General features: G+C 37.6%; 12 protein-coding genes and 1 long non-coding RNA gene across 33 annotated transcripts in view; 6 read left to right on the top strand and 7 right to left on the bottom strand.

Annotated features, from left to right (window-relative positions):
- Positions 1–9,220: 9,220 nt before the first annotated feature.
- trmt61a (tRNA methyltransferase 61A) lies at positions 9,221–21,248 on the bottom strand. 2 transcript variants are annotated; one of them, XM_065297246.2, is made up of 5 exons: positions 21,121–21,248; positions 20,374–20,447; positions 19,819–20,188; positions 16,663–16,929; positions 9,221–11,531 (listed from the first exon to the last, which is right to left on the bottom strand). In XM_065297246.2, exons 1-5 carry the CDS (start codon positions 21,212–21,214, stop codon positions 11,212–11,214), a joined length of 1,125 nt encoding a protein of 374 aa, XP_065153318.1. In that variant the 5' UTR covers positions 21,215–21,248; the 3' UTR covers positions 9,221–11,211. The 2 variants fall into 2 exon arrangements, with proteins under 2 accessions (XP_065153318.1, XP_065153319.1); XM_065297247.1 differs by lacking the exon at positions 20,374–20,447 and having other exon boundaries at positions 21,121–21,224.
- A 412-nt stretch (positions 21,249–21,660) lies between these two features.
- Positions 21,661–27,003, top strand: ckba (creatine kinase, brain a). Of its 2 annotated transcripts, XM_065297244.1 has the most exons (8): positions 21,661–21,815; positions 22,467–22,671; positions 25,126–25,280; positions 25,387–25,519; positions 25,667–25,838; positions 26,109–26,232; positions 26,335–26,524; positions 26,620–27,003. In XM_065297244.1, exons 2-8 carry the CDS (start codon positions 22,479–22,481, stop codon positions 26,796–26,798), a joined length of 1,146 nt encoding a protein of 381 aa, XP_065153316.1. In that variant the 5' UTR covers positions 21,661–21,815; positions 22,467–22,478; the 3' UTR covers positions 26,799–27,003. The 2 variants fall into 2 exon arrangements, with proteins under 2 accessions (XP_065153316.1, XP_065153317.2); XM_065297245.2 differs by lacking the exons at positions 21,661–21,815; positions 22,467–22,671 and adding an exon at positions 24,752–24,976.
- Positions 27,004–28,330: 1,327 nt separating this feature from the next.
- On the bottom strand, positions 28,331–62,238 carry mark3a (MAP/microtubule affinity-regulating kinase 3a). Of its 10 annotated transcripts, XM_065297256.2 has the most exons (19): positions 60,450–60,603; positions 58,624–58,809; positions 58,150–58,203; positions 52,074–52,122; positions 50,693–50,758; positions 50,531–50,601; positions 49,735–49,791; positions 49,407–49,643; positions 49,206–49,325; positions 46,447–46,546; positions 42,645–42,757; positions 42,416–42,566; positions 42,026–42,222; positions 37,394–37,497; positions 37,025–37,264; positions 36,801–36,827; positions 33,003–33,112; positions 31,976–32,020; positions 29,692–29,929 (listed from the first exon to the last, which is right to left on the bottom strand). In XM_065297256.2, exons 1-19 carry the CDS (start codon positions 60,552–60,554, stop codon positions 29,841–29,843), a joined length of 2,121 nt encoding a protein of 706 aa, XP_065153328.1. In that variant the 5' UTR covers positions 60,555–60,603; the 3' UTR covers positions 29,692–29,840. The 10 variants fall into 10 exon arrangements, with proteins under 10 accessions (XP_065153324.1, XP_065153321.1, XP_065153326.1 ...); XM_065297252.2 differs by lacking the exons at positions 33,003–33,112; positions 60,450–60,603 and adding an exon at positions 61,529–62,238 and having other exon boundaries at positions 28,331–29,929; XM_065297249.2 differs by lacking the exon at positions 33,003–33,112 and having other exon boundaries at positions 28,331–29,929.
- A 1,856-nt stretch (positions 62,239–64,094) lies between these two features.
- LOC135787339 (eukaryotic translation initiation factor 5-like) lies at positions 64,095–69,293 on the bottom strand. 2 transcript variants are annotated; one of them, XM_065297261.1, is made up of 12 exons: positions 69,225–69,293; positions 68,788–68,984; positions 67,623–67,902; positions 67,400–67,481; positions 66,963–67,135; positions 66,235–66,346; positions 65,984–66,111; positions 65,739–65,900; positions 65,471–65,632; positions 64,981–65,145; positions 64,722–64,856; positions 64,095–64,525 (listed from the first exon to the last, which is right to left on the bottom strand). In XM_065297261.1, exons 3-12 carry the CDS (start codon positions 67,692–67,694, stop codon positions 64,430–64,432), a joined length of 1,287 nt encoding a protein of 428 aa, XP_065153333.1. In that variant the 5' UTR covers positions 67,695–67,902; positions 68,788–68,984; positions 69,225–69,293; the 3' UTR covers positions 64,095–64,429. The 2 variants fall into 2 exon arrangements, with proteins under 2 accessions (XP_065153333.1, XP_065153334.1); XM_065297262.2 differs by lacking the exons at positions 68,788–68,984; positions 69,225–69,293 and adding an exon at positions 68,528–68,669.
- Positions 69,294–71,406: 2,113 nt separating this feature from the next.
- LOC135787341 (uncharacterized) lies at positions 71,407–78,289 on the top strand. Its single transcript, XM_073812914.1, has 8 exons — positions 71,407–71,437; positions 72,501–72,620; positions 74,956–75,075; positions 75,591–75,668; positions 75,898–76,057; positions 76,453–76,631; positions 76,745–76,922; positions 77,689–78,289. Exons 1-8 carry the CDS (start codon positions 71,407–71,409, stop codon positions 77,807–77,809), a joined length of 987 nt encoding a protein of 328 aa, XP_073669015.1. The 3' UTR covers positions 77,810–78,289.
- Positions 78,290–78,618: 329 nt separating this feature from the next.
- Positions 78,619–80,511, top strand: LOC135787633 (uncharacterized). Of its 2 annotated transcripts, XR_012335547.1 has the most exons (5): positions 78,619–78,949; positions 79,023–79,114; positions 79,237–79,322; positions 79,542–79,669; positions 80,109–80,503. It is a non-coding gene; the product is annotated as an uncharacterized lncRNA (long non-coding RNA). The 2 variants fall into 2 exon arrangements; XR_010547135.2 differs by having other exon boundaries at positions 79,237–79,669; positions 80,109–80,511.
- Positions 80,512–89,942: 9,431 nt separating this feature from the next.
- On the top strand, positions 89,943–94,501 carry LOC135787344 (uncharacterized). Its single transcript, XM_065297265.2, has 9 exons — positions 89,943–90,046; positions 90,170–90,289; positions 90,422–90,522; positions 90,617–90,787; positions 90,955–91,069; positions 91,264–91,380; positions 91,468–91,620; positions 92,172–92,290; positions 93,889–94,501. Exons 2-9 carry the CDS (start codon positions 90,245–90,247, stop codon positions 94,043–94,045), a joined length of 978 nt encoding a protein of 325 aa, XP_065153337.2. The 5' UTR covers positions 89,943–90,046; positions 90,170–90,244; the 3' UTR covers positions 94,046–94,501.
- A 4,365-nt stretch (positions 94,502–98,866) lies between these two features.
- On the top strand, positions 98,867–112,389 carry LOC135787343 (exocyst complex component 3). 4 transcript variants are annotated; one of them, XR_010547056.1, is made up of 13 exons: positions 98,867–99,014; positions 99,208–99,566; positions 99,648–100,146; positions 100,230–100,323; positions 101,970–102,086; positions 102,188–102,288; positions 102,376–102,561; positions 102,733–102,847; positions 103,210–103,326; positions 103,437–103,589; positions 103,954–104,072; positions 104,218–106,479; positions 106,975–107,113. XR_010547056.1 is itself a non-coding variant. In XM_065297264.1 (11 exons), exons 1-11 carry the CDS (start codon positions 106,284–106,286, stop codon positions 112,322–112,324), a joined length of 1,782 nt encoding a protein of 593 aa, XP_065153336.1. In that variant the 5' UTR covers positions 104,372–106,283; the 3' UTR covers positions 112,325–112,389. The 4 variants fall into 4 exon arrangements, 1 of the variants encoding a protein (XP_065153336.1); XR_010547055.1 differs by having other exon boundaries at positions 99,236–99,566; XR_010547057.1 differs by having other exon boundaries at positions 99,236–99,566; positions 103,300–103,326.
- A 639-nt stretch (positions 112,390–113,028) lies between these two features.
- On the bottom strand, positions 113,029–122,716 carry tnfaip2b (tumor necrosis factor, alpha-induced protein 2b). Its single transcript, XM_065297266.2, has 11 exons — positions 122,203–122,716; positions 120,737–121,397; positions 120,517–120,628; positions 116,644–116,766; positions 116,456–116,553; positions 116,277–116,369; positions 116,068–116,194; positions 115,596–115,721; positions 115,338–115,493; positions 113,579–113,700; positions 113,029–113,499 (listed from the first exon to the last, which is right to left on the bottom strand). The coding sequence occupies exons 1-11, from the start codon at positions 122,315–122,317 to the stop codon at positions 113,337–113,339; spliced, it is 1,896 nt and encodes a 631-aa protein (XP_065153338.1). The 5' UTR covers positions 122,318–122,716; the 3' UTR covers positions 113,029–113,336.
- Positions 122,717–162,744: 40,028 nt separating this feature from the next.
- Positions 162,745–200,972, bottom strand: exoc3l4 (exocyst complex component 3-like 4). 3 transcript variants are annotated; one of them, XM_065297267.2, is made up of 15 exons: positions 179,450–179,677; positions 178,038–178,168; positions 177,652–177,956; positions 176,430–176,498; positions 174,982–175,200; positions 173,442–174,060; positions 172,436–172,553; positions 171,863–171,988; positions 171,235–171,335; positions 170,205–170,303; positions 168,749–168,878; positions 167,199–167,321; positions 166,561–166,713; positions 165,630–165,748; positions 162,745–164,904 (listed from the first exon to the last, which is right to left on the bottom strand). In XM_065297267.2, exons 2-15 carry the CDS (start codon positions 178,103–178,105, stop codon positions 164,688–164,690), a joined length of 2,466 nt encoding a protein of 821 aa, XP_065153339.1. In that variant the 5' UTR covers positions 178,106–178,168; positions 179,450–179,677; the 3' UTR covers positions 162,745–164,687. The 3 variants fall into 3 exon arrangements, with proteins under 3 accessions (XP_065153339.1, XP_073668983.1, XP_065153340.1); XM_073812882.1 differs by lacking the exons at positions 178,038–178,168; positions 179,450–179,677 and adding an exon at positions 200,912–200,972; XM_065297268.2 differs by lacking the exon at positions 178,038–178,168.
- Positions 185,751–192,896, top strand: LOC135787348 (exocyst complex component 3). 3 transcript variants are annotated; one of them, XM_065297269.1, is made up of 15 exons: positions 185,751–185,811; positions 186,369–186,432; positions 186,613–186,768; positions 186,855–187,461; positions 187,568–187,652; positions 187,742–187,870; positions 188,018–188,118; positions 188,838–188,951; positions 189,052–189,175; positions 189,370–189,492; positions 190,122–190,274; positions 190,380–190,501; positions 190,610–190,757; positions 191,510–191,603; positions 192,291–192,896. In XM_065297269.1, exons 1-14 carry the CDS (start codon positions 185,755–185,757, stop codon positions 191,594–191,596), a joined length of 2,070 nt encoding a protein of 689 aa, XP_065153341.1. In that variant the 5' UTR covers positions 185,751–185,754; the 3' UTR covers positions 191,597–191,603; positions 192,291–192,896. The 3 variants fall into 3 exon arrangements, with proteins under 3 accessions (XP_065153341.1, XP_065153342.1, XP_065153343.1); XM_065297271.2 differs by lacking the exon at positions 185,751–185,811 and adding an exon at positions 186,150–186,177; XM_065297270.1 differs by lacking the exon at positions 191,510–191,603.
- A 12,458-nt stretch (positions 200,973–213,430) lies between the features above and the next one.
- On the bottom strand, positions 213,431–223,070 carry LOC135787349 (protein LBH). Its single transcript, XM_065297273.2, has 4 exons — positions 222,633–223,070; positions 217,818–217,902; positions 214,968–215,163; positions 213,431–214,788 (listed from the first exon to the last, which is right to left on the bottom strand). The coding sequence occupies exons 2-4, from the start codon at positions 217,899–217,901 to the stop codon at positions 214,736–214,738; spliced, it is 333 nt and encodes a 110-aa protein (XP_065153345.1). The 5' UTR covers position 217,902; positions 222,633–223,070; the 3' UTR covers positions 213,431–214,735.
- A 2,524-nt stretch (positions 223,071–225,594) lies between these two features.
- LOC135786474 (uncharacterized) overlaps positions 225,595–231,349 on the bottom strand; it is an 18,549-nt gene continuing 12,794 nt past the window's right edge. The window contains exon 7 of the mRNA XM_073812915.1: positions 225,595–231,342. Within this exon, the coding sequence (XP_073669016.1) occupies positions 226,507–231,342 (4,836 nt within the window). The 3' untranslated portion in view covers positions 225,595–226,506. The remainder of the gene's footprint in view (positions 231,343–231,349) is intronic.

A 231,349-nucleotide genomic window follows, 5' to 3' on the forward strand; every position in this document is an offset into this window, starting at 1 on the left:
TTTTTGTGCAGGTCCGTGAGGTTGTCTAAATGTGTTGCATTAATCTCATTTAGGCTGTGTTGACTGTGAAAGGTTTACTGCGTGTGTATTGTCTGAATTATGCTTGTTGAATAAAGCACATTGAGTTTATGTGAATGCTTTGATCAGTGGGGTTGTTTGATTTTTACATGTGTACAGTTATATTGTTAAATAAAGTTGATGATCTGAAAATAACATATGCTAGTGCTTGGGTATTAATTATGGCCTTTCATGGATCTTTCAACCTGTTTCCATGGTAACAAGAAGGTGCTGTGAGAATAGATTTAGGTTTGCAGATGAAATAGATGCACACTGTTTGCCATTATTGAACCTAAGCACATCTGTCAAAAGACTGAAAAAGCCAGATAATTAAAAATATTAAATAAATGCAGGTATATGGCAGAAATCCTTAGGTTGCTTTGTAAATGTATTCCTAAACAAATGACCAGTTATTTGCAAAAAAAATCAATTGCACCCTCATTCAAATATCAAAATATTCACTTGATCTACCTGATGACTCGAGCTTTGATGAATCATGAACAAATGGTCCCCAACTAACATCCACATCATGCAAGGTTTGCAGTGCCCACCCTAAATATACAATGCAATGTATATCACCTTGTTGCTAATCAGCTAATCTTAAAATAATCCTCAAATGTACATTTCTACAGTAGTAAAAATACACAAAATCACATTTTATCACCAACACAATAATTATAATTTTGATAAAATAAACACAACAAAAACATTTGGCCGACCCTTTTATCCAAAGTCACGCAAGGTATACATTTTATCAGCATGTGTGTCTCCTGTTGTCAAATGCACAACTTTTGCGCTCCTAACGCAATGCTCTGAGCTACAGGCACTCACATACAGAAAATGAATCATGTTGTTATTTAAGTGACCACCAGATGGCATTACATGACTAAAGTCATGCAAAAGTTTTAATTATGTCCCTTATGAAAGTGTTCAAATGTCAGTGGTTAAAAAGTTAATAGTCTGTTTGTTCACCAGAATAAATTGGAATTGATTTTAAGTACAACACCATGAGGGACCATGAGGAGACAACCCTAAAGTAACTGTACTGTATTTGTTGTACTGTTTTCATGATCTTGCACAGGTAACCTTGGGTTCCAGTTTAACCCTCACCTCCATAAGCTGTTACATGTGTACTAAATCAGTGATTTTTCTGCTTTGTTCCCTCTAATCCATGTTATCTGATGGCAATTACAAACATGTTATGCAACAGTATTCCCATTAGATTCAGATCACACTTGTGCATATAGTGGGGGGAGGTAGGAGGTCCTGTCCTGATAATTTGTTTGCCCTAAATAATATTTATGCTTGGCTTCTCACAGCTGTATTTTACAAAGCATATTGTTCGAATTTGTACGAATTGATGCATAAAGACAAACGCATATTCATCTTGTATAAATATAACCATAAAGTGAGATCCACAGCACTGATTCATAGTTGTGATTTTTCATAGTTATTATTATTTTATATAGCTTTAAGGCCAGAGATGATTGGTTGGTAAGTGATGGTACTGTATGAAAACATTTACATTTATGCATTTGGCAGATGGTCTTATCTAAAGTGCATTCAAGTAACATACACATTTTATCAGTATTTGTTCTTTGAGATTGAACCCATAACCATTAGCACTGCTAGCATAATGCTTTACCACAGTTGAGCTAACAGCAAACACACGTCCCATTTGATTTTGCCACGTGGTTGTTGTCCTCGGGGCAAATATTGTGTGGCCCAAAGACAACATTTTTGTAAATAACACCTACCCAACCCTAACCATAACTGAACCCTAAAATCAGAGGGAAATGATGGAAAAAATTGTCTAATAGCAGCTAATCCTGGTTGTAAGCTTAAATTTATACATTTAGTTCTGAAATCTGATTAAAATGTTGATCCAGGGTCAACATAATGAGGACATCATAAGTACCATTTAGGCATAGAAATGTATACATTTGGTATCAGTATGTAACTTTAAGGTACCAATAAGCTGTCTTTAGGTTCAAATCTGTAAATTAAATTAGGAATTCATCTCAAAATGTAAACAAAATGCTATGAAATGTTAGCCTGGTTAGCCAGACCTACATCAAGATGTAAGGTCTGGCAACTCTTCACACAAACGGCTCAATGCAAGGGGCGGGATATAAGGTTGTCCCTCAAAATGCCTCTGCACGCAATAGGATAGCGCTATGACGGATCAGAGCAACGAAGAAGGTGACGTAGTTACCGTAACCAGTCGGCAAAACTCTAAACACATCTTTCTTGCTTAAAAAGGACTTCAGTAGGGTTTATTTGCTCTTCTCTCAAAGAAAAACATAAGTCTAAGTCCTCCAGAGTCGCGGCCAAAGCCGCTTCAAAAGATAGCTGTTCGCCAGCAGCAGCAGCCATTCTCTGTTTTCAAGTAGGAACCGTTGCAGCTCTGTCGTCATCATGTTAAGCCCGCCCCACAGACGCTACACACGATGTGATTGGCCTGACCAAATTTTGGTTTTTGGACCGGTTAAGTGTATTGTGAGTGCCTAGACTAAACCCTGGCAGCAAATATATTTTGCGGTTGCTAGGGTGCGTCTAGATTTCTAGGCTAATGAAATGTATTAGTGAAACTCATAGTTTTACTTACTTCCTCAGGTTAACCAACAACGACAACATTATATGTGGGTAAATTATGTCTATGTTGTAAGCAAATTATTATGTCTATGTTGGGTAACCTGAGGGATCTAGAATGCATTCACAAATATCTGATTAAATGCACCTTTAGCCTGATATTCACATTATATGAAGCAGACAGCTGCAAAAGCCATTCCCAATAATCTCTTCCGGTTCCCAAATACACTTTGAATGGGAATTCCTAAAAGTGCAAGATGAGTCAAAATGTGCCATGAATTAAGTTTGTAGCACATTAACCCAAAAAACATTAGTGTTATAATCCTATTAAACATGTTTTGCCTGCATTTAAGACACACCCCTATGTTATCTCCTACAGGCATTGAATATTATTTATCCAGCTCTCAGGCCAGCTGCCACATCAACAGCTGGATATAATCCACATTCAACACATGGCCGGCAGCACTCTTCAACAAAACTCATGTAAAACTGGTCTTGTGAATTCATCATGATGTATTTCTGGATTTATTTTGGTTATGTTTCATAAAAGTTTTAAGTCTGGCCTTATGGAAACTTCAAAGCATCTTTGAATATATTAAAGGTGCAGTGTGGAAAATCACAGTTCATAGTTCAAATCATAGTTTTGAATATTTTGCATTTCCGTCAAGAGATTCTTTTAAAAATTACACGCTGCACCCTTTAAATAACAAACCGAAATAAAACAACTAATGAAGATTTAGGTTTTTTACATTTAACACAGTTTTTTATATAATTTTTATTAATGCTTCAAAACATTTTACATAAAAGACAGAATACACAAAAAATCTCTACAGGAATGAAAACATAGATTATCCATGTAAAGTTTCACGAATAAAATAACAGAAATGTAAATAAATATGATTAGAAAATCAAATAAATACAAAAAATATTTAAAAATTAAGAAGTTGACATAGGAAATGATTATGCATCAGTGGTATTACAAAAAATTAAGAGTTAGGTACATGTTGATGTGGTTTATTTTACCATATGTGTCCATAAGAGGGCAGCCTGACTCTTTTTCTCATTTGCACACCACTGTTAATCATCAAATCACGAGGTAAAAACAACTCACCACAAGAATGTGCATGAGTGAGCCTGTCTATTAAAACCATTCTGAAGTCTTATAATCTAATGATGAGATAAGGAGCATCGATTTTTTTATTTAATCACTGATTTCACTTTTAAATCAATCTTTGACATGATGTTACTCTGCCAATATATAAGATATCACAGAATGTTCTTTACATTATATCGGATGATTTTATGCAGGTTTTACAGACACGGTCAAACTAATAGTCATTAATAGTCAAAGCAACTGTAAAAGTGTTTAAAAATCGTGTTTTGATTGGGCGAAACATTCACAAAGCTGTAGAATCATAAGACTTCAGGAAATCACTGCTGTACTATATAGACAAATAAAAATTTTTGATTAATTCATTCCACAAATATGAGGAAATATAAGCAGACACACAGAGAGACAAAGCACAGTCTCGATCATTCCAGATTTCTGTAGACCTGTTTTGGAAAAATGTGTAAACAGGGGAAGGACTGAGCACATAACCCATGACTCACACTGCAATGGCTCATGATTCAAACCATATAGGCATACAAACACATCCCTATGTTCATCTGTGGACACTGAGACATTAAATCCAATGTTCCATTGAGCTTTGGAAAGCTTCTATGTCGGGAAAAAAATATTATAAATAACATTACTGCTGGTCAATGCTCTATTCAGTTAGCACATTGTGAGCTAAATCTGTCTGAACTTCTCTGTTCTTGTACTTCTGCATTAGTTACATCTGCATTTAACACTTTCTTGGATATTGCCATTGTACTCTGAACATAGATGCGCGTCTCGTATGATAAATTTTATCATACAAGACTATCAATGCACTGTTAAACTCTTTATGTGCACGAACGTGTGTATTCTGAAGAAGTCTGATGAAGATCAGCACTAGAAGAAAGTAGGACCACTTCTTCAAACACATAGTGATGATAGCCATTTTGAATAAACTTTATATTATTTTAAGTGTACATGGATTCAGACAGGTACTCATAGATCAGGGTTTCTCAGTCTTTAGTATGCAGTGTGATTGTGGTTATGTTCCTCAAACAGATGCTGAGGTGAATGCTCAGCTGTCTCCACACCAACAAGACCTATAATCTTTAAGAGCACCTATTTCATTTCTAAAAACAACTTTATTTTGTGCATTTGGTATAATACAATTAGAGATGCAGCGATACCGATACTGGTATCGGGTATCGGCCTCGATACCACATTTTCTAAAGTACTCGTACTCGTTAAAAGTCCCCCGATACCAGGGATCGATACCACGGTCTGAGAAATGTCTCTGTTTGAGCGGCGTGTAAGGGGTTAATGCCTCTTGTGTTGTCCAAAGAGGCAGAGTTTACAACAAACTGGAAAACTAGTCCCTTGTTTTTTTGTTAAATTATATGACTAAAGCTGTTACCTGTAAATTTAAATCATGTTTTTTATTAAGTACTCGGTATCGGTATCGGCAAGTACTGAAATGCAAGTACTCGTACTCGTACTCGTATTCCAAAAAAGTGGTATCGGCGCATCCCTAAATACAATGTGTTTGCATGGTTTAGGCAGCTCGTGACTGCTCATCCAAGGGTCGCAAATTCAAAATAAGTGTTCGGAGTGTCATGTATGTTGCTCGTACTTTCAAAATATGTGTTTGTTGCGTCATGTGAACCATGTGCATCACGTGTTTTGTCAAAATAAGTGCCTGCTGCACACGCGTCAAAACTGGTTATGATAAAAGAGACGCTCACGTTAACTAAGTACACGCAAGACACTCCCTTAACAGTAAACTCTGATTACGCATGAGATTATGCGAGTATCTGGCAAATACGAGCGTCTCTTTTATCATAAACCCTTTAGAGGCGTCTGCAGCAGGCACTTATTTTGACAAGACACGTGATGCACACAGGATCACTCCACGCGCAGAACACATATTTTGAAATTACGAACCACACACATGACGGGACTTTGCATCAAGCGCCCTCGAAAAAAAGTCACCGACCGCCCCTGGTTTTAGGGTTAAAAAACACATTATTTTCAACATACCGTATATTTTTGTAGCTCTAGATTTCACTCTCTTCCTGAAACACACGGATTTGAAAAGCTCTGTGTCCCTGATTGGCCAGCTAATCTGTACGTTGTGATTGATCTGAATACCTCTGACATCAGCCGAAAATGTGATGCTCTTTATCATGTTTAAAATATTTGCTCACAATGCAATGCTAACAGGAGTTAATTTTCAGGCTGTGAGTCCAAGCGGGAGGAATTATGATAATGTCGGTCTTGTCTACATCACCAATCCCAGCAAGTAAACTGTTGCCTACAATCTGTGTGTTTGTTTTAGTCCAAGAAAAGAGATTAATGTTGGAGACGATTAAGTGCGTCATTGTTTACTTTGGGGTTGTACCTTTTGCATATCGCTTTGCATAAGCTTTGGTGCTCATTAGGATTCAAGGATAGTAAATATACAGTTAATAAATTACCTACAGTTGTATATTTTCATGTCCATGAATAAAACATTATTGTACAGTAAACAGAATATATGGTCTATTAGATTTTAAAATAATAAATGAAACCATATGTGTAATGATAACATTTCTAACAATATGTACATTGTATTACATAATCATGAGTTCCATGGCAATAAAAAGTTGTTTTGCAATTAAAATGTAACTTGGTTGCCTTAGCTTTTTAATAGTCTGATCAAATGAGTCTAGATGTGTTATTTAATTTCACTAAATTTGCATAGCATGCAAATTTCATCAGTTAACCAATGTTTATGAAGCAAAATTAAACTGTTAAAGCAACAACAGGTTTTTCTGTTCTCGTGACATGTGGCCACAATGAATAAGGTTACGTGCACTCCTGCATACACACACCACAGTCATTTCAACCTTATAAAAGACATAGACTTCCTTTATTGCATCATGCTGCCTTTTATAATGAAGCACACCCTTTAAGACTTCGTGTCTGTAGGCTCGTTTTTGTCAACTCAGTCAAATGTTTCACTATGAGATCATGCCTAAATAATCAAATGACCTACGGTCAAATTGGTTACGACACAATGCTTTATATTGGCTCACATTTACAACTCTTTATCTTGTTTGTTCAATGTACTGTATGCACTGACTACCAAAATGAACACACACAAAGTTCATTAAGAGATATGCTACAATATATTTGGTAGATGTAATATAGCAGTCAGTCTGAAAGGTACTTGGTCATCAGCAAATGTTTTGTTTCTGATTTATTTTTAAGTACATATTCATAGACTCATGAGCATGATGCGTCTTAGTCAAAAGCAGAAGAACTAAAACTGTGCTTCTATTATACCATATAAATAAAACCCACAATGACTTACTGTACCTATACAATCTGCTCCATTTTGAAGGTTATTCAAGACCTGTGCACTTATATAAAGAGACAGACAGTCATCCAAACATAAAACTATAGTTTAGAAAATACATACAGTTTGTATTTAATACATTCCGCCTTTTATAGCGTCAATAAACTTGCTGTTTCAGATGAACTGCATGTTCATAACCCTTTCGTCCTCTAATTATTTCTAAATCAGATTAAGGAGGAATAATAGGCTAATGAACTGTGATTTGGTATCAGTTTCCCACATTCAACTAAAATGTCATTACTGTGAGCTTCAAGGGCTCGAGTGGTTGTTTAGACAGAAGAGGCGCTTGAAATGCATCATCATTTGGTCCATTAGAGTCTTTGTGCTGGTTTGAGGGCAGCGCTCCAGATCTGAATGTGACGTTTAAGACCGAAAACAAAAGGCCCATGCTCCCAGTTTCTCTGTATCTCTATCCGCCTCTTCTGTTCTGCTCAACAGACTCAACTGAGAAAGATTTGGTGTCATGTCGAAAAGATCAATGATGTATCAATCCTGAAATGGTACATTGCAATCATGCAAACACAGAAATCGTCACATACGTGCATGCACACATTTGGGAATTCTGACTTTTTAACTTTATTATTGTAATTATCCATGTGGCATTGCACACAAATGACACCAAATAACTTGTAAAAAGTAAAAATAAAACAATCTATGGCCCCCATTCCGAATCCACCCTTCCTAAAAGGGTCCCTAGTAGGCTACATTACTCCAGAAGAGCAATGATTGAGATGGCCTTAGTAGTAAAAATAAATGCCAGAGCAAAGCAGAAGTGGATCATACAGGACAGTTTTTTTAAGAGCATGTGAGAAAAACTCAGAAAAGTAAAATACTAACACTGGATCTTAGACTTATTCAATGTAATTGGAGAAACTAATGTCATTCTGTCTGCTATCTGATTTTTTGCTCTTTTGTGTCCATGGAAACCTCTGAATCAGACCCATTGTGTCGGTTTCTCTTTAAGATTGAAGATCTGAAGTTGCTTGAGGCATTTTAATTCAGAGCACAGCAAATAATGATCATCTGACTCATCTTTATTCAACTACTTTAACTATTATAAAACTATGCATGTGCATGACATTACAGTTTAAAGAAATGGCATTTTGTAGCTGACATGGAAATAATAACGGTGTCTACCCAAACCCATTTACAAAATTTAGCATTTTCAGGACGCCAAAATGTAGTTGTTGTAAAAGAACAGCCAAAATTCATAAAACGTTTCTTGTTATAGTTAAAACATTGTGTGAACGTGGCCTAAGTTTTGTGCACTGCATGTATTAAGATCCTATTACTGTATATAGGTAACATTAACCTAAGCTTTTGTGTTTCCTGTTTATAGTTTCAGTCCCTCCCATATCCGTTTCACAGAGAAAAATACTTCCTCAGAGCTCAACAATACCTGAAGCAAACAATGAAACAAAACTCATATAACATATGGGTTAAAAAACATTAACTGCCAGTGCCATCTCTTTCACCAGTACGTTGGTATAATTGTATAATTTTGTTGGTTCAACTTAAAAAAAGTAAGTTACATGGTTGCTCAAAAATTAACTTAATTTAACTTAAAAATATTAGTTGTCCAAAAAATTGTGTAAAAATTTGTCAATTAACAATTTTAAGTTGAATTAACTTTTTTTTACAATGTACCATTATATTCCTGTAGCATGAAGTTATGCACAAAATGCACAGCATGCACAAAAAAAGTGTTAAAATGACACATATTGCATACATAAGTAGCAGAACACAAAAAATGTGTAAAAATAAACACATCCTTTCTTACAGTGTGTGACATGAATCCTTGCAGACAACTTATGAACATTAAGGGCAATCACGTGATGCCAAAAAAAGTCACGATATCCCAACAAAGACCTTAAAGTTTCTTTGAAGTATTTCTAGAGATTAAATAACAAGATCACTTATTCTGTGAGACCGGTAGTAGTGCATACTGTTTATTTACCAGTACTGTCCGTATTGTGAGGTGAGTCTAGCAGATGGACTGAGCTGTGTAAGCCAAAGGATCACCAACACAAGTCTTCTTTGTGCCCATGTTGCTTTGCTTGGCCTAAGCTCATCACTCTCCTCTCAGCTAATGGATTAAATTGAGCTGAATGTACAGTCTGAAAGTGAGGAGTGCACAGCAAAAGAAAATTTGCTTGTATGAGAAAGTGTGTTTGGGTATTTTTATCTTATAAGTACCATGCGCATTCATCACAGATGCAAGTTATTGTGTTTGAAAGCATGAGTAACGGTAAAGACAGTAATGGAACAGTATCCTATTGATTTACAGTCTGAGTACACACTTATCCAACGCTCCTCCTCCTCTCTATTGATCTGCCTGCCAGCACTTTGGTATCCTTCAAAAGGAAAAGCAGAGGTGTGTTTATACTGTACTGTATATTTAGTGCACAAACAAGCATGGATTTAATACAGACATGCCAACTCCTACATAAACTACACTTTAAAAATGTTGGGTCGGTCACATGTAAACAATCCTAACTGTTGCGTTTAAAGGGGAATTGTGTAATTGTGTACAGTTAAATGAAGGCTGTGCAACATATGACCTTGTTATTTGTACACGTGGTGACCTGGAGCTATTTACTTTCAGTCTTTGTGCTAAGCTAGGCTATAGCAGTGAATGCGTCATACAGAGTTACGGGACGCACAGAGATAAAAAGGGTATGTATGGACTTATCTAACTCTGGGGGATATGGTGAATATGCTAAAGTCCCAGCATTCTCCTTTAACAATAACATTGCACACTACACTGTCACTGGGCAGTACCCTTGCTAACAAGCAGATTAAGTTGTGTGAGGCTTTATAAAAGTTATAAAATACGCTATTCCAGAAACTGTACTCTGTTTAGACACTCCGACCTGAGTTATGGGGTGCGTTGTCATTTTTACTGGATACGGTCGGTATTTTAACAGGAAACAGATGGCTTAAAAATTAAACATGCCAGTCCTAGTGTTACATCAACTTTCCACCTCCACATATGGATGCAATGTATTATCACAGAGTAGATATGGGACATAAAGGTTTTCTTTGCATGAGAAACATTACATAACCCTCAATCCCTTTTGCACAGTAACAGCACATTTATGAAAATGATGTCTCGGAGGGCCGACAGGGCGTGGAAGATGACTATGTTGTGAAGTGCATAAATAATACGTTTAGTGTGTACAGTAGGCACATTTGCTGTATGCCCAAAATATTGATATGACTTACACAATACTGTTTTTCACAATACAACTTTAAAATTAAAATTACATGATGGTCATTAACTTTTTATAGTCTGAAGTATACAGTATACACTAGTAGTATGCTGGTATTCTATTCCACAGCCTATATTTTCTGGTTTATGATTGACTGAAGGTCATAAAAAGATAATAATATTTAACACACAACATCTGTGAAGGCATCATAGGATTGAAGTAGGAAGCCTTATATGGAAACATGGATCCATTATACTTGTGGGGTTGGGGAGGTGGAGTAGAAAATCAGATCTAAGCCCCTTGCAGATTTGTAAGTAAAACAGACACTACTTTTCTTCTGTACGTACGGTGTACCTCACTTTTCACATGCAAAAACATAATGTACACAAAACAGGCTGTAACAACCTTGAACTTAAACTACTAGCTGTCTGAAATTAAAGTACTGCTGATAGCTCGCTCATGCATAACATCAAGAGCTCATTGAATAAAATCCTACCCCACAGACCAAACTGGCACAAATTTTATCATCACAAGATGCACGTCATGAGCATACAGTGCATTTACGAACCATTATCTTGTGTTCTCTAACTTGAGGTCAGATATGTGCGCATGAGTTACAAAGAGCTGATTATCAAACAAATGGAGTCATAAAAAGCTGCCATGATGTCAACCACACACAAAAAACCCACAGAGTGCATTGTTTTCCACTGGGTTTTCATTTTATTGTACTAAAACAAATAATCTACAGTTCCCTGTTCTTCAAAAAATAAAAACATTAATGATGAAAAATAACTTGCACCAGACAGTTTTTAAATATCATGATCTAATAACTCATCCTTTATTTTCAGTTACCCTTAGTCCCGTGGTTTGGTAGCAAACGTGAGGTATCCCGTGTGCCCTGCCATTTCTCTTGGGGCTGTGGCAGTCCGACAGACCACAGAGGTGTTTCCAGTGTTTGGGACCTCCTCTTGACCGGCACTTGACATTATCTGGGTACTGTCAGTCGAGTCATCTTCAGGGCCAAAGTCTGGTAGAGGCAAAGTGACAGTGCGAACATCATGAACCCGCAGCAGAACCTCTAACGTGCAGATCTCCTCAAAACCATGGTCCAGTAATGCCTCGCAAGTCCTCTGGACCTGCTCTATACACGGTGAGAAGGAACACAGACGTCCTCCTAAAAGCAGAGAGAGTGAGAGGCAACACTATTACTACCGCTTACACTTTTGAAAATTGCAACCCCTAAAAACTTCAAGAAACTCCTCCCTCAACATTCGTGTTACAGATGTGAATGATAACTCATGTGGCTTTGAAATGTTTGTTCTTTTACAAGCAATGTAGTATGTGTGCATGTTCATTGGTTTGAACCCAGGGAGCACACTTACTGATTAAAAAAATGTATACCTTGTAATGCACTTTGGATAAAAGCAACTGCTAAATGCATAAATGTAAATTATAAAAACAGCCAAGGGTACTCTAACTTTAATTAAAACATTTAAATCAAACTATTCAAAGTTTTGCAGGAATCTGCTGAGCTTTCTGTGTGTAGACTCAATGTCAGGATCAATGTTGCTTTCCAAAGGAATTAAATACACTTTAAACATACTATATGCTTCCTCAATGGGCAAAAATCCCTAACTCAGCAAGCTGTAAATAGTCAGAGAGCATTCAATGTGCTTCTGTTTACATACCCTTTGCCTTAACAGTATAAACAGGATGAACAGAGTAAAGGTGGCCAAGAGTTTGAAACAGTGACATCTCCTCTTCATCTTTCTTAACTTACACAAATATAGAGAATTCAGACTAAAGACATGCATAAGAATATACACATTAGACCACAGTAAGAAGATAGACAGGGTGCTGTGAGGAGAGGAGTATATTGAGGAACTGACTGATTGGATTGAATCTAAAAACAGATCTAAAACATGACCTTATTAGGTTCACTTACTGTAATTTAGCACAATAATGAGTGTCTTACATGGTCTTGAAAGATGTTAAAGGGAAAGTTTAAGCAAAACTCATTTATCACCCCCAAGTGATTACAAACCTTTGTAAATTTCTTTGTTCTGCTGAACACAAAACATATATTTTGAATAATGTTAATAACCAAACTGATGCTGTGGCTGCCGCAGTCTTCTTTTTTGAGGGTGCATGATGCAAAGCTCGTCAAAACATGTATATAGCCAAACATGTGTGTGGCTCGTCATGTCAAAATATGTGTTTGGCGCATCATGTAAACTTATGTGCATCACGCGTCATTCAAAATACATGCCTACTGCAGACGCATATAAAGGGTTTATGATAAAAAAAAGATGCTCAGTTCATGTACAAACTTTGGTTTCAATATGCGAAAGCGTTCCTGAGATATGAAGGACTTCCTATTTTGGCGGCTATGCCGCAGATTTCGTTTGGGCTGTGACGAGCAAACACTTCCAAAAATCCTTTTAGTAACTTTGTCAGGCTTGGTCGAAGGATCATGTACGTCCAGTTTTGTGAAGTTCGGACAAAATTTGTAACCTGTGAATCTTTTTTTTGGTTTTCTGTTCAATCCAATATGGCTGAAAAATGACATGGATCCGTAACGTCATCTCCTCAAGCAACTAACACCGGCACTGCCTGAACGTTTTAAAGTTTGAACAGGGTCTGTGTCAAACGGCCTAGTCCAAGGCCGCCTTAATGCACGGGCTGAAGCCCAGGGGCCTCCCATGTTCTGGGGCCTCCCAAGTTCACGTTCATATTGTTTTGTAACTTGTCAGGTTATCTGTCAATCACTCTAACTGCACGTTACATGGCTGCTGATTGGTCCGTGGTAACTTACCGTGAAATAAAATATCAGACGTAACAGATTTTTCTAGTCCGCGTAATGTAATTAAGTGCGCGTTGCCAACTTGGCATTCCTGCATGTTAGACTGGGTGTGACAGAGAAACGGGAAATAATCCACCAACATATGAAAGAGTAATTTCTGAAATTTCATAATAAGCACTAGTGAGGTGCAGGTCTCTCTCTCTCTCTTTCGCGCAGCTGAGTCTCTGGCATGCAGAAGTCTCTCCAACTGTGCACAAGATACTGTGCCGCCAAATAAAGAAAGGAGTTCCCGAACATATTAATGCTGTTCGTTGTTATAAAGTTTAAGTTTACTCGCGTTTATATCAGTGACGCGTGCGCAGCTGGAGCGATGTAGTTTGACGCGATGTAAGCTCACAGTACACACACATCTGTTGGTTTAGAAAGACGACGCAACGGTAAATGTGCAAGTCAAAGCGCGACAACCATCTCAAATGATCATCCCCTGATCGCACCATTCATATTTATAATCTCCTTATCTAAAGATCTTATATACAGGTATGTTCCCTGTCTGTTTTGTGCATATTCACGTGTTCGTATACATGCGTAGTATGCATAAATACTAAATACAATGCATACTATATCTTCAATAGCCTACAAAATAAATAACCGATTAAAAAACAAGATTCTGTCTATATCTTTTGTTAACATTAACTTTAACTTCTTATATTTTTAAAACTGTGGTGAGCATTTAGTTAGTGAGTGGCAATTTTCTACAAATTTGTATATTCCAAAAACTATATAAACATAAAGCTTATAAACATATATACTCTCACACATTTTGGTTTTATTTTCACCACAAGTTGCTGTGTGTGGTTGTTAAATAAAGTGTCTTGTGTTTATGCTCAAGTGGGCTCAGTGATATTTTAATAATGATATTATGGTGTTTTCTGGGTCAAAGAGGGAAAACTCACTGTTGTATGTATTGAAAGAAACTAATGCATTTTGTGATGTAGATTACCTAGATATTACACTTTTTTAAATCAGACTATAAATTGAGGGTATGGGGGGCCTCCAAAACCTCTCAGCCCCAGGGCCTCACATTAGGTTAAGGCGGCCCTGGCCTAGTCGCAGGAGCTGGCCAAAAATTAGAAAATAATATTAATAATAATAATAATAATAAGAAAACTTATGAAGAACAATAAGTGTGCTTTTTGCAACCACACTTAATTAATACAGGTTTGGAATAACATAAGGGGGAATAAATGATGACAGAATTGTTATTTTCTGGTCAACTTTGTGAAAATTAAACTGCCATCATATATCGAACTAGAAATAAGAAATACTCTAAAAATAAATTCTGTGTAACTTTAAAGACAAACCCAACCCATTGGCTTCTAATTTAACTTATGCTGCTGGGTTGTTTAAATCCAAAATGCTGTGTTGTTTTAACACATTTCTGAATTAAATATAAACTTTTCTGGGTTAATTTAATCCATAGGCTGGGTGTGACTCTTTCTGCCCATTGCGGAGTCGAATAAAAACCCAGCATTTCTTAGCCCGTAGGCTCTATTTTAAAGCAGCCATCCATACTTAAATGGACATGAACACTCGACACAGGCAGCAACTAAGGCGCATTCACACGGGGCGTAAGCGTTGACGCTTTCCATTCACTCTTAATGGGTGATGTCAAGCGTTGGCGAACTGAATTGTGGATCCGTCGGCGCCGCCTCACTGCCGTTGATCGCGGCAGAAGTAGAAAATTTCTCAACTTTTCAGGCAGCAACGCGAGCGTCCGCCAATCAGATTGCCTTATGCAAATAACCTAGGCAGAGCCAGCCAATTACGTTTATGGAAGACCGGAGTATGTGCTGCGGCCACTGTGATTGGCTGTTGGCCACGCTTCATCAAGCGTTAATGCTTTCGCCCCGTGTGAATGCGCCGTAGGTGTTGTACAAATACCATTTTTAACAGGAAGCATCATAAAACATAAAAAGTATACAGTGTGAAAAGCCTACTTACAATAAGTTCAAACTTTCAAAGTCTTTGTGATTGATTGAAACATAACTATTTACAATCAACATTTGGCTTCATTTTAAAGGGATTTTTTTTATTAAATGAGACAATGAAATGCATTGTGAGACTGCTTTCTGTGTGGACACATGCATGAGTGAGTGAGAGAGGAAAGCCTAAGGCTTATTCTCATTCCATTGACAAATAAGGGCTTTCCATTAAAACGGAGTCATAAACAGAAACCTCAGGTCTCCTGGCAACAGAAAAGAGCCGAGCCATTAGCTGGGATTCTCCGAGTGATAAAACAAGACTGGGTAACAGGCGACAATGAGAGGATTTTCGGAAAAGCACCAGGTGAAATCACTGAACAGTAAAATTGTTGCAACAATGTCGAGTCAAGTTATCTATTAGCAAAGTTGCAAGATTAATAACATCATGCATGTAAAGATCCTCATAGTCAAGGACAATTGGCTTTGAGTTATCCAAAGCTTTCACGGCCACTGAAAACTCTTTGATAAGAAACCCACAAGAGTCAATTTATCAAGCAGGACCAAAAAAGAGAAGTCGACTCATCTCTAGATTTTTGCAGAGCCTCGCCCATCATTACTGAAGCCTGACAGTCTGGCCCTTTATGGTCATTACACTGCCAGTATAAACTTCTTGCATGTGTGTATACAGAACACAAACAAATTGTGAGTCTCTGTGTAGCATTGAGTGCTTAAGAAATTCCACTTTTATTAAAATGTGGTTCCACCCTACAATCCTCTTTGATTTGGTAAGCTTTGTTTACCTTCCTGACATAATACCTCATGCAATGTCGAACATTCTGGCTCTTTAACTTCACCCTTTTTGACTGGGAGCCACACACGGATGTATCACACGGATGAGAATACAGTATACTACTGATGCATGGGAATAATCTCTGACCCCTGTTGGGCTGTTGACTCGTCTGGACCTGTCCAGTACTGTGGGCAGTAGTTACGATGGAAACGGCTTAAGTGGTTGGGTTACTTCTAAAGTAAACTGCTCAGACATGGTCACTCAATAAAAACAGACTGATCAGAGAGTAAATGGACGAAACTAATTCACCCACAACTTTTGAATGTTATTCAAACTAAGCAATACAGCCTGGGATTTATTGTTACAGGTGTGAAGTCTTTTACCACACAAATGAGATGTTATTATTGAAGATAATGTATCTGTGTCAATAACACCATCCATAACTGAGGTGAAGGCAAGCATTACATGGTACACGGAAATACTGCACAATATAAGTTGTGTTTAAATTTACATGCAACACATTGAAAAACTTGAACTCAAATAAAAAGTGCTAACAATACGTTGTGCATTGTTTCAAACATTTGCTGCAGCATTTGTTTTAGTGGTTTAACAGAAGCATCATTGGTTCAGGAAATAGAAATGGGTTTCCTGCCACATTTGCCACTGAAATGACTGCATTTTAAATTTTGCATTAATATGGTAATGATGTATTTCACATCTATGTACTCACCCTTGCGTTTCATGGCCCTCTTGGCATGTATGACTGCCTCCCATGGAGATGGGATGTCTAAAAAGACTGCATCAGCTACACCTGTGACACCGAAGCCCTCCTTGCACACGTCCTGGTTTCTAACGGTAACAAGGTGAGACACCTTGTGCTCCTTGAACTCCTCGATTGCCTTCTCGGCCCGTTGAGCGTGAAACTCCACCGTGTGCAGGTGGCCGGTGGGAGCAATGGTCCGCAGAATAGCATGAGACAGAGAGCCGCTACCGGTACCTGTAACAAAAACACAATAATACACATTAACATGAAACTTTACAGATTGTGTTTCAAAACAAACCTGCCAACTGGTGAGTAAACTGTGAGATTTAAAAAAATCTTTACCTATCAGCAAACAAGTTTAACTCTTTCGCCGCCATTGACGAGATATCTCGTCAATCAAGAGAAAACGCTTCCCTGCCAATGACAACATTTTCCGTCTTTCCGCAATACCGCTATTATCCACTTCTGCAACTTTTTAAACCCGGAAGTATTGCCCTATGGCAAGCAGCTGCATGTCCGTGTCTGTTTTAAAGATCGCTCTGAATGGGATCTCTATGAAAAGTCCGTCACAAAAATGGAATTATCTCTGCTTTTTGCTCAAAATGTGGTGTTTTTGCAGAAACCTACCCATATTCAAAAGCTGATTACAAAAGAACTACTGAAGGTAGGATGAAACAGGATTTTGTTTGAAAGCAGAGGGTCTGTTTTTTCATTTGGTATATTGTATGTTTATATATTTAAAGAAGACCATTTTCTGGAAGGCATTAAACTTTGGTGAAAATCATGAAAAACGCTGGCTGGCAACTTTAAAAAAAAAAACGCTGGTGGTGAAAGAGTTAAGATACACATTTCATAAACAGACACATCGGGTGGTAACACAATCGTGATGTTCTGTCACAATTTGTAGAAAACTAAACAACATACACATGCACAAAAAAAAATTCGGCCTACAGGAATATTTTGTGACTGTGAAAAAGGTAAATGTTTTTTTTTCCATAATAAAGGTTTAAGCAGAAAATTGACGATAATCAGAAAATGAGGTGCGCATGCGATCATGGTAGGGCTGCATAACTAATCGCAACTAATCGTTTGAATGTTTATTGTGTTTAATAATTATTTATGTATAAGCACACACACAAATATATATAAATGTATGTATATATATGAAGTTTTCATATTTTTACATAATATATAAATATAAAAATTTATAGACACATGTAAAAATTTCTTAAATATGCACTGTACATGCATGTGTGTGTATTCATATATACATAATTATTATACACAGTGCACAAATATATGATGTAAACAAAAACTTTTATTCTGCAAACGATTAGTCACGAATTTTCATTATGCATCCCTAGATCACAGACTTAAATGTAAAAATTATATTTGCATAAGCATTTGTGTTGTGCTATATAGGCATGTATACTGTTAACGCCACATCTTCAGGGACTTCTCATAGCTGCAGGGTCGGTGTTTGGTCTACAGCATTGCATTAAGATAAAAGATGGACATTGACGTAAGCATCAGAGGATCAGAAAGGGGAAGCACGCAGAAGTATGTGAAGTATGAAAGAATTATCAAAAAACCTCAGAGATGTCGGATATATTTATTTATTTATTTACAAATTTAAAACATTACCGTATATACATTTTGTTAATGTTAAATTTAATGCATACCACATTTTCCATTCAATATCAGCCCCAAAACAGATATATTAAAGATCTAACTCAAACTTATTAAAATGTATTTTATTGTTTAAAAAAATCTAAATAAATTGTTTTGGGCTGTAAAATGTCTAGGTGGTATAACTGACCCATAATACCTGAGAAGTAATCTAATGTTAAAGTAAGGGGCTTGACGACCAAAAAGGCTCCTTTCCCTCTGGCCATCTATATCCTGAACTAGGAAAACACCAGGACTATTGTTTACTATTCAACACCACACACTTAAAGCAGTATTACACTCTGCACTATTATTATTATTTTATACATACATAATGCCAGTCAGGATGTAGCCGCTACCACCTGTACATCTGTCATTATTACTTCATATTCATATCAGGGCTCCACATTAAGGACTGCCCAGTGGCCCGAGGCAAGGGCGAGAGACATTCGGGCCAGTAAAACATATTGTCACTTGCCCGATCAGGCCAGTGCTTCACCCTCAGTCACTAAAATATATAGAAAAGTTTGTAATTTTTTACGTTGGAACATGTGGGTTGTATATGTATACATTACAGATATATTTGACTTTTGAATTATTATTTTTAAATATATGACACTGACATTTTTTATTGGGGCCAGTGAAAATTTTGGCAGGGCAAGTGAAAACCTGAACCACTGGCTTAGTCGGGCCAGTATAAAAATTGATGTGTGTTGAGCCCTGCATATGCATACCTTGTAATTTTCCCAATCTTAAATTTTTTGATTTACATTTATTTTATTCCCAATCTATATAATTTATTATCGTAAAATGTGGGGAGACAGTCATACCAAGCTTTTCTCTACATGTCATACTGTGTATATGTATAGGTGAACAAAAAAAGTGGAAACCTGTCAAGCAATATACAGGGCCTTTTAACAAATGGACTGGTATTATCAAACATGCATTTGTGCATTTTAATTACTAAGAAATATCGTTTATATGTGCTTGAGGTCACCTGCTTGACACTTGAGATGCATTAAAACAGTACAAAAATCATGTGGCACACCACTTTCACAATAAGCATTAACAGATCTGCACAAACCTGTATTGCAATGCTTAAATGACTTGTTAAACTGGAATATTATACTGTAATAAACATAGTATTCACATTAAATGTGAAACTTGATCTTGTTTTGATGAACACAAATGATATTTGTTGCTGGAATTGATGACAGTGACACACGCAGCTGTGACCAACTCAGCAACCTGGTAGTTAGCTTTGAACGCTGTGGCAATGTTATTTTTCCACGGCACACCAAACAAGTGGTCACGGCACACTAGTGCATTACACTGCATTAAAAAGCTAGGCAAGTACACTTCGCAAATATTCAGAAGGCAGCATTTACAGCCTAACATAAGACCCCAACTAAGAACCTTTGATGGTTCAGATTCGACTCAAAAACTTCACCTTACCTGACTCGCAGACAACAGAGCCCGGTTTGAGCTCCAGCATCAGTGTAATATTGGCAATGTCTGTAGTGTAGAGGATCTGTGTTCGGTGGGGCAGATTTACAGTCCACAGCTCTGGCGTAGGGTGCAGCACGTAAACCCAACCACCCTTACTGCAAGTCACTTTGGAACCAAATCGTTGCCCAATCAGATCACTGGAATGCCGGATGACCCCAAAACGGGTCTGCGTCTGAGCCCCGGACTGAACTTTCACCGGCATCATTGAATCATGACCCATGAAGATGATGACAACATCCCCTTCTTGGACGAACTTCGAGTATTCCACAAAACTCATGAGGTACAAGTGGTGGTCAACTGCAATGTTCAGTTCAGCCTGTCAAACATGTAAACACATTACATGCCAAAAATTATGCAAACTTTATGACCTACAATTAAACAAATAACCACATGGTATTTAATACCACGTGTAATATGTACATACGGGGATGTAAGAAAGTAGTTAGCATTTAAATTGAATTAAAACAACGTTTCTAACGGTTAACAGTGGTCGTTACAAACCGTCAGACTCAACACAACCGCGTCTGCACAATCAGTGAATACTTGCATAACCAGGTTATAGTCGAATGGGCCAGCTGTAAGTAAATTTGGTAAAAATATATTTACTCATATGTGAATGTACAAATCTGTAAATATTTTCTAATTATTAACGTTACACGTCACGTAACGTTATTATACTCAGCAGGGCCACTGTTGTTATTCTTGTTTGTGAAAAGGCAGAATCGATTGCTTGAAATGCGTACAAAATACTGAATGTATGCTCCAATTAAAATCATATTTAACATATATATTCCTTAGTAAATGTCTGGTTGGTGAACTAAGAAATATTATTCACATTAACCGTAAATTTGCTGTAGGTGTTTCCGATGTCATGAAGCGCTGTGCAGACCGAAATAATACGACAACAAAGTACCGCGAGAGCGATTAGAATGCATAGCTTTCAAATAGCTCTCGCGGCACTTTGATGTCATAAGCCGAACTGTATGCGCATACACATGGATTAATATTAAACACCTAAACAATCTATATTTTCTGTACGGAGGGCTATGTTAAACTTAATGTGACCATCATAACGAGACTATCCACTGCACAGTTAAATCAAGAGTTAAACATTTGATAAAATAACTGATTTTACTTTCAGTAAGTAAATTTGTAAACATGCGCTTTTAAAAGCAAGCGAGACCAGCAAGAGAGATCTCTGTACATTGTTATATGTCTTATAAATACAAAAAAGGTTTTTGAACTTACCGTTTGTTTTCGGAAAAGCTATAGCTTTATATTTAAGAGGCACAAGACAGCACAACACGTGTGTAGCTACTTGCTTGATAACGCGCACGCGCATCAGATCTGTATTGCGTGAGGATTGACTCAAGCCTATTTGTCACAACGTGTGTAGTTGTTGCTGTCGACTTACAAATCCACGGCGTGTCGCAAAACTATGACGTTACACTTTTCCGTCTCAGGAAAATGATGTAGTGATATTTAAAAAAGAAAATTAACTTTAGTGTAAATACCGTTATGTACAAAAATATATATATTTTAGTTTTTGTAAAGATTTACCAGCATATAATATTTTTAAATAGCTGACTAAATCAATATTAAACTATATATTCTAACAGTTTATTATTGATTTTATTTACTTGGACTTTGAAATGTTGCCTATAAAAAACTTTGAGGAAATTCCTAATGTATTTTGTTGAATTATTCGTTAAATAGACAGTGTAGAAATGACAAGAACTACAATGTCACGCTTCTCTAATTGAATGAATGGACTACAAATAGCAGCCAATAGGAGAGGCGTTCACGTACTATAAAATAAACGATCCATCATAATCCAGTGCTGGAGAGCAGAGTGTCGCAGAAGGAGAGCTTTTCCACCAACCGGGAAAATAGGAATCTTTGTTTCAGCTCAGTCTGACCCTAGAAGTAGTCAACAACCCACGGTAAGGTCTGAAACAATTTACTTCCTCAGAAATAAGCAATTTAAATCAGATCTAAAGTACCATATAATCGTCGCCAAAGGATTTTGGACACACTTTTAAGATCGGTATAGACTTGGTTTTAAGTGCAGTAACGCTCTTGTATAACGCTTAATAACGCATTTACTTAAGTAAGTGCATTTGACGGATGAAGCATTGTTAAGTCGGTTTTTGTTCAGTTCATGTCTGAGGAAGATTTTAAAGCATCGTTGATATACTATCAATCGTATTTTTTAACGAGTTCGTGCATTTTGAGTGTACGGCCATCAAATATTTAAATATCACATTTTAATATACGATGGGATATACAGATATAATAAAATATTAGTTTCACTTCACTTTCCAATAGTAAAACGTTACAGTGCAGTACGGAAATACATTGCATCTCCGCCCCTCAAGTCGGTTTTTTAAACTTGTCTTGTGGAAGAATTTTAACTCTTTAATTGTAACATGTAATTTAGGTTTAATATACAACTGCTATACTTATTAACATTTTAACGAAAAACCAAGTCTTTGCCAGTTTTATTCAAGTGTAAAGACGTGAGGTAATGTCGAAGCTTGACTGAATTTGGCATTGAGCGTAAGCGTAGTTATTTTTCCGCCCTTCGCGCGCAGGGAACAGCAGTCATGCCTTTCGGAAACACCCACAACCAGATGAAGATGAAGTACACCTCAGAGCAGGAATATCCCGATCTCAGCAAACACAACAACTATATGGCCAAAGTGCTCACTCCAGCCCTGTATGAGAAGTTGCGCTCTAAAGAGACGCCCAGTGGATTTACTCTGGACGATTTGATCCAGACCGGTATTGATAACCCAGGTAAAGACCCGAAACAACCTGCAGTCTGGTTTCTAATAAATCTGTCAATGCATGCAAAAAAGTCATTTTTATCATTGTGCCTTTGACAGTGACCCTGCTGACTAGTCTGTGTGTTCCGATGGACTTTGAGAAAATTATACATTTCCTGTATAGATAAGATCACCTTACACTTTTAAAACAGTGTGGTGTTAAAACAACACATTTTGTGTCTAGTTTGTGTCACTTTGTGCCTTTAACTAGACACATCTGTGTTATTATTGAAACACAAAAACACATTTTCTGATGTTTTAACACATGGTGCTCTTTCTTTTACTTACTTAAACACAAAATGACACATAATGTGTTAAACGCATAAGGTGCTAAATAGGCTAGCATGAAACAAAAAGATGTTAAAAATTCAAACATCCTTTCTTAGAGTGTACCTACTGTATGTGCAAGTGTAAATATGGCCTGTGGAAACCGCCAGAAAAATGCATTGAATTTGCGCTTGGTGTAGAAAATGTACAGAAACATCACTAGGCCACCAAACCCTTGGCATCTGCAGATATCTGCCTAAATAATCGGCTATCGGTATCAGTGGAAAATTTTGATAACAGTGCATCTCTAATATCAAAGAGCACCAATGGTCCAATTCACGATTTTGCATTTCTTTTGGTGTGTAAGTGCGTATTTGTAAATGTTAACCCTAAAGTAAACTATGATGTGAGTTATCATCTCTCCAACATTAATCTCTTTTCTTGGACTACAACAAACACACAGATTGTAGGCAACAGTTTACTTCCTGGGATTTATGATGTAGTAAAGACCGACATCATCATCATAATTCCACCCGCTTGGACTCACAGCCTGTTAATTAACTACTGTTACTGTGCTTTCATGCCGCCACCAGTGAATGCGTCAACGTAGCTGGAAGTCATCCATTTTCATTGAGAGACGGCGGCGAGCTCCGATGAGCAGCGGCACGTCATGTACAGTGTGAGCGTCAAGGAGAGTGAAATCATCTCAACTTTATGGAAATGAGCTAAGACGCGTTTCGGTGGCAACCAATCGGAAGGCGGAAACGTTCGGCGGCAACCAGTCGGAAGGCAGAAACCTCCGCTTGAGATGATTCAGAGAATTCATTTTGAGCGTCAGAGCGTCCATTACACTTTGTCTATAGCGTCGTTGACAGGGCAGCAAGAGCTTTTATTGACGCTCTCACCGGTGGTGTTGTGAAAGCACAGTTAGCATTGCACTGTGTGCAAATCTTTCAAACATGGTAAGAAGCGTCACATTTCCGGCTGAGGTATTCAGACCAATCACAACGTACAGATTAGCTGGCCAATAAGGGACACAGAGCTTTTCAATTCCGTGAGTTTTAGGAAGAGGGCGAAATCTGGAGTTACAAAAATGTACTGTATGTGGAAAATAATGTGTTTTTAACCATAAACCACACAAACATTATACCAAATACATAAAATAACATGTTTTTTGCAATGAAAAGGGTGCACTTTAAGTCACTAAAAGGGCGGATTTACAAATCTTAGGGAACTTTCTTTTGGGATAAAGTACACAACTCCATTAATATCACACTGTGCACGTGGTTTTGGATATTTTAGGATAAGAGGGTAGTGGTGCACCTGTAGGTTTTTTTTTTGTTGTTGTTGATGCTGATTAACTATTGTGCAATACCAAATATCACTCATGTGATTTGCAATATTTTTCATATTTTAGTAACCAATCTGACCGACTACATTTACATGTAGGATTTTATCCAAAATGACTTACAAAATTAAGGACAACAACACAGCGATTCCTTTTAGGGAGACAATATTTTGAGTTTCGACAGTACTTAAAGACATAACCTATTTTTGGGAGACCGGATAGATAATTTAACAAAAATATATCAAAATAAGGTTTGTACAAACTTTACTTTGTGTAGACCTCACTTTGCTTTCTGTAAGTATTTTTCCCAGAGATAAACGCACAACCCAGTGTCTTTTCACAGTTAATAAACTATTGGTTTGGTTATCAATGGTTTCAATCAAAAATCGTCCATTATGTGTTGGCCACCGATATATTGGTGCATCTGTAGCAAGAGAGTGGTATTTTTACAACCATATGTTGTTGTATGTATGTATGTATTTATTTAGCAATACTAAAAAAATGCAACTGTCAGCTGAGGATGAGTATCCAGACCTCAGCGAGCACTGCAACCACATGGCCAAGGTCCTCACTCTGGATATGTACAAGCATCTCTACAAGCGCTCTACACCGAGTGGCTTCACCATAGATAAAGTCATTCAGACCGGTGTGGATAATCCTGGTAAAAAGAACACACATTCTGTCAGGGATCAGGGTCAGGGGTTAAACTGTCATGGTACAGTTGATAAACCACTTGATGTTAAGCATGGATTAAATGGGTGTGTTAGCCTGTCCTTTGTAATTTGTGCCTGCACACTTTTCCATTCTCAGGCCACCCCTACATTTTGACTGTGGGTTGCGCGGCTGGAGATGAAGAAACCTATGAGGTGTTTAAAGAGCTGCTGGACCCTGTCATTCGGGACAGGCATGGAGGATACAAGCCCACAGATAAACACAAGACGGACCTTAACCCAAATAACCTCAAGGTATAGAATCAAAGGCCTATCTACATTAAATGTAACTCATAACTGATCCCTTCCATTGTCAGATGTAATGTTATTTCTTAACAATACGACAACTTTTTACCTGCAGGGTGGCGATGACCTGGACCCCAATTATGTGCTTAGCTCTCGCGTCAGAACGGGCCGGAGCATACGAGGTTTCTGCCTGCCGCCCCATTGCAGTCGTGGAGAGAGGAGAGCTGTTGAGAAACTCTCTGTGGAAGGTACATCCCTGCAATATAGACCTGGTCACGTAGCTCCCTCTAGTGGTGATGAGTATCATCATCATGTACAAAGATGTACTCACAGAAAAACAAATAATGTCTTTAAAAAATACTGTTTTATGGACTCTCTCGATCTGTCTCCGATAGCTCTGAGTGCTTTGTCTGGGGATCTCAGTGGGAAATACTACGCCCTAAAGAACATGACAGAAGCTGAGCAACAACAGCTCATCGATGACCATTTCCTGTTTGACAAGCCTGTATCTCCCCTGCTGTTGGCCTCAGGGATGGCTCGTGATTGGCCGGACGCCAGGGGCATCTGGTCAGTGAATGTCCTTAAGGCACTGCCTGTGCTGCATTAGCTTAGTGTTTGATTCATTTCTGTTAAAAAAAAGACATTCGATACTATTTAACTATAGTAAATAATACTTAATAATGAAAACTGAGAATTGAAATGAATGATTTTTGCTCAAACTTACATTTTAATGAAACCTAGAGATGTTTAGAGGTTTGCCAGAATTGGAAATGAGATTTTCAGATATCACTACTGGGAAAAATTTACTTTCCTGACTTATTTTCTTCTTGTCTCCAGGCATAATGATAACAAAACTTTCCTTGTGTGGGTGAATGAGGAAGACCACCTACGTGTCATTTCTATGCAGAAAGGCGGCAACATGAAAGAGGTCTTCACCCGTTTCTGCACAGGTCTTACCAAGGTATCACACCACTGTGAAGTCATACATAACTTTGCATGCGTCTTTTTCTTTATTTCATCTCCGTGCTACTATAAAACATTAACTGATTGCTTCTTGTCACAGATTGAGGAGCTGTTTAAAAACAAGAAACATGAGTTCATGTGGAACGAGCATCTTGGCTACGTCCTTACCTGCCCATCCAATCTCGGTACGGGTCTGCGTGCCGGAGTACACGTCAAACTGCCTAACCTCAGCAAGAACAAGAAGTTCGAAGAGGTCCTTAAGAAACTGCGACTGCAGAAACGTGGAACAGGTACAAGAATACTGCCTGATGATGGCATTGCTATAATACCTGACAATTAGGTATTGTTGTTGTAATGGTGCGGTCCCTTCTCTTTTATTTATTAGGTGGTGTGGACACTGCTGCTGTGGGTGGCACTTTTGACATCTCTAATGCTGACCGACTGGGCTTCTCTGAAGTCGAGCTGATGCAGATGGTAGTAGATGGAGTCAAATTGCTGATCGAAATGGAGAAACGGCTGGAGAAAGGCCAGTCCATTGATGACCTCATGCCTGCCCAGAAGTAATTTCAACTGCACATCAACCTCAAAGTTATTCTGTCACTCTTTACCTTTGTTAATTGACTGAATGATGGTTTGTTGACTTGTTCTTCTTGAAATACTTGTTGTATTTAAGGTTTTTTTTGGTTCTGGCAAGTTCTTGTCACACAATTAGTCATCACAGGGTAACCGCTGGATGAGCATGTATGCGAATAAAATAATTTTGACCTGCTTTGTCGTGCTATCCTTTATCCATTGGATTTTCATAAGGATTGCGAGGTTATTTTAGAATCGCACAAATGTGTAGACATTTTTTTTCTAACAACTAATAAAAAATAAGTAAAATATAAAACCCCTATAATTATTACATTTTCATAACACATTACAGTAAGGTTGTAATTAGTTATACCATGGGTCTGTTGAATACTGGATTCTGATTGGCTGAGAAATGTTCCATTATTTTTCTGTAAACCGCACGCCTAACTGGTCAAATATCTTAAAATAGGCACCAGAGCAATGTTTGCAGTAACCGTGGTATAAGTAGAATAATTGACTCCAGTCCTTTGATTTATTTGAAAATAATACACACGTGGTGTAACAACACTCCGCTTCGGGCCACATTACCACCTTGGGGGGCATTACTTGCTTACAATTCAACGGCCTGTTGTCAATTATTCCTTGCTTAAAACATTAGCTAACAATATACAAAACTCTGACAGCATTTATTAAGTTGTAAATGTTAACATTAGTAAATGCACAATGAACTAATAACAAATCTTACTAAATTTAAAGGAAAGTTCACTTAAAAAAAAATCAAAAGTCAGTCATTTGTTACTCTTAACCTATATGAGTATTCTGTTGAATACAAAGATATTTAGATAAATGATGGTAACTAAACTGTTGATGGTACCCATTGACTTTAAAAGTATTTGTTTTTCCTACTTTCAATGGGTACCATCAACTGTGTGCTTATCATCATGTATCAAAATATCTTCTGTGTTCAACAGAATAAAGAAACTCATGTTTAAAACGATATGAGGGTGAGTAAATGACCGAATGTTCATTTTTGGGTTAACCATCCCTTTAACATTAAAGGGATAGTTCACCCAAAAATGAACATTCGGTCATCATTTACTCACATGTTGTTACAAACCGGCATAAATTTCTTTGTTCTGATGAACACAAAAGAAGATATTTTGAGAAATGTTTGTAACAAACCGTTCGTGGACCCCATTCACTTCTATAGTAGGAAAAAAAGAATACTATGGAAGTAAATGGGGTCCACGAATGGTTTGGCTACAAAAATATCTCAATATCTTCCTTTGTGTTCATCAGAACAAAGAAATGTATACAGGTTTGTAACAACATGAGAGTGAGTAAATGACAAAATGTTCATTTTTGGGTGAACTATCCCTTTAAGAAAGATTAATGAATGCTGCAAACCACATTGCTAATGCATTTACTAATATTAACAAATACAACCTTATTGTAAAGTGTTCCCAATTTTTAAATGTACAGAAGAGTAATTGCAATATAAAGAAGATTAAAAGGAAATCATATACAGGTGACAATGTTAAGATGAGTTTATAGCTGTATTAGATCTCTGCAATGAACACTGTGACAAGTTAAGAGATATTTTACTGGAATCTGTGATGAGTAAAATAAGCAAAAGATTACAAGATGCCCTTTTGGTATCAGAGAACTCAAAAAAAAAGGACAGTATTAAAACGTGTCATTACCACATAAAGTACATTATTTACACAAAAAAAAACAAATACACTAGAGTGGGCAATAATGTGAAATAAATTAATCTTGCTCCGTAACATTCAAACAGCGAAACTTCAGTCGGATCAGATTTACTGCAGCTGTTTTCACAGATGAGCACCTTTAGTATATAGAGGGTGCAGAGCAAAGTCTTGAGCAACTTTTTTTCAAGGTCTGGTCAAAGTATCCTTTTCACATGGGTCGCTCAAAACACAATTAAAACCACCACATAACAGCGCCTATTAAAAAGCTAAATAAAACCATCAAATCTCAATCCAGCATCCATTTTCTTATTGATCAGTCGGATGGCAAGGAGTCGGCTCTTCTCGTCTAATGTGGTGCGTACAATCATAACACTGAACGGTTAAATCCTGTTTTCTTTACAGCATTCAACAACTTGCACAATAATACTAGAAATTATTGCTTTAAGCAATGTTAAAAGTCTGTACATTCAAGGGATGGGCATTTTGAACATTTGTTATTTTCAGCACTCGATAGGTCTAAAAACAAGTACTTGAGTACTGTAGGGCGGGTTGTGTGTGTGTATCAGAGCAATAATTACATATTTAAATAAATCATTTTTACAAAAATATGTCAGGGAAATGAACACTTCTAGATTATTAATAATTCAATGTGTTTTTTTTAAACAGGTAAAACTGAAAAGTGAATGTACTATTTATAATTAATCGATCTGCACAAAATTCAAGTGAACTTCAGTCATGGATGCGTTTTCCTAACACTGTGCTCCAGTCTCACGTAATGCTGAGCGATCAGACATCTAGGTGCCGCCCGAAATGCAAAGAATGGGGAAAAGATGTAAATCCACACAATCGTCATTTTCATGATCGATCGTTGCCCAAGTACTCAAGCACTTGTGCCCATCCCTTATACGTTGTTCAATACAAGTGGTTTATTAAAAAAAAGGAAAAAAGAAAAACATTCAATAACTGCTACTTTTACGATTGTACAGCTTAATTTGTTTTTCTACAATGAACCATTTCATCAATTCCTCTAGGTAGTTAGATTAAAGATATATTCATAGCTTGAGTTCGCCTGCAACTTTGGAAGCAATGTTCTTAAAAGCGATGGAGTTGCCAGATATCCTCTTGAAACGGACACCATTAAGTGAGAGCCGGGGCAGTTTGCAAACCTCCATCTCCCAGTGTACGAGGCTATCCGTGCGGGTGTCCCCGTGGGCACAGAGAAGCAAAAAGCATTCGCGCTGCTGGTAACTGCAGCTGTTTGCGTCCAGAACTTTGCGGATCTCATTTATGATGTCGGCTGGCTCCATGGTGCTAGTGGTGTTCATACTCCAGGTGAAACGGAGAGAGCGGGGTTTGCCGTCTTTTCCATCTTTCCCTTCATCTTTTTGCTGATCCCCAGATACATGGCGACTGGAAGGACGCGGGATGCCCAGAGCGAGAACGGAAGGAGAGAAATACAATTTAATAATAGAACGGCAGTACCTGAGCTACAAGGCAACATTTTAAATATTCATGTTACTATTATTGTAGCAGATGCATGCATGGGTTATCAACTGCACAGCACTTATACTGGGGCATGCACAGAAGCAGCACACAGTTATATAGTATTTCACATCAAACAGGACTGGGAGATTTTGCTAAACAAAATGTTACATTTGGGTGATTCTCGCGAAATTAGACTGATGAGGTGTCATGAAACATTTTGATAAAAAGTAAATGCTATCAAAATACAGTTACAAACATCTCTTCATGTACTATTTTGCACATGACGTCAAATGACATCATACAAACCAATTTTGTTGTTTTTTTACAAATTTAAGGAGAAAATTTTCATTACCGAAACGTGTCCATGACTGGATTTGGGTTCTTTGACATGGAAATATTTAAAATTAAAAAATTAAAAGCTTCAGTGCATGTTATACTATAAACATTGACAGTAAAGAAACATGTGGTATTTGGTGATCATTGGTAAATGTAGTGACAATAATAAGGAATATAAATGTGTCCAAGACCAATTTTCTCATCCTCCGCAACAATTTTCAATCATTGTTTAAGCCCTCAAGGAACTAACATATAAAAAAAAAATTGTTGAAAGGGACATAATTGACTGTGACACTCAAGATGGCTACCAGGTAAGCAGTTCTTATTTTTCACTCCAGATAAAAGTTGAAATTTTGTTTGTCATAGTACCTAGACAACTTTTTAGTTCTCATTACCGAAACATGAGTTTGTAAATGCATATATTTAATGTAATATCATGTTGCAGTAATGATAATTTTTGCGATAATGATAATCAAAAAAAATTTAATCATTCTATAGGAAATATTTTTTAAATCCTCTAAAAATAATGGTTATAGTAAGTTCAGACCTTAAAGGGATAGTTCGGCCAGAAATGATATTAAACCATGATTTACTCACCCCCAAGCTGTCCGAGTTGCATATGTCCATCGTTTTTCAGACAAACACATTTTCGGATATTTTAGAAAATGTTTTAGATCTTTCATTTAATTAAATGTGAAGTTACGGGGTCCACGACCTTCAAGTCCAAAAAAGTGCGTCCATCCTTCACAAATTAAATCCAAACGGCTCCAGGATGATGAACAAAGGTCTTCTGAGGGTAATCCGCGCGGTGTTGTTGTAGAAATATCCATATTTAAAACTTTATTACTGTAAATAACTACCTTCCGGTAGCGCCGCCATCTTAGTCGCGTCCGCATTCAGGATGAGAGCTTACGCAGCCTACGGAGGCTACTCTGCTGCTGCTCTGTGCCCCCGCCCTCCGAATTTGTCATACGTCACTAAGAAAATTGCGTACACTACGCTAATATTCTCTCCTGAATGCTGACGCGACTAAGATGGCGGCGCTGCCGGAAGGTATTTATTTTCGTTAATAAAGTTTTAAATATGGATATTTCTACAACACCGCACGGATTACCCTCAGCAGACCTTTGTTTATCATCCTGGAGCCGTTTGGATTTAATTTGTGAAGGATGGACGCATTTTTTTTGGACTTGAAGGTCGTGGACCCAGTAACTTCACATTAAATCAACTGAAAGATCTTAAACATTTTTTAAAATATCTGAAAATGTGTTTGTCTGAAAAACGATGGACATATGGAACTCGGACAGCTTGGGGGTGAGTAAATCATGGGTTTAATATCATTTTTGGCCGAACTATCCCTTTAATCTTATATGTGGAAAAGAAATGGCCTTCAAGGGCTTTTTAAACATTCTGATGCTGGACACCATCTAAATCTGGATTTCGTGAGAATCACCCATTTATATTTTTTCATAAATTTTCAAGACATTCAATTATACATTTGCTCTGAAATGGGAGCTGTTAAGAAGTGTAAGAAAGGACTTGAGGGTATTAACAATGTATAGCCTAGTTAATATATTCAATATAACACCCATAGAAACACATTCAAAGTAATGAGCCGGGTCGCTGCCGTCTCACCTTGAGCCCTCAAATCTCCCGCTTCTCTCAAACTCGGTTGAGACTCTTTTATGATTATTTGTTGATTAGTGATCGCAATGGAGCAAAAAGAAACAAAGAGAGAGATATAACTTTTAGTCATTTTAGGGTGACATCACTACACACTACACACACACACACACAATAAGATACAAGGAGAGAGAGACTGAATGAAAGAACAAGAAACATGGCAAATACAGAAAATAAACATAACTTAACCCTGTCTGTACAATGGGTAAGACTATAACACAAAAACAAATAACACTTAAGACATCTTAATCTTTTCGACTGAACTGCTCCTTCTCTCAAGAATCCATTTAGGTTCAGTGTAGGAGTGCATTATGGGTAAAAGCCTAATCTGACCGCTAAATGCGAGACATTATGACTTACAAATATAAAGCACGCGTCTAACAAACAGGACTGTGCCTTTCACATGCGATGTAGTGTGTTTACGGCCTTCGTCTCGGACCAACACATGAAACACTCGTTCTCCTCTCACACACACTTTCACCCTCCATGAAACACAATGTGCTTATGTTTAACGTGCGTTTAAACGGGCCCTTACTCTAGACATGCTTCATTTGGGAATTCTTACGATTCCCTATAACCAGTGCTGCTGAAAAGAACAGTTCAATGCCGACAAAAAGAAAAATTAAACTGGGACGCAGAGAAAACAAAAAGCCATTACAGAGCCACAGGGTTCCCACACTTTATGACCAATGAATTCACCAAATCTCATTATGATGTTTGCAATTATTCAATTCAACAATTTATGAATTTGATAAACGGATGTATTGACAAAATTCCTTTACAAACCAGACATTAACCATACACAGCACAATTTTAAGCGTTAATCATTTTAGTTTTGGTAAACTGCTAAAATCCTCTGACATTTCCAGGTTTTCCATAATCATGGGAACCCTGTCGAGTTGTGGAAAGGGAATAGGCGGGAGTAGAGGGGATGAAAAAAGAACGAGGAATACAGTAATCCAGTGGAGCGCAGACTTACTAAGAGTCTTTGCCGCAGGGTTGGAGGGGACTGTGAGGGTGGGGGGCACAGAGGGGGCAGCCGGCCCTGATTTGACGGCAGACTGCCGTTTGCTCGGGTCAAGTGTGACCCTGAGGGAGAAAGCCAGACAGAAAGAGAGAGAGAGAGAGGGAGCAAGGAAGGAGGTAGTTAGGAAGGAAGGAAGGGGAGGGAGGTAGGAGGAAGAAAGAAACAAAGGGAAGAGAGGAATAGATTGAGACACAGTTTAAACAGGTAATACAGCATCTCTGTGTTATGACTGTGTGTATCATGTTTATTTATAAATCTGATCATTTAAAGGTGAGTTTAAATTTTTCTCATAGACTTTTGGATTATCGAAAAACAGTAAGATGCCTTTGAACAAAAGTTTATAACAACAAGTTAATCACAGATGAATACAAGTTATGATTTTTGAAGTCTAAATGTGTTTATCAGAAATAGAAAGTTGCAAAAAGTGATAAAAGTTGTAAATTAATGTGTAAGTGTCATCAACTTTTGTCAAACACAGGGATTTTTTTGCGATGATCCAAAAGCCTATGGGAAAAATGTAAAACCAGGCCATGGTCTTTGAACCAGACCCATGTTGTCAGACCTATAGTATGTTGCGAATCCCACTATTCATTATCCTTCAAAAACAACCAATCGGAGAAGTTGCTGTTACTATGGAAACAGGATTTGCAGGAAATGAGGTCAGCAGTGACCACCCACTCTTGTAAAACACTGCAAATGGCCTAACACTACTGTCTTAAACTACTTATGTTTAGAAATGTTTTGAAATAAATGTAAATATATTGTTTTTATCCTCAGTGAATAGTATAATATTGTACAGTTTTCAATCTTTAATACATTTTATGGGATTAGTAATTGACTACATGAATTTAAATGAAGCAGCTTTGTCAGGTTTCACATCACATGTTTTAAAGTTGTGGTTTACGTTGTGATTGAATGGCTTAATAATCTTTGCTGAATACATTTTTCACATGCATATGACCAAAATGATTGAGAGAAATGTTTCCAGAAACAAAGCTGCTATAAAAGCATTTGGTCATATTGGTACCCCATAGCCAACATTGCATTGGCTCCTCCTACCAGACAGTCTGTCTGTCACTTTCATGAATACTAGGGCAGAATGTTCTTGTTCTCTACTGTGTTTGCACAGACACAAGCCTATTGTAAAACAACCCTAACAGTCTAAAACAACAAGCACAAGCAATGGTACCCATTGACTTCACTAGTATGTGTTTTTCCTATATATGGAGTAGAGGTCTTCAAGGATCCACTTAGATCTGAAAACCCGAGTTCCAACCTGAGAGCCGAGCAGTTCGAGTATAATATTAGCAGCGCCGGGTCTCGGGTAATTTAAAATGAATGTGTTTTTGATGGACCGGAGAAGACCCAAACTCTCGCATTTGTGCATCAAATCCTTTTCTAACCCCTCCTCTGTTTGCGACATCCTGTGGGTGGCGATAGGTTAATTTTCGTGAGCCAGACCTGTCAATCAATTTTGAATGCACATTTTAGGGGTTACTCTGCGGTTGTTGTCAGATAACAAATGAAAATAAATGGAGCAGCGGCCAAATTGGTTGCAAGGCCACCAGGGTTTCTACAGACTGAACACATGTCTGTGCCATTTAGATTCGGGTTCAGTTGGGTTTAAAAAAATTGCCACCGGGTTGGACTCGAGTCAAATTTTCTTGGGTTTGTCTCGGGCCTTTCTTTATAAATTTTGAGTTCTTAAAAAGCGATTAGGGTCGAGTACATTTCTTTGAACCCAAGAAGACCTCTACTATGGAGATCAATGGGTACCTTCAACAGTGTTCTTACCATCATTTCTCAAAATATCTTTGTGTTCAACAGAATAAAGAAATTCATAGAGGTTTGTAACAACATGAGGGTGAGAAAATGACAAATCTTTGGGTGAACTATCCCTTTAACAGTACAATAACCTCCACCTTAGCCCTCCACCATAAGTCCTCTATAATGAAACATAAATTGAATAGGAGATAAAAAGTAAGGAAGAGATAAAAAGAAGCGAAATAAAACAAAGACATGACATTAGAGATGGAGTTCAAATATATGAGGACACAAATGTAAAACCACCCTTAAACACCCTTGACTCTGCAAAACTAGAGTTAACTAGGTCGACCACAACTGAACAAGCCAAATCAAACTACTCAGGATTATTTAAAGCTGCACAATTATGACAAAAATCAGAATGGTTGATTATTCACCTTGATATTATAATTGCAATTATTCTTGTCGAATAATAGGTTTTGCATCAACGTTTTTTAATATTTTATAAACTTATGCAAAATCTAAACATCTAAAACTACATAATACAAATGTAAATAACAAATAATTACGGGAGTTAGAATGGTGAGCACAAATGGACAGCTGTAATTGAAGCTTTTGGCGATTTTGTAATTGTTTTACCCATAATTGTAATTCTGATTAGTTTTTCGATTAATTGTGCATCCCCATTGTTATTTGTAAATGACAGGCAGGTGCTGACTCGCCCACCCCAGCCTTAAAAGAAAAAAAAAAAAAAACTTTGAGGAGGACCTACAAAAGATTTACTTATTTGTTTGAATCTGACCCCAAAGGTGGCCTCGGAACTCATTTTTCTCCATTTTGTTATTACCATAGTTTCATTCATTGTTTTTTTGGAAACTACATCACAAAAAAAATATTAAAATTAATTACACTTTATCAACAATACTAACTTAAAGAGACAGTTCACACAAACATTCTCTCATGTTGTTACAAACAAACAAACAAACCGTTCATGAGCCCCATTCACTTCCATAGTAGGAAAAAAATATACTATGGAAGTGAAGGAGGCTCATTAATGGTTTGGTTACAAACATTCCTCAAAATATCTTCTTTCGTGTTCATCAGAACACAAAATTTATACAGGTTTGTAGAAACATGAAAGTGAGTAAATGATGACAGAATTTTCATTTTTGGGTGAACTTTCCCTTTATATTTATATAAATACATTATACAACATGAATATTTTTTGGCTGTTACTTGTTTAGTTTGACGCAGCATTTTTTAAACCCTACTTTTACTTTAAAATGGTCTACAACTAATTCACTTTAAAAGGTCTATCACTTTTCTTGAGACGTTCAAATAAAGCCCAAAATGCTTACAAATTGCTCAGCGATGGTTTGTTTATATCTTCTACCACAAGATGGCAGTGTAGTATTTACCAAATGAGCAGGCAAGACATCCAACATTTGTCATAGGATTTCCAAAGTGAACAAAATATTGGTATAATCCAGCATATTTTAACCTTTTCCCCTTTAAATCCTCGGATTGTCCACAACAATATTTGAAAGCCACCCCATTCACAATGTCTACCCAACAAAATATGTTTTGGTATAAAAAAATTACCAATTACTATTTTTTACTATTTTAATGCTTACTCAACTCGAACCCTGCACGCAAAATCAACAAACAAGGCAACCTCACTAAAAAGGATGTTGAATTAATTTGTTGAGATTAACGAATGAGCTTTTTTAAGTGTTAAATTGAGTCATACACATTGTTTTGCACATCAGCTTGTGTCATGCAAACGTTTGGATTAGTAGCAGTTAGCAGTAGATTGATTTGATTTGGCCACACTAAGATGCAGGCAGTGTTTATAAAGCATGCTGTGAGAGCATTAATACTCCAAATCACTGCAAACAAATGACTAAAGGTTAGTGCATCAGCCCCTCGACACTTCTCATTACGTTAAGAGAAAGATGTTTTCACCCCATAAACTCAAAATCCTACCTTTTGGAAAACCTGAATGACATATTTCTACAACACAAGAGATGAGAAAACAAAGGATCGACATTACAAAGATGGACAAAATAAAACTAGTTTCTATTAAACCCCCAGATAAAAACAAACAGGGAGGAGTTAAGGAAAGAATAAGAAAACCAAGCCTATGCTGAACATACCAGCAACTGAGCAACTATACATAGGTGAAGCATGGACGTGTTTGTGTTCATTACCTGCGTGTGAGTTTGGAGGTGAGTTTGGTGAGCAGGTTGTTGGCATTAGCCCGGCTGCGCGGCTGGGTGGGCGATGCGGGTGGGCCGTTGTAGGTGGCTGTTCGTCTATCCCTCACCTGTCCGTGGAAAGTGCTGCGGCTGGCTGTGCCGCGAGGGAAACGGGTTTTATCAGGTGTGGCAGCATTGCTGATGCTGTGAGCGGAGGCCCCGGGGTCCCGTGAGCCAGGAGACAATGACACACTACAGAGATACAAAAGGAAGACTTGGTTTTACTACATTTACATAGTGTCGCTATAGCAGAAATAATGACGAAATGCATTTCCTGAAGGCATTAAATACAAAAACTTGTAAACAGGTAGGACACTGTACCTGTTTTCTTTCCCATTTGGAATAACAGACAGGCGATCAGTGTTGTTTCTATCAGTGCACACATATGTGTTTCTTCTTGATATGCCTCCAGATCCAGAGTTATTCTGTGGATAATCAAAAAACTGCAGGTATAATAATCAGTCCTTTTAGTCTTGATTTAGATTTTGCGGTAAACAAGAACAGGTTTCATGCTTGATGCATTATTTTTCACATATTTTACATTATTGCAGCACATCTCTTCCCAGTCTGTCTGTTGTAGCGTCTCTTTAAAGCCCCACCCCTTGGTAATGTCCCGCCCCTTTACCATACCCACAAGTTTCAGCTTATCATATGTAAACAGTTGGAATGTTTTTCTCAAAAAACTTTATTTCTTCTCGACTAAACAAAGAAAGACAAACATCTTGGACGACATGGGGGTAAGTAAATTATCTGGATTTTTCTAGAGTATTTCTTAAAAGGATTAGTCCATTTTCTTAAAAAAATCCAGATAATTTACTCATCACCATGTCATCCAAAATGTTGATGTCTTTCTTTGTTTAGTCAAGAAGAAATTATGCTTTTTGAGGAAAACGTTCCAGGATTTTTCTCATTTTAATGGACTTTAATGGACCCAAACACATAACGCAGTTAAATATTGCAGTTTCAACACAGCTTCAAAGGACTCTAAATGTTTCTAAACAAGTCATAAGGGTCTTATCTAGCGAAACGATTGTCATTGACAAGAAAAATATGCACTTTTAAACCACAATTTCTTGTCTATCTCTGGTCCTCTGATGTGCCAGTACAACCTCACGTAATTTCAAAATGCCGCGGAAAGGTCACGTGTTACATATATGAAACGCACATTTGCGGACCATTTTAAACAATAAACTGACACAAAAACATTAATTACTATTATTCCATATACAACAACATCAGAACGGTCCTTTTTCTCCACACTTGTAAACACTGGGGCGGAGTTTCGCATATGTCATCCGTGACCTCTTGACGTGATGACGTATTGCGTGAGGTTGCGCTGGCGCGTCACAGGACCGGATATGGACAAGAAGTTGTGGTTTAAAAGTAGAGCCCGACCGATTTATCGTTTTGCCGATTTTATCGGCCGATATGAGCCTGTCGCAGATATATCTGTATCGGCGTATAAGCCACAGATATGAAGCGGATATGAACGTTCCTTACAGAAGACATTAAATGCTTTTGAAAGATGTAGGTACTTGTTTGTCCAGCAGAGTGCGCCCTACTGGTTGCTAATGGTGACCCAGGTCACTCACTGTAGTGACACCAGCCAACCCCCCTTCACTTCAGTCAGTCCCTCAGTTCAGGTGGTGGCAGTCACGTGGTTTCTTCACAACATTTTACACCTGGTATTAAGACGCGCTTTGGTCGATTGGATTATAAATGGGCGAGAAATACACATTCCGGTTTACATTTGGTGTTTTTAATCCGTCTCTTTTGTCCACTTGCGAGTTGTTTAAAACGCAAGCGGAAGAAATGACGCGAGGCGGAGAAAGGCCGCGCTTTAACTGACGCGCAGTCTGTGGGAGTACAGCTGCTTGTGCGGTTACTGAACATGCTCATTTCAAAGCAATTGATTAAATAAGCTCGCGCAACTTTACACCCTCGCTAAATTAAAGAGGCGGAGAGCAGAAGCTTTAGTTTTATAAAAGTTTAAAGTCCCGGCAGAACACTGTGAGTTTGTGTTATAAAAATGTTGTGCAGTACATTAAACATAAGCCTACATCATTATGTTGTCAGCAAGTCAAGCATTGTCGTCTTAACAGTAAGTTTAATTAATTTGTGAAGTACATAACTTACTGTAAAGCAAATAAACAATGACTTTATAAATTTCCATTTTCAAAATAAGCCCAATATAACATTATTCTCGTCAAAACTGACCATCATTTAAGTTATATGTATTTTGTTTTGTTTGTGTTTTAAAGTTATTTATAATTAGTCAAGTTTACTGTTTTGTGCACTTATATTAGAATCATTTTGGATAAAAAGTTTATTGTTAACTTGTAAAACACACCTGCCTATATTACATATCTTTGTCACGTCATTTTAAGTGTTTGATCACCACATTTGTGAGTGATCATTGCAAAAAAAGTATTTATATATAGTATATTCTGTTAATGTATATAGTGTATTATATGAAGAGTTTGGTTCCAAAACGCAATAAATCCATTTTGACAAATTTCGGTAAAAACGTGTTTTCTATACCAAGAAAGTGACAAGAGGAAAACCACTATTTTCTGTTACAAACTTTCACATAGAAACTTTAGGTTATAAAAACATAAAAAATTCAAATCCATAACTTTATTTTCATTTTTTTCCACAAAATGCAATAAATCCATGACGTTTTTTTTTCAAAATTCTATAAATCTATTCAAACAATGTATAGATGTGCATTCATTTTTGCCATTTTATATTAATTTAGTTGAACAGTTGTACACACTGATTAAAAAAATTTATCAAAACACTTACTTTGTCATATTAAGAACACTGTCATTGCTGCGCGGTTATACTAAACACCATCGCTTAACATTTTTCACAGCGATCAGCTGTGATTCTCGTTGACTTTGAGTAAAATTATGGAAAGTTTTTCATTAGATCCCCTGGGGTCAATGTGTTAGCACGAGAGAAGCTAGATGCTGTCGGAAGAACAAGCGATCGTCTCCCGAGTGCCTCTCGCGTAAATTATTAGATGTTGATGGCTTACGTTTCTTTCCCGTCACAGAAAACCACAGGTTTATCAATGCTATTAAAGTATTATTTCGTTTTTGTTTGTTTGTTGATCACGAAGTACAAAGTAGATGAGGAAAACTAGGACTCTGTGTATTCAACGCGCCGCCATTGTTTGTTTACATTGCATGGAATGGTGCGCTGTAATTTGTGGAGCGGATTTATTGCATTCTGTAAAAAAGGGGCAGTGGTGTTTATTGCGTTTTGGGAAAAAAGAGAGAAAATATGACAGAATAACACGGCGGATATTGGATTTTGCGTAAAATTAAGAATTTACTTTTAAATACTGACCTGATATAATACTGATTTTGGCAGTAACTCAATTTTTTCAAAAATGGCTTTTATTGCGTTTTGGAACCAAACTCTTCATATGTACAGTAGCCTGCTGTAGTATAATATACTGTAGTATATGTGTACTGTACTATAATATACACATAAAGAATATCGGCAGATATATCGTTATCTGTCTTTTTTTACTCCCTAATATCTGTATCGGCATCGGCCCCCAAAAATGCATATCGGTCGGGCTCTATTTAAAAGTGCATATTTTTTATTTTTCTTGTCAAAAATGACAATCGATTTGCTAGATAAGACCCTTATGTCTCGTTTGGGATCGTTTAGAGTCCTTTGAAACTGCAATTTTAAACTGCATTAAAACTGCTACGTGTTGGGGTCCATTAAAATTAGAAAAATCCTGGAATGTTTTCCTCAAAAAACATAATTTCTTCTCGACTGAACAAAGAAAGACAACATTTTGGATGACATGGTGGTGAGTACATTTTCTGGATTTTTTTTAAGAAAATGGACTAATCCTTTAAAGACCTTTCCCCCCTTAAACAGCAACATAACACACTAACTACGAAAGTTAAAAATATGAATCATAATACGACCTCCTTATATAAAAATAGAATACAATATCTAGCCAAACATTGTTAGCATGCTTATCATATCGCATCATTTCTCAAAAAGAAAACATTTGCAAAGAGATATAAACACACTATGACTCACAAATGTAATAATAACAATAAAACACAAAATAATTATCGTAATACTTTCATTAAATGGTTATTATGCAATCCTTATGCTACGTACACACACCAAACGCGAGGCATTGCGTTACTCGCTCTAGATTACTCGCAAGATTTAACTTCGTGTCATGTGAATTTTTCACTCGAGTTGAATAATTTCAACGTGGGCGAAGACGCGTTTGAGGCGAATAGCGCGGATGCGTCTGATCTAGGGCTGCACGATTTGGGTAATTTTTCCCATTGCGGTTATTGGTGCTAATATTGCGATGTGCGATTGCGATTATACTATATGGTATCATGAGTCAACTTGATGGGTTTTAAGGAAAATCCACACACAGTTTAGTGATAATGTGTATTTGTAAAACTAGAAATGTTTTCGTATTGCCACGTGATGTCGCAACTGCTCAGTGTAAGTAATCCTAAATCCAAAATACCGCCATACAACAGACATAGAGTTTTTTTTTTAGCTACCAGATCACTGTCAATCTCCTCTGCATCCATCTTCGCTCTGGTATAAGTGACGACGCACACCACACACGTGCATGCCACACGTGCACTGCCTTTTTTGTTCGTTTTTCTTTCTTTTTTTAAACGGCAAGGAAACTCATCAAACAGTTATCAGAAAGTTTGTGTTAAAAGTCCACACATTTATTTATTTAATATAATTGCAACATTTTGCTGTCATATAATCGCACAGGCTGACATCGCGATTGCGATGCGATTAATTGTGCAGCACTAGTCTGATCGCGTCTTTGCGTTGACTTTGTGTGTAATCTACTCGCACAAATCGTTGAATTCGCATCTGGTGTGAACCCACAGTTACATTTAAACCTGAAAAAGACAAGCAAACTGGTGAACTCACATTAGGTGTGATGGTGCTGCCTCTCTTTCGGTCGGGTATTTCTGTTTTGTTAGGGTTGTTGGCATTACCCAGCAGTGGGCTGGGAGGGCTATGTGATGGGGGCTTACGTGCCGTGACCCCGCCCTCCTGTTTGACATCATCACCTGTGCTGGGGACAGTCCTTTTAGAGCTATTCAACCCTGAGTTAGTGACACCAACTGAAAGAAGGGAAGAAATAACAAATTCAGTACTGCCTTTCATTTCTGATCCATCGAGTTACTTTAATTTTTCATGTGTAGCAGCATTATACCAATCAGCTCCTCTTTATCAGTAGCTTTATCTACAGCAATACGAACAAGCTAATATTGGTCTGTATGTGAAAAAAACTTGTAAATGATTAAAAAAAGTCACCCTGATCACTATGGCGTCTGGATTTTCTGGATTCAGTGGTGGAGATGCTTCTCTGGACCTTCAGGTGAGCTGGCGATTGGCCGTTCATCTCACTGATGGGTCTAGTCTTTGACACGGACAGATTACTGTTGGAGCTGGAGTCAATGACCTCCTGTAAAGCCACAAAACCAACACATAAGACTAGCACTATAGACCAATCCCATAATCCCACTCTTCATTAGGATCTTACCTCATTGGTCTTCCTGCCAAGCAGCAAGTATATGGCAGTGATCTCATCATAGTTCATTTTTGACAAAGACTCGTTGATCTTATCTCTGGAGAAGCCCAGTCCCACGATCACATCTGCAAAATGACACACAAACACACCATAGGGGTTTTATTCTCTTATAGGAGTGCGACTTCTTTGCATGAGATTGTTACATTAAATCACGTGGCTCTGATATTACTTTTTTAATCAATCTGACTTTTGCCTGGAAGACAATGAATTACAGGAAAATTCCAACAGACTTACCGAAACACAACATAACAGCACATTAAAATACCATAGTAACTATTACATGCAGCTCACTGGAAACAGTTGTGATGCAGCCAAGGTCATTTTCTTAAACCATTTTAAAAAATTAAAAAATTGATATGCATGTTTCTCTTTGACTTAAACACTAATATGGCAAAATGATCTCGGAGTAGGTGTGCTTTTCTAATTCATTTAGCGATTAAGAATCAAAATACTCATCCATCTAGCATGAACACAACACACAACACCCCTCACTATGCTGTAACGCAGACAGCGTATAAACTTGTGGGTCGATAGCCCTTTAAATCCAGTTTATTTGCAAGAACGTTGAGTCATCAGTTCTGCCCACTGTGCACATATCGTTCCTATACACCCTGTTAACCGTTACTAAAAGAGTGAACAGAGCCCCAACTGTGGGGAAAACATGTTTTTGTTGTTGTCTATGTGGTGTTTTTAATGTGGTTTAAAACAAGCCATGGGCAAACTCATCATTTAACACCATTGAAGTATTTTCTCCATAATATTGAAGACAGTCTCATTCCCACAGTTCAAAATCACCTAAAACATGTAACCAATCATATCAACACAGTTGAATGAATAGATCAGTAGTTTGAGTTATAGATATTATGGATGCAGCACAGCTGCTTCAGCTTTGTTTCTCTGCTGCTGACAAATGAAGTGTGAATTCTCTAACCTGTTAACATCAACACTGAAAGATAAGTGCTGCAAGCGCGCAGTTCACGTATGCATTAAGTGAAACCAAACATAGCAATTATGTGTCTGAAACTGCCAAATGTAGCATCTATGCACATGTATATCTATGGTCCAAGGTGGTGCAATAGAGTGGAGGCAGCAACTAATTTCATATCCTTGGTCCGAGCTGTGCGATTGAGGCGGGGGCTAATTTGTATATTTATAGATCCGTATATACATGAATTAAGTGAAACATGCAGGTACATTAAATGCATGGTTAAAGTGTGTTGATGCTAAATTTCCAGCAAAAAAAATTGGTGTCACTAATGGGCTTTTGCATTGCATGGTACCCAACAATTTGGTTTGGGTCAGGTCGAGTCAGCTCACCTCAATTTGGCTAGGTTAGCTTTTCCATCGAGTTTAGTAACACTTCAGAGTACGAGGGATTATGGGAGTGTCGTTATATTTGTGCTGCCTACTGCTGTGACATCATACATGTGAAAGTGTCATTGTACATTCACAAACATTCACTTATTTCTCAGTCCGTCACAAAATTAAAATTGACCACCACAAATAGATATTTGCACATCGTGTTTATCAGTACCTCTGTCTCACATGACGGTTTCTGTACAAACACTCGTGGCGTCATTCAACGCGCCCCACTGAGCCTCATTGAAGTTGCATTTAAGCATAAATGTGGACGTGCGCGTCGCGAATGTGCCGCCACAAACTGCAAGTCTGGAAAAAACTGTTATGGTGTTCCTGATTCTCAACCTGTGGATGTTTTTCATCACTAAAAAGTAGTTTGGGAACTTACAGCAAAGCTCAGATGACAACATGTTTACTCGAGACAGCACAAGCTAGCATAAAGGTAAAGCTACTGTTTTACATTATAGCGATGACGCTAGTAGTGACGATTCTCTTAGACCAATCAGTGATCTACAGTGTTTTCATGTCACATTTTGGTATCAGCTCAGGTCGCTTGGAACCCCAACCGAGGTGGTACTAAAAAAAAAACAATTTGGGTACTACGTACGGTACCCCCTAAAAAAGCCCCCAAAAGTAAGCTGACCCAAACCAAACGTGGGGTACTGTGCAAAGGAAAACCGCCATAACTCACTATCATGACAGCATTTTAATATACAATTGTTTGCGTTTAAATAAAGAAAAGTGGTCATATACATCAGGGATGACCTGGGGGGGGTCAATTATAAGAGGGTTTTCTATTTTGGCTAACTTTATCCTTTTTAAGATTTCTCAAACAATTATATAACTATGGCATGAGTGCAAAAGCAGCTGCTTTAAATTACATAACACTAGAGTTACAAACAAAGACCCGAAAACAACTGTAATACATTATAAATATGACTGGATCAGTCTGCACATCAGCTGAATTAAACTTTAATGTGCCAAGTGGAGATTCCTCTTTGGCAACTATAAATAACCTACATTTACCACTATACCTATATGCATCATGGATGTATTGTAATGTAAACAGTGCAGCAAAATCTATAATAATCACAATGTAAAAGTATACCATCTAGCCCGATAAATATTGTGTTTATCATCCTTTATTAACAGCAGAAGACTTCTATCTACATCAGCAGGAGGCTTCAGTACCAATAATGTAATAAAAACCTCACTGGTTCATTCGGCACAGCAGTCATAGCTGTGTTTTATCATTAATAAACAACGCTATTGACCAATCAGAATCAAAGACTGAAACTAACTGTTTTATAACATAAAAACTAACAATGAATAGAGGTATAATCCATTCTCTCTTGACAGGCTCATGGGAATCCACATGCCGGTTGGTTTAAGTGCTTTCAAGTGAAGCTATGTTCCACCTCCTCTCCATACACAAGGACCACTGTGGGCTGTCGAGCTCATGCATGCTCCTCTGAACGTGAGGCTGATGGTGGGGAAGCTAGACAAGCACACAACCGGCATGTCCTCTACTTTCCACTCCATTACACATTCAAGATGTTAACCCTTCCGCCAGTCCTTCAATAAGTATGCATGTGACTGCTCGTGTGTTATGTCCGGTTAGCAGGAGTGGGTGTGTAACTGTGGACCAATTATAGATAAGCGAGCAAGGCTGGCTTGCCCTGCAATGCTCAAGTTCCTGAAAGCCAAGCACTCGCTTCGCTCCCACTTGTAACCATGTGACCATATCACATTTCTACACAAGGAGATCCTCACAGAGAGATAGAAGGGAGGGAGATCAGAGATGTCGATATATGATAGGGAGCCAGCTGCTGTGTTATGCAACACTTCACACTGTACAAGTACATCCCTCGTGTCATCCTTTGTCATCCATTGTCTGTACATGGTTTTTCATTTCTCCCCTTTTAAAAAAAGAACCTGGGGAAATGTCTTGAAGGGTATTACAGAAACTCTTCTACGCCCCTGACACCCTAATAAAAAGTGGTGTTTTATTAGTCTACAGATATTCCTCTAAAGCAGTGATTCCCAACCTCTTCCCCTACATACAAATACCACAATCAGAGCCCTCCAACCCTGCAGCATTATACCAAAGGATTGGGGACTTTAGACAGCAAATGTTATAGATTTTAATATTAAACATTTTACATAATTACTTTATCTAAGTCCCCTTTTTTGTGTAGACCCCAGGTTGGGAACCACTGCTCTAAAGGCATCTACAACCCTGAGCTAAAGACTTTTCTAATTGGTGTGTTAATGTATTTATGTGCAGGTAACATTAAACCCGCTGGACATCTCTATGGCATCTCAAATGCAGCTTTGGAAACATGGATTAAGAGTTTGATTTCAAACATGTGAAGCATAAAGTGATTTTTCTTACCTATTCTCTTCTGGTCAGAGATGTCAGTTTCTGGTTGAGTGAAGGGTTTGAGCTCATCGTCCTCATAGCCTGCATTGATCCAGCGCTCTTTCATGATTTGCTAAAAGTGAAAAAGTTCACAATCAGTTATTGTTGAATTACATATTAAACAATATTTTTGAAATAGACAAGTCATTAAGTTTTTATTACTAAATGTTAGCAAACCATTTTTGCTATTGAATGGAGTACAGAATTATTGTGATGTAATTTACTTTCTCCTATGCCAGTTTAGTAAGCAGACACAACATTAACTTGGACATATTTGGTTTCTTTTAAACCAGGGGTTTTCAAACTTTTTGTGTGTGTGGACCACTATGTGTAATCAAACATTTTCGCGGACCACCTCAATACTCATAATAAAATATGTCTACACAAAGTCCTGAATTAATCTGCACCTCTAAATAGGCTTACTAGCACTTGGATATAGTCAACATATCAAAACCTTTGGCGATTTTCAGGGATTATTATTCTTCAGAGTTTTCAAGTCCACTTAACAGCACATCCGCAAAACACTTCAGAAACGCGAGATCAACAAACTAACTGGACACTAAAATAATAGCAGGCCTTATTCATTCCATTTATAAACATTTTGTTTCATATAAGTTGCCTATAAAGGCTATGAATGAATTAATGAATTCTTTATTTCGAACAATTAAAAAATTTTATTAAACAAAAGACAGCAACACATGAAATATCCATCAATAAAATAAAATATATAAAAATAAAAACAAGTTGTCAAAAGGAAAAGCCATTGGAGTCCATTTGCCAATATTTTAATATAGGCCTACATATTCTTAAAAAAATATATTTTATTTTTTTATTTTGCCTTTACACGGACCACCTGCAGTACCCTCATGGACCACTAGTGGTCCGCGGACCACCGTTTGGGAATGGCTGTTTTAAACCACAATTTTTTGAGCATCGAATTTTTAACATTGCCTTAAAGGGCACATATTATGCAAAATCCACATTTATAAGGTTTTTTGGACATCAATGTGTGTTGGCAGCAACAGCCCTAGTGTTGGGCGATATGCCCCATTTTGAGATCGTCTTTTTGTCAGCCTGTGAGATCGCCGATAGATGATGGCATGGGGGGGGCAGTAGTTTACTCATTTATTTATTTGTTCATTTTGTACTCATTTATTACAAGTCACTTGATTGGCGGACAAAAAGAATCAAGGGCAACACTGTCATGACCGCAACCTTCTTAAAACTGATGCCATTAATCCGATGCCCACAAACCCTCTCATGCAAGCAAAAGCACGCAATGAGCATGGTAATTGAAACGATGATGATAATAATAATAACCATTGCCAACTATCGTAATGAAAGCCTGCTATTGGTGATATTTCTGCAGATCGTAGCTACACGATACTGTCGTCTATCGGCACAACCCTAAACAGCCGTAAATGAACAAAATCCACCTTTCCTTCTTTTTAATCCCCATTAAATTAAAGCAGTCTCATTAGACATGCTGTTTTGATTTTCTTGTTACTGTGACATCACACTGATGAAGCCCCACCCACTGACTGACTGGTTAATTTTACACAAAAGGTTTTCTAAATGTGTTTGTTAGCGCAGTGCTAATGCGGCTAAATATACTATTGTCCCAAACTGTATTCACAGATATCAGATCTATTTTTGACCTAAAGCGCTCACTGTCTGTTCGTAAGAGTAATGCTGCGTTTACACCAACCGCGGTAGAGACATGAAGCGCGAGTGATTTCAATGTTAAGTCAATGTGAAGATGCATTGACGCGCTTCTGGCGCGGCGCGTTATTTCTGGTGCTTGCTTTTTCCGCGCGTTTAATTCGCTCTACATGCGCGAATGCAGTCAAACTGTTCAAGCGGCAAACTAGGTGCGGCAGATGCAATTTTTACGCCTGAAACGTTGTTGGTGTAAACGCAGCATAAGAGCAGTAGCTCATTTGCATTTAAAAAGGTACACCCATATAAACAGGGCTTTTTTGCTCTAACTCAAATAGGGGAAGTTTGAACATGCTATAACAAATGATCTGTGGGGTATTTTGAGCTGAAAATTCACAGACACATTCACAATCTCGTGAAAATGAACATAATAGACCATTTTGCAAGATGTAAACAACACTGGTCCAGAAACACTTCCTGTTTTCTTTAATTCACATATATTTTAAAGATGTTTGTTTACCTTTTTGATTCAGTTCTTTCTGTTCTGTTGGTTGTATTCTATCCCAACGTTTATGTAATGTAAAAAAACTAAAACATGAAGTACTTCTGGACCAGTGTTGTTTACATCTTGCAAAATGGTCTATAGGTACCCTTGCTTTAACTAATGACATTAAAGTGTGAGGCGGGACTATCTGTTTGGCCAATGAAAAGGAAAGGAGACCTGTTAAAAAAAACTACTATTGTAATTCCATGTTGTGCCATATAAATGACACAAATTCACCTTTGACCATAGAGACTATTAAAACATTTCTGTCGTTGTTAAAGCTCAATATACAAGTCACCTTTTATAAAAGCAGAATAAAAGGTGAATTCACTTAATTGCACTCAATGTTGCATAATATTATGTAACCAGCACTATTGTAAATGTATCACGAATGTTCAAAACATCATCTAGCACAATCTTCAACACATAATAGGCTTTATAACATAAAATATTTGCACTCCCTAAAGGACTCTCAAGGCAGCCACACATATTTTCAACAGAAATGTGTAAGATAGTGTGAGAGACTGACCTCTAATGTTCCTCTCTTGGCAGGGTTTAGGACCAAAAACCTCTTGAGAAGATTCTCACAGTCGGTGGACATGTAGAAAGGGATTCGATATTTACCCCGCAGCACCCTTTCACGCAGTTCCTGCGTAACGGACACAACGGTGAGAATACACAAACTCCCAACAACGTACACACACATGGTTTGATGAAGTGAAGTTAAAACCTTGAGATTCTGTCCATCGAAGGGGAGTGACCCGCTGACCAGCGTGTAGAGTATGACGCCCAAACTCCATACGTCTACCTCGGGCCCGTCATACTTCTTACCCTGAAAGAGCTCAGGGGCGGCGTACGGTGGGCTGCCACAGAACGTGTCCAACTTATTTCCCACCATGAACTCATTACTGAAGCCAAAATCAGCAATCTTAATGTTCATATCAGCATCTAACAGCAGGTTTTCAGCCTGAAACAAAAAATGGAGTGTAAGAGAGAACAAAAAAAAGAGATGGATAACAGTGCATACACTATACTGTATACAAGAAACATCTGCTCACCTTCAGGTCTCTGTGCACAATGTGTTTTTGGTGACAGTACTGCACAGCTGATACAATCTGTACATCAAGAAAAAAAATGATTTAAACGTCTGTGATTTAAAAACATTTACACCCTGTAAACCGACTACTCATCTACCGTTTACTTGAAAAGCCTGATTGGATGCAAGCATCAATAAAGTTTCCACATTAGCCTGTGTAACATTTCCAAATAAACTTCAGGAAAAGGGCTTTAGTCCAGTGAGTTGTCTGCTCACATTATCAACTTTTTCCAAAATTCAATGGACTGCATTGATTGGCTCTTCTGTTTCGCAGTATCCCACTGATGACTAACTACTTTATCACCCGTCGAAGTCTGACGTAACACAATGACAACCAAGAAAAACATCAATAATATGGTTAAATGAACAGCACATATCCCTGACTGAGCTTCTGTGAGCTCTGTGTTCAGCTATGGCTTTTGTTTTCAATCATCAAATTTCAGCGTGGTGACATTCAGTACAAACATGGGCTAGAATCCAATATAATAACTCATGATACTGTTGACATTGAATAAAATGTACAGACTGCTTGACCACAAAGTCTAAGGAAAAAGATTATTCACAACACAGCACTTGGCCATAAACAGCTCACACAAATCATTTTGATTTCAAAGTCACATTCAAAAGTGGTATAGAGGACTTCACAGGCTGAGCTGAGGCAGATGAACGAACCCTGAAAGTCACTCTGAATAGAAAACAAACTTATCACAGTGAGTGTGTATTGAACATGATGAAACGACACAGTATGAGCACAGCACCTGTCTAAATTTAGCTCTGGCCTCTTTCTCTTTCATCCTCCCATGAGCCACTAGGTAGTCAAACACCTCACCTGCACAAGACACAGAGCACAGAGGGCATAGATAAGGGTGACCATGAAAAGATAAGCACACGAGATGAACTTCTATCTGTATTACACATACCTCCGCTGGCATACTCCATCACCAGAAACAGAGTCTTCTCCGTCTCGATCACCTCAAACAGTTTCACTATACAGGAAAACAGCAGGGAAAGGATGACATGGATGAGAAGATTGATATAAGGAAACAGGATAAGGAAAATCAAACAAGAAAATTCCTGAAAACTGTTGGTTTACATTTCACATCTTTTGCATGCGCAAATACATTATTTTGAAAGCAAACACATGACAAGCATGCTCCAATCGAGAGCAAGGCGGTCGCAACATGTGATGATTTAATGTGTAATTTAATGTTGGGGCGTACATCTCGACTGTGACGTCACAGTCGGTGTTATGTTGAGATTGGTCTGTTTTCCAGCAGTCTTTTGCATGCACAAGGTTTACATAAAAATTAGGAAACAAATGCATTTGAGGCTCACGATTTGTCATTACCATGTATAGAGCTCTTATTATTCATCTATGCTTAGGTAAATGCAGTTTTTTTATTCTATTGCACCTTTAATGCCTTGATTTTTGTTACTATTCAGATAAAGATTTTCTACATAAAATCTTCCTACATAATGTACAGAACATCGCATTAAAAATATAATCTTGATATCTTTAATATTGACTGAGTTAGGTCATGTCAAAGATTGAAATCAATGTGAAATCAATTTTGATGCTCCTTATCTCATCATTAGATTATAAGACTTTGGCCTGGATTTCACAAAAAAGTGTCACAATTTTGAAGTACACAGAATGTAAAGAGAGCAAAACACCATAATACCATGATATTTGAGTAACATGGTACCACCACAGTATGGTTTATGAGGCTTAAGAAATTCTGCCCCATAAGCCCACATCGCTCTCATGAGCTTTATTTCCTGTGGTTTTGTAAATAATTGTTATAAAGACTAAGCTGTGCGAGTTCAACTTTTTCCACATTTTCTAAAACCGCTGTCACCACAAGGATCTCTCAATGTCTCGGACTGAACCTCCAACAGAGTCTAAATATAGGTGGGTGATACATAAAGCCCCTGTTTTAAGACATGACGATGTGTCTGGCTCCACTGATCATTAAGCTGTTTGCAAACAGGAACTGACTACAAAATGTAGGAGAAACAATTAAACTGAGAGACACATCGTAAACCAGTACTTATAACCTGTTAGGAGAAGTGGTAACAGTTGAAAAGTTCAGATGCAAAACTCGCTAAGTGTGTCTGGCATGATATCTTGTTAATTGGATTCTGCCAAAAAAAAAATTATTTCTCAGGGACAGGGTGGGTTTGACACGAAAGTATTTGATGAACTTATATTCAACTTATATAATTTTTGATGGAGAGGCTTTTGGATCTAAACTCTTCAGTTGTATATACATACATATAAACACAAACACATTAACTTACCGATATTTGGGTGGTTCAAATTCTTCATTATTGTTACTTCTCTGGAAAGCTGTTGGAGAAAAGATAATCAAATGTAATAAACATGTCAAGATGTACTGGTGCATGACAGCTTTACACTATCTGTGTTACAGGAAGCTGAACAGAACCAGACTGAGTCACCGTATTTGCAACTGAGTGCTTCCTTCTGTTTGGAAACCGGCATTGTGTGTTATTTATTATTGATCTTTAAAAGAGGGCCGAATCCTCCCCTCTCAATGAAATGAAAGAGTCATGAATCTTTAATAGCACTATAGCAAGCAGACTCTGTCCCTGTTCTGTTCTCACAAATGTAGCTTTAGAAAGAGCGTGAGACACGGTGCGATTTCAAACCACAGGGAAATGTTTTTGGTACAGCATATACCCCATATAATTCTCACCCCACCATACCCCACTGTGATATGTACACTGTGATTTTTGGGCTATAAAAGGGTAATACATCGTTTAAAACTGTTAGCATAAGACCAAATTTGCACATTTAGATACAAACTCATATTAATTACCAATTTCTAGATGAAAAAGTTCAAAAGCAGAAAGATGAGAAATACTTTTTTGTTAAATATTTAATTTGCAGTCAATGCTTTGACTAAGACGATATCCTCCACAAAGGAATCCCTACACTAAAAAATGCTGGGTTATTTTCAATAACGTGTTATTCTAACCCATTGTTGGGTCAAATATAAATATTTTCTGGGTTAATTTAATACAAGCTGGGTTAGTCTCTTTTTAACCCAAAATAAATATAAAAAAATACCACCTAGAGTAAATAACAAACTTTTGGCCGCAAAATAAAAACATCAATATACTGAGTCAGAGACAAAGTCCTACCCTACCATATTTTACAGACAACACTGGTGGTAGCACAGGCGTTTCGAGAAAACTTCGGTTTCACTACATCACATAGTTTACCAGTATTTTGGTACTAATGTGAAAATGGCATCTTTTACAGGTAATAGACATAATGCTGTTGCTTGCGTAAACAGCACATTTGTGACCCTGGACAAAAAAAACACGTTGTACGTTTTTCTTTTATAGCAAAAATCTTCTATTATGTAAAGATCATGTTCCATGAAGATGTTTTGAATTTCTTTTCCCGTAAATATATTGAAACATTGCGATTTTGCTGTATCCACTCACAAAACGTAATCTAAATTGGTCAGAAACTTGCCTACAAACCGCCCTTTCCTAACCCGTCCCTAAGGGACTTTCCCTTCAGGTTTGATGTGTGTAAAAGTTTACAACTTCCCCCATTTAGTCAACAAGGTCATTTTTAAAGCGGTCACAATGATTAAATAATCATTTGATCGCGATTGTTTGACCTCATCACGATGATTTCAGATCACCACAATGATTGGACATCTCTCTAAAAACACAAGGGGGAGCTGCAGCGCCTGTATAATGAGACTGTTTTAGATTACTTTTAAATATGTGTCATGTATTAATATTTACTGCCAGGTAAACCTTATTAAAGATTTAATTTAAAGGTGACATAGAATGATTGAATGGAGTATTTATCCTTGTTCTGTGATGTGACATGTAGACAAACATTGTTTTGTTTGGGTCTGTAATGCCTTAGAAGCTTCCTAAAAACCTCTCTCAGATAGCTCTTTTAGGGTGGGGGATTTTAAACAAGTGGTTTTGCACCTATTTGGCTCCCCCTACTGGCTTAACTTGCAATCTCATTACTGATTGGCTGACTTTGCTGCCACTCAAAAAATGTAGGCAATTATTTTAAAGCGGAGGGGCAGTGAAATGCCTGTGATGTCATAAGCATCAGTTTTTCAGATTGGGCCGTTTTCTGGCTGACATTTCTAAAAGAGGAATTTCTATGAGACTCAGATGTTTAGCATGTTTGGCACTTTTTGTATGTTTGTGAATGTGGGTAGACTACCATTATTCAACAAATACAAGAAAAAAATGGTTTTTCATTCTCTGTCCCCTTTAAATAATCACAACAATGTGTGAAACTCATTTCATAAACAAAAAAAATGCATGAGAATTACATTAAACAGTAAATTAATCGTCAAAAACGCCAAAGCTCTAAAACAGGCAATAAATCATCACAATTTATTAGACAAATAACCGTCAGCCAAATTCCATAATTGTGACAGGCCTAGTCATTTTGTTTGTAAAGTTTTAAGATTACCCACAAAAGGCCTTTATTTATCCCTCTGGAGCTGTTTTGATTACTTTTGTGAAAGATGGATGCACACATTTTTTTGGACTTGAAGGAAGTAGACCCTATTCTAACTGTTATAAAGCTTGGAAGAGCTAGGACACTTTCTAAAATAAATGAAAATGTGTAAATGGACGTACTTCGGATGACTTCAGGGCGTGTAAATCTTTCATTGTTGGCTGAACTAACCCTTTAATAGGTAATATTAAACATATGGGTAATATTAAAAAATTTGATTTTCAGACCTTTATTGGGGTTAATTTTTGCTTTGACTAGTGTCTTTACAATTTAACTTTACAATAAACTTTTCAGTATAGCTTATATGAAATCCAATCCAAGAAATCCATGTCTAAGTGATATTTTTACAAATAAGTTAATGTCAATGTCACAAATTTTATTCCATTTGATCAATGACCTAGACAGATGACATCGTTAAATAATTATTCATACCACCACATAACCTAACTACTAAAAACTGACATTTTTGTGTAAGTACCAATGTGGTTTCTGAACCCCACTATATAAACTCGAAAATCTTTTTCTTGAGATTCTCTTTTCTCACTCGTCTCTCACACCCCCCTCCCATTGGTGCACCATCCTAACGCCTCTGTGATGACTAAAAAACGGCAGCACACAGCAGAACATCTCACTTCATTTGAGGGTCCAGACCTAGTGAGGAGCTTGCACGCCCCCACAGGCAATTACACAACACGCAAAGATGTTCCTACACACACAGACAGACAGACAGACAGACAGACAGACAGACAGACAGACAGAAGAGATAAAAACTAAAAATGCTACAAAAGAAGCGCACACTTATTAAAATAATGCTCAATAGAGAAAAAGATCAAAAGAGACAGAAAATAAGGATGCTTGGGTCGGTTACTGTTGTATAAGAGTCAAGAGTCGTGTGTTTGGCTGAGGACCAGCGAGCTGCCAGCAGGCCACAGAGAGAGAGAGAATATATACACCAAATCGCAATCGATGTCTATGTGGAAAAACTAATGGCTACTGCGGTGGGCAGCTCTCTGCTAAAATTAGAGCCACGGCTTCAGATTGTGTATCACAGAGCGACTGCTGATTAGCATTATCATTTGAATCCTTTTCATGTCGAGCCCACCATCTTTCTCCCTCTCTGCAGCCTTTTATTTCATGTTTATCTGTCTGTTCCTCACTTATTATATCGGATGAACAGTACAGTTTAATCCTCTCATTCTTACTGTCATCAGTCTTTTTGTATCAAGTTGTTTCTATTCTTTATCTTACACTCCAAACCATTCTGAGGTCCATCCATTCTGTCACTTCACTGTCGGCCCACCTAAATGTCCATCTGTCCCCCTTCAGATCCTCCTCATTTCCTCACTGTGCTGTTGTGAAGACTGATGGAGAGCTACAAACTGTTCAACATAACACGGTGTCCTAACCAATACTGCCTTGAATTTTGCTCTTGCTGTAATTTTTATATGTATATATATGTATATGTAAACAATAAGGTACGAGAGGCTGTGCAGTATCGTGAATAAGTAACGGCTGAAGGGCGTTGTAATGCCCGGAATACACTGCAGGATTTTTGCCCTCCTATAAGATCATTACCTTATCGCACTGTGCGACATGTATCGTTTAAACTCGGGTACGAGAGGCATGTGGCGGCAGCGTCACACGTTGCGCAACGTCACCAGCATGCGCTCCTGGTAAACAAATACCGGCCACAAGTCGTAGCAGCAAACACACTGTGCGATGATCGTGCCGAATTTCTGACACTGTCAGAAAACTATCGTAGGCTATCTTTGGACGCAAGACCAGGAAAACGGCCGTCTTTGAACCTCTCTCATTGTATGACATAGGACCACCGATGAAGAGCCACGATCACAGAAATCGCGACGATTGTTTCACGATGGCAATCTTTCGTCTGGGACGGCCAATAATCGTGCAGTGTATCCCGGGCTTTACGCACGACACGAAGCGGAGTCAAGAAATGAGGACGTGGAGTGTGTCAAAAAAAGGTACCTCATATTTTTACTTGTGGCATCGAATCATTCGAAATAAAATTGATGTATCGATCCACATCGATGTATCGTTACACCCCTAGTATTCACGTGCAGAAATTTACTTTTGAAAGTACAAAAGCCACACACTACTACAGAGTTTTCCTATATAATCTTTTCCTCTTTACTTTAAAGAGATAATCAAGTTCTATATTATTTTTATGAATCCCTAACAACAATTAAACAAATACAAACTTACTTATATTAAAGAACGAAATTGAGCCTTTATTAACCAGCGTTCTTTTGCGCTTTTGCTTCCGTCATTGTCCTGTCAGGGTTGCCAGATTCACATAACAAAACAAGCCCAATGGCCATTCAAAATTTGTCTGAAAGCATCCAAATGACAATTCGAAGCCCAAATACCAACAACTAATGAACCAGATCCTTCAATCTCGAACCGGCAAAAAAAGTTTAAAAGTGGCCCAATTCAGAACTCAGCAGAAAGGCCGCAGACCTGGCAACGCTACCTTGTTTTTAAACAAGCTGGTCGAGCCGTGAAAAGAAGCACCTGATAAACAGGCAGATCACGCTGTATGAAGAAATCCTTGACTAGGCAACGCTTCCTTGCTTTTAAACGAGCTGGTCGCATGGTAAAAGAAGCGCCTGATAAACATGCAGCTCATGTTTTATGAAGAAAAAGTGCCTGGCTTTAATTAGAAGTGCACGGCTCGTGCTGTACAGTACGAAGGCGTGTCCGCCCTGTCCGACAGTGGTGCAGGAGCATGTAATGTCACAGACCAACTAATCGATAATGAAATTCATTGTCAATGAATTATTATCGATTTTATCAAAAAGTTGTTGCAGCCCTAAAACAATCCCAGACCCATTTCTGAATTAGAACTGGTTCTCAATTTCCATCAATTACCCAAATTACAGCTTTGCTCACTCCAAATTCCCACACATCTTTGTACGCTGTTAGAAATAAACCGTTTCTAAAACAAGGCAGTAAATGCGCAGGTGTTACAGCCTGTTCTCAGTGAAATCGGACAGAGAGCGGTGATGCTGTCTGCAGTAGGTGGGCTGAATATTACAGCACAGCTGGTACTACCGTATTTGCGCTCAGAGTGTGAAGGTTACTGCTAACTCTGTCTGTTCAATAGACTCTTTATGATGAAGCTAAAAGGATCCTTAACTTCCACTATACAAACCTAAGATAAATGCTTTGGATATCACAGAAAATCATTATTGCATTTAGCAGTAAGCATTCAGTTTGATGACTGCAACATTTACAGGGATAGTTCACCCCCAAAATAATTTGTCTTTATGCAACATGATATTATCTGTAAAATGCAAAAGGAGATCATAGACAGGATGTCTTTATCCAACCGCACAATGAAAGTGGATGTTGTTGTTAATGCCAAATACTATTGGTTCTCATTTGTCACATGACCAACCTTAACAAGCCATCATATGGTTCCAGAATTTTTTAACTTTTTAAAAGCACTTTTAATGCATAATGCACCCTAAGATCTTGTTTTATCTTTTAAGAAAGAAAGAAAATAACACTGGGTAAGAATGGCACCACGACAAGTAAATGACGACAAAATGTTAATTTCTAGATGAAACCGGTCTTTAAAGATAAATCACATTGCACATTCAATTGCAGATCTACAAGCAACACAGCTCCAACTAACTAATACACATTATCTTATAGCAAAGTTTTTGGCATTAACTAGCATTGAGGAGTGAGATGACAATCATACCAAAAAGCCATTCATATATTAGTACAGTAATTCCTACTTAACCATTTAAGTTTCAGAGATGTTCAGCACAAACACACCCACTTCTCATTATATAAATATTCAAATGTAAAACTCACCTTTTGTAGGCTTGTTGGATTCAGCTGGGTTTTATCAATCATTTTAATTGCCACCTGAAAAAGGAGAAATGGAAAGATGAGCCTAAAAGTCAAATACTAATCATATATTTGATATCTTAAGGTAACATCCATGTTGCCTTGTTTTACAAACCATTCATGAGCCCCATTCAGTTTCATAGTAGAAGTGAATGGGGCTCATGATTGGTTTAGTTACAAATATTTTTCTAAGTATCTTCATTCGTGTTCATTAGAACAAAGAAATTCATACAGGTTTGTAACAACATGAGAGGGACAAAATTATGACAGAACTTTCATTTTTGGGTGAACTCTCTTACATAATATTTTGAAACCCTTTATAATTTACAACAATGTTGTCCAAGAAAGCAACAACAAAGGCAGAATAACTACATGCATCGGTCTCTGGAAAACCCCACTGTATGTCAGGAAACACACTTATGACTCTTGACACCCCACCTCGCTTCCTGTGAGGATGTGCCGAGCCAGTTTGACCTTGGCGAAATTGCCCTTCCCTATGGTTTTTAGAAGTCGGTAATTCCCAACAAGAGGGTGTACATCATCCAACCCCGATCCAGAATTCCTGTTTCGACCACTCGACCGCACAGACCGAGAGGTCACCTCAGCCCGGCCATTTGTTGTGTGCTGTGGATTCAGAAGACAAAATTAATAAGCACATAATAAAACTTAATTGCAAACAATTTTATGGACAATAATAACAATAACATACAAATATGTGTCAAAGCAGCCACAGCTATTCATGGAAAGTTCCACAGACAACATTTTACCCTCAATAAAGGGTGCAATTTCCAAACTGTCATATAAAATAAATAGATAAATGACAACAAGCACAAAGGACCTAGTCAGTGCAGAAATCAGTGATATTGACTCCATCCGTCCCGTATTAGAAAGGTCCAATAGCAGAGTCATCTGCCTAAATTCCCCAACAACTCTATTCCATTGTCACATTCAAAATGACACCACAGGTCAGCTCAGCTGATTAGTAATTGCCATTTCACATTTCTCAAAACAATCAAGTTAACAATACCTAGCCTGAATTCATACATAGACTTGCAAAATACCATCTTTCAGATAATATGAAGAGCTCAGATGCAAAAGCAGCTAAATGCCTTCTCTGTCAAAAATGAGATAATGATACTGACCGAATGTTCGCGAATGCATGTATCCGATCAAAATCCGATTTATTTCCACATGCCTCAAACGGATCTAAAAATATCGGAATCTACGTGGAATCAATTTTTTTATGCTTAGTTACATGTTCATGGGTCAAATCTGATCTGTGCCACATAAAAGTAACAAAATAAATGTTTTTTTTTTTTTTTTGCAGTAAAATAGTCAAATGTGTTAAATACCATTACACGATTGGTCGCGACTAATCGTTTGCAAAATAAAAGTTTTTGTTTACATAATATATGTGTGTGTATTGTGTATAATAATTATGTATACTATATATAAATACACACACACACACATACATGTATAATTTTAAGAAATATTTTAATAATATAAATTATATATAAATATAAACATGTATATACACATGCAAATGTTTCTTAATAAATTGCATGTGTGTGTATTTATACAGAATTATTATGCACAGTACACCAACATATATCATGTAAACAAAAACTTTTATTCTGCAAATGATTAGTCGGGACTAATCGTGAGGCAGCACTAAATACCAACGAACTGAGTAGTTGTAAAAATAAGGCATTTCAATTAATGAATAATAACATTTTAATTGCCATCAAGTAAATTAAATGACTGAACCTAAACGAAGAGCCTGATAAAAATGTTCACAAGAATACACCTTAGAGAGTTTTGCATCTGAACCAATCAAATGCTGATGATCAACTTGAGACCCACATTTCTCAAGGTCTCCTGTAACCTTGTATGAGGACCTCTGATGGGTAACAAACACTAGGCTACAAAAACACCCACACACATTGCTGAATTGTTTCATTCAAGAATAAATTAGTGCAACAAGGTAACATTTAAAAAGTGGGTGAGCCTCATATGGTACAGTACTACTAACATCCTGTACATAAAAGCTATACGCTGACACTGCGCTACACAACACTCCCTGCATATTGTCCCCGATGCCCGACAAACTCAATGTTATCCGCAAAGCTCTGCATAAAAGATCTGAAAAAACAATACAATGCGAACAACCCTCTTGGGCTTCTACAGACGGGTGTATATAAAACAAAAACACAGAAATGTATTAATACCCAAGAAAGTGATTTTGATTTAAGGTCACCTACCATACTTGCACGATGCCTCATGTTAGATTGTGATCCTCTCATTTTTGTGTTTGCAAGCTGAATGGCATTGAACCAAACGGTCCGGCCTTTTCTGCGAGAACTCATCAATACTCACCCATCCACCGACCCCGATACTGACCAACTGCATTACTGCTGAAATCTGTTTGACACCCAGTGTGTGTGTGTGTGTGTGTGTGTGTGTGTGTGTGTGTGTGTGTGTGTGTGTGTGAAGGAAAGAACAAATTTTGGGGGTGGGGTGGGGCGGAATGGCCAGTAACTGATACCTCATTTGATATGATTTTAATTATGAAAAAATTAAACAATACAATTGCATAAAATTCAGTTTCATGCAAAATATGCACAAATTGGCACATCACCCTTTACTGGACATGGAAGCATCTAAATATTAATCCTGCAACCTCCTATATGAAATTGTTTTGCGGGCACATATTGTTTTAGACCTACGGACAGATATAGGTAGACGTGTCCTACCAACGACTGAAATATTACGCCACAGGTACCTTTGGGGAGAACCTGCATTAGCCTCACTGCTGACGTATGAGCAGTAACCTATAGGACGCAGACTGACGCCAATGCGCAATATCTGCATCCCATTCGTGCATTAAACATTCAAGCCCACGCTCGGTCAGTGTGTACCGGACTGTGTCCAAACAGGCATATGTTGCACTCTAAAAGCAGAAACAGAGCCAAATCTCCGATGCATTGGACCCCATGCGTCACTCCAGCCTGGTGCCCCATCTGTCTGAAGACTGACACAATGCTGCTAATCCACTTAACGCACAAAATCAGCACAACAAGATGCGACATCGCCTCACATTTTGTTCACAAATGAGCTGAATGATCTATACAACGAGAGTCATTTCGACACCTGCCCTGCAGGTTTGGTATCGGTAGCCCACCTATGATGTCCTGAACTACTAGCTTGTTGTTGAGACGTGACCAGATCAAGAAATCACTCTCGTGAGTCGTGACTGATTTGGAACAGTTTCAAGAACCGGTCCGAATCGGTCAGCACCAAGTATTTACCCAATAATAAAGAAAGAACATGGGGTACTCACGTTTTCAGCTTTCTTTTCGTTGACGGTGGGCAGCGGTGCTCTTGTTGTTGACATGTTGTTGATAGCGAGCTGCTTCCCGATGATTCACAATGTAAGCCGCGATTTTACGAAGGGTAAAATGTAAATTTTACTATTGTAAGGATTAATCAAGATCATTGATTTATTTCTAAAACTGGAAACAAACTTGCTAGAAAAGTTTTGGTGAGGTGTTCCGGATGCTCCGTTGTTACTGTATTTATCGTTGTCCATCCATCTAATACATTGCTAAATAGCTCACGCGATTAGCTATAGGTACCATAATTCGTGCACTATTAAAAACATAATGCTTAAAGGCCTGTCTGTTTCATATTTCGGATGTCCGGCTCAAGAAAGAATACAATTGCACTTCACAGGGCCTCCGCAGTTCCGCTGCAACTCCCCCCAAAGACAATCTTCTCATCCGACGGTCCTTCAATCGGACAGTTTGATACATTCACCGGTAACTGCCGAGTAAAGATTTGCGGTCAGTGGCGTCTGGGACGCGGCGAGAACGCGCTCGTTAACGGTTCCATTCCAGCCGAGCAACTGTGTCTGACGCCTATCGTTCACAGTGAGATCCAAGATGGCCGCCCAGCAGCACAGGAGTTTCGAGCTGAGCCCTGAGAGAGACAGAGGAAGTGAGGAAACAGATGGATCCCTGTGCTCATTGGAGAGCGCCGCATCCCTCAGGCCGCTGTGGTTTGTTGATTCGAAGTTAAGGTTTGGAAAAAGGGGTAAACTTCGTCATATCATAACAACCGCGACACGCCCTATTTAATTGAAATGTAGTTTTACCATATATGGTTTGTCTATTACGTCACATTAAGATTGGCATTTAACATCAAAGTACAGTGGGAGCAGATGGGGCGATTCAAAAGCTGTTACTTGTCTTATAAAACGATACAGTTTCAAAACATTTTTGGAATTCTTCTGTAGGATGCGGAGAAGCAGGTCAAGTTTTCCACATTTTACTATTATCATCATATTAGGTGTTAATACATAATCCCAATTTTATTCATATTAGGAAAGAAAAAATGTATGTGTAATGCAATTAATACGTTTTTATTATATGTCTATTTTATATTTGGCAAATTTTTCACAATGAATTAAGCTTTCTAAGCCAAAACCAGGAGCAGATTTACAGGTGAGTCACCGCAGTTTAAGATGTACTGTTGTATCATGCCATCTAGTGACCATCTGAGGTTTGACGTATCTCCGTTAAAGGAATAGTTCATCCTAAAATGACCATTGACTTCCATAGTAGGAATAAATAAAATGATGGAATTTAATGGGTACCGTCAACTATTTGCTTACCATCATTTATCAAAATATTTTCTTCATCATTTATCACAATACTTCCAAAATATTTTTTTCCTACTATGGAAGTCAGTGGTCACTATCTGCTGTGTGTTTGTCTCAAAATATCTTCTTTTGTGTTCATCAGAAAAAAGAAATTCATACAGGTTTAGAACAACATGAGGATGAGTAAATAATGACAGAATTTTCATTTTAAGGTGAACTAACCCTTTAGTTTACCCAAAAATGAACATTTGCATCTTTACTCATTTCAAACCGGTATAAATGTCTTTGCTCTGATGAAAACAAAGATATTTCGAGCAGTGTTTGTAACGGAACAGTTGTGGAGCTGAGCACTATAATTTTTCTTACTATAGAAGTCAGTGCTGCTCCTGACTTTCTGATCCTGCTTGATTATAAATATGTGTATTACGTCACATTAAGACTGGCATTTAACGTCAAAGTACAGTGGGAGCGATTCAAAAGCTGTTACTTGTCTTATAAAACGATACAGTTTCATCAAAGGTTAGATTCAGAAAAAAATAGACTTTTGAACGTGCCACTTAATTTTCAGGTCAGACTGAAATGATCAAGAATCTTGTTATAAACTTAACATCTTTACCAGCTGCTATAGTTTGTATTTTTGGAATTCTTAAGTATGATGCGGAGAAGCAGGTGCTACACACAACCAGCGATAGGACAATAGTTTTCCACATTTTACTATTATCATCATAATTAGGTGTTAGCCTAATATATAATCTCAACTTTATTCATATTAGGAAAGGATAAAAATGTATGGTATAATATAATATGTTTTTATGTCTATTTTCTATTTGGCTTATTTTTCACAATGAATTACGCTTTCTAGCTATATATATATATAATTAATTTTAAGACTTTTGAGTAATCTCACTTCATAACATTTCACCATGCCTTATAAAAAAATACAAAACCTCAAAAGACCATCGTCAGCATTCAAAAATATTGATAAAAACAAAACATCTCAATCACTTAGTAAATGCTGACATCTAATTTCAATGTTTATGTTCTTGCCATTGTGTAAATAAAGTTTTAAGGCATTTTCCTACACAGCTCAAAAATTACTAATAAAGTTAGCAGAAGTGCCTGAATTTACAGCACCCTTTGTTAATAGGATCAATTAAGTTTATAAGTCTCAATAATTATTTCCAATTTTATGCGTTTAATAAAATCAACTTGTAACATACATTAAGTAATGAAGTATGCAGAACTGTCCATTTGACATAGCAAAAACTTTATTTTGTGATTTCAAGAAAAAAAAAAAATCAGTTGTGCAGTATAAGCAAACCCATGAAAGTTCAAGCAACATCAAGTCAAAACTGAAAACAATCTTACAACAAAACTGCTTAAAACAGACAATAAAGCTCAAAAGGTTTTAATACACAGCAGCAAGTTAATGAAAGAGCTTATTAAAATCATTCTCAAAGCAAGTTTAACTAAGGAGAAAGTGGAAAAAACTAATCAGGAGGCCACTGTGATCCATTTTGTCAACAGAACAGGAAGTAGCAAAGTTCCAAGATGGCTGCTGTCGTTGCATTTGTCATCTCTTTAAATGGCATCTATGTCAAGGTCGTCATCCTCCTCTGCTTTCTCCGGCTTAATGGTCTCCACCTTTAGCTCTCGTGCCGAGGACGAGTACACAACCTAAAGAAGAGGCAAGAGTTGTGAACGGACGAATGCGCATTGAGAGAACAGAATATCAGTCTTTGACTTCTGTGCTAAAATTAGATGGTGGCTAATGTAATTACATTAATTAGAGTCCCAGCGCTCCCACTGACAGCTGCTCTAATTAACAACAGCATCTCTGTGAACTCATATGTAGGATGCATCATACACATACCTCAACATTTTCATCCTCTTCCTCTTCTTCACTCCCTTCACTCTCCTCCTCTGCCTCCTTCAGCCATTTGACAAAGGGAGCAGCCTTGGCATGGATCTCTTTAGCCAACTCTTTGGAAACGTACTTCTTGGATACCTTAAGAGGCAAAACAGCAAAGTTTAAGTTATTTGAATAAGTTGCATTACAGAAGCCACATTTGTTATCTTATAAAACGCTCAACCTATGGACGTAATGACTTAAAAATTATTATTATGCACACCTTCTCTGCCCATGTGAGGATGACATCCTCATCCAGTAGATCAGAATCATAGAGGTCCTTGAGAATGATGGGCACTCGTGACAGCAGCTGACTCTGATGAAGCTTCACAACACACTCAAAGCCTCCCAGCAGATACTTCTGAGCTTTCTTATCATTGTGGCAAAACTGTAAGAGAAGATAATGTATCACTTTTGTTGCTGTGATCGTATGTCTTTCGTGTAGATTAACTGTGGTGCAAACTGTGCAAGCCATGGTTTTGATTTGAGGAAATGCAACTGTATTTCTTTAATACACTATAAGCCACTTTGGATAAAAACCTGGCATGGCCTATGTAGATTACATAAATCGTTTATTTCAGCTTTAAACAGCATTCATCTCAGATATAACTAAAAGATATAAAAACCCTGTCAACATTTGGCATAGATCAACACAAAGAAATACAGCTTGTCTGTCTGGAAGATTAAGTATCACACTGGTCGTCACAACGTACCCGTAGGAAATGGCGTTTGTATTTTTTGACCTGGTCTCTGATATTCACATCAAAAAGCAGTTCGCTCAAGATAAGCGGCCCCATGGCTCTCACATCCAACCGTTCAGCTTCAGCCAGAATATCCTTATCGGCAGAGTCTATTGTGCCACGTTCCTTCTTTTGCTGATCATAAAAGAGAAAAGAATGTTTAAGTACAAGCAGTCTGTTGGATTCTTGCTTAACCGCATGAATAAAGACAATAAAAAAGCAGTTACACAGGAATATTTACTTTGACAAAGTTGTAGAACATGTTGACCCTCTCCTCTAGGGTTTTCTCCAGGTCCTCGCTGAGGGTCAGGTTCTTAGCATGGTCGCTGATCTCCTCCATGCGCCGCCGCTGGGCCTCCTCAGTGGTTTCCTCTGCCCAGTCATCGTCATCATCTTCGCCGTCCTATACATAAGCGTACACACTTCAACGTTATGGTCACAATTGCAATTTAAAATAACAATTCCTATCAGATTCCTTTCACTTACCACAGCATCTGGTGCATCAATGTCGTTATGGTTCCCAGCCTCACCACTTCCTGAGCCATTCTCCTTATCCTTCTTTCTGTTTTTCTTATCTTTCTCCTTTTTCTCTTTCACACAGCTGTTTTCACTCTCTGCATTCAAACAGATCAGCAAAATATGCAATGTTAACAATTTAAGTGGCCTACCTACTTCAAGTAACAATGCTGTTGCAAAAAAAAAACAAAAAAACACTGGCAACTGTCAACAAGACTTACCAGGTGGGTTTTTGAGAATGAATGTGCAGAGCTTATGGCGAAGGTCCAGCATTCCCCGATGACCACACGCCTTGCAGGCGCTTCCGATCGTCTGCTTTTTTGCGTTAACATGCTGAAAGACAAACAATGCCTTAATTCAAGTAACAGGCACTATGTGGGGCACTTCTGAAACCAAGAAGAACGTTGTAACCTGCTGTGCGTCAACAAAGGTTTCATTTTTCACTTTCAAAAACAACCAAGGTTTAGAAAAGCAAATTCATTGCTTGCAACCATGCATGGCAAATGTTAACCCAAAATGAGTCAAGTGTTCTTTGAACTAAGTCTAAAGTTCATTATTGATTATTATTGTTAGGCGCAAGATTACCAAAAACACTTAAGTGTAGTGAGATATCTTGATTTGACTTTAATACTTAATTAGGTAAATTAAACAGGCAGTAGAGAATGTTAACAGCCAATACAAGAACAATTCTGCATCATTCCTATATACATTGAGCATTGATTTGTGACAGCATCTACTTTGAAATATTTTGTCAACAGCAGTGCTTGTGTAGGCGGACACATGAAAAACATGGGGTAAAGTCAAATGTACTGAACCTCAGCATAAATCAACAGACCTTGTACTTGCACCCAAAACATGTTTAAATACTCTCCATTTTATCTGACAGATAGCAAAACAGGGAATCTTTCATTTTTAACCATGCATGGACAATCACTATCTTCCAACTTACCAGGTCAGTCTCGGGATTGTCACACTCGGAGCACAGCACAAACTTGCGGATGAATATATCCAGCATGTCCTGAAGTTTGTTGGCTTCATGGGATCCGTTTACGATGTAGCGGTCATTCTTTGCGTCAAACTGAGTCTGTGCCCCCAACTCGCAGCCGAAAAACTTTGTTGGGTCTTAAGAATTGACAAAAACAATTAAACAGGATTAGACTACTTTTTACAATGAAAGGCTTTAAATAACATTATACATCACAACTGTTTCATCAGATGAAAAGTTTGGTTCCAAACAAGATAACTATTTTTATTTTATTTATGAAGGCTTAAAAAACCAACAACAGTTTGATTGATATTAATTGGAATCCACATTCAAAAATACAAGAGTAATCTCATTTTAAAACCAAACTCTTCAGGATATAACACATTTCTCCAACAACTTACAGGTTGGTGGCCTATTCAATGCCTTTGCAACATCAACCATGTTGACAATGACCGTCTTGATTCCATTCCCTTTGCCTTCCACCTATTGGATTTAATTTAAAAGACATTTCTCAGCAGCAGATTATCTTTAATACTTCAGTGATAAAAAACATTAATCTGGCACATTTAACTCAAATAAATAGTCTTCAGGACCAAAAGCACACTCCTCCCGAATGACCAGTACCTTGGCAATCAAACGGGGCATCTTGTAGCGGTAGAACTGGTCCGACACATTGCGGTTGACGTTGACAGACATTTTGAGTGATCGGAAGCACTATCAGCAAGATAAAATGATCTTGAGTGGGATTTTTTGGGAATTTTCTGTCTGGAGAAGAGGGGATGACATAAACAACTGCAAGTGTGCTCGGTCTCTGACATGAAAAAGGTCTTGCCACAGTGGCTGCAAACTCCTTGCTCGTGGACTAGGTTTCCTCCGCTCGCTTTCCAACAGCTGCGCAACAGCTCTGAAAGATGAAGTGAAATTCATTGCAATATACTGATGGAGTCACATGACCAAAAGTTAAGGCTTGTATGGCCCTCACAATCCTTTTATGTATAGAAGAATGGATTTTAAAGTATATTTTCTTTGTGGTGTCTGTTAAGGGCAAACATGTGTCAAAGTTGCAAACTCATGTAGCAGATCAATAATGGATCAAACTCCACTATGCACGTCACCAACTGCGTCAGCAGCTTCCAGTATGACTCAAGCCCAAAACACGTGGTGAAGAAATAAATTTAAGCGTAGCACGCAAGTTAATGGAAAAACTTTTAATTAACAAACTATTTAGATATTTACTATATCCAAGTAGCATCGTGCGCGTACACCATATGGTCTTTAGACATATCGCGTGTATATCAAATGAACATTAAGGCAAACCTTGAAGTGTAAAAGAAAGCGACAGATTTAAAATCAAAGACGAATCTGGTATTTTATTGGACAATTTACAAATATATCCATTAAAAACGCCTAATATATCGCGTCGATCGTCTTGAATCCAAGGTCGACGTACACATGGTTACCCAATGAACCTCATCACACTCCGCTAGATTAACAATGAAATAAACACATACTTCGATATCTTCGCTTACCGTAAATGATTAAAAGAATGCCTAACTACGAGTTATATGTCTGACAAATCCATTAAAGTTGTGCGATCGTGGCAGTGGTGCAGAGTGCGTCACGGTTAGCGGAGAGCGCAAAGCATCATGACGCCATTTTGTTCTCATCCGTCAAGCTAGATCACACCCAATAGCTAGGGTATACTAGTTTTAAGACCCTCCAAAACGTTCATTTAAGCAGATATGTGACCAAAGTAATATACAAACACTGCTAGTTTATGTATACTCACCGTTTTCGTAAAATAAAGACATAAACACAACGCTAGTCGTCCACCGACGCAGTGAAGGATTGACAGTGGAGAGCCTGGAGATGTTGGGTCGTGATCCAAAGAATGTAACACGACACAACAGTAAAGACAGATTAGACCTGGAAAGTGCTGAGCGATGCAGCCGATCAGGCAGGGGGTATTAGATCTCCGGGGAGAAGCTGAAATGGGAGAGAAAGTGTTACTTTCGTGAAATTTAACTTGGCGAGAAACTTGCGGATACTTGAAATGCTACTACTAGCCAAAGGCTAACCAGTCTTTCGATTCACCATTAATAGAAAGCAAACTCTCTTTTAATACATTGTTTTGGGGTTTTATTAGATATAGTAGCTAAGAATATCTCTGGTATAGAGTAATTAAGTCGAAATTAATGTTTAATATTTACAAATAAAATGTCTTACCTCACTCCAGAACCTTCTCTTTCCACACACTGGCAGAATGAGTGTGCCTGTGATGACGGGCGTACCGAGCATAGATATGTATATAAAGGCTAGATGGCTCAAGGCGGAGTCAGCTGTGTCGTCACTTGGCGGCCATCTTAGGTCAGTGCTGCCATAGTGCTGCTCCCTGCTGCTGTGGACGGAAGGTGAGTGACATACGCCAACTAAAATGCTCGTAACTTGCTGAATTCTTGACGGATTTACAAACGGTTTGGTTTTTTACAAACGTTATTAACGTGGCTATAATTCTGGATGCTTTAAGATGTTTCATGAATTTTTTATTTATTTTTAGTATACGTATTCAGTGTCATAGGTACATCTTTGACGTTTATAACAAACCAATCCGTTTGAAAATCGGTAAAAAATTAAGCAAGTTATGGTCATTTAAAAGTACCTGCATCATTAAAACTCAATGCTACGAGTGAGCGAGCGCCCTGTCCTAAGATGGCCGCAAAAATGCGGACGTTCCACTCAATTGGCCATCAGCGCGGACGAGCCATCTAGCCTTTATATACATATCTATGGTACCGAGAGTGGAACCCACATTGTCCCGCCCACCGCGTTCACTCATTGGATTAAATGCTTTTCTGTATTTAATCAGTAACTCTGATTTGGTGCATTCGACGTCAATCAATGTTGTTCCGCCTAGTAAAGCTACGTCTATGTGCTGTATGCTTGAAGCTCATAGTGCGCAATGGAGGATTATGTAAACCTGAATTAAAGTGTTGTGAGATTTTTTTGATAATTTGTCATTACGTGTAAATCAGTTGATTATGTGTACATAGCATCTGTAAATATGCATCCAATAAAAATTATTGAGTTCAAATAATATCGGACACTAAAATAGAGCTAAATGGAATTACCATAGACATAAAACAATCCATTCCATTATTCTCCTTCTTCTGACTGTTGTATTCAATGATTTATCATTATAAAAGCTTCCAACTTTTAAGAAAACATTTGCAATTATTTTGTAAAATGTGTCCTTTTTGTTTGGTCTGAGTTCTGCTTTTACATTACTTAAAGATACTGCATCCATGTCAGCACAATATAAAAAAGACTCAACTTTTAGAATAACATAAATTTTATGTTCATGTCTTTTTAAAAAAAAAAAGTAATGTGAGTTACTTTTCAGTGTAATTAATTCAATAAAAAAACATTGTACTGATTTAAACTGAACGTAGTCACGTATTGAGCGGGTTAGACTTTGGGTCAGAAACGGAGATGGCAGGCCAGAGCTTGACATTTTTGTGATGGAAATATGCAATTTCTGAATGCAGTACTTCTAAGTCATTAAAAACACGTGCAAGGCCTAAAAGAGGTCAAGCCTCAGCCAAGTAAGAAAAAGTAATGCAAAAGTAACTTAAAATTAACGTAAGTATTACTTTGAAAATGTATTATTATTACATGAAAAGTAGTTTTTTTGGGGGAGTAACTTATATTTTAATGCATTACTTTTAAAAGTAACCTTCCCCAATGCTATTTTCATTATGCATCAGAGAGTATTATCATTCAGACAGTTTTACCACACCAGAACATTACATTCTGATAAAAAGGTCTTATTTATTTGCATAACAGCATTTACTTTATCAAACTATTACTTGTTTGCATTCACAAACATTTATTATTAACTAGTTTTGACTGTCCTGTTTGGTTTTGTACTGTATTGCAGTAGTTCTCAAACTGGGGGCCGTGGCCGGGAGATGGTACCAGGGGAGATGCTCCCAGTTCTATGACATTTTATAAAATACATTCATTTATCATGAATTCTGTGTAATGAAACCTCAGAAAAAAGGATTAAAAGGATACATTTTAGAATGTTTTACGTCATACATTTTCTTTTGGGGGGCCGCGAAGGGATGCACCGCACACTGAAATGTTTTTAGAAACACTGCTGTATTGAACCCTTTTAATTTTGTATTACGGATGCTGGAAAAACAACTGTATACACAGCAGACAAAAGTGTAGAAATACAATTTTTGCTTGAATCACCAAGCATCATTCTTTTAAACAGACTGGTTTTTCAAATATAATAGTCAAAGTCAAATAAGAGCCATAGCAGACCCTTAATATAGTAAAATTTTATTAATATTCAAAACAGCAGGCCGGAAATAAATATGATTAGACTTCTTTGTTGTACAATATGATATCGCACATACGGTGTTCAGCAGATGGTAAGATACCCCATCCTGTTTTAAAAGTTACGTTTTTACATTTTTATCAGGTTAGCTACATCTTTTAACCAACATATTTTTTCAGATATTTATTGTATCAATGTTATGCCATTTTAAATTCTTTTTGACATTTTACTTATTTAAATCCATTTTAATTCATGTATGCTCTTATATCAACTTGTTACTTGTTTTATTGTTTGTTCGTTTTTGGTTACACTTTATTTTGATAGTCCACTTTAGACATTTTACTAACTATAAATAACTTTGCAACTACATGCCAACTACCTTTCAATAATTTGCAACTATACGTCAACTAACTGTCATTAGATTATTAGTAGACTGTAAGGGTTGGGGTTAGGGAAGAGGTTTGGGTTAGTGGAATAAGTTGACATGCACCTGAAAAGATACTTATAGTCAGTTGAATGTCTGTTGAGATATCATCACAATAAAGTGTTAGTAGATATTAAGCAGACAGTCTACTAATTCTCTAAAGATTGGTAGTTGATATGTAGTTGCAAAGTTACTTATAATTAGTAAAATGTCTAAAGTGGACTATCGAAATAAAGTGTTACCTTGTTTTTGCTATAACTGTGTAAAGCACTTTAAAGAAATTGCCTTCGTTTTATCTAATTCATTTTCTGCTTTGAAAGCATTTTAACAGCTTTAATGTGACCTACCTTGCATTTATATGCTTCACATATATTTTATTTTCAGACACTACAATAATTTAATCTTGAAATGTCACATTTTATATTGTGTCACACAGCATAGTCAACTGGTCTGTTTCTGTGATGTGTGAAAGTTCCTGTTTGTTGGTTTTAAACTAGGATGGCATATTTCACTTTCGTATAACCTACATAACGTATCCATGAAGCTTCAAGTAGATTTGTCACAGGACATCAAATCTGCAGTCTAAGAAGAAAGCACCAAACAAGGATAAGCTAGATTCATATTGGATGCTGATGTGTTTTTTTTTCAGAAATCCCAATAAATGTACTTGGTTTGAGCAACAATTATCACAAAATATTGTAGTTCAACTGTAAAGGTTTTCTATTTGTCTCAGTGGAGAAAGAAGTTGAGAAGATGCACAGGTTAAATAGGTTTAGGCGAAAAAAACAGCGCAAGGATAAAGACTGTCAGACACCTTTACTGAACACCATAATGCACACAGAAACCACAGATGGTAAGACATTATCTTGTCATTTTTCTATAAAAAGCATTCAGTGAACTCTTGAAGTCTGTGTCAGTACATGCAATTTAACTTATCACTTTCATGTTTTTTTTTTTTTAAGAAAATATATCTGGAGCCCACTGTATGTGTTTATAATCCGATTATGTTAATTATAATGTGGGTGTTTGTATAACCAGGTTGCAATGTGGAATATTGTCATCATAGTTTGCATAGCAAATTTCATCTTCATACACAGAAACCTATCTGCTTACAGGAGAACAACTACCTAACACGGAAAGAACCGAGCAGTCTGATGTTTATCCTGATGTGATCTCTACAGAGTTTGTAGCGAGTGGAGACAGAGTGCTTGATATTATTAGAGAAACTTTGAGGATACATTCAAATCCTCAGGACATTCACACTGCGTCTGTAATGATAAAAACATGGGGTAAAATTAATGGTGTTAACGTTGACAAGAAAGAAAGCAGCTATCCTCAAGACTGGTTGTGTGAATTTCAACAGTTAATAGATGAGTATATAGAACAACACTTTCCCATCCTGCCTGTAGAAAGCCAACCCAGTCTCATGAAAAAACGTACCCTGACTACGTTGGTCCAATTTGCAAAACGTAGAGGGATTACAATAATGGCCCTAGAATTGTATGACTGTTACATTTTTTTTTCGCCTATTCTTTTAATGGCCCTTGAATTGTATGACTGTTACGTTTTTCTTTCGTCCAAGTCACGTGACTGTCAAGCTACAGGTGTCGTGAGAACAAAAAACATGGCGGACATTTCTCTCATTTTTAGTGGAAAAATCTATATTGTGAGTTAGTTTCTGCATAAAAATAAGTTTTGATTACATTTCTAGCGAGAAATATATATTTTATTTTCATAATATGCACTCAGTGAATTTACATAATCACTCGCTTGCTCGATGTTACGCAGATTTTTCAGATCTCGCCAGAATAATGTAAAACTGATACGTTTAGGTTGCTATGGTCGCTGCCAGGGCTCGTCACATGACGTCTTCTACAGACTATAATAAATAAGAATAAATAGGAAGAGGCAACAATAAATGATCTATGCCAGCGCAAGTCAATATTTATCTGGCCAGTCAACTGGTTTTAAATTTAAAAAATCCCTCGCAGTCTGAACTGCAACAGCACGGTCTGCGGTGAGTTAAACAACGTTCAACTGCAGGATCAATAGCATTCAGCGGTGAGTTTAACAACCCTCAAATGCGGTTAAAACAACATTCAGAGGGAAGCTTTATTTAAACCGCGTTCAACTGCAGATAAAACAACATTCAGAGGTGACTTTAACAACGCTCCACGGCGCGTGGGAGTAGCATTTTAAGCGTTTTCTGATCATGTAGGTAAGTGCTTTGATTAACTTTAGACGTGATGCATGCTGGGTGGCAAATATTTTTTATCGAAGGCTCGTTGATGGTAATAAATATACATATAAATATACATTTTACTATAATACGATTGTGTTCGATTAATTAATGGGTTGTTTAATTATTAATTTGTTTATTTTAAATCCTGTAATTTAACAACTCTGACGTCATCGAATGCGACGATGCCAAGGTCCATTGCGATTTCCACTCGGTAAGTTGATGGAGATAATTCTTACATTTACACAGCAAAGAAATGTTTAATCGTGACAATAAGTTGTGTTTGGAACATTCTAATGTAACGTTATAAGGTAGCAATCTTAGGATGGTAAATTATATAAGTCATTAAACAAATAACTTTGTTGCACCACATATGCATAGGCTAATAGCAAAAGTAGCTAATTAAACTATTTTTTGTCGCAAATAAGTTGATAATGCAAGATACAGGGAAATGCAAGATTTTCAGTAGCGATATGTTACCTATATTACACTAACTCGCAACAATTAAGCCTCTTTTAGCCAACATGATCAGATGAAGAACAGTGTTGCCAGATTGGTTTGTTTTCCAGCCCAGTAATTACTTAAAATCCACACAAAATTATACAATGAACTCCCAGAATGATCTATAATAAACAATACAACTTAACTCATAACAGCACCATTATTGTGGCTCATCATGTTTTAATATGAAGTAATTAAAGCCAATTTCAGCCAACACGGTCAGTATAAATTATAAACATTTAACTGTACAAAATCAATATCACATAGATTTGAGCTTAAATTTGTTTGTGTGTGCATACATATATGTGTGTGTTTATATATAGGTGTGTTATTTATTTCTTTTCTGTTTAGGTCCTTCAACTCTTTATACCCCCATCACACACACACACACACACACACACACACACACACACACACACACACACACACTTTCTTGGTAATCTGTAAGAAGAGGAGGCAGCAGCACCAGAGAAGACACCTGAGCCGAGGGTGCATTGGAGACAAAGAGACACTGATGTAAATATTGTCTATGCAAGGCCAAGGTCATGCAGGAATCAACCAAAGAAAGGTCAGTATTGTTTATATTTTAAAATATATTTTTAGGATCTACATTGTTTAGGACTTACAGGTGTATAAAATTAATGGATACTACTTCTAAGGCTAATGTCAATGGCCAATCAGTTTGTTTCTTTATAATCTGTTTTATTAAAGCATTCTTATTTGCTGTCATCATCTGCATGACATAGATAACCATCCAGTAACTGGACTGTTAACATTAGGGTTTGGCAAATTAAAGTGTCGTAGTTTTTCTCTTTAGCTATAATGTTTTTTGTGTAAGGTTGCTGTTAATGCATAAACAATACCTGCAGAATTATAAAGCTTAAAGTTCAATGCCAAGCGATATGTTTCCTTTACCAGGATTCCCCTTTCAAAACAGGAAAAATGGGACCTTTAAACAGAGAGCTTGCACCACCTTTTCAAACTGGTAACCAGACTGTGCCACTAGCCTTGGGACAAGTTGGAATTTTGTATATATGTATATTATATATAAATGTTGCTTTGTGTTGTTTTTATCCTCTAAAGCTGATCACATTCAGAACACTGATCCTCCCAATGCTCCTGACACTCATTGTGAGGTGGCCTTTGCTCCAGAGACTGTTGGTGTGTACATCAATGTGTTTAAATTACAGTATATAACAGTAGGTTATAATGTAAATACATCGTTTATTTTCTTAAATTTGATAGAATACCGGACCTTTTACACTCAAAGCCATTCCATGAAGTACAATAAATGCTGTAAATGTATATTCATAAAGGGAAATATAAAAGTATTGTTTTTGTATACTCCATACTATTTTTTACAGAGTGCATTCACTGAACGATTTCTCAGGTGACGAGGCACCACCTCCTGGAACCCCAAGAGATCTTCTTCTGGCTTCCTCAAACTGGAGAACACGTCAAAGTCTCTTCAGAGAGGTGGAGGGCAGAGAGAGCCCATCTGGTGAACACGGCTGTGGCACAAGAAAATGTGGTAGCACACATCTGCCTAAGTAAGTAGTTAAGCTACAGTAATAAGCTTTACTATTTCAATTATACCTTTTTGTCTCTTATTTCTGTTTGATGATGGATACTCCTTGTCAGCCACCATTATTCAATTACAATCTTATATTATTCAGTCAAATCAAACAATCTTAATTGTCCTGCACTGTATGATGTTTTTCAGTGCGGCTTGTACCCGTGGAAATGTCTGACAAAATCTGTGGTTGTTCACCAGAGTGAAGAACTTTGTTTTGTTCTGTTATAGTAGAATCTTAAAAATCTTTACATACTTGATTTCCAATAATTTAGCATTGATACAACATTTAAGTATGAAAAGTAGAAAGAAATGTATAAATTGTACAAAGAAATCAAACACTAATGAATCTAATTAAGGTTTATATTACAGGGAATGTGCAGTGGGAGACTTAAACAGAAGTGGGTACTGGCCTGCAACCCTTCAATTCACCACAATTTATGCCATAGATATCTTGTTTTCATTTCAAGAAATGAAGATGGCGGCACCAGGACTGTCCTGTCAAGCATTTTTTAAGAATGCTGGATCAGCGAACTGTCTGCTTTGGTCGTGTGAGTATTTATCCTACAGTATTGATAATATATTTGAATTGTGGGTTGAAAGCTGCTTGGTGCTAATGTATTTGTTGCACATTATTAGCTGTTGATTTCCTTATTTTTAATAGACTGGCAAGATCTCAGCAGACAGTTTTCAGAAAAGTTTTTTGAGTGGGAGGCTGTGCGATTCAAGGTGGACAATATATGCAAGGAAGAGCCTTTCATCTGCCCTGCATGCACCCCAGAGATGCTTGCAGTTTCAGTAGATGGAAACCGCAAGCATTATCATTTCAAGAATACTGCTAGGTACTCCAAACTTTGTTTCACAGTGTTTGTATTAAAAAGAAAATGGTAACACTTTTAGTGCTGCCTCACGATTAGTCGTGACTAATCATTTGCAGAATAAAAGTTTGTTTACATGATATTATGTGGGTGTACTGTGTATAATAATAATAATAAACAAACACGTATATAATTTAGAAACATTTGCATGTGTATATGTTTATATTTATGTTTATATTTATATATAATTTATATTATTTATATATATATATATATATATATATATATATATATATATATATATATATATAATTCTTATATTTTTTCTTAAAATTATACATGTATGTGTGTGTATTTATATATACATAATTATTATACACAGTACACACACTTTTATTCTGCAAAGCAGCACTAAACGCTTTACAATAATGTATTAGTAAACGCATTAACTAACTTGAACAAACAATTAACAATATCGTTTTCCAACATGTTTTAATTCTTGTTAATGTTATTTTATGTCATTACAGTAATTAATGTTAGCTCATGGTGTATGACTTAAAATTTACAACATTTGATTTTATAAATGTATTTGTAAATGCAGAAATTAACATGAACTAAAATTAATTAATGCTGTAGAAATATTGTTTATTGTTAGTTCATGTTAGCTAATGCATTAACTAATTGTTAACAAATACAACCTTACTGTAAAGTATTATCTAGAAACTTAAATCTTGTGCATCAAGTAAACCTACACAATAAGTTATCATAAATTGTTTTGCCCCACTTTTAGATCTGAGGAACCGGCCATCTTTGAAGGTGTCTTTATAGCCAAGGATAAAGATGTTACCAGATTTGTGGACTACATTCACAACACAACCACAACGAAAAGCTTGCCAGAAAACAGGATGTAATCTGTAAATATTGGCCTTCAATAGTTGTGAAAAGCTGTCCAGAGCTCCAGCACCTTCTTAAAGGAACACGCCGACTTCTTGGGACTTTAGAGAGTTAGATAACCCCCAGAGTTAGATAAGTCCATACATACCTTTTTCATCTCTGTGCATGCCATAACTCTGTCTGACACACCCACTGCTAGCCTAGCTTAGCACAAAGACTGGAAGTAAATAGCTCCAGCTAGCATACTGCTCCCAATAAGTGACAAAATAACGCCACCAATTTCTTATTTATATGTTGTGATTTGTATCGTCACCTCGTGTACAAATAACAAGGGCATATGAGACATAATCATCTTTTAATCGTATATATACTGTGAACTATATTCTCAGAAGGCAAAGCACTGCTACTTGGGCAGAGTGATGAGCTAACTCTCTGCTCCTCACCATTCTCAGGTGCTGCGAGCAAATTATTCCGCCCAAGTAGCAGTGCATATATATATATATATATATATATATATATATATATATATATATATATATATATATATATATATATATATATATATATATATATATATATATATATATATATATATACATATACATATACATATACATATACATATACATATACATATACATATACATATAAACACACACACACACACACACACACACACACACACACACACACACACACACACACACATACACATATACATAAACTATACAAATTGAGAGCACTATGCTAGCTGGAGCCATTTACTTCCAGTCTTTGTGCTAAGCTAGGCTAGCGGTGGGTGCGTCAGACAAAGTTACGCCACGCACAGAGATGAAAAAGGTTTATATGGATTTTTCTAACTCTGGGGATACAGTGAATAAGCTAAAGTCACAAAAAGTTGTCGTGTTCCTTTAACATGAACCCATTCCTTTCAGTTTTTCATGCCAAAGCCCATAATTTTAAATGTGAGGTATGGAAAAGTTGCTATGTGATAGAAAATAAAGTGAACATCTATGTATATTTTTTTTCTTTAACTAGGTGAAATGGAGTGGGGCAAATGCAGGATGTTGCTGTATTAACACTAGGAGAGGAGGTGGGACAGTGCAGTACCTTCCTCTCTAGGATTGCAGTGACTACAAAACAATTGTGAAAAGCAGGTAAGACAACTGCACTAGTTATATAATAATATAAAAAAAATGTTGATATCTGACACATTTTCTGTGTTCGCAGGACGCGCAGACAATCTGCCTCTCATGGCCATGCGCTGGAATCAGCAAAAGTTTAACAATTTAGCCATCTTAATTACTCGTCGATATCAGAAGGTAATGAAATCAGTAGAATTTGTTTTAGATGTTTTGAAATGTGTCTGAGCAATGTTTGAAGCAGTGCATTAAACAACATTTGTTTTTTGTTTCTTGCTATCTGTGATTGTTTGTCATTGTAGACCAAAAAGCTCTGGAAAGCCAGTTAGAAAACCTAGAGTCCATGAAAGCCCAATTGGCAGTGACAGAAAGCTAATTGGAAGGCTAGGTCAGTGATATAAAGGAATGGGCAGATTGTGATGAAATAATAATTTGTTATATTATGAATGCATTTGACAAATTTTATGAAAAAGGACACAATTTCCAAAATGCTTCAAATATTAGTCTGTATCCCCATACAAGTTCAGAGATTATTTGAAGGTTGACTTTTAATACATATGACTTAAGACTTTTTTCATTATTGCATTCCATACTCTGTACATCTAAGTCAGTTTGGAGACTTCAGGAGGAGCAGAAGATGCTTGTTGCAGAGATGGACCATCATTGGAAATCTCTAAGCTTGTGCTGATGCCATCAGAGAGCTGTCCTGCTTGTTTTCTAATGAGACAATGAAAAGTATGTATTTGTAATATATGGCATAATGGCAATGGTTATTTTTATTTTGTTTTTAGTAAGAGTATAACCTATTAACTTAAATCTGCTAAAGTGCACATTCACATAACTACATATAGGACATATCCTCTCTAATCATTGAAGTAACAAGTAGTAATGAAAACACATTTTATTAAACCATAAGTGGCTGTAGGTCACAAGTCATTGCACTTTTTTCTTCCTGAAATATATAACTACTTTCTAATAACCATAGGGACCAGCCGTGTGGTCCGTCGGATTGTCACCACATCCTATAGACTTTTTGTGCAGCCACCAATCAAAATTTGCCAGACTATGACTCTTCTGACCAGCAAACATTTTGTTGACTTATAGGGGCTGCTCTAATAAATATACTGTCTGTTTATTAAGTTTCTAATTAAAGTTATTGTGTTCCTCTTTTAAGATTCACCGTGTGGCCTAAGTGAAGAGGGTCTAAAAGGTCTGCTGAGCACCATTCTCAGAGAGCAACATAAAATCAGAAAAATTTGCAAGCAAGAGACTGTTACCTACAAGTTTTGTCTGGAGCAGAGAACATCAACTTCTTGTATAGTGCTTCAGCTGATGAGTACGACAGTGACTTTGACATTTCTGATGATGGTCTGTAATCCACAAGACTGTCACCTTCCATCATTCTGGACAAAGACTTCTAACTGTCAATATAAAGCATTTAATAAAATCTACTTTTCATAACCTTATGTAGCCTCTTTATTCACATAATACACATACTGTATACATGTACAATATGCTTCTACAACTACTCAGTGGTGGAAATAAAGTGAATAATTAAAGTAGGGGTGAGCGGGGCACAAATAAACATGGGGTTGATTGTAAGACGGTTACATATTTTTTATACAGGGCCAAGCAATCTGTGCTTTTGGTCTTTTTTCTGACTGTCAGAAGATGAATTTGTGTAATGTGTTTTGGTTAAGATATTGAACAGAGGGTGTTTTAGAGGCATGGAAGTAAATTTCTTTGTCTAATGTTTTTTTCTATTTTTGAGTTGGGTGTGTAAGTCACCAAATCCAACCTTGCATTATTTTGATCACTGTCTTGTTACCTTAAACATAACAGGTTTTTGAAACATGTCAGCATATAGCTGATAGCTGGGATTGAAATCATTTTTACACAGCGGGGTTAGTTGTAACACAGTCGGGTAGACAATGATAGTAAAATGAAAACACTGTAAATACTAAAATGATAACTGTTAATACAATATCAAATAAATCACCATTATGATTTTTTTGTCTTAATTGTGCGGCCCTATAAGAATCTATATGCATTGATGCATAATGCAAGGATGTTAGATGAAGGATGGATAGACCAGTGGTTCTCAAACTTTTTCAGTGTGCGGCCCCCTTTGTGTACAGTGCATTCTTTTGCGGCCCCCCGGAATTTTTTTATGACAAAAACAGTTCTAAAATGTAATATTTTAATTAAACAAAACATATTAAATAATACCTAGTAGTGCTGTTGGTTAGTTGGCTTATTATTTTTTAGGTTTAATTACACAGAATTAATGATAAATGAATGTATTTTATAAAATGTCATAAAACTGGGCCCCCCCTGGCACCATCTCCCGGCCCCCAGTTTGAGAACCACTGGGATAGACATTCACACATTCATCTATTATAGGCAGATATATGAACATCCACCTTTATTATATAGACTGAATTGAACTGAATTATTTGTCTTTTAACCAAATTTTCAAACCCTCTTTTTGTTACAATGAACCCCACCTATGAGGTAAGTTGTAATGTTTGCACTCCAGTAACTTTCGGTGTAATTGTACAATAACGGTGGGTCACACAAACAAACTATAAGTGTTCATTTGTAGCAGAGAGGTGTGTTGATTGTGTAAAAAAAAGTATTACTCTATCTTAAATATCTTTTGAATGATAGAGCCAAAGTCAAAGTGCACAACTCCAACAAACATCCACTGTATTGTAGTAGAGATTTGAGGTATTTCTTCTCATCCGACCTTCTATTTTTATTCCATTGCCATTTAGATAGAAAAAAATGAACTAATATTGTTATAGGCAAATCGTCTCAGAATAAACTATTTGATTGGCAACTAATATTTACACAACCTCAGCTAATCACCTCAACTACACCAACAAATAATCTTGGATGAGTAATAATAATCAAAGAATGATTGACAGGGAGAAATGGGATGTTTGAACATCAGCTGGTGGCTGAGAATAAAATATTCTTTAGTTGAACTGTAGTGTGCTGTATAAAAATTTAATCCTGAAAATCATTATGATACAGAGTCATTATTTTCAAAAATATAATTTTTTTGTGTAATTTATTAAAAGTATCTTAGTCACATTATGTTATGACATTTGTGACAATAATGCTCTATTATTGTCTTTTATATTGGGATTGTTTGCATTGCATGATTTTTATGACTCGCCTGACTTATCTGTTGAATTTGTTACTGTATTTCTGTATTCTGATTTTCTCATAATATCAACAAAACCTAACACAATGAATTTGGAAAAGGTGGGAAATAAGAATATTGTTCAGATAAAAATGTCACTCAGCACAGATTGTTATCCATGATGAAGAGGGTACATCTGTGTAGGGGCCCAGTAACAGCCCATGGAAATGCAAAAATAATGCACATTTCAAATGGCTTTAAACCAAAGTCTGATTAGTTTATTAAAGAGAAAATTGTTAGGACAACTATTTATGATATGATATGTTTACTAAATAATGTTGGACAGAGATTTGTGACTTGCATGGAAAGCTGTTAAAAAACATTATAAAAAGTAATCACAATAAAATACAACATTTCATTCTAACTCTTAAATATGTTATAGAGGTTTGTACAATGAACATATTTACATGCCATTTTGTTCATTAAAGATTGTATTTATTTAATTCCATTACTAAACGTTTTTAAACTACATTGCCCATAAGCCATTGTCATTCTATCGATGGGACGGGAAAACATGGCGTTGTAAATTGTAGTTCATTGAAGAGTGTAGTTATACCATAGGGTTAGCATCTCGATAATCGGGTAAATTCTTTTAACATAGCAATACCTTACAAGAACTGACCGTATTACTAACGTCATAACAACAGCAAAACATAGTTTGCAAAACGGATCACTTATTATTTTTGAATTAAAGTTAGTCCAACCAAAGCTTAACGCCAAGGAAACGTCACACGTCTATAAATGGTAATCACGTGCACGTTCTTCCTGAATGTAAATTATCAGCAACGCTGTAAATCGCTGTAGGTACGATTATAATGTTTATTACACACGCAGAAACACACACTTAAATGAAACAGGAAAAAAGGTTTTCTCAGTTATCTAAGCAAATACCTATTGGTTTCAATAGTATAAACCTGAAGGTTACTAATATTATATACTTGTTCCAAATGTATAGCCTACTGTATGTGAAATAAATAATAGGCTACAATATTTCAAAATGTTTCATTTTTGCTTGCAAAATAAAATAAAGTTATTGCAGCATGCAGGCTGCTACCAAAAAATATATTTTAGGTCCTTTAAAGAAATATACAAAAATAAAATATATTTGAATTACTGTTTTAAATTTAGAATGACTAAATCTTTATTGTTTTACTCTGAATAAATGTAAGTAAATTACAATTGGTTAATAACAATTATAAATGTCAAAGTAACTCTTATTTAATATTGTAATTGAACATTTCAATCAGGACTACAAAATTTAAGTGAGATTTAAGTAGCTTTGGGAGAATTTTTGGTACTTATTCATGGCTGGCATACCACACAAATAGTTAAAGTAGACTTACCTAAACTGTACTACCCATGCTGTGCTTCAAAAATCTTTAATTAAAATGCCTTTGGGAATTTAATTATGACAAACAAATCTTTACCTTATGATCTTGCATGGGACACTTCTTGTCTGCTGTTTAGTTCATGACAAATACGGAGTTTTTAAAAAGACAAAATTCAAGAAAAAAAAAACTAAAAGAGACTGGGTACTGTGCAAAAACTTTAATAAAGAACAGCAAGCAAAGACACTCAAAATTAAACAGTTGAAGGGTGCTTGATAATGTAAAGGTGTAGGCTGTCATGCTGAAAACTGGTTGGGATGTGGGGACTTGTGTTGGAATTTGCTGGCAGGCTCCTATGTGTCATCCCAGGTTTTTCCACTGTAATATAAGTGCAGATAATGTCATTAGAACACATAGTACAAATGTGAGGTACTTGTACTTAGCTGGCATATTTTTCTCAACATTTTCTGGTGACTGTAGTTAAAATAGTACTTTAAAATAAATATCCATACAGTTCCTGTATATTGAAAGCCATCCCTGCTGAAAAAAAAACAGCATACACCAGCATAATTCCCATGCATACACCAGCATAATTCCCATGGTCACCAGCAAACCAGCACCAAAACACAACTTTCCCATCTGGCTTGTGTGCTGGTTTTTCCAGAAGGGATGTACCTTCAAATTTAGTGATTTCAAAATGTATTTATTAAAATGAATTATTAAGTTGTCATTAGTGAGTTAAGGATATTCTCCTATTTGTTAAGGTAACTAAGCTATTTTATATAAGCGGAATAAGTTAAACAATTTCTGCATGTTTTCATGTGTTCCAGATCTGGCACGTTAGATAAGGATAGTGTCTGCATCACTTCCACTCATCATTGCTCTCCTCTTCCTCACAACCCTGACTGTATCCACTTCACAAAATTCCAGGATGTTAATAGATTATTCTACATACAGATAAGATAGATCATCTCCCATTCCAGATTCAGGATCACCCTCTGTTTAAATCCAGACTAACTCTTTAAATACTATTTATTTTTGCTGTCAGGATCAACATGTCCAGGGAACTTTATCTAACAGACATCACTGCCTACACTGTATTGGTTATGGAATGGACTATTTGCATTTCAATAGAATAAACATAATAAGGTAATAAAACATGACTTACCACACAGAGCACGTAACCAGTGAACTTTCAAAATTTGGCTTTCCTCTACACAAACACACACACAGACACACGCACGCACACACACAGACAAAACACAATTAATAATTATTTACCTGTTGAAGCAATTACTGGATATTATCTTTGAAAGGTCAGAATCAGTCACTAAGACAAGCACTCATCTTAGTAAATAACATTTTACCTCATTTATCTGTTCCTCAGTTATTTTATCGAAAAGGAAACCTTCTGCCAACTACATTTTCAGCAACCTGAAATGATGAAAAGACAAAAAGTTTATTAAGCCATGAATGCCATGCTTTGTAGGTGAATCACATGAGTCCATATTTATGTGAAGTGATATGCAGTCCTTTCCATTAGTGTCAAACAAATTTGTGCTTGTTTTTGTCAATCAACCAAAATGATATTACGCAGTGCCCGAAAAAAGTCCCCTGCTATTGAAAGATACTAAGGGGACTATTTTCGGGCACTGCGTTATATCATTATGCCTTCTGCAGCCATGTTACGACAGCAAAGTCCTTGATTATTACGACAGAATAAGAGTATAGTTCCTAGAAATATCAGCTGAGAAAATCACAACTTTTAATTTTCCGTCTGTCTTAGTACACGATGTAACTACAGAAGAGTCAAGTTTTAAATAGGAAAAATATTGAAACTCTTTGGTTATTTTTTGGTGCGATGCTAATGGCCTAATCAGATTCAATGTATTATGCTAAGCTATGCTAAAAAAGGTAGTGCCAGACGCGGAGATCAGCTGAATGGATTCCAAAATGGTAAAACTTACTGCTGGAAAATTAGCAAAAAAAAGTGAAGTGTCCATTTAAGTCAGGAATTTACATTGACCACAGTCCTTGGACATTGGGCTCTAAAACACTGTGAACTGGCTAACAAATACCTGGTTAGCTAAATGAATTTAATTAACATGAAGACATATTTGACTAGGAGCAAATTGTGGAGTAAGATGTAACAGGAAAAGTTATCCTTTATTCTGTTCTTCACCAGTGGCCACTTCTGAGATTTAGAACTGGCAGAGACAGATGCAAATCGAAGAGAGACAAGTGTGGTATAGTGGGAAGAGGTAGATTTCTTTATCTTCCTCTTCCTCTGTGGCAAAAACTTAGAGCATGGCAGTGGAGGTGGGGAAAAAAAGTGGAGAGAAAATTGTTGTAAAAGCAGTAGAGGTAGTAGGAGCAAGAGAGGTTGGAGAGAGTCTAGAAGACAGAAGAACAAGATTTAGTACAAATATAGCCTCAGACTTCTTGGTGAGGTTCTCCGGCCATTTCACAGCAGGGCTCTCAGGCCGCTCCATGGCGAGGCTCTCAGGCTGCTGTCCTGTGGAGGTTGCTATAATACAAGTTTACTTTCATCATAAAATCGGTACAAATCAACAAAGGAATATACATGTATTTTAAATCCTAAATTTATAAACATAAACATTACTCTGACCTTTTGTCAAGATAAAGCCCTCCGCATCTCCTCCAAAAAATTGTAGTGACAGGAGTGGGGTGCCAATGGGTAATAATATATGCAACCCACTTATTCGAAGCCTTTTTATCCTGTTTCCCAATAAATAAAACTGGCTTGGCTCGCACCTGAAATGAACAAGTAAATGAGGTGTTACCATAAAAGATTAAAAGAAATATTAGTCTTGAACTGTATCCACCTTATTTTTGAATGTGGACGTAAGTGATTTGACGTATTTCCCTTCTTTGTGCAAGACCTCCGTTTCAATAACCAGCCGATAGAAAACAGTATCGTGGAAGCACACATAAAACATGATTTTAACAGTAATTGTAAATATTTACTACACCTGCCATGTATGAACCAGTGTGAGGATTAAAGTGTTTTGATATATCATATGAAGATATATTCAGTGATTTTGTGTTGTTAATCGGGGGTGACGTGTCTTCAGTGTGCAACTATAAAAGCACAGGGACATACCAGTATCTTTACAATGGGAAAGTCAGTGGAGAGTTTGTACATGGAATATATCAAGAAGACTTTGTGTTTTTAACTTTTTCAGGCAATGGTCTAAATTGTCCCTCTGGTGTTTTTTTAAACAACAATTTTTAATAAAAAATTCAATTTTAGTTTTTATGGCGATACATCATGCTTCATGTGGTCTGACAGTCAGCAGTATCTTTCTCATACAACACATTGTAAGTTATTTTATCAAACCATAATAAACATATTAAACTATTTTTTATATTGTTTTCGTTTTATGAAAATATGATTACATTGTTTCTTACGCACTAGATGGTACCAAGGAGGTAAGATGAGAGATATGAGTTGGAATTATTTGCTTATTTTAAAATTATTTGCTTTTTAATTTAAAACATAACAAAAGAACGGACAAACACAATTAGAACTGTTATGAACATTAAAGCTCCCGTTCTTTCTGTGTTTTTAAAGCTTTGATTGTGTTTATAGTGCGCAATATAACGTGTTCATGTTTCACGTTCAAAAAAACGCTGTATTTTTCACATAATTTACTTATCTCTATAGCGCTGTTTTCACTGTCCTAAAAATGGGCTGAAGTCTTCCTTGTTATGTGAAGTACCTCCTTCAGAAATAAGTAACGAGTTCTGATTGTGTAGTTTGTTTAGTGTGTTGTGATTCAATAGCAGATTAGCTTGCCGTTAGCTTAGCTGGCCACTGATGTATTCCTGTGGGCGGAGTTTAGTCAAAAAACTGTTCTAGTGACATCATTAAAGCAGAAAGTAGAGGGCTGAAGTCCAAACCGGCCGTTCGCTGTAGGCTTTGAAAGGCGAATTCTGTTAAAGAAAATAAATCGACTGGCAGTGAACTTTCAGCTTTATCATTTTACAGGTATTATTTATGCTATGAAAGCAACATTACACACTAACTAGGGTTTAAAAATGGGATCAGAAAAAACGTGACCTTGTGAACGTGAAGCAGTTTATGTCATATATATTCTGTAATGTAATCACATTTTTGTAATAATATATAGCAGAATAAATAAAACAGCTAAATCGGCATATTTTTATGAGCATAATATTATTTGTTTATAAACAATTATCGTATTTATTGTTTACTGGCAGTTTCTATGAAAGGTTTTACTGGATGGATGTGTGGATACAGATCATACGACCAGCATTTGCTTTTAAGGACAGATTTCCCCCAGTGTGTGTGTGTGTGTGTGTGTGTGTGTGTGTGTGTGTGTGTGTGTGTGTGTGTGTGTGTGTGCTGTCGGAGATAAAGAGCATTACATTTTCACCAGTATTCTCCATCAGTCTTGTCAGGCAGAATGTTTTCCACCCATTTAGTTGGTTCTGGATTGTACTATGTGTATTAAAATGGGCTTGGGCAGGTGAAATTTTGCTATTTTAAGGGAAAGTACAGAAATGGAAAATAATTTTACATTCGCAGTGTCTATCGTAGGCTCCTATATAATATCTGAAAGAGCACTTAAATTATTTGTTATTTCATATTAAAACATGACAAGCCACAAAAGTAGTGCTGGTATGAATTAAGTTGTATTGTTTATTATAGATCATTCTGGGAGTTTATTGTATAATTTTGTGTGGATTTTAAGTAATTACTGGGCTGGAAAACAAACCAATCTGGCAACACTGTTCTTCATCTGATCATGTTGGCTAAAAGAGGCTTAATTGTTGCGAGCTAGTGTAATCTAGTGTAATATAGGTAACATATCGCTACTGAAAATCTTGCATTTCCCTGTATCTTGCATTATCAACTTATTTGCGACAAAAAATAGTTTAATTAGCTACTTTTGCTATTAGCCTATGCATATGTGGTGCAACAAAGTTATTTGTTTAATGACTTATATAATTTACCATCCTAAGATTGCTACCTTATAACGTTACATTAGAATGTTCCAAACACAACTTATTGTCACGATTAAACATTTCTTTGCTGTGTAAATGTAAGAATTATCTCCATCAACTTACCGAGTGGAAATCGCAATGGACCTTGGCATCGTCGCATTCGATGACGTCAGAGTTGTTAAATTACAGGATTTAAAATAAACAAATTAATAATTAAACAACCCATTAATTAATCGAACACAATCGTATTATAGTAAAATGTATATTTATATGTATATTTATTACCATCAACGAGCCTTCGATAAAAAATATTTGCCACCCAGCATGCATCACGTCTAAAGTTAATCAAAGCACTTACCTACATGATCAGAAAACGCTTAAAATGCTACTCCCACGCGCCGTGGAGCGTTGTTAAAGTCACCTCTGAATGTTGTTTTATCTGCAGTTGAACGCGGTTTAAATAAAGCTTCCCTCTGAATGTTGTTTTAACCGCATTTGAGGGTTGTTAAACTCACCGCTGAATGCTATTGATCCTGCAGTTGAACGTTGTTTAACTCACCGCAGACCGTGCTGTTGCAGTTCAGACTGCGAGGGATTTTTAAAATTAAAAACCAGTTGACTGGCCAGATAAATATTGACTTGCGCTGGCATAGATCATTTATTGTTGCCTCTTCCTATTTATTCTTATTTATTATAGTCTGTAGAAGACGTCATGTGACGAGCCCTGGCAGCAACCATAGCAACCAAAAACGTATCAGTTTTACATTATTCTGGCGAGATCTGAAAAATCTGCGTACTGCGTAACATCGAGCAAGCGAGTGATTATGTAAATTCACTGAGTGCATATTATGAAAATAAAATATATATTTCTCGCTAGAAATGTAATCAAAACTTATTTTTATGCAGAAACTAACTCACAATATAGATTTTTCCCCTAAAAATGAGAGAAATGTCCGCCATGTTTTTTGTTCTCACGGCCGGTAGCTTGAAAGTCACGTGATTTGGACGAAAGAAAAACGTAACAGTCATACAATTCAAGGGCCATTAAAAGAATAGGCGAAAAAAAATGTAACAGTCATACAATTCTAGGGCCATTATTGTAATCCCTCTACGTTTTGCAAATTGGACCAACGTAGTCAGGGTACGTTTTTTCATGAGACTGGGTTGCAAAAGCACGACAACACAAAGATCTGAACAGATAGAGAAATTTCTAAGGAGCACTGAGAATATGATGTTTAGTGAGATGAATCGATTAACACCTGTACTTAAAGATGCTGGGCTGCTGAGTTACCTGATTCAAAGTTACATCCATCACCTGTTTACTAAGTTGGACCTGCTTGTAAACAAAGATCTTTCAGTGAATGAGACCTTCTGTCTTCTGCAATGGGGAAAATGTGTTTTGTTCAGGTACTGTATGCTGATCATTACTGCTCACATCTCTGTAGATTTCACAAACTGATTGAATAATACACTTGATTATGTTTTAGTCCAGACTTACAGGATGTCTTCAGGGCCTGTGACCCTCTGTTGATCTCAGGATGGTTAGAGAGAGCAAAGCAGAAGATCCTGACCATACTGAAGGTAGGACATGTTTGTATGATGTCATATGCTCCACGCTTACTCATAATTCATGCATGAAATAAACTATCAACTGCATTTATGAAGATTTAGGAGTGAATCTCTGTCTCTATTAAACTGCCACAGGATGAAATTTCTAGGGTCTTAGAAAATATTCTGGACTATGAGGAGGAAGATGATGAAGAAGATAATAAGAGGTCAATGGATGATGAATGGTTCATCAGGGTGCACACTGATGTCACTCAGGTATAGGCTTTAGAGTGAGATAAATGATAAGGTTGTAAAATGGTTGTATAGGTTGTTACATGGATTAAAAGTTGGTGTTTTTTTTCAAGATGATGCATGCATTTATACAATATTTGTGTTCTGTCTTTACAGTGTTTGATACCTGTTATTCAAAATGCAAACAAATTTAGCCCGACTTTAATGAATTCGGTACAAATTCTCTGTCTTGATGAGCTTTATAGTTTTGCTCAGAAGTAAGTTTCTAAATTGTGATTTTCTACAACATCTTTTTTTTTTTTTTTTCTGTATGCTGTATATATGAACTGATATAAATATACATTTGTTTAGGTATGTAAATGGGGAGATGAAACGTCTTGAAAACCTGCAACTCATTAACAAGAAGATTAGTCGCAGAACCAGCCTGCGGGCTAAGAGGAATGAACTTCTTGAAACCCTGCAGCCACTTCAGGAAAACATTGTTTATCTGTGTAAGACAATCAGCACATGTATGAAACTCAGGTATTATCTATATTAAACAATAAACATATTTATGACTCCACTGTGTAATGTTTTCTATTAGCATACTTCATACCTGCATTTTGATTAATAGAAAAGCACCTGTAAAGTTCACCTCTTTACTGCTTGTTTTGATGCCAATTTTTTATATTTTCTTCATTTTCTTTTAGATGTCTGCCTGTCAAAATCAGTAATCTGGACAAAAATGAAAGTGTTGATGTCTTAAAACAGCTGGAAGATCATGTTTTATCCCTTGTGCAAAACATGATAAAACACTTGGCACAAGTATGTTATTTTTCATCATCAGCTCTGTTCACGATCACCTACAGAATCCTCACCATTATGACATAAAGATACAGTAACCTAACACTGATACATTGTTTTTCTTATATATGATGTATTGTGTATAGTATTTTGTGTTTAGGCTTTTTGAAAACATTTTAAATAATTGTGATTTCTCTTAAACTTTATATTGCCAGGTAAGTTTAGAAAGTTATTTTGAAAAATGTGACGAGCATATTTATAACCTGACAGAGGAAATTGAAAAGCTGTGTGAATCTCTGCCTCAGACTCAAGCGGCAGAAGAGATAAGAACGGTAAGTTATAAACAAAGATTGTATTTAATGTAGCCTAATAATCTCAACCTCAGTGTGTGCCCCTTATTTCATCGTTTTGTCTGATAGATCATTGGGAATCTAGCGTGCAACTGTGTTTCTCGTGTGTATTTGGATTGCCTGATGAAGATCAACTTCAAAAAGTTGCAGAGGAGATGGGGAAATGTTGAAGAAAGGATAAGACAAGATGTTCAAAATTTGCATGACAAGTTTTCTCATCTGGTAAAAAATATATTTGTGTTTATTAAAGTGTTTAAGGCTTTGTGTGTTAATAAAAATATATTCTTAGCTACATTCTTAAGAATGTTACGCAATTGATAATCAAAACCCTTTCAGTATATTCAGTATGCAGTTTTAGCATGTAGTATTCAGTAGTGATGCACCGATGTATCGGCTGCTGATATTTATCGGCCGATTTTTGATGAAATTGAAACCATCGGCATATCGGCAATAGCATGAGAAAGGCCGATACCGATTGTTTATTAATTAACTGCATAAAGGCAATGAACTGCATGTCTGTTGTTCAATTAAAATTATTTAATGTTCTGGTGTGCACTACAATTAAGCATCGACAGAAAACCTTTGTTGAGCTGGCTCAAATTTCTTGGACAATAAAAGAAGTCCAACTTTTTTTGAAGTAGCAATCGGTGTCGGCATCGGCCAGAAGTTGTCTGTTTAAATCGGCATCGGCCCAAAAAATTCCTATCGGTGCATCCCTAGTATTCAGTATTCATGGTCAAAAATGTAGGCTATTCATCTTTTGTTTTCTCCAGAATGTCGATGTTGAACAGAATCAGCTCCTCATGAGAATGAGTGAAGTTTTGTTTTATTGTGATGTTGAAACACTGAAGTTTACCTGTGGTACTTTGTTCAAAGACTTTCCAGAAGACAGGTAAACCAGCTTAACACCTGACTAGTTTTATGTAAATGTAAATGTGTCTATTTGGAGTTGACATCGCTCACAGTCAACCACGTTTTAGAGTGGCTTATATTAAACACTATTACAACCAATAAACAAACTTATATGTCAGCTAGTAGAATAAGGCAGATTTAATCTCAAATCAAATAAATATGCCTACGTTATGTGCACAAAATGCATTTAGTGGCATGAAATCTAATTTTCAAAAAACAACATGCATTTACATTTGGACATGCAATATACATGTCAATGAAACAATGGCACATCCTAATTCCAATATTTAATTAAAATGTGTAATGTGGGCATTCTCACTCACACTTGAAACATTACAGTGTTTGAAGTCTGTATGAGTTGTTTAATTCAAACAGCACTGGTACTTTGACTCTTTTAGTCACTTTAACTTTTTGTGATTTTTGGTCATGGGTTGTGTTACTTGTGTTACTATATAATTTCATAAAGCAGTCAATAAGCAGTCTAATTAATCATACGATTACTTTGTTATCTGATAAAACATCAAACTGAATGCACATGTAGCATATTTTTAGACAGGTTCACAAAATAACTTATGACTAGTTTGGATGAGAAATTGATGCGGGTCACAGACACATTCCGAATAGCAATATCCCATAGGGAATTACAATTTCATTTGAACTTTGCCAGGCGCCATACTCTCAGAAAAAAGTTGTGACATTTCAGAAAGTACACATTTGTGCCTAAAGAGTGCATATAAGTACCTCAAAAGTGAAACCTAAATGGTATGTAGGACATTTTAAAAGGTAATGTCCTCCTTGTAACAGCTTTTTTTTGATAGTGCAAACACATTACCAGTGGAAAAAAATTGCAAATCGGTAGTTGATTTTGTGATTTGAATATGACAGGGTTTTAACTTGTATGACATGTTCAGTCCATTTGCAAATGGAAATTCCTTTTGAAATTTGGCAGATAGTGTATACGTTCGTGGAAACTAATGAAACAAATTATATTTGCGTTTGAATGTCACGATTTTTACAACTACAAATAGAATTCTTTTTTGCAAAGCCACAAAACCCAAAAAGCCACTTCTGTCAAAAATGCTCTCAAATACTTTAGCTTCAAATCTGCCTAATCCCGACCTCAGGCCAGTCAGAAATACCAGTTTGTTGGCAGAATTCATTAAAGGCACACAAGGCAAGTCTGAGTATTATTTCTCTACTAGCTCCCCCTAGTGTCTGGGAGTAAATGCGTTCTATATCTAAGACTATACGAGACTGAAGGACACCGGGTCGGATACAGCGAACTTGCAAGTGGGGTATTCTTCCTACAGACGGTAGGGGCGGGCGAGAGAGTCTTCATTCGTCATGTAATGAGTCATTTAACCATATACCGACTTACGAAGATGATTTATTAACATAAAAATGCTGCCTTGTGTCCCTTTAAGAGTCTGATAAGAAAATGCGCATGTACAAGAAAACGTCAGACCCACTTACATCTGAACTATTCAATTGTGAATACAGTTTGCAGCTAGTTTTAAAAATAGTCCGGAAATTAGAAAATGTGTTTATGAGAAATAAAATCTTTTCAATGTTTTCCAGTGAGCAATATTTGCCCCGGCTGCTGCGTTGGAAGAAGACGTTATCAGAACAACAAGTGAAGGAAATTTTGGATGTGGGTCAAATGGGATGTCAAAATCCTGCATGTGACAGCCGTCCCCAACCTCTTATGGACCTTTGCTGTTGCCTAGGTTTTTAATAACTAGACATCGTAATAAGCTGTAGTACACTGTACTAGTAGTACAGCTAGTCAGCTTTTTACAAATGTTGTACACATTTCATGGTATGTCTGTTTGACAAACCATGACATAATTAAGTCAACAAAGACAGTCAATTTGTTTTGACATCAACCTAATACACTTTTGTCTCATGTTGTTTGAGTGAGTTTAACGCACCAGGGGGTATTCCAGAAAGCTGGTTATGGGACATGCCCAGGTATGTTTGAAATTTAAAATGTCTTTATGTATCCCTGTGTGCGCCCATTAGCTCTTGGTTACCAGTAGAGAGTTAATTGAACTTACTCTTATCAGGTGTTTTGAAACCAACATGATCAGGGTTAGCAAGTTTTGTTTTAATTAACCGAAAGTTTAGGGATTCGCTGATGATAAGTTAAACCCGCTTTCTGGAATACACCCCTGAAGTGTGTGATGCACAAAGCTATAAAAACTCAGATTTTGTTTGTTTATTACTACTAATTGAGAATGTACTTATTCTTAGTTATATGTTGTGTATTCAGGAGTGATGTCTGAATTGTAAATTAAAAACATTCTTTTGAGTCTGACCTTTTATTGAGTAAAGTCAAATCACACTTGTTATTAAAGTGCTTTTTTATAATGTTTAATAATGTTTCATTATCATTGCTATAACCATCTCCTACTTCATTGCAAACAAGTTTCAGGGCCTGTTTACAATAGAGCATTTGCGTTTTAAAATGACATTTTAAAATGAAAACGATCCTCGTTAATACTGGCATTTTAACTCTTTCAGCGCCAGCGTTTAAAAAAAAAGTTGCCAGCCAGCGCCAGCGTTTTTCATGATTTTCATCAAGTTTAATGCCTTCCAGAAAATGTTCTTCTTTAAATATATAAACATACAATATACCAAATGAAAGAACAGACCCTCTGCTTTCAAAAAAAAAAAAAAACTTTTTCATCCTACACTGTAAAAAAAATCCGTAGAAATTACAATGTTATTGCAGCTGGGTTGCCGGTAATTTACCGTAGATTTAAATGTATGTTATTTACTGGCAAGAGTTTGTTCAAAGTTAAATAAATTTTAAATATTAACAAGTCTTTATCTTTACAGAATAAAACTATACAATAACAGCCTCATGCAAAGCATTCTGGGAACCAGAAGTCATCATCAACCTTTTTCTGTTTTTTTGCTTCAGATTTTGTTTCCCAGAACGTTTTGATGCTGTTTTTTTAGTTTTACTCTGTAAAGACAAAGACTTGTAAATGTTAAATGTTCATCTAACTTTGAACAAAATTTTGCCAGTAAATAACATAAATTTAAATCTACGGTAAATTACCGGCAACCCAGCTGCAATTTCTACGGATTTTTTTTTACAGTGTACCTTCAGTGGTTCTTTTGCAATCAGCTTTTGAATATGGGTAGGTTTCTGCAAAAACAACACATTTTGAGCAAAAAGCAGAGATAATTCAATTTTTGTGATGGACTTTTCATAGAGATCCCATTCAGAGCGATCTTTAAAACAGACACAGACATGCAGCAGCTTGCCATAGGGCAATACTTCCGGGTTTTAAAAGTTGTGGATAATTGCGGTATTGCGGAAAGACGGAAAATCTCGTCATTGGCGGGGAAGCGTTTTCTCTTAATTGACGAGATATCTCGTCAATGGCGGGGAAAGAGTTAAAAAGTATCTTCATCCACACTATACACGACCATAAACGCATGAAACCTGACCAATCACGTAACTGGGCATGCGCATAAAAGTGAAAAATAACAAATTACTCTAATAATAGCTTACCTTTGCGCATTTATACAGCCTAGGGGTGTGCGATATTGACAAAAATTCATAGCTGGATCCTTTGCCGGCAATTGCGACAGACACTATTTTTGAACCTATAACAATGTGTTTGGGAAAGTCTTATATTGTTCTAGCCCCCCCACAACATATTAATATGATTAATAGGTTAATGTTGATGTTATAAACCAAACAGAAAGGTCTTTATGATTTAAAAAGGAAGCATTCAAATGAACAGTAGCGAACTTGAAGCAAAAATAAATTTCAGCAAATGCAAACTTCAATCAAACATAATAAGAGGTGAAGTATAGCTTTAGCCTACAGAAATGCTTATTGCTTTAATGTAGGGAGTTCCTCTTCAGCCATTTCACGCTGTTAACATTATAATAGTTCATTGTTCGCAGTTCATATTTACGGTCTTTTCGTACAAGCTGACTGTATTCTTAAGAAAAACACCAAATAACTTATCTTTCCTTACCTGTCCCTGTTCAGTGTGCGATTAATTAATAAAAAATAATATGATATTAATTTTTAAAAGTGTGCGAGGTCCCTGCATATCCTCCGCTAGCAACACAGAAACAGCAAAAAGCGCAATCGGCTAAACAAGCATTAAATATTAATAAGACGTTGATTTTATTGTTTTTATTAATTTATATTCACAAAACTTATCAACAAAACATCAATTAAAATTAAGAGAAAAATTATATGAAACGAAATTCATTTTAAAGTAGCAAACAAAACTTAAATTAACCTCGAAAATAATGTCTGACTCTGACCCATTACAATTCTCCCTTCATATTGGCCTTTACAACGCCCTATATGGCGTTATGGCGTTTAAAATTATCTTTCGTAATAAGCTAACTAAATTTTAACAAAACAAACAACATTACAACAATATTCAAACCCAACAATACTCAAACATAAATATAAAACAGACATTATCTATAATTATACATGTTAAAACAATCTGATATAGCGTTTATAATAGCTGGATGGTAGATGTTTACTATTTTTGGCAAAACATCCGTTGCAAACCTCCATTTACCTGAATAAAAATAATTTTTACTTTGAAAATGATGCGCTGTCAGGTTAACATTAGCTGTTCATTTACTTTAGACTCCGTCTACGTTCATTTACACAGCAGAGCAACATCTGAGTTCTCAAACTAAAACAGTGTCTTCAGCGTTTACGCACGACTCCGTTTATGAGGGTCGAAAAGGGTGGCGTAGTATAAATGAAACGCGTAAACGTGGCAAAAGTAATGCGTTTTAAAAGGTAAACAAATTAATTTAAACATAGCCTCAGTAAGCAATTCGAAAAAATTTAATGTCAGGAATAGAGTGCCGCAGGGATGACTTTTTTGTAGGCTAACCCGGAAATTAGCTGGACACTGGTGCCCTAGCAAAAAAGCCCATTCATTTTTACCATAGACCTTTGGATTACTGGAAAAAAATAAGCTCTGTGTTTAACAAAAGTTTATGACACTTAACACGTTTTGTCCAACAAGTTTTTTTACAGATTAAAGGCGCTCTAAACGAATCTGTGTGACGTCCCTTCCTGTCGACGTTCAAAGTGTTGTCAAACAAAATGGAGCGTAGCTAACTCCTCCACTCCCCCTCCATTCCGTGCTTTCTGAACGAGTCATGAACGCGCCCAACCCCCACTCCCAAATTCTTCTTGTTGTTTATTTGCTGGAACACTTTCTTATGTTTCGTGGTGGTAGGTTTGACCACTCTGTTTTTGTTGCAGTTTGCAAAGCCTGGGCTGTCTGCAGAGACCATGTTTTTTTACAGTGTGTTCAGAGGACAGGCAGCTAGCAGATAGTGAGGAGATGTTAACTGTATGAAACAAAAAAAATGTTATGGCCTAAAACGCGTGAATTTGCTAAGAGCACCTTTAACACAAGTTTTATTTATGATTAAGTGTCCTAAATAAGAATTACTGCTTTCCAGCATCTCTTGCAGCTTCTTCAACTGCTCCAAAACAGTGAATCATTTTGCAAATCAATTGGTACAATATATTGAAAGCTTTGCAAACGTTAATATTTCTCATCTCTAAAAGACATTGCATCCACACCACTAGATGTCAGAACGACATAAAAAATATACTTGTTACAGTATATTCAAATTTCTCCAAATATGGTATTACCTTGTATAAAGATGCTCGATTACTCAGACATTTTAGGGATATGTCTTTTATCTCTTAACATCACAACACTTCTCACATAAACTGTAAACTATGTGGATATAACTAGTTTAGACCAAAATCATCAGTGATTTATTCACTATGCACAAATTACATTTTCCATGACATTATATATCAGAAAGTACCCTCATTTTGACAATTCAAACACCACTACAAAATAGCCAATATCCAGTAGAAGATGGGAAGTAGTTTCAGACACAGTCAAAGTGTTTTCTTTATTGATTAATTCTTCACCCATTCCAGCATCTATATTCATGGCAAAAAACAGTTAATCCATACAGAAATTAATCCATACACAGGTTAGGGAAGGGAAAATTGTTATCTCCAAATCACCGAACTTGCATGTTTTTGGCCTGAAACCGTAGTACCCGGAGTAAACCCATGCTGACACAGGGAGAACATGCAAACCCCACACGGAAAGGCTACCTGACCTAGCCTGGGCTCAAACCGGGGACCTTCTTGCTGTGAGGCAGCACTGCTTTGAAATACAACTCTGCAAAATGTTTGCATATGATTGCATAACAGCATGCAATTGATCAAACTTGTACTTGTTTCCAGTCATGCACATTTACTATTACTTGTCTGTCCTGTTTGCATCTTTTTAATTTGGAAGAACAACATAACACAACAATAATAATTATAATAGTGATCAGCTATCACAATAAAGAATGTACACCTGCCACAATTTTTACCTTCCTCCATCTGTATTGCTAAACATATTTTTCTCAGAAACTCAAACCACAAAAATCATCACATCCTGTGAAGACAAGGTGTAGAACAAATACTTCAACTTAAGTTAAAAGTGCTATTCTCATTTCCGGACCATAGTCCTGACTAGTTCTTCATAAATTAAGGTCAAACTTGAGTTAAAGCAGGTGCTTAATACAGACTAACATTACACTTAACATTGAAAAGTACAGAAAAACCAGCAGACTGAAGATTAATGTTGTATGATGATAATCATAGACCACAGATGGTAAGACACTGTTTCCTGTTTTTAAAAATTGAGTAATGTTTTCAGTGAGTGAAAGTAGATCTTTTCAGCATCTCTAAAATATACATTGCCTCTAACCAGAAAAAGTTTCAGATATTTATTGCTCTTTGTAATGTCATTTACATTTATTTTTAATATGGTCTTGACATGTCCCTTTCAATATTTTATCACACAGCGTAGTCAACTTTTGTTTTTAATTTTAGATGACACATTCAAGAGATGAATTTCACTTTCATTGCACTCAAATGATGTAATTTCACATCCACCTCTATTACCTACACAACGTAACTTCAAGAAGATTTGTAACAGGGCATCCAACCTGTGGACTGAGAGGAAAATATAAAACAAGCATAAACTAGAATTACATTGTATGCTGCAATAATATTTATTTGTTTACGGGAAATCTCCAATTCATCTAAAAATTGAATTTATCTTAAGTCAGAACTTTGTCTCAATCAAACATGGATTTTAAAAAGATGTTTAATAAGTTGAGAGGGAAAAATAAACGGAAAGCTTCTCTAAAAAACACACACGGTAAGATATACACACTATGCACTATTGTTATTATTATAGAAAGGAATAATGTCACATCATAGTTTATACTTCATCACACAGAAATCCATCAGCTTTTAACAGAAGAGCACCATATTAAATATAATTCATCTGAAGTGAGTGGAGAAAGCGTGCTCGATATTCTCAAAAAGATTTTAGGTGCACATTCAAATCCTCAGGACCTTCAGACTGCGGCTGTCATAATAAATACATGGGGTAATATGAACGGTGTTACCGTGGACAACAAAGAAGGCAGCTATCCTCAAGATTGGCTTTGTGAATTTCAACAGTTAATAGATGAGTCTGTAGAGCGACAGTTTCCCATCCTGCCTGTAAAGAGCACGGCAGTGCAAAGATTTGAATTTCTAAGCAGCACTGAGAATATGATGTTTAATGAGGTGAATCGATTAAAACCTGTACTAAAAGATGCTGGACTGCTGAGTTACCTAATTCAAAGCTACCACACTCACCTGCTTCCTAAGTTGAACCTGCTTGTGAACAGAGATCTTTCACTAAATGAAATCTTCAGTCTTCTAACATGGGGAAAACGTGTTTTGTTCAGGTACTATATGCTGCAGATTTTTGCTCATGTTTCTGTAGATTTCACGAACAGCTTGAATAAGTATACACTCGATTATGTTTTAGTCCAGAGTCACAGGATGTCTTCAGTGACTGTGACCCTCAGATGTTCTCAGAATTGTTTGACAAAGAAGAGCAGAGGATGCTACTCAAACTGAAGGTGGGATGTGTTTTTATGATGTAAAATAAAAAAATATTTCCTTTTACTGTTTATTGATGAATTAACCTAATGCTAACTAACATATCATTAATTCAAAAAGTGAACAACAACTGCAATTATGAAGTTTGTAGGAAGGCCATAACTGTGTTTGTGTTGATAATTGTAATTAATGATATGTCCTGAAGGTGGCAACATTGTGTGATATACAAAGATAAGATATCAGAATCAGTTGGACTAAAGAACTGAGCACATGTTGAGTGTTAAATTATGGCCCTGTCCCAAATTGCACACTTCATGTGGACTTTCGGTCTCGTGGCCTTAAAGGGACACAAGGCACCATTTTTATGTTAATAAATCATCTTCGTAAGTCGGTATATGGTTAAATGACTCATTACATGACGAATGAAGACTCTCTCGCCCGCCCCTACTGTCTGTAGGAAGAATACCCCACTTGCAAGTTCGCTGTATCCGACCCGGTGTCCTTCAGTCTCGTATAGTCTTAGATATAGAACGCATTTACTCCCAGACACTAGGGGGAGCTAGTAGAGAAATAATACTCAGACTTGCCTTGTGTGCCTTTAAATTACGCATGCTCACTTAGTCTACAAGTCCTTACAAAAGAGTGATCAGAAGACGGATGGGAGGAGTTCACACTGATTGGCAACTTCTCTTCCTATTTCTGGCGTGAAGCTCAAATCTGTCCCAAATACGACTCCGGCCCTGTCCCAAATGGCACACTCTGGGAGCACCGGAGTCATATTTTGGGACAGACTCGTGCGTCACGCCGGAAATATAGAGAAGTTGCCCATCAGTGTGAACTCCTCCCATCCGTGATCTGATTTGTCTGATTGCTCTTTTGCAAGCACTTCTGATATGGTAAAGTGCGTGAAGCCTGCAGAAGTGAAGACTGCATCAAGGGTGCAAAGGGGGCGCTGATGAGCACACTTCAGAGTGTAAATATTACATATGGGACACCCTACAGACTCGTAGACTAAGCGAGCATGCGCAATTTAAGGGGGCGTGCACACCAAAGCTTTTACGCATGCGGCCGGCGTATGTTTCCAATTGTTTCCAATGGAAGCTTGGCTTTTTAAAAAAGCCAGCAGCCAGCATTTTATTCCATGCTGAAAGCCGGCGAGAGTGAAAAGCTCAGTTTGTCAATATCAGTTCTCACACGGCCATCCAATCACAGTGGAGGAGGGGCGGGACAAATATCACAACAACCAACCGGTGCATCGTTCAACGACTGATAAACAAATCAGCAGTATACCAGCAACCAAAGTGCTCAGCTAAATAAAACTGGGGTTCAGCTGAAAAAACAGCTGGCATTCGGCATCCTCTAGGCTTTTTCAGCTGTGTTTAAAAGCTTTGGTGTACACCCCCCCAAGGCAGCAAGGCCGAAAGTTTACATGAAGTGCGCCATTTGGGACAGGGCCTCCGGTGCCCCCTCGTGGACTCGCGTCAAAGTTCCCTAAAGTCTGCACTACATGATGTATTTAAAGTGGACTCTGAGGAAGTCCACAAGTCCAGCGTGTGCCATTTGGGACAGGGCCATAAAAATGACAGTTCATGATTTAACTCTAGTGTGTTTATTGAGTAAGGACAACAATAACCAATGTATCTCTGTCTCTATTAAACTGCCACAGGATAAAATTTCTATGTTCTTACAAAACATTCTGAAATATGAGGAGAAAGATGATGAAGATAATGAGAGGTCAATTGATGATGAAAGGTTCATCAGGGTGGACCATGATGTCACTCAGGTAAATCTTTAGAGTGAGAAAAATAATAAGGTTTAAAATGGTTGTTAAGAAAAAATGTATTTTTAAAAGATGATGTTTAAATTTATATTCTGTCTCCACAGTGTCTGGACTCTATTATTCAAATTGCTAAAGAATGTAGTGTGAGTTTGTCGAATTCAGTACAACATCTCTGTCTTGAAGAGTTTCACAATTTTGCTAAGAAGTAAGTTTCGATTTCTGTATGCCATTTAACAAAACAAATATTTGTAGGAACAAATATAAACTAATACAAAACTACATGCACATTTAGGTATGTAAATGGAAAGAAAACATGTCTTGAAAATCTGCAGCCCCATAATGAAAATACTAGGCACAGGCCATTCAACTTGTGTGCTAAGAGGAGAAATCTTTCAGAAAAGAGAGAAAAACTTTTTGAAAATCTTCATGCAAACTTTGTTTATCTGTGTAAAATAATCAGCACCTGTATGCGGCTCAGGTATTATTTTTTATAAATTATTATGTTTGTAAATTAAAAAATAAATGTATTTATGATTTGTTAGCTTTCTCACTGATTCACACTCTATCCACTGTCCTCACAAAATCCATTTACTCTTTACTGCTTGTTTTAACATGATACCAATTGTAATTCATAATTATTTTGCTGTAGATGTTTACCTGGCCAAATCACTAATGTGGACAAATGTGAAACTGTGGACGTGTTAAAGAAGCTTGAAGATCAGGCTCTATCCATTGTGCACGAGAAGATAAAATACTCAGCGCAAGTATGTCATTTCATCATCATCAACTGTGTTCATCATCATGTAGACAGGAGGAAAGTTGTGGTAAATCCCAAACAGACAGTATAGGGATCAGTCTGGTCCCTCAGTGTTATTTATTTAGACCTACCTACATCAGGTTTTTCAATATACACAACACAATGATGATCGTAAGAGTGTCACTGTATAATGACACATTGTTTTACTCATATGATGTTTTAACCCAAAATGCTGTTTTTTATCCATTATTGGGTCAAATCTAAAGATTTTCTGGGTTAATTCAGGGGATCACACATTACAATACAATTTTACATAATATTGAATTGATAAAACTTTGAAATAATTCCTGTTTCCCTGAATATTACCAGGTGAGTTTAGAAAGTTATTTTGAAGAAAGTGATGAGCATATTTATAACCTGACAGAGGAAATAGAAAATCTGTGTGAATCTCTGCCTCAGACTCCAGCGGCAGAGGAGATAAGAACGGTAGGTTTATAATCCCAGTCACAAAGATTATAAGATCATATCAAACTTTATTTTTTAAAAACAGTGAAACCTAAAATAAAAATTTCAAATTTCATCTTTCTTTCTGATAGATCATTGCTAATCTAGCATACGACTGTGTTTCCCGTGTGTATTTGGATTGCATGATAAAGATCAAGTTTAAAAAGCTGCAGAAGAGATGGGGAAATGTTGAAGAAAAGATAAAACAAAATATTAAACATTTTCGTGACAAGTTTGCTAAACTGGTGAATATGAATTTTAATCTTCATTAGAGGCAGTTTCCCGGACATGGCTTAGTTTAGTCTCAGACTAAAATGCATATTTGAGCTGCCCTTATTTAAAAAACATCTTGCACTGACATACATATTAGTGCCATTGTTTTGTTTCAAGATGTACACTATTATTGTTTTTGTAAGGTTTGTTATGGTTCGGTTAGGGTTAGACTATGTTCTAAGGGTTAAATGTCCTAACTAAGGCCTAGTCCTGGTTAAACCTGTCCAGGAAACTGTCCCATTAAGTTTTATTAGTTTTTTTTTTTTTTTGGAATTTTGATCAAATAAAACAATATGCAGTATTTCAGGTCAATAATGTAATGTTTATTTCCTGCAGAATGTCGATGATGAACAGAATCAGCTCCTCGGGAGAATGAGTGAAGTTTTGTTTTATTGTGATGTTGAAACACTGAAGCTTACCTGTGCTGTTTTGTTCAATCACTTTCCAGAAGACAGGTAAACCCAGCCTAGCCAATATTACCTGACTAACTTAAATGTATGTAGGCCTATGTAAAAACATACCATTAACCATTTTTTAAAGAATAATTTGTAAGAGTTTTTTCAACTGCGTTATGAGAAATGCAATCTTAATGTTTTCTAGTGAGCAATATTTGCCCAGGCTGCTGCGGTGGAAGAAAACGTTATCAGAACAACAAGTCAGGGAGATTTTGGATGTGAATTGGGTGGAAAGTCAACATCCTGCATGCAAAAACTGTCCCCATTTCCTTATGAACCTTTCCTGTTGTCCTGGTTATTAAAATCTCAACACAATCAGTAAACTTTCCAAAATTTTTAAATAATGTGACTGCTTCATGAACTAAAAAAATGCTGCTGTCTATCATGGCTTTCAAACAAAGACAGCTCATTTTGACAAATTAAGAAAACAGACGTGCTTGCTTTTACTGTATGTAGACCCAGTAAAAACAACACACTCAACATTCACTTTCATAAACTATTTTCTGATATTGATAGTTTTGTTATAGAGTTTAACGCATCTGATGTGTGTGAAGCATGTGAGGTTGGTTATAAAAACAGCTTCAGATTTCGTTTATGACTCCTACACCGTCAGAGAAAAATGGTCCCTAGCTGTCACTGGGTCGGTACTCGGTACCCTTTTAAAAATCTACACATCTGCACCAATAAAGTTCATAGATGTATTTGTACCGAAGAATGCATATTAGTACCTCAAGGTACACACTGATACGAAATGTAGTATGTGTACTTGAATGGTACAAATCAGGACCTTATTAAGTGTAATGCCTCATTGACAGCTTGGGACCATTTTTTCTGAAAGTGTAAATGGTGGACAGTCAGACGGACATGTCATGTTTTTTTTATTATTTGCAGTGAGAGGTTTCTTTTAAAATTGTTTTCTATTGGCAGTGAGCGTTTTGCACGCTGTTTATGCATCCCGGGCGTCCTGTATTTTTGTTGGAGGAGTGCTCTGAGTGCCTAAAGTTGAAAACAATCTCTAGGCCTACTCTAGATAGTGTCCAATCGAATGAATCAAAGGTCAGAGCAAGCAGCCTCTGTTTGTATATTTTTAAGTTGCTGCTAACATGACATTTAACAGCTGATTCGACGGTTGCCTAGCAACATAAAAACCTGCACTTTTTTCGAATTTTCAAACACAGTTCTTTTTCAAATTTTAAGGCCCTGTCAACACGTTCACAGTTTTTTTAAACATAGCTTTTTCTATGCAGTCTGGCCGTTCATTCACACATAAACGCAGTATTAGGTGACTAAAAACTGCTGCCGTAAGATTTTCAGTACCTTTGGTTGTAATGTTGTTGTGTAATGGGGGAGTTTTCGGCTTATGATGTTGTTGTATTTGCCGAGGCAAGACTGCAATGGCTTCTGATAGGCCAACATGGCTTTACGGTTAGGGATAGGATCACCCTCTGTTGGTTTGGCATGCTCTTGACAGTGCTTCATACAGGATTTTGCATGTTTGCAAAATATATTAAATATATTAAAAAAGTCTACCAAATAAAAGCAGCATGGTTTGCCTAACATTATGTCTGATATAATTTTTATTCTTTGCTGTCCTTGGTGTGTTAAGGAGTAATAGGCCTATCTAAAATTAGTAGATTATTTTATGGGTCTTTTGAGTCTGACCTTTAATTTAATTGGTCGATGTAGTTTATAGACTGTCTAGATTATTTATTATTTACATTATTTTAGTTCAGTTGACTGACGTTAAGTTATTAGTTTTCAAAACAAAAATATGATCAACCTTGCTTTCAAATATTTATCATTTGCAAATTTGCAGAACTGATCATAAAGTATAAAAGCAGATTTGAAAGATGTATTTCCCCAAAGTAAAGAAAGGTGTGACGCCATGCCGTGCGTTAAATTAAACACCTGACTCTTATGAGTGTTTCACTTTCATCTTCACTTTCACCGATAACTGACAACTGTTATGTTTCTGTAATGTTTGATAGTTACTGTGTGCTGATCTAAAATTAGGATGGCACATCCAAGTGATGGGTTTCACTTTCGTTTAAGCTTAAAGGATACAATAGCATCCATCTAACTTGTTTCCATGTATCCTCGACTAGAGGATCATTCCCATGACATCAACCTGCTGGCTGTGGGGAAAGTACCAAACACACAAAAAGCCAGGATCCTATTGGCTGCTACAGTCTTCAAGGGAAACCCCATTAAATGTACCTGGTTTATGGGTGGGGTTATCTCACTATAAATATTGTGCTGCAACTGTGCAGTTCTTTATTCCTTTCAAACATGAAATTTAGTGAAATGCGCAGCATAAACAGGCGGAGATTTAAAAAACATGGCAAAGATAAAGATGGTTGGAATCCTCTATTGAACAACATGGTACAGCACACAGATACAACAAATGGTAAAGCTTTCTCTTTTCATTTGCCTTTAATAGTGAGATATTGTACCTTAAGGGAAATATATGTTACATAGGTTAACATCTTCTAATGTTCATTCAAATTTAGACTTGAAAATATAATTTATGCCTGAAAAAAAAACGTTGTGAATTTTTACATAAAAAAATTATTTAACTATTTAAGAGAGGTTTAAAATATATTGCAAATAATTTGAACTCATTCCAGCTTGAATGTATATTATCTAACATTAAAGCTAAGTGATATATTTTTATAATATAAGAAAATCTAAAATAAATGTTAATTTTTTTAAATTAGCTTTTTTACTTAAGTTATGCTTATTTTTTAAAGAAAAATGTTTTTGAAGGCCACTATACAGTATGTGTATAAAATCCAAGCATGTTGTATAACCAGCATTGAGGTTGCAGTGTGGAATGATGTCACATCTGAGTTTGCATTTAAGCTAATTTCATTTTCATACCCCAAATTCCTGCTTTCAACAGGAGGACAGATATTTAACACGGAAAGAACCCAACAGTACCCTGATCTGATCTCTACAGAGTTAGTGAATGGAGAGAAAGCGCTCAATGTTCTTAAAAAGACTGTAAATGCACATTCAACTCCTCAGGACATTCACACCGCGGCTGTAATGATGAAAAAATGGGGTGAACAGAATGGTGTTACCGTAGACAAGAAAGAAGGCAGCTATCCTCAAGACTGGCTGTGTGAATTTCAACAGTTAATAGATAAGCATGTAGAGCAACACTTTCCCATCCTGCCTGTAGAGAGCACAACAACACAGAGATGTGAACAAATAGAGGAATTTCTAAAAAGCACTGAGAATGTGATGCTCAATGAAGTGCATCGATTATCACCTGTATTAAAAGATGCTGGGCTGCTGAGTTACCTGATTCAAAGTTACAACCGTCACCTGTTTACTAAGTTGGACCTGCTTGTAAACAAAGATCTTTCAGTGAATGAGACCTTCTGTCTTCTGCAATGGGGAAAACGTGTTTTCTTCAGGTACTGTATGCTGCTTATTATTGCTCACGTCTACATAGATTGATTATTTAAAAAAACAAACAGAGTATGAATTGCTGGAATAAGTATACCCTCGATTATGTTTTAGTCCAGACTCACAGGATGTCTTCAGTGACTGTGATCCTCTGCTGATCTCAGGATGGTTTGAAAAAGCAAAGCAGAAACTATTGACCATACTGAAGGTACGAGAGATATTCTTCATGTTTAGCAGTTTAATGTATCATTTATGCATAAAGGCATCAAAAACTGTATCATATTTAGGAAGGGCATAACATGTCTACCTTAAACTCCTACAGGATGAAACTTCTAGTGTTCTACAAAACATCTTAAATTATGAGGAAGAACATAAAGAGACGTCTATGGATGAAGAATGGTTCATAAGAGTGCATTTTGATGTCACTCAGGTACTGTAGTCTTGAGAAATCTGATAAGGTTGTAAAAATGGATTTCATGTTTTTAAGGTGTTAATGAACACTTATATTTGTGTTCTTCTGTCTTTACAGTGTCTGATATCTTCTATTCAAAGAGCTAAAAAGTTTAGTCAGACTTTGATGCATATGGTACAAATACTCTGTCTTGGAGAGCTTCACAGTTTTGTTCAGAAGTAAGTTTCTACTCTTCTGTTTCTTTAAAAACATGTTTGTTGTATGGTTTTGTATGTTATACCAAAATGACATTAAAAAGTAGGCCTAATTTAATATTATAAACTAATGTGCGTGTTTTTTAGGTACGTGCATGTAAAGAAACAACATCTTAAGAATCTCAAGCACCCGATGGCAAACTCCATTCATCTGTTTAGGATAATAAGCACCTGCATGAAACTCAGGTTAGTATGAACTTCATGCATTACTGTCCTTGTAAATCTAAAAGTGTATCACTGAAGAATTCATTTACTTTTTCCTATGTGTGATTTGTGCTGTATATCTGTATTTGGTGTAAAATGTCACTACTCTTCACTGTTTGTTTTACTAGGTTACTAATTGTAAGTTGTATTTATTTTGTTTTAGATGTTTGGCTGGCCAGATTGCTACACAAAACAAAAGCAAGGACTTCTTAAACACTGTGGACATGTTGAAAAAGCTTGAAGATCATGCTTTATCTATTGTGAACAAGAAGATAAAGCACACAGCACAAGTAAGTCAATTTCTTTTCATCATCATCAGCTGTGTTCATAATGTAAACATAAGGAAAGTTGCGGTAATTCCCAAACAAACAGAATGGGGGCGGAAAGTCCGGACCTTATAATGTAAGGGGGCTTTTTCACTGGGTGCATGCAGTCTGTGGTACACAATATTTTTTTAGTACCACCTCGATTGGGGTTCCAAGCGAGCTGAGCTGATACCAAAACATGACGCGAAAACACTGTAGATCACTGACTGGTCTGAGAGAATCGTCACTACTAGGGTCATTCCTATAATGTAAAAAATTAGCTCTACCTTCGTGATAGGTTGCTCTCTCTCAAGTAAACCTGTTGTCACCTGTGTTTTGCTGTAAGTTCCCAAACTCCCTTTTAGCACTGAAAACATTCACAAGTTGAGAATCAGGAGCACCATACCAGTTTTTTTTACAACCTTGCAGTTTGTGGCGGCACATTCGTGACGCACCCGTTTTCACATATATGCTTAAATGCAACTTAAAAGAGGCTCAGCCGAGCACGTCGACTGACGTGTTTGTGCAGAAACTATCATGTGAGACAGAGGTAGTGATAAACTTGATTTGCAAACATTTATTTGTGGTAATAAATTTTAATTTTGTGGTGGAATGAGAAAGACATCAATGTATGGGGATGTATAGCATTCCAACGACGCTCTTACTTGTATGATGTCACAGCAGTAGGCAGCGCAAATATAACGACACGCCTATAATCTCTGAAGTGTTACTAAACTCGATGGAAAAAAGCTAACCAAGCCAAAGTGAGGTGAGCTGACCCGACCTACTACGCAATGGAAAAACACCATAACAGTTATGCTGCGTTTACACCAACCGCGTTTGAGGCGTCAAAATCACGTCTACCACACCGCTTGAACAGTTTGAATGCATTCAGATGCGCGTCAAATGCTTGCTTGCTTTTTGCATTTGACGCGCATCAGAGGCGAAATCCGCTTCTTGTGGAAGGGGCAAGTGCTATGCGGTTGTCTGTTTGCAAGATGGCTGATGTTGATTGTGCATTTATCGAGAGAGTAACCGGTTTGTATTTGGTAACCTTACTATAGTGGGAAAATAAGCGGCGCGGGTCAAGCGTAAAGCGTTACTTCATGTTGAATGAGTGACTCTGGGCGTGGCTGCTGCCACAGCTGCAAGCAGGCTCCTTATTGGTTAACGCGGCGCGAAAATCCGCCAAAGTTGGGCGGCAGCCGCAAATTTGCATCAAAAGCAAAATGCACAAAAAGACCAATTCGCGCATAACGCGCCAGATGCTCAATTTGTGCCATTCACGCAAACTTGATGCACGAATGAGGCGTAATCGCGTCTGTCGTGCTAAAAGCCTCATTCGCGCCGTGAGACCTCCAGACAACGCGTCTTAACATTGATTTAACATTGAAATGACTCGCGCTTGAAAGGCAGCATTAGACTACATACATATCAGGTTCTTCAATAAACAAGGCACTATGACAGATCGATACAGTAATCTTTAGTATAACTGTAAACTGACACTAGTTTTGCTCATATTGTGCATTGTGGATAGGATTTGTAAAAATAATTGACGATTGGCTGTTGAATTATTCAAAAATAATGCACACCCCTGCTGAAAAAAACAATAAAACCATTACAGAAAATTCTAATGGTTGCCATTAAAATACCAATAGGAGCCATTAGCTTTTACCATTAAAACCACTACACTGTAGTGCGTTTTGGGCCATATTCCATTAGAACCAATACATAGAACCAATAGAACCAATACATACCATTAGAGACCAACAAAACCCATTATACCCTAGTGTGTTTTGGGCCATATCCCATTAGAACCAATAAAATTGCCAATTAAACCAATAAAACCATTAGAATTTTCTGTAATGGTTTTATTGTTTTTTTTTCAGCAGGGACCGAAGGTGGTAATGCGCAGACTGACGTTACACCACAAGTGTACATTATTTTCAAATAATTTAAAGGACCAGAGTCAATACGATTATACCACGGTTAAGACTGACATTGCTCTGGTGGTTATTTTATTGTGTTTTAAACTCTTGTGTCATTCTTTTGAAAACCAATTATACAACATATTGCACTCTAAAAATGGCTGGGTTATTTATGACCCATAATGGGTAAATATTGGACAGAACACACTGCTGGGTTAAAATTGACCCAATGCTTGTGTCCAATATTTACCCACTATGGGTCAAAAAATACCCAGCCATTTTAAACCATAAAAATAAAAAAATATATATTTAATAGTATTTTCTCTGTAAAATTACACTTTCAGGTGAGCTTAAGAAGTTACTTCGAAAAGGGGAATGAGTGTATTTATAAATTGACAGAGGAAATTGAAAAGCAGTGTGAATCTCTGCCTCAGACTCACGCAGCAGAGGAGATAAGAACGGTAGGTGCATAAACCCAATTACAAAGATGTTGCCTAATTAAATGTTGCTTAATCTGATCTCAACCTCAGTCTCTCCTCCACTTTCTTTATCTTTCTTTCTGATAGATCATTGTGAATCTAGCGTACGACTGTGTTTCCCATGTGTATTTGAATTGCATGATAAATACCAAGTTCAAAAGACTGCAGAAGAGATGGGAAGATGTTGAAGAAGTGATCAGACAAGATGTTCAGAACTTTCACAACACATTTACTCAACTGGTAAAAATAATTTTGTCATTTTCATAAAAAAAAAAATATTTATTGGCCCTTAAAGGGCCCATGGCATGAAATCTGACCTTTTCCATGTTTAAGTGCTATGACTGGGTCCATTGCTTCTATCAACCTAGAAACTGTGAAAAGGATCAACCCAGTAACTTAGTTTTGGTAAACCATTCTCTACAAGCACATGAAAAAATAGGTCGTTGAAATTTGGCTCTCCTTATGATGGCATAAGGAGCTCGTATTATTATAATACCACCCCTTAATCTGCACTATCCAACCACAGCACTGCCATTTAGTGCAGAGAAAAGCACAATTGAGTTTTAATTGCAACAAACCACCATCATTGTGATCAGTGTTTGAATTTCATCAGTTCATTTGCATTTTATAGGACACCCAAAACGGCACATTTTTGCACACACCTACAAATTGCCAATTTTAACATGCTATAATAAATTATTTATATGGTATTTTGAGCTAAAACGTCACATATGTGCTCTGGGGACACCAAAGATTTATTTGACATCTTAAAAAAGTCTTGTGCCATGGCCTCTTTAAGAAAAAAATTCAGCATGCAATATTCAGTATGGATGCAGGACGTGTGATGTATCCATCTTTTGTTTCCATCAGAATGTCGATGTTGAACAGAATCAGCTCCTTGTGAGAATGAGCGAAGTTTTGTTTACTCATGATGTTGAAACACTAAAGCTTACCTGTGGTATTTTGTTCAAAGACTTTCCAGAAGACAGGTAAATCCAGCCTTAACACCTGACCTCCTTTATATACATGCAGCATATAAAAATAATGGTAACTTTGGAAAAAGTTTTTGTGAGTTTTTATGAGAACTGAAATCTTCTCAATGTTTTAGTGATCTCTATTTGCCTCGGCTGCTGCGCTGGAAGAGGACGTTATCAGAACAACAAGTGAGGGAGATTTTGGAAGTGGGTCGGGTGGGATGTCAAAATCCTAAAAAGTGTTCCCATCCCCTGATGGGCCTTTGCTGTTTGGGTCCTTGAGGATAATAACAACACGACTTCTTTTTGTTTTGTAAAACAAAACAAAAACTGTTTACATGTCCAGTACTACTAATGTGTTTACATGTTATGTACTGTAATTATTTATTGTGTAATAAATTAAGCTTTTTTTCTATTACATGTCTACCTATGTTGTTTTTGACATTAAACACTTTTCATAATAATTTTTTATTCAAACGAACGTGACAAAAAAACCAATGCTATCGCATGGGATTGAGGTGGCTAATTCATATTAATTTGTACAACCACATTCGACCATTTTTGTACAATTTGCTTTTACTCCTGTGACGTTGGGGTTAAGGGCAGGGTTTCGTTATTGTTAGCCAACTCGTAAAATTTGTATGAATTCTTATGAAATCAGAATGGAAAAACATTATAGGTAATAATAAATGGACAGGTACTATTTAAGGATAGGAAACTGGAAATAAAAATGTGTACACATCATCATAAGTACATCCCGTTTCCCTCCAAAGGAACCCAGCTTGCCAGGAAAAGATCCTTTAACAGAGTCTTTTTAAAGACTTTCAGGAATTACTGCATGTAATTGTGGAGGCAAATGTGTTTCCTAAGTGTTTTAACACTACTTTGTACAAACACATCCCTTCCTGTTCACAAGCTTCCTTAGGCCTAATCTATTAGACATGGTTTCAAAGTTGCAAAAAAAGAAGTCAAATGATACGATACCATTACAAAAATGCAGTAAGATTTTATTACATAATTCACATTACAATGGAATACAGTGCAGGGTATTTCTTTCAAAATAAGTGCATTATCATTATGTAATAATCACATTTGTAAAGCGACATACAGTCTATTCAAGTAATAATTTCACTGCAAGACAAAAATACTAAGTAAGAAAGTCATTTTTTGCAGTGTTTGATTGGCACAGTACATAAAGTCTTTGGTAAGCGGACCCATGACAGTGGAGTTGCTAAAGCAATGCATACAAAATTTCACAGAAATGCAGTAGCATCAAACTGTTATTATACACAATTTATTTAATCCTCACCAAAGAAAAGAAGCTCTGGTTACACTGAAGTGACTCCTGCTCTTCTTTAATCTGATCCTGGCTGAAAGTGACGCACTTCAGGATCATTTTGAGGTCCGAGGCAGAAAGGTTTGACTTGAGGCTCAGCCAAGCTGAAACATGGCGTTTACTGTAAGGAAACAAACATACATGTTTAGACACGATGAAAACACATTCAATCATTCAAACCACACCAGGAACTATCATACCTGCAGTCTGGGTAATCTCTCAAAAGGTTAACCAGCTCCAACTTTATACTGTCTGGATCCTGTAGCATTAGCAGCCCTGCTAATTTTAGAAGAATGTCTTTCAACCAATCCATGTTTGAGCCCTGTATATAATACATTGAGGAGACAATGAAACAATACTATGTGAATAAAAAAACCTGATCTCACCAAACTTCTTACGTATTTTACGAGTTGGCTAATTCGTATGAATTTGTAGGTTACAAGGTTAATTGTGCGAAAATGTATGGTTATTTTAAAGAACAAAACCCCACCCCTAACCCCAATGTCACAGGGGCAAAGGCAAATCGTTAAAAAAATTATGAATGTGGTCATACGAATTAGCCACATTGTAAAATATTTTGGGCCAGATTTACTAAACAGGGCAAATTAGCGCATGAGCGCAATTCCAAAAATGCGCTGATGGGAGTGGTGATATCTGCGGGTTATTTACTAAAAAAGCGCTTTTTAAATAACACAGGCGCAACAGCTGATTTCCATAATGACCAACCAATCTACTAAGAGCAGCGCAAATTAGCGCATGGTTGCAAATAAGCAGAGATGATGCTCCTGCAGGTGCATGTGATATACAGGCCGATAAATAAAGGCAGAGAGACGCGTGAACTTATCTGGTAAAATGATCCTGGAAATCCTCTCCCTTCTACCATGCAGTCTCTGATTTCTGCGATGTCTCCTCCTAGCAACAACAATTGCAGCCATTTCGAGCGCAAAATGATTTAAGACATGCTTTTTTTCGGCGTTAAATAGTCGCGCAAATGCCATACATAACACATGCGCAAACATTAGTAAATCGCGTTGCGTGAATCATTTAAATAGTCTCCTCCCAAAATGTTTGCGTCTGAAAGGGAAACTCCTAGAAATGCATATGCAATCAGGTCAGTCGCAAAAAGAACTAGACCACACCTTTTCAGCGCTAATGATCCACTGCGCGTCTTTAGTAAATTCCGACATCGCTATTTACCGCCAAAATGATGGTTTACGCTGGCGCTAGCGCTTAGTAAATCTGGCCCTTTATGTTATACAGCATTGGTATAGATTGGTATTACTGTAGATGCATTATAGATGCATTACTGTATAGATGCACTACTGTATAGATGCATTACTGTATAGATGCATTACTGTAGAGGCATTACTGTAGATTAGGGGTGTAACGATTAACCGTGCAAATTCGCGTTTTCTCAATGAATGAATTTGAATGAATTACGAAGAAGAAGTAGCATTACAAACGCTAATCCAGGAAATTTCTACATAAATATATTTATATCGCTGCTCTTCAAATTGTTTCAGGTATTTTCATGATAATAAAGAATATTTTGAATGATTTTTATTTAACAGGTCTTGCTTTTTTAAATGCACATTATGAACGAATCCAACTCATAATAATTTAGATTGATAGGGACTTCCTACTGACCAAATGCCGTAGTACATGCACAAGCTGTGCATGAAACAAAGAATCGCAGCCTTGCGATTCAGAATCGATTTTAGACGCGATGGAAGCGTTACACCCCTACTGTAGATGCATTACTGTGTAGATGGATTACTGTAGATGCATTATTCTAGATGCATTACTGTACAGATTCATAACTGTAGATGCTTTACAGTATAGATGCATTACTGTAGATGCTTTACAGTATAGTTGCATTACATTATAGATGCATTGCTGTAGATGCATTACTGTATAAATGCATTACTGCATAGATGCATTACTGTATTGTGAACTTACAGCTGCGGTTAGGCGCGTGTGTATGCTGTCGTTGTTTTGGCAAAGGGCCTCTGAAGCCTTCTGTTGCTTTTCTTGATCTGCGAATCGGATTTTGTTCTTCATCATTTTACGTACATATTCAGCCAGAAACTCCTTATGCAGCACACCCAGCAGCTCCTGACCATGACATAAACAAATTAATGAATCAATCAATCAATCAATCTGAAATGGGTTAAAATATTTGCTTATCAATGGCTAAATGAGAAAATCAGTTCCTACCTGGCAACACTTTTCCTCCAAATGGTTGAATTTCTGTATGTGTACGTCCAGCCTTGCGAGCAGCTCTTCACATACGCCTTCACTGTCCTTGAGCCATTTAGAGGAACCAAGTTTTTTGTACAACTCCTGCAGAAAAATACATAAACATCTGTAAGGCATATACAAAGAAATTGTATGCAGGATCTGGTGGACTTACTCAAGCAATGAGGTGGTTTATTAGCCCTTTGAAAGCAATCACATACAGGGGGAGAAAATAATTAAAGGAAATAGTTTGTCAAAACGTACAATGGAAGGAAATAAGACTTGCTAGCTAACTACTAGCACGAGAGTATATACTGCCAACATAAACATCATAAAAACAATAAAAGAAAACAATAAACAGGACAATAAAATATTGTGTTGATATGTAAAGGTGTATACATGTATCATAAATGTTGTTTGAATTTGTTTCTTAAATTAAATTTGTGATTACCTTAAGATCTTTGTGAATGTTAGACGTGAAGAAGACATGGCTGTTGTCTCTCATGACGTTCAACAAAGACAGACAATTTATTTTGACGTCCTCAGGAAACAGATGTGCATTGTTTATAATGTAGTCTCTGTGAAAACACAACACACTTAACACAAGTTCACACGAATGTTTGACAACTTTGACTGATCATGAGCTAAAGTGAAACCCACCTGACGTGCATGATACATGAGAGGTTGGCCATCACAACAGCTTCAGAGTTTGTTTGTTTCTCCTTGATGACCTTCTGATGAAAGGTTTTGTAACTGTGAGGATGAGAATTGAAATCATTGGAAACGTTTTGTGTAAAGTATTTATAAAATAAGATTTAATTTAACTTAAATGTACTCACGCTGTTAGAAAATTGCTCATCTGGCTTGTGACCCTTTGAGCTTTTGTTTCGTCAGCACCAAGCACCTCTTGAACAGATGTTACCATGCCATGAAAAAACTGAAAACAGTGCAACAAAAAGTTAGTCTGAAATACAAGTATTTGTTAAAAGTATTTAGTTACTTTGTACATATTTCATTTCATCATCACCTGGATCACATCGATCTTGAGTGGACAAAAGTAGATCTGATCTCTCAGCTCCGGAAGTTTTCCCGTTTTCCAGGCGGTCTCTTCCTCGTCCAGAGCTCTATGGAGCCATGTGCTCAGATTATTCTAAAAAACAATAATGTGGGAAATACATGATGTTTTAAAATAGTTTTTGTAAGCTTCAGGCTTGAAAAAACACACTTCAGTCTTTATATACAGTAAACACATTTTAGTCTTTATCCTACATGCATTTTCCAAAACAATTATTCTAAACGTACTTTTAACAAGATGTTTTTTTCCCTACAGTCCCACTATGGAAAGTCAGGTTTTTGTTGTCGTTTATGTCTATGTGGTGTTTTAAGACAATAGGCAATTTTTTTCCATTAAATTGGAGACAGACTCATTCCCACGGTTTAAAATCGCCTTGGTTTCCATCGTCACAAACATGTAACCAATCAAATCAACACAGTTGAATGAATGGATCAGTAGTTCGAGACATAGATATGTATAAAGGCTAGATGTCTCGCACGCGCTGCTGGCCAATTGAGTGGAAGTCCGCATTTGGCGGCCATCTTACCACAGGCAGCTCGCTCACTCGTAGCATTGAGTTTCAATGGTGCAGGTACTTTTAAATGACCATAACTTGCTTAATTTTCTACCGATTTTTAAATGGTTTGGTTTGTTATAAACATCAAAGATGTACCTATGACACTGCATACGTATACGAAAAAAAAACATCCAGAATTATAGCCACATTATTAATAACGTTTGTAAGAAACCAAAACGTTTGAAAAGTGTAAAAACCGAAACCAACTGTGTGAAACCGAACTTAGCAGTTATTATGTATCTGAAATCGCAGAGTGTAGCATCTATTTACACCAAGGTGGTGCGAAAGAGTGAAGGTGGGGATTCATTTGCATATTGATATGGTCCGAGCTATGTGATTGAGTAGAGGCGGGGACTAATTTGTATATATTAAAAGATCCGCGTACATACAAAATGAGGGTTTGGATAAAAGGGTCTGCCAAATGCATAAATGTATGATTTCGCATTGTACTGATATTGAACTCTTATTTTACAGCAAAATATTCTAAAATTGAATTTGTAAAATTAATTACAATGTGCAAAAACATTTAAAATGACACAAAACACAGAAAAAAAATCTTATTATGTGACCCTGTCTATGAAATCCAGACTAATGTCTCACAATCTAATAATGAGATTAGAAGCATCAAATTCATTCAATTCACTTTAATTTTAATCTTTGACATGACCTTACTAATATTAATATGGTTAATATTACAGATATGAAGGTTGTATTTTCACAGAATGTTCGGTTGCACTTTATTTTACAGTACGTGTACTTACCTTGTACATGTATGGTAAATAAGTTGTACTTACAGACAAATGTGTGGTACTTACTTTTAGGTATCTACATGGTAATTAACTGGTATCATTACTGTACTTACCAGTAGTACATACTTGGTAGTTATATGTAACTCTAGGTAAGTACTGGGTAATAACATATATATACTTATAGTGTAGGTATACTGTAACTAACGAGAAACATTACTGTACTTACAAATAAATGTACAATATAAGTATTTAGTATTTACAGGCAAGTTAGGGTAAATGACAGGTATTTATAGTGTACATATATGATAACTAATATCAAACACTACTGTACTTACAAATTGTATACATGATAAGTGTGTGGTACCTGTAGGCCAGTGTAAGTTAATGACCGGCACAAATGGTGTATGTATACTGTAACTAACGAGAAACACTACTGTACTTACAAATTGTATATACACGATAAGTGTGTGGTACCTGCAGGCAAGTGTAAGTTATACTTATACCATACGTATATGATAACTAAGAACAAACATTACTGATGTGCCATTTTGGTACTCAGACTCAGTATCTTTGTCCTTTAAACCAAGCATTAAATAACCGAATGCATTAACTACTGGGTACATTCACTAGTACATCCATGGTAACTACATGGAAACAGGACTGTAAAATAAAGTGTTGCTTTTTACACAGTTATTATATAGGACCTACCACCTAAGATATAGCATCATATACATGTCACTGTGAAGCAAACCCAACCATTGACTATCATACGTATTAACTACTGGGTACATTCACTAGTACATCTATGGTAACTGCATGGAAACAGGACTGTAAAATAAAGTGTTGCTTTTTACACAGTTATTATATAGGACCTACCACCTAAGATATAGCATCATATACATGTTACTGTGAGACAAACCCAACCATTGACTATTATACACATTAACTACTGTGTACATTCACTAGTACGTCCATGGTTACTGCATGGAAACAGGACTGTAAAATAAAGTGATGCTTTTTACACAGTTATTACATAGGACCTACCACCTAAAATATAGCATCATATACATGTCACTGTCCGGCAAACCCAACCGTTGACTATCATACGCATTAACTACTGTGTACATTCACTAGTACATCCATGGTTACTGCATGGAAACAGGACTGTAAAATAAAGTGATGCTTTTTACACAGTTATTACATAGGACCTACCACCTAAAATATAGCATCATATACATGTCACTGTCCGGCAAACCCAACCGTTGACTATCATACGCATTAACTACTGGGTAAATTCACTAGTACGTCTATGGTTACTGCATGGAAACAGGACTGTAAAATAAAGTGATGCTTTTTACACAGTTATTACATAGGACCTACCACCTAAAATATAGCATCATATACATGTCACTGTCCGGCAAACCCAACCATTGACTATCATACACATTAACTACTGTGTGCATTCACTAGTACGTCCATGGTTACTGCATGGAAACAGGACTGTAAAATAAAGTGATGCTTTTTACACAGTTATTACATAGGACCTACCACCTAAAATATAGCATCATATACATGTCACTGTCCGGCAAACCCAACCGTTGACTATCATACACATTAACTACTGTGTACATTCACTAGTACGTCCATGGTTACTGCATGGAAACAGGACTGTAAAATAAAGTGATGCTTTTTACACAGTTATGAGAAAAAGTGGCGTCTGCGCCTAATGTCTATATTGTGTGCCCGGTGCGTAACTCCAAAGGAAAAGAGTATGATAGTAGAAAAGAGACCGCACTCAGAGACTGAATCAAATACAAAAACTGTATTAAAATACCGAATCGTGTTCACAGGCCATAACAAACACAAAGACAAACGTTTCGGGCTTAGCCCATCATCAGTGTCACAATTTCGAACCTTTGCTTTTTACACAGTTATTACAAAGGATCTAACACCTAAGATATAGCATCATATACATGTTACTGTGAGGCAAACCCAACCATTGACTATCATATGCATTAACTACTGGGTACATTCACTAGTACACGCTTATTGTGTATATACAGTTTGTAAGTACAGTAGTGTTTGATATTAGTTATCATATATGTACACTATAAATACCTGTCATTAACCCTAACTTGCCTGTAAATACTTAATACTTATATTGTACATTTATTTGTAAGTACAGTTATGTTTCTCGTTACTTACAGTATACCTACACTATAAGTATGTATATGTTAATACCCAGTACTTATCTAGAGTTACATAATAACTACCAAGTATTTACCACTGGTAAGTACAGTAATGATACCACTTTATTACCATGTAGATACCTAAAAGTAAGTACCACACATTTGTCGGTAAGTACAACTTATTTACCATATACATACAAGGTAAGTACACGTACTGTAAAATAAAGTGCTACCGAATTCTTCACATAACAGTAAATAACAAAAAATGATTTTAGCTGGATTTTTACAGGCAGGGCCATATATTTTATAAAGGCATTAAAGCTCCCCACACCTCTTTGCTGGTTAAAAACTGCTCTTCCAATGGTCCAATGGTGTCTTTAGTAAGCAGTGGTTCGAGCTGTGTCTGATCAATCGCATCTTTTATCCTGCTGTCGTTTAAAATACTGCAAACAAACAACAAGACTAACTCATTGAAAATCAATGGTTTCAATTAAAATTGTTGTCATGATCATTTTGAGAGATAAAGGGAGGGTCTCATTTGTTTCACTTACCTGGGATAATGAAAGTTCACCCAGCGCAATAAATCAAAGCAGTCGTCATCACACAGTTCAAACTTAGCAACTGCTCTTAACTCATCAATGAAGGTCTTGTGATACAGGGTAGCATAAAGCTGACACACATTCTCTTGTTCTGGGTAGCAGCTCTTCACCCACGTCACAACTTTCAATAAATCTTCTTTAAGTTGTTTTGCTTTACTAATGATGGATTTGTGCAAGGCAGAGTGCGTTTCAACACTCGAGTTTAACTGTGCCTCATGCATCCGACTCTGAACAAGTCTCTCCAGCAGAGCATCGTGTTTCTGTTTACAGCGTCTTGGCCTCCATGGTGGGCGTTCTGTTTCTTTAAACCCTTCCCACTGTATGTCTTGCTCCTCCTCGTTCAGGATGGCTTGAACCGCTTCTTTCAGTTCTTCTTGTTCCTCTACACTGTGGAGGTCCAGGGAATTCTCCAGTGTTTCCATCACAGACTTCAACAAATCTTCATAGTCCTTTGCGAGTTTGGCCTCTGAATCATCTTCTTCCTCTATTAGCTTCTTTCTGGATTCAATCCCTTCCTGCTTCAGAACAAACAGACGGTGTTCCCGATGAATCAGCTGATTCCCAGCATCCACAAAGTGACGTACTTGTAGATTCTGATGAAATGTGCGGACCTCTGTGGGGCACAGAAGAAAGATGGATTAAACAGGAATTAAGGAGGATTTTTTCTTCTTAAATGCATGAATTGCTTTAGCATGTGACCATGTCTGTGAAATTAAAGTCTCATAATTTTGTTATGAGATTAGGAGCATTAAAGTTTGATTTCACATTGATTTCAATATTTGACATCAGTCAGTATTAAAGATTTCAAGATAATGTTTTCACATAATGATATTGTATTTGTGTTAAAATGATTTTAGCTGGGTTTTCACAGACTGGGCTGTGTTGTTTGTTGTCATAAAGTGAAAACAAGAATGAATGAAATGGAAAAAATCCTGAAAGACATGTTAAATGTAAACATACTCTCTACCTGTATGTATGTCATTTATGATTTATTTACTTCATGGATCAAAGCTGACCTCATACACCATAAAAAGTGAAAAGTTGGATCAATTAAAAAAAAATACTTTCACAAAAAAATTTCACTTTTCACTTAAAGTATTTTTCACATAAACATATAAGTTGAAAAAAAAACTAAATTTTTAAGGTGTTACCAATTGAAGTATTTTTTTTTAAATTGATCCAAGTTTTCACTTTTTATAGTGTAACAAAACACTTACAATTCACTACTACTGTAAAAATACCCCGAAAATGTTAAAAACCAAAAAAGGTAATACAGACTTTTATTTAAAAGTAAATTAAATAAATGCACTATAGAATTGATATTGCATTATACAAAATGCTGAAATATAATGTTTTATTGTATTGTATGAAATTCACTGTGAGCCTATTGAAGACAAAATGAACATATTTCCACCTACCTGTAATATTGACTCGCTGTTTCAAATTCTTTTTCGGAAAAATTAACTTTCCGAGCTTTTGCTTGATTTTGGGATAGTTAGCCACAGGAATGGCTGAAGATGATTTATTTGTCATCTCTTCAGATTGAGAAAATAAACACCGGTATCAATTTAAAATAAGAAAAAATTCAACTTTGTGTTCATTCAGTTAGGATTAAATGGGTGATGGTTTAGGTTCCCCACTTTTATAGGACTCGTTCAGAAATTGAGGCTGGGAAGTAGGAGGAGCATATCTGGCAACATCACAGTTCATCCAGCAGTAATCCTCATCAGTGTTTCCCAGAGCTCCCGTGTCAGAGGTGAAGCTGAATGTCTACTGCCAGGCAGTTTTTATATAAAGCGCAGGGCTCTTGAGGGGAAGTTTTTATGATAGAGATGCATGAGAAGCTTTACAAATTGACAGGCTATAACACAATCAGTGATTTTTTGTAAGTGGTATTATGCTGGTTTTTGTATCAATCTTTCAAACTAAAATTCTTCATATACCAATGTCATTATACTTTCTTTTTTTTGTATTTTGTAAGCACAAGCTGCCATACATTAATAAAATAACTGTATTCTCAGTCTTTCCCCCAAAGTGAAATGTAATTTGAATAATAAAATTTTCTTAATTTATGATTATACATTTATTAATTCTGATATCTGTTGTCAAAAATAATGGTTTAATATTGTCAGTATAATAAAAAGGACTTTTAAAAATAACTCAGGTGGTGCTCAAAATTAATATATATTTTTTAATTACTATATATATTTTTATATTGTAAGTTACCTTTTAATTTTTCAAAGATTGTTTTATTTCATTTTATTGTTTTAGTGTTTAGGTTTTGTTAAAAAACATACTTTAGCTTTCCATTGTGACAACTTACCCCACATATTGTGACAATGTGCACTTTTTAATTACCGGTAACAATATTGTTTTCCTTACCAATACTGGTAGTATAAATATACGCTGAGAAATATTTATGATTAATGTATACCTAGCCCAAGGGGAGATTCATTAAATACAACCAAATACTTTGGCCGTAAGCCATGCATATACACTGCAAAAAATGATGTTATTTTTTACACATTGTGTGTGTCATGCAAGCGTTATTTCATGTTAAAATAAATGAAAGGGCCAACACAAGTTGTGTTAAAAACAGTGATGAGAGTAACGCGTTACAAAGTAATTCTGTTACTGTAATTCCACTACTTTTAGCGGTAATGAGCATGTAACGAAGTATTTTTTTTAAATCAAGTAATGCAGTTATAATTACTGAAATTTAAATGAGTTTGTTACTCGCGTTAGTCTATTTTGTAATAAATGAACACTTGCAGACAAGATATTTCTGATTTAAAATCGGAGGACTGTGTTGATTTAAAAAAAATACTTCGTTACATGCTTATTACCGCTAAAAGTATTGAAATTACAGTAAAAGAATTACTTTGTAAAGCGTTACTCCCGTCACTGTTTTTAAAACAACTTGTGTTGGCCCTTTCATTTATTTTAACATGAATTAACGCCTTAAATGGCATGATACACACAATGTGTAAATAATTAACAGATCATTTTTTTGCAGTGTAGGAAACAAACAGAGTGAAACTAATTTTAAACAAAAACGTTGTTATTACAGTAATGTATTGAATGTTAAAGCAAATATATCAAATACACATCTATTTTAGTATTTTCAATATGCAACACCTTATGGAATCATAGTCCTTGTTATTGTCGGGCAGATTTCCCTTTGACTATACCTGTTAAATAACACAGGATATCCTGACCCATTGCCCACCAGGAATTTCAGCAGCAATACAGGAATAGAGCAATTTATTGGAAAATCCCAATGATGGGAAATTACATCCAAGACCCCATCCATCGCTTTAACCAAAACAATGAGTAACTTTGGACTGGAATATATAAATTAAGTTCTTGACCTGCTTTTTACTTTCATCATGACCTGCTAAAAACAATTAAAGTCTATTCAACAGAATTGGGCAATAGTGTTGGGGAGTGACTTCTCTATCAGGACTTTCCATTATCTGCTTCAAAAGACTATTCACTCTTTATCACTTTTAATACTAAAGGAGATTGTTAAAAATGTTTTGAAACATCATGTTCTTATAACATTCTTTGGACAGTTATTGAATTATGTGTGTTGTTTTTAAATCAATTGTTGTGCATTAATGGTACTGCTTCTCTTGTCCTCCTCCGTTTTCTTTGTACAATCCATATCTTTATTGATGGTTACAGACTGTTTACAGTACGCACTCCTAGACAAAATATCCTGTATTATGGTGAACTTTAACATGGTTTATATTTTAATTAACAAGAAGAACAAATGAAGCTTGAGAAAAGTTTACTCTATAGCTGGGTTATTTTTGACCCATAATGGGTAAATATTGGACAGACAGAACACATGCTGGGTTAAAAATGACAATGTTAAAATTTTAACCCAACAGTGTGTAATGTACAATATTTATTCATTATGGGTCAAAAATAACCCAGACATTTTTTAAAGTGTTAAAGTAAAATATGATAGTGACAAAATATTTAATGACAATTGTGATTGACTCTTTTTTTTTAGCTTTATTGAATAAATACCATAGACTGCAGATGACAGGAGCTAACATAGATCTATTTTTTAGGCTATATGTTTATCAATATACATTTATTTGGATATTCTGTCCTTTATGTGCTTAAACAGTGACAATAAATGTAATTTAAATAATGTAGGTTGATTTTTCATTTTGTATTGATTTTACATCGCATGATGTTTCTCAGCTGGTTTTTAAGTGAATACCGAGCTACAGATAATTACATTTACGTATTAATTGTTATGGTATAAAATAACACATTTGATGCAGGGGTTGAATTTATATCATTCAAACACAGAAATAAATGTTAAGATTGTTCATGCTTTACAAAACCTTTTGAGGAGAAAAGCAGTTACAGCAAAAGAGACACATTTGTGTTTTGAACAGAAATCAGCAGGATGATGTATAAACCTGTGCATACAAAATAGGCATTAAAATGTGCAAATGCAATTTTTCACTCACATATCGGGATTTATAAAACATGAACCATTGACATTTTTTTTACTTTTCACAAAATTCAGGGATGAAATTTTAGCCTATAAAGTTTTATAGGTCAGAGTTGAAACCATTAACCTTCAGTTAATAACATGGTAAATCCTTATAGTTTATCTCTATAAAGTAAATTTTTACTTCAGTGAACAGGTCAAGTCCTTTGGTCACTGTTTATGACATGTTTAGCCATGTTGTATATACAGTAATGTGTCAGTATTTTCTGATGTGAACTACAGTATATGGCTACAGTTTTAATAATGATGTTTGAACTGTTATTGTATTTAGAATACATAAAATGGCAAAATTTTAGCAAGAGAAAAATGTGACCATTTTATTCCAAAAAAGATTTATTGCACATTTCCACAATTTTATTTCCAAGACAGAATTAATAAAAAAAAAATATGTGTTACATATTGCATTTCCACGTACTGTATTCATTTGGTTAACAAATGGGCAGTGTATACAATTCAGAAATAATCTATATCCTTTCCTCCATCCATCAAATCCATTCATATCCCATGCACATCTACAAGCAATGCAGCACTGAAATTAATTATAAGCAAAATGCATATTTTTTCACTTTTTTCTGATATTGCATGCCTTCAGATGAAGGAAGTAAAACAGGGAACATAATACTCCTCCACACTTTTCCCCAAATAACAGCACGCTATACTGTAGGTTTAATCTGAACATGTGAAGCAGTCTTGTGAAATCCTGTCATTTGACAGATCTTACCATATTTCCTTTACAATGCTTGAAGGATGTTACTATGCAAAAAAAAAAAAAACACATAATAAAACAAATCATCAACAATGATTTGTTAATAACATGCACACTAAAAATAACCAGTGTTACAGTAAAAATAGTTCCAAACAACAGCTAATTATAACAAAACTGTATGGAGTTAAGAAACAACATTGATTCACACCACAAAGCGTGTGAAATCTGATCTATGTCAACTCTAGATATTTTTAACAACACGAGAGCGTGGAGTATGGAGAGTCAAATGGCAAGAGGAAATTACATGCAGACAAACAGACAGATCTGATAGACAGACATACAGTACATACATGCATACATACATACATACATAAAAGACAGTCAAGCAGAATTGATAGACAGACAGACCTATAAAACAGACAGACAGGCAGATTAGATAAACTGACACTCAGCAGAATAAATACATTTTAAATTCTGCTGAGTTATTTTTAACCCAAATGCTGGGTAGATATTGGACAGAACTCATGTTGGGTTAATAAATAAACCTTTGCTGGGTTGTTTCAATGTGAGAGAGAGAGAGAGAGAGAGAGAGAGAGAGAGAGAGAGAGAGAGAGAGAGAGAGAGAGAGAGAGAGAGAGAGAGAGAGAGAGAGAGAGAGAGAGAGAGAGAGAGAGAGAGAGAGAGAGAGAGAGAGAGAGAGAGAGAGAGAGAGAAAAACAAGAAGATAGATACACACACAGACAAACCCAACAGGGTTACTGTGGTTACTTGTAATAATAAAAATAATTTCAAATAAGTGCTCAAATGAGGTTTTGAAACAGACCAGTCATCTCACTCGTGACCATTGAAATGATTTTGCAACTTCAAAATGTTTTGGAGGGAATTTCATAAGACTGATCAACCTGTGCCAGTGCTATTTTAGCACAAGGAGAAATAAAAAATGATAACAATGAGAAATCACTTTGATTTTTTTTTGAGGACATTATTATTATTAAATTAACTAGCTAACAAAAATGTGTTTACTATTACAATCTCACATGTTTGCTGCTAAAAGCTTAACATCAGTTTTGAAGTGCAAGAGCAGTGCTTTGTTCAGCGTGGTAGTAACCCATTATTCAATGACACTAGGGCTGCACGATTTGGGTAATTTTTCCCATTGCGGTTATTGGTGCTAATATTGCGATGTGCGATTGCGATTATAATAAATGGTATCATGAGTCAACTTGATGGGTTTTAAGGAAAATCCACACACAGTTTAGGGATAATGCTAAATTGTGTATTTGTAAAACTAGAAATGTTTTCGTATTGCCACGTGATGTAGCAACTGCTCAGTGTCAGTAATCCTAAATCCAAAATACCGCCATACAACAGACGTAGAGTTTTTTTTCGGCTACCAGATCACTGTCAATCTCCTCTGCATCCATCTTCGCTCTGGTATTTCCGCGCTGCGCACACACAAGTAACAACGCACGCCACACACGTGCATGCCACACGTGCACTGCCTTTTTTGTCCGTTTTTTTTTTTAAGCAGCAAGAAAAATCATCAAACTGTTATCAGAAAGTTTGTGTTAACAAGTCCACACATTTATTTATTTACTTCAACTCGCCTGAAAAATCTGCTCCCCTTCTCCCTCTCATAATGGGAGAGGGAGGGTGTTACTGCGCCGAGTCGAAGTACTCCCAAAAGTGCTGTTCCGCCATACAATATAGTTCCTCTTTTAAATCCGCTTAGAAAAGCGCTACGTTTTATTTTGTACCACCAAACTTGCTAGTATACCTACTGGTCTTAAATAGGAAAAACGTTGATGTGTTTGGTCACTTCTTACTTTATCTCTGAGTGGTACCATTTAATGAATGGGGCTAAGCTAAATGCTATCGAAGTGTCGCAGCGCGCCCCAGCTAGAGGGATGTATCAACTCTTCTTAGTTAAGGTAATAACATATTTTAATATTGAAAATGAGTAGACTATTCCTTTAAGGAAGATTTTTGTTGTTTACACATTTTTACACATCTGGAAATATTTAACCCTGCTTTCCTAATGTTTAAAATAATTATAAGAACTCATGCTCTTGATACGTGAGTTATGATGCATTTGTGATCAATAATAATTGCATTAGTGTGCGTAAATATCAATCACACTTTCTAAACCACATCATGTGGACTCCAATACTCCTGACACACCAAGCACAACAGCATTTCATGAGTGATGAACTGATAGACAGGTTTATAATTCATGAGGTTTTCCACCTGGTCTGATACTCCCACATGTCAAACTTTTCAAAACAGGAAAATAAACAGACATTATCTAGTGTTGCCATGACTTCCTTAATGAGAATCCTGTGTAACAATGGCAGAGGAAAATGTAAACATTATACAGTAGGCCCGCTGTTAGAGCTGGTTTGAACTACAGCCCTCTACTTTCCAGGTATATGATGACAATAGTTACAATTTTTGATTAAACACTTCCAACAGGAATACGCCAGAAAAGGGCGTGACCTTGTTGCGCTTCCACGGAGAAAAGGAAGAGTTGCATTAGTGGAGTGTTTTTTGTCACCGTGCCATCGAAACACTGTTACTTCATCCCGATGTCAAATCCCCTTTGTTTGGCTTTGCTAAGAACAGCTTCCTAATTCCGGCGTGACCTTTCCGGACAATGTGCGTTAAGCTGCTGTCGAATCACAACACACTGAACCAGCTGCACAATCAGAACTTATAGACAGTTTCAGCAGTAACAACATAAACAAGTGTCTTTCGTGGAACACACTTAACTTCCAGTAAACTCTGTTAAGAATAAATAACAACAAAGTCCTTTAAAAGTACATAATTTATATAACAAGCAAAATAAACAACACGTAGATTACATAGGAAACCAAAACATTTGTTATTTTCAACGAAGTATTTGTTCAAGAGTTCAGTTTAGCAACTAGTCAGACCTTTAAAGAAACAGAAATCGGAAGAAAAGTTCCGACCAGACGCGTAATCGCATCACGGCACGTGCGTCTGATAAAACTGTCTATAAGTTACTTATGTAGGAGGGATTTCATAGAACACAGAAGACATCAGCCGGTATAGAGATAAGTAAATTGTTTTAAAAACAGGAGACATGAACACGTTATATTGTGCACCATAAACACAATCAGAGCTTCAAAAAAACAGAAGAAAATGGCACCATTAAATAGAAAATTAACCTTTTTTGAGAGACTCCCTCCCATATATACATTGAGTGACTTTCATTAATAATCAGGATACATTTCGATTCTTCTCATGTGACCTAGATTTTAGGGGGCTTCCCCACCAGCCTTTCATTCCTTTAAATCACGTGATGAATCTGTGGTGCCCACATTGAGAACAATAAACGCTCACTGCTTTTCAAGTTTCTAGGAATAATTGACGACGGGCCATTGAATTATAAGAAAATAATGCACACCCAAGGTGCAATGCGGCACGACGCGAAGTCAATTATTCATCTTATACCACGGTTACCACAAATATTGCTCTGGTGCCTATTTTTAAGACATTTGACAAGTTAGGTGTGCGTTTATCAGAAATTAATGCATACCCACAAAACATTTCTCAGCCAATCAGAATACAGCATTCAACATATATTCATATATATATATGTGATAAAGCCACAGAGGGGCCTGGGGGGATCTGGTACCCCCCAATAAGAAGTAAAAAAATTATACTATCCGATATTTTTATCTAAGTGAAGATAATGCTTTTTAATGTTCATTTTATACGTGCTTAGCCAAAATCAGTGTACATTTTTATTTATCGCTCAGTGTAGGAAAGAGAATGCTTTTTGATGACAACACAGAGTTTATTAACCCTGTGTAGATTACCTCTGTGAAGGATAGATTTTTGGGGGTTAAAAGTTAGAAGTTGTTCCCTGATCCCTGTTTTATACCATTATAAAGTGTTAATTTGAAAGATGATGGACAAATGTATCTCGGATTGTTTGAAGGCGAGTAAATTAGGGGAGTAATTTTGATATTCGGCTGCAGTATCGCTTTAAATAACTGGATATAATCAATATTGCATATATAAAGAGAAACATTTAGATTTCAAAGTTATGCTGCAGCAACTTTCATAATAAATCTGACCTTTCAAACTACAAAACCACTACTAAACACACTAGAAAAATACAAAACAAATATAAACAATTCTGGAAAGTGCATGTAGCAAGAAAATTAGATATAAATACAAACACTTAAAATAGACTTAAAATTATTGCTTAGTCTAATTTTTTTGAGACCCATCTGAGCTTTTTCTAAGGACCCCAGTTTGTAAACATATACTGTATATAAAGTGACTTTCATTAATAATCAGGATACATTTCGATTCTTCTCATGTGACCTAGATTTTAGGGGCTTCCCCACCAGCCGTTAGAGCTTTCATTCCTTTAAATCACGTGATGAATCTGTGGTGCCCACATTGAGAACATGAAACGCTCACTGCTTTTCAAGTTTCAAGTTTGATTTATTTCTAAAGCACATTTAACAACAACAGAAGTTGACCAAAGTGCTGTACATGTAAAAGGGTCATAAAACAAACAACATTAAGGAGGAATATACAAAGCACTACAAACAGAAAACAAAAAACAAACACAGCTCTCAGACTGAATTAAATGCCAAAAAATAAAAATATGCACCCCTGCAATCTAACTCTAGGGACCGTTAGCAGAATATGGTTAGCAGACCCCAGGGACCTTGATGGGACGTGCATAAAGTCCTGTTTATGTGTTCGTGTTAAAAGTTGAGCAGCAGCATTTTGCACTAACTGCAAGCGTGAGAGAGAGGCCTGGTTGACACCAACATAGAGGGTTTAAACACAATAAAATAAAAACATGCATAAGCCTTTCAAAATCATTAAATGACAAATAAGCTTTACTTTAGATAAAAGCCTAAACTGACAAAAACGTGACTTAACTACCGAGTTTATCTATTTGTCAAGTTTAAAATTTGACACTGCCAGAGTTCAAAGGGATTGGCATTTAAAAAACGGAAGTGATGTCCGCTGTCCATCCTGTTCATAATGCCGAAGTTTGATTAATTTCATAATATGTGATCTGCTCCAAAGTAACAGGCATGCCCTGTTTTAATGATTTAATGTATGGAGAGTCTGCTTGTAACCCGAAGGTCGCCGGTATGAGTCTCCCAGCCAGCAGGTTGCGACAGACATGCCCATGAGTTGCAGGGGTGCTGCTGGGAAAGCTGCCCACTGCTCTGGGTGTGTGTGTGTGTGTGTTTACAGTGCCGCTGCTAGCAGAGGTGAATCTACTGGGGTGGCACGGGGTGGCAGTTGCCACCCTAAATAAAAACATTGCCACCCCATGTGCCACCCCAGCGCTGGTATCCTAATATATATAATATATACCCGAGTAGGCACTTATAGCCAGAAAGGCAATGTAGTTTTTCTCTGCGTGTGTTTGGGGGTTGGCGACACATATCGGATGATGATTGGTGTGTGCGTCTTAAAGGGGGTGGGACAACCACATAGCTGATGATGATTGGCCTAATTGCCATCGTTAGCCAACCGGCAGGAGAGTTTATACACAAGCACGAACAGTCAGTCCAAGCAGAAAGTCTTTTACAGTGTAAAAAAGTCTGCACAGTCTTGCCAACTTGGTGACTATATCACTAGATTAAGAAACTTTTTAGACCCCTTTAGCGACTTTATTAAAAAAGCAACTAGGACAAATCTAGCGATCTTTTTTGGCGTTGTTGGAGACTTTTGGAAACCTCCGTGAAAGGATGCATCGCCCCATCCAAGGCACTCACATGCAGCCCGGTTCTCGCGCTGCAGTCCATCCCTTATCTGAGTCACACAGACCCGCAACAACAGAGCGATGACGAATACAACGAGCTCAAAACAAAAGTAGCAGACGCAAGCACAAAGTATAAAAAGCACAAACGTTACTTTTCCATCGTTGAGGTGAAAGACAAGAATTATGTAACGTGCAACTTAAGCCCATGAAGAAAGAGTTCACATCACGTCTGTACAGTGGCGGTACTAGACAAATTTCACAAGGAGGGGCCAGTGGTTTACCAGAGGGGCACATTAAAAAATGGCAAGAAATGATATTTAAAGATTATAGGGGTGGTTACAGGAATTAGTTCAAGACAGGACTAGGCCTTAGTTTAATTAGGAAATATAACTAGTTTTAACAAACATGCCTTACTAAAAACATTACTTGTATGCATTTTGAAGCAAAACTAAGGGCACTGATCTATTTTAAGATATGGCATTGCAAGTTGTTTTCAGTTTGGACAGCTCTTACATTTATTCTAGTCTAGGACTAGTCTAATCCCTTTCTGGGAAACCACCCCTTAAACTTTATTTTACTTTACAATCATATAAATAAGAGTGAGTGCAGGTGCAATCAGCTCCCTTGTTCAGTCAGGGCACTGTGATTAGGGAGTCTGCCATTACGCCAAACGTTAGTTACCTAAAAATTCCACACAACGCAAAAAACAGTGAGCATCGATGGTCCCTATGTTCCCTTACCGGAAATCACATGACCTTTTCTAAAGCCCTCCAACCGAAAAACATGCGAGCCTACTCAATAAACTTTATGATATGCAAACTTTTATAAAGAAAAACGTTTGTTTTAGTTTACATATAAACACACATTGCTAGACAGTTAGAGACCACAATCTACTCAATATTTAAAATAATATTTATTTTAAATTGTAAACATTTTTATATGTAACATTTAATTATATTCCTCCAATTGTATGCACGTATATGTAAGAGCATAATTACAGCGCTTTTTACAATGTACTATTTAAAAAGTCAGCGAGATGTTGGTTTTGCCGGTTGTTGATGAGTAACAGCTGTGAATGATCACAATGCGCTTAAGCAGCCACGTCACAGGAGAACAAGTGAACAGTGTCCCAATGTCAAGTGAGCGAGAGTCCTTACCAGTGCCCAAACCTGCATACACATTCACAACATCGGGAGCTTGAACGAATTGAGACACTCGCCGAGCAGCACCCGCAGCCAGCTACAGTGGTTGGGTGCGGCGCTCTAATTTGCCCGTGCAGAATGTTGCGTCGCATTAGTTCCGCTTTTGGTGCTCGCGTGTAAAATCAAAATAAATTTATACATTTTTATTTGGTCAGCAAGGGGTGGCCACAGTGGTGGCCAGGGACATGTCTACAGAGGCACGGGCCACCCTTGGCCTCCGTGTAGAACCGCCATTGCGTCTGTAGCAAGTAATTCTGATATAATAAAGCACCTTACATCATCACATGCTGGCAAAAAATTATTGGTTTCTTTTTAGTGTCTTTAGGTGATTAAGTTGAGCATCACATCAACAAATCAGAGTACTAAATACGGTCATATTTTACAGATAAATGTTGCATCAGGATAAAAATACAAAAATTAAACTGTTGATTGTTTAATATTGCCTGAGGTAGTTGCTTGGTAGTTAAAACGACTGAACTGCAGGTTTGTATAAGCAGTAAATATCTTTTAAGCAGTTCTTTCTAGAGTTAGCCCGTCATGTCTTGTTAGCTACTACAGCAATAAAAATATTCCATACGTGCATATGATATAGTCTTATGTTTTTATTTGAGACAAAACTATTCAGTGTTGTGTATGTTTAGAAAGCTTGAAAGACAAATTAATGCTGTATTTTCCAGGATATTATGAAAAGAAATGCTGATATCCATTTTTTTAACCAAAAAGAATAGAAAATTCAAATACTATGGAAGGTACAAATAAAACAGAAAAATATGTTGTGGAAGGAAGAGGAGTAGATGAAGTCATGAAAGAAATAAACATAGAAATGGATGGCAAAGAGCTAAAAAGAAGTAAAAAGACAGAAATCCATCATGAAGTGAGTGAAAGGATTAAAGAAGAGGGTTATGAGAGAGAGATGTGTGCCTTTCAAATATGTTTTACATTAATATAAACTATAGGCAAACCTATTTTATTTATATAACAGTCTTTATACCATTATGTTCAACCAGTTAGTGTTTTTAGATATTGATAAGATGTATGTATTAACTTAGTATTAAGACAAAGGGTGCTACAGTAGAGATGCTAGTAGTAAATATAGTGCCCATACTGTCACATAAAAATGATTGATGGTGACCTTTGACCTTAGGGGAGGGGTGACCTTTGACCGGACCACCCACGTCGTGAACTTTTGACCTGCGAGGGAGGGACTGACTTTTATCCGGACCACCCACATCGTGAACTTTTGACCTGCGAGGGAGGGACGGACCTTTGACCGGACCTCCCACGTCGTGAACTTTTGAACCGACCACCAAAGTTCAACGCAACGTGGGCAGTCGGTTCAACAGGTCATTGCGACGTGGGCAGTCGGTTCAAAAGTTGAACTTTTGAACCAACTGCCCACGTCGCAATGACCTGTTGAACCGACCGCCCAGGTTGCTTGAATTTTTAACCAGACCGCCCACGTTGCGTTGACATGTTTACGTCCAGGGTTATCTCCGGGGCGCGTTAAATCATGTCCTCCTACGATAAAACAATAAAAACAGTGTTTGCACAAGTGGTCATTGTTAAAACCACATTCCATGCTTCCATCATAATTTATAAGATGGGGCCCCAATATGTATAATAAAAGCCAGGAAAATCACAGTTACGAAAATCAGAAAACATGGATAGCCCATGCAGCTAGCGCGATACTCCGGTGAGTGAATGGCGAAATAACGTGGACCATCTCGCTATGCCGCCGAAAAAACTTTAACTTTTAAAATGCATTGAACTTTTAACATGCGCCACTTTGGAATGCGTGACATCATTATAATCTGCCATGTTGGTATGGTTTGAGTGGCCTCTCTACAAATTATTTTGATCAGAGGATGAAACTGAAATATTTTGAAATCGTCTCATTGAATAGTTTTATTAAACACAAATTTTTAGGTGAAATGATCAAAGAAATTAAGTGTTCTTTCTTTTCTTTAAAAAGCCATACCGGTTTCTTAAGCTATACTCATGGTAAAAATAAACTGCAATTAAATAAATTAAGACTAGAAAATATGTTTAAATTTAACTTCCTCTAAAAATATTAGCACTATGCATGGATTCGACTGATTAAAAAACCATTTCAATAGTACCAACAGAATAAAAAAGGTTTCTCACAGCAGCAGATGAAATACAATCTAAAAGAATAATAAAGAATTCTGTCAAGATGAACATTTTATAGGATTTTCTCCAGAGAGTAAAAATTGATGTGTAATTTTTGAATGTCCTATTATGCATTATGTAATATAGATGGCCTGATTCTCAAAACAGAAATTATGTTTTTCCAAATAAAGTGTTCAATACACTCTGTAATAATACTGGCACTTACACAGATCGTAGTCCTTGAAGTTGCATCCCTGAGAGATGCTTCCACTCCGAATCGTAAATCGTTATTGCAGTGCCCGGGTGAGGACCGGGATATTTTTTTTTTAACTCGTAAAGCATGTCCATTTCTCCTGTGATAGCAGGACTGTGTTTATACAAGTGGCGTGCATAAACGCAGCATGCGTTGCTTTCATTATTCTATTAAGTACAGCAAAGACAAAAAGGCACATATTACATAACATCCTAAATCTGTTATCGTGAAACAGTGGAGATGTCAAAAAGTAGCTTATAAATTGTTATGACAATGTAAAATGTGTAAAATCAGTACCAAGTGAAAAAACATTACAACGTGTACTGAGTAATCTTGCAACATTAAAGGAGCGGTGAATCAAATACTCAATTTTAACTTGATTCTTTGTTATATAAGAGGTCATCATAGTTAAATGAACATCCTGCAAGTTTCAGAACTGAAAACGTCCGTGCTACTGAAATATAAGTTTTTGGCACCAAGCCAGTTTTACAACCAAGTGTGGAATTCGGAGAAATATGACGTCAAAGTAGAATTGAAGCACCTCCCCATAGCCAAATACAACGACCACTTTTGTAGCCCCGCCCACAGCTTCGGGTGACACACGTGTGTCTCAACAATCAGTAAACATGTCTTTAAAGATTGCCAAATTTAACCAAAATGACTTTTAAATACATTTTTTCTGACTTTTATTTTGACGCGGTGATCTGGTAACCATGGTAACAAAGTCTTGGGTTGTGGAAGAACCGCATGGGAACAACACAGAAGCTGAATACTTTAATTCGGAGCTGCAGTTTATAATCTGATGCGCGCATACCGTGTTGTATACGGTACTTTAGTCACGTCGAGTTTAAAGTTTTGTTTCTACTTTACTATACGTATTGTCATTTATGTGTATCATCTTTAGCACCCAGAATCTTTTGTGGCTCAAACATATATGTGTTCGGCTGCTATTTTCACACATTAATGTTTTTATAACATTTTCCCACATGTAATAACGGGGAATGAAGCCGTCCAATCATAGCAGTGGGTGTTTACGTCCAGGTCTTCAATGCGGCCCGCCCCTTCAAACGAAGCTTTTCTCCAGAGACCCAGCTAACAAATTTAGGTTCTATAAACGTTTTCCAAACGTTGTATTTTGGTTGTGGGAACGTTGTTTTGGAACGTTATTAAAACGTTAAAATGTCCAGTTTTCTTGTCGTGATTATAACGTTATTTAAAGGTTCTAAAAATGTTCCATGTTTTCCTAACTTTATTTTCACCCATTATACAACGTTCTTAGAACATTTATTTATAACATTCTTAAAACGTTAAAATGTCCAGTTTTCTTGTCGTGATTATAACGTTATTTAAAGGTTCTAAAAACGTTCCATATAACGTTTTCCTAACTTTATTTTCACCCAATATATAACGTTCTTAAAACATTTCTTTGTAATGTTCTTAAAACGTTAAAATGTCCAGTTTTCTTGTCGTGATTAGAACGTTATTTAAAGGTTCTAAAAAGGTTTCATATAACGTTTTCCTTACTTTATTCTCACCCATAATACATCGTTCTTAGAACATTTATTTTTAACATTCTTAAAACGTCAAAATGTCCAGTTTTGCTTGTCATGATTAGAACGTTATTTAAAGGTTACAAAAACATTTTTCACAACATTCTCCTAACTTTCACATATTACATAACATTCTTTAAACGGTTATTTTTAAATTATATCAACAATATAGTTATCATTTTAAACATTTGTGTTTAAAGGTTATAAAAAAGTTTCTTACAATATTTTCAAAACTTTATTTTCACAAATATAATATTCTTTAAACATTAATTTTTATAATAACATATAAACATATAAACATATAATAACATAAACATCAATTTAATTCAATTCAATTATATTTATACAGTGCTTTTCACAAATTTTTCATCATACCAAATCATCTGTACATGTAATAGAATAAAAGACGACACAGAAAAGCAAAGAATCTCAACGTTTTAAATACAGTTAAGGATGGAGTATTTGAAGTTACATGGAGTTATTTCTTATATAAATAATATAATAAGAATTACTCCATTCCAAGCTATATTATGAACATACAGTGATAGAACAGTGTATGTAATATACTCCAACTCTCAAACTATATACCATTATTAACATAATTTTCTAAAGACGTTATAAGGTTAATGTCAGCAGTTTCCTAGTAAGCAAGCCACACAGAATATTGGTCAAGGGGGAAACTTCTTCAGGGAGACAGAAATAAAAACCCAGTGAGAAATCCAGGCTTAGCCAGGAGGGCCAGTTCATAGGTATTTCCGTTAAAAGAAAGATGAGACAAGTTAAGGAGTGATTTAACTCAAACTGCAACCAAAGTCGCTGTTTATTTACTTCCATCATTGCTGGTCTTCTCAAATCATACACAACAAGTTGCTGTGTCTTCTTCGTTTGTGGGTTAACTTGCAAAGCTTTTTCTTCTTTGACAGTCGCGATGCAACTGTGGTTACATGCGTGGATACTGCCTACCAGCGGTCTTGCGCGTGTTTGCACGTCGACGCGGACGACGACGCAAACGTATAAATGAAAACAAACACGGAACCTACGCCGTAGGACCTAAGCACAACTACTGTATAACGAGCCCTTAACAATCTATCTAGTGCAAGGTAACGTCAGAGCCGCATGTATTACAAGCTCATGTGCAAGGAAGCATTACAAGCCCAGGTGCGTGCGAGAAGGAATCTCTTGCAAAGTGAATCCCACAAACCCTCTTATGCATGGAAAAGCACGCAATGCGCATGTTAATGTGAAACTATGATGAACTATTGTCATGAAAGTAGCAATTGGCCATATGTCTGATGATCGTTGATGCATGATGCATGATCTTTCGGCACAACCCTATGTCATTGATTATAACCCATTTTTTGTACAATATTTTTTATAAAATAACAACATGAAAAAGCTGTAGAAAGAACATGTCAAGCACAACATTGCTTCTGGTGAATTGGTACCGTTCCCTGGCACACAAGAGCGCCTATTGATGATGCGCCCAAATTAATTGATTCATATGGTCACAACAGTGTTTGTGTGTATTTAATTTAACATTATCTGTAGACACCAAGTACTGAAACTTAGTAATTAAAAAACAATAATCAGACACGCGCACAAAATAAACCCCCCATATGTTTGATGGACCGTCCCTCCACCTTGTGCGGGAAGCTCTCCAGAAGCCCATAAACATAGGATGGAAGACAATAATTTATGATAAACAATAATTCATATAACACAGCATATGCACTACTGTAACCTTGGCCAGGAAAATAAATAAATAAATAAAATATTTAAAGTGCTGTGATGACGACGATGACCTCAGCACTGCAGTAGGCCTCTCATTACTGCTGTGATGCGGTAAGGCAGTTATCGTCACAGCCCTATTAGTAGTACACATGAATATTGTTATATAAACTCAGAATATGACGTACCCTTGTTCCTCGATGTGAAGCATACTTTAAGGTGTCTGCAATGAAGGCATTACAATTGGAACATCAGATTGAGACGGTCTACACTGGATGTGAACATTTATAAATACAGACATGTATAATAGCTTTAAGCTTCAGGTAGACAATGATTAAAATGTGTAAATAATTGCAACCGACTGTTTGTGAAATGCAGAATAGATCATTTAATAACACAATATAGCTTGAGTAAGAGTGTGATTATAGCTTTTTATAGAAAATGTTCTTTCTGTTTCTCGAATCTGACTGGCTGAGAGTCTTTTCCAACCGCGAGAGATATTCCACCAGTACCATCACGTGAACTGCTTTACCATTTCTATCATTCCGCCACTGGTCATTTTAAAATGAGTAATGGAGGCTTGAAGCCGTACAAGTCAATTACATATTTGCGATTTGATAATGCAGCCACCAGAGCAGACTGTCTAGGACTGGCCTTAAGTCTTGTCTGTGAAAACAGGGTTTGTGTGTAAATTCATGTCAGACACTTAAAACAAGTGCATACAGACTGAAAGTCTGAAAACTATACTAAACATCCTAATAACCTAAAGTTAAAGTTTTTAGACAGTATTGTATGTAATATGTGCCTTTTTGTCTTTACTTATGCTGTACTTATTAGTATAATAAAAGCAACGCAAGCTGCGTTTATGCAGGCCCCTTGTATAAACACAGTCCTGCTATCACAGAAGAAATGGACATGCTTTACGAGTTAAAAAACAAAATATCCCGGTCCTTCAAGGCAACTTCAAGGACTACGATCTGGGCAAGTGCCAGTATTATTACAGAGTGTATTGAACACTTTATTTGGAAAAACATAATTTCTGTTTTGAGAATCAGCCCATCTATATTAATGCATAATAGGACATTAAAAAATCAATTCTCTGGAGTAAATCCTATAAAATGTTCATCTTGACAGAATTCTTTGTTTATTATTCTTCTAGATTGTATTTCATCTGCTGCTGTGAGAAACCTTTTTTATTCTGTTGGTACTATTGAAATGGTTTTTAATCAGTCAAATCCGTGCATAGTGCTAAGATTTTTAAAGGAAGTTAAATTTAAAATTTTCTAGTCTTAATTTATTTAATTACAATTTATTTTTACCACAAGTATAGCTTAAGAAACCTGTATGGCTTTTTAAAGAAAAGAAAGAACACTTAATTTCTTTGATCATTTCACCTAAAAATTTGTGTTTAATAAAACTATTCAATGAGACGATTTCACAATATTTCAGTTTCATCCCCTGATCAAAATTAATTTGTAGAGAGGCCACTCAAACCATACCAACATGGCAGATTATAATGATGTCACGCATTCCAAAGGGGCGCATGTTAAAAGTTCAATGCATTTTAAAAGTTAAAGTTTTTTCGGCGACATAGCGAAGTTGGTCCACGTTATTTCGCCATTCACTCACCGCAGTATCGAGCTAGCTGCATGGGCTATCCATGTTTGTGATTTTCGTAACTGTGATTTTCCTGGCTTTTATTATACATATTGGGGCCCCATCTTATATAAATTATGATGGAAGCATGGAATGTGGTTTTAACGATGACCACTTGTGCAAACACTGTTTTTATTGTTTTATCGTAGGAGGACATGATTTAACGCGCCCCGGAGATAACCCCGGACGTAAACATGTCAACGCGACATGGGCGGTCCAGTTAAAAGTTCAACGCAACATGGGCGGTCGGTTCAAAAGTTCATTGCGACGTGGGCGGTCGGTTCAAAAGTTCAACGCGACGTAGGTGGTCGGTTCAAAAGTTCACGACGTGGGAGGTATGGTCAAAGATCAGTCCCTCCCTCGCAGGTCAAAAGTTCACGACGTGGGTGGTCCGGTCAAAGGTCACCTCTCCCATATAGGTCAAAGGTCAACCCCTCCCCTAAGGTCAAAGGTCACCATCAATCATTTTTATGTCACAGTATGGGCACTATATTTACTACTACTGATGCTGAAGGTAGTTGCTTGGGTACTTACTTATAGGAACATTTGCTGTTGCGTTTTTTTATGTTATAAAAATTTGAGGTCCAGTGTATACACCGAATATAGTATATACAGTATATCATTTCTTGAATCCACGACAACCAAGGATGCTTACTTCATTGCCACCCCTCGTAGTTCTCATGCCACCCCCTTGCCACCCCATAAGTAATTTTCTAGATCCGCCCCTGGCTGCTAGCCATTTTGGTGCCCTAAGCATATTTCCTTCATAATGCCCCCCACCCCAACCCTGAGAAAAAAAGTTTGTTTTTGCCAGTTTTGCCAAGTTTTGCCAACTTTTTATTACCAAACATATGACTTAATAGCAGAAAGTAAAATCTTCACAGCTTTAGCCAACACACACTACACATTTGAAAGTGCAAACTTTTATAGAATAGCAAAATAGAAACAAATGACCAAACTTAAATAGAATTATAAAAAATAGAATTTTTCCCAAAGTACAATGTCACTTTAAATAAATTACATTAATTAAACATCAATAAGTAAACAAGAATACTCAATATTCTTAAATAAAACAAAGATTTAGAGAACTAAGTGTTACAGTAATGTTTGCTTCATATCATACATGATGAAATTTGATATTTATATATATATGTAACAGTCATGAATTGTTAGCCTACCATGTACCACCGTCACGTCAAAATAAACCACAAAATAAACTACTGCTCAATATTTAAAGAAACGTAGTAAAGAAAGTAACAGCTGTGTCAGTTATTTGTAAAATGCATACGCATAGGTAATGTTTTACAGTAAAATCTCAATTTAGCTTGCACTGAAGTTATAAATTATAACAACAACATAGTTTGCTAACATTAATGTCAGCACAGCAAGTACGAGGCGCATTACGATTAGCAGCAGCTGCAGCCAATGCACATTTCCCTTATTTAGGAATGATTAAACATGATGGACATCCCGCAGTTTCTTCTTTTTTTCTGAGCCTGACTCCTGCTGTCTTTTCGGGACCATTTCCAAAACGTGCCTACTACTGTCTGGCCGTTTCTCAATCCGAACGCTTCAGCCTGCACGAGGTCCCATATGCAGGCTGCATACTTCATCAAGCCTGGTTTATTTCAGTTAACTGAACATTACATTAGCAAGTCACAAGCATATTACAACAATTTACAATTAACTAAGAATAATAGTCAACTTTATAAATGTTAATATTACGAAATAAGAACATTTTGATGACGTCTGCAGCCTAGAAATGCGACCTCTGGAGGCTGCAGCCTTCGGATTGAGAAACGGCCTCTGTCAAACTTCATCAGGCGCCCGCGCGATCAATCGGCATGGACCATCAAAGACTGGAGGGCATACTTTCTGTACTAGCGCAAATAAATGATCTCGTTCCCCCTTTTTTGTAACATATACATGGATAAAAAGTGCCTAATAATATTTCTATAGGCTAATGAAATTCTATCAGCATTATAATTTTTTTTCATTAGGCTATTATTTTGGTGCCCTCTCAGCACCTGGTGCCCTACGCACAGCGCGTGATGCGTGTTATGGGAGAGGCGGGGCTGTGTGCTCACGACTTGCAGTGCGTGTGTTCACTTCTGGCTGGAATGGGGAGTTTCTGGGAATTCCCATGTGGAAAGTCAGAGAGAGAAACTGAAAGGATCCTTAGCCGTGTATAGCTTTGCTACCCATGAATGTAACGGACAGGATTTGTCTGCAAACTTCACCACATTCTGCCACTGCTCTCAGCTAAAAGCCTGAGGTCCTCAGAGACAGCGTCATGCAGTCTATAAAGGAAAGCAAGGGACTTCACTTTCAAACTGATGATAGGTGTTTACCAAATTATGCAAAAGGTGCCTCAATAAACAGATGTTCATGTGAATGTAAGAGCTGTAGAGTCTGGAATTGTTCTTTGTTTCCACATTCCCTCCATCTTTAACTCTAGAACTAAGTAGATAATTTTTATTGTTAACTATTTTACAACAACCTTCCAGGAAAACAAGACAGGGGTAAAAAATTATGAGATCCAGATGGATAAGGTGTGGTGTGGTCACAGGAAATCCTCTTCTGGTTTTAGACACACTGCTCTTTCAACTCTGATGACAGGGAGATTTCCTCTTATCTCCCCCGTACCAAAATAACAACTTAGATGAGTCACAATTATAATTACCCACATTAACTACAGTCATAACAATACATTCTCATAAATAAAGGTACCTTTAAAGGGCCATTTCATCGATAGAAACTAGGGCTGTGACGGTGGCATATTTTTACCACCGCGGTGGAACCATCAACAACAACTGCCGGTGTTGCGGTGGTGGGGTCCGTGGGCGGGGGGCTAGGGTGGATTAAATGGTGAAAGAAAATAGCATTTCACTAAATGCGCTTCCTGATGCGCGCGACTTTAACCTGGTAAAATTTTTATTTCACAACAAAAGACAAACGTGATGTGTATGTATTTCACTGTCACTGGAGACCAAAAGAAACTAACGCAGACGCACAACACAGTGACATGGCTAAACTCCAACGTGCTGAGTTATGCTAAAATCCACCAGTTTAGTGTAAACGCCATACATGGTAATGTAGCAGAGATTTGTGTATTAACATAAAACAATGTTATAAATTTGTATCTTAGGCTATAAATTACTGTACAACTTTTGTAATTATTCTTTCACGTGTACAAAAAAATGCAATTTTTTTACAATTTTGTTTAATCATTCACTTGATATGTGACGTCATACAACCACCGGTGGCACTTCACCACTGCGGTGGCATTGCACCACCGCGGTTGTGCGGTGGTCATGATAACCGTCCCAACCCTAATAGAAACATTAATCTTCATTATTAGATAGGGTCATATTTGTAGTCGAAATGTTACATAAATTTAGAATTTTGTGCCTGTTTGACCGAGAAAAGACAGAACGTGACTTTAAGGCACATTTGTATGGAAAACTCCCACTATATGCACCACAATGCACAGCTCTGCAAGCCACTCCCATTAATCGGAACACCGCTCAGATATGCTATTGTGTACATAAATGCCACGTTAATATAACAAAGAAAATAGCCGCCACTGCGTCTGACAGACACCAATCATGACTTACTTTTAAACGTGATGTTACGTTGTGTTACACACAATAACACTCTGGTCTAGCAAAGTCTTATTTAAACAGTAACGTGAGGTGTCAGATCCGCAGTACAAATGTCTTTTCAAGTACTTTTCAAATGGTATGCATTGTATCAACTGAGCCAGATCAGACAGACAATAACTTCTTATATTTCATAAATATAAGTGCAGACCCTCACTCAAAAGCAGGCTAAGCCCAGGGGTAGGGTGGCCATTTGTGCCAGTTCCGCCGGACACATCCCGAACATGTTTTCGGGTTTGTTCTCCGGAAGTCGCTTTGGTCGACCGCATACATCATCAAGGTTTAATATTTTGAGTTTAATTTCAGAAAAGCAACCGTTACATTTCAAGGTAAGAATGAAACTACAATGATTGTATGTTTTAAAATAAATAAATATTAATTTTCTAATGTATTTTAACTGAAATGTGAGAGCCTCGATGGAGTATCTCCTTTTGTTTTTAAATTACAACGAGGTACCTTTAAAAGTAGTTGATCAGAAGACCTGAGAGCTCTAAAAGGAGAGTAGGGAACTATAAGGTCACTAATATACTGGGGGGCAAGCCCTGACAATGCCTTGTAAACAAACAAGAGAATTTTAAAATCAATCTTAAATTTGACCGGAAGCCAATGTAGAAATTGAAGTACAGGACTAATATGGTCTCTCTTTCTCACCCCCGTTAAAAGCCTTGCCGCTGCATTCTACACTAACTGTAAGCGGCCAAGCAGAGTGTGGGGTAGACCGATATATAGCGAATTGCAGTAGTCAAGCTTAGATGTTAGAAAATGTCTAGGTCCTTACTGGATAAAAAATGCTTTACTTTATCAATTGATCGCAGGTTAAAAAAGCTTCCTTTGACAACAGCACCAATCTGTTTCTTAAAATTAAGTGATGAGTCCATAACTACCCCTAAACTCTTTACATGATTCTCAGTCTTTAGGGATAAAGAACCCAAATGATCTGGAAAGGTAGAGCCTACAATCAGAACCTCAGTTTTACTCTCGTTTAATTGGAGAAAGTTGCTAGATAACCAGAGTTTAATGTCACTGTAACATTCCTGTGCTTTATCCAACGAACAGGTTTTATCTAAGCTCACAGGAAAGTAAAACTGGAGATCGTCTGCATAGCAGTGATATGAAATGCTATACTTCCGAAAAACACTGCGTAGAGGAAGCATGTACTGTAGAGTGAAAACAGCAACGGTCCCAAAATCAACCCCTGAGGGACACCACAAACCAAAGGGGACGATGTGGAAGAGAAATCTCCTAAGTTCACAGCAACTGTCCTACCTTTTAAATACAAAGCAAACCACTAAAGAGCTATACCTCGCACACCAACCCAAAGCTCCAGACGATTGAAGAGAATTTCATGATCTATTGTGTCGAAGGCAGCGCTCAGGTCCAATAAAACCAGAACAACATGTGATCTAGAGTCCAACAATAGTAATATATCATTAGTAACCTTGAGCAGTGCAGATTCTGTGCTGTGACAGGTCCTAAAACCCGACTGGAATGTATCTAGAATATCACAAGTATTTAAAAATGAATATAGCTGTGAATAGACCACTTTCTCTAAAATCTTTACAGCATCAAATACCACTGAATAATGGTCAGAAATTTACATCTGAAACTTCCAGATTTGATACAGAAATACCAAATGATAGCACAAGATCTAATGTGTGACCTTTCTTATGAGTTAGACCAGTAACATGTTGTTTAAAATTAAAAGACTCAATAAGAGACATAAAATCATTAACCAATGGCTTCCTTGGGCAGCATAAATGAATATTAAAATCTCCAAGGCCAAAAGTTTATCACAGGGAGACACCAAACCAGAGAGGAAATCTGCAAATTGCTGAATGAAATCCTTATTCAGTTTGGGAGGTCTATATACCAAAGCACAGAAAAAAGAATCCACGGTGTCAATCTTCAATAACTGTACCTCAAAACTCGAATTTGTTTGTGTGGATAGTAGTCTGCATTTAAAAGTGTCTTGGAAAACAGTGGCAAGCCCATCTCCTCGTCCTGAGGTCCGTGGGGAGTTCAAAAAGTCACAACCTTGTGGTGTCAACTCACCCAAAGCCATCTGATCGCCAAAATTTAGCCACGTCTCAGTAAAACAGGAAGTCCAGCGAACGTGACATTATAAAATCATTCAAAACAAAAGCCTTGTTTGATACAGAACGTGCATTTAAGAGACCCATTTTTATGGAAGTAATTTCTGTCTTTTCCAACGGGACACTGGCAGTATATTTTAGCACGCTAAGATTATTTAAGTTAACTCCCCGTTTCCGTCATTTGGGTCATTCAGTTAATGGCAGTGAGAAGACCAGAAGACTGGAATATGACTGTCAGAGAAAACCGTCTGACGACTGCTGTAACTGCAGCGTGATCCACGATGCACATACCGTGGTCGGCGCGTAATTCCAAGGGCAGTACATCGATTATAAACTCAGACTGGCAAGCGTGACAAGGATTTGAAACGTAGAAAGTCGGCTGATGAATAGTATAAAGCCATATCGAAGGAATTATACGATTTAAATAGTCGATAATTAGCAGGGAGAGTCAAACAAACCAAGTAAATAAACAGAGATAACATTATCAGCTTCCGCTTATGATCCAAAGTTAGAAGATGTTCAATCCTACCATGGATGGATAAACAAAAGACAGGAATCAGGTGATATCACCCTGGTGGTATCACCCGCAGAAACTGTTACATATGTAGTGGGTTGCGCACAGCAGCGCATTGGTGATACGGTGCTGTTGGGCTAAAAGCACTGTATCGTGCATTTTCTTTCTACTAACCTATTGCATGCGAAGGCTTGGACGATGTTTTAGCGAGAGCGGAGGAAATAACGAAGGTGACAACAAGACGCTGTAAGCTTCGGCAAAATACTGTTACGACGCTACCTTTCCAATGTAATGGATGGGAACTAAGAGCTAATTCACTTGCCAGCTTGTAACGAAATGACCACTGTTTTTCCCAGTATTAAAGTGTTTGGATTGATTGTATTTCTTTTCTTTTACTTTGTATTTTGATGTGATTGTAGTTTTGGTTGTTTCTTTTTTTGTTTTTTCTCTGCCTGGTTAACGGGCCAGCGTATTATATCACTCCGGCCTCTAGAGGGTGGTGTGTGTGTGTAGTGATAAATACCTGCGTGGATTTACTTGTGAGCACTGAGAGTGGGTTGCATTTCTGATAGATGTGATTTATAATAACACTGCTGAGAGTGACTAAATTGTATTCAGAGACTTGCCATCAATAACTAGGCCCGTTATTCCGGTTGCAGCCATTTTGAGTGTTTTGTGTAATGTTTGTTTAAGTCTTTGTTCTGTTGATTTATTGTCAAACACTTCTATTGTGAACAGTGTATTTGCTGTTTTAAATTTTTCTAATAAAAGAAACCGTGTATTGTTATACGGTGTAATTGTTCATTAAATTGAACCCCTGACGCGGGCATAATGCCCTTTTGAATATCTGGACGAAAAGTCTATTGGGTAACACATAGTTTCCAAACCATGAACTGAAGACAGGAACCGAGTGATATCACCCCCGTTGGCCGTCCCTTGAAGAAAAACAACCGGGCAAACAGAAGCGTAGTCTCCAAACCTATGAGGACAGTCCTTTTCCCAACTCCTTTTAAATCCTTTAAAATTGCTGGAAGTTTAACATTTAAAACTTAAAAAATTTAAAACCGGAGAGCAGCGGCAGAAACACACGCCAGCGTACGCTCAGACCGGAGCCAACTAGTACCTGTATAGCACCTGTCTAGAGCAAACTACATCAGGACACTTTCTTTTAATGGGCAAGACATGCAAGTATCATACGTAGTCTTATTCACTGATGCATCACGCATCATTATTCCCTTTTAACTAAGGTGCATTTGCATTAAGTGACTGATGGTTCGTTTTAGGCTGTGATCTGCTGAATTACAAATACTGCCATAACTTCATGCTTTATTCTTTTCTCTACTTAAACCTTTACCTTCTTCCAATGCTGAACTGTATGTATGTGTGCGTGTGTGTATGTTTAGAGTAGTATGTGTTTAGTTAGTCAATAAAGTCTGATTTGTATCACACATGATGTTGTTTGTAGTTCATGCTCATAATCTGGAGGCACTAATCATTAAAGGTATCGCTACCTGCTCTTAAAGCTGTTGGATAAAATTTAGGATATCCATCTCCTTAGCCAAGAGAGCTATATCCTAATCTATGGTGTCTTACTAAACATTCGCTGGAGTGTTGGCCAGACACCCAAGACCTTAATTTGATCCACATACTTATAATTGATTACAATCCATTGTAAGTACTTTACATTTGAGCTTATGTTTGTTTCCCTTAATTGGGATGGTGGAGAATGTTTTTAAAATATTAATTATTAATATTATTAATTATTAATTATCATAAGCCCCTTGTTATGATTTCGGTCTTATTGGCTGCTTTGTCTTTGTTTCACTATGTGTTGTGTTTTTGTTTTGACAGCTCCACACGTGCGCGTCTTCCACCTGGTGATCTCATTACCTCTGACTTCTCTCACCTGCGACCCGCACCTGATTCTCATTATTGTCCAATCTGGTTTGATTTAAATTCCCCTCGTTTCCTTTGTTCTTTGCAAGTTCGTCTTTGTATGTACCTGCCCGCTAGCTTGTCTAGTTCCAGTCCTGTTGAGTCTATTATCTGTTTCTCGTTTTTTGAATTATTCACCGAGCTCTCTGCTGCCTTGTCTCTTAGACTTCCCCGTCCTGCCGTCAGTCCCTCCCGATTGGTGTGTCTACTATCATCCATCTAAGAACTCTCAGTCTGTGGTTTCTCCGAGCGCTGCTACACTCCTTGCGCTGTCCAGCCGCAGTGCGCTTTCGGGTGCGTAATTCTGCGCATCACTCGGACCGCTGCAGTGCGCTGTCCAGCACGGACTCCGCTGAAGATCTGACCGCCTCTCTCTCTCTCATTGTCCCACCAGGATTCTCTCTCTGTGCCCTGTGAGGATTTCATCGAGTGTCTATTGAAGTGGATGTCCTTCTGTGTTTCCCACTTAGAGTGTTTGCATTTTCACACATACATCACATGAAGACATTGACTGTTTATTATCTATACATACCCACTGATAACTGTGTTTCATTAAAACCCTCTGCTCTGGGATTCTTGAGTTGTGTCGTTCGTAGCAGGACGAACTTGCCAGGATGGATCCCGCGGAGGTTGATGCTCTCCGGTCGGCACTTGCCCAGCAGGGCTCATGGTTAAGCCAACACTCGGCCCGTCTCACCACCACGACACAGGAGGTCGAGGATTTATCCACTCGCATGACTGACCTTTCCTCTCGCCTTGACCAAGTGCGGCAGAACACCTCGCAAACTAGTCAGCAGTATGAGACGGAGCCCCATGCCTCAGCCCCACCACCATACGATGGCGACCCTGCCTCCTGTCGAGCGTTTTTATCACAATGTTCCTTGATCTTCGCCCTCCAGCCACGTCGTTATGCTTCAGAGCGCACCCGGGTTGCATATGTCATTACCCTGCTGACTGGCAAGGCTCGTGAGTGGGCTACAGCTGTGTGGGATGCCGGCGATCCTTGCTGCCGATCCTTTGATGAATTTCGCGAGGAGATGGAGAAACTATTTGATCGCTCCGTTCGCGGGGACGCCGCTGCGGCTCGGTTGGCACATCTGGTCCAAGGAAAACACTCTGTCACCGAGTACGCCATCAAGTTCAAGACCTTAGCGGCTGCCTGCCACTGGAACGAAGCGGCTCTTAGAGCGCAGTTTGTCGAGGGGTTGACAGACGGGCTTCAGGATGAGATCGCTGTTCACGATCTTCCCCCCACTCTGGATGCCATCATTGATCTTGCTCTTCGGATCGAGGCTCGGAGGATGCTTCGCAGTCAGCGCCGTTCTCTGCGTCAACGTGTGTTTGTGGATGAGACTTCCATTTCTTCCTCGGCCCCTGTGTCACCCCCAGCCGAGTCGGAACCCATGCAACTGGGGCGCATGCGCCTGTCACAGAGAGAGAGAGAGAGGCGGTTACAGAATGCCCTCTGTCTCTATTGTGGAAAGCCCGGACATTTCGCCAAGACTTGCCCGTTAAAAGCCGCCGCCCATCAGTGAATACGGGAGTCCTGGTGGGCGCCACTTCTTCAAAACTCTCCCCAGTTTCCAGTACCCAACTCCCCGTCATGTTGTCCTTCGCCGGGCGGGACTATCCATCCACTGCCCTTCTCGACTCTGGCGCGGAGGGCAACTTCATTGATGAAGCGCTGGTTCGCGCCTGGGGTATCCCGGTTGTCCCTCTCCAATCCCCTTTGGATGTCTGGTCCCTAAAGGGGCAGCAGATGGCGCGGATTACACACTGCACTTCTCCTGTGAGTCTCTCTGTGTCTGGTAATCATCGTGAGGAGATTGTGTTGCATATCCTTCATGCATCTCTATCTCCTATTATTTTAGGGCATGGATGGTTAGTGCAACACAATCCTCACGTTGATTGGCAGCATAGTATTATCTTGTCTTGGTCTCAGTCTTGTCATGTGTCATGTCTTGGTTCTGCTGGTTCTGGTTCTGTTCTTTCTCTTCCTCAGGTTCCGGCAGTCGATTTGACCGGGGTCCCGGCGGAGTATGCGGATATCGCTCAGGTGTTTAGTAAAGCCCGGGCCACCTCCCTTCCTCCTCACCGGCCATATGACTGCGCTATTGATCTCCTCCCCGGCACTTCTCCGCCTAAGGGTAGACTTTATTCTGTGTCGAGTCCTGAGAGAGAGGCTATGGACCAGTATATTAATGATGCCCTGCGTGCCGGTCTCATCCGTCCCTCCACCTCGCCCGCAGGGGCGGGGTTTTTCTTTGTTGAGAAGAAAGACAGCTCCCTGCGTCCTTGTATTGATTATAGGGGATTGAATGACATTACTGTTAAGAATAGGTACCCCCTTCCTTTAATGTCTACTGCGTTTGAGCTTTTGCAGGGAGCGCAGGTCTTTACTAAACTAGATTTACGCAATGCCTATCATCTGGTACGTATAAGAGAGGGAGATGAGTGGAAGACAGCATTTAATACCCCTACTGGACACTTTGAGTACTGCGTTTTGCCTTTCGGGCTTTGTAACGCTCCCTCAGTCTTCCAAACTCTGGTTAATGATGTGCTGAGAGACATGATTAACAAGTTTGTCTTTGTGTACATTGATGATATTCTCATCTTTTCCCCCTCTATGCAGGAACACACTCAGCATGTCCGCCGAGTCTTACGCCGGTTGTTAGAGAATAAGTTGTATGTAAAGGCGGAGAAGTGCGAATTTCATCGTAAGTCAGTTTCGTTCTTGGGTTTTGTTGTTGCCCCAGGTGAGATCCGTCCCGACCCAGCCAAGATCAAAGCGGTTGCCGAATGGCCAGTCCCCGAGTCCCGTAAGGATTTATTAAGATTTCTGGGCTTCGCCAATTTTTACCGGCGATTTATCAGAAATTATGGTCAGGTTGCTCAGCCTCTTACTGCTCTCACTTCCACTAAGGAGAGGTTTGTCTGGAATTCTAGTGCTCAGGAGGCCTTTGATAATTTAAAGTCCCGGTTTATCTCTGCTCCTGTTCTCTCTATTCCAGATCCGGCTGCTCAATTTATTGTGGAGGTGGATGCTTCGGATGTCGGGGTAGGCGCCGTTTTGTCTCAGCGGTCTGCTAAGGATGGCAAGGTGCATCCTTGTGCCTTTTTCTCCCATCGGTTAAACCCAGCAGAGCAAAATTATGACATAGGTAATCGGGAGCTGCTGGCGGTCAGACTAGCTTTGGGTGAGTGGCGTCACTGGTTGGAGGGGACCTCGGAGCCCTTCCTGGTCTGGACGGATCATAAGAATCTCGAATACATCCGTTCAGCCAGGAGGTTATCGTCTCGTCAGGCTCGTTGGGCACTCTTCTTTGACAGATTTAACTTCACCCTCTCGTACCGGCCCGGTTCTAAGAATACCAAGCCCGACGCTCTCTCTCGTTTGTTCGAAAGTCCCGGTTCTGATGGGGACGAAATCATCCTCCCTGAGGGGCGGGTGGTGGGTGCCCTGCGCTGGGGAATAGAACAACGGGTGAGACGGGCCGGCCGGGAGGGGGAAGTGCCAGAGGGGTGCCCAGCGGGTCGATTGTGGGTGCCGAATGCGCTTCGCTCCGAGGTCATCCGGTGGGGTCACGAGTCCAAGTTTGTTTGCCATCCGGGGGTTCGGAGAACGTTGGCTACCGTACGTCAGCGTTTCTGGTGGCCCTCTATGGGTCCCGATGTCAGACAGTTTGTGTTAGCCTGTCAGGTTTGTGCCCGTAATAAGGCCTCTCATCAAGCCCCTATTGGTCTGCTTAAACCGTTACCCATCCCCTCTCGTCCTTGGTCACATATCGCCATTGATTTTGTAACCAATTTGCCTAGTTCTAAGGGAAACACTGTTGTTTTGACCATTGTGGACCGCTTCTCCAAGGCGGTTCATTTTGTCCCTTTGCCCAAATTACCCACTGCCAAGGAAACTGCCCAGGTAATGATCGAACACGTCTTTCGCTTACATGGTCTGCCCACAGACGTTGTTTCAGATAGGGGTCCTCAGTTTATTTCTCGTTTCTGGCAGGAATTTTGTAGACAAATAGGCTCCACAGCTAGCTTGTCTTCAGGGTATCATCCTCAGACCAACGGGCAATGTGAACGGGCTAACCAAGATTTAGGTAGAGCTCTCCGCTGTCTGACATCGCAATATCCGAGCTCCTGGTGCCAACAGTTACCCTGGGTTGAATACGCCCATAATTCTCTCCCTGTTTCTTCCCTTAACATGTCCCCTTTTGAGGCGTCCATGGGGTTTCAGCCCCCTTTATTCCCGTCACAGGAACCTGATGCGGTGGTTCCGTCTGCACTAGCTTTTGTCCGTCGTTGCAAACGCACCTGGAGAAGGGCTAGATTTACATTACGTCAGGTTTCCAGACGAACCAAAGCCGCGGCCGATCGTCACCGTAGAACCGCGCCCCGCTTTATCTGTGGGCAGAAAGTATGGCTTTCGTCCAAGGATTTACCTCTCCGTGAGCCTTCTCGCAAGCTGGCTCCACGATTCCTTGGGCCATACAGCATTGTTAAGGTCATTAATCCCGTGACGGTCAGGCTCAGATTGCCCCCAGCACTCGGTCGGGTTCACCCAGTTTTTCATGTGTCTAAACTGAAGCCTGTGTATTTTTCCCACCTTAATCCTGTTCCCTCTGCCCCCACCCCTCCCACCCCTCAGCTTATAGATGGTGCCCCTGTGTATTCAGTTAAGTCTTTACTGGATGTGCGTCGCCGGGGTAGGGGATTTCAATATCTTGTAGACTGGGAAGGATATGGTCCGGAGGAGAGGTGTTGGGTACCGGCCCGGGACATTCTAGACCCTGGGCTGATAGAGGATCTCCGCCGGCGACGGGGTGAGCCTCCTCATGGACCGCCCGGTGGCGGTCGTGGGGGGGGAGTCCTGTTATGATTTCGGTCTTATTGGCTGCTTTGTCTTTGTTTCACTATGTGTTGTGTTTTTGTTTTGACAGCTCCACACGTGCGCGTCTTCCACCTGGTGATCTCATTACCTCTGACTACTCTCACCTGCGACCCGCACCTGATTCTCATTATTGTCCAATCCGGTTTGATTTAAATTCCCCTCGTTTCCTTTGTTCTTTGCAAGTTCGTCTTTGTATGTACCTGCCCGCTAGCTTGTCTAGTTCCAGTCCTGTTGAGTCTATTATCTGTTTCTCGTTTTTTGAATTATTCACCGAGCTCTCTGCTGCCTTGTCTCTTAGACTTCCCCGTCCTGCCGTCAGTCCCTCCCGATTGGTGTGTCTACTATCATCCATCTAAGAACTCTCAGTCTGTGGTTTCTCCGAGCGCTGCTACACTCCTTGCGCTGTCCAGCCGCAGTGCGCTTTCGGGCGCGTAATTCTGCGCATCACTCGGACCGCTGCAGTGCGCTGTCCAGCACGGACTCCGCTGAAGATCTGACCGCCTCTCTCTCTCTCATTGTCCCACCAGGATTCTCTCTCTGTGCCCTGTGAGGATTTCATCGAGTGTCTATTGAAGTGGATGTCCTTCTGTGTTTCCCACTTAGAGTGTTTGCATTTTCACACATACATCACATGAAGACATTGACTGTTTATTATCTATACATACCCACTGATAACTGTGTTTCATTAAAACCCTCTGCTCTGGGATTCTTGAGTTGTGTCGTTCGTAGCACCCCTCCTTTAAAATCGCTACAGCATATTAAAAGTTTATTTAGTTTTACCAATTTTCTTTTTGACTCTTGTTTACTGTAATTACATCTGTGTTATATCAGCCTCAATATAGACATATAAAACACCGCTCAGATATGCTATTGTGTACATAAATGCCACATTAGTATAACAAAGAAAATAGAAACACTTACTTTAGTCAGACGTCCGTTTATCCCTGCATCATGCACACAAATGCGTCCATCGCACAATATCTCCCCAGACGCGCTGGCTCAGGGCTTGTGCTCATAAGCCAAAACACGTCTTTGAAATAAACATGCGCAAAGTCCCCAGAACCATTTACCAAACAAACGTTCATATCCTGATCAGATGCAGAAATGTTATAAAGAAAGCACACAGCGAGAGTACAGGCACTACTAGTCCGTCCAAGCTCTAGCCAGTCCGGGCTTCTCTACGCAGCAGGCCGAAGGTTGCGGCGTCTTCCCCGGGCTCCTCTACTCAGCCGAAGCCCAGGCTCCGGCCTACTCCTCGGGCTTCTGTTCCTCCATCTGCCTCAGCTCTTTGCTGTATTGTGGCTCATAAAGGTGCAATGAACAGCCAATTAGAGCATCACGCTTGCGAAATCACCCTCTTTCATATCATATCCATTACCTTCCGCTGTTATTGTAACATGAAGTCTGGCTCACTCCACAACGTCTGTTAGCTTAGCATAAAGATGACGGCTGATCTGTTTTTTCCGTCTGTGTTCGTATATTGTCGTAAGTCCCACCCACTGATCTGTAATAGGTCTTTAGTGTGAGTGGGATGAGTGTTTGTAGTCCTTTACCCTCAACAAAGATACAGCAGTTCCTTCTTTCAATGACGCAAAATGACGATTTTTACAGGTACAGATATGCGAATAATATTGTGACAATATGTCTCAATAAACCCTGTATTATAAAATACAAATATAATTTTGTTTACAGTGATATGTTTTATTCAGTAAATTAAAACAAAGGCAAATCCACAAGGGATATGAGATTGTTGCTTTTGAAATATCAAAAACCTTGTGAAATGAAGAAGTCAACAAAACAAATGTGAGAACGGCGTATACTGCATGACTTGTTCAGTAAACAGAAAGAGAAATTTGCTCACAACATAATTATGAAAGAAGAAGTATTCAGTATAAAGTCCTTATTATTAGAAATAAAGTATTTAAAAAACCTGAAAAATCGGGTTATATCTAGGGCAGTAAAACAGGTGTTATAATGAATAACTGCATTTCAATAACAGGCGGAGTTTCCCGTTTGTGTGGTAGGGGCCACCTACAGGCAAACAAGGGTACTGCAATACTTTGAGACTAGTGAGAGTGTGCAGCTTCATGGTTTTTAAAGATGGTTTAAATGAATTAAAACCATTTTAGCCTTAAATGACCTATAGTATAATTACTTTGGCTAGTTAAATATGAATTTTTATATTTCTATTTCATTAATAGCTCAGACAAAATCATAAGTGGATTCGGTCAAGGGGGAGTGCCCCCCCAAAACTCCACCCATGAACTCTCTGTAACCCAATCTCAAGGCAAGTCATCATGAAATATTTGATTAATTTATTTGTGTTCATGGACAAAACAAGGATTTAAAAATGAAAATGAAAAAACAATTATAAAATGAGACAAAAAAGAAAGTCGTGTCATGAACACAATTTTTTTGATATAAAAATTTGTGCTGAGTGACACAAAAAAGACATTCATGCTCAATGCCACAAAAAAAGCAAAAAAATCATGTCCATAAACACGAAAACATTAATCAAATATTTTGTGACTATAACACGACTTGCATGGAGATTGTGTTGCAACTCCACACCAAAATAATCAATTTAAATGCATTTTATTTTTTATACTCTTTTTTTATAAATATTCTTTCTATGGATTTAAGGATGAATTTATCTTTAATTCTCTATACCACCAGACTCTCACATAATCAATATGTGCAGGGCCGGCGCTAGCTATAGGCAGAGTAGGCAAATGCCTAGGGCCTCAAGCTTGGAAGGGGGGCCTCCATAACTGCTAAGTCCGTGCGCTGGTTCGAAAATCACTACTGACAGCATTAAATAAAGTTTGAGCTGAGTTCAACTTTATGTGGCGCCACCACTGCAAGAATTAAGTTTGTATTTAAAAAAGTTTGTATTTAAAGTCGAACAGCAAACAAAACTGGCGTTACCTAAAGTAAACTGTCTGTATATCTTTTAAGTCCTCTACACTTTATTTTAGTTTTCAAATCATGAATGTAGTTTGTCTGTTTAACTTCCAGTGGCAACTGATTTGTATGGATATTTCAGGTAGTTTATAAAAAGGTATTGCAAAAGTCTGATAGATAACTTTATACTGTATTGGATAAGTAAGAGGGAAATTCTTCTTTATACCAAGTTAAAATAAAAAACAATAAAAGTTTTCTAGGAGGTGTTCACCTGTAATTTTTTTAAGGTTAGGGTTTTTGCAATGTACTGTTGTCTTTTTAATTTTACTCTTTGGAGAAAGCAAAACTGTTATCTAGTGTTATCCCAAAAAGGTGGTGTTTTTAATAAATGTGACTGCCTTAAAAATTTTAACACATGTGGTTTTGCATAATTTCTAATTACATTTTAGCATAAAGTTAATCCATTTGTTGATAAAACTTAATAAAAAGTAAAAGTAATGGGAAAAAACATGTTTATTAGTAGTGCTCATCTGATTTCTTACGCAGTAGAAAAACACGTTCTCACATTATTCTGAAAATTAGAGGGGTGTGAGGGGCCTCCAACATAAATTTTGCCTAGGGCCTCCAAATATCTAGAACCGGCCCTGAATATGTGTTTACCAGAATCTGTGCAGATATGAAATTTTACCCCAGTGAATATTTCTCATACTGGATTTTTTTGTATATAAAGGTCAAAATCTCTACATGCATGTAATAGCTTAGTAAAATCTTAAAAAAAAGACAGTTCATGATGTTCACTTGTGTAATGAACTGTTATAAAAAAGGTTTAAAACTGTACAGTTTCTGTCACTGGGGTGGTACCATTTTTTTTACTTTATGGGTATAACACATAGAAATGTTGTACCTTTTGGGGGAAAATATCATACCCCAAGGACCTATTGTGTTCCTTTAATGACCAATTTGATACTGTTTAAAAATATGGTACAAAACAGTTAGCTGTACATTTAATGCTGGATTTCTTGCAATATTTACAGTCAACCTTAATCATTAAATATATTTAAATCATAAATAAAATAAGTGATTCCACTGCTGCCATTAAGAGTGCACTATTCTTTATCAATTCAAATCAGTGTTAGCTTACACATGGTGGTTATTGTGTGAACTGGCTTGTCTTATTATCAAAATGCACACTGCACATATCTGTCTAATGTTCTTGTTCTTCTTTTAAGTCACTTTGTCATCATGATTCATAAGGAAAAGGACCCAAGTGCAGGTAATAGTTGAACTCAACAAGGAGTTTATTGAACACAACGTAAACAAAAGCCCACGAGGGGGAAAGTGATATAACAGACAGATGACAAATCACTGACAAGACTATGAAAAGACTACTTGACTTGACTCTGATTCAGATGACAGAACGCATCAACATACCAAACACACCAGGCAAACCAAAATGATTCCGCACAAGACAGAACATACTGGGGCCTTAAATAAGAAAACTAAACAAGATACCGAGGGAAGGTCAGGTGAGGGGTGTTAACCAATAATGAATAATTACAAGAAAACAAGGGGGCAGGTGCAGAGACGAGAGACAGAAGCACACAGCCCAAACAAAAGGCCATGTGCTACCAAACAAAACATGGGTACCACCACGAACTATGAATTACTGTGACAGGCTGGCAGGATTATGACAGTATTGCCCCATTCAAATGTCTGCCCATTTTTTACCTCTGCTCCTCCCCCTCTTTACAAACTACCAAAAATTAGGATTTAGATGAGTTGAATATGTAATGTGTAACTGATAACTTTTGAACAATGTTCCCCTACAAGAAAAGCCATTAAAGCTCCTGTTCTTTCTGTGTTTTGATCCTTTGATTGTGTTTATAGTGGGCAATATAACATGTGTTTTTTTTTCACACAATTTAGTTATCTGTATAGCACTGTTTTCACTGTCCTCAAAACAGGCTGATGTCTTCCTTGTTTTATGAAGTCCCTCTTTCAGAAATACGTATCGAGTTCTGATTGTGTAGTTTGTTTAGTGTTTTGTGATTCGATAGCAGCTTAGCTTAGCAGAGCCATTTGAGCCAAAGCTGGTGACTGATGTATTCCTGTGGGCGGAGTTTAGTCAAAAAAAAAAACGTTTTACTGACGTCATTAAAGCAGGAAGTAGAGGGCTGTAGTCCAAACTGGCCATTCGTTGTAGGCTTTGAAAGAGGAATTCTGTTGATAATATATCGCCTGGCAGTGGCAACATTACACACTAACTAGGATTTAAAAAATGGGATCATGAAGAACGTGACCTTTAATAGATAAACAAGTCAGGAATTTATGTTAGTTTATGATTAGTTAATGATGAGTTAGTAATGATGTGGCTCCTCAAGTAAATCAATAACATTATCATACATTAACAAGTCAGGAATTTAATATGTTAGCTTCTGAGAAGCTTCACATCTCAGTTTGCTGCCGCTGAACCCACTGGCGTAGGCAGAAAGTGTTTGATGAGTGGACCTCTAAAAATCTGTGTGGGCCAGTAGGCCTGGGGCGGTATTCGGATTACCGCCATACCGCGGTCACGTGACCCATGCCGCGGGTCTGAGCTCCTCACCGTCATAACCGCAAAAAAAAACTTGAAACATTGGTCTGCACTTGTGTGTATATGTGGGGATGTTATACACGCAGCTTGTTAACAACCGCAACTTGTTCACTGAACATTAACTGATATGATTTTAATATTAAATTGTCATTGAGTAGAAACACAGGTGACGTTGTCTGTCACTCATTAAAAGTAATACAAACATTTTATCTAATTTGAACGTGCAAACAACCGCAACAGATCAACAACAGAATCAGGTTTCATACATTATCAAATTTTCACGCAACATAAAGAGCACGCGATCAGTCCGAGGATTAATATCCAAAGAGGTTAGATTGTCTCTTTTTTCATCTAGCCTACAACAGTGGCCATTTCTAAAGCAGGACACATTTCAAAAAGTTTTGCTTTTGTGTCTTCTTTCTCTGTTTGTGGAAAAAGACAGATGTTTAGGTAAGGGTCGAGGACAGAAGCGTTCTGTCCGAGCACGCGCAACAGACGCGGACTGCCCAGGCGCGCGCGAGACAGACGCTGACTGCCCGGGTGCGCTCGAGACAGACGGACCGCGTCATCTTGCGCACACACACGCATCTCAGTGCAGCTTCCCAGCTTTACTCAAGCATGGACACATATGCAGTACATGTGATTTCTCATACAAATGGTTATTTTACCAGACCATCAGGGCAGCAATAATTCGCATCATTTACAGGCTATTCACAAATTAAGGATAGAAAAGTGGCGAAATGTCTGTAGGACATGTTGACACGCAAAATGCGTTGATAATATTAATTGTTCAAGTTGTTGAATGTTGAAATTGAAGAAATGTGGAAGGAAATAATATTCACCTCACATGTTCCTTAAGTAATTTTTACATGTTTTGTATTGAAGATAAATAAATCATGTTATTTAACTCGTTGTCTTGCCAATAAACCGCAATACCGCGGGAATTTGTTGATTACCGACCGCGGTAAACAAAAAATACAAACCGGCCCACCCCTATGGGCCAGAAAAAGTTGCATCATTTTTCAACTTGCTTTTAATGGGACAATAAAATGATGGACGGGGTTCTTTCCGTCAGTGGCAACAATTCCTGAAGTAAGGGAACAAAGACGTCACGTCGTGACAGACGAATTGGGGAACCGCTTCACTGAGACCTATTTACTTCGAGAAACTAACAAAACGGCAATGAACTTGGCATGCAGGTATTTGCATAATGCCGGCACCGCCCCGCCAGGTGCGTATATAAGCTGCAGGTGCAAAATACCAAATCAGCAAACTGTGGCGACGGGATGTGATGTGTCCGTTCCCTTCCTTCAGAGAACGAGGGTTACATTCGTAACCGAGACGTTTCCTTTCAGTCGGTCACTACGCCGAATTGGGAAACCCTACCAAAACGCCACTGCAGCTAGACCCTTTCAGTGCCTGCAGAAGCCCTCCGCCCTCCACGTAGGGGGCAGAACCTGAGGCTAGTCCAAAAGGCCGGTCACTACCTGTTCCTTACTCCACTATAGTGAACCAGCGAACTAGGGAAGCGACCTAGACTGGCAGAACTAGGAACACTGGGGAAGCCATCCCCCAAGGAGGTTAACTGGATGACATAATAATATGAACCAACCGACAGGTTGCTCATATAGAGGTCTCTGAACAGTACATGGTATGACAGACAGACACAAAGCAGGCTCTGCTAAGGGAAAACGTGGAGGATTTTAACCCCACGGACTAAACACACATATAGGAACCCCAAGTAGGGGACCCAATGTGGATGCCCAGCCAACACATGATTACAGGGAATACATCTGGTAAGGCTGACAGCTGATGCTTCTCAACAACAGCTATCAAGGCAGTGCAGGAAAGCAAAAAACAGTTTTTGTAACTTTTTGCGCTAATGGCCTTCCATAGTGGTGCAAATGTGCAGCCTGCAGCTCTACAAATGTCTGTTAGCGAGGAACCACAAGCCAATGCCCAAGATGATGCCACACTACGTGTAGAGTGAGCATGTAAATTAAATGGGCAAGGAATGTCTTGCTTTTGGTATGCAAGGGCTATAGTATCCACAATCCAATGGGACATCCTCTGCTTGGTAACAGCTTTCCCTTTCTGGTGACCACCGTAACAGACAAAGAGCTGGTCTGAGGTTCTAAAGCTTTGCGTTCTGTCTATATACACACGTAATGCACGAACAGGGCACAACAAAGCCATGGCTGGGTCTGCCTCCTCCCAAGGCAGCACTTGCAAGCTCACCACCTGATCTCTGAAGGGAGTGGTGGGAACTTTAGGCACATAGCCGGGCCTGGGTCTCAATGTTACACTGGATTCAACAGGTACTGTAGGCTTCTGTAGGCATTGGTGCCTGGATTCTGTAGGCACGAATCGTCGACCGAAAATGCATGGAGATCCCCTATCCTCTGATCAGAAGCCAATGCGAGGAGTGTTCAAGTTTTCATTGTAAGAAACTTAATACTCACAGTATGCAGAGGCTCGAAGGGAACGTCCTATAAGGCTTTCAGCACCACAGACAGATCCCAAGGAGGAATAGAGGGAGGGCGCAAAGGATTTAACCTACGAGCACCTCTAATGAATCTAATGACCAGGTCGTGCTGACCCACAGTTCTGCCGTTTATGGGCGAGTGGTATCGCAGCGATATCGACTTTAATAGTAGATGGTGACAGCTTATTCTCTGTCGGTGCGTATCAGCCGCACCGACTGTGTTGTGTGATGTATCACTCATCTGAGCCCGCTGATGGGTGGGAGAACGGGTGAGACTCTGCTGAGGATGTCCCAAGCCGCTCAGTGCACCTGGAGGCGAAGGAGAGAGAGGGCAATGGCCTCAGTCTGGGCCGCGGAGAACTGCTGGACAAACTCCTCAACTGTCTCACCGAACAGGCTGGCCTGGGAGATCGGAGCATTGAGGAGCTGGGATTTTGTCAGTGTCTCTCATGTCCGCCAGGCACAGCCAGAAGTGGTGTTCCTGGACCACCAGGGTGGACATTGCATGACCGACGGCACGTGCGATGACCTTGGTCGCACGAAGAGCCAGATCAGTAGCCGCACAGAGTTCGGAAAACTCCGCCGAGTCGTGACCCCCCTCGTGCAAGCCCCTCAAAGCCTTAGCCTGGTGGACTTGCAGCAATGCCATGGCATGCAGAGCTGAAGCTTCCTCCCCACAAGCCTTGTAAGTGGCGGCCGTGAGCCTGGAGGAAAGCTTACAGGCCTGTGAGGGCAGAGTAGGACAGTCCCGCCAGGAGGAAACAACACCGGGCGAACAGAGCTGCATCGCGACCAGGCACTACACTGACGGGATGTCGACATACCCCCTGGCAACTGCACCCCCTGACAGAGGTGAGGGGAGAGGGCTGATACTGCCGATTCTGAGCGGAAAACTGTTTTCCATGACCACGTAAACTCCTCATGCACCTCGAGGAAGAAGGGCACGGGGGTGCGGAAATAAAAGCTGATTTGGTATTTTGCACCTGCGGCTTATATACCCACCTGGCGGGGCGGCGCCGGCATTATGCAAATACCTGCATGCCAAGTTTATTGCCGTTTTGTTAGTTTCTCGAAGTAGACAGGTCTACACAAAGCGGTTCCCCAATTCATCGGTCATTTCGTGACGTCGTAGTGACCGACTGAAAGGGAACATGCATACATCACCTTTAAAAACAGGATGTGTCTCTCATATCAAGTGGTCATATGCACTGTGTAAAATACCTTTATTCCCAGCATAAGCAAGATTACCTCACATACAAAAACTCTTAAATATTAATAAAAAAAACCCTGTAACATGTGGTACCACATTGTTTTAAAAATAAGTTTATCAACCTAATGAACAAAATACATGTGCCTTTTACATTTTAACATATTATCCTAAGTCACTTTCCCATAAATATATCATTTAAAACACTATGAAGCTTGTTATAAAGGGAATGAAGCATGCAGTACAATAACAACACAAACAGTAACAGTTATTGTGTTGTTGTTAGTTTGCAGGCAGTTCATCAGGATTATTGAGTTAGGGCTTTTTGCAGGTGAAACTAATCAGGAAGCAGCTTCAAAATAACCGGTTAAATTTAAAATAAAAAGTGCGAAAAAAAACCATTTCAGCTTCAATAAGATATGTATGGAATAATGGATGACGGCCGTTTAATTATTTGGAAATAATGCACAGCCAAGGTGGTAATGCAGCACAAGTTTTCGACAGGCTAGGTGTGCGTTTTATGGAAAAATAATCAACACCTGTGGAACATTTCTCAACCAATCAGAATAAAGCATTCAACAGGCCCTGGTACAAGGTTCTATATAGAACCATTATCATCATTTAAGAAGAACCATATTTTTTTTGAAAACTACATTATTAAATTACGAGTTATGATAAAATCAAACTTCCTATAAACTGAAAGAAAGAGAAAATACAAGCAAGTGTTGGAAGTGAAACCATTTATGCCTTTTACTGATATGATGAAATTATACAACTTCCTCCTGACTATTCAATTTCACACTTTGGAATTTTCAGGAATTTATGGCAAACAGTGAAAAAAAGTGACATGCAGTGACCTATAGGGTGGTGTAAGAGTTAGTGGTGGTGATCTACAAAGTCTACACCCCATCTGGGGAGACATTATGTTGTGAAATATCATTCATTGTGAAAGTGAAACAATTCAGAATAGGAATAAAACACAAGCAATAGTTCCCTATTTAGAAAAAAAAAACTATTGTGCAGTGTAGGCATATTGGGCGAGTAAAACAATCTCTGTTGACATCTGACCTCCTGATGTAATGTCTGTGGGTGAAAAACCACCTGCCAGATTGCACTGCCATGCTGTAAAACAGCCACAGTTTTGTTTCACAACCGATTGGCAAATGGTTTTATTCAAAGCGACATATAGTGCATCAAAGCTATTTATTTTATCCGTTTGTGCATTCTCAAACCTGGCCTTTACTGGAACCTGTTGAGCTGCTGGAACTAAAGGGAACCACCTAAACAGTCCCTATCGGTTAATTAATGCATAGGGAAATGCAGTTTGAGGATATGAAAATAATGCATAATGCAGTAAATGTATAAGCACACAATAGTCACATGTAGCAATATTTATAGGTTACGGTTACAGTCTCGTGTTTTCCTCATGTTTCAGTTAGTCTTTATTGTCTACACCTGTTATTCGTTCATTGTGATCATCATCATCGTCTTGTTTCCAGTCTTTATCCGATCTTGTTAATGTTATGTGTTTTATCCTGCTCGGTTTATTGTTTATTCTAATTAAAGTTTATTATTATTTAACTTCCTCACACCACATTACGTAACAGTTACATATTTAAAAAGCATAACAGGTTAAAATGAGCATACATCATATCTACAATATCAGTCATTTATTGCACATTATCTACAGATGATTTTGAGAACATGTTGTCATGTCACAGCTTTTTCTTTTTTTAAATAAAAATATATTAGTTCACATTGTAACAAACTGTACGTGACAGTTGGATAATTTTTTTCCCAATGTAATCTGGACTAAAATCCAAGTGCAAGAGTTAAAACCAAAAGAAAGTTTAAACCCGAATACAGAATTTCAAGCAATGCAATTACAGTATATAACACTTGCGATGCACTTAAAAAGACAAACTAAACAGCTTTGGTAACATACAGTAATTCAGAACTGTAATGTGATTGATTTTTGTCAATATTATCTTAAAATAATATAAGATTATAAATAATGTATGTAGGCACACACTTTACTGTTTACATTCACATGGCTACAGCCAAATCAAATAAAGTGCTTTTTTTAATTAACCGTGTGGGACAATAAAGGAAAAACAAGTGAAGGGTGTACCAGCGAAGCAGTCTGTGTTTACAGCTGCTTGAATCTCACTAAAGAGCACATGCTCTTTATTCCCTTCATTCCCAATCCTCTGCTTCAGCTCCATGAGTCGCCGCAGTACAATTTGTTTTTCCCGTCCTCTGATAACTCCTCGAAAGTACAGCACAGCTGAGAGATGACTCTTTCTGAAGTTTGTGAAACAATAAGAGTGTATCAAACTATAACTTTCCCACAACGCCTTATGCATTGTTACACTGTGTTGCAATATCAAACTTTTTGTTATTTGATCTTGTCATTATGGCAGACTTACTGACACCTACTGGCAAAAATGCAGCATCACACAATAGAAAAATGTTTCTCTCATTAGACTGGTTAATCATAGACTTTACGAGAATAACTCTGGGGGGGGAGTGTTTCCCGGACAGGGGTTATCTTGAGACAGGACTAGAGCTTAGTTTGATTAGGAAAGATAACTAGTCTGAACAAACATGCCTTACTAAAACATTACTTGTTTGCATTTTGAGGCAAAACAAAGAGCACTGATATATTTAAAGAAGTCAGTGCAAGTTTTTTTTTTTTTTAGTTTGGACAGCTCTTACATTTATTTTAGTCTAGAACTAGTCTAATCCCTGTCCGGGAAACCGCCCTAAATAAGATAATATAAACCTTTGCATAGCTCTGATTGTCTATTTTGTTAAAGTAAATTGCAGACAAGAAAAGAAATCAGTTTATACTAAACTGAAAATCTAGACAAACACAAGCAAATGTTAGGAAAGTGAACAATAGTGAAACTATTACCAAAGATAATTTGGAGGTAAAGAAATAGATGTCAAACACTAACAAATGTGAGATTTATGGGCGATCTTTTTGCTCATTCTTCAATAAACACATGAATAAGTTTAAGCCTAACCTGAAATCAGGACAGTTCTCAACCAATGGCTGTAGGTTGTGTGTTATGTCACTTTTTTTACATCCAACGATCTTGCTCAGCTGGTAACCGACAGGATGGAGCCAATCTAATGTGGAATTCTATAGAGAATGATGCAGGAAGTAAAATATAGGCAATTTGTTTCTCTTGATCTAAAAAACTCATGCAAATTGTATGTACAAATGTTTTACACAAAATATTTTTAAAATTAGCAAGTCGGTGTTTCTCAACCCTGTTCCTGGAGGCACACCAACAGTGCTTGTTTGTTATGTCTCCCCACATCTGACCCATCTATTTCCCATCTTGGAGTCTCGACTAATGAGTTGATGAGTGGATTCAGGTATGTTTAAATAGAAATAGTTGAAAAATGTGTAGTGCCTCAAGGAATATGGTTGGTAGACACTGGACTGGATAGTGAGGGAAAGCAAACAAGTGCCCATACATGGAAACTCATTTAAAGGGGTGCAGTGTGTACATTTTAGAAGAATCTTTAGACAGCAATACAATATAACATAGATAACTGTGTTTTGAGTGTTGTATAAAGACCTTACAAAATAAACTGTATTGTTTTTATTACCTCAGAATAAGATGTTTTTCTCTACACACACCGTGGGTCCCCTTACATGGAAGCCCCCATTTTGTGCCTTCATGTTTCTACAGTAGCCCTAAATGGACAAACTTTTCTATAGAGCGCGTTTGTCACTTCGTTGTCTCAAATGATGACATGTTTGTCATGAGACTTCTCTATGTGCTTAAGAAAGGGAGGGGTGCAATATGCAACCTCACCACTAGATGCCACTAAAATCTACACACTGCACCTTTAAACTCTTTTTTTTTTTTTGTTGAAACACTACTATAAACAAAATTCCTAACCAATGCAAAATTTCTACTCGTTGTATTAAAAGGATTTTACCATGGCTTGGAAAAGCTCTTTCAGTTCAGTCCATTGGTCAGCGATCTTAGAGGCTGCTGTCTCATTCTTTCGGTTTTTGCATGTGTAGTTATTCTTCATGAGTTGAGACACATATTCTTTCACCACAAAAAAGTGTGCTTCATTTACAAAAGTCTGAGAGAGAGAGAAAGCAAGATAGTTAAACAAGTGAGTGAAGTTGTACACTAAAACCCAGAAGCGCTGCTGGTGCCATCTTGTGTCGAGATGCATTTGGTACGTGCCTCACAGTGAAGCTATCCATTGAGTATACATTGGTAGTATACTTGTTATTGCACTGCATTATGGGATTGAATAAGTGCACTCAATAATGTCCACTATAATTTCAGAAACCACTACAAAATGACTGTTACCTCAAATAGCGCACCATTAAAGGGTACAGGGGGTTATTTCAGACACTGTCATTGTCTCTTTAATTATTAATTGTGTTACATGCTGTTTCACCTCTGGTTCTGTTTTTTATCAGGTCAGGACTTATGGACCTCTGCTTATGCTTTGGTTGATTAAAGGTTATTTTGCATATAGATTCTGCCTTTTTTATGTTTGAAATGCATGTTACAGTATGGAAAAATTCAAGTAACTTTGAGAAGTCAAGGACTCACCTGTTTATATTTTGGGCTCATGTATTTGGTCTGTTCAGAGAGACTTTTAATTTTACTGATGAGCTGAGCAAAATCATCATCAAATGAAAACCATTTTCTTGTCATTTGTCTCCTGAGAAAAGGCTACAAACAGAAGCTCTTTGTTACTTCATATTCAGCATATATAACACTTGCTCCCAGTTTCACAGACAAGGCTTAAGGCTAGACTAAAACACATGTTTGAGTCTTAACTGAAAATAACTTGCACTGACAGATCTTAAAATATGGCCCATGACCATATGTTCTTCCATGTTTTCCCTATTTAAAGACTGTTACATGAGGAGTTACACGAGTAAGTATAGTGGCACAAAATAAAAGTGGTGATTTTTCAAGCCGATAAAAAATAAGAACTATATTGTATGGCACTTAGTTTGCAGCACAGCACTTCAACCTCGGCGCACAGTAACAGATAGTTATGTATTATTATTGTCTAAGTTAAGGTAAAAACAATAAAATATTTAAAAAAGCTGGTGTTTTCTTTAAGATACACCCCAGTAAGGCATGTTTATAAAATTTAAGTAAGGCCTAGTCCTGGCTTTAGCTAAGCCTTGTCTGTGAAACCAGGCAATAATGTATCTCCATTTTAATCATTTAAATACCCATTTCACATTATGCAATATTGTAAAAATTAAGCATACAATATTGTAAAAATTAATACTTTATATTTGCATTCAACTAATAAAATTAATTGATTGAAACACATTAAATATTTTCATTACTTTAAAAAAAACCAACACGTAGCATTATTTAACCTACGGAGGCCACCATTATGTTTTGCGATTTGAAATTGATGACGTGTAATGGTTGTTGTCACTGTAAAAAAAAAATGCAGCAAGAAACAACTTGGTTTTGCAAATCAATTCAACATACTATTTTAAGTTTTAACCTTTGAACAGTTGATATCACTTATAAAACCAAGTTGAAGTTGTTAAAGTAGTCAACATGGCTTAAAATATATGTCGATTTACAAAAATGCTTTATTTTTAATAGTAATTATGGTAGTAAATATTGTATGGTATTTTTTATAGTTTATGTGAGAATTTTTTTATTCGCCACTCACACATTCTTATTATTATGTTTTCTGTATTATTCTTAATTTATGTTACTCTCTGTGAAATGGCTGAACAGAAGACCTAATGCTGTATTTTTAATAAAATGTGGACCAAATACTGCCACCTGCTGTCTGTGTGGTTTATAACTCTCATATTCTTTCACATCCTTTTATACTGATTGAAGACTTGTTTACCATGTTTACCTCGCTGTAGTGTTAATACAACAGGTTTTAATGCAACCTTTGGCTCTGATAAAAAACATGTTTTTTTTTAACATTCATGTTGCCAATCACAGTGTTAATCTAAACCATGCATGATGTGTTTATAACCGGGGTACCTTTTAAGCCACATGTATTATTATTAAACTATAGATTATTTATTTAATTCATCAACTGTAAACTATAAATGTGTATGACATATGTGTGTGTTTCAGACATTGACACACATGCTTCATCTTACCTTGACATCTGTTTTGAAGGGCTCCATTAGACTTTGAATCAATCTGTTGGTCAGTCCATCAATTTCCTTTTGAACCTGTTCCAGTGGAATTAAGCCCTTATTAAGTCCCTTACAACTTTCCATGTGCTCTCTGGAGAAATACATATTTTACATTATATTAAATTGTGCTTTATAGGCCAAAAAAGGTTACAATTTCTCTTTCAACTGCCTTTTTAACTATAATTATTAATATTCATAATTTTAGTATTCTGCTCTTTTTTCACAATATACTCATTCACTTTATTAACCAAAGAGATGAAGAGAATAGCATTATTCAGTATTATACCACGAGAAATGTTTCACAGGACAGCATTATTTTTCGATAAACGCACACCTAACCTATCGAATGTCTTAAAATAACCACCGTGGTATAGGCGTGATAATTAAATTATTCGGAAAACAATGCACACCCAAGGTGGTAATGCGGCACAACGTGAAGTAGAGTTATAATTCCTGTCGTCAATTATTCCTTACATATACTGTATTATTCAGTACTGTATGTGACCTAGTCTGTAAAAATCTAACTAAATATCTAATTGTTTTGTTATTTAATGTTTTCTACATGTAATCATCCTACATATTGTTAAGTACATCCTGTGAAAAAATTATCTTGATATCTTGACTGGGTAAGGTCATGTCAAAAATTGTAATTAATGATTAAAATCAAACTTTGATGCTTCTTATGAGGCTTTAACCTGGGTTTCACAGATGGGGTCCCAACTGTTATTGCTTTAGATAAACAGACATTTTAACATAGTCTTTACACAGGCAAAGTTCAATCTGCTGCAGTTCTTATCATGCTCATCTCTTCTGCATTGTTTAAATAACACAGGTAGGAAATTCATGTAGACATAAACCTGCAGATGGACATTCTTACTTTAGTATATACTGTACCAAATCTGGCTTTGGTAGGATTTCTTTCAGCAATAAGCAATGTTACAATGATTTAGACACTTTTCAACGCATTAATAACATCACAATGGTACAACAGTATAGGACCTGATAGTAAGACTGAAAAATCCCTACAAAGGCGTTAACATTTCAGTGACGTGCCCCAGTCAGGTACTTTCCCTGCCAACTGACTTTGCAGGCTCTATTTACTAGCTTTCATTCCCTGAAATCACGTGATGAATTGTTTGTACTGTAACATGTCTTTAGGGCATTGTGAGAAAGCCAGAGAGCCACAGATTAATATGTGTACAACCAGCACTACAGTGTTATATTATAATGTCGGCTTTAAAGTAACACAGATTAATTTTTTGCTAAATATATTTTACAATATTTCAAAGCATTTCAATATTAGATTATATTAACTAGAATAGCTAGTTTAACATTTCTAATCCACCCAAACAGCTGTATTTAACAATCAAAATGACAAGCATTGTACATGTAAGCGCTATGTGATAAAATTGCTTACTTTAGGGCGCTAAAGCTGTTTATGTAACTGATGTGATACTCTGCCCAGAGAGATAAGTTGGACACATTAGTGCTCCATTCAACAAACGCTGACTCAAATCTAAAGAGGGAATAAAAAAAAGACATTAATAGTTTATTATTTACTGATATATATTTCTTTCAATACAATTCTTTGGGAGCAAATATTAAAAATGTGCTACAAAATTATCCAATCTCAAGTGTTTTGTGGTATAGTCACGTAATACAGTATTTTATTTATCATTCGTTTATCATTTATCATTTTTACATATTTCCTCTATTTTCTGTTTATATCTTAATAAAATCGATTGAAAAACAAATATGTATAGACATTAAAACTTCTAAATCTAAATCTATATGATTTATAATGACATGAAATAGAAAGTCGTGCTCGGGGACACAGAAAAAAAAATATAGAAATTTGTGCTGAGTGACACAAAAAAGACTTTTGTGCTTATTGACACAAAATAAAGAGAAAAATCGTGCCCATGAACACGAATAAATAATCAAATAATTTGTGACTATAACACAAAATGTCTTGAGATAGGGTTGCAACTTATGCTATGTAACTGCTTATGTAACATTGTCAAATTGTTAAATATAGTCTTGTTTTAAACAGGTCTGGGAGGAAAAAGGGCATGTGACCTAAATATATATTTCAATAAAAGAAAACTGAAAGATATACTGTTAATAAGAAACTTAAAAATATCAACATATCAATCACTTTTTTATATCGAGAATCAATAGATAGGCTACACTGTAAAAAATATGCAGCATTTTTGTCAAATCAACATATATTTTTATGTTCTTTGACTTAAAAAAGGTAAACATTTTAACTTGTTTTTATAAGTTATGTCAACTTTTCACAAGCCAAAATTTTAAATATTAAAAAGACTCGCAAAACCAAGTCTTTTTAATTTCATGCTGCATGTTTTTTTACAGTATATAAACAACAAAATGATTTTGAAGCTGCAGGATTACAAAATCTGACTTTCAATTCATTCATCACAAACCGTTTTGGAAATAGCTTCAGTTCCTCCAGACAGGAACGCAAAACTTTCTCCTCAAGGTTCACATCAATTCTGCTGGATCCTTGTACATGTCCTTTAATATTCTGCAAACGATAACAATATCAGTTGACCCCTTTAAACCATAAACCAGTTGGCATGTAGAAACAAAAGATACTAAATCATGTGTCAGAAGGCTTTATCTGAATTGTACTCATGTGACCCTGTCTGTGAAATCCAGGCTAAAGTTTTATCATCCAATAATGAGATTATGAGCATAGAAATTTGATCTCAATCATTGATTTCAGTCTTTGACATGACCTTGCTCAATATTAAAGATATCAAGGCTATATTTAGTAGTAGTAGTTCAGTTTAGTTTTTTCTTCAGTCATTCAAACATAACAACATTTACACACAATGCTCTTTACATATTGGTTTTATGACATTGATTAAGGTGTGGACAAAGTATTTTGGGGGGTCCTTGTACATACAGTAAGGAGAAAGGACCTTTACCGCCCTCCTCTGGTATATAAAAGCTCAGGATTTTGGTAATATATCAATGTGAATCAAGGGACTTTCCTTTAAAACTGATGTGAGGAAAGGAATTGAAATGTAATATGACACTTTGTCTTACCGTCCATATGTCCATGTCCATGTGTGAGCTGTAGAGTCCTTCATCTATTGTTGGTTTTCTCCTGTTTATCCACATCTCCTCATTTTCCAGATCAATAATTCTATCGAGTGATTTTCTCATGTCAGTCTGTAAATTAATACATAATCAAATCTGTGTCAACAGTTATTCACCAATAACATCATACTGTCAGTACCTGTCGTTAAAATTCACAAGGAGGATATTTTATAAAATAATGGGGTGGTTTTCCGGACAGGGATTTCCGGAAACTAGACCTTAGTTTTATTATGAAATATAACTAGTTTTAACAAACATGCCTTTACTAAAAACATCATGTGTGTTCATTTTGAGGTAAAACAAAGGGCACTGATCTATTTTAAGATATGTCAGTGCAAGATGTTATCAGTTTGGACAGCCCTAACATTTATTTTAGTCTAGTACTAGTCTAATCCCTGTCCTGGAAACTGCCCCAATATTTCTGATGTGCCATAGTGCTTCCAAACCAAAATTCCCAGGGGAATATTCCTGCCCATGACATCAGTTGGCTTCACTACTAAATGTGTGCAGATGATATACCTGTAAGCGACTGCAGTATTTGCTTTTGATCTGATTAAGAAAATCCTTGTCTATTGGCAAAGCTTTCCATTCTTCCTTCATCTCTGGTTGTAAGGAGCTGCTGCCCATTATCTTCTCACTTAAAAAAACAACAGTAATTTGATTACTAAAAAAGATCTTCTTTATATTTGGTGTGAAATGTAATCTGATTTTTTGATGTGTCCCTATTTGCCCTTTATACTATGACACAAAAGTATGCACTGTTTTTTTGTCGGAAGAATTTGCGAGTACTGACATGTACTTACATGTAAAAGAGGCCACTGTTGTCTAGATGCACATTGTGATCATTAACATACACATACAACCAGATGCATACTACTTGCTCTCTTTATTTATTATTTCAAATGTAATGTGTACTGCATAATTTAATTTATTCATTTATTACCCTATTAAAAATAATCTTCTTTAGTATTTCTTAAGATAATCTCCAAGGGCACCTATTATTGCCTTTTTACAAGATGTAATATAAGTCTCAAGTGTGCTCAGAATGTGTCTGTGAAGTTTCAGCTCAAAATGCCCCACAGATCATTTATTATTGCATGTCCAATATGCCCCAATTTGGGTGGGAGCAAAAACACGCTGTTTTAATGTCTGTACCTTTAAATGCAAATGAGCTTCAGCTGATTAATACAGTCTGAGACAATATTATCTAGAGAACAAAGTACAACTCACTGAGGGTGGAAGCTATGGTAAGGCAGGACTGTAAGTGGGCGGGGCTTAATCAATGTGACCTCACATTGATAAGAAAATCAAAACGCATGTCTACTGAGGATGTTTTGGTTTAATGGGAATTAAAAAACATGCTCAAACACCTTGTAAAAGTGGATTTTGCATAATAGGCGCCCTTTAAGAACATCTAATTGTACTCAACTGTGCAACCATAATTATGAACTAAAATTGTGTTTAAGTCATAATGGCTTATCTTAAATACTATTAGTAAAAAATGAAACCAGCTTTCTTTGCCTACCTGGCGTAGCGATGAATAATAAAATCCAGGAATGCATAGTGATCTTTCAGTTCTGTCACCTTCTCCTGAAGCCCCTTTAAATGCTCCTCCACAATCTCATGATGACACGAAACATAGGTTTCAAACACATTAAAGTCTGCTGGATATGAGCTCACAAGTTCTGCCTTCACTGTCTCCAAATCATTTACAACCGCTTTACCCAGAAGACCCAGATGCACAGCCAACCAAGAAATGTTTTGTTCAGGGCTGTCCAGATGAACTTTCTTCAAAGTGTCTCTAACTCCATCTCGTACTGCATCTTTCCATGCCACCTTCCATCCCAGCATGCCTCCTGGTTGTCCTTCCCTCGTCTCTTCCTCCAAAGTAATGTAGGCCACATACACTAACAGCTCTTTATTACGAGAGGGCATGGTGCTGGATGTGCGTACAATATTAGACATTTTGTTTCTGAGTGTCCCATACAGCAAATGGAGATCTTTCTCTTTATGGACGAGCTCAATGGGACAATCTTCATTTTCCTGGGTCTGGCGCTCCTGTTGAAGCTCCATACGCAGGGACAGCAGGTTCACATAAGCCTCCTCCAAAACTTCCATCTCTATCAGTTTGTTAATCTCCATTACTGCAGAGATTAACAAGATAAAGATGGAATGAAAAAAAAAACATGTGAATGAACAGAAAGCAAAGCATTAGCATTCACATTATAGCAATGTAGCAGGGTTATGAAACTGGACACAGACATGTACATGTACTGTATGAATAAATAGTTATCATGTCATAGTCAGTTCTACAAGACATTACATGCCCAAATTTCTGCAGGGAAGGCTATGGTTCGTGTACGATTTGTTTACCACGGATTCATAGCCATTGCAAGAGCTTCAGATTACAATCTTACATTTTTGGCATTTGACCAACGCTTTATCCACAGCGACTTGACCTGCCTTTAACTGATACCTGCCTACTGTACAGTACAGGAACAATGTTTTGCTTTACAGATGATGATTACATTCCACTTTGTGTACATTTCAAACACGTTTATACATGAAAAGATGCTTGTTGCTAAAAAGTCAAAATAGGAGAATCAGTCAATCTTCACATTTATTGAATTAACTAAGCACATGTTTGACCCCAGCATCCATACAATCTGAAGTACAGCAAAAGCATGCATTTTGAAACTTATTTGTGGAAATTGTCTGTAATGTTAAACTAACAGTTCATGATTAAACAAAATCACCAATATTATTTGTTTTTAATATTTGTAATATTGATTTTATAAATGTAGCAATAATTTTTTAAATATACACGCTCCAAAACACGCTGGGCTTTAACCCATGGCTGGGTAAATATTGGACAGAACATACCACCGTGTTAAAAATTATCCAATGCGATATCCCAGCAATTGGGTTGAAACAACCAAGCATTAGATCATTTTTAACCCAACGGTGTGTTCTGTCCAATATTTTCCCAGCCATTGGTTAAAAACAGCCCAACATTTTACCTTACATTTTTATGGGTTACCTAAACAGCAGATAAATATACTGACCTGACAGAGGGTGAGTGGGAATCTCTGGTAGACTATATGTGTCTCTGACCTCTTCTCTAATACCGTTCATAACCCCTTTATTTGGCTCTTCAGGTAAAGTTTTGGCCTCTGTAACAGGTTCTAGTTGTTCCCGTTTGAGCTTTTTGGTGCCCAGACCCAAACTATGCCTTAGTGATGTTCCTCTCTTTATCAGACTACCTGTTATTGACCCTGCAGAATCTGAAAACATAATAATTACAATTACTGTGGGGGATTATTCAGATCATTACATAACAATCAATTGATCAGTTTATCCAAATGCTCATAATCAACATCATAACGCAAACCAAATAATATGATGTTGCTGTTAGACCATAAATAATAGCTGTAAAATGATAAAGTCACTGCCAAGCGATATATTTTCTGTAATAGAATTTGCCTTTCAAAGCCTACAGCGAACGGCCGCTTTGGACTTGACCTGTTTGAGTCGTGACTCACTCGGATCTTTCGCCCGGATCTTTAAATTAACTCATGAGTTGTGAGTATCTAGTATTATTAAGTCCGTACAATTCAATGTAAAACCATAAACAGCGCCACCACACACACAAACCTCTTGCAACATTATTGATGAGACTTCGCTCGCTCTACAGATCCACTCGTAACCAGCTGATCTGCGCGAGAACTGACCCGAGATTCTCACTCAGAGCAGAAACATTGCGGACTCGAGAGACATGTGAATCTGCAATGTTTCCGGCTCTGACTCGAGAATCTCTCAACTCGTAACCGACTGATCCCCGCGAACTGTCTCTCGAGTCAGAGCCCGAAACACTGCAGATTTGCAGATCTGAGTGAGAATCTCAAATCAGTTCGCGCGAATCAGCCGGTTACTGGATCTGTAGAGCAAGTGAAGTCTCATGAGTCTCATGGTCTGCAAGTCTGCAATGTTTCCTGCTCTGAGAATCTCGAGTCGCGCGGATCAGCCGGTTACAAGTGGGTCTGTACTGAGTTTCCTTGCCGATTTAGCACTACTGACTCAAATGACTCACACAACCCGGATCACTTTAGTGAGTGACTCACAATAACCCGGATCCTTAAAAGGAATCGAATAGTTTGGACAACAAGCCCTCTACTTCCTGCTTTAATGACTTTAATAGAACAGTTTTTAACCAAACCCCGCCCACAGGAATTCTTCAGTCGCCAGCTAAGCTCAAACGCCTCTGCAAAGCTAAGCTGCTGTCGAATCACAACACACTAAACAAACTACACAATCAGAACTCGATACGTATTTCTGAAGGAGATGCAAGAACGGACGCATTGTTAATATTTTGGCGAGATGCACCTCAGGCTTCGCGGAGCTACGCATAACCTCTCTATAACCTATACCTATATACATATAACCTATACTTTGCAAAGCTATGCATTTGACCGTGCACGTACATTCGCGTACACATAAAAACAACAATGCTTACCTGACATAGTTCTGGTAAGGGAAGATTTTTGACTCTGGGGAGATTGTGAGGTTATTCCAGTTTTCAAGTCTGAATTGACAAAAACATACAAGAAACTGTCTTGAATTTCAAATGTAAACAAATTAGTTAATTTTACTTGGAGCTGTAACAAAAACTGCCATTTAAGGGGAATAATACAAGCACTTTTAAGCTGCATTCATACTAGCAGAGACTAGCAGTGACAGAGGGACACGACTTCATTAATTTCAATGGAAGCTCGGTGACCGTTGATGACCGGATGGGGGTGTCCAGTCGCGCGACAAAATTGAGTCATATTTAACTCTATGCAAAATGATGAGCGACTACCAATGAGAGCAAAGCAGTGGAGTTCACGTCATCCGTCTCTCATCAGTTACTGGAGTGGGTGGTAGTCATTTGCTTATGATAAGCAGATATAGAAATGCCCCCTAATGACCTCATTGAAAGAGACGAGCGACACACAGCGACAAAATCACTTGTAATGTGAATGTACCTTTACTGTTTCTATGTTGCCAGTTACTACACTGTAAAAATTGAAAGTTCTATCTAGTTTTACTTAAATTGGTAACACCTAAGTTGAAACATTTAAGTTGAAAAAACTTTTAAATATCACTTTAATTGGTAACACCTAAAAATGTAAGCTTTTTCAAATTACATTTTACACTTAAAGCCAGGGTGCATTATTTTTTGAAAAACACTTTTGTAAAAACACACTTGTAACCAATCAGCAGTAAGGGGCGTGTCTACTAACCAACAACGTTGTCTGGATTACGCATGTGTGGGGCAGGTCTATCAAAAGAAGGTCTAGATTCTATTGGGGTAGGGGCGTGTTTGTTTAGGTGATTTCAAAGGACTACATTAACTTTCAGAGATCATGCACCCTGGTTTAAAGTAATACAATTTAAGTTGAAAAAAGACGTAATTTGTTAAGTGTTACCTATTGAAGTAATTTTTTAACGTTTTTTTCACCTTTCACTTTTTACGGTGTCATTAACAATGTATTTGATGTTTTACATTGGGATCAGATTACAATATATAATGTATTTGCTATCAAAAAAGAAGAAGTAAGCACACTGTTTTACAATACTCCAGGAAGAAGCGTTTGCTTCACCTCTTACACTGACCTTGGTATAAGCTTACTTGTATTTTACTCTAAGTAAAAAACACAATACTCTTTCACAAAATCTTGAAGTCATGCACTTACCTGGAGAGTCTGGAGATGGTAATAAAGAATCTGAGATTTGGTTTGGGTCATTGCCGGTGTTGTCTGACCTTTTGCTGTTTGAGGTCAAAGGACTCTTTTCATTTCCCACTTTAAAACTCGTTCTTAGAAACTTCCAAGGAACTCCAACCTTATCCTTGCCTGGACTTTCTATGTGTTTTCCATTTTTTAAGCTTTTTGAGGAAGGTGAGTCCCTATTCAATGTTAGTGGTTCACTGGCGTCAATTTCTCCATCCGGTTCAGCTTGTCCACTTTCAGCCATTTTGCCATTCATCAGTCTGTCAAGCCTGCAAAAAATATAGCAAGATGTCAAAGAAATGTTAAATCATTAGAACAAAATGAGAACTGAAGGTTTGGAGGGTATTGACCTGAGCTTTAAAATGCATGTGTTGAACCTGTCAGCGGATCTTGGGAGTTTTTTGTTTACTAAAAACATTGCATTTTGTTCGCCATAGTGGAATTGCGTAAAAGGTGTATGTTGTTATGACAACAGAAATACCTGTAATCACATTAACAACACAAATAACAGTAATACTGATATTTACTTATACAATACAAATACACGCTTCACACAACTATTGCTATTAGTTAAAGCAGATAAATGTTATAGGCATAAGATTAGGGGACTGCCATGAAATAAAAATTAACTTTACAGCATGAAATGAAATGATACAAATTAAGGTTGACAACTGTTCCAGACTTTAGCTGTATTAAGGATGTGAAGAACTCACTTTAAAAAATCATGACATTGGTCCCAGACTTTTGCTTTATACACATACAGTATGTCGGTGAAACCCATAAAGTCTCATAATCTAATTATGATTTAACTATAATCTTTAAAATGGTCTTACTCAGTCAATATTAGATGTGAAGAAATTAGATGTGCTACAAATGTATTGATCTTTAAATCCAAGTTAATAACATTTCTTTTTTTCCTGTGCTTATGACTGAGCTTTTAAACATAGTTATACTGTTTAGCCTTACAGTTTTTACAAATGTTATCGTTATTTCATTATCTTTGAATCATTCTTGTGTTTGTGTGTTTCTTGTATTATTATTGTGATGTTTTTATTAGTTTTGTTTTTCTTTGTAAAGCACATTGAATTGCCTTGATGTATGAATTTGTGCTATATAAATACATTTTGATTGATTGATTGAATATTAACGATATCAAGGTGATTATATATTTTATCTTATATATTAACGATATTATAGGTTATACTTACAACCTTACTAAATAATATATATATTATTTATGCTACTTGTAAGGTTGTTGTATTATTTCTCAGTGTTTTATATTTCTAAGTGTAAAATTGAGGATATATGACTATGTCAGGTGATGAAAGGTAAATTTGTAGTAATTGTGACATACTGAGAGAAATGTCTCATCTTGAACATTAACAGATAGCCTACGTAAGCAATGTAAATAAGGGTCGAAAGTGCAAAACGCGACTAAACGAAAGCTTTTATCGACCCTTACAAACACAAAGTCAACAGTCATAAAACTTAACATTATCTAAAAACAAATCTTGTTAAAAAATAAATATTACAGTCATTCAACATATTTAAGGACAGGCTACAAAACGAAAGCGTCTGTCCTTCAAGCAGGTAGATTACAGTCACAGATTGTGCACGATATAGTCACTTCTTCATGTGGATTAAATATGACAGTTTGAAGGACAATCTTTTAAAAAACCATACAGGCAATTGTTTTCTTATAGTATGTATAAATATGTTAGTAAACAAATGCACCGCGACACTATCTCCGCCTCTCACTCACCTGATGTCAGTCGGAGAACAAATTATCTTTCAGTTTCCACTTTAAATGACAAACATATCGCAAACAACACCGACAGGTTTAACAGCAAAAAACTCCTTTCCTGTTACAAGCAAATATCCTTTGAGAAATAAAACCGGTGTAGCGTAAGTCTCACAACATACTTTGTCAGATTCACCTTGAAACTGAATAGGGTCATTGTTAATTATTAAAAGCGTGACACGTGCTGCTTAACCGCCGTCAAACATTATCCATCAAACTTTAGGTAAACGAAGCATTTCAAACACCACAGTTTAGATCAAAATTCAAATCCACTGTACTGACTTCAGTTTTTTTTCTCTTCAGAAACTGATTACGCATCAGTTTTAATTTCTCATTTATATAGGAAATGCAATTTTGCTTACTACTGAAAAAAATAAATATAGCAGTGGCATGCAAAACATTATATTTTTCCTTAAATGCACAAAGATTTGGGGAACTTGTGCAGGCCTATGAGGGTCAATATTTAAATTAAAAAATAATCATTATTACAGTTTTTCTCGGTTGCTTAAAGCAACACTATGTAGTTTTTTTACCTTTAAATAATGTCTCGAAAATTATTTCAGTGATAGAACAACTTTTAACTGGACAAATTGTACTGTTGCTGCAACCTGAGCAGCCTCCTAGCTGCTACAAGCACACACTGAAAGTGGTGGTGGAGGGTAGGAAACACAGCCCCGCCCCTCCCCCTGCCTGCAGAAGAGTGTCTGATACCAGGCACTGTTGCGCTTTTCAACCACATGGGGGAGCTGTAAGTCATTTTCACATGGAAACTACATAGTGTTGCTTTAAACCAATTTCTTGAACATATGCCTCATATTCTCAAAACAGTAAACACAAATCCATAACGTCTCACCCAATTCCCCAAACATCCTATTTTCAGGTCAAAATGAAGCTCTACACTCAAAACCATCCCTGCTGAAAAATAAACAATAAAACCATTACAGAAAATTCTAATGGTTTTATTGGGAATTGTATTGGTTCTAATGGAATATGGCCCAAAACACACTACAGTGTAGTGGTTTTAATGGTAAAAGCTAATGGTTCCTAATGGTATTTTAAAGCAACACTATGTAGTTTTTTTACCTTTAAATAATGTCTCTAAAATTATTTCAGTGATAGAACAACTTTTAACTGGACAAATTGTACTGTTGCTGCAACCTGAGCAGCCTCCTAGCTGCTACAAGCACACTCTGAAAGTGGCGGTGGAGGGTAGAGCACATAGCCCCACCCCTCCCCCTGCCTGCAGAAGAGTGTCTGATACCAGGCACTGTTGCGCTTTTTAACCACATGGGGGAGCTGTAAGTCATTTTTACATGGAAATTACATAGTGTTGCTTTAATGGAAACCATTAGAATTTTCTGTAATGGTTTTATTGTTTTTTTCAGCAGGGATTCACTCTGACAAACCAAACTTTCCCCTCAGACATCACACACAAGCGTTCAAAAACACACACACTACAACATAGTGTTACACCCCTGCTGAAAAAACCAGCATACCAGCAAGACCAGCATATGTTGTGTTTTGGTGCTGGTTTGCTAGTGAACACCAGCTACCAGCATCAGCACCAGCATTAGCACCAGCTAAACCAGCAACAAACCAGCATTAGCACCAGCTAAACCAGCATTAGCCCCAGCATCCCATGCTGGTCATACCGGCATATGTTGTGTTTTGGTGCTGGTATGCTGTGACCACCAGCTAAACCAGCATAGACCATAATTCCCATGCTGGTTTGATGCTGGTTTTTTCAGCAGGATCACTGGTGCAATAAATTCAAAACAATATATCCAAAACTGGTAAGTTGCTTGTGGTTCTCCCCTTTTCACATTACCAAAAAAGACAAAATCAATGTATGCATTAGCACATTTTTATTCATTACAGTTTTTTCCAATTGCTAACACACTAAAATGACATGAACAGCACAACTACTTAAACTAACACAGAGAGAGCAACACCTCTTCTCAAGTCTCCAAAAGTCTAAACACATTTTCTGCTTTACACACGTTTTTGCAATTCACAATGGCACTTTTTAAATCCACTGAACACAGTTCTCTTAAGTCACATGTTTGCCTTTTCAAAACACAGATATTCAAAATGACACTACGCGAGCTAAATGGCCAATATATGTGCCACCTGCCCAAACACCTGAAATATTAATTGTTAACACTTCAATCAGGATGTAAGCACTAGAAATGACCACAGGTGAGCACTTTCTTTTTAACAAGAGAGAGGAAGAGGAAGAGGGAGGGTCAGAGTAAGATGGCTGGTATAGGAGTTCATGGCCAACACTAACTGTACAAGTTTCCTGTACAATGTACTCTACTGTGGAGGAACAATCTTTGGCCTGCACTGTTCAAGCCTTATATTTTTTTTGTTTTTCTAAAGGATTGAGAAATGCAACCATGGTGAAGGAAGGGTTTAACGGGGTACAGGAAGCTGGCATTGTAAACTTGAAATCAGATTATGAGAAATTCCAAGCCACATCAATCAAAAAAACAATATATTCAACAACATTCCACGAGTCAATCTGTCAACATTGGCTCGCATTCTCAGTGAAACAACTTTATATGCCATTTGAGGGAAACTCTCAGAGAAACAAAGAGCTCAGATGAGCATATCTGGATGTAAGTACAAAATTGAGTGCAGTACACTACACGCAACATTTTTTCCCAGTCTACTGGATAACACCATATTGGCAGCTTTTTGTTCTTCGTTTTCAGGGAGTACTGGAAATGGATGCTCATGCAATCCCACACAAGTTCATCTTTATAGATGAGGCTGGGTTCAACCTAGCAAAGACCAGAAGAATGAGGAGAAACGTCATGGCCATAGAGACATTATAGTCCAAAACTGGTTTGCTGACCAATAAACATTTATCGTGCAATACCTCCCACCATACTCACCATTTCTGAACCCCAACGAACAGTTATATGGAAGGTATACGACCGGCAGCCCTTTGTGTGCATGCCTCTTTTGCAGGCTATGGAAGAGGCATGTGATAACATTGATATGGGTGCGATTCAGGGATGGATAAGGCACTCAAGGCACTTCTTCATTTGATGTCTGGCAAGGGAAGATATTGCCTGTGATGTGGACGAGGCGTTGTGACTTGTTTGGTGAAAAATAAAAAAACAGCATGTGTGTGTATCTGCAAATATTTCTGTGCATGTGAACAATCTAATACATATTTTAGTATTATGGCAAAGCATACTAACATTTGTTCTGGGTCAGGCCAGAGAATCTCATCCACATCACAGGTTATATTGGTCCTAGACAAACAGCGAGGGGAAAATCCTCTTGCATGATCCACCCCTTGCATTCATCTACTGATATGTCTATCTGTATGGAAGGCAATTTTATGCATTTCTTTAATTCAATAGCATAGTCCAACAGTGTATGCACTTTAAAGTTACTGTACAGAGCAGTACACCTATATGTTTTCCTCCCTGAAGGCTCTGAAGATGGAGGCAATGGTGAAGCGACTCATATTAGGCTTTACTCGTTGCTCAGCCTCCCTCATAGTCATACCATGGACAAGGACATGGTCAGCTAGAGTGGTTTGAATTTCATCTGAGACTGCTTGTCACCTTGCCCTTCGTCTCCCTCCTCCTCGTTCACCACGTCCTCCTCCTCTCCCTCCTCCTTCACCATGTCCTCTTCCTCATTGTTCACCACATCCTCCTCCTTTCCCTCCTCTTCACCATGTCCTCTTCCTCATTGTTCACCACGTCCTCTTCCTCTCCCTCCTCCTTCACCATGTCCTCTTCCTCAATGTTCACCACGTCCTCCTCCTCTCCCTCCTCTTTCACCATGTCCTCTTCCTCATTGTTCACCACGTCCTCCTCCTCTCCCTCCTCCTTCACCATGTCCTCTTCCTCATCGGTCACCACGTCCCCTTCCTATTCCTTCACCACGGCATCTTCCTCATCGTTCACCATGTCCTCTTCCTCATTGTTCACCACGTCCTCCTCCTCTCCCTCCTCCTTCACCATGTCCTCATCGCTCACCACATCCTCCCCCTCTCCCTCCTCCTTCACCATGTCCTCTTCCTCATCGCTCACCACATCCTCCTCCTCTCCCTTCTCCTTCTCCATGTCCTCATTGTTCACCACGTCCTCCTCCTCTCTCTCCTCCTTCACCATGTCCTCATCCTCATCGCTCACCACATCCTCCTCCTCTCCCTTCTCCTTCACCATGTCCTCTTCCTCATCGCTCAACACATCCTCCTCCTCTCCCTCCTCCTTCACCATGTCCTCTTCCTCATCGTTCACCACGTCCTCCTCCTCTCCCTCCTCCTTCACCATGTCCTCTTCCTCATCATTCACCACGTCCTCCTCCTCTCCCTTCTCCTTCACCACGTCCTCCTCCTCTTCCTACTCCTTCACCACGTCCTCCTCCTCCTTCACTATGTCCTTTTCCTCATCGGTCACCAAGTCCTCCTCCTCATCCTATTTCTTCACCACGGCCTCTTCCTCATCGTTCACTACATCCTCCTCCTCTCCCTCCTCCTTCACCATGTCCTCTTCCTCATCGCTCACCACATCCTCCTCCTCTCCTTCCTCCTTCACCATGTCCTCTTCCTCATCGTTCACCACATCCTCCTCCTCTCCCTTCTCCTTCACCATAGTTCACCACATCCTCCTCCTCTCCCTTCTCCTTCACTATGTCCTCTTCCTCATCATTCACCACGTCCTCCTTCTCTCCCTCCTCCTTCACCATGTCCTCTTCCTCATCGCTCAACACATCCTCCTCCTTTCCTCCTCCTTCACCATGTCCTCTTCCTCATCATTCACCACGTCCTCCTCCTCTCCCTCCTCCTTCACCATGTCCTCTTCCTCATCATTCACCACGTCCTCCTCCTCTCCCTTCTCCTTCACCACGTCCTCCTCCTCTTCCTACTCCTTCACCACGTCCTCCTCCTCCTTCACTATGTCCTTTTCCTCATCGGTCACCAAGTCCTCCTCCTCTTCCTATTTCTTCACCACGGCCTCTTCCTCATCGTTCACTACGTCCTCCTCCTCTCCCTCCTCCTTCACCATGTCCTCTTCCTCATCGCTCCACACATCCTCCTCCTCTCCCTCCTCCTTCACCATGTCCTCTTCCTCATCGTTCACCACGTCCTCCTCCTCTCCCTTCTCTTTCACCACGTCCTCCTTCTCTTCCTCCTCCTTCACCACGTCCTCCTTCACCACGTTCACTATGTCCTTTTCCTCATCGGTCACCAAGTCCTCCTCCTCTTCCTATTTCTTCACCATGGCCTCTTCCTCATCGTTCACTACGTCCTCCTCCTCTCCCTCCTCCTTCACCATGTCCTCTACCTCATCGCTCAACACATCCTCCTCCTCTCCCTCCTCCTTCACCATGTCCTCTTCCTCATCGTTCACCACGTCCTCCTCCTCTCCCTCCTCCTTCACCATGTCCTCTTCCTCATCGCTCACCACATCCTCCTCCTCTCCTTCCTCCTTCACCATGTCCTCTTCCTCATTGTTCACCACGTCCTCTCCCTTCTCCTTCACCACGTCCTCCTTTCCCTCTTCCTCTTCCTCCTCGACCTATTCCTTAATTTTTATGTGGATCCATTGTTCCAAAGCTCAGTGAACTGATTTAGGCCCTTTTATTTATCTATTGAAGGATCTGATTGATGTGTGTTACATTTTGACTCTTAGTGTTTCCACCTTAGTAATTGTTTGCTAATTGAGCCTAAGCTGTACTGACTTGAGTGAACAGTATTGAATGCTTGTGATTTCTATATGACCACATGGTGTAAGCACTGAGAAATGTAGGGATTTGTGTGTTCACCAAATCTGGCTCATGTGTTAAAGCAGGGGAGTAGTGTTGATAGTTCAGCAAAATGGGTGTGCTTCTTGAAAAATGGCATTATGGTTTTGAAATTTTAGTTTGAGAAAAACTGTAATAAAAAATAATATAGTTTTTTATGATCCTCAGTTAATTGGACATCTGTCCAGGGTTTATATGCTTTGTAGTTATGAAAACTTTAGTGTTTACTAAAGTTACTCTATAAGGGACATGTATGTGCATCATACAGTATATTGTAAAGCTGTACTTTGTAATAATTTCTAAGAAAACAAATCTTATGATCTTGTAAAGAAATGAAAGTTTTGTATTGTATAGGAGCTATTATTACTCAATGTCTTTCAGCTGCTGATAAAAGCCCAAACAATATTATACTGCTTTACCTCACTGGGCATTTATGCAAACACGCCTTCACATGCAACAGCATAAGTAGAAGTGAAAGTAACTTATACTATATGATTTACAGCTGCAGAGCAAACAAGACAAAGAGACACTCCCAGAAAATCTTACAGGTACGTTTTTAACAACACACGATATCTAAAATAAAGTGTTTTTACTTCAGCTATGGATAGAATATATAGACAAGAATATATTAAAGCTTAAGAAGCCCATGGCAGGTAACAGTGAGGTTTTGATTGCATTTATTACCACACTCTTTTCAAAGGTAGAAAAGTCACTAGGACGGTACCTTTAATAAAGATCCTAACACCATTTTACTTTGATATATACCAATGTGTACCTTTGAGGTACCAGTATGCACCTTTTAGGAACAAAACTGTACTTTATGAAGGTACCGCCCCAGTGACAACCTTTGTACCTTCTTTTATCTTTTCTTTTGAGAGCGCAGGAAAACAACCCGTAATGTCACTCTTCATTTTGTATGTTGTACATTTTTTATATTCTACAGTTATTTGTCATAACTTTATTTTTGTATTCTTAATTTTTAATGTTTAATTAGTCATAAGGATCTGTTTATGAGTGTTTATAATTAAGAAAAACCTGACATTTGTTTACAAAGTAAAACACAGATTTTCCTTTTTATAAGATTTTATGATTTTATGTTTTGTAGATCATTGATCATCAATTACAGTTTGGAATAAACCTAACAATGGACAAGTCTCCTACTTCTCCCAGTAAGTAAATATATCAATTTAACCACATAAAGTAAAAAAAATGTGGATATTGTTTGTCATATGATATAGCCTAAGTGTTAATGTTTATATGTCATAACACAATTTGAAAGTTAAAACAAAAACGTTAATACATGATTCTGGGTTTAGAATTATACTTCACTTATATTTACTGTTTTGCAGAAGGGGGATTTTTTCGAAGGTTATCCAGTATCAGAAAAAGCGGTGCGCACATTAAAAGAAAGCTTAGCATGTCTAGGCAACCATCGACTTTGGATGAAAATGAAAATGAAAATAAAGACATTAAGGAAACAGAAATTCCCCCTAAGCCTTGCTCAGGTAAATGTATTCACTGTTGGTGTGATGTAATAAAAGCACCTTGACTGATGCACTGTAATCTTTCATTTCCTCTGTTTTAATGACAGTTCCGATGATCAGAGATTATATAAAAACTGATGAATTGAGGAAGGCTTATCTAAACCTACTGTCCCTGAACCTTGAGCTTCAGCAGGAGCGAGAAACTTTGGAAGATAGAGCTTCTGCCGTTGATCTTACCAATAAAGAGACTGACCTTAAAATGCTATTTGAGAGCCTAGGGAATAAAATGTCTGACATTGTGCGCTCTAGTACACAGCCTTCATTCAATAAAGAGCTACTAGAGCAAGTGGTCAAAATAATCCTTGACGAAGAGAAGAAACCAGGGATGATGCAGGGTTGGAGGGAGAAATGGAGAGAGGCAGTGCGAGATGGAGTTAGAGACACTTTGAAGAAAGTTGACCTGGACAGCCCGAAACAAAATGCTTCTTGGTTGGCTGTGCATCTGGGTCTTCTGGGTAAAGCGGTTGAAGATGATTTGGAGAAAGTGAAGGAAGAACTATTAAACATTTATCCACCAGACTTTAATGTGTTTGAAACCTATGTTTCCTGCCATCACAAGATAATGGAAGAGCATTTAAAGGGTCTTCTGGAGCAGGTGACAGAGTCGAAAGATTACCACGCTCTTTTAGATTTTATTGTTCATCACTACGCCAGGTGAGCTGCTTGAGTCTGCAAGACAGCCGGTGTAATCACAATTGTTATGAATGTAGCACTGCTTCACTAAGATTAATTCATCCATTGTGTCCTGTTGTTATCACAGCGATGTGAAAAAGGAGCAGAAAGCTATCGAACAAGAGCAAGACTTCATCAGTAAAATCAAGAACGCTTATCATCAACGGCTGATGGTGAGAAATCACAAGCAAAGAGAGTATAGGACATTCAATATCAAACAAATAAACCGTATATCATTTGTTTCCTGGTGCATTTACAATAGGAGGACTTTAAAGTTGCACTGGAGAATATCATCAACATTGAAAGAGACAATATGTGGAAAATGAAGAAAACTCCAGAAAGAACAGATGATGGATTCCTTACTGCAGAGGTTCACATGGACATTTGTAAGGTATTTAATAAAGTATCAGTATTCTTTATCCAGTGGAGGACAATAAGCATCTTTCATATTAACATTTTTAAATTTAAGTATACTTATTATTATAGCTATGCATAGTGTAATTATGTAAAAAATATATCTTTTGATTTGTCTTATTAGCTGATAGCAGCTTATGCAAGGAATCTTAAAGAGATTGATGAGACTCTTGAGAAGTCAATTGTACGGTTTTGTTTGGAGGAGCTACATCAGTTTCACATAAGGTTTGTATCATAACTTTATTATTGTAGATGAATTTGAACTCATTGCGGTATACACCGATCAGCCATGACATTATGAACTCCTGCTTATTATTGTGTAGGTCCCTTTTGCCACCAAAACAGCCCTGACCCATCAAGGGTCCACTAGACCTTTCTATCAGAACCAGCATTTGTTTTTTCACCAGTTTCAGCCACAGCCATTTGTTTGTTGGATTGGACCACACGGGCCAGCCTTCACTCCCCACGTGCATCAATGAGCCTTGGACCCTGTCGTCGATTGACTACTTTTTCTACCTTGGACCCCTTTTGATAGGTACTGACCACTGCAGACTGGGAACCCCCCGAGCTGCAGTTTTGGAAATTCTCTGACCCAGTTGTGTTACTATTTTTCCTGCTTCTAACAAATCAACTTTGAGGACAAGTGTCAGGAAAAATGCAGAAAAAGCAGGAAAAATGAGAGGCCAAGGCTCATTGATGCTGTGGGGAGCGAAGGATGGCTCATGTGATCCGATCTAACAAACAAGCGACTGTAGCTGAATTTTCTGAAATTGTGAATGCTGGTTCTGATAGAAAGGTCTATGAGTCGATGGGTCAGGGCTGTTTTAGTGGGAAAAGGAGGTCCTACACAATATTATCATTGTGGTCATAATGTTATGGTTGATCTGTGTACATCATGCACCCACCTCCCATCGGTGATCTCTGATAGTTTGCTTCTCTTTAAGATTTGCAGAAGAGTTCACACGGCATACCAGCTTTTTGCTGACCTCTGATCTGCTGGACTTGTGTCTGTGGGTTCAATATCACATCACCTACATCAACACTTTTCACTCACTCAAGTAAGGGCACCATGAGAGGTGCATTGCTCACATTTGTATCACGTTAAAGTCGGCTTTTTAGGAGGCTTTTTGTGATTTTGCTGCTGTGTTGTTCTTATAGAGATCTCATGCAATGCTATAAGGAGAACTGTTCAGCTCAGGTGGAGCAGCTGGAGAAAGATGTGGATGAATTGACTCAGAGACTCCGTCAGATACTGATAGATCATTTCAAAAATGACATTAAGGTGGGCTTTGCCAAATCTACGATAACAAAACTGTTAATATGATTTGTTTTGTTAATTTGATTTTTAACAGTAACAAATTATATAGGTACATTAAAGCAATTTTTGCTCTTACTATACATGCCATTTACTTCATTTTTTACTGACTTTACTTTTACATAAATTCAACTTAAATAATTTACATTTTTCACCCGAAGCCTTATTTAAATGGTATGATGACAAAGAAATGGCTCAAAACAGATGAAGATTTTACTGAAGTGACATCCAGGATTGAAAATTACTCTGGACTCTGTAAATCCATGAGAAATCCAGCAGCTCAGGTAAGTCCTCTTTCTTCACTGCTAAAATGGTCGCTGTAGACATTATGCAATAAGAACAAGCTGAACCAGCTTACATGGCTATTTGCCATATAAGTAAATTATTAGATATTTACACATTTAGCAGATGCTTCTTTACTGCATTACAAAGTATATTCTTTTGATTGATTCGTTCTCGTTTTAAAAAACTTTTTGCACTGTTAATGCATGCAATGCTGTACCACTGAGCTATACAGGAGCACAATTCTGAAATATTTTATTACTTCATTTGCAAATCAAATGCAAATCATATTAAAATCATTTTTAAGTTTAATCAACTTGAATTTACAATGAATTTCAACTTTCTTGACTAGTGAGGAGTTGTAAATTAAAAAAATAAGGTTGAATTAGCTTAAGTTATTTTAGTTAAGTTAATCATTTTTAATTTAATCACTAGTGAATAAAATCTCCTATATGTTATTAATTAGGATATTATTAATTAAGTATTTACCTGCACTTGCCAAGATGACTTGCAGAACCCGGATGGGACTAGCGATTGTTATCTTGAAAAAACTAATCTTGGAATGTCGCCTCTGACCAGTCAGAATGAAGCTTGAGCGCTGTGACTTTTAACACACCGTCCTCATTCACAGGTCTTCATAAACGATGTGCACTATTATGTGGCAAGAGAATATGTCTCCCAGCTGATGAAGAAAAAGTATTCATGCAAAAAAAACAAAAATGAAGAAGCAGCCTGTAAACTAAGAACACAATGGAAGGAGCTCAAGAAGCTATTTAATGAAATGGTAAAACTCTCATTGAGTCTGTTGTGAAACTTCATGGGGTACATAGTAAAGTTATAATAGGAGAATATAATGCTAGACGATCTGAAAATATTCCTTTGTACTCAGGGATCGTCCTTAGACTGGCTGTATCCACTGGGGGATTATCTTAGTGATATTATTGGAATGGAAAATAAGAAAAGTATAAAAGATCTTTTAAATCCATTAGTTAGTAATTACCCAGACATAAGGTAAGAGAAGAGAGAGTTTTTAACAAATCATTATTTTATTATTTGGTTCACCTTACAAACACATGTAGTGTAGGTGGTAAATATTGTCCTGTGTGTTCACATTTTCAGCAAGAAGCAAATGTCAGCAGTACTTTACTTTAGAGACAATAGTCAATTGCTCAGCTTGGAGTGGCATCATGTTATGAATCAGTTTGATCTGATTAAACGGGACACTGGGAACATCCTTCCTGAGCGCAACTTCTTTACAGATATAAAGGTATTTTGCAGTTCTTCCACACCCACTTTTTTAATGTCTACAGCATATTTAACCAACAACTATAGATAAGGAGTAAGCTTTGGGTTAGCATTTGTGGTGGGCAAAGATTAATTGCAATTGTAAGAGTTTTTACATAATGTGTGTGTGTGTGTGTGTGTGTGTGTGTGTGTGTGTGTGTGTGTGTGTGCGTGCGTGCGTGCGTGCGTGCGTGCGTGCGTGCGTGCGTGCGTGCGTGCGTGTGGGTTGGTCTATGTGGTTTACGAGAACATGAATAGTGTATAATGACATGTTTATTATGCTATAAAGGTGGTTTACGGGGACACAGAGAGTGTCCTCATAAACGGAAAAGCTAAAAAAACATACTAAATGGTAGTTTTTCATAGATTAAAGACTGGCAACAGGTTTTTGTGACATTGGGGTTAGGGACTGGGGTAGGTAAGGGGAATAGAATATAACAGTTTGGACAGTATAAAATGCATTGTGTCTATGGAGATGTCCCCGTAAACCACATACACCAACGTGTGTGTGTGCGTGTGTGTGTGTGTGTTTTGTGTAATTATTAGGTATTATGTCGTTATCAATATAGAACACACATTCTGGTTTCCATGTTTCGTAGGGACATTGCATAGACGTAATGGTTTTTTACTGTACAAACTGTATATCGGTTCCCTTCCCCTAACCCAAACCCCAACCATCACAGAAAACCTTGTATCTTAGATTTTCAATAAACATCTTTTTGTTTGATTTATAAGCTTGTTTCCTCATGGGGACTTCAAAATGTCAAGGGTCACAAGGTCACAAAAATACTGTATTCCTATCTTTGTGGGAACAATTGGTAATTACCAGGTACATACCCACCCACACACACACACACACACACAAACACATATATATTATGCTATAACTCACTTTTATTTTGTATGTGATTAATCACGATTAACCCAACACTATAGTTAGCAGAAATTAAAAGTAGATGCAATAAACCATCAAACACATACAAGTACAGCTCTTTATGAGGACATGCATAAACATAATGCAATCCCTACCCCCTTACCCTAACCCCAACCATCACAACTAACACTGAGACACATTTAGCTGTACGTAAACATTATGTATCAAATCGCCATTTGTCCAAATGGATGTGGGGTTTTGGAAGCCTGAACCACTTTTTTTCCAAACCAGGTCCTAGAGTGGATAACCCTAACATAAACCAATTTTAACCCCAACCCTAACCCCAACCCTCAAACAGCATTTTAAAGGAGTGCCGTGAAAGTGAGGACTGGCCAAAATGTCCACACTTTACTCTCTTTGTCCTCACTCCGATGGTCTTGCAAAAAACACTAGTTCTCACAAAGCTGTATAATATTTAAAAAGAATAAATAGATAGCACACCTACATACAGTAGTACGTTCCCATGAAACAGTATTTGAATGGATGCTGTATGTTAAGTTGTTCAAACAACATTATTTTAAAAAAATGTGATATGTTTAGGTCTCCAATTTAAGGTATATTTTCTGTTTTTGTCTTTTACAGTGAGATTTCTTATGGCAGTACTGCTTCTTTATGAACCACCACACAGAGGAATAACAAATTCAATTTGGATTTTTTTTTATTGCGCTGTACAGGAAATCTTCAATAGTACGTTAAACTTGGAAAACACTGCCAGCATGAAATGATTTGTTGTATGCTTGAATTCATTGTTGCCACCAGAGGGAGACAGCAAACTATAGATGTAGCATTTGCATTTCCTCCATATTGTCCAGTCATGCGAAAGGAGAAGTGATGGATTAATTTTGTTTATCTGATGTGATAACAGTCATGTAAATATACTGTGTAAAACTTAATATTGTACAACATGTTATGTATTATAATACCAGGTTAATGCTAGATGGAACCAAGCCATAATTATTCACATGTAGCCTTTCCCTCATGTACATTTTAAATCCTGATATACTCCCTGATAACATCCATCAAACAGGATAAACTGCAACATGCATTCATGTTTGTATGTACGGGGTGCTTTCTGTAAGTTGTGACTTGTGTGCTCATATTTGTGTTTTTATATTTAAATATTAAAAGAAATTACCATATTTGTTTACATTTAATCTTATATAATGTATAATAAAAATATATTTTATTTTCATTATGCAACTAATGACTGTTGTTTGTGCAATATCAGGGCAGAATGCTTTCCACTAGCTTGTATCCAGATGTTCTGAGGATTACAATCTTATCCTCAGACTCTACAGTTAGATGCCATGACATGGGTAACAGGGGATTTTAAGGATATTAAAAGACTGAACACAGCTTGTCCCTGGTTCTTCATGAAGTTTTACATTGCATCATCTTTAGAGTCAAAATATACTTTATGACATTTAGACACAATAAAGTAAAGATAGTAAATATAGTTTCATTTCACCTTTTCCTGCTATACACATTCATCGCTTTCCTTTTCCGTACGAATCCTCAAGCCTCTTTTTTTGCAACTTCACTCTAAAAATGTCTGGGTTATTTTTGACCCATAATGAGTAAATATTGGACAGAACACATGCTGGGTGAAAAATGACCCAATGTTGGGTTGTTGTTATGCAACCATGGGGTATAATAACCCAGTAGTTGGGCTGAAACAACCCAGCATATCAATTTTAACCCAACAATGTGTTCTGTCTAATGTTTACCCATTATGGGTCAAAAATAACCCAGACATTTTTAGAGTGTTGTTTCACTTTTGCCTGTTTATAGAATTGCACAATGTTTCTCCTCTTATTCTCTCAAGCGCTTATTCAAATATCTTCTGCCTGATTTGTATACCGAGACAGGAGGCGGCCGATGACTTCCTGAGTGTCATGTCATTTTTTAAAGATCTGTGTAGTCCAAGCTTTGTGTGTTTATATGTGAATGTGCATGATGTTTTCTCTGGCGCTCAATAGTATTATATTTAGCTTATCGTATCGTTCTCAGACTGCACTTCAAATCAAATGCCTTCAAGCGTTCTCTTAGCTTATCATAAGGAGGTGTCATACTGAGACACAGCAGACATATGCATGCCTCCCATAATTATCCAGTATGTAACCCCTGTAATAAATTAGAATTTTGTATGAATCAGTTAGAGCTTTAAAAAACTTTTGGAGATATTTACAAAAAGGCCTCAAAGATGAAAGTGTTCCTAAAGATTCATATTTTAAGCATCCAGAAAGTTTCTTTTATTGGCATCAGACCATATGTGGTTCTGCTTGGCATCGTAATTCTTAATAAAATAGTGCACTCTTAGATAAAAAGGTACATAAAGGTACAAAAGTTGTCACTGGGGCGGTACCTTTAAAAAAAGTATACTTTCGTACCTAAAAAGAAGCATAAGTATCTAAAGCCCTTTTCACACTGGTTACGGAAAATACACTGAAAATGCATCCGGGATTTGTTCGGGAGCGTTTGATTTTTGGTTCATTCACACTCCAAATTATTTTCCGTAATCTTTGCGTGCATTCACACACATCCCGTAAAGACCTCGTAAAGACACGTGACATTTTATCCTGAAGTTTGCTAATTATCCGTGATTTCTCTCTCAACAAATCACACGCATGCATTTCGCGGCAAGATCACTTGCCGACATTTGTTATTGTGAATATTAATCTGCGTTTAAAATCCCTGTGTCAAAGAGCTGAACCATAACTTCTGTTTTTGATGACATGCGCGTCCTCACTACGGCATTGTTTCTGCCTCTTGTTCACACAGAATGCTTTCCGTGAATGTTGCGGCAATGTTACTAGGTCCTCTTTACAGGACTGATCCCAGAACATTTACATGACACGTTTGTGTTCACACAGAAGCCTCTGCCAATTTTACGGAAATTTTATGGGAAACCATCTTGGCCGTGCGTCACCGCGCATCACTCGCGGATATCCGTAAATGGGTATAAAGGTGGGACGTGGGTGAAGCTAAGATGATTGGTTGCTGAAACCACGTCCGCCTATCTCGATTCTAGTGACAGCAGTGGCAGTTCACCCCTCACTCAAGTGGCCATTCCCTTAATTTTACAGAACTTTAAGGCTTAATATAATTTAAACTGATGAGTTACAAAAAAATTAACCCTTCTCACAGTTGTAATGAAGGGTAAAATTAGCTATACAGACCAAAAACAAATTTTGAACCAGGCTTTTTTTTACCCCCGCACTGTTTACAGACATTTCCAAACACACGCTGCTTAAAAGTCGAGCACACCAGAAGTTAACATCCACATTTCTTCACCAAAGTTGTTAAAAACAGCTTACCATCTATTTGCCGACGTCCTTAGTAAACCCTATGTGAAGCCTAATATGCAAATGCATGATGTTTGGTCACAAGCAACTTCGCGACAGTCAGCGTTTGCCACAGATGTGAAAACAACAAAATACATACCGTGGATATGAAGTCATAACTGCCATTGTTTACAAATACAACACTGGGCTCGCCGCACGCCATAGGTAACTTCCGTTTTCTCTCCTCGTGAGTTTACCAGTATTTTGATACTGATGTGTGAATGATGTCTTACTGTTAAAAAGACGGAACGTCACTGTGTGTGAACAGCGCATTTTTGTATTTAATGTAGGGTGACCATACGTGCTATTCTTCCCATTCGTGCCATTCAGTTAAAAACATAAGACATACAATCGTAGTTTCATTCTTACCTTAAAATGTAACGGTTGCTTTTCTGTAATAATAATAATAATCATCTATAACGTATGCTATCGACAAATACGTTTTCCGGAAGACGCACCCGAAATCGTGGACAGGACTCGTTCAGGAAAAATGGCACGTATGGTCACCCTATTTAATTGTACATTCATTCTGGTAAATTCATGTTAATTTACCGAAATTACTGGGTGAAAGAGGCTATTGACGGAGGTGCTGTAGGTAGACCAAATCTCAAAGTCATAGAGACTTTCGCATTGGATCTTTTGAGTTGGTTCATTATGCAACCACTTAGATGAAAAGTCTCGTCAAGAGTCTCTAAATAAACACGTAAGGGGCTAGTTCACCCAAAAATGAGAATTCTGTCATTATTCACATGTCCTTATGTTGTTTTAAACCTGTATGAGTTTCTTTATTCTGTTGAACACAAAAGAAGATTTTGTAATAAATGGGAAGCAGTTGACTTCTGTAGTAGGATAAACAAATACTATGGAAGTCAATGGGTACCGTCAACTGTGTGCCTACCATCATTTATCAAAATATCTTGTGTTGTGTTTAACAGAATAAAGAAAGGTTTAAAATAACATGAGGATGTGTAAATGAATTTATTTTTGGGTGAACTCCTCCCTTTAATGGAGGATGAGGACTAGGTAGTGGTCCGAATGCCGGTTATTGCTTCACCAAAAATAAAACCAGACTGCCCTAGATTTTTACTCTCGTTTCAAGAAACAGAGCAAAGCTACAAATAGAATCTGTATTTTCGGCGTTAACTCTGACATTCATCTGCAACTAGTTCTTATTTCCTGTATATCAACCGACAAACATCTATCACATACAGTGGACAGGAACATTTCTGCATGTGAGAAGCTAATTTTGTTGATGCAAATACAAAGCTTTGCATGCATAATAGGTCTACAGCCAAACGCAAAACAAAGGTTAAACACAGACGACCACGGCTGTCGTGTACTGCTGCCGTGTTACGCAATTTTCTTGCATGTCATGCACTTGTTCACCATGAAATGCGCTTTTTTCTCCCTCGTACTCTTTATCTTTCTGCCTCTCTCTTCCTATCAGATGTTTTATACAAACATATGTCTGCGGATGAATCTGCAACAAGCTTGTGTCTCTCCCTGTACTGTCAGGAAAGCTTTCTGAGAGGGAAAAATCGTGATTGAGAGGCGCAATTGAGAGCTGCATTGCATTATGAGTGAGAACAAACGTGTACCTGTAGGCTTCAATTCCCAGTAGGTCTCATTGAATTCTGTTTTATGTAGTTTTTTATAAAATCAATAATAACACAAGAAGAAGCAGATTTCACAAAATTGACCTAGATCGACATGTTCTCTCATGACTTCATTCAGATACCCAAGGGCTATATCTTCAAAGTTGGGATTTTAGACGCTGACTGGGTGCCAAGTGCACTTTTAATACTTAATGTTGTTGTAACAAGGGGAGAGTTCACATTTGGTGGACTGACACTACTGGTCTTGTGTACAGTGACCGTCTCTACCCCCCCACGCAGACGCATGCACAAAAAGGCTTATAATAGAGTTCTCATGAAAGCTCTCTTCACAAACAGGCACTGACAGATAAGCGACAAGCTCTTCATGATCCATCTGTCACCTGAGCCACACCGGCTAAAGAAAGTGAGACAGAGAATACAAATAAGCACGCACACACTAGTCAGGAAACACGGAGGTGTGAAATGATCAGAGATGAAAATGTGCAATGAGGTCTTAAGGTCAATTGAATGGATTGAATAGATTGTGAAATTGGTGCTGTCACGCCAACACGCGCATATAGAAGCCCAAAACATCATTAAGGCCAAAACTATTTTGAAGAGAGGGAATCCCACATATTGTTTTCCTGGATAAACACATGCAGCCAAAAAATATATAATATAAAATATATAAATCTGTTAATTTTACAGATTCACAGGTAACACTTTACAATAACAGTACATGAATAATCATGTACTAATACATAAATTAATAATCAGTTTAATATGAACTAATGATGAGTTAAGCTATTTACTAATCAATAACTAACCGTAACTATGTTATGAGTCATATGAATTCATGCATGAATTACACCCACCTTAACTACACATTAATACATGTTTGTTAGTTAATACATTAACTAACACTTTGCGTACTCCATATCAAACAAGCTCTCCAGAAGAACGAAAATAACTTTTGTTAATGCAAAATGTTTAGGTTTGTAATGCAAAACTGTTTATATATTTGCTCCTGCAGCTGAGCTAAAAACATTGAATGGCACTGGATTTCTTGCAACATTTACTGTTAACCTTAATCATTAAATATGCAATTATGGATTAATAATTAAAATTAGTTCCACTGCTGCCATTAAGAGTGACAGACGCTATTCTTTCTAAATTTAAATCAGTGTTAGCCTACAGACGATGGTTATTGTGTCAACTGGCTTGTCTTATTATCAAAATGCACATACAGTATTTGTTTTGTTCTTCTTTTAAGCCATTATTACTCCTTCCAAATGTCTGACTAATTTTCACATTTGCTCCTCTCCTTTAAAACCACCAAAAATTTGGATTTTGATGAGCTGAATTTGTATAGAATGTGTAATTGATAACTTTTTAACAGTGTACCCCTCCAAGAAAAGTCATTATGTAGGGCCTACAGAATAATACATTAACAAGTCATTAATTTATGTTAGTTTATAAGTAGTTAACGATGAGTTAATAATGATGTGCCCCTTCAAGTAAAGTCATGACCTAATCATACATTAACAAATCATGAATTTTTGTTAGTTTATGAGTAGTTAACGATGAGTTAGTAATGATGTGCCCCCTCAAGTAAAGTCATGACCTAATCATACATTAACAAATCATGAATTTTTGTTAGTTTATGAGTAGTTAACGATGAGTTAGTAATGATGTGCCCCCTCAAGTAAAGTCATGACCTAATCATACATTAACAAATCATGAATTTATGTTAGTTTATGAGTAGTTAACGATGAGTTAGTAATGATGTGCCCCCTCAAGTAAAGTCATGACCTAATCATACCATAACAAATCATGAATTTATGTTAGTTTATGAGTAGTTAACGATGAGTTAGTAATGATGTGCCCCCTTAGTAAAGTCATGACCTTATCATACATTAACAAATACAAATATAAGTTACCCAGTGGCGGAGGCAGAAAGTGTTTTTAAATAGGTGGGCATCAAACAGAAGGCTGCATCCTCCGGAGGTCGGATATGCAGGCTGCATACGTCATTAAGCTTGGTTTATTTCAATTAAATAAGCATAACATTCGCAAGTCATAAGCATATTACAACGATTTACGATGAACTATTTAAGCATTGAGCATTTATTTAGCTAAACGCACGTGGCTTACCTAAGCACTGGTTCTGAAACATAAGAGGACCCAGAAGCAAAAAATATCAACACTGCTTTATTGAAAATCTACTTAAACAGTCCAGTCGGGCCGTCGAGTCCCGAGCCACCAAGAGCGAGTTAACTTTAGTGTTGCTGGTGTACACCGTTTTTATTTAGAAGTCTTTTCTTTACCGCTCGTTCACACACGAATCTGCTACTCAGTGCAATCTAACCTACCGCGCTCTCTTCAAACCCGCCTCTTCCGCTCTAGATGACAGCAGCGATTGGTGGACGGAAAGCAAGACATTACCGTAATAAACCATATATTGCCAAAAAGCGCAATTTGTTTTCTTTAGGAGCAATTCTAATTTTTTGATAGTTCAAATGGTTGAAGAATTACGGTTTGAATGAAAAAACATAATGTATTTCCATGAATCTGATTGGGTGGGCAAGCTGTCAATCCACCCGTAGATCCGCCCCTGGCTGAACGCTGATCCTGATACAATGCGAAAAATTAATTAAACAATAATTAAAATAACATAAAGATAACATTTTAATAGCTTTCACAAATAAACTGGTATGATTGACGGTTTGATGGTCTTTATATGAACACTATACATTTGGCATTGTGACTTTGGTTAGCATGTTTGTCATTTCTGAGGAATAGTTAGAATGATTTTAACTGAAATATTTTGACAGCGCCAAAAGCAGCAGACCACAAGTGTAACGAGCGGACAGCCTGTTGTAGGCCGTAATGTTTACATCAACCTTCCTTTTGATTTTGCAATCTACATTGACAAGCACACAAAAATAGAGAACAATTATCTTACATAATAAAATACTTTAACTACCTGCTATCTTGGTATTGTGAGCACATGAATTTGAAAAATATCTTTTGTTTCTAAAATTATAAGTGGAACATTTTATACATCTTTATTTGACCTCAAACAAAGCATCAGATCCTGCAAACCGTTGGGAACCACTGTTCTAGAGCATGTTTGATTTCGGTTACCCAAAGTGTTAATTAATGCATTAACTAACAAACATGTATTAATGTGTAGTTAAGGTGGCTGTAATTCATGCATGAATTCATATGACTCATGACATAGTTATGGTTAGTTATTGATTAGTACATGGCTTAACTTATCATTACTTCATATTAAAGTAATTATTAATTTATGTATTAGTACATGATTATTCATGTACTGTTATTGTAAAGTGTTACCGATTCACATTAGTAACATCCATTCGCTAGCCTAGCTTAGCACAAACACTAGAAGTAAATGGCTCCAGCTAGCATTTACTTCCAGTCTTAAGTGTCAAAATAAAGCCAACATTTTCCTATTTATATGTTGTGATTTGTCAATACAGTCTCCTGAAGATGCATATAAATAGCACGAAGTGTAAAACTCGTGCAATACATACGCCAAATTCCACTTTGGAGTGCATATGATACGCCAGTCCTTCCCATTCACTTAAACGGTGCATCTTTTTTTGTCGTTTTATTTATTGGTTTCTCAATTTTTTTCTGTTTTTTAAACCATTTTCGCTTGGGTTTAGGGTTAGATTTTAGATTTGCTTAATGAGGTTATTTAATATACAGGTTGCTCCATGTTTTTGTCCATATTTAAGCCATGGTCGCTTGGAGTTGGGGTTAGAGTTGGGGTTTGGGTTAGGATGTCATTTTTATATAACAAAAAGTTGTTCTAACCCTAAACCCAAGCGAAAATGGTAAAAAATAGCAAAAAATTGAGAAACCAATAAATAAAACGACAAAAAAGATGCATCGTTTAAGTGAATGGGAAGGATTGGCGTATCATATGCACGCCAAAGTGGAATTTGGTGTATGTATTGCACGAGTTTTACACTTCGTGCTATTTATACGCATCTTCAGGAGACTGGGCTGGATTTGTATAGTCACAGTGTGTACAAATAACAAAGTCTCTGTCTGACGCACCCACTGCTAGCTTCAAAGTTGGGATTGAAGACACTGACTGGGTGATTGAAGTACACTTTTCATATTTAATGCTGTATGTTGTTATTAGGTAGAGATATGCATACATTTGGTACCAGTATGTAACTCTGAGGTACTTACAGTATGAACTCTTTAGGTGCAAAGGTGTACTTACCTGTATTAAAAGGGTACTGCCCCAGTGCAACTAGGACCACTTTTGACCATTTTTCTGTGTACCTCCTCCCTGAGATATTTTTACTTTTTCTAAGATTAGGAGTAAACATGGTAAATATTATCTTCAAAACTAGATTATGTACCTTTTTAGGGGAAATACATTTTGTTGGTATTTAATCAGTCAACCAATGAAGCAACCGGAAACCATAGAAAGGTCAATGAGAGATTCCAGTACAAGAATAGACTTACCTGATCAAAATTATTAATATTTGTGTTTTTCCTGGAAATCCATGCATGCATGTATCTGCATGTTAAGTTTCTACAGAAGGAAAATGAGATGACATTTAAAGTATAGGGTGGAGTCAGTTGATTAGAAAGTGAAGCTTTGTACACTCACTGATGTAACATCACAAGTATTTAAAGGATCCTGTCTGGCATACTATTAAAGTCCGTATAAACTGATAGTAAATATGTGTTCTGAGTTCATCACACCACAGAATAATGTGTTATTAACCACCCAGCTGAATTTGAATGATAAAAAGCCTGCCAAAGTAAATAAAAAAAGTTAGCAGGATTTTCTGCTCTCAAACGCTGGGGGCGTGTGCGCTTTCGGAGCTGAAACCACGCCCACTGGCGGAAAAGCTACCGGGTTCTGGCTAAAGGGATACAGCTACGGCCAAATCTCGCAAGATGTTGGGTTTAGAGATGGGTTTGGGGATAGAATTAGGATGAAAAAGCACTCATCTGGTGAGATTTCACGAGATTTGGCCCATAGTAGTATCCCTGAACATGATTTCACAAAGTAAGATGTGATCCTGGATCAACAACACCATTGATGGTCCTGAATCAACATTTTCATTAACCAATAACATTGCAGGATTACTTGCAGGATGCTTACGATTGTGTTAGGTGCAGGGCCATGCTCGGTGGCTCCAGTGCATCATTGAGCCACCATTTTAATGTTAGATCCGGGTGTGCCTCATAAGTCTTGAAAAGTGAAGCCGCTGGCTCTTTGATCGCCCCTGGTGGCTGGCTGCAGTACAAGTCATAAACCCCGCCCTCTCCATTCAAACGAATGGGACTCTGCTTTAAACAAAAAATTATTTACACATCCTATAAAAGTTTGCGTAAGATGTTTTTGGTCCTTTCAGGTAGTTGTAATCATGCTGATTATGTTCAAGTTTCATTTTAGCTAGTAATTTAATGCTATAGAAACAGGGCGTGTCGTTATGATTGGCGTGGTTGAATTGGGCGCGCAAGCGTTTAGGCGGAAGTTTAATACCGCGGCTCTGCCTCCTGCTCCACGGATGATTTCTTCTGCGCAAGCCTTGGCTCCAAACTGACGTTTTTACGTAACATGGCGGCGACCATGGTCGGACATTTTTCATTACAATGGAGGGAGCCGACGTCGTGTCGTCAATCTTTTTTTACAGTCTATGGTTAGATCTAATAAAATGTTCAAATCAATATCATGTAAGATCTAATAAAATGGTCAAATATATTTTAGCCCCGCCCAAATTATCCTGAACACAGAAATGTGAAAAAACTGTTTAAATTCAGTACATTGTTCACAGTCTTTGTGATGTGTTTCAGCAATAAATTTCTAACATTTATAGTGTGCTTAAAAACAATTCTCTAAAATGACTTTACACTGACTTTAAAGGAACATGCCAACTTTTGGGACTTTAGCTTATTCACCGTATCCCTACCTCTGTGATGGAAAAAATAAGACCATACATACCCTTTTCATCTCTGTGTGTCCCACCGCTAGCCTATGATGTTTCTGCACCAGTTGCCATACAAGATAGTTCTCATTTTTTAAACGCTTAAAAAAAGCCTTGTTTTATTTTGTGCCACCATACTTTCTTGTGTAACTACTCATGTAACAGTCTTTAAAATGGGAAAACATGGAAGTGTTTGGTGGCTTCTAAATTCATCCCTGTTTGGATCTTAAGGAATGAATGGGGCTAGGCTAAATGCTAACACATTCACGTCACGCTGTACAAAGATTAAGTGCACGCATTGAAGAAAGACAGGTATGTTTTATTTTGTCTAAGTTAAGATAAGAATATAGTAAAATATTGAAAAATGGTGGTGTTTTCATTTAAGACCTTTTTAAAGGGCCTTGGATAGCAATAGACTCAGTGGTGAATCCACACCGGGTCCGCACCAGAGCTGCCAACTTCGGAGAGGACCCATTTCTATCTCCAGTGAGTCCCCAGTGATAGCGTGGAACCATTTTATGCCCATTTTTTTCTGATAATGTATGGTGTAAATGACCACTAATTCCCCCATCAATGAAGTGAGCTGACATCTTTACCTCCAGCTGTAGAGGGCGATGTTGTCAAGGAACTGTACAAAAAGGCTTTCACCAAAAAGGACCTTATTGCTAAACTTTGAGCAAAATGCTGCTAAAGAGCTATTTATTTATTTTTGCTTTAGTTAAATATTGATTTTGTTGAATGCTTAAAGTGTACTTTTTTGTGATTTGTTTTGTTTTAGTGCTTATGTTTTGACCACAAACTTTTATTTTGAAATATGAGAGGAAGTGCGGAGGCGCTGTGTGTGTATTTTCGCGCACTTTCTAAGGGAAGCGTCAGTCTGATTAACGCTACCGGAGACGTAGGTGATCGTTTTGTACATGCTGTTAAAAAAGGTTTATTTCTCCAACTAAGCTCCTGGCTGACAAAGGGCACAAGCTCTTACGGTGTTTGTCCTAGAAATTAAATCTTTCATAAACATCAGTTGAGAGTCAGTTGTCATCTGTTCAGCCGGGGATGCTACAGTAAGAGCTTTACCCAGAAGAACAACAGCTTCACGCCATCAGTTCTACCACACATCTGAAAGCTGTCTAATGACAACCAAAGGAATTGATTTGTCTGTGGCACTCCTTTAAAGAAAATGGATGCATCTGAAACTAAAGACCCAGAACAGCAAGTGGAGGCCGCTCCTGATGGAACAGAAGAGGAGGAGCTTCGCCGTTCTGATCGACAACGGAACCCTACGGAGAAGATGCGTGCATATATAAAGGAGGAAGCCCTGAAAAAGGAGAAAAAATTGCTTCAGCTGTACGAACAATGGAAAGAGTTGGCTCGCGACACAAGGAAGGAGTTAAAAACAGACGTCAGTGAGAGCCAACTGGTAGCACTTATTAATATACTTGAGAAGGGAAGGGATGATGTCATGCAAGTTTACCTGGAAATCAGAGATCACATTGCTCCATCCAGTGACACTAGACGCAGAATTGATACTTGTGAAGCTGTGACAAAAGACATTTCAAAGATCATTTTTGACAGAATGGCATGCCTTGAGGACTTTGAACAAGAAAATGTAAAACACAGCCTTCGTGAGTTACTCCATCATGATCATGCTCGCTCTGTCTACGGATCCACAGTCTCATGCCCCACATCATCAAGGTCTACGGTTATGTCAATTGCAGCGAAGCGGGCAGATGCAGCAGCTGAATTAGCAGCCAAAGAAGCAGAATACTCAATAATTCAAGAGATCGAAGCACGGAAGTGTGAACTGGAAAAACTAAAAGTAGAGAAGGATCTAAAAGCGGCTAGAGCCAGACTGCAAGCATATGATCAAGAAATGTCACAGGAAGTCAGCATTCGTTCTTCAAACTCAAATGCAGGAGAACACCAGGATGTAAGCTTAATGGCGCAGCGGCAGGTGGTTCCATTTCCCGTTCAATGTCCTACCAACATTACAACATCACGTCCTACTGACATCACAGCTAAATCCTCACCTCCAAAATCTGATATAGCTTATCTCGCTCAAGCTGTACAAGATAGCATAGCCCTAAACAGGCTGCCTACAACAGAACCATCCATATTCACTGGTGATCCTATCCAATTCATTGAGTGGAAGGCTGCATTTGTGTCGCTCATTCATGGAAAGGCCATATCTTCTGCTGACAAGCTGCACTATTTAAAAAGGTATGTTGGTGGGCCAGCCCGCAAATCTCTTGATGGCATCTTCTACAGGAATGATGATGAGGCTTATAATGACGCATGGAACAAGCTGAATCAACGGTATGGACAGCCATTTGTCATACAGAAGGCATTCAGGGAAAAACTATCCAAATGGCCTAAGATCCAGTCTAAGGATGCTGAAGGGTTCAGAGAATTCTCAGACTTCTTGAACGCATGTCATCAAGCTATGCCTCACGTCAAAGGGCTCGAAATACTGAATGACTGTGATGAAAACCAAAAACTCGTACACAAATTACCAGATTGGGCAGCAGCACGGTGGAACCGTCAGGTCACGCAGACACTGATTGAGACTCATGACTTTCCAAAGTTTATAGATTTTGTCACCTTCATGTCAATGGAAGCAGAGATTACATGTAATCCAGTCACCTCCTTCAGCGCTCTTCGTGCCTCTGACCACATTTCAGAAAAATGGAATCATAAGGACAGTAAAAGGAACAAGGCTAACGTCTTTCACATTCGAACAGCTACAGAAGATAAACAGAATGATGAAAATGAACAAAGCCCTGCTAAAGGAAATTATATCACGTGTCTCTTCTGCAAAGACAGAAAGCATAAGATTCACAGCTGTTCTAAATTTTTGGCAAAATCCCTGGAAGAGAAACGGAAATATGTGAAGGAGAACAAACTCTGCTACGGTTGCATGAAACCGGGCCACGCTGCAAAAGACTGCCGTCACCGTTTGTCCTGTGACAGCTGCAAAGGTAGACATCCAACATGTCTACATGATGAAAACTACACAAAGAAATTCATCCCTGCACCAGTCTCAAACCAAGGTGACACAGAGACAACTACTGCTACATCTCACAAAGTAGAGAATCATGAAACTTCCACCAATACTTCAATGATCGTGCCAGTGTGGGTATCAACTGAGAGGAATCCAGGCTCTGAAAAACTTGTTTATGCTCTGCTTGACACCCAGAGTGATACTGTGTTTATCGAACGAGAATTGAGCAACAAGCTACATGCTGACTCCTGTCCTGTGAGACTGAAATTAACAACTATGACTTCAAAGGATGTTATCATGCCGAGTGAAAGAGTGTCTGGACTCAAAGTAAGAGGCTACAATTCCTCTGTTGTTCTCAGTCTGCCTCCTGCCTACACTAAGGACTCTATTCCAGTGAGCCGTACTCACATCCCTACTTGTGACACAGCACGACATTGGAAGCATCTCTCTACAATAGTGGACAAAATTCCACCTCTGCAAGATTGTGAGGTTGGACTTCTCATAGGCTACAGCTGTCCAAGGGCTTTGGCACCAAAAGAGGTAATTTTGGGAGGAGACGATGAACCCTATGCAATTCATACAGACCTAGGATGGAGCGTTGTTGGTCGTCTGTCATCAGACCATGAATTGCAAAGTTTCAATACCATTTGTCATCGAGTCAGCATTAAAGAGCTCCCCCCAGTGACTCCAGCAGATGTTATTAAAGTATTGGAGTCTGACTTCAAAGATGATGGTGAAGACAATAAAACAGTTTCACAGGATGACATCCTCTTCTTGACCAAACTGCAGCAAGGCATCAGGAAGAATGACTACGGACATTACGAGATGCCTCTCCCTTTCAGAGCAAGACCTCATTTGCCTAACAATAAACAGCTTGCCATTCTAAGGCTCGATCATCTCAAAAGGAAACTGTTGAAAGATGAAAGGTACAAGGAACACTACGTAAGGTTTATGGAAGAGGTAATTGAAAAGGGTGATGCAGAAGAAGTATATAGGGAAGGAAAGGATGGAGAGAACTGGTACATCCCTCATCACGGGGTGTACCATCCCAAAAAGCCAGACAAGCTCCGTGTTGTCTTCGACTGCTCCGCCAAGTACCAGGGTACCAGCCTTAACGACCATTTACTCCAAGGTCCAGATTTAATGAATAATCTGACTGGTGTTCTTGTAAGGTTCAGACAACATCCCGTCGCCCTTATGTGCGATGTGGAAAAGATGTTTCACCAGTTTCATGTGGAAGAAGCAGATCGAAATTACCTCTGTTTTCTCTGGTGGAAAAATGGAAACTTGTCTTCACACCCACAAGAATACCGCATGAAGGTCCATCTCTTCGGTGCTACTTCATCACCTGGATGCGCCAACTATGGCCTGAAACATCTCGCTAAGGAATATGAGTCCATGTATCCTCTTGGCTCAAAATTCATCACAACAGACTTCTATGTAGATGATGGTGTCACCAGTGTAGCCAGTACAGAAGAAGCTGTTCAGGTAGCAAGAGAAGCTCGTCAACTGTGCGCCTTAGGTGGTCTTAGACTGCACAAATTTATTTCCAATGACAGAGTTGTTCTGGATAGCATTCCAGTTTCTGAACGAGCTGTTGAAGTAAAGTCATTTGACCTCAACTTTGACGACACACCCCTAGAGCGAGCTTTAGGGATCCACTGGCACATTGATTCTGACAGATTTAGATTCTCTGTTAACCTCAAAGACCAGCCAGCAACACGCCGTGGCATACTATCCACAGTTGCATCACTGTACGATCCGCTGGGCTTTATTGCTCCTTTCCTGCTCAATGGAAAATTAGTGCTTCAGGAAATGTGCAGAAATGGAACAGGCTGGGATGATTCCCTTCCTGAAGAATTGCAGCCAAGGTGGGAGCTTTGGAAAGCTGATCTTGTGAACTTGGAGCGGATCGATATACCTCGCTGCTATGCGCCTGCAAACTTTGGAAAGGTCATCAAAAGAGAACTGCATCACTTCTCTGATGCCAGTAACAGCGGATATGGCCAGTGTTCCTATTTAAGATTAACAAGTGAAGAAGGAAACATCCATTGTGCCCTGGTCATAGGGAAATCCAGAGTTGCTCCCATTAAGATCCAGACTATTCCCAGGCTCGAACTGACGGCTGCCGTCATCTCAGTTGCCATGAGCAAAATGCTGAAACAGGAGCTGAAATATGCAGACATAGAAGAACATTTCTGGACCGATTCTCAAGTAGTCTTGGGATACATAAACAACGAAGCACGGCGCTTTCACACGTTCGTGGCAAACAGAGTCCAGAAGATCCATCTCAGCACTAATCCTCAACAGTGGAGATATGTTCCCACTACTGAAAACCCAGCTGACCATGCGTCAAGAGGTTTGAACGCTGGTGAGATTCTTACCTCAAACTGGTTGACAGGGCCAAGTTTCTTATGGAAGAAAGACATACCTCCTGTTGCAGATATTGACATTGCACTAGCAATTGGAGATCCTGAAGTGAGACAAGTTCAGACACTGAGTACAGAAACAACAGAAATCAGCCTCTCAGACCGCTTGTTAAAGCTGTCTTCATGGTCTAGAGCTGTCCAAGCTGTAGCTCGCCTTGTTCGCCGAGCCAAAGGAGATAAGTCCAACAGTTATAGTACTGTAGCTGAACGAGAAAATGCCAAATGCATCATCATTAAGGACTTACAAAGAAACACATATCCTAAGGATATCAAGTTGTTGAGCAAGGGAGCCCAGCTGTCACCTGGCAGCAAGTTATATCGTCTTGATGCCTTCCTAGATCAAGGAGGAGTACTCAAGGTGGGAGGAAGGCTTTGCGATGCAACCCTACCCAACTCAGTCAAACACCCAGCAGTCATACCTAAAGATCACCACGTAACAAAGATGATTATCTCTCAATGTCATGTGAATGTCAAACACCAAGGAAAGGGCCTTACAATTAATGAGATCAGATCACAAGGCTACTGGATTCCAGGTATGAACAGAGCAGTAGCCTCCCATGTGCATCATTGTGTAACATGTCGGAAGCTCAGGAGACCCACAGAGGAACAAAGAATGGCTGACCTCCCTTCAGAGCGTACAAATCCATCTCCACCATTCACGTTCTGTGGTATGGACTGCTTTGGTCCTTTTATCACCAAACAGAGTCGAAAAGAACATAAAAGGTATGGCCTTCTCTTCACATGTTTCAGCTCCAGAGCTATTCATATTGAAATGCTTAATGACATGTCAACAGATGCCTTTATCAATGGCCTGCGCTGTTTCATTGCATTACGGGGAGCAGTACGTGAAATCAAATGTGACCAAGGCACCAACTTTGTAGGAGCCAAGAATGAGCTTAAGAATGCTCTCAAGGAGATTGACGAGGATCGTCTGACAGTGTTCTTAGCTGAGAAACAGTGCGACTTTGTCCTAAATGCGCCCCATTCAAGCCATGCAGGTGGAATATGGGAAAGACAAATCAGAACAGTAAGAAATGTTCTACGCTCAACTCTCTCACTGTCTTCTGACAGACTGGACGATGCATCACTCCGGACATTCTTTTATGAAGCAATGGCAATCGTAAACAGTAGACCACTCTCGGTCGACAACCTAAATGACCCCAACAGCCTTGCACCTCTCACTCCTAATAACCTGCTTACCATGAAGTCTGTTCCAGCACTACCACCACCAGGCAGATTCCTCAGAGAAGACCTCTATGCAAGGAAAAGGTGGCGACATGTCAAGTATCTCGCCGAGCAGTTTTGGAGTCGTTGGCGTAAGGAGTATTTATCCAACATTGCCACCAGACAGCGCTGGCACACAGCAAAGAGAAACCTACAAGTAGGAGATATTGTCATGGAGAAGGCTGACAATCTGCCCAGGAATGAGTGGCGGCTGGCCAGAGTTACAGAGACTACTACAGATAAAGACGGGCTTGTGAGAAGGGTTAAGATATGTCTTGGTGACCGGCATCTGGAAAAGGATGGTCGTCGCCTTAACAAGCTGTCTGTCATTGAAAGGCCAGTCCAGAAGCTGATACTGTTGCTAGAGGCCGTCTAGCCGCTTCCAGATACAACCACGTGTATCCTTTTCATTATATTGGGTTTTCAGTTAAAGGTTACTTTTTTACTTTAAGTCTTTAAAAATCATTGGTCATTTATATTCCTTAATGACATATAAATCACTCATGATTTGGTGGGAGTGTAAATGACCACTAATTCCCCCATCAATGAAATGAGCTGACATCTTTACCTCCAGCTGTAGAGGGCGATGTTGTCAAGGAACTGTACAAAAAGGCTTTCACCAAAAAGGACCTTATTGCTAAACTTTGAGCAAAATGCTGCTAAAGAGCTATTTGTTTATTTTTGCTTTAGTTAAATATTGATTTTGTTGAATGCTTAAAGTGTACTTTTTTGTGATTTGTTTTGTTTTAGTGCTTATGTTTTGACCACATACTTTTATTTTGAAATATGAGAGGAAGTGCGGAGGCGCTGTGTGTGTATTTTCGCGCACTTTCTAAGGGAAGCGTCAGTCTGATTAACGCTACCGGAGACGTAAGGTGATCGTTTTGTACATGCTGTTAAAAAAGGTTTATTTCTCCAACTAAGCTCCTGGCTGACAAAGGGCACAAGCTCTTACGGTGTTTGTCCTAGAAATTAAATCTTTCATAAACATCAGTTGAGAGTCAGTTGTCATCTGTTCAGCCGGGGATGCTACATATGGGTCTGTTAATTTACATTACACCAAGACACATTTACTTATTAAACAGCGTGTTACATACTAAACCACATTAAAAACCTTTGTTCACACAAAATAAATGCAGTTAAGCATATACACACCACCACCCTCTTTAAAAGCACGTACACTCTCAGAAAAATGGTCCCTGGGGCGGTACCTTTTGAAAAAGTACACTTTTGTACCTTAAAGATACATATCTGTACCTAAATATGAGGACCTTTTAGAAAGTACCGTCCCAGTGACCACTTTTGTATGTTTTTTCTGAGAGTGTACCCACAATTAATGGATGTTTTAGTAAATGTGATTGAAAAAAACCCTCCACATTTTAAAATTAATGCTTGAACACTTTTATTAGAGCGTTGTTTTTATTATGTTGTCAGTAGTGAGACTTTTCAGTACGTGTTTGTAGCTATAAAGGTGTCTCACCTGCCTGTATCTGAAATCAGCTGTTTGAAGCCAGCTGAGGCAAAGAGAGAGGAAGATGAAAGCAAATTTCTCCCTTTAACTACAGAGAGAAACTTTATTACAGCACTTTCCGGTAAGACAGACCCTTAATAGGCGGCACACCTTGAAACAGGGATTTGATAGCTTTCATGATGTATACAGACTAAATCCTCACTAAATGGCATAAGCAGAGACGTGAGATTAGGACTACGGCTGCGATAATAATGATGACGGTAATGATGAAGGTGATGTGTGGCTGTGTTGCTAATCAGGTTCCTGCTGAAGTGGGTCAAGTGCCACTATCCATGTCTGATGTAACCAAACCCCTACATTAAACCATCACCATAGTTACACAGCATAGACACACAAGGGTTTGACTGAAGTGGAGAATAGATAAAAGGGAAAACAATAACATTAACATAGCACAAGCGATGTGATGTTAAACTTGTGTGTCCGTTAGGACGGTTGCTGTTTTCATTTTGTTTGAGGATTTCTGGATCAGCGGATAGGCCACCAAATGGCCTCTGTTACATGTGACAGACAGAACTAAAGTCATCAGGGTCACGTTAATCACAGACAGGTCATCAAGCTTCACATAAGACTTAATCTCTTCATGTTCCCTTTCGGTTTCAGATATAAGTACACTTAAGGCAGTAGCATTGTAAACACACTCATTCAGGTCATCTCAGTTCTTTTTTTGGACATATTGTGAGTGAATGCATATGCAGTTATGTGTGTATTTTCTGTTTGTATCTTGCATTTTGCACTAGATGTATTTTGATCTATTTATTTGCAGTTTCTTTACTTGTGTTTACAATTCTGGTATAAGGAACGACACAATGTCATGGCCACCCAACCGTTGTGTTAAATTAACCCAATGTTTATATTTGACCCAACAATGCACTGTAAAAAGGATTTGTTGGTTTACCTTAAAAAAAGAAGTTACCTGGTTGTTTTAATTTAATTCAACTTAAAGATATTAGTTAACTTAAAAAAGTTGTGTAAAATTGTTGCGTCAACTAATATTTTTAAATTGAATTAACTTTTTTTATAGTGTGGGTTAAAACAATCCATCATTTTGGATTAAAACAACTGGGTTCATCCCTTTTTGACCAATAAAAGCAATTTTGCCCAATATCAGACGATATCAAAAAACAATGAATTTAAGATCAGTGTATAGAAAATGTAAAGAAACATGCAAAGGTTGTTGTTCAATGTTAATTGTCATTATATGAATGAATAACATCTTCAGAATTTAGTGAATGCAAGTAAATATAACCACCAAACTATCTGTATCAGCATTGGTATCAGCAGATATTAGTCTGAATAATCGGCTATCGGTATCTATGATTTTTTTTATATATATCAGAGCATCTCTATTGAAAACAACCCAGCATTTTTTCGAGTTAGTGATTCATGTTTTTTCCTCTGTTATAGGATTTGAATTCCTCTAAAACTGTTCATGTTACATTGTTTACATTTATTCTGGTGTATCTTTTAAAGAGGGCATCATTAACTTTTCAGTATAGGCCTACTAAATGTTTGGGAGGGGCTGGCCATAACAACTTCTTCTTTCTGGTTTCTCAACTGTCCGAACCGTCACATGCTGAACTTTATATGGAAAGGGGAACAACAGTGTTTACACTGTAAAAAGTGAAAAGTTGGTTTAACTTATACAGTTACTTCAATTGGAAACACCTAAAAAATGTAAGTGTAACTTAATGTAACTTAAAATTTTCACCTAAAATGAAACAAATAATTTCATCCAACATTTTACAGTGTACAGTATTTACTTACATATAGTATTTAATTATGTTTCAACATGTTTGCAAATAAACATCTCAGGATCATTTAAAGTAGTTATTATTAGGACTTAAAGGGTTAAGGTTTAAACTATAAATATGAATTAAACATAATTAGGTTATCATACATTCACATGTTTATTTAGATTTGGTTTACCTTCCACACTGGAAGGGACTTCCATTGGTCCGGTGCTCCCATTGATCTTTTTATTAAAGGGGTCATGGCATGAAAATCTGACTTTTTCCATTTTTAAGTGCAATGACTGGGTCCCCAGTGCTTCTATTAACCTAGAAAATGTGAAGAAGATCAACCCAGTAACTTAGTTTTGGTAAACCATTCTCTACAAGCACATGAAAAAATAGGTACAGTAGTTGAAATTTGGCTCTGCTTATGATGTCATAAGGAGCTCTTATTATAATAATACCGCCCCTTAATCTGCACTATCCAACCAAAGTACTGCCATTAGGGCAGAGAGAAAGAAAATAATTCACAGCACAATTAAGTTTGAATTGCATTAAACCACCATCATTGTGATCAATGTTTGCACTTCATCCGCTCATTTGCATGTTAAAGGACACACCCAAAACGGCATTTTTGCTCACACCTACAAAGTGGCAATTTTAACATGCTATAATAAATGATTTATATGGTATTTTGAGCTAAAACTTCACATATGTGCTCTGGGGACACCAAAGATTTATTTGACATCTTAAAAAAGTCTTGTGACATGGCCCCTTTAAATAATAGTTAAATTGTATTTAACCATATAGAATTAAGGGTGGAGGAGATCAGCTCATCCTAAATAGTTGATCATTTGTGAAAGAAAAAAACACAAACTATGCAGTTATCTAACATTAACTTTTATTGACATAAAAAACAATACAACATATACATATTAGGAGCAATATAAAAATATCAATAATTTTGTACCTTTTTACTTCACATTTAGAATGAGAAAGAAGGCAATCAGATGTTAATATTTGTAAAAACCTTAATAAAGAAAAATCAAATAAAAACATTTTAACATGGTCAAATCAGTATTTAACTACAAGAAGACTGAACCTCCAGTAAGTGCGTATCTGCTGGTTAAATATTTAACTTTCAAATAAAAAACTAAAACGGACCAAAGGACAATTTCCAATGCATGCAAACTAAAAAAAGCTGATGTCAGTTTTCTTTTGACAAGGGGTGCAAACACATCTTTAGTATACTTACAGTATTGTACACAAAACATTTCAAAAGAGACTATAAACAACATAAATACACATCGAGCCAGTGTCATTTAGAGATTATGTGAATATATCATGAGTGCAGTGTATATTGTGAAATTAACAGTTGTGAAAATCCCAACAACATCATTCAGTATTACCTAAACTACAACTATTGCATTAAAGGTCTTTATAAATACAGTTCATCCCAGTAAACCAGGCTGTCTCTGCCTCCGGCTCCCATTGTGCTTTGTTTAGCACAGCATTAAAAGTATTGTGTATACGTGCACAACAAGCCTCTGATAATTTTAAGTTTGCCGAGAGTCGAAAAGGAGGAATAAGTATGTTCTTGTCCTCAGAATGATTGACAGGCGGATATGTATGAAGTTCAGTGGCATCCATTCCTCCAAGGCAGATGATGCAAACCGTGCAATGTAAGTTTTCAACCATTAAGGGTGTAATGAATAATTTGCAAAGAGCATAATATCAAATCAAGATTTCATAACTACTATGCATTTGATTTGGAATGAATAATTTAGTAATAATTTATCATGGCTAAATGAACAGTTTACCATTTAATATTAAGGAGGTACATCTAATCTGCACTCTTGTAGTTTCATAATCAGATTTTCATGAACAACTAACGAGCTGTGCTTTTACATTTAAATGCTGTGTAAAGTATAAACCAAATCCACACCAAAAACTCAGCAGTTATTTAAAGGTATTTGAGAGGTTGAAATAATAAAAGCCATGAATGTGTTGATAAAAGTGCTTATATATAGCATCGTGAGCTCTGATCTCATTCACACCTGCCTGCGAGATTCGCTGTTTATGTGGTTGTCAGTATGTATGTGTTTGTGTGTATCAACGTGTGAGAATTGCTAGAGTGAGACGCGAGACTTGTGATAATGATAGACTTGTGGAAACATCTTTATTAAATTTCAATTACGCTCGGCTGCCCCTGATGTTTCCAGATCGCTGCTCTTGACTTCATCTGCAGAGGAAAAAGCATGCAAAGTCAATTTTAAACAAACTGCTGTAGACTAAAAACTACAGAAGTAGAATTAAGGCTGTGTGTTTAGCTGTTGCCACTGCTCAATTATATGCAATTCTGCGGTATAAAAAAAGAAACAATGAGAATGTTATTGTTTTTCGCTCACCAGTCTCACACACCTGCACTCTTGCTTTGTGAATCGGACATCTGTGTGATCTCTTGGGAGGGTGTGTGTGTTTGGCTCGCGGGGTCTGTGGTGTCATCTGGGGGCCAACGTAACTCTCCGCTCTCCACCTCTCCTTCTGTGGGCTCCACCACGATGGAGGGGAGGCGTTTGGACAGCTTGGGCGGGCGCTCTTTGGTGTCTGGAAAAATCTGAACATAGATATTTTATCTGTGAAACTTATTCAATTGTTTTTAGCATTTTAGCTTATCAAAAAACTTGACAGAATGGTTACACCGAACTTTTCAATATATATATATATATATATATATATATATATATATATATTTTGTAAAATTCAATGTTCAAATCCGTGAACATAGATTTTAAAACAAATATGTTGTCATTACTCTCAGTTGTTTGTCTATGCTGCTTTTATGTTTTATGTTCCTATTTTGAAGCTTTACCATTTCTAGTTCCTTTTCACTTTAATTACACGGAACAAAGTGACTATAATATTTTTCAAGAGAAAGTTTTTTATAGGCACCCAAGCCCTATTGACCTATGGCTAAGCCCCGCCCCCAAACGTGATGAGCCAAAAATAGTGCGCATAGCTAACCCAATACACTCGGACATTCTCTGCTTCCATGTCCATTGAAATGCATTGCAGTTAGTCAGTTTTCATTCGCTTTTACATGTTTTTTCTTGTAATTTTATATTAAAAATGGTCAAACGGTGTGCATGGGGTAAATGCAACTTTGACACTAGGTATCCCGAGAAGCTGGGCAACGTGCATTTTTTACTCTTTCCCAAGCCACATCTCAACCGGGAAAGTTAAAGGGGACATATTATGAAAATCTGACTTTTTCCATGTTTAACTGCTATAATTGTGTCCCCAGTGCTTCTATCAACCTAGAAAATGTGAAAAATATCAACCCAGTAACTTAGTTTTGGTAAACCATTTTCTGCAAGCATGTGAAAAAATAGGTCATTGTAATTTGGCTCCTATTGTGATGTCAGAATAAGGAAATACCACCCCCTTTATCTGTACTATCCAACCACAGCACAACCATTTCGTGCAAAGAGAAAGAGAGAGGGAGAAAATAATTCACAGCACAATTGAGTTTCAATTGCAACAAACCACCATCATTGTGATCAGTGTTTGCACTTCAGCCGCTCATTTGCATTTTAAATGACACACCCAAAACAGCACACTTTTGCTCAGACCTAGATTAAGACTTAGTTTACATCTTAAAAAAAATCTCATAATATGTCCCCTTTAAGTTTCTGCACTTGATTAAGTTATGTGGTAGACCACAACACCAACTAAACGTGGATAAATTAAACAAGGATGTCTACATCTGTTCTAAGCTAAGTCAACAACATATTTGAACGTTATCTTCAACATCTCTAACGTAACGTTAGCCTAACATTAGAAAACGTTAACGTTAGCTTCAAGCTGCGTTGTACATCATGTCACTTAGCTTCATTAACGTATCTGTAAATAACTGAGACAACAAATGTTATTTGTAATAGCAATGTTGTGCTGAAGGATTCATGTAAATACTGTAGCACCAAACTAACGGAGAGTTACTCTTGGTAAAGATGGTAAAAAGGCTTGTCCTGGAAACGTTTGCAACTTAGACCTGTTCATATTTAATTTGATCATGATGGCAACGAGATGCGGTTTATCGCGTTTACACTGTGACCTGTTCATTTTTGCCTGGAGCTGAAGCTTTTCATCGACCTTCTAAACAATAAAATTATTAATATAACTCTCCAATGCATAGTTAATGCCCGTTTGGTGACTTGGAGATGATATATAGTCTTTCTGTCTCCAGAAATCATCAATCTCCTCCTGTGAAATGTCTCCTACTGTGACAGCTAACATGGCGCCTGTCATCGAATGTTGATTGTTTGTCCGAGTGAGTGGAGGGGGCGTGGCTTAGCCATAGGTCAATTGGGCGATGTGATTGCTGCGAAAACGCGCAGTATTCGCCTTAAAAGCGTCTTCGCGCAAAAATTCAAATCCCTCGTTTAGACCTTTCTTGCTGTGAGCCGCCTGTCACTTTCAATGAGGGATTCCTAAATCCATTTGTAATAAACAAATGAGTACCATCCATTCCAGTAACTGATGAGAGAAGGATGACGTGAACTCAGCTGCTTCGCTCTCATTAATAGTCGCTCCTGAAAATCACTCATTATTTGCATAAAGTTAAGCTTATATTAATTTCCTCATGACGCTGGACACGTCCATCCGGTCACCAATGGTCACTTTTGCTCGGGTCGCCAAGCTTCCATTGAAATGGGTTTGCGTCGCTTTGCTACTGCTAGTCGTGAAAACTTGGCATAACACAAAGTTAAATCCAGCCCAAGTAATCTAGAGCGAGGAAAGCAATGCTTTGCGTTTGGTGTGTACGCAGCATAAAAAACTAAAGTTATGGTACAGTAGATAGTCAGGTTTAATTGTTGGTCAGAAATATGTTCTTTAATTGTGATTTTAGCACACGATTTAGCTATATCTGCCTTTGCCCATTCATGTAGATGGGACTGTAGTCTTACATGACTAAAATAACTTCCCGGAGGTGTTGCAAACATGGCTGCCTAATGGCGCGACTTCCCTAAATGGACTGTTTGGAAACTTCCACAAAACTTTTCTGTTGCATAAAAGGTTTGTAATGGAAAAAGGTATACAGAGAAATGATTCTTTCTTTTAAAAAACTTTTGACTCAAGGGTTTTATATGGCATCACTGTGAAAATCCCTTTTAAGCACCTTTAAGGCAAATTTTCATCTTAGTTTTCTAACAATTATAAGGCAGGCTGGGAATGAAATAACCAAAGAATAAACTTGGATTAGACACAGACCTGAAAAGAAACACCTTGCTCTCCTGAGGCACTCACAGTGAAGTCTTCCCGACTGTGTTCTGGGTTGTTCATTATATCTGTCATTCTATTAAAAGAAGAAATGGAAACATATATCAACCTTGAATTCACCCTAACTATAATGGGGACCATTGAAAACCTATACATATGCATCTATGCATGCCTGCAGTTCAGTTGGTACATCACTGTGATATCTGCACAAAGATCATGGGTTTGATCCCTATGGAACACACATACTGATAAAATATAAAGCGTAAATGCACTGTAAGTCACTTTGGATAAAAGTGTCCAACCAATGCATACATGTAACAGATGTTTAGTAAGGAATTAATAATAATATTAGCTAAGAGCGTTACTTTATCTAATCTAAATTCATGCTCCAACATGTCTGTTGCAGCTTTTGCATGCTTGCTCAGTCTGTGATCCCTAAAAAATCCCTTTCTGCCTCTCTTGTTTTCTTTCTGCTTTAGCGTGATAACCAGAAGTGTGGTTTTAACAAGCACCACACGCTCAACCACACACGCCACCTAAACTTTGCTCCAGGCTTCAGTCGAGGACAACAGGCGTTGTGCTGCAGGTGGGTATGCAAATTCAAGCATTGTAAAGCAAAGACCTTTCGAACAGACCTCAATAATTCTGATAGGTGGTCTGCAGGATGCTTCTCTACGTGCAGTTTGTTGAATAGACAGAAGTCATAATCGAATGCTGAATGCTAATAAAACCATGAACGCATAAGCCGACACAGCAGCACAGCCACCTGCACGCACACTTGCAAATCCTCATCAATTATTCAGCAGTCGAAAGGTGAACAACAATGACCTATAAACACCATTCAAGTTATATTGATATCTCTGGTTCAGGAATTATAGACTGCAAATATGAAATCTGTGTAACACGTAAGATTTCACTGCTGTTCGCTATATTACTCATTTTATTATTCAAATAATAAGCCTACACTACATCATTATGTCGAATAAAAAAGAGCCGTGGGGTGGAGGCGTGTGGTTTTAAACAGACTAAAACAATAGGTTGTTGTTTTCAGTTAATGGAAAAGAAAATAATAACACCGAGTAAAGGCAAAATGAAACAGAATTCCATGGAAAGATAAAAAGATACACAAGTAATTCCTTGTTCATGTTGCTGGGGAACCGGTTCTAGTAACGTAACACAGTCTCACCCCATTTCGTCAATATTTGACGACACTTGACCATTCGTCATATGTTGACGTGAAGGGTATACCTTTCGCGTCATTTTTTGACGAACTGGGGACTTCAATACTATTACGTCCGTTGCATTCTCTTTCCTATTTTATTACCATTTGCGCGTCGGTTTAGGGTTAGATTACGCAAAATTAAACAGTGTACGCGAAATTAAACAGTGTACGCGAAATTAAACAGTTGTCACCTGGCGTTGGGGTTAGAAACAGTTGTCACCTGGCGTTGGGGTTAGAGTTAGGTTTGGGTAGGGATGTCATTATGTAAATCTAACCCTAAACCGACGCGCAAATGGTAATAAAATAGGAAAGAGAATGCAACGGACGTAATAGTATTGAAGTCCCCAGTTCGTCAAAAAATGACGCGAAAGGTATACCCTTCACGTCAACATATGACGAATGGTCAAGTGTCGTCAAATATTGACGAAATGGGGTGAGACTGGGTTGAGTAACATGCTGAGCTTAAGTGTTTCAGTGATGTTCGTCATTGAATGGTTGGGCTGTTGAATGCAATAGGTTTTATGTCCACATTATGGTTTAATTACTGTAGTATGACACTGACTGATACTATTTCTTAGAAGTGTGCTGTAATTATGGGTTCACTTGAGGAAAATATTAACACAGCTGAATGTTTGGCCTTTATATACTGTATGAGCATGCAAATGTCAACCTTACAATGAAAAAATACCAAACTTTGTAACCATACTGATTTCTCGATAAGTCGATATTTAGTGGATTAAATACCAGTGGCAGACGGTGACTTCTTTTTCGAGGGCGCACGATGCAAAGTTCGTCACAACATGTATGTAGCCCGTCATGTGTGTGGTTTGTAATTTCAAAATATGTGTTCTGCGCATTATGTGATCTTATGTGCATCACGTGTCTTGTCAAAATAAGTGCCTGCTGCAGATGCGTCTAAAGGGTTTATGATAAAAGAGACCCTCGCATTTGCCAGATACTCACATAACTCTCATGTGTAATCAGAGTTTACTGTTAAGGGAGTGTCTTGAGTGTATTTTGTGAACGTGAGCGTCTCTTTATCATAAACGTTTTTATTTTGACAAAACACGTGATGCACATGGTTCACAAGATGCAACAAACACATATATTGAAAACACAAGCAACACACAACACTCCAAACACTTATTTTGAATTTGCGCCCCTTGGATGAGCAGTCATGAGCCGCCACTGTTAAATACCAATGTGAGGTCTCTTTACATTTTTAAACCTTTTTTAAATGATTTTTCATAGTTAGGTAAGTGCAGCTTTCAGAATTGTCACATCCATATCAGAAAAAAGTCACAGGCATAATGTTTCTTTCTCATAAATATGCACTTATTTACATTAAAATTAGTGCTGGGAAAAGATTAATCGCGATTAATCGCATACAAAATAAAAGTGATATTTTGCATTTTATATGAGTCTGCGCTGTGTGTAATTATTATGTATATATAAATACACACACATTCATGTATGTTATTAAGAAACATTTTCATGTGTATATATATTTATTTATATTTTTATATATTATATATTAGCAATAAAAATTGATATATAAATAAAATTGTTCTGAAATGTATATATTTATTTGTGTGTGTTTAAATATACATAATAATTATTAGGGATGCACCGATACCACTTTTTTGGAATACGAGTACGAGTACTTGCATTTCAGTACTTGCCGATACCGATACCGAGTACTTTATAAAAAAACATGATTTAAATTTACAGGTAACAGCTTTAGTCATATAATTTAACAAAAAAAAACAAAGGACTAGTTTTCCAGTTTGTTGTAAACTCTGCCTCTTTTGACAACACGAGGCATTAACCCCTTACATGCCACTCAAACATAGACATTTCTCAGACCGTGGTATCGATTCCAGGTATTGGGGGACTTTTAACGAGTACGAGTACTTTAGAAAATGTGGCATCGAGGCCGATACCCGATACCAGTATCGGTATCGGTGCATCCCTAATAATTATACACACAGTACAGACACATATATTGGGGGCAAAAATGCACTTTTATTTTGTATGCAATTAATCGTGATTAATCTTTTCCCAGCACTAAAATAAATATTATTTATGCTTTGCAGACTTATCGCTTCTCCATTTGTTGGGTATTATTGCTTTAGGGTGGTGCATTAAAATCCCTTCAAAGTATGTTGTCTCCCGTTAACTTAAACATAAATACAACACATGTATACTAACCTCATCTAAAATAGAAAACATGATTATGAAAGGAATTATTGATGATGGGCCATTGAATTTTTCGTAAATAACGTACACCACAGGTGTGCATTAATTTTAAATAATTCAAATGACCGAAGTCAATTATTCGGCTTATACCACAGGTTACCACAAACATTGCTCTGGTGGTTTAAAATAACCAGCAGAATAATTGCCTCCAGTCCTTTGAATTATGTAAGAAATAATTGACGATGGTCCTTTAAATTATTTAAAATGAATGCACACCCAAGGTGGTAATAGGTAAGGTGTGCATTTTCCAAAAAATAATCAACACTCGTGTAACATTTCTCAACCAATCAGAATAAAGCATTCAACAGCCCCGTGGTATGATAAAAATAATGCACACCTGCGGTGCTTTGCGTCATGCCGCATTACCACCTTGGGTTGGGTGTGCATTATTTTTCGAATAATTCAATTGCCCTTCATCAATTATTCATTACATAAACATATTCTTTGACTGGAAAGTCACATCCATATTGCTGGAATTGTTCATATGCAAGAAACGACTATTAAAAATATGCAAACAAATGCTGCTGATGTGTATTGCAGTGTTACTTGATCTTTTACAAAGTTCAAAATCTGGCAAGCCCTTCTTTATAATTAAAATAAATTGCGTTTGTTTAACTCACCAAAGATCTAGACATGACAAGGCATGTATGCTGAACCTGTGTTTGAAATTCAGTAATCACCTGGCAGCCGGAGATGTTTGGCACAAAGCAGTTTTGTGTAGTTTCTTTCAAATGCAACCCATGTTTATGAGCTTTAAAAAATATGCATGCATATATACCAATAAACTTCAATGTCAAAGAACGTTCAACCTTGAACCTCACATACATTTAAGAGAAACGAGATTGTAATCACAGCATTAATTATCAACCACAGATTTAAATTGATTTAATTACCTTTTCATACAGTACATTGTATGCCTAAAATGTAACCCCATCAATAAGCAATTACTATGGTTAGATATAAACATGCATACATATGCACAAAATATCCAAAACACAAAAGTGTCCAAACTTAAGTCTAATGTATTACGTAATACATCAGTACAACAGTCATTTGGATACAAGTGATGCAAAAGTGCAACCCAGAAAATGGAAAATGTTACACAAACCTGATCACCTTTCTTTATTGATATATCATCTCTCACCTATGAACTCTGAGCCAAAGTAACACAATAACTACATTTATAACCCCAATAAGACCTAGACACAGCAATTCCAGATACTTTAGCATATGGTCAAGTTTTACAGATATACATCTTTTATAATTTTAACTGGTTCAATATGAAATGTGCAATGATTGCCAAATTATGTATTGAACATGCCTACCTTGCTCTTATTCCGTTCCTTTCTTGAGAATGTAATTATATTGAGAGATTTTTTCCGTTACACCGACTGAAAAGACGGCATCAGTCAATCCCACCTGACTTGAACAGTTTGAGTGAGCATCTGACCTGCAGCGGAAAGTTACTGTTGAATGCTGTCATAGTTCATATGGTGATCCAAAAGCCAGCGTCATTCATTTACATGTGTAGAGAGCTGAATGCATGCACCATAAATCGGCGTCTGATTGGTTATGAGAGGCACGCACTAAACTCGTCATCGCTGCCTGTTTGTTCATGTCATTTCCAGCAGATGATGAATAAAATGCAAGGGTTTGCTTGAGTTTACAGGTCTCCGCGGGTCCTTGAATAGCAAGATCAGTAAAGAGTGCTTTGAAAGTGTAAAACATTGTCAACATGCGATCAGAAGCTATATTATTACAAATAAAACGATTATTGAGTCTTAAACATACTTGTTACTTGGTGGTTTTTGTACAGTTATGACAATTTTCAGGGTTTTTAAAGCTTGTCTGGGGTTTTGCCAAAATCTGTGAGTTAGTTGGATGAAGCTCTTGCGCCCCCTGCTGACACCGGCAGAAAAATCGGCACCAGCGTACTCGCGTTCCCCCTAAGTTCGTGACGTCACACGAACACTATCCACACAGATCGGTATCCGGGTATTCCTTACCGACAGAGGGCGGCATTCACTTACATTCAAAATGGTCTAAAATTCATCCGGTGTACAGCGTATCAGTCTTACAAAGATGAGTTTTTAGGAGATGTGATTGTAAAATAAGTGTTACTTCTGATGTTATTTGCAATGTGCATGTTTCATTCGGACAGGATAAGGGATTTATAGAAGTATTAAGGTGAGTCTGCTGCATATTGACACAGGGCCTAATGTAAATGCATGGAAATAAAGCATTACCACCCAAACCAACCAGCAAACCAAGTGCTGAACACCACAATAGATTAAATCATTTAAATAATATTTTGTCAGACATAGCCTTTCTATTTATTTTTTATTTTAGGGGTATAATTCATCATGGCCTCATACCAACTGGTTTAATCAGTGTATAATATTCTGTAGTGGTTGAAGTGGTTTTAATGTGCTGTGGATCTCTTATCAAATCATCCATGAACATCTATCATTCATGTGGTAGTTGAGATTTCCCCCTCTCACTATGCAAAGCTCTTTAAGTGTAAGAAAAGTACATTGAAAACTATATAATATTGAAAAATTGAAAAATATATATTGGTTTGACAGACAAACATGCCTTAGAAAAATACATTACTGGTGTTTATCTTGAGACTAATCAACGGCGCTGACATATTTTATCTGTCAGTGAAAGTTGTATTCAGTTGAGACAACTCAAACATGTGTTTTAGTCTAGGACTAACCTTAATCCTTGTCTATGTCTATGAAACCAGGAGATAACATAACTATACATATACTATAACTATAGATAATATTACTCTGCATTGTCTGTAAAAGTGCTACAAAAGTTATATTTTATCATAATTTAAATTTATAAAAAAAACTGTCATTCTTTCATAAGTAGTGTATAATAGTTTTATATTATTTGATATAGAAAAAGGTGCCTAATTTATGCGTGTACAGTAATTTAAATGTACCTTATGTACTAAGCTTTTTATTTTTTTATATATCTAATATGCATAGGCAGCTGACTTGTTACCTCGCTGTCTAATGACTTTAGAGGCAGTGTTTTTGCATGAAGGCAGCTCCGGTAAAACACATCTGGACAGCCTTCAGAGGCAGCGTAATAAAATTCTGTTTAAAATATAAACAAAAAGCGCCTTTGTGATAACTAATCGAATATTTAAAAAACTACAATAGCCTACTACTTTTTTGCTAGAAATCCAATCAAAAGTTGTAAAAAGTGAAAATATAACTTAATTTACCCTAAAATTCTTCTTCAGGTGCTTTTTTGGCCCCCCTTTTTTTTCGAACTCTAACAGGCTCAGGCTCCCTCCAAAAACTGAATTTCAGGAAACAGAAAGTAAAGCCAACATTGGATTTGGACGTGCCTTGATGCCTTCCTGTCTTAGAATTTTAGAGCTTTCGGACACAGCACGTGTTCACGACGACGCAAGAAATTGTGAGTTGTTTGCAATTTTGCAGCAGTGCATGAAACATCTAATGCATCCTCCAAATTCCCTTGAAAGAAGGTTGCAATTAAAGGTCGCATTTAGAGACTGCCTTGATGACGTATGCATCCTTCTAATGCGACCTCTTTGAGGAGCCTTTTGAAACGAGACTTCACATTTAGGTCGGTACAAGATTTATTTAATGGACAAGTTTGGTATTTTACACTTAAAGCCCTGTTTTCAGATTGTTTATGATGAAATAGAACGGTTTTGACTGAAATTTGGACATATGATGCTGGCCCAAGAATTTTCGGGTGTTTGTTGTATCAGCCTCAACCTCTACAATGGGTTTAATGGTGCACTGGAACAATCCTTCCTAAAATGCATTAAACTTTTGTTTACAAAGACATGAAACTCACCGAGTGGTCAGGGGTGTTCACTGATATGCTCACACAAAAATCACTGCAAAAGATGCTTTCCAACAGGTTTAATCATAGTTTTTTTCTAACTTTTGTCCAACGGGAACTTTGTTTCTATTCTTGCAATTGGCAAAGGCGGATTATCGCCACCAACTGGGCAGGAGTGTCTAAGAATATACGGGTGTGAGGCGTTTGGAAAAATAGGTCCACAAGTTTACAACAAATGGTAAAACACCTTTTGGAAAGCATCTTTTGCAGCGATTTTTGTGTGAGCATATCAGTGAACACCCCTGACCACTCGGTGTGTTTCACGTCTTTGTAGTTTACTGCAAGTTTACTGCATTTTAGGAAGGATTGTTCCTGTGCACCTATGCAGCCATTGTGAGGGTGGGGGCTGATACAACAAACACCCGAAAATTCTCCGGCCAGCATCACATGTCCAAATTTCAGTCAAAACCGTTCTATTTCATCATAAACAATCTGAAAACAGGGCTTTAAGTGTAAAATACCGAAGTTGTCCTTTAAATAATGCTTCGCAGCTTTAAAATGTACGCAATATTTTTTGTGTGTAAAATGTTTTACCAATAAAATTAGGTAGATAACAGTGAAAAGTTTTTAGAATATACTAAATCAGAGACATAAAGCATCATTTCACATTTTATTATTTTTGCAGTGACCAGTTAAAGTGTTTCTCTTACATTAATATGATTAGCAAAACATTAATACACATAGCAAAACATCAATAGACATAGCAAAAATCATTGCTTATTACGAAAAGGATTTGTCTTTTAAAATATGCAGAGAGACTTTTAACTGAATAAAATATATTTACATAATTTGTTTTATTTTTTTCCAAGCTGCAGAGACAGATTTGATATGCAATTTTGTTTTAACCTCAGAGAAATAAATGCCAGTAAATTCCTGTCTTTAAAAGCCACATCTGCTAAATAATTAACTTTATTTGTGAATATATCTGTTTAAATAGTGTTTGCTTGGATATTACTTTTGCACTGTTTGCACTGTAAACAATATTCCCAAGATAAAAGTTTTACAACACAGCACACTTACAACCCACAAATTAAATAATAATTTTCCAGGTTATCCAGGACATATATATGTTCTTTGAATTTATATATATTTTGAAATCTCTCATATGCTTAAAATCTCTATAAGCTTAACAATACTTTGTGATACTGTATGTTAATAAATAAGTGTTAGCGCCGCCCCAACTCTTTTGCTTGATAGCATTTCAATTCAGCCGGCTAATGTGATTATAGAGGAGAAACTGCATTCAAATACATTCAAAAGCATACATTCACCTAATTTGATTTACATCTCAGCCAAATCTTATGTTCACTTCTCCCCATTCTCCTCAGTAGAGGAATCCATATGTCTTAAAGATATTTCAGAGCTTGTTACTTGAACTTCTTCAGTTGTCGCTACACTATCAAAGAACCTCATTTTTTCAATGTGCACTGTGTCTCTCAGCCTACGAATTGAAGAAGCTGTCTCGTCAGAAATAGGTTCTGCAGAGTCTCCCTCAAATACACGTGTTGTACGTGTCACAATTATGGTCGATTTGTCATCACTTGACGTCTCTTTCACAACATGCTTTTCTACCAAAGTGTGCTTTGCACTTTGCACTCTTGTTTCCTCCACTGTCAACACCGAGTCCGATGTTAGTGTAACTTCTAAAGGCGAGGTGTGAATTCCTTGGGCATCTAAACTAGTAAGGATTGCAGCTTGCTGTGTTTCTGGTATAGCTTGTATATTCGAAGTGATGACATGAATTTCCCCTGACATCTGTTTAAGAGTGTCCACTGAGGTTGAGGACATATCGGAGGAGAATGGAATATTTACTTTCTCTGGCTGGTGAGGCTCCATTGATATTAGTTCACATCTGGCTGTGGAAGTCACAACATCGCTTTGTACGTGTGTATCGTTGACCCCAACTGCGGCAGCAGGTTCGGCATATTTGACTTTAACTTTTGTAGGGGAAGATTGTGACATGCCAATCTGCTCAGTGTTTAATGCGGAACTTATATCAGCAAAAGCCTCAGATGACCTTATGGACAATGTTGGGCTAATATTCTCCTCCACAATCTCACTCATTGGGCTCTTTTCAGGTTCCTCATTTACCTTGTTAGTTTCTTTCTCAACATCTTCATTTATTGGTCTCTTCTCTGCATCTTCAGGTGTCTGAACAGTTTCATTCTTATTGACTTTTGCAGTTTTGGTTGGAGAGGAAAATTTGAACCAGCCCCCCTTCTTAGCTTTTGAATGTTCTTTATTATCTTCTACTTTCTGATCTACTGGTGCCTCATCATGTTTTGGACTCTCTTCTACCTTAGTGTCGTCTAATTTATCACTGTCATCTAAGGAATGGCTGAATCCTAATTTTGGAAATTTGAATTTAAACTTGGATTTGTCTTTATGTTCTATTGATTCCTCAACTTTGGTTTCAGGCTCAGAATCTTTAGTTTCTGATGGTTTGTCCTTCTGTGTTTCCATTTCCTCTAGTGTTAGAACATTAAACTCAACTTCAAAGCCATCCCTATGGGTAGGCCTTGTAAATGTAGGTGATTTTTCAGGCCCTTGTAAATCATCTTTGAGTTCTATTTTTATTTCTGAAGCACTGCCCTTTACTGTTGTGTCATCTTCCTCCTGAGATTTTGTTCTCGAAAAGTTAATCTTTGGCATTTTAATGCTAGGCAGTTTGAATTTACTCGGTGAACCTTTATCGCTGTCCTTTTTTTTAACACCAGCCTCTGGACCCTGTTCAGTAGTTTCTTTAATTTTACCCTCTATGTGTATATCTTTAGAAACTATAGGTTTGTTGTCAACATTTAGGTCAGTTTTAATATTTGGTTCGTCTGCCTCTGTCACTTCTGTTTTCACATCAGACGATTTTTGAGTTGAAATTCCAAATTTGGGCATTTTAAAAGAAGGTAATTTGAATTTGCTTGGAGAACCTGTAACAGCTTTATCATCTTTCAGCTCTGCCTCTCCCTCTCCCTCTGTTTTTTGAATGCTGACACTTCCCTGTTGTATATCTGTGTCTGCTTTTGGGACACTTGTGTCTGATTTACTGATCACAACTTCAGGTGCTTCTGTCTTTAACTCTTTTGTAGCAACTTCTACCTCAGGGCCTTTTACTTTGGGTAATGAAATCTCAAATTTGGGAAGTTTAAATTTTATATCTTGTCCATCTTGGTTATCTAAATTTGCTTTTATATTGGTATCAACAGAGGTCGTATCAGTTGCTCCAGTTTTGTCATCTAAAGGATCCATCTTCTGTGTCTCTACCTCCTCACCTTTGGAAACCTTTGTGGAAGCAGAAAGCCCAAATTTGGGTAATTTTATTGTGGGGAGTTTGAATTTTGTTGGAGAGCCAAATTGTGGACTTGTTACTTCAGTTTCACCTTCTGGTGACTTAATATCTTGATCACTATCTTCTATTTTTACAGAGCCCTCTGGAAAGGACATGTCTGCGGTTGTTTCACTGGCTTGGATGTCTTGGGCCTTGCCATCTGATTTTGAAAATCCAATTTTTGGAAATGCAAAGCTTGGCTTCTTTATTTTTATAGTTACTTCCTTAGAACTGAGACCTGATGGTTCTTCAACCACAAGATCTTCTGCATTTAAGGGCGTAGCTTCTCTAGTGTCTGTGTGAGAAATCTCTACCTTGGAAATATTTATGTCAATTTCTGGACTTTTTAATTTTGGAAGTTTTAAATGAATTTCTTCTATGTCAAGTTCAGTACTTTTGGCCTCTTTATCCACTTCACTGGATAACATTAGCTCTTTAATGTCTGCTGATAAATCCCCCTTCTCTTCTGAATCAGTGAGGGTTTTACTTTCTGGACCTTTAATTTTTGGGAGACCGATGCCAAATTTTGGAAGCTTAAATTTTCCCTCTTTTTGCTCCTTATCAATGTTTTTACCCTTAATGTTTATCTCCGTGGATATATCCTCAACTTCTACTACTGGTTCTTTTATATCAACGGTTGGTACTTCTGATGATATTTTAATGTTTTCTTCAGGAAGGCTAACTTCAGGCCCTGCGTCTACATTTACTGTTGGACTCTTTACTGTGCTTTTTGAGGATTTGATTCCAAATTTTGGGAAATTGAAAGTTGGAAGTTTAAATTTGGTAGGAGAGCCAATCAATGCATCATCCTTCAAATCTTTTTCTGGAGATGCAATATCTGCAGATTGTTGCGAATCAGCAATTCCCATTGATATGTCTATGTCAACTTTGGGAAGACTAATGTCTACTTCAGGAGACTTAAGCTCTTGTTTTGAAAATCCAATTTTGGGAAGTTTAACCTTTATCCCTTTAGAATCCATTTCAACATTGTCTGCTTCCCTCTTAATAGTTTCATCTTGAATTGCACCTTCAGGCTCTTTTACCTCATTTTCCGATAGTGGACCAGTCTCTGTTTCTTTATGTTCCGTCTCTGACTCCTTTACTTTTTGCATGCCAATTCCAAATTTTGGCAGCTTAAACTTGATCTCCGGGTCATCAATATCAGCCCCTTTGGTTTTAATGTCCACATTAACAGAGGGCATCTTAATGTCCACATTTGTTTTAGTGTCAATGGTTTCCATCTCTACTGTTTCTGGAAAATTTATTTCAGGTTCTTTGATATCCACATCTGCTGTTGGAATATCGGTTGTTTCCTTAGAATATTTGATTCCAAACTTTGGAAGGTTTATTGAGGGCATCTTAAATTTTGTCTGGGAAACACTTGTTGCATCTTGTTTATTTTCTTCATCTGGGATCATTTCTGCATCTTGTTTTATAACAGGTATGTTGCCTTCAACCAAAGACACGTCAATCCTTGGTTGACTAAGATCAGCTTCTTGCTCTTTAATATCTGGCTTTGAAAATCCCAATTTTGGAAGTGAAAAGCTTGGTTTTTTCAGTTTCACATCCAGGTCTTTGGAGTCAGCTACAGGTATGTCTGCTTTACCCTCAATGGATATATATTGAATGTCAGTATCAGCTGAGGGTATTACTACCTTACCTCCTGTGGCAGACATATCAACCTCCTTTTCTCTTATTGCTGGGTCAGTTGTTGGTATTTTGATTTCTGATTCAGGAACATTAATTTCTGATGATAAATGAACTGTATCTTTGGAAGTTTTGATTTCAAATGTTGGGAGGTTAACTGAAGGCATTTCCAATTTTGGGGGGGAACCAACAATTGTAAGATCTTTCTGTTCGGCTTCCATCCCTACCGTTGGAAGTGTAATTTCTGCTGTTTGATCTGTTACATGCACAATGCTTTCAGGTATGGATACATCAGTCTTTTGTACAGTGACATCAAGGTCTGGAGGTGTTATTTCTGGTTTAGAAAACCCAAATTTGGGAAATGAAAAGCCTGTTCTCTTCTTTTTTACTTCTAAGCCTTTGGAGTCAACCACAGGAACGTCTGCACTCCTCTTAGTGTCTTCAATTTCAATATTGGATGGATGTACTTCAAAGTCTGCCTCTAGTTGAGAACTATCAATTTTTGTGTTTGTGGCCTCTATTTCTGATTCTGCTGCTTTAGTATCTACTGCTACTTTTTGTGATTTACCTCCAAATTTTGGGAAGCTGATTGAAGGGAGTTTAAACTTTGTTGGAGAGCCAAAAATTGAGTCTTTTTGGCCAGACTCCATCTGTGACACTTTAACGTCTATGTTTGTTTCTGCTGGGTCTACGCTGCCTTCTGGTGTGTAGATGTCAGGTTTTTGAAATTTAGGAAGTGAAATATCTGTTTGTTTGGTCTTCATTCCCATTGAAACAAATTCTTGAGGTACTTCATCTTCAAACTCAGGTTTTCCAGATTTTGTATCTGGTAAAGAAATGTCAGCATTATCTACAGTTGGCTGCTCAAAATCGGACACAGTAAGGTCAATCTTTCCATCTGAAATGTCTACTGATGTGAGTAAAACTTCAGCCTCTAAAAGATTTGCCTCTCCAGTAACATCTGTTACTTCAGGTTTTACTTTTGAGGCTGAGCTTCCAAATTTGGGTAGTTTGAATGAGGGAACTTTGAACTTTATTGGTGAACCTCGTTTGGTCTTTGTATGAGTTTTTATGTCAGGCTCAAGTTGTTTCACATCTACTTCACCTGTTGTCAAAGCCACATCCTCTTTCGTAACATTGACCTCTGGAGCTTCAATGTCTGGTCTAGAAAGCTCATAT

The sequence above is a fragment of the Paramisgurnus dabryanus genome, chromosome 20 (assembly GCF_030506205.2).
Source record: "Paramisgurnus dabryanus chromosome 20, PD_genome_1.1, whole genome shotgun sequence".
Taxonomy (NCBI): domain Eukaryota; kingdom Metazoa; phylum Chordata; class Actinopteri; order Cypriniformes; family Cobitidae; genus Paramisgurnus; species Paramisgurnus dabryanus.

What these genes read in the sequence shown, in the direction of transcription:
- mark3a (XM_065297249.2), bottom strand. Translation starts at nt 60,554, where the DNA reads ATGAGTTCTCGCAGAAAAGGCCGGACCGTTTGGTTCAATGCCATTCAG. An exon ending in TGAGGCATCGTGCAAGTATG is followed by an intron (nt 58,810 to 60,449) that starts GTAGGTGACCTT and finishes CTGAATCCACAG; the next exon opens with CACACAACAAATGGCCGGGC. An exon ending in CCAAGAGAGGAACATTAGAG is followed by an intron (nt 46,547 to 49,205) that starts GTCAGTCTCTCA and finishes TTTCACTTTTAG; the next exon opens with CAAATCATGAAAGAGCGCTG.
- tnfaip2b (XM_065297266.2), bottom strand. Translation starts at nt 122,317, where the DNA reads ATGACAAATAAATCATCTTCAGCCATTCCTGTGGCTAACTATCCCAAA. An exon ending in GTGAACTTTCATTATCCCAG is followed by an intron (nt 120,629 to 120,736) that starts GTAAGTGAAACA and finishes GTTTGTTTGCAG; the next exon opens with TATTTTAAACGACAGCAGGA. An exon ending in ATGAGCAATTTTCTAACAGC is followed by an intron (nt 116,370 to 116,455) that starts GTGAGTACATTT and finishes TCATCCTCACAG; the next exon opens with TTACAAAACCTTTCATCAGA.
- ckba (XM_065297245.2), top strand. Translation starts at nt 24,772, where the DNA reads ATGTTGTTGTATGTATGTATGTATTTATTTAGCAATACTAAAAAAATG. An exon ending in TTAACCCAAATAACCTCAAG is followed by an intron (nt 25,281 to 25,386) that starts GTATAGAATCAA and finishes TTTTACCTGCAG; the next exon opens with GGTGGCGATGACCTGGACCC. An exon ending in ACTGCAGAAACGTGGAACAG is followed by an intron (nt 26,525 to 26,619) that starts GTACAAGAATAC and finishes TTTATTTATTAG; the next exon opens with GTGGTGTGGACACTGCTGCT.
- LOC135787339 (XM_065297261.1), bottom strand. Translation starts at nt 67,694, where the DNA reads ATGTCTGTCAACGTCAACCGCAATGTGTCGGACCAGTTCTACCGCTAC. An exon ending in ACAATCCCGAGACTGACCTG is followed by an intron (nt 66,347 to 66,962) that starts GTAAGTTGGAAG and finishes TTTGTCTTTCAG; the next exon opens with CATGTTAACGCAAAAAAGCA. An exon ending in TTGATGCACCAGATGCTGTG is followed by an intron (nt 65,901 to 65,983) that starts GTAAGTGAAAGG and finishes GCTTATGTATAG; the next exon opens with GACGGCGAAGATGATGACGA.
- LOC135787344 (XM_065297265.2), top strand. Translation starts at nt 90,245, where the DNA reads ATGGATGATGAATGGTTCATCAGGGTGCACACTGATGTCACTCAG. An exon ending in TGCACACTGATGTCACTCAG is followed by an intron (nt 90,290 to 90,421) that starts GTATAGGCTTTA and finishes CTGTCTTTACAG; the next exon opens with TGTTTGATACCTGTTATTCA. An exon ending in CGGCAGAAGAGATAAGAACG is followed by an intron (nt 91,381 to 91,467) that starts GTAAGTTATAAA and finishes TTTGTCTGATAG; the next exon opens with ATCATTGGGAATCTAGCGTG.
- LOC135787343 (XM_065297264.1), top strand. Translation starts at nt 106,284, where the DNA reads ATGTACCTGGTTTATGGGTGGGGTTATCTCACTATAAATATTGTGCTG. An exon ending in CTTCACAGTTTTGTTCAGAA is followed by an intron (nt 108,117 to 108,239) that starts GTAAGTTTCTAC and finishes CGTGTTTTTTAG; the next exon opens with GTACGTGCATGTAAAGAAAC. An exon ending in AGCACCTGCATGAAACTCAG is followed by an intron (nt 108,339 to 108,519) that starts GTTAGTATGAAC and finishes ATTTTGTTTTAG; the next exon opens with ATGTTTGGCTGGCCAGATTG.
- trmt61a (XM_065297246.2), bottom strand. Translation starts at nt 21,214, where the DNA reads ATGCGCGTGCGCGTTATCAAGCAAGTAGCTACACACGTGTTGTGCTGT. An exon ending in AGCTTTTCCGAAAACAAACG is followed by an intron (nt 20,448 to 21,120) that starts GTAAGTTCAAAA and finishes ATTTACTTACAG; the next exon opens with CTGGCCCATTCGACTATAAC. An exon ending in GAGGGCCATGAAACGCAAGG is followed by an intron (nt 11,532 to 16,662) that starts GTGAGTACATAG and finishes CTCTGCTTTTAG; the next exon opens with GAGGACGTCTGTGTTCCTTC.
- exoc3l4 (XM_065297267.2), bottom strand. Translation starts at nt 178,105, where the DNA reads ATGTTTTTAGTAAACAAAAAACTCCCAAGATCCGCTGACAGGTTCAAC. An exon ending in ACCATCTCCAGACTCTCCAG is followed by an intron (nt 176,499 to 177,651) that starts GTAAGTGCATGA and finishes TTGTCAATTCAG; the next exon opens with ACTTGAAAACTGGAATAACC. An exon ending in ATTATTCATCGCTACGCCAG is followed by an intron (nt 172,554 to 173,441) that starts GTAGGCAAAGAA and finishes TGTTTTTTTAAG; the next exon opens with TGAGAAGATAATGGGCAGCA.
- LOC135787349 (XM_065297273.2), bottom strand. Translation starts at nt 217,901, where the DNA reads ATGACAGATATAATGAACAACCCAGAACACAGTCGGGAAGACTTCACT. An exon ending in AGCAAGGTGTTTCTTTTCAG is followed by an intron (nt 215,164 to 217,817) that starts GTCTGTGTCTAA and finishes ATCTATGTTCAG; the next exon opens with ATTTTTCCAGACACCAAAGA. An exon ending in TTCACAAAGCAAGAGTGCAG is followed by an intron (nt 214,789 to 214,967) that starts GTGTGTGAGACT and finishes TTTCCTCTGCAG; the next exon opens with ATGAAGTCAAGAGCAGCGAT.
- LOC135787341 (XM_073812914.1), top strand. Translation starts at nt 71,407, where the DNA reads ATGATATCGCACATACGGTGTTCAGCAGATG. An exon ending in CATACGGTGTTCAGCAGATG is followed by an intron (nt 71,438 to 72,500) that starts GTAAGATACCCC and finishes TATTTGTCTCAG; the next exon opens with TGGAGAAAGAAGTTGAGAAG. An exon ending in GGTAGCACACATCTGCCTAA is followed by an intron (nt 76,058 to 76,452) that starts GTAAGTAGTTAA and finishes TTTATATTACAG; the next exon opens with GGAATGTGCAGTGGGAGACT.
- LOC135787348 (XM_065297269.1), top strand. Translation starts at nt 185,755, where the DNA reads ATGATTTACAGCTGCAGAGCAAACAAGACAAAGAGACACTCCCAGAAA. An exon ending in TCCCCCTAAGCCTTGCTCAG is followed by an intron (nt 186,769 to 186,854) that starts GTAAATGTATTC and finishes TTTTAATGACAG; the next exon opens with TTCCGATGATCAGAGATTAT. An exon ending in AGTAATTACCCAGACATAAG is followed by an intron (nt 190,502 to 190,609) that starts GTAAGAGAAGAG and finishes TCACATTTTCAG; the next exon opens with CAAGAAGCAAATGTCAGCAG.